Source organism: Argentina anserina, chromosome 7, assembly GCF_933775445.1.
Source record: "Argentina anserina chromosome 7, drPotAnse1.1, whole genome shotgun sequence".
NCBI lineage: Eukaryota > Viridiplantae > Streptophyta > Magnoliopsida > Rosales > Rosaceae > Argentina > Argentina anserina.
The window spans coordinates 18,656,104-18,931,255 of NC_065878.1; the positions used below are offsets into that span (position 1 = coordinate 18,656,104).

Below are 275,152 nucleotides of genomic sequence, written 5' to 3' on the forward strand. Positions count from 1 at the left end.
TTCATTGAGACCCCTTGTTGAATTTAATGCGTTGGTGCTCAGTGAAGTTAAAGAAGAACAAAAGAGAGGGAGAGATGCCTTTTTTGGCAGAAGTTTACATGAGTGGCTTAATCATGTAAGATAATAGTCAGATTGGCGGATAATTAAGTGGTTGTGGATGAAATGAGGTTTATGCTTTTGAGCATAATGGAGTAGGAGCAAATTCATAGGAGATTAATCGGTGTGCTTTGTCTGTTAAAATTTTTCATTCATATTTTGGGTATTTTTGTTTTTGTTTTCTTATGTAGCAAGACTAATGACATTGTGGCTATGCCGCTATGGTGTTCAAATTCGGAACATCAGACTTTTGTGTTTGTGTTTATGTTGATGTTTGCTTGTCCACTCTGTCTTGTGGTTCTGAGTCTAAAATTATTGAATGGAATGCAGAAACTCTGACTCTAATTGTTGTAATCATGTTTCCCCTTTTCGGTGAGTTGTGAGCATCAATATGTAATCATGTTTCAACATTCGGTGAGCTGTGAGCATCTTACTTTCCATTTTGGTAGTTTGTCTGCAAATGGAAAGCTGAGCTGTGAGGTGGTATACTTGAGCTGTCGTCTCTTTGTCGATCTTTCTGCTCCACAGTTGCGCGTGTGTTGCCTCCCTCCATTATATCTGCTGCATAGGTGTTCTTGTATATATGTATACTCCAATATGTATATCAAAAGCAGATTCTTTTTTCTCTGCATAAATACTTGTATCTTCCACCATTTGTGTCATCAAGAAATCAAGAGAAAATCGCAAAACCTCCATGTTCTTCTTGTTGATTATTTCTTCATGGTATCAGAGCAGGTAGATTGGCCTCTTGTCTCTTATTCCTGCTTTGTTGTCATTCAATTTGTAATCTTTGATTCAGTATTTCAATGGTTGAATCTGATGCTACATCTAGGAATGAATCTTCCATTTCCGCTGCCTTACCTTCTGATGCTGACTGTAATATCAACTAGCGATTAACCTCAAAGCAACTCAACGAGTTCAATTATCTTCTATGGGCACGAGTTGTGTAAAATCTCATCTTGGTTACATCAATGGTATTATTCTTGTGCCTGAGCCACGGTGGAATAATGCGTGGTTGTGCAGAGATTGCCAAGTTATGTCTTGGCTTGTCAACTCGATGGTTCATGAGCTTGGAGACATCTATAGCTACTCTGAATCTGCCTTTGACATGTGGAAAAGCTTGAAGGAGATGTATGGAAATCAAAACAATGATGCAAGGATCTTTCAGCTGAAGAAGGAGATTTCAGAAGTTCTACAAGAGGGAAACTCATTCACTAAGCATTTTGGTATTCTGACCAATATGTGAAATGAACTTAAGCTCTACAGGCCTCAACCATTGATGATGCAACCTTGACGAAGCGCGCTGAGGAAGATAAGATTTTTTATCTTATTGCTAGCTTGAGTCGTGAGTATGAGGACATGAGGAGAATTATTCTGATGAATGCAGATCTACCCTCTTTAAGAAGTGTGTGTGCAACTATTGGACGTGAGGAAACAAGAAGAAAAGTCATGAATGTTGAAGTCAAGAACAATATCTCTGAAACTAGAGCATACAAGACCTCTTTCGTACCTACTGTGACTAAGGGTGCTAAAGGGAAGTTATGTGATCATTGTGAGTCTACCATTCATAATGTTGACACATGTTGGATTCTCCATCCTGAACTCAAGGTCAAATTTAAGAAGGAAAGAGAGAAGAAGAATAAAAGTCACTTCAACAACAATTACAAGGCTAATGTATATGTTGCAACCTCTTCTTCTTCTCCTTCACCTGTGATGCTTCCTGATTTCACTGCAAAACCTGCAATTCTCATCAATGAGTTTGCTGCCTTCCTACAGCAGAAACAGTTGAATGAAGGAGGCAGCTCTTCTTCAGCCAACAATCATACTGCCATGTTGGGAATGTTTTCAGCTTTTTTAGCTGAGTTTAATCATGTTAAGGCTGCAGATGTTCCAGGTATCCTTAATGCATTTTCTACAACTTTAGACATTTCTAGCACGCAAGATTGTTGGATAATTAATTCAGGAGCCACAAATCACATGACTAATCATGTTTTAACCTTACTAATTTTAAAAAATTATCTGCAAGTGTTTCTGTAGCTAATGGGAAAGATACTATTGTATGTGGGAAATAGAAAGTTAAAATTTTGTCTTATGATGCTGATGCATTATATGTTCATTCTTTTCCTTTCAAATTACTCTCAGTTGGTCAAATCACCACCTTGTTAAAATGTTTTGTTATATTCACACCTGATAATGTGTTCTTTCAGGACATAGCCACCAAGAAAATGATTGGTGATGGATTTTTTTAAAATGGACTCTATTATCTTTCAGTAGACTCTACTGCTTCAAAGGCTTTTCACACCAGTCCAAAATCAACACAAGACCTACATTTATGGCATATAAGACTGGTTCATCCTTCTGAGAAGATTTTGTTTATTTTGTTTCCCTCAGTTTGTAATAATGACACAGTGTCTTGTGATGTTTGTCATTTCTCTAAGTTTACTAGACTTCCATTCCCTTTATCATCTCTAGGGCCAGTTATCCATTTGAAATCATTCACTCAGACATTTGGGGACCTGTTGTGAAATCTTTTGATGGTTTTAAATACTTTGTAACTTTTGTTGATGATTTTACAAGGACAACATGGATTTATGTTTTGAAACACAAGAGTGAATTGTTTGAAATGTTCAAAGACTTTCACAGTATTGTTTCCAATCAGTAAAATTGTCACTTTGAGGTCAGATAATGGAAGTGAGTATATGTCCAACAAAATGAAACAGTTCTTAAGTTCTCAAGGCATTCTACATCAAACTAGTTGTGTTGGTACTCCTCAACAAAATGGAGTAGCTGAAAGGAAAAATCGTGATATTCTTGAGAAAACTAGAGCTATTATGTTTCAGATGAATATTCCAAAAGAATTTTGATCACAAGCAGTTCTTACTGCTACCTATTTGATCAACAGACTGCCTAGTCGAGTTCTGGAGTTCAAATCACCTTTGGAGAAGCAGAAGGGAAGGAAGATTGACATTTCTCATTTTAGAACATTTGAATGTGTATGTTTTGTTCACATTCAAGCTATTCACAGAGACAAACTTGATCCAAGAGCTGCCAAATGTATGTTCTTGGGTTATTCTGCTACTCATAAAGGTTATAGATGCTTCAATCCAGCTACAAGGAAGGTTATTGTGTCAAGGGATGTGAAGTTTGAAGAATCCACTCCCTTCTATACAAGTAAAATTTTGTGTGAGAGTGAGGGAGTAATTTATGGTGATTTAAATCCCCTTCTAAATTTATTGGCAAATGAGAATGTCAATGATGATAGTGTTGCATATGTGACAAATATAGCTCAGCCTCAATCTGATCATAATTATGTTGTTAACAGTGATGATCAATCTGGTGAATTTGGTAATGTTGATCCTCAAAATGTTGCAGATGAACCTAAGGTGAACAATGGTAGAGTTGATCATGCTGAGAATCATCTAGTTGTTCTTAGAAGAAATCCTAGTCGGGTTAAGAATAAGCCTGCAAAATTTAAAGACTATGTGATGATGTCGTCCAAGTACTCCATTGATAACTTTTTCACTCACAAAAGGTTTTCACCCTCTCATATTTCTTTCTTGAGTTGAGTAAGCACAAAGATTGGCAAGATGCTATGACAGATGAACTGCAAGCTATGCATTATAATCCTACCTGGGAAGTTGTCAACCTTCCTTAAGGAAAAAAGGCTGTGGGATGCAGGTGGATTTTCAAAACTAAGTTTCACTCTGATGGGAGAATAGATAGGAAGAAAGCTCGACTTGTTGCTCAAAGATTCACTCAGACCAATGGCGTTGACTACAAAGAGACTTTTGCTCATGTAGCCAAAATGAACACTGTAAGAGTGTTACTGTCAATTACAGTGAATCATTCATGGCAACTTTATCAGATGGATGTAAAAAATGCTTTATTACAAGGTGATTTGGAAGAAGAAGTCTATATGCGCTTGCCTCTTGGTCATGCACAAGCTAATAACTCTGATTTGGTCTGCAAGCTAAAAAAATCTATTAATGGCTTAAAACAATCTCCTAGGGCTTGGTATGCCAAGCCCAGATCAGTATTAGAAGCCACTGGATTTCGTAGTAGCAATGCATACTCTTCATTATTTGTGAGAAATGGCAAGTCTAGGAGATTAGTGGTTCTTATCTATGTTCATGATTTAATCATCACTGGTGATTGTAAGGATGAAATTACTGTTTTGAAGTGTGCTTTGCATAAGAAGTTTGCAATCAAGGGTCTAGGGAGGCTAAAATATTTCTTAGGTATAGAAATGGCCTCTTCTCAGAAATGTCTTTTCTTAAAGCAGAGAAAGTATATTGTTGACTTGTTGAAAGATGCTGAGATGTTGGATTGCAAGCCAGCAAATTCTCCTCTTTCAAGTAAGTTCAAACTTGATGATGATGCTAGTACTGTTCTTGATAATATCAGTTATTATCAAAGGTTAGTGGGAAAATTAATCTATCTCAATATTACTGTACCTGATATTTCTTATAGTGTTAGCATTGTTAGCCAATTCATGCATGCTCCTACTGTTGCTCATTTAAACACAGTGAAACGTATTCTGAGATATCTGAAAGGATATATTGGTAGAGGCATTCTTTTTCAGAAACATGGAAATACAGGTGTAGTTGGTTATGTTGATGCAGACTAGGCTGTAAATTTTTTTGATATAAAAAGTACTACATGTTATTGTGTGTTTGTTAGTGGAAACATGGTTTCTTGAAAAAGTAAGAAACAAACTATTGTAGCTCGTTCAAGTGCTAAGGCTGAGTATAGAGCCATGGCTTCAGCCTCCTGTGAGTTGGTATGGATCAAAGGTCTTCTTCATGATCTTAGTTTTTCCTCCGATCAGCATATGATCCTCTATTGTGACAATCAGGCTGCTATGCACATAGCATCAAATCATGTGTTTCATGAAATGACAAAACACATTGAAGTTGATTGCCACTATGTGCGCACTAAAGTTCAAACTAAAGTTATTGAAACAAGGTACATTCGAAGTCATGATCAACTTGCTGATATCTTCACCAAGTCATTGTCCTCTCAACATTTTTTGTTTCTTCTATCCAAGCTTGGCTCCATCAATCTTCTGGATCCAGCTTGAGAGAGGCTGTTGAAATATGTAATCATGTTTCCTCTTTCGGTGAGCTGTGAGCATCAATATGTAATCATGTTTCCCCTTTCGGTGAGTTGTGAGCATCAATATGTAATCATGTTTCAACATTTGATGAGTTGTGAGCATCTTACTTTCCCTTTTGGTGGTTTGTCTGCAAATGGAAAGCTGAGTTGTGGTGGTATACTTGAGTTGTCGTCTCTTGTCGATCTTTCTGCTCCACAGCTGCGTGTGTGTTGCCTCCCTCCATCATATTTGCTGCATAGGTGTTCTTGTATATCTGTATACTCCAATATGTATATCAAAAGTAGATTCTTTTTTCTCTGCATAAATACTTGTATCTTCTCACCATTTGTGTCATCAAGAAATCAAGAGAAAATCCAAAAACCTTCATGTTCTTCTTGTTCATTATTTATTGGCAAAATTGCCGAAATACACCTCAAATTTGGCTGAAATTGTCAATTTGCACGCTGAACTTGTATTTGAGTCAATTTATCTCCTCAACTTGGTAAAAATTGCCGATTTGCACTACATCCGTTAAATTTAACTGTTTCTATCCAATTTTACATCGCATGTCATGCACATGACGGGTAATGTTATCATTTCTATTTATATTTTTCTTAAAAACAAATGAAATATTCTTATATGAGTCATTGTAATAGAGATCGATTATGATTTCCTAATTTTCGTTTTCGTTAACTGTTTCTTACTTGGTTGATGGATAACTGTATTTGTTATTTTTTATTCCTCTTTGTATCTTTTTTCCTTTCAATAAATTTTCGTAAGAGGATGTTGGTCTCTCTACGCTTACTCAAAAAAAAAGAATTTTTAATCAAATTATTTATTTACATCTTTTTTCTACATACTTAACTCTATTTTAAATTATATATCAAACATACACACCCATTCAAATATAGTGTATTGTATATATATATATTTTTATATGTGCACATTTATTTTTTAATTTTCTATGTATTTATTTATATTTCTCTAATACTTGTTAACATATCATATCACGTAAAGTTTATTAATTTATGTTTTAAAAAATAATAAAACATAGTAGCAAGTGTTCATCTTAAGTAATTTTATTAATTTATTTCATTATTAAATATAAATAATTATATAATGACAATATTGCTCCTCAAATGCATGACATGTGACTTAAAATTGGATGAAAAATATTAAATTTAACGGATTGGTGTAAATCGGCAATTCTGATCAAGTTTAGGAGGTAAATTGACTCAAATGCAAGTTCGGAGTGCAAACTGACAATTATAGCCAAATATAGGGTGCAAATTGACATTTTTGCCTTATTTCGTCACTAATTAAAATCCTGTAAATGCAAGTTTGAAATGCATTTGTGATATTTACGTGATCATATCCTATCCAAGTTCATGATTATTTGCATGACAGTTTGCCAAAAACAACATACAGAGCATGGTTACTAGTGTTAAACGAGACTTTATATATTAGGGATCATTCTCCAGCCTTTTATCTGATTGAAAGTCATTGTTTGAATCTCAGAACACTCTGCAGATAGACTCCAGTGTGCAATCCAGTCTATTTAACTCGCATATAGTCAGTACAAATTAGACGTGTATGTACAAACTAAAGACGACATTTCTAGCTATTAATTAAACAAGAAAATGGATTGATGAGATGTTCGGCCTTCACAAAGACAAAAAACGCAAACGTTTTATTGATAGAGATTACTTAACACAAAGAGACACCGAAAACAGAGTTTCTGAAATACTGCCAAAGATCGTAGTTGCCCTACCGTTGTTGCCTTGTGGGACACCAAATACAATTCATTCACTAAACTTCAATCATGTCTTCCTTCTCCTTGTTGTCATCACCATCTTTGTTGGTAGTAGCAGCAGCACCACGACTGTGAAAATCAAACTCCATCGGATAGAAGCTCGAAATGGAAGAGGCCGATGATAGAGATCGGAGAGAAGAAGAGAGAAGTATTGGAAAGGTGACAAACAAACTTGAGCATGTGTTGACGTTTTGTAGGTGCTGGGAAAGTGGACAAAGGATCTTCCCAGGATATACCCCAACTATAACTTATTCTGGGTCTTTTTTGCTCACCATTTTCTCACTTTACAATTCTTTTCTATTTTGTTGGGCACCCAATTGTCATTCACAGATTGTGGATCTGGTATGTTGGCTTGGGCTATTGCAGTGTTGATGTAGGACAAGGAGGAGTAAGTTAAATTAAAAAAAAAAGTAGAGATAAGAAAATGACGATCAATTAAGAAAATATTTGAAGATATATAATTCGCGCATTCTAAGAAAACTAGCTGCTAAAATATTTAAGAAGATGATTTTTTAGACTTTTCAGATTGCTTGTACGAAATTGTAGATTTTAATTTGTGAATCAGATAGATTTTAGCCAGAATGTCCATTTGAGACGCATAATACATTTTTGAAATGAGAACGACAAGATCTACAAAACTCACTTTAGTGAACCCCGTTAGATTTAAGCCAATTAATGATGTTTTACAGTTCCGATTCGCGATTTACTATTTTAGGCTATTTATATTTTTCTTTTAGAACTGTTTTATTTAGGTTTATTTGTTTCCTTTTTAATTTTGATTCTTTATGTTTCAATGTTAGATTATGACATTAATTTTGTTTAGATTATTGATGCATCATCTTTCTTTGTATTTGAACATATTTTCATATTATAAAACTTTGAGTTCTCAATTTTCCTAATAGATTCCAGAACTTCTCGTGGATTCGAGAAACCTTAGTTTTATAGATTCAAGAATGCCGCTAGTGGATTTTAACTGATTAGTTTCGCTGCATTAAGTGTGTAGAGTGAGAACACTTTTCAGGCGTAACCACTATTGGACTCGAGTTTTGGATCTTAGCAGTTGGTCGTGGCATCTTTGGTTTTTTACTCGTTGGAGAAGCTCATTCTTGAAAGTGGCTCCTACAAGCTGGCTCCAGAGACTTGTCCAACAATAACCAAACATGTCATGGTTGCTGTTTTTTTTAATAAGGTTATTTGTAATACCCCGAACTTTCAAGTTCAAATTGTATGAATTCTTGCAAATTATTAAACTTGGAAAATTGAATAAAGTTTAAACGATGTCAAACGAACCGAAACCGTCTTCGGAAATTTAAATTGGAAAAACGTTACATTTTGTGACTTGAGAGTTGACTTCTATTTTCGTCGCTCGTTTCTGAAAACTTTCTTCTTAGAAGTTGTAGAGCTTGTCGATACGAATTCGTGGACATGTCATGCACCTTAATCGGACGTCGTATGTGAAAGTATTGTCGACAGAAGTTAGTTTCCGATTTTGGAAAATGAATAAAAGGAGGTTTTGGGAAACCCTAGATTTCCAAAACAGGAAACCCTCTCTCTCTCGACCCCGAACATTCTCTCTCAAATCGCCTCCGGCGATATCTTGTCTCCGGCCACCGTGGCCCTCACCGCTAGTCACAAAGACACCGCACGGTCCGCAACACCAACCCATATACTCGACACGCCACCTCACGTCGCCGTGAAGCTCGATCGGCGATCCTAAGATCCTGCAGATTCCACCGCCGTCCAAACTTCTTCTCCGACAACGCTAGAGCACGGGGCCAATTCATCTTCGCCAATCTTCACCATCGGTGCCATCTGCAAGCAATTTGGAGCTCAAATCGTGCCGTCACTTCATCCTTCGCGAATTCGACCGCCGTCGACATCTCAAGCTTCTCTGGCGACTTCCTGGCGGTTCTAGGGTCCAATATAGGTACGAAAATGTCTTAAATAGTGTGATGTACATGTTTAGGGTTTGGTAATTTGAAGAGTTTTGGATAAGGAGGAGGGAGAGCTCGTGCCACCGCATAGGGCGGCGCGTGAGAGCGATTGGAGTGGTGTAGAGGCGGCATTAGGCCGTGGAAGGGAGGAAGAGAGGAGAGGAATGGGTTTTGGGTGGTCGTGGGCAAACCACGCACGCGATTGGAGGTGGCGCGTGAGCGCCACGCGCGGCTGCCGGAGGGTGGCGTGTGAACCCCACACGCCGCAACGTGCGGCGGTGCGTGAACAGTAAATCTAAATAGTAATTTGTACAAATTAATTTCTGCATATTAGATTGTGGAAGTAATTCTGAGCAGTAATTGTAAAAGAACAGTAAATCTAAACAATAATTTTGTAAAAAGTAATTTTTGCATAGTAAATTATGGAAGTAATTTATGAGCAGTAATTATAAAAGTAATTTCCGAGCAGTAATTGTAAAAGTAATTTATGAATAGTATATCGGTGATTAGTATTTACATGAACAGTATTTACTTGAAACAGTAATATGTGAACAATATTTGCATGAATAGTAATTACGTAAAAATCGTAATTTTCTTAACAGTAAACAGTGGTACTGATTCAGCATCTGAGGTTTTACATAACGTTTCTAACAAATTTATTATATAACTAGGTGACCGACAAAAGGTGAAGGATTTGCTTTTAGTATTGTGGAAATTACGCTAAGGAAAATAAGGTGAGTAAATCTCACTATGACGAGTTTACCCTTGGCGGTGACTCACATTTATGTCTTATATTAAAAGATCAAACCAGGACATGTATATGATATAGTGGGTTGTGTATGTGTATAAATGGTAAATACGATACATATATATGAGTTGCTATATTATATACTGTCACGTTCTTATTTTCAAATGAGTTTTACTGTGGCAATTATATTTATTTTATTTGAGCAAGAGTCGCTTAGTTGTGAATAACATGTGTAGATTGTTATTGTACGTGGTTTTAACTTTGAGTATTGTTAAAACGTCTTTTTCTGTCTTCGGACGTGTTGGCAGTATCGGAACCAAGCCTTGGCCGGGTGACAGTTACGATTTAGTTAGAGCTCTAGTTAGTCTGCCGGTGTACTGTATGAGGGGTAACATATGGGTTACCTGGGTCTCATGAATACCCATATTTTTGTGATATTGGATAGCAGTTGGGTTGCCCAGTATCTTCCGGCGTACTGCATGAGGAGTAACATATGGGTACCTGAGTCTCATGAGTACCCGTATTATAAATGTAATTTGGGTAAACATATGAGTTGCCCAATGTCTCATTTGTACACATATTTTCAGATATTATTGGACATTCAGATGAGACATCCTGTGTCTTATGAGTGCATTTATATTTATATGTCATATGTATTTTCTTTTGTATACGAAGTGTGTTATACTGTTGGTTTACTCATACGAGCTGTAAAGCTTACCGGGTTTGTGTTTACAATCCCGGTGCACCTATTCGATGATGTATGAGATAGTTCTACAGGCGCTGATTAGCAGAATTAGAGGGCTCACTGAAGATTGTCGAAGTTTAATTATTCGATTTGTGGTGAGGATTGAGCGGATTTTACATTTCCATTTGTTATAATATTTGAATTATAAACTGTTTTTGTAATAATCAAATCGATTGAGTCGTACTTTGAACTCAGTTCGATACGCTGTAATTATAAGACGATTTCAACTATTTGAGATTGTTTTTTTGAGTTTTTTATGACTTCGATTTCGAGTTCTATCACTTGAAATTTCAGGATCGTGATATTACTGGTTTTTTTGGATTGCATAGTTTTATGGTCTTTGATTTATAAATTCCTTATTGTCAGGGCCTAAGTTTTCTAAGTCGGAGACCAACGCTGAATTGTCTAATCTCTCCGCCCAGCTCCTCCAATATCGACCAAGGCCGAAGTATGAACTATGAACAACCAACCTGTAATCAGAGAAACCCGTTCGACAACGTGACCAGAAGCACCGTCGGATGGTTATAGGGAAACCGAAAAAACAGTAGAAGTCTTGTGGAGCGTTAGTACTGGAGATTACTGAATAGTAATATTTCAATTTTGCAAAGAGACGAAGAAAAAAAGAAGAAGGTTGAATATCATAAGGCCTAAGCTCTCCATGTAAAAAGTAAAAACCGTTTAGAATATTTGATATCATTTTCCATCACATGAGTTGTATACTTGTATTTCAATTTGAGATTCTTTTTCTTATATTTCAAAAATTCATTATGTCTTGTTTATATAGTAGTAGAGAAGTTATCCAGTGCAACAGGGTGTACGGGCGCATTGGTTTCACGTACAGTAAGAAGTCTCCCACGTATTAAGCAGAGGCAGAAACCCAAAGAGGTCACGAACCCGAAGTCTCCCACATTCATTGGATCGATTCTGATGTCGCCGATCACTTGCTAAAGCTTTCACCGCAGGTAACTCTCCCTCTCTGCGATCCCCATGCATTTTCTCCAAAACTAATTGAATCACATACGCTTTCTTCTGTTGTTGTTCTTCATTAGTGGTTGCAGGGATTGAGGGTCGGATTTTGCAGTTTTGGGTTTGGTGATATAGTAAATCATGGCTGCACCTCCAAGGGCTCGCGCCGATTACGATTATCTGATCAAGCTCCTCCTCATTGGCGACAGTGGTTAGTAAAGCTTCTATCTTTTGAATGGTTCTTGAGAATCCAATATGGGAATGAGAAATGAACGCTGATCATCTTGAGATCCAGTTTGTTTTTTGTTTTATTTGGAATTGTTGGTGTCAATGTGATGTTCTATGTCAGTTTCCCAATGGGATAGTTGGTTTGAGCTAGAATGTTTGGTGTAGGGTAATATTTGGTTATGGTCCAGTTTGAAGATATGGGTGAGTGCATTGGTGAAAGATCACAATTTGGTTTTGATGAAGACTACGAATGAGAGAAAGATATATCTACTTTTGCAAATGAAATGAAATGTGATGCGTGATTTTTGACTTCCCCTGTACCATGAGATATGCCATTTTCAAACAAATTAGAGACTAATTGGCCAGGGTATATTATACTTTGAGGTCTCAGTGTTTCTGTTTCAGGAACAGGATATGTGTAGAATAAAAAGGAATTAGGTTATTGTAGCTATTTGAAATTTGTTAACTGCAGAATGTTTCTTTTTAGTGCGATCGTTAAGTATCAGGAATTTAAGCACTTCCAATTATTTGTTGTTTCCTGGGAGATATGCTTATTCTCATGTATGAGCTTTTGGTTCTGAATTACTAACAATACTTCCTAAATTCAGGTGTTGGAAAGAGTTGCCTGCTTTTACGATTCTCTGATGGCTCCTTCACAACCAGTTTCATTACCACTATTGGGTTTGTATTCCTAGAAACCATGGGCATTTGTGTTCAGAAACTCGATAGCATGTGCCATGTTGACCATCAAATTAAGTCAATTGGATCATGATCTAGGCTTATAGACATAGGGAAGTCAATTAAAGTGTGTTTTCTCTTAACTAAAGCTTTATGGAGATCCTTAACATCTCTTAGATAATGATCTTTCCTTGTCAGAATTGACTTCAAGATAAGAACCATTGAGCTTGATGGCAAACGGATTAAGTTGCAGATCTGGGATACGGCTGGTCAGGAACGGTTCAGGACAATCACAACAGGTGCATGTTTAAGACTTTGTTGATTATTGATGGAACTTGCCTATCAAGTACTGTCATGCTCAAAATGGGTGTAATCTGAAGTTTACAAAAAAAAAAGAAGAAGAGAAAATAAACCGTTATAGCCTAGAAAAATAAATAAAGATAGAGCAATACTGATTCAGATGATGTGGATAGTGTAAAACTATGTAAATCCCTCGACTCCAACTTGATCATGTATAGGTGAGGTATATGATGTACTTGTCTGGTCGTTGTAATAGCTTACCAGGTCAGTTGTTACAGGACTTTTCTCATGTATGCGTTATCCTCTGCAGCTTACTATCGAGGAGCCATGGGTATTTTGTTGGTGTACGATGTAACTGATGAGTCATCATTCAACAGTAATTCATTTTAATAGCCTGTCCCTTCCATAATCTGTTCTGAAAATTTACCAGTTATAATGGATTGACATGTAGCTCTAATAGCCATCTCTTCATATGCAGACATTAGGAACTGGATTCGTAACATTGAACAACATGCTTCTGACAATGTCAACAAGGTACTGGTGGGAAACAAGGCTGATATGGATGAAAGCAAAAGGGTGTGTAACCTTCTTCTTCTTACATGAATGTGGATGATTTGGTCAATTCTCTGATTTTACATGCTATCTTGCTCACCTTATCTGCATTTCTGCCTGTGTTCGTTGTATATGCGCACCTGCGGTGGCTTTATCAATGAAATTTTCCATGGTTTAGGCTGTACCTGCAGCTAAAGGTCAAGCTCTTGCTGATGAGTATGGCATCAAGTTCTTTGAAACCGTAAGTAGCAATCTATGCCTTAGATTTTGTGTCTATACTAGTACTTGAGGTTGCTCCTGTTGAATGTGTTTTATTTCCGCAGAGTGCAAAAACAAACTTGAACGTGGAGGAGGTTTTCTTTTCAATGGCCAGGGATATCAAGCAGAGACTTGCTGAATCTGATTCCAAGGGCACTGAGGTGTGTCTTTATTTCCTATTAATAAGAAACAATATTGAACTTTTGTTTCCTCCACTGTACCTTTTGGCCCAAATCAGTAGTTTCATGCCTTCCGAACTGGGAAATCTTTCTTTCCACAAGTGTTCTCTCAAATGTTATTGATGGAATACTCTTTTTTTGATGGTCTCAGCCGCAACCACTCAAGATGAATGAACACGGCAGTGGAGGAGGTCAGGCAGCCCAAAATTCATCATGCTGTGGTTAGTAGAATGAATTAAGCAAAGGCTCTTTTGATTGCACTGAGCTGGGTTTGAGGTGAAATCAACTAGATGGTGGGCATCTTTGTAAGAACTTACCAGGGATTAGTTTTAAATTTGTTTTCCTTCTCTTTGTGAATTTTATGATAAGACAATTTTTACGCTTTTTGTGGTCATTGCTTCTGTAGTGATGCTTACCTTGTTGTAGATAGATAATCAGGCTTGCTTCTATATCAAGAAAACGCTTTAATTAGGTGTTTTCTTTGCCTAATGTAATTGTCTGCAATACAACCCATTTTACTGCTCTTATTGTCATCCACATCCTTGAATTTAGGTAGAGATAGTCTCTCTAGCTAGCTAGCCTCCTCTCTACCAAAATATAAAGACCGCAATTGAGCATATTCCTCATGGAGGAGATCAACCAAAGTAGGGTGAACAATGAGAAATTAAGGCCACAGTAAACTCCGTTTGGCTAACCGATGTGCTAACTGCTAAATTTTCTATATATATTTGAATAAATAAGGCTGTAACTCTCAAGTTATCCTCGTCTATTGTGATCGGAGTATACTCATCTCCTAAACCACAGCGTCCAAACAGCTCACCTCCACCGCGTACGCTGCCGCATGTTTCCGCCAGACCCAAAACTCCAGCACCCCATCGAGTTAAAACCCGGAATTTGGAGCTGATTGGAAACACGTCTGTTTCAAAACTCACTATTTGAAGCTCAGGGGTTGCTGCCTTGTTGGCTAACATCTTTGTAAAGATGAAAAAGAAGAAGTCTGGTATGGTGAAAGGTATGAGATCTTGTTGAAGGGTAATATTGAAAACATGTAACAGAGAATACTTTGTGGATAATAATTTTCGTTTTTTTCTTTTTCAGTCCGCGCTGAAAAAAAGGATGGGATAGTCGTTCAATGTGTACACTGTTTACGGCGAGAAATGAGGACGAAGAAAATTCAGTTTCAGGTACTTGTAGTTCTTATCTTTATCTACCAGTTGTGTGTATTTATCAATGTTTTAGGCTATGACTGCTCAAAGTTTCTTATTTTAGTTCATCGATCGATCAATAACATATTGCATTACACGAATCGGGTTTGATCTTGGGGAGGTGATACTTTTGGTCTTGTTGGGTTAAATATTGAATCTTTATTGGTTTGGTTGGTTGATATAATGTTGTTTAGAGCAGGGTCTAGTGTGGCAAAGTTTTACATTAGGAGATCACTGTCGACTAGGAATGTGGTTCATTTGCAAACTCGATACTTGCACACCACAATGTGCAAGTATGCAAAGGTTGAAGCTGCCCCGGCTCCTCGGGCGGTGCTGCCGCTGTCCAAGCTAACTGATAGTTTTTTGGATGGGAGCAATAGTGTTTATTTAGAGACGCTTCAGAGGGCCTGGGAGGCTGATCCCAGTAGTGTTGATGAGTCATGGGACAATTTCTTTAGGAACTTTGTGGGGCAGACCTCTAGCTTGCCTGGAGTTTCGGGGCAGACGATTCAAGAGAGTATGCGGTTGATGTTGCTTGTGAGGGCTTATCAGGTTACTGGTCACATGAAAGCTAAGTTGGACCCTTTGGGATTGCAGGAGAGGAAAGTCCCAGAAGAGTTGGACATTGGTTTATATGGGTTTACTGAGGCTGATCTTGATAGGGAGTTCTTTTTAGGGGTTTGGAGGATATCTGGATTTTTGGCTGAGAATCGTCCCGTGCAGACCCTCAGGTCTATATTGACTAGGCTGGAGCAGGCATACTGTGGGAGCATTGGTTATGAGTATATGCACATTGCCGATCGTAGCAGATGTAACTGGTTGAGAGAAAAGATTGAGACTCCAACAATGATGCAATACAATAGGCAGCGCCGTGTAGTTTTCCTTGACAGGCTTATTTGGAGTACACAGTTTGAGAACTTCTTGCAGTCCAAGTGGAAAACAGCCAAGAGGTTTGGGCTTGAAGGTTGCGAAACTCTCATTCCTGGCATGAAGGAGATGTTTGACAGGGCAGCAGATCTTGGGGTTGAGAGCATAGTCATTGGAATGCCTCATAGAGGAAGACTGAATGTGTTGGGTAATGTTGTCCGGAAACCTTTCCGCCAGATATTTAGTGAATTCAGTGGTGGTACAAAGCCAGTGGAGGAAGCTGGGTTATACACAGGGACTGGTGATGTCAAGTATCACTTGGGAACTTCTTATGATCGACCCACTAGAGGTGGGAAAAGACTTCATCTATCTTTGGTTGCTAATCCAAGTCACTTGGAAGCTGTGGATCCAGTTGTAGTGGGAAAAACAAGAGCAAAACAATTTTATTCAAATGATTTGGACAGGAACAAGAATATGGCAGTTTTGCTTCATGGAGATGGTAGCTTTGCAGGACAGGGAGTGGTCTACGAGACTCTGCATCTTAGTGCTCTTCCTAATTACACCACTGGTGGGACTATACACATTGTGGTGAATAACCAAGTTGCCTTTACAACTGATCCAATGTCTGGCAGATCTTCAGAGTACTGCACTGATGTTGCTAAAGCCTTGAATGCTCCTATTTTCCATGTAAATGCTGATGACATAGAGGCAGTTGTTCATGTCTGTGAGCTTGCAGCTGAGTGGCGCCAGACATTCCATTCTGATGTTGTAGTTGATTTAGTCTGTTATCGTCGATTTGGGCATAATGAATTAGATGAGCCATCATTTACGCAGCCTAAAATGTACCAGGTTATCTCATAGTTCCCTTTCACTCTATTGCTTCCTGATATTACTGTAGTGCTGCTCATGAAATGGGTAAAGTGGAGTCCTGACATTATTATTTCACTGAATTGGTTGGTTACAGGTTATTAAGAATCATCCGGACCCTCTAACTGTTTATAAGAACAAACTTTTGGAATCTGGACAAGTGAACCAAGAAGATATTGGGAGGATACAAAGTAAGGTCAATACGATTCTGAATGAAGAGTTCTTAGCTAGCAAAGATTATGTTCCTCAAAGAAGGGATTGGCTTGCATCTCATTGGTCTGGATTCAAGTCACCTGAACAACTTTCTCGTATCCGGAATACTGGGTATAGCACCTTTTCTTCTATCAGTTTCACATAACCTTTGCAGATTTTGCTTTTCTTAGTTATTTCCATTTCAAGGAACTTCTGATGCTCTTACTCAGGGTAAAACCAGAGATTTTGAAGGATGTTGGCAAAGCAATCACATTTCTACCAGAAAATTTTAAACCCCATAGAGCAGTTAAGAAGGTATATGCAGAACGTGCAGAAATGATTGAGACTGGTGAAGGCATTGATTGGGCAGTTGCAGAAGCACTTGCTTTTGCTACACTGCTTGTCGAAGGTAACCATGTTCGACTGAGTGGTCAGGATGTCGAGAGAGGTACGTTTAGTCATCGGCATGCTGTACTTCATGACCAGGAAACAGGGGAGAAATATTTCCCACTGGACCATATAATGGCAAACCAAAATGAGGAGTTGTTTACAGTTAGCAACAGGTAATGAGTGAGTTTTGCCTTTTCTTTTCTGTATCATCTTCCATAGGTATCACTGTAGTGTTAACTCTGTGCTTAGGTTTTTGTAAGGTTTATCACTGGTACAATGAGTTGTGTTTTAACTGAACAACCTAGAATTCATTGTGAGATAGGTTTACATTCCTTTAATAGTATTTTTGACAAAGAAAATGGTGAAGGTTTTGCCAGGACAGCTCATCTGAATGTATAATCTGGTGCATAACATGCTGTTCTAATGGCGCCCAACCCCCTTCCTCCCTTTCCTCAGCTTGATTATTACATGTTGTTGCTTTGCCTGATGTATTTACATGTGCTCAGGATGCTAATCAGAAGTTGCACATATGTAAACCATATATTCCTTGTTCCTATCCTAGAATGCGGTTTGAAAGGGAGAAACCTTTGGCCCATTAAAGTTCAAAATACATGATTTTGGCATCACTAAAGATAAAGGAGGAGAATCTGGATTGCTAGATCCAAATAAAACTGGACCAAGTTTTGTCCCATTCGAGGACCTGATAACATTGCAGAACGTCATTAGTGACTTTAGTGTTTGTTAGAAATGGTGGTTGTATATGAATTTGTCTCTACATTAGCTAATTGTGACTGTATATGCAGCTCACTTTCGGAGTTTGGTGTTCTTGGATTTGAATTGGGTTACTCAATGGAGAGTCCAAATGCATTAGTACTTTGGGAAGCTCAATTTGGTGATTTTGCCAATGGAGCTCAAGTTATATTTGATCAGTTTTTGAGTAGTGGGGAGTCAAAATGGCTTCGTCAAAGTGGGCTTGTTCTACTGCTTCCACACAGTTATGCTGGTCAGGGACCTGAACATTCAAGTGCCCGATTAGAACGATTTCTGCAGGTAATTGAAAATTTCCTCTCTCATATATGACAGTAGTCTCTAGTATGGATTCTCATATAATACAAATTTTTTGAATGCCATGACAGATGAGTGATGACAATCCTAACCTCATACCTGAGATGGATGATACACATGGGAAGCAAATTCAGGAATGTAATTGGCAGGTTGTGAATGTGACAACTCCTGCAAATTATTTCCACGTCCTGCGTCGTCAGGTAGTAAAATCCGTATGATTATGAGCATCATTCAACATTGCGAGAAGTTTGTGCATGTTCTTATTTGTATTTGTTTGTCACATTACATAAGATTCACAGGGAGTTCCGCAAGCCTCTTGTTGTGATGTCTCCTAAAAACTTGCTCCGACACAAAGACTGCAAATCAAATTTATCCGAGTTTGATGATGTGGAAGGCCACCCAGGTTTTGATAAGCAGGGGACCAAATTTAAGCGCCTTATAAAGGACCCAAATGATCACTCTGATCTGGAGGAGGGTATTAGACGGCTTGTTCTTTGCTCCGGAAAGGTATTGTACTGTGTACCATATTTTCATTGGTATGCATCATGTTGCTTCCGTTGTATATTGACTTCTAAATGAATTACTTTTTTGTTTAGTAGAGAAATCAATAAGCTTTATCTGCAAAAACAAGAAAAATCAGTATGCTTTTGTTAAGCGACCCTGGAAAATGAGTAAAATGGAACCTGACAGAAATAGATCATACATTGTGCTGACTGCTGACTGCTAGAATTATATTGCTATCTTAACCAAGGAAGAAAAAGTTTATTATATCTGGGGGTGTTCTGTCTTCTCATCTTCTGTGCAATGCAGATTTACTATGAACTTGATGAAGAGCGAAGACAGACTAATGCGAAGGATGTTGCAATCTGTAGAGTGGAACAACTTTGCCCCTTGCCGTATAACCTCATTCAGCGAGAGCTGAAGCAATATCCTAGTAAGTACTTTGAATATGCATGGTGAAATCCAGGGGTTTGTTTTTCGTCTTTATCAGGACACGGCCATTTCCCTTTTTTTTTAAAAATCCATTTTCCTTGTTGATTTGGGATGTTTGAAATTTTGAATTTCTTTATTGCATTACATAGCTCATTAACTAGCTATGTGGTATGTAGTGTTGTGGTATAAATTTCTGATAATCCACCTGCAACATTTGCAAGGTGTAGTAGTATGAATGTTTTTCAAATTGATACTGTGGAAACCTTGGTTTATTGAGAATTTTCCTAAATTTTATACCCCGTTTCTCGAATCTTGGACATCTATAAGTTGTTTAAATTACCAATAATTGCGACCTCACATCTGCATTGGAAGAAAAATTTGTGTCTCAGAGAATCAATGGAATTGGTAAGTATGGGGGTTCAGGAAGGTGACGAGACTAGTAATCCATCCACTCAAGCGAAGCATATAGATATTCTTTACCAGAATTTTGTTTTCCAAAATAAGTTTGTGTGAGCTAAAGCACAAGTCTATGCTTGAGTTGGACAAAAAATATTAGTGCTTTGAAATTGATAATGTGACCAGTGAGTTTAATACATGGTTGTTGATTCCTTCAGATGCTGAGATAGTTTGGTGCCAGGAAGAGCCGATGAACATGGGTGCGTACAGCTACATTGCACCTCGACTATCCACTGCCATGAAGTTAGTGAACAGAGGAACTGCTGATGATATCAAATATGTTGGTCGGCCTCCATCTGCTGCCACAGCAACTGGTTTCTATAATGTCCATCTCAAGGAACAGTCTGAGCTAGTGCAGAAAGCGCTGCAGCCTGAGCCAATTGATTAAACTGATTCAAGCCTGTCCATATCTATTGGAAACCAAACATTGACATGCTTGCATAGATTGTTATAGAGTACTGATCATGTCCCGAAGGCATGTGAAAGGTTTTGATCTTTCTTTTTTCTTCCAGAATAATGTCAAGCTTCTCCATGATAAGGAAAAAAAAATACAAGGTTTGCTTGGCCACTCCGGAGTCCGGAAGCATTTTTAGGTTTAAATTATTGGCTTATTGCAGTTGCATTCTACTTGGACTTGAGATCAGTCGATACATATTTGCTCTTTCTTGTAGAAGAAGTTATCTCTATTGGATTAAGAGGCGTTATAACTGCAATGTGATAGAACAATCGTGTGATATAAGAAAACTGTAGGTAGGAACATATGCCAAGTACTGATGATCTGTTTAAATCTAAAGATTATGTTCCATAGTGCAAAGACAAAACATGAACGTAGAGGAGGAGGTCTAGCTTCTTTTCAATATGAAGCATAGATTCCAGAATTGGATTCCAGGGGCATTTTCAAAGTCAGTAGTTCTATGCCATCCAAAGTGGAAAGCACCCTTATATTTCCACAACTGTTCACTCAAATATTGATGGACATTCCCCCTTTTCTCTGTCATGATTTCAGCCTCAAAAACTCGATGATCGAATGAACACGACAGTGGTGGCTGTGGTCTCAAGCTAGTTCGCTGAACACAAGTCATTTTTCTGTGCTGCTTGTTGTTTTATGTAGACAGGCAATCAGGCTTGCTTCTTTGTCAAGAATTAGCTTAGGTGCTTCCATTGCTTAATCTAAATGACATCATAGAATTATAGCACGTCTATGTTCAAGTTCAACGGTTCAACCCACGATAATGATATAGCTCAATATTTGTTGATTATTGCTTCTCCATGTTCTTAGTAGTAATCAGATCATGCTGACATGACAATGAATGGTTCAGTGTTTTGACTTGTTTAATTTGTAATTTTAATTCCACGCCGGCCATCAACCCCATTATATTACTGAGATCTAAACCTCTGACATTTACGATGTGAATTTTCCGAACACTTGTTTACTGGATATTGTGGGATATGTTGTAAGTCTTTCGGCACAATTTTATTGATCGATTCTTGATAAATTTTCTTCAAACCACACACATGTAACTGTAGCCTAGAGGTCTTAAAGTGAAATATCAGGGTTTGAAGGCGCCGTCGTTGGACGCGTGTAGGCAGCCTTGTACCGCCGTGTATCGTAGCATCATGCTACAAGGAACATCATTGTATGGAACTGCAGGGGCGCCTCCAAAACTGAAACACAACGAGCTCTTCTCACCCTTATTCAAGCCAGAAGGCCAAGTTTGGTTTTTCTTGCAGAAACCCTAGCTTCAAAGGAGGTCATTCGATCTCTTTGTTCCTATATCGGCTTCAAAGACTTTCTCGTCATACTGGCAGAGGAGAATTCTCAAGGGTTAGCACTGCTGTGGAATAGCGACACCCATGTTCATCCTCGCTCAATTTCTGCGCATCATATTGATGTCAAGATTGGTATTCCGGGGAACATGAGATTTGGCGATTCATAGGTATTTATAGCTATGCTAACAGGCAGGACCGAATCAGTTAATGGAATCTAATCCGAGCACTGGCTAAAGAAGAGTGTTCTCTTCCCTGGTTGATGGCAGGGGACTTCAACGAAATCTTATCCAATGCTGACAAATCTGGGGGAAATCGTCGTGCTCATGCACCTATGAATGACTTTCTCTTTGTTATGACTGAAGTGGGACTCTCTGATATGGGATTTGCAGGGAGTAGTTTTACCTGGAGTAATAAGTTCACCAAAGAAAGACTAGATCGTAGCTTTCAGTCTGTGTCTTGGCAAACACGTTTACCTTTTAGTAGAGTGATCACTCTAGATCCTTTTGAGTCGGATCATTGCCCTCTCTATATCGAGGTGAGTCCGGAGAAAAGAGTTGGCACTCATAAGCAAAGATTGTTCCGTTTTGAGGAGACGTGGCATGAAAGCCCTAACTGTGGGGAAATAATTAAGCATGAATGGAGTAAACTGCATGATGGCAATGGTATGCTTCAATTGGCTCGTAAAATTTGATGTACAAGTGCAAAGCTTTCAGAGTGGAATGAAATAGTTTTCAAAAGACCTAGTGAGGAGATGAAGGAAATTCAGCGAAAACTTAATGACATCATGAAACTGCCATACTCCTCTGAACAATATGAAATTCAAAGGGAATTGCACGTCAAGCTTAGTCAATTATTGATTCAGGACGAGAAGTATTGGAGGCAACGTTCTAGGGTCTTATGGTTCAAAGATGGGGATCGTAACTTCGCCTTCTTCCACACGAAAGCTAGCAATCGTCGCAGCCGAATTACTATCAAAGTCCTCTTGAATGAGCAGGGGGAATGGTGCTCACAACCAACAAAAGTTAAAGAGCTAGTGTTTAGGTATTTCAGCTCGGTTTTCTCGTCTGAGAATTGTAACTTTGCTGCCATTGAACAAGTTGTCGCTGCCACTCCTTGTAGAGTTACGCAAGATATGAACGATGATCTAATGCAGCCATATACTGATGATGAGATTAGATGTGCTTTGTTTCAAATGCACCCTTCTAAGAGTCCAGGGCCGAATGGCATGTCACGTTTCTTTTTTCAGAAGTATTGGGAAACCATAAAGCTAGATGTATGGATTTTCTTCAATATGGAGATACATGGGAGGAAGCTAATCAAACCTTTCTATGTCTTATTCCAAAAATAAAAGATCCCAAACATGCTTCACACTTTCACCCAATTGTCTTGTGTAATGTCATTTGCAGGATTAGCTCTGTGATTGCTAACAGACTTAAGGGTTGTTTGTCCCAGGTTATCTCCCCCTTGCAGAGCGCTTATGTCCCTGGAAGATTAATTTCTGATAACACTTTGGTAGCCACAAAGGTTGCGCATTTCATTGACAAGCTTAAATCGATAACTACGGGTTTCTTTTCGTTAAAGCTCAATATAAGCAAGGCATATAATAGACTTGAATGGCCGTATATTTATGCAATTTTTCAGAAGCTGGGATTTACAGATGCTTGGATTCAAATGGTTATGCGTTGTATTACCACATTATCATATTCCGTATTAATTCAGGGTGCTCCAACTGAACCTATTGTGCCTGTTAAACAGCGACAAGCGTGGCATGTGGACCAACTGTACCGATATTGTCCCAACTTAGTCATTTCACAGGTGTTGGGTTTTAATCACAAAAGGCCTCGGTAAAATTGGTTATTATCCACCCACTTATAAGCTTTATTTTTTTTGTCACTTCTTAGATGTGGGATCTCTTCTCTCCAACACGCTCCCTCACGTGCAACCTAATTTTTAGGTCTGCACATGACAGATTAACATCCCACATACTGGGACGAAATAAACCAATGTCCAGTAACTAACGACACTTGGTGACCATCCAATCGGAAACTCTCTGATGACATGATAATGACACCCATCTTGGGCCCATGACAAAGTGACACCCAACTCGGGCCCACGACAGATTGGAGACGCGACTGGAGAGAGACCCGCTCTGATACCATATTAAACAGCGACAAACGTGGCCCGTTGACCAACTGTACCGATATTGTCCAAACTTAGCCACCTCACAGGTGTTGGGTTTTAATCACAAAAGGCCTCGGTACAATTGGTTATTATCCACCCACTTATAAGCTTTATTTTCTTTGTCACTTCTTAGATGTGAGATCTCTTTTCTCCAACAGTGCCATGTCGTGGTATTAGACAGGGAGATCCGCTCTCTCCATATATCTTTATCCTTTGTGCTGAAGGCCTTTCTGCTCTCATTAGTCAAGCAGTTCAGGATGGGACAATTAAAGGGTTGAAAATGAGTCTGCAAGCACCTACTCTACATCATCTTTTCTTTGCAGATGACAGCTTCATTTTTGGTGTGGCTAATAGTTATGAATGTGAGCGGTATAAGAGAATGTTAGATGTTTATGAACAAGCTTCTGGACAAAAGGTGAACTTTGCTATGAGCAATGTGGTATTCAGTATGAATGTGGCTTTGGATGTTCAAGAATCTCTTGCTTCTATCCTTTCCGTGGAGCGCAAGGAAGAACATGATCGCGACTTGGGTCTCCCACTTCGTGTAGGAAAATCCAAAACAGCACTCTTTGAGTATATAAAAGAGAAATTGTCTAAGAGCTATTAGGATGGAAAGCAAAGATTTTGCGTCGTGCCGGCAAAGAAATTCTAACCAAGGTCGTGGCACAAACTATGCCTCTATATGCCATGAATTGCTACCTTCTTCCTCAAACCTTTTGTGATGATATTCATCAATTGTGTGCGTCCTTCTTTTGGGGTGACACAGAAGAAAAAAGAATATTCATTGGCGTAGCTGGGAGAGGTTTTGTCTAACCAAAGATGAAGGAGGTATGGGTTTAAAAAATTTATATGCCTACAATTTGGACATGTTAGCAAAGCAGGGTTGGCGTATAATCAATCATCCTGATTCTCTTGTTGCTCAAATTTTCAAGGCGCGTTATTTCCCATATTCTTCTTTGTGGGATGCTCAATTAGGGGATAGCTCCTCTTACTCTTGGAGAAGTATTTTGGCTGCTAGGGAGGTGTTACGGGCAAGTGTCTAGTGGAAGGTTGGGAATGGTGTGCAGATTGATCTTTGGAAAGACAAATGGATTCTTATAGTCTCAGGGTATCAGATACAGAGGCCGACGGATAGTAGTGTTCATAAAGTTACTGACCTCATTGATCCATGCTTGAGGCAGTGGAATATTGAGCTAGTGCAAGCCAATTTTGAAGCTCAAGTGGCTTCAAAGATCTTATGCATTCCTCTGAGTCGTAAAGCTACTAATGATAGACTTGTGTGGGCTCTTGAAAAGCGTGATTTCTATTATATGAAATCGGCATATTGGATTGCTCGGCAACAGATCTGTTGGCAAATGTGCTCACTTCTACATCTCAGGGTGAACCCTACAAAACTTCTTTGGAAGAAAGTGTGGCATGCTAGAGTTCCTGGCAAAGTGAAGATATGTGTTTGGAGAGCTATTCAAAATTTGCTGGCTTCTAGAGAAAAACTGATGTGTACGGGATATCGAGGTGAGATCCATTGTCTCATTTGCATCATCATACTGAAAGTACTCATCTGCTGTGTACTTGTCTGTATGCTCAACAAGTTCTCAGCCTTGCTGGTTTTCATCTTCAACACCACGATGGTATGTTGTTCAAAGAGTGGTTACTTTCGGCTGCCCAACATCTGAAGAATGAGTCTTTTGCCAAGTTGTTAGTTTTATATAGAGCTTGTGGAGGCATAGAAATAATGTGTTAATGGCAAAATAATCCCAAAATGCGCAGGATACTATGCTTGGGGCTGTGACTTGGTGTGACGAGTACCAAAAAGCTAACAAGGCTCCTCGTGTTCCTTCTACGTCTATACTGAAAAGATGGCAGGCACCTACAGAAGGATATAACTTCAAACTGAATGTAGATGCTGCCTTCCTCCCAGGTCAGACAAGAGGAGGTATTGGTGGTGTGATCCATAATGCAAGAGGCAAGTGTGTTGCTGCATTTGCCAAACCAATTGATTTCACTGCCTCTGCCAAGCAATGTGAGTTATTAGCTATTCGTGCTGGCATGGATCTGCTTCAGTCTTTGAATATGCAGCAAGTTCTCATAGAGAGTGACTGTCTCGAAGCAATTGCAGAAGCCAAAGCTACAACTCATGACCTGCTTGACAATGGAGGTATTATAAGTGACATTCTAGAAACATGGAAGCTTTTACCATCAGTGCAACTTAGTCACTGCCCCAGAAACTGTAATTCTGTTGCTCATATGTTTCGATTATGTGTATGCCACTACGTGACTTGATCATGCACCTAGTTCTATATTGGATGTGCTTGAATATGACTGTAGTCACCTTTCTTAATCATCAATAGAAGTTTCCCCCTCTTCAAAAAAGAAAAATTACTGTAGCCTTGAAAAGTCCAAGTTCGGCAAACTTGATCGGAGAGAAAAGAGAAGTAGATACTGTAGATTGGGAAAAGGCAAATTAACTAGAAGAAGAAAGGAACAAGACATGAATAAATTCTGAAGTCTGGACCCGCCCGCTTAATCCAACTTTAGTGGGAGGATCATAACAAGAAATTTCTTTTATTACCGTAATTAAAACTAAGATCTTGAGGAAGATATTACAGAAAATCTTGTATGCACGACGTGTATGATAAATGACTGTAATTTTAAGTATTGAAATAATTTATACTTACGGTCTATTGTGTATGTATGTAATTTCCTCTAATATGACTGTTTACGTTGTATGTGAAGATACACGCCGTGCACCGAAGATATTATGTAAATATTAGAGTTTCGCAGTCTTGAAATTAGCAGTTCACCGAGTAAATTAAGAAATAATGAATATAAATTAATTTTTACTACATCAAATGGTTCCGCACAACTTTTGTTTATCTTAAATACGTCACAAAAAAGAAATATCTTATTCTAGTGATTGGATTTATATGCAATACGATCATAAAGATCATTGTATCGTTCTTCTCACTAATTGACCATGAGAACACCGGTTAATATATATCTTCGGGCATAGATTTACTTCTTCAATGAGCCAATACTCCCCATAGGCCAGAGTATCCACTTTGCATCAAATATGGGTCACAATAAATTGTTTTTCACCCTAAACGGAAATGAATCGTAAATAAAATTATTACCGAGACATTTCTAACCCGAACCCCCTCAACACTACCCCATGGACAGTAAAACTGTATTTAAATAAATATATATAAAGAAATAAAAAAGCGAAATTGGTTTCACACAAAGTCACCGACCCACCACCTCGGCCTCATATACCGATTTAGGGTTTGCCGCGTCCTCTTCTTCACTCTCAACTTTCAGGTACTACTGCTATTCCTCATCTCCGTCGATTCAACATCTCTCATTTCCAGCTCTTCCTTTATTCCTGGAACTGTTTCAGTTCTCCGATTTCAAATCGATTGATTTCGAAATTAGTTTATGTAGTTGTGATTATTGCATCGTATTGAAATTGAAGTATGTGGTCTCATTTTTATTATGATTCGGTGTTTACTTCAAGTTCATAAGCTAAGAGTCTGTGTTGCTGTGTGTGTTTGGATCGTTTGAGCAGGTTTTTGATAGATTATGATTCCGTTTTGACAATCAGGAGGTGGAGTTTTGTTTATTTTGTTTGGTTGAAATTTCGGTAGATTTGGTTTGGTTTGGTAGCTATGAGGTGGTTTAGAGCAGGGGCTGGTGTGGCAAAGCTTGCCGTGAGGCGATCGTTGTCGAGTGGTGGATCTTATACTGTGTCGAGGCGTGTTTTGCCGGCGCAGAATCGGTACTTGCACTCCACGATATGCAAGTCCAAGGCTGAAGCTGCGCCGGTTCCTCGGCCGGTGCCACTTTCTAGGCTCACTGATAGTTTTTTGGATGGAACCAGCAGTGTGTATTTGGAAGGGCTTCAGAGGGCCTGGGAGGCTGACCCTAATAGCGTTGATGAGTCGTGGGATAATTTCTTTAGGAATTTCGTGGGGCAGGCATCTACATCGCCTGGGATTTCAGGGCAGACGATACAGGAGAGTATGCGTCTGTTGTTGCTTGTGAGGGCGTACCAGGTTAATGGTCATATGAAGGCTAAACTGGATCCTTTGGGCTTGGAGGTGAGAGAAATTCCAGATGATTTGGACCCTGCGCTATATGGGTTCAGTGAGGCTGATCTGGATAGGGAGTTCTTTTTAGGGGTTTGGAAGATGGCTGGGTTTCTTTCTGAGAATCGTCCAGTGCAGACCCTTAGGTCCATATTGACTCGGCTTGAGCAGGCCTATTGTGGGAGCATTGGGTATGAGTATATGCATATTGCTGATCGAAAGAAATGTAATTGGTTGAGAGATAAGATTGAGACCCCAACTACAATGCAATACAACAGGCAGCGTCGTGAGGTTATTCTTGACAGGCTTATTTGGAGTACACAATTTGAGAACTTCTTGGCCACTAAGTGGACGACAGCAAAGAGGTTTGGGCTTGAAGGTTGTGAAACTCTCATTCCTGGTATGAAGGAGATGTTTGATAGGGCAGCAGATCTTGGGGTTGAGAGCATAGTTATTGGAATGCCTCATAGAGGAAGACTGAATGTGCTGGGTAATGTGGTCCGAAAGCCTTTGCGGCAAATATTCAGTGAATTCAGTGGTGGCACAAAGCCTGTAGATGAAGTTGGGCTCTACACAGGGACTGGTGATGTCAAGTATCATTTGGGAACTTCTTATGATCGTCCCACTAGAGGAGGAAAAAGAATTCATCTGTCTTTGGTTGCAAATCCAAGTCACTTGGAAGCCGTGGATCCAGTTGTGGTTGGAAAAACTAGAGCAAAGCAATATTATTCAAATGATGTGGACAGAACCAAGAATATGGGGGTTTTAATTCATGGGGATGGTAGCTTTGCAGGACAAGGTGTGGTCTACGAGACTCTGCATCTTAGTGCTCTTCCTAATTACACCACTGGTGGTACTATACACATTGTGGTGAACAACCAAGTTGCCTTCACAACTGATCCAATGTCTGGCAGATCTTCAGAGTACTGCACTGATGTTGCTAAAGCCTTGAATGCCCCTATTTTGCACGTAAATGCTGATGACATGGAGGCAGTTGTTCATGTCTGTGAGCTTGCAGCCGAGTGGCGCCAGACTTTCCATTCTGATGTTGTGGTTGATTTAGTTTGTTATCGTCGATTTGGGCATAATGAGATTGATGAGCCATCATTTACGCAGCCCAAAATGTACAAGGTATGCCCTTCCTTTTGGTTGAAACCTTATATGAACTTTTTTTTTTCAATTTTATCATAATTATAAATTGAGCCATCATCTCTGTATTCATCCTGGTTTTACTATTGGAGTACTGTTGTGCAGCATTTGATGTGGGTAAAGCATACTTCTGACCTTTTTTCGCTTTGGTTACAGGTTATCAGGAATCATCCAAACCCTCTAACCATTTACAAGAACAAACTACTAGAATCTGGACAAGTGAACCAAGAAGATATTGAGAGGATACAGAGCAAGGTTAATACGATTCTGAACGAAGAGTTCTTAGCTAGCAAAGATTATGTTCCTCAAAGAAGAGACTGGCTTTCATCTCATTGGTCTGGATTCAAGTCACCTGAACAGCTTTCACGTATCCGAAATACTGGGTATAACCCTTCTCTATCAGAATCACCTATACTTTGATTTTCCTATCTATTTTATGTTGATGAGTTCCCTTCACTTTCAGTGTAAAACCAGAGATTTTGAAGAATGTTGGCAAAGCAATCACAGCCCTACCAGAAAATTTTAATCCTCATAGAGCAGTAAAGAAGGTATATGGAGAACGTGCGAAAATGATTGAGACTGGTGAAGGCATTGACTGGGCTGTGGGAGAAGCACTTGCCTTTGCTACACTGTTAGTAGAAGGTAACCATGTTCGACTGAGTGGTCAGGATGTTGAGAGGGGTACGTTTAGTCATCGTCATTCTGTTCTTCACGACCAAGAAACAGGGGAACAATATTGCCCTCTGGATCATGTTATTGCGAACCAAGATCCGGAGATGTTTACAGTTAGCAACAGGTAATGTGTGAATACTTTCTTTGGTGTTCTCTTTAAATATCAAAGTAATGTTGTTATACGATTTTATTGCCGAGAATGAGTATTGCTATCTGGATCATATCTGTTTTGAAAATTTTACTGCAATGATCCGTTATGATATGCCCTTTATAGTTGAAAAAAATGATGATTCTGGTCCAGAAAAGCGTCATTAAATCTCTATTCCAGTGCACAACATTCTGTTATATTATTGCTTTTTAGTTTAATTTGTACTAATGTGAACCATATATCCCTTGTTATCTAGATATATGCCACTTGAATTTTCTGGGATAATACTTGGGTGTAAATCAATTTGGGTTCTAGATGTAAGACATTTTAGATGGCTAAGACAAATTAAAGTGGGCCCAATTGTTGTCCCATTTTGGTAGCCTGATAAAATTGATGCATATGACTACTAAATATTGATAAATAGAATTGGTGTGTGTGCTTAGCATGTCTCTGCGTTAGCTGATTGTGATTTTATATGCAGCTCACTTTCGGAGTTTGGTGTTCTTGGATTTGAATTGGGTTACTCGATGGAGAATCCTAACGCGTTGGTGATTTGGGAAGCTCAATTCGGTGATTTTGCGAATGGGGCTCAAGTTATATTTGATCAGTTTTTGAGTAGCGGGGAGTCGAAGTGGCTTCGCCAAACTGGGCTTGTTGTGCTGCTTCCACATGGTTATGATGGTCAAGGACCGGAACATTCTAGTGCTAGAATGGAGCGATTTCTGCAGGTTTTCCATATTTCCTCCATCTTTTCCCTTTGGACAATATTGTTTGGCATTTGTTTGATCTTGATGTAATCAAGTTCACATCAATGGCATGCAGATGAGTGATGACAATCCTTATGTCATACCTGAGATGGATTCTACACTTCGGAAGCAAATTCAAGAATGCAATTGGCAGGTCGTGAATGTGACCACTCCTGCTAATTATTTCCATGTCCTGCGTCGTCAGGTGAGTGAAACTAGATCGGATTTGTTCATTGTTCAGCATTAGGTTTCTGCACGCATTTTCTCACCTGCTTTTTTTCTTTCTTTTTTTCGTTCCATGTAGATAAACAGGGACTTCCGAAAGCCTCTAGTTGTGATGGCTCCTAAAAACTTGCTTCGGCACAAGGACTGCAAATCAAATTTATCAGAGTTTGATGACGTTAAAGGCCACCCAGGTTTTGACAAGCAGGGAACCAGATTTAAGCGTCTCATTAAAGACCAAAATCTCCACTCTGATCTGGAGGAGGGTATTAGAAGGCTTGTTCTTTGCTCTGGGAAGGTAATATGTCTTTTCATATCTCCCTGCATAAAGTAATCAATAGGCATTCTTTTCGGCAACATAAAGAGAAGGGGTCACTAAGCTCTTTATAAGAGACATATGAACTGTGCTAACTAACAGAAATATACATTTCATGTATCCATGGAATAAGAACTTTATTATATATTGTGGGCTGGCATTCTAATTTTTCTCTGTTATTCAGATTTACTACGAGCTTGATGAAGAGCGAAGAAAGGCCAGCGCAACGGATGTTGCAATATGTAGAGTGGAACAGCTGTGCCCCTTCCCATATGATCTCATCCAGCGGGAGCTGAAGCGATATCCTAGTAAGTACTTATATCTGCAATATGACAGCAAGACAACTACAACTTATCTTTGCTCTTTTTATAGAAATGAGCCATTTGTTTTATTGATTTATTACATGAACTTAAATAATTAGTACCATTCAAGTAGATAAGCCTTTTGTTTGCAAGGTGGTTGTACTACAAGGCATGCCATGTCTGTTTCTAAAGTAGCTTCTGCATTGTTTCTCAAATCTTGTAGATACATCTTAAGATGTATTTAGAAGCCTTTTGTTTGCAAGGTGGTTGTACTACAAGGCATGCCATGTCTGTTTCTAAAGTAGCTTCTGCTTTGTTTCTCAAATCTTGTAGTGCTTTTAGTCCAGCCTCATGTCTTCATTGGTTAAAACAATTGTTGGTGCATTAATTCAGTGGTTTGGATAGTATGAGGATTTAGAAAAGGCGTTACACTAGTCAGTTATCTACACCAAAAGCGGACTAAATTTTTTTTCCACCAAGAAGTTTGTATTTCCAAATAATTCCGTGTTTGAAAGAAAAGTACAAGATGCGGTTTGATTAGGCGAGTATTGTGTTCAAAAATCTGATATCATGATGTTAACGAATATTGTTGTCTGATTGTTTCAGATGCTGAGATAGTTTGGTGCCAGGAAGAGCCAATGAACATGGGTGCCTACAGTTACATTGCACCTCGGCTGTGCACTGCCATGAAGTCGTTGAGCAGAGGAACCATTGATGACATCAAATATATTGGCCGCGCTCCATCTGCTGCCACCGCCACTGGTTTCTATCAAGTTCACCTCAAGGAACAAGCAGACATTGTGCATAAAGCAGTGCAGCAGGAGCCAATCGATTAAATTGATTGAAGCTGTGCCTTAACCATAAAAAATTATACAATGACATACTTGGCCTGGGCAGATAATATAAGAATGTCCTGAATCTGTTTATTCAAAACAATTGTTTTTGCTATATTTTCAGCATTAAGCCGCCATGGTATTTCATCCAAGTTATTAGTTCTAGTTTTGATCTGAATGAGAATAATGGGAAGCTGTTTTGTAATGGCACAAGCTTTGCTTAAAACTGTGAATGATTATGTTTACTTTTTATTATTGACATGACATGTACACTTCGTAAATTTCAAAGACTGATGTTAATTTTCTCGTATCAGGAATGATTGAGAATCTAGGGCTGGGCGTTTGGACCCGAGGGACCGAGAAACCGACCCGATTAGCCCGATTAAGGAGCATCAGTTTTGAACTTTTGATGCATGTGGGATTTATATGCCGGTCATCATTTGCTGATTGCCATTTTCTCTTTTGCTAATGCCGACAAGATTTGTGTATGTGCTCATAGTGCTACAAGAATGTTGGTTTTCTATTTAGGATGTTCTTATTCTGAAAATTGTTCTGCATCTTGTAATCGTGCTTGTTATGATTTTGTACTTTGAGTCAACCATTATGTGTAATTACCGAGCATATGGTTGAGGGCCATGAGTGTTAACCATTTTGTCATTTCAATGTCCTATTTTCTCTATATAATCGTGATGTACTTGATTTATTCTAAAATATAGTGAAATACAAGATGTAGTCCTCAAATCCTCAATATTCCCTGTGTTTCTTTTATATTTCTGAACTTTATTTCCATAAATCCATGAATGTTATCAATAACAAGGCATCACACGAGTCAAACAACTGAATAAGGATCGATCTAGGCTAGGTAATTTTTCATCAGAAATACTGTATCGATCGATAAGACAACTGGCCACTACTAGTGGAGTTGGCATAAATATTTGGTATCAAATTAAAATTGAGTGCCGCACTACGTACACTACCATGTCACATAGTGATCGATTTCAACTTGAAACATTTATTTCTTTTTTGGGTAGAAGGCTAGGACTCCACAAGAATCGTATGTATAGGGCAAGAATAACCTTTTAAGGTTTTGTACGACAAATATTATTGTACTTCCAGATGTTTTCCGAAAATCTCAGTTGCCAGGTTCGTAAACTGTGAGCAATTGATCAAAAGTTCAAAACCAAAGTTTGCTTCGGAATTAGATTATTTAGTTTCTCAATTAGGAATTAAGCAATACTTCAAAGTAAGCTAATCAAATTTTTCTTAGGATCTAATATGCTGCATGACATGGATTAGCTAGATTTTATAATCATAATAATTGAAACGCACTTGATAACATAACTGTACGTGTGCAATGAGACATTGGTTCATTTAGTATATACAATATTGGTGGTTCCTAATTAATGACGATTGGTTTGGTACCCTACATACCGAAACAGTAATCGAAAATTTCTAACGTGAGTATGAGAGGGATGGCATTTTTCAGTAACTAATTAACATAATCACCATTAAAAATTAAGAAAATTAACAAAAATTGCAGCCTTCTCGATCTAGTGATCTACTTTAATCTAGAGCCACTAATTCCTTGCAGAAGATCTAAATTTTTGCAATCAGTGGAAATTGTTTCAACTCAAAATCCCATTATCTAGTTGATTAAGTGAATCAATTGAAGAAATCCTCCTAGCTCGATCTACCCTCTACTTTCTGATATTTTAAAAATTAAGGAAAATTAACAATCGCAGCTGCTCGATCTAGTGATCTACTTTAATCTAGAGCCACTAATTCCTTGCAGAAGATCTAAATCTTTGCAATCAGTGGAAATTGTTTCAACTCAAAATCCCATTATCTGGTTAATTAAGTGAATCAATTGAAGAAATCCTCCTAGCTCGATCTACCCTCTACTTTCTGATAGTTTGCGAGCTTAAGAGAAGTTATAAACCTAGGTTTTGGTTTTTATGCAAGTATACACATTCACTTAAAGTTTGAGGGGATGAATTGCCGGATTCGGTTGCCTCTGATAGAGATGCTCGTGTAAAACATGTCGGTGCAGATGATGAATTTAAGCACCCTGTACCCTATTAGGAGAATCAGAACATATTTGATATAATAGTCCGTGTGTTATAATGATCATGGCCGGGATTCGAATTTTCCATCATTACAAACTGATAATGAACTGGAGTTCGAATGATAGATTTTGCTCAATTTCGTGGACAATAATATTCTCTAAATGCAAGCGTTAGATTTAACTCTGATAGAGAAACTTCTGTTTTGGGTTCCTAAAGATATTATGTTCGATCTTATACATGAAAGGAAGCAATACCTATAATTGGATACAGAACTCATCCAATACTAATATATCTAAACGACTACTAGTAAAAGCACATATATAAGATTTTGCAATGTATAGATGTATATTTGAATAGAAGGCAATCTCCTTAGTTTCTAAATGAAAGTAATTTGTTTCCCGTGGGTTACTTATCTTTCCGAAAATGGACAAAATGAAGAAACTGGACCATAAAAAGGATGATGGATCTAGTTATCTCAAAGAAAATGATTCTATAGAAGATAAATTATTACTTAACTTTTTAATGTGCATGCATAACAAACTGTAAATGAATAAATGCCTGTAATAAGACATCAAATGTAAGCACCAAAACATCTGAAAAACAAAAGTTCTCCTTTAATTTACTCGAACTCTTTTTTTTTCTTTATATAGGTACATATCAAAATCAAGGTTCGAAAAAGTGTTAGGTGGTGTGCAGGTGGACAACCAACTCTTAGCGCCTAGATGTATTTAAATTATTTTTATGATTAAAATATATATAATAATGCTCAATATTAATTTTAAAAATAGTCTAAATTCACAATAAATTAAGTGCTAAGTTCATACAAAAATATTAGAACAAAAGATAAATTATAAAACAAATGTAATACTAAATCTCAAGTTCTTTTAGTGTTTTTAGTCAATTGATTTTTGACCGCCTAGGGGCACCTAGAACCGTCTAGGGGGCCACTTAATTCGCAAAACACTGAGGATGGCTGCTAAGGTAAAAGTCGCAGCGGTGACTGACCTCCTAGCGCCTAGACGGCCGCTTTTTAGAACAGTGATCAAAATGCATTATGTAATGGAATTCAAGCTGCCATTTGGAAACTTATCAGATTGGCTTTCTACAGTGACTTTACTCCTAGTTAGATATGAATCATACTAGCTCATAATAGTTGATATTGATCCGGAAAAATAGTTCCAGTATTGATGCTGCTTAAATTGTTCTAGTGGGTTCTTTCTTTGTGGATTGGAACTTCAGCTAGCTCGTCACTTACTTAGTGGCTAGTGGAGTCCCTATAGAATATTCAAGCAATTGCAACTTACTTTAAAAGCTTACTAAGGCCTATAAGTAAGTGCACATGCTTACATATTTTTTTCACATCATCATATAGCGCTAGCTTCTCACAAAAACCAAACACAGAAACAAAGCAAGTGTTCTAGAGTGATTAAACCAAGCAAGTATGCCTAAGGAGTCGGTTTCTCATATGCTCACACAAGCAAAGCCATTTGTGGCTGTGATTTTTTTGCAATTTGGGTTAGCCGGAATGTCCATAATTACAAAGTTTGCTCTAAACCAAGGGATGAGCCAACATGTCTTAGTTGTCTATAGGAATGTTGTTGCCTTTGTTTTAATAGCTCCTTTTGCCCTTGTCTTTGATAGGTATATATAGTCTTTTTTTTTCTGCTCTCCACTCTATCATTTCTCTTTATTAATGTCGTATATATGCTGTTTATTTATTTATTTTATACTTTGCAATTGACATGTTGAAATGATAAGAAGAACTTAAGCCAATGAGTAAATGATCATGCAGGAAAATAAGGCCAAAGATGACCCTTTCAGTCTTTGTCAAGATTGTGTTACTCGGCCTACTAGAGTAATCTTCTGTTCTATATAGCTGTTTCCTTTTTATGTATGAATCTAATTAGTACTAATCAAGTTGATCTTATTCTGATTAATTACTATCAGGCCTGTAATCGATGGGAACTTGTATTATACTGGGATGAAGCTAACAACAGCAACATTTACAACTGCCATGAGCAATGTTCTTCCTGCCTTTGCATTCATAATGGCTTGGATTTTCAGGTATTTATCTCTATTCTGCTATTCGATTCATTCATTTAATTATTATCACTATATTCTAAAAATGTGGAATTGGTTACTTGATTTAATTTCTGGTTTACCTTTTGTAGGCTTGAGATGGTTGATATAAGAAAGCTGCACAGCCAGGCAAAGATACTGGGAACCATAGTGACAGTGGGAGGAGCGATGCTTATGACTCTAGTCAATGGACCCATGTTGACTCTTCCATGGACAAGAAGCATCAGCCAACATCAATCTACAAGTTCCACAGCAAGCCAACATCCCATAATAGGCGCTCTCATGATTACAGCTGGATGCTTCTGCTGGGCCAGTTTCATCATTCTTCAAGTACTCACCACCGCACTCAATCTTTTTTATGTGTACTTATATATGTCCTGCTCTATCTATCTGTTGGGGACTTAATGAAAATTTTAATGAACTAATGATTCAGGCACTAATCGATGTCTTTGTAGGCAATTACTCTAAAAGCATACCCTGCTGAGCTCTCCCTAACAGCTGGAATTTGCTTAATGGGCGCCTTGCAAGGTTCTGTGGCAGCTCTAGCTTTCGAATGGCATAACCCTGCCGCTTGGACCATACACTTGGATTATAAGTTGTTAACTTATGTTTATGGTGTAAGAATTTTTACTTTCTGTGCAAGTTTTCTGGTCATGAGTAATGAGTTGCATGCAGTAGTTAAGAGCTATGTATATTACAATGTAATTAATGACTGGTTTTGTTTCTGTACTGCAGGGAATAATATGTTCTGGAGTGGGTTATTATATTCAAGGCATAGCAATGAAGGAAAGGGGACCTGTTTTTGTGACTGCATTTAATCCCCTCTCCATGGTCATTGTAGCAATTTTGAGCTCCATCGCCTTGTCTGAAATACTGTACTTGGGAAGGTTTGCATCTCTCTACAAATCATATGTACAAAATTCAGTATTCGGAATGTCTTGGAGTTGTTAGTGCAAAGGAGTAACAGGGAGGTTTCTTTTGATTTTGTACACAGGGTAATGGGAGCAATGGTTATAATAATTGGCCTGTATATGGTTCTTTGGGGTAAAAGTAAGGATCATCTTCCACGACCAGAATCAGAAGCAGCTGAAGATAAAGTTGCTACAACAGTTTAACAAAAACTCATTCAATGAGAGGATGTCTACTGAGTCACTAACATGAGATAAAAACTTTTCTGGCCGTTGATGTTAGTATAACCTGTACGTGGAAGAATTTGAATTTTTTACTATGCAACGAAAATATATAGTAACTAGATAAGTTCACTCTTTTGAGTTGTTGTACGTGACTAGATAACTACTAAAAACATCAACAAAAGACACACATCATTAGTGGCATTTGATCATGTAGCTTTTCTCTAAAACCCACAAAACCCCTGTTAATTATATTTATAATTAAAAGACATTTGGGGGGGGGGGGGGGGGGTTGTAAATTTTAGGGAAATGACACGTGATCAAATGGCACTAATAATGTGTGATTTTTGTCGATTTTTTGTAGTGTTTTGAGAAACAATAACAAATTCTACCTTTGAGTACAACATGTCATCATTACAATAAACTGGCCAAAGGAAACTGGTTATTGAAGAAATGACTTTGAGTAGATAACCTATACAATTGAATTTCCCCTTTCAAGCAAGAGGCATCAATCTAAATTCTTTCCTGACCTTTAACATATGAAAAAAGTTAAAGATTGCTCTTTATCAAGTGAAAAATGTGGGTTATGAAATGAAAGGCAAACTTTTTTTTCTGAAAAAAACCACTTGGTTTATAAAAAAGATGATCAATGCTAGAATACTCATTACATATCTCTCCGCTACCATCTCCAGATATTCAAGAGGTTGTGAGCATACTCACATGAAATATAACATAGATCTACTTATTCTAAATTAAGCATGACTTTTATTCATCATACAACTACAAAAAAGTATAATTATAGAACATTATTCAAAATAAACAAAACCTTAAATTCTTCTTGCCCAGAGAACATCCCCTCCTCTTCTTGTTCTTTGATAGCACCTTGAAACCACGGCTGAGCATCCAAATCCTACGAAATTGGGATTGTAAGTCACCAATAGTATAAGATTTGGTGGTGAGAGGCTTAGCAAGGAGGTAAATCTTGAAGTTGGTGCACATCTTGGTTTCTCTATTCATGTGTGAGAAATCGACCACGTTGTCATCATCACCCCTTGCAAGAGCAAGAGACGCGGTAAATCTTGCCGTCATAGTGTGGAGTGTGGAAGACATGATTGTTTAATGGAGAAGGAAGGAGAATCACGACGAGCGCTGTGGGATTTTGGGTTTTTTGGAGACTATTAGAGCACAAGGCTCTATGTGCGGCTAGGGTTTTGGCTTCCTAGCAATACTCATTTGTTTTTAACCATTGTGCATGTATATGTAGAGAGAGAGAGAGAGAGAGAGAGAGAGAGAGAGAGAGAGAGAGAGAGAGAGAGAGAGAGAGAGAGAGAGAGAGAGAGAGAGAGAGAGAGAGAGAGAGAGAGAGAGAGAGAGAGAGAGAGAGAGAGAGAGAGAGAGAGAGAGAGAGAGAGAGACCCATGAAATTTCGAATGATAAAAATTCGAATTCGAAATTATGAAAACTCTAAAACAATCTCAAATATATTGAAATCATCTTCAGAGTAAGCCCTCCAAATCTGCTAATCCCCACCTGCAGAACTATCTCATACATCGAATTGGTGCACCCGGATTGTAAACACAAACCCGGTAAGCATTTCAGCTCGTATGAGTAAAACAACAGTATAACATATATCGCATACAAAGGAAATATGACAGATCATTTAAAGACAAACGTACTCATGTGACACTGGACAACCCATCTGTTACCCAATATCATTTAAAAATATGTGTAATCATGAGACACTTGGCAACACATCTGTTACCCAAAATCATTTAAAAACATGGGTACTCATGAGACCCAGGCAACCCATATGTTACCGCTCATGCTGTACACCGACAGACACTGGACAACCCATCTGGTTACCCAAAATCAGTCAAAAACATGGGTACTCATGAGATCCAAGTACCCATCTATTATCCCTCATGCAGTACACCGACAAACAAACTAGAGCTCTAACTGAATCATAACTGACACTTAGGGCTGTAAGTAGGCTCGAGCCGCTCGTGTTCGACTCGTGTTCGGCTCGATTTTAGCATGTTCAGCTCGAACTCGTAAAGCTAAATGAGCCAAGCTTGAGCTCAATATTAAGCCCGACCTTGAAAATGAGTCGAGTTTAAACAACAAGTATTCAGCTCGTTCGACTCGTTTAGCTTGCGAGCTCGTTAAAAGCTCGGCTCGTTTATTAAGCTTAATTTAATAACTTTTATAATATATATATATAATATAATTTTTATATGAGAAATAATATTTAAAATGTATTATAAATAATAATTAAATGAAACTCTAATCTTATTGTACATTATATAAATAGTGTTTACTATGAGACATAATTCGATCAGTTTCATAAATTTTTCACCACTCCAAATGACCAAATCCTAAATAAACAAACAACTATCATCGTCAATTCGTCATGGAGCCACAAGCAGGTACTATACTATTCCCTTCTTTCTTAATTAAAATAGATTTTATATGATCATATGACATCAAATTTTGAATTTTATTTTGAATTTCTTGATTTTAAAATATTAATTTCAAATGATTCAAGTCGAGTCGAGCTTGAACATGAAGAAAAAAAATCAAATTTTAGTCCAGCTCGAACTCGATCGAATGAAAATAAGCCAAACATGAGCAACCCAGTACTCGGCTCTGCCCATTTACACCCCTACCGACACCCGGCCAAGGCTTGGTTCCGATTACTGCCAACAACGTCCGAAGACCAGAAAACGTTTTAACAAAACTCAATGTTAAAATCACATACAATATAACAATCCACACATGTTATTGTACTACAACCAAACGACTCTTGCACAACAATAATTATATAGTCACCCCAATAATCCATTCTAGAAGGTACGTTATCTCCTTTCCGGTCTCATCCGCCACAATTAATCAAGAACATTACCATCTCATAATTTAAATAGAAACCGTAACATTATATAATACAACAACTCATATACATGTATCGTATTTACTATTTTTGTACACATACACAACCCACTATATTATATAAATGTCACAGTTCACTCTTTTTAATAATTCAAACATATAAGTCACCGTCAATGGTAGACTTGTCATAGTGAGATTTACTCACATTCACCATAGTCCATAATCACTAAAACCTTTTAAAATTATTTATTAAAATAACGTTTCACTTACCCATGAACCGTAGATGATCAAGTTCACGTAATTTAAGCCAAAACATATTTTTAGAACAATTTTTATAAGCTAGTGATGCAATGACTATGTTAACAACTCAAACTAAATTCAATAATTATAACACTACTTCGATCATGATGATCATTGTGAGGTTTACTCACTTTATTTCCTGCGTGCAACTTCCACGACACCGAGAGCGATTCTCTCACTCGTCTCATCGGTCACCAAATAGCATGATAAAGTGCTTAGAAAATGATACATAAAATCTCAAGTGACGATTCATTACAGCTGAACATTGTTAACTAAACACTGTTCATAAATCACGGTTCACGAAACATTGTCCGCAAATCACTGTTCATGTGCCGCCACCATTCCGGTGACCACCAATGATCAACAAAATTTACTCCGACAATCTAAACAACATTTCCAACAACTTTTTAATTGAAAACAAAGTTTAATTCGAAGCCTAAACAGTCCAATCGACGAAGAACATAAAATATGCACTATTCACAAACCCTAGAAAAAGAAATTGTCGATTCTCCTTGTGTGTTTTGAAATAGATAAAATTGTTTTAGAGGGTTTTATATACATCCTATAAGCTTCAAAACACAAAAAAAATCACCTTAGTTGGTTTCCGGAGGAAGGAGTTCTCCTCACTTCTTCAAACGGAACAACCGTATTGTTTCTTCATTTCTGGGCTTCAAACAACTTGAGTATCTCCCTAACACTAACACAGATCGGTATGGGATGAAGAGACGGTTCCAACACCACCAGTCTCACTCAATTCTGTCGCCGGACGATGAAGATATGGCCAGAGAAAGATTCGTCAACAAAGAGGGAAAAATCACGTGAACAGTACCCCCCCCCCCCCCCCCCCCGAGGTCTGGTGAACAGTAATCGAACTGATTTTGGGAAGAAAAAAAACTGATTTTCTGATTTTTAATCTCCTCTGTTTCTTTTTATACTCTTTTTAAAATCAAAAACCAAACTTGCATTGCTAATAACTTTCACATACGACATATGATTAAAGCGTGCCGCACGTTTACGAACTCGTATTGATGATCTCTACGACTTTTATGAATGAAGTTTTCTGAGATTCCTAACGGATAAAAAATCAACTCTTGACCCCTCACGGTAAAGTTTCTGAGTATAAATCGCTCGAACACTTTCGTTTTCTCCCTCGTATTATATAATCAGATCACCACTAATTTAAATATCTTCGAACAATAATTAGAAAATAATTATAACTTTCCGGGATATTACACAGAGAGAGAGAGAGAGAGAGAGAGAGAGAGAGAGATTGTAGTAGTGCAAGTGTACAACACTAAAAAAATGAGCACATCCACTTTTTCTAAGGAATTATTCCTCTAGAAAGTTATTCATATAAAAAATAGCCTAAATTAAAAAGACATGAATAATTGTCAATAAATAATATATATATATATATATATTTCCATTATAAGAAAAGACGGTTTTTGTTTGCAGACGATTGTTAGCCGTTAGTATGGGTTTTACACACACACACACACACACACACAAACAAGAATCAGACTAATAAGAAAAGATGGTTTTTGTTTGCATACGATTGTTAGCCGGGTTTTTGTTTGCATACGATTGTTAGCCGTTAGTATGGGTTAAATGGCATTACACCCATAGTCAGTATATATATATATATATATATATATAGTTCATATCCAAAGTGAAGCTTCACTATTAAATTACAGAGTGAAGTTCCAATTTTAGTACACATTTCGGTGAAAAAAACACACACACAAGAATCAGACAAATTTAACAATAAGAAAAGATGGTTTTTGTTTGCATACGATTGTTAGCCGTTAGTATGGGTTAAATAGCATTACACCCATAGTCAGTATATATGTATATATATATATACAGTTCATATCCAGAGTGAAGCTTCACTATTAAATTACATTGTGAAGTTCCAATTTTAGTACACATTTCGGTCAAATTTTTTCACCATAAGCAATTCAATATTTAGGTATGTTATTCAAGATCATCTCTACAAAGTTTCATCTAATTTGACAATGGTTTGAGCTTTCAAAATTGAGATTTACACGAACGGTTCACGTTGAACAGTTTAAATTCATTCATTGATTTAATCTAATTTCAATACTTTAACGATGTCCGAATTAGAATAAAGAAAACATTTAACCGAAAAGTGTGTCAAAATTAGAACTTCACTCTGAATATGTACTGTATATATACACACACAGCGCTGAATATGTACTGTATATATACACACACAGCGCTTCTCGGCTGCAGACATCCGGACAGTTTTTCCTTCTAGATTTCCGATGTTTCTCCTCGATCCGACACCGGCGACTTTGTTTCTTCTCGCCAGAGTGACATCACCTTCTTAGACACTGCTCCAATAAAGAAGAAGAAGACTAAAGAGATCGAGATCGGAGGTCTTGCAACAACCTCACTCAGAACTTCACCACCGATCATGGTGGACCTCCGATTCTGATTTCTTTCATCTTCTTCTTCATCAGAGCAGCATCTAGAAATGCGTGGTGTTGTATTATTTCATCAGAGCAACATTTAGGAAGGTGTGGACCTCGAGTAAGTATTACTTATTCAGATTAAAGTCATTAAACACTAATGGACATTTGTATAATTAACTAGTTTCAGTTCTTTTGTGAAATAATATTGAAACTTGGCAAAAATTATAAAGATAAATGCTGGAACTTAATTTCTCTCTGTTTTTTTTTCTGGAGTTGTACGTTGCCAGTATCTCTATCAAAATTTATCAACTAGAAAGCCATAGTCTCCATCTAAGATTAGAACATTCTGCTAGTACCCTAAATGTTCATGTTCTAATCCTTTTCGATATATATAGCCCTGTGCTTACCATAGCCTATCGTCACGTCCCGTTTTCGGGAGTGTCAATCGTGGGCATCGCTGGTTATAAGAACATCAGGCATAAGTGGGATTGCTCCAAGATAACAAGTGTGGAAGATATATGGTTACTTATTCTGAGGGGTCGGGTAGGCCAACCCAGTTAAGTTTGGGGAGCTTGTCGCTAGTCAGGGACTTAACGTCGAAGAAATGAGTTGGCCGCCCTACACACAGGTTGAGGTCTTAAGCCTATCCCCTGATGAGCCCAAGGCAGGGCGAAATCAGTGCATTGCCCCGTTAGATAAGACTGGCTCCATAGGGATGAAGCGCCACATAGACCAAGTGTGGCAATCGAATGACTAGGTTTGTGACACTATTCTATCAAGAAATGCAGCACTCTACATCCACTTTCTCATCTGCCATGTCCAACATTCTACCTGCTTTTGCATGTTTCATGGCTTGGATTTCCGGTAAACTCTAACTTCTTGGTCACAAACATTTGAGGTTGAATAACGAAAAAGATCTAAGCTTAAGCTTGCGGTAATGGCGTTAATTTGTTCACTCGAAAACGTCAACTTTAAGAGTTTGCATGGCCTAGCTAAGGTCTTGGGAACTTTAGTCAGTTGGTGGATCTATCATATTGACTCTACTCAAAGGGCCTTCTCTAAGTTTTCCTTGAGTCAAAGAGCGACATCCTCATCATCGTCATCACTCATCAACAATGGAAAAGTCACTCAGAGTCTCAGACGACAAGAACCTTGTTAAGGGTGCTTTATTCAGGTCAGCAGCGTGTCTCTGCTGGCCTGTATTCATTGTTTTGCAAGTAAGAATTCTATAGCTAGTGGTTCTCATGATTTTACTCGGTGAACAGTATTTTATGAGGTGATATTTGATATACACAGACATATACAATAAGATCATACCCTTGTCAGCTCTCCCTCACAGCTTTAATATGTTTCTGCGGTACGGTGGAAGCAACAGTTCTGCCTCTTGTAATGGAATGGGGAAGCAGTGCAGCATGGTCTATACACTTGTATGTCAAACTCTAAACAGCTGTTTCCGGGGTAATTAAGATTTGCTTTCCTCGACCATACCCAAAAAATGCTGCCCAATGCCAGGATATGATTGAAAAAATTATTCTTATTGATGCAGGGAATACTCTCGGGGATTGTTTACTGTGTTGTAGGGATTGCTTACTCTCGGAGGCCTGTTTTCATTTCTTCTTTGCATCCCGTAGGCACTCTCATGGTTGCAATTTTGGGCTCCTTTGTTAATTACCTTTGGAGGTATATATGGAGATTCCTAGCTAGTGCATTTAGGAATTGAATTTCAAAATCATGTAATAGTTATGGAGAGCATCTCCAACAGATCTCATAAAATTCGAATTATCTTTATTCTAGAGAAAAAACACCATATTTTTGCTCCAACAGCTCATGTAAAACATCCTTTATTATTATTATTTTAAAGGAAACATCTTCTATTATAAATAAAGTGGGAAGAGAGAATGAAAATCTCTACATTTGTAAAATTCTCAAAATTTATATAATTAAATGAAAAAGCTCTAAACTTTATTAATTGTTTTTATAATTCACTTTCTCTACCTAAAAAAGGAAAACGTTAACAAAGTCAAAATTTTAATTTTCTTTAATTTGAATTTTGAACAAATATATAGTATCTCCATATATTCATAAAATTATACATAAATGCATTTAAGTTTGTTGAATAAAATAGAAGAGTTTAGAGTTAGTGACTTTTTTATAGAGATTTTGTTATTTCCTCCTTTATAATAGTGAATTTATACAAGAGTTGTTGGAAATGATCTGACAAAACTAACTACTGATATGATGCTTGCAGTCTAACTGGAGCGATCATTATCATTATTGGCCTACATATGGTCTTATGGGGGAAAACCAAGGACCGACTTCCATCTCAATCACAAGCTCAAAGTGAAAATAAAGATGATCTACCGAAAATAGGAGTGATATAGATTCTAATGGTGTTGTTGCTGGTATCTTTGGATCAAATGAAGCCAATACTGCAGCCCATAAATAACAGCGTATCATATCGTTTATGATTTCATAGTTTTTTTAGGGATTTTTTGAAGTGTCTGCGTGCTGCGCTAGTTGACTTAAAAATAGTTGCAATCCCATTACTGCTTAGAATTTGTAAGGGCCTCTATATATAGCTACTGAATCCAGTGTTTGGAACTGTCATTTCTGCTTATAATCCCCATATGGAAGAAAATCCATGCAAGCAAAAAACTACAGACAATCCTCCAAGGTATCTTGCATTCTTAAATAATTAATTAAGAAGAATAAAACTAATTAAGAATTTCCTTCCAGGCCAGGGTTGGTATTGAGGCAACGCCAAGGCCTCCTTGCATGCATGAGTGATACTTCCTGTTCTAGTTCAGAAGTTTTGTTGGTTGTGTGTCTTTGAGCAAACAAAGCTTTGGTAAAGCTTCTTAAATATGATTACAAATTCTGTGGGGCAACATAAAAAGTGATCCTGCACTGATTAAAAGGGTGAGCCTGTGGTTTGGATACATTACCATCCTGATGAACCAATATTTCTGGCAAGAAAAGATGGCTGAACGTTTTCTGGCCAGAATGCTGAGCACTACGATTGTCTGTCACTAATTACATACAGATTTATAACAGGTTGTTTCAAGTTTTTTTTTCCTGTATTGAGCATTCAAGTCAATTGTGATATGTACTTGTTGGTCTTGCTTACCGGAGCTTGACTACTTGATCAAGCTCAGTACTTGAGGTGGCTACTGATTCACAACTGTTGCTTAAAAACAAGGGGTATTTAGTTTTATACCAAATTGTGATACATGATTTTAGAATAAACAACCTATCTTTTTTTTTAATCAGCACATCAACTCATTTGTATTTCAACAGACATAACTAAGATAACACACCTAAAGGCCGATAAAATGAGCTACCTCTTATAACTCAAATAAACTAATTATCCCTAAGTAAAAACTAGCCAACAACTAACTATTCCTAGGTAAAACTAGTCAACAAAAGCCAAGATTCATCCACTTTTTCATGGTCATGAAACACAAAACTAACAGAATACATATGATGTAGAAGACAAGAATAAACTTTAACAACCATACAATTGTATCAAATTATGCAGATGCGGCAGAGGGATCTCGCTCCATCTCTACTGAGTTTCTTTCAGTGGTAGCAAGCACTAGATCCTGCAATGGTGGACAGAAGCTCCACACCCTCCAAAGAGCCGGGTTCCCAACTACTATCCAATGTGGTGGCAGCCATCCAGGCTCACACCAATCAAAAGCCCAAGTCACTGACCCCTTAGCACGTAGGGTCCAGACCCAATAGAGGCGAGGAGGTGCAAGCACCAACAACCTCAGAAAACCTCTTGCTTTCTAATCGGAATAATGATATAATCGGAGTTTGACGGAGTTGATTTTTGATGGATCAAGGGCTTTGGATATTAAATGATCTAATCGGAAATAATGTGATATTTTATATTGAAATATAAGTAGTGAAAAAAGAAAAGACTAAAAAAAGTAAATAAATGAAATATCCTCTTTCTTTTTCTTTTTCTTTTCTTTTGTTTTGGATAATGCCATGAAAAATTCTCAACACTGTTCATCATCTATTGATCTTCGTATTTGTGGTGTTACCTCATCGATCATGCAACACTGTGATGGAGAAGATTGATCCTTTGCTTTTCCCCAGAGAACGAGATATAGACCAATGATGATCACAGCCGCTCCAATAACACTATACGAACGAGAGTAAAAGAGACTAGTCAACCAACTGTCATGTATATATATGCAGGGTTTGATTGAATTAACTAGAGATTAATCATATCAAAAAAAAAATAGAGATTGAAATCGATCATCACATGTGAGCCTACCTCCCAAGGTACAATTGTTCTGCTAAAACAAAGGAACCCAGGATTGCAACCATTACTGTGGCCAAGGGATTAAAAGCTGAGTAAAAAACAGGTCCTTTTTCCTTTACTACCATTCCCATCACATAATAAGCAACCCCAGATTGCAGTGCCTGCAGTATGACTAATTAGTAATATTAAAACAAAGTTTAGTAAATTGGATTGCACTGTAAATTCCAGTCATGCAAGTACTTGGGGCAAGGGGGTCGTTTCATATCAAAGTTATTATAGTGCAACGTACTGTTTACCAATTTAAACATACAGTGGAACATATTAAAATAACCAACCCCATAAAATGTTGCTATAAGTTTGATGTTGAATTGTATAGACCAGACTCCACTATGTCCCCTTTCAACTACAAAAGCCAGTATTGCTCCTTCCACCATGCCCCAAAAGCATATCATTGCTGTGAGAGAGAGTTGACAAGGGTAGGATCTTAAAACAATTGCCTGTGTGGACAAAATCCAAATTCAGCATCATTTATAATTATGTTTAGTCTTTTTTTCTTGGTGTAATCAATTTCTCATCAATAGAAGTTTAAGACCAGTGTAAGTACAAGAGAGCTCCTGATATGAGAGATCAATACCTGCAATATGACAAACCAAGACCAGCAGAAACAAGCCCCCACAATAAATAGAGCTCCTTTCACAAGGTCTGTCTGAGCCGAAGAGCATTGTGCAGATTGATGATGATCAGTTTGTTCTCCATTATTGGCCCATGGTAGACACAAAGGGGGACCTTTGACTAGAGTCAAGACTATTGCTCCCCCAACTGTGATGATCGTCCCCATCACCTTTGCTATGCTGTGCAGTTTCTTAAGGCTAACCTTCTCAAACCTACAAGTCAATGCATTATCAATACACTGTGTCTATAAAACAGTTTGGCTAAGACCATGAGTATTATTATGAGTTAACCTAAAAATGCAGGCTAGACAAAATGCAAAAGCAGGAAGCATATTGCACATTGCAGAAGTGAACGTCGCATTTGAATGCTTCATTCCCATGTAGTAGAGGTTCTGGTCAAGCACAGGGCTGCAATGCATGAACAGAGAATTAGCAGAATACATCTTAACGTGAGGTAAAGTATTAGATTACCCTGATTCTTACTTGAAAAGACTCAGCAACATTATCTTTGCAGTGATGGACCAAGTCATCGGAGGCCTTGAATTCCTGTCCAGAAAGTATGCAAAGGGAGCTAGAACTATAGTGGCAATGGCCATTCTATACACGATGAATGTGTAAGGACTCATTCCCTTCTTTAGAGCAAACACAGAGATTATATTTAGCCCAGCATACCCGAGCTGCACCAAAATCACTGCTAAAACAAGCTTTGCCTGGCGGATCAACCCCATAGAAATTTTACTGCTTCTATGTATCGATCAATGTTGACCCTAGCAAAAACTAATAGGGAGAAAGAGATAATTATATACCAGCTATCATATACAGCTATTAATCGAGAGTTCGATTAGCACTTGAGCTATTAAGATAGAACATTAGAACGAAAGTGTAGGGAAACAATTAGGAAAATTATTTACTCCCATGTTTATTACCTTTTGGGGGTTACATTGGTGGTTAAAATTCAAAATCAAATTAGGAAGTCTGATAGTTTTGGAAGATCAGTGTTTACTGTCAGGGATTTCCAATTATTCAATATTGAACGGTACGTATTAGTGGTTCATATTGCAACAAGCTCACTGCCCCAATTTGTTACCAACTGTTACTGATTAGGAACCACCAATGCTTAACAAATGTGATACAGCAGTAGATCCTTGCTAATCTCTCTAGAGAAAAGAGAGAAAATCAAGTTGAACAACTGACATGGTAGGCCTGCATCCAATTTTAATTGCAACCAAAACAAAACACCAAAAGCCCCTAGCCACCAGTAATTCTCAACTTAGGACGGGAATAAGAACATTACCTAACCATTGTTGCTAAATTGACTTGTCTAATTATGGTACCCCCTCGAGCATTTCCGCGGGCGAAGTTAAGCTCCATAAATTCCATATTTTACAGGAACTGTCCATATCCAAACTAAATTGATTAAAAATCTTATAGTCAAATACCTGTAAACATCCAAAAGCTATATCCCCAAATTCCGATCTATAATTTACTATAAGCTGTATGCTGCTATCCATGGATCCAATCTCAAGAAGAATATCATTTCAAGATGGTATAGCAACTTCATCTTTTCCATAGATGCGCTGAAGTTCACCGCAGGCAGCTTGGAATGAGGCTGATAAATAAGGAAAAGGAAATTCCATGAGAAATGTTCACATATCAGTAGAACTGTAGAAGTACGATGTGGGATAACGAATTTCATAATAATCTTAAATAGGTCACTAAAACATCATCTGAAATTCTGCATCACCTTTCCATACCCGGAAGTTCTTCTGATTAATCTGAGACCCTGTCACGGTTTGGATAACATCAAACAGCATGTCCTGAGGAGTAGTCTTCAGCTCTTGAACAACAGCATGGATGGTCTTTCCATTCTCAAAGTAGATGTGATTGTTGGGATGTTTGGTCTCGGCACCAGCATTACGCTCAAACTCGTAAGCATGACAAGAGAATTCTATTCATGAGATATGTAATGAACCTGACATAAGATTCATAAGAAAACAATGGTAAAAATGAAGATTATAAAATAAAATAAAATAATATATACATCCTAAAAGAAAATTAATTATGTCTTACTCAATCGTGACAGAAATTACTAGAGTTCATTACCTTTGAGTGATTGCAGTCAGCACAAGAGCATAAATACCCAGTCCCTTTGATAATTCCATCAAGGTTTTTCTGTGAAAAATATAACATGTCAACAAAAGGAAATAAACAGTCATCACGTTAACAAACAAACAAACAAACAAACAAGGAATCAGAATATGCAATAGTACACTTACTTCCCTTGACCAGGAAAAATACTTCACAGGAATACCATCAAGCATACCAGTTGACAACAAACTTTTGACATTCGAAGGGAAGTTGTTTGGAAGAGCTTTCTTGGTCTTTGGCTCTTTTACTTTGGGAATATTCACAGATCTGGCTTTAAGTTTCTCAGTGTCATCTATATGTGCATCCATCTTGGACTCAACATAATGATCACATTTTCTGACATCAGCTTCTTCCGATGCTTGAGCTGTTGTATACTGATTACAGGTAACGAAACCACAGTTATGGATGATCCCACCAGAACGGTTTGTCTCAGATTCATCATGCAAACCACCAAAACATATGGTATTGCTCTCATTCTTATTGTAATTGTGACTCAAAGGTAGATCTCTATCTGATTTGTCATATTGTGAACCCATTGTCAACCTATTCGTATCAGCCTCTTCAAATGTCGGAGCCACTGAGATCGAATTCTCATCTCCTCTACCATATACCGAACCCATAGATATGAAATTCTCATGCACTTTGTTGTAGGAGTTACCTAATGATATGAAACTGCCATCTTCCTTTTCATATGACTGACCAATTGATACAAAACTTCCATTTTCCTTCTCAAAGGGCTGACCCATTGATAATATTTGAATGTCACCCTTGCTGTAATTATGAGCCATCGATATGAAAGTTTCATCTCCCTTGCCAAAAGTATGACCAACTGAGATGAAATTTCCTTCTGCCTTATTAAAGGTAGTCCCTAATGAGATTGAATTCTCCTCATCATTGTAAGGTGGACTCAATGAAATAATATTTTCATCACTCTTGTTATAAAAAGTACACAATGAAATTGTATTATAGCCTCCCCTTCTGTAGGAGTGCCCCAAAGATGCAGACACTGCAATTTCGGAGTCCTGAACTTCATTAACTTTCACTTTTCTGATTCTACTGAAACTGAGGCATGATGAAGGATCTTCGACGGTGTGGGGCATTGAAAAATCCACTGACTGATCATTGCCATATTGATTCTTAAATCCTTTTCTACCGAGGGCCATAGGTTCGAATCCTGCCACCTTGATGTGGCGAAATAATGCTTTCTTCACCCTCTCGAGCCAAAACGCAGTTACCCAACGAGGAAGACCACAAATGCTTGCTAGTCAAACATTAGCGGGTAATGGACAACATGTTCGCTATGACATATTAGCTCATCTCAACAAGCACCAACAATGTCATGATCACATTGGTTTACCCTTTTTTCTTTGGTAGTTCAACGGACGGTCGCCCCTCCAACAAGAAAAGGTATAAATATGGAAACTTCTCTGCCATTATTCATAGTTTCACTTCCGACAGACTGTATGTTTCTATCAACAAAGTTCACTGTCTTCCAGGCCCTTGTCCAAAAGAACGATCAGTGAACTGCCCTGGAACTGTCTGAAACCCAGAACTATTATCCCACGGGGCAACAGCCAAGTTTGGAGCTCTTGACATTGGCCTGCCATCAACAGCTTCAATTGTTTGCTTCTTGTTGTTGAACAGATCAGGTCCACTGGCATCCATATACCATGGGTGACCACGCTTTGTTTCTACCCTTGAAGAATAATCACAGCCAATCTCTCCATCATTTAGACAGCTAGCATCTCTTGAAATCCAAAATTTTTTGGGTTGAAAAAACTGCCAAAGAAAATTACTTTTTAGAAGCTACCTGTTTTACAATTGAATGATAAATGCTAACAGAAGAATCATCCTAGGAAGAGGAAACAATATTCTAAACACATGTATATTGAAGCTCAAGCTCCATTTTAGCCTGTTTGAGATACAGAAATTATGAGCAAGGACACCACTGAGCTCGAAATCTATTAAGACCTTGGAAGTTTTGTGACAAACTCTCAGATGAAAGATTGAGTCACACACACACAACTTTAGCCTAATTGTCTGTCAAATACATTACAACTCCTACACTATTAGGTGATGAAATATACTTTTAGATTGTGGATACAACTGTTTCACATCTAGTTCTTACAGGAAATTACCTAATACAGCTACACTAATCTTATCTCACCTAAGTCTCTTTCCCTTGTCTCTTGTAGTGGCTTTTACTGTGTTTAGTTTTTATTCCTGGAGAATTTGCAGTTTGCTTTATATATTTAAACAACTTATGTCAAAGTGTAAAGTATCATTCATATTTCAATGGTCAGGAATACATTCAGGGTGTCTGATACTACTCTCACTCCACATAGTTGAGCACTAAAACATCAAATATACAACATGTTTAGATGCTAGAGTAACTAAGCCATCTCCCTTACTTACAAAGGAGCAACTCTTTCAACAATGACTCCAAATATTTGACATGATAAATAATTACTATTATTTCCTTACAGCCAGATAGCAAACTATCAATAAACAAAGCAATGTTCATCAAAAATGCTTGTTGAGTTCAACTTGATATCTAAATTTTAACTTGGTTGTGCAAATCACCAGAATGACAGAACAAAAGACCTCGACCTTCCTTTCACCATAAAAGCAGCCATAATCTCAAACAACTAAAGAAAGATCAAAACTTCAATATCAATAGCTCAATACTAATCTTCCACCAGACATGCACACACAAAAAACATAAGATCAAAACAGGCCAAAACAAGCACAACCAATATCCATCAAAACCAATATAACTCTCCTCTCAGAAAAACAGTTACTCATACCGAAAACCTAAATTCACAACCTTTAACATCACAATCCAACATTTGCATGCAAAGCTTCAATCTTTCAGTTCACAAATCAATCATAGAAATTTCCACACCATACCATTTTCAGAAGAGGCTGCACTGATTCAAATGGAAGCTGTATCGAGACCTTAAAAGCTGAGCTTTTCCCCACACCCTAAACTGAACCAGGTTCACTATCTCCAATCCTACTGATAGAGAAAGAAACCAAACTCACACCATGCAAAGCCCCAAACTCTCAGCCCCAGAGCCTTGGCTTGATCAACCAATACTCTACAAAAGAAACCCCAAGTTTCAGATTCAATCGCAGATGAAACAATGAATGATAAAAAATACACAGAGCTCAAAACGATCAAGAGTCTATTTATAATAACTAATAGATACACAAACGCAAATATGATCATGATAAACAGAGCATTGAGAAGAAACACTTGAAAATTGGATAAGGATGGGAGTGTGGTCGAGACGGAGGACCTTCGCCTGACCGGTCACCGGTGATGTTTTCCCGCGCCGGAGTTGTTTTTTAATTGAAAATAAAAGGGAGAGGAAGTGAGCTCTTGGGTTTCTAAATGGAGCATTCTATTGCGGATGGACTTCCCTACCGTTACCATTTTATGTCAGCTTCATCCTCACCGTCCACGTGCCATTTTGTTTTTGTTTAGGTAGTTGGGCCTTGAGAGACTCTATAGAGTTTAGTCAGGCTCCTTGGGGAACCTGGGATTAGCTAGGCTTGTGCTAGATAAGGTGTTCAGACGGAGCTAGCAAACAAGGCCGGCCCTGAGGCAAGGTGAACCCTTGCTTCGCGCCTGGGGTCTCCAATATCGAACGGACAAAGATCAGCTTAAATTTTATGTGTAATAGCTGGATTGTGTAGAGCTCGTCGAAGGGGAGAGAATGGCGGTGGTGGCAATCCCTGACGTGGACGGACTGCGGTGGCGCGGCCGGTTAAAGGTCGTAGTCTTTGTGTTTCTCTGTTTCAAATAGAGAGAGGGACGCGTGAGGGAGAAAGAAGAGAAGAAGAAATAAAAGAGAAAAGAAAAAGAAAATGAGAGAGAAGCTTGTGTGTGGAAGAGCCACCTTAGGCTCTCATTTTACTTTAAATTCAACGGTAAAGATCAAGGGCTGAGATTTAAAAATGTAAAAAGTGTAATTTCTGAAAATGCGACTTAAGTAATCGTAAACTTCGTAAATACGTAGAAAATAAACTGAGCGCGGAAAAATATTTCGCGGATACCCCACGCTTGTGACGACATGTAGTTTAACAAAAATGATAAATAAAAAATGATTAAATACTTGTGAAACCTTATACTTTAAATGTAAAAACAGTTTTGTCCTTCTACTTTCAAATTTAATCTATATATCCTTCAACTCTTATTTTTTAACAGTTTGTCCATTCCGTTAGTTTACCGTCAAAAAATTTCATTAAGCCGTTAAAATGTCTAGAATACCCCCCCCCCAAAATTCAAATCAGATTTTTTTTCTTTCTTTTCTTCTGCCTTTTTATTTTCTATTTTAGTTTTTCTTTCTCTTTTTCTTATTTTTAAATTTAATTTATCATATGTGCTATCAAATATATATAATTTTAATCAACACAAATTATCAAATTAATTGTAAACAAGATAAGTATCTTATAAGACAAAACTAAAAGACAAATGTGGGGTAGTTCATCATATGTGCTATCAAATATATATAATTGTAATCAACACAAATTATCAAATTAATTGTAAACAAATTAAATGAGGTTTTTCATTTGTGCGACGTTCTTAACATGTTTTTACCATAATTTGTACTTTATTTAGCCCTTATTGTTGTATTATTGAGTCATTGAGTCGTAGTAAGAGTCTTTGGCGGTATATGATGCATTTTCTATGCTTACATTACTTAAAACGCATAATTGGTCTAGAGTCCTAATTTGACTAGGAATCTTTGTTAGGTTTTGAAACTAATTATCTCTTACTTATGATTTTATTTTCTTATTTTCAGATTGGATTGAAAAGATAATTAAAGAAAAAGAGATGGCGCAAAGTCATGCAACAATTAAATAGAATATGATCATTAAAGGCATAAAACATGGCATGATTTAAGAAATAAAACATGGTATGATTTAGGGAATAAAGCATGAGATGATTTAGAGAGATAAAACATGACATTACTATAGGAAGAAAAAGGCAAGTTCAAACCCTCACTCTTTCCTCTATATATACATGGTTTCACCTCTCAAATAACATCACTTCTCATTTGCATTCAAGAGCCAAACTTTTGCCAAAATATTGCCTCAAACATCTTTCACCAAAACAGTAAGTCATTCTCCCTCATATACCAATTTCATCTCCACCGAAATCACCATTGAAGACACACCTCCAAAGTTTCTACAACGTGTGATTCTCGCAACTCTTCTTCATGGGTTTGTTCGTTTTTAATTTTCTACAATAATTTGTCTATGAAGATTGTAGTATGATGTTTGTGTAGGATTATTGTTTGGTATTAAGAATCTAAATTTTCAGATTGTTTTATTGGATTTTTAGATCTTTGCCGAATTGATGGTTTCTTATAATTATTGAGTTTATATTTTATATTGTTGTATTCTAATCATCTTTCTCATACTTTTAGATAATTTTCAAATATATGCATATGAATTTAGTGCTTGGATGCAGTCCCTAAGATTGTGTTTGAGTGCGAGATTCATCAACCATATAAACACAAATCGAATCATGCCCTAAGTAGGTTTGGTTTGTGTTGATTAAAGTGGTAAAAATTCTGGAAATTTGCATGTGAAACCATGGTGGGTGACGCCATACATGAAACATATCTCCAATAAAGATTTGATGCTTAAATGTAATCTTATTTGATTTCTACTCTAAGTGCTATTGAATTCAATTGCATGCAAATTTAGATTAGGCCCTAAGTCAATCTAAATGTTAATTGAAATCTTACATGATTAGATGATCCCCTAAGACTCTAATTGTATTTGTATCTAAAAAGTATGTAATTGGTCGAATTAGAATGCATGATAGGTTCGAACTTGTAATTATGTGGTGTAATGGTAAATTTGATTTAAGTTTGTTAAAGAGAAGTCGATCATGTAAATAGTAATTTAGGTTTTATTTTAGCAGTTAATAATCAATCTCAAACCCCCCATTATTTGTTAACACTAAAAGTTTAGAGTTCCCTTCAATTCTCCGGAAATAACGATCTATGTTTATTCTATACTAACGATGATATTTTACAGAGTTTATTATAGACATTTTAATTAACGCTCTATGAGAGAGAGAGAGAGAGAGAATATCATTTTAAGTGAAAGAAAATAATCCTAGTTATCAAATTTAATCGGATGGTCAATATATCTCTATGAGGCAATATGAAGAAAATAGCCATGAGGAGAGGATCTGAATCCGTCACACACGAAGATCATGTGAGATTGTGAGATGCAATGACATACAATCAAATCATTCAGATGGAGTTACATATGCAAAATTCACACACACAATATAGGGATCCAATTCAGGGATCTTGAGGATGTTTATACAAATTTGTCTTGTTGGAATCCCCTCAAGATTGAACTCTATTATTGTTGACATAAAATTGCATTTATACGTATTTCCCATAATATACTAATATAGTACACAAAAAAACCTTGATGAACTAATTAAAGCCCTCGCTATTGTAAGTTTGCAAGTGAAATCTCACCAACTTTCGAGTGAGTACTCAAGTACTTCATCCGAAATTTGGTTGCATATATATATATATATATATATATATATATATCAAGCTCTTTATATATAACAGTTCTAAACAAACAAGAAACCAGGCTTAATTTTGTGATGTAATTCTATATGATGTGATATCATCACGTACTGATATTGCATGCAAACTAGTCGTAATGCATGGGTCATGATTGATCAATATATTGTTTTGGATAAGTTATTGGAAGATACTAAGAAATGTAAGATCAACTGATTGACTAGATGTAAGTTGACAATTGAGCTATCTGTCCTGGCTTCATGTGGCACTTGTTATGCAGCTTATGCTACTAGTTCAAAACGCGGACTACAATAGCGTATATTTCATAGTGCATTAATTTGTCAAATTCAGTAATACGTACATCCATGTTTTTTTTTTCATAAACGAAATATTACATTTTAGAATTAGAGAACTAGAGTGATGTTGAATGACTTGTGCTAGAAAATTAAGTATATATGTATGTGTACGTACGTGCGATGATAGCTAGAAATTAAGATCACTATGTGGCACGGGTTCGTTTGTTGTACGTGATCAAGAAATTGAGTGATAAAACCTTATATATTTATGTGCATAAGTATTATCCATAACGAAATTTCTTCGTGTGTGTATGTGTATGTATATATTACCGTATACATGTATATATGCATATCCGTTGCTAGCTTGAGTTCGATTATTATTATACGAGTGATGAAAGGGCCGGGTATCAAATTGAGTCCTTACATAACACGTAATGTTCTTGTAATCATCTAGCTAATTGGAAAAATACATGTTGTTGATATATATTAATATTGAAAGTATGTCTCTAAGGAATAACATGAAGGAGTGTATGGATCATCAACCTAGTTTAGTTTTATAATTAAGTTACCTTGGAAAAACCTTCATGTATATATATATAACTACCGGATTGTGACAAAGGTACTTTGATATTATACGCAAGAAGAAGAAGATTGCGGAGCTACAGATGGCCGACCAGGCACCAGTTAGCGCTGCTGGTTTTTTCTAACTTCTAATACTAACAATGTTAAAAATTAAAGACTGCTAGTTGAAATTTAAATAACACCCTTCTTTCTCAATTTAGACTGGCTAGCTTTGCACTTATTAACAAGCTGGAAAAGTGTTTGCAAAGAAATTAATAAGCACCAGTACTGTTGGACTTGGTTGAGAGATGACGAGCTACTTCCCAGAAACAATGTGCGAAGAAACCCCAACAACAACTCCATAGTTGATTCGTCGTCATTCAGACGACTATGGCATTAGCTAAAAAGAGAAATATGTACGTACGGATGTATATAACTAGTCATCTTTGACTCGCAAAGTCAGACTCGTGGTTTTGGCTTTCTATTTACACATTTGATCGAGTAGAAATGAAAGTAGCTAATTCGATGTTGTGAATATGATGATGATCATCATCCTGGTCCGCGTCAGGATTAGATAGATAGATCGTACATAGATGCAACATTATAATTGGGATTGATATATTATATAGATCCAGACTTTTCAAGCTGTCCCCAGATTGCAAGGCACGTAAAAGAGAACACCCCTTTACACACGATACGCCACAGCCTTTAAATTCACACACCAGACTCAGGCACCTATATATTAGGCATCACATTTTGAATGGGTTTCCAAATCCCTTTCAAAGAAGCATCGTATATCACTCCTCCCTTTAACTATAAGCTTTTCCATAGAACATACAAGTCTATTGGGAAAGTGAGCAATGCAACCAAATAACTATGAGCTAGCAAGCACACGTTTATGGATATATAGGTGACGATCAAGAATCCATGGTCATTTACATTGAACACTTTGATAGATGAAATTTCAAGAACTTAATCGATTAATTTTTTTTACTATTAGTCTATTATTCTCTTGGATTCTTTTTTAATGTAGTATTAGATTAGCCATATTTTTTTTTTTGAGAAAGAGATTAGCCATAATTTCTTGTTCACAAAGAAACCTGGAAAATCCCCACTGATCTACTTTTATACCTGACATTTAGCTCGTATATAAATAAAATGTTCCGACTATAATCAAAACCATCTCCAATGAACGTCTTAAACTCTTAATTGAATGAGCCTCATATATGTGAAAATTAACAAACCTGTTGCAATAATGTGGTGATCAAATATGAATATGGTTCCAGGTACTAAAATGATTTAAGTACGTACGTCACTAGCTTCTAGTCTTAAAATCCAAAAGAATGACCAACATCACTTCTCAAAGAAAAAAAATCAGAGACACAAAACACGTTTGCTCGGAAACTTTCTTCTTTCCACATCTTTAATTGGCCGTAAGAAACACACATGATTCAAGCCATCATGCATTTGTGCTCGAACGTTCACATGAATAAACACACCAACTTTTTTCATTTTTTCTCCATTCAAACCCTTAACATATCTTATTCATGTGAAACATTTCCAGCAAAGACTGAATAATATTAGTCCAGGGCAGATGGTAAGAATGGTGTAATTACCTCAATACTGGGGCACAGCAGAGTGACCTGACCCTTAATCGTCCACTCTTCCTTTTGTTTAATCTTGATTAATCACTGTAGATGTTTCTACTGACTCGTCCTTGAAGCTTCGTCTTTCATATTAAACCAGGAGGCAGGAGCCACAATCTGGAAGCATAGAAATTCAGTTAGAAATTAAGTAAGAAATTGTGCGAGAATCTTCTAGAAGTTGAAGATTCCTGGAAAAAATGAAATTGACTCTCTCTCTCTCTCTCTCTCTCTAGCTCACCACAGCAGACTTGTCCTGCTGCATAAGCCAGGATGTCATGCTCACGTTGTTAATAGTTATTATATACCATTTTGTTGGCTTTTTTCACATTTAACTAACAACTAGTTAAATTTTTCTTAATCCTAAAATTCCTCTCACACTACTCTCTGTTTTCTTCTTATCCAACACGAACGCTAGGCCTTAATTGTCATTCTGATCCGATTATGTCAACTATATCTCACTGATCAACTTACACAAGTTAAACCACCCCTTTATTGCCTATAAATACCGAACTTCCTTAGCTCCAATGTTCCATTCCTTTGTTCCTTTCCTTACATAACCCAAAAGAGTAAGATACCCTCTTTCCTTGAAAGCAACCCTTTTTTGACAACATCACGATGAAGAGAAGCATAACAGAGCTCGATCACAGCGTAACCATGGCGAATTGCTTGATGCTGCTCTCTCGAGGCAACGACTACGACTCGTTGATCTCTACCTCAACGTCTTCCTCATCACCTAGCCGCGTCTTCGAGTGCAAGACTTGTAATCGTCAGTTCCCTTCGTTCCAGGCCCTCGGAGGACACAGAGCCAGTCACAAGAAGCCGAGGCTAGCCGGAGGAGACAGCTCGAGTTCCGACAGCCAGTCGTCTTCCCCGAGCAAACCGAAGACTCACGAGTGCAACATATGCGGGTTGGAGTTTGCTATAGGTCAGGCCTTGGGGGGTCACATGAGGAGGCACAGGGCAGCAGTGGCCGATAATCACAATGACCACCGGAATAATAACGGAGTACAATTGAATTCTATGATGGGTTTGAATTCTAATCCGGGACAAGGAGTTGTTCCGGTTTTGAAGAAGACGGATATCAGTAGGAGAATTTTGTGTTTGGATCTCAACTTGACGCCCTTCGAGAATGACATGAAAATTCTTGGAATAGGGAAAACAACTCCTCCTCTTGTTGAGTTTATTTTCTAGATAGTTTATAGAATTTGGATTCATTGTGTACTGTAAATCATCACATAGAGTTGCTCAGCGATACAGTATATGCTATACGGTCCATTGTATTTGTTCATTATAATTTTACATAAAATAAGAGAGATTATTTCATGCATGCATAGGTTGTTCAATTACTTACATGTAATTACATAATTAATATCTTTCTTCAGTTAAATAGATCTAACTTTGTAGTAATATGCTTAATTATATAAAAGATGATGATAAAATATATCCGAAGGATAACTTGTCATCAGACAAGTAATTAATCAGTTAACTAACCAGCTAGCTAGGGTATGAGAAGATCGAGAAAAAAGAAATGAAAACATTATCTTGAGTACGCACTGGCATCACTGAGTGTATGTATTCATATAATTTCGGTGACTTCCAGGCATTAGATAATTTAGAAAAATTTATTGATACCATGTTATGGTTCCCGTGGTAAAAAACAGATTGTAGGGTTGCCCGCAACTCTGGACAAACTATCTTAGTTTAGGGTTTGACTTTATTAACTTTAGCTAGACTATCACTACAAAAAAATGAGCAATGGGCACATTCCTATGTGGCTTAAGTGTGGGTGTTGATGGTGTAACCAACCCCCAAAATTTCACAAAATCCCCACATTTTTTGTAGTGAATATTGAGCACAAAACGAGAAAAAGAAAACTGAAATAGATACAATAATCCAGAACTATTTTAATTCCTAACATACATATATCTCGTATGTATAGCGTCTACACATGTACATACACATGCACTAACACACACCATATCAATTGAAATTAAAAATGCTTGCTGGTTAATGTATATGATTCGCGTACATACCAATTAGGGTAAATGAAAAGCAAACCCAATTATTACTGCAAGGACAACGAACTCTAGTAAGCCAAAGACTACATACGTACGTTTCGAGTTATTACTCAGGGACATTATTAACCAAAATTTCATAAGTCTTAGGGTTCGCGAAATGTATAAGATAATAGCCCTAGCTTTTGCTACATGCTTAAGATTATTAATAACTCAAGCTAGGGTTCAAGAATTGATTTATGACAACATTACATGCACTAAAAACCGATTCCTCTCCAATATAGCCGATACTATAAATGTATCGTATTTCTATCTAACGTTTCATTTTTTTTTCATTTTTTAAAAACTCATGATATCTCTTCTCATGCCTCTAATTAATTCGCGAACCAAGTCAGGGGAGTGTCGATGTCGTAGCCTCTAACATAGTTGTAGACTTGTTGTACGTTCTACATAACTCTATTTCAACTTCCAATTAATTGATCGATGTTAACTAGAACGGATAGTTGCAGCTTATTTCTACGTACAAGAGAACTAACAAGTTAAGTTGCAAAGGTCAAACTTCTTAGTGCCGTTTCAAGACATATAATCGAAATCTTATCTAGCTAGCTTAAGTCTTTGTTTAGATCACTTCTGATTATCGTCTACACACGTCGTTTCGACATTACTTAATTTGTTTGATTACTTAAGAGCACAAAGGATGACGCGTATGTATTAGTTGGTTCATCAGTTCACTTAGAAGATGGATTTCCAGTCAGTTGGTATTTGAAAATTTTATGAGTTGATCTTCCGTTTACAATATATATATATATATATATATATATATATATATGCACCTCAATAATCATAATCATCTTATCATTTAAGTCTCTCTTGGTATTTTCTTAAGTCATTAAAAGTTGTTTAATAAACCACTACAAGAGAAAACCCCTTTAGTGAAAAACTTGTTTTGTATCTGATTCTATCACTTTAAAAATTATTTTGTCACTAAGTTTGTCTCATATACTATGTGACATATAGTTTTTAGTGACAAAAGTTAAATTTTGTCACCCAAATGGATCATAGAGAAATATTGTTTGTCTCTAAATTCCTTTATCTTCATCTCTAATACTCTTTAGAGTTCACAGAATTTCACAATATGGCAAGAGCCTAGCCGGTTTTTCTTTTCAATTTTACATTATTATTCTTTTTTCGAAAGTAACATAAAGTATATATAATAAAAATCTAAAACATTTAATAAAATAACACTGAATATTGAATTAAACTTAGATTTACATTGTCATCTTCAAAGAAAAAGCATTTACATTGTACTAATATAATACATAAAACATTTGACTTAAAAATTGAACAATTGTCAACAAACTTCTTCTCCCTCTTTACTCAACATGACTTGTAAAAACTCGAACAATATCCCCACACATGCATCTATTATCAGTCACCCATTCTAGCAAAAACATGACTATTCGTTGATGAACAACAAAACATAAGCCCAGTGATAAGCATATAATGCCCATCTCGAACATAGTTTGCAAGCACTTAAGATATCTTCTAAATAAACAAACCACAAAACATAAAGCCACTGTGAACAAATGACCGAAAATCATTTCAAAAGATAAGCATACCTATATAAAGTCCATTTGCAGACATAAAAAAAAATACCCCTGCTTTACTGTTTTTTTAATCTATATGTTGTCTCTTAACAAATCAAAGAGGTCCATGTGTAAGAAGTACGTTCGGTTAATAATGGTGTCATTATATTCAACTATTTATGTTTATGTCTCAAAGGATAATATATTTGAGTCATTGCAGTTATGCATACTAAACCCTCTCCTACAAATTGCATACCATTACGCTCAATGTGAGGTTCAATAACTCAAACAACTTCTGGATAACAACTGTAGAGTTTAATCATATCAAAACATTACCTCCACACTGATCGTGCAACTGATAGCATCAACAACATCTAGATCATCATCACCAACACTAATATGAAAAAGAGCAGATCATAAGAAAACAATATTACAATAATATATATTACAGTAATAGACTAAACCATTACGTTCTTTTATTAGCAAAGAAGTAGCAAATAAACTGCATTTGAGTCTCTCTCTTTTTTTTATCCTATTGTACGTGTGTACAATCTATGGGCTAACGATACATCCAGTCGATATACATTCTACTCTTGGAATATTTTCTACTTGAGATAAAATATTATCTAAGACTAGATGTATGTTAGCCTCAGATTTGAGTATAAACTCTATAAGGAACTAAGAAGTCTATTAAATCTTCTGTACTTGCAAAGAGGGTCACTATTATGCCCAAGGATGAAAGATATTTAACTTGCTAGGAGAATTAGGGGCGAGAGCCGAGAGGGCTTAGGCATGGATTGATCTAGATGTAAAGGATGCTCAATCATTCGAGGGAGATTGCTTTTTGTTTTTAGGGATTTCAATCCTTTGTTTTAGGAATTTCTATGAGAATGACTATAGTTTCAATTGAAATTGAAGCTCTACTATCATATTGATTATGTTTAATTAGTTCGCCATGTTTGTTCTCCGAATCGAAACATATATAAAGCTGTCTATTAAAGAAAACAATTTAATTGAATGTTTGGGCGTTTATATATCGACTTATTTTTAAGAAAAAAAAAATTGAACCCAGAATTATAAATCCATGGCTGAACAGTTCACCGATACTCAAATTATAGATGAGTGGGTACAATGAAGTCTGCATATATGCAAAGATATGAAATTTGCGGATGAAATGTAAGTAGATCCGGTCATTTGAAGGTGGGCATTCGGAGACACACAACATGTGCATTTGGTGTGGATGTAAAGAGAGGAAGAGAGAGCATGCCAACATCAAATTGGAAACAAAAATTTATTCTGACGCTAATAAAAAGACAGTGACAATTTTTTTTTGTTTCTAATACTATTATTTGTCTCGCAAACATAAAAAAAAATCTAATTTAAGATGATGATGTTTAGGTGACAAATTGAAATTTGTTTGCCACCTAACTTGTCACGACCCGGACCGTTACGCCGTAACACGATATTGTCCGCTTTAGGCATAGTCCTCACGGTTTTATTTTTGGGAGCTCAGAAGCACATTCCCAGTGGGTCACCCATCCTGGGATTGTCCTGGGCCAAACATGCTTAACTTCGGAGTTCTCCTCTCCTCCGAAGCCGTTGAGCCCCCAAAAAGCCTCGCATTAGATAAAGGTGGGCATGTACATATAAAGCGCATCACCCCCTCTCCGTTGACCGATGTGGGATATTACAATCCACCCCTCTTGGGAGTCCGACGCCCTCGTCGGCACACTTGCACCACACGGCATAGTGGCTCTGGTACCAAATGTCACGACCCGGACTGCTCCGCCGTAACACGATAGTGTCCGCTTTGGGCATAGCCCTCACGGTTTTATTTTTGGGAACTCAGAAGTACCTTCCCAGTGGGTCACCACTCATGGAATTACCCTGGGCCAAACATGCTTAACTTCAGAATTCTCCTCTCCTCCGAAGCCGTTGAGCTCCCAAAAGGCCTCGCGTTAGATAGAGGTGGGCATGTACATATAAGGCGCATCACTCCCTCTCCGTTGGCCGATATGGGATATTACATAACTAGTACTATAGACGCAATAAGGTTTGTCACCTAAAGTTTTGTTACTAAAAGGGTTTTTTGTTGTTGTGAACCATGTAATGAGATTAAGGCTAGATTTAATGCAATATATTAATGCAATACATTAATCAAATTGCTGAAATTTTAATTCAATATATTATGCATGACCGAGTATAGAAACTTCAAATGTAACTTCAGATCGATCGATTACCATCAAGAATGTGGTTTTCCACGAGGAAAAATATGTTGAGCACGGATTGTATCTTAAAAATCTAACATGATTAATTGTAGGTATACCTAAGTAATTATTCTTCTCGATCAACTTAGCTAATAGCTCGTTTAAATCAAAAAAGAAGATCGAAGAAGCTAATAGCTCACAACTTTGGGGTTAAATCCTTAATCAAACAATATGAAACGTACGTTCAACTTCCATAGTTTACTAGAAGCTAGTAATGCATGTACGTAAGATCACATGGAAGTTTACAAATAAGTTTGATACCGTGTTAGTTTACTAAAGAATATATTGGAAAAGAGGGTATCCGGTCTCTTATATACTTATCTTGCTGATTCCTTTTGCCTTGATCCGATCCATAAATTATCAACATAGGTAAGAGTGTAAGACAGTCCTAAAGGTCGTCGTTTAGCTGAGCTTTTTGATGACTTGACTACTGGTAATATATTATCAGATCGATATGCAATTATATATGTTATGAATGATTATTAAGAACATTTGACTTAGTCTCTCGATACCTTTACAAGGGTTAGCTTTGCTAAATTGTCATCATTATGCAACCATCACCACTAACCTCATTATCGATATTTTCCTTCACCACTGTCGTCGATCATTATCTATAGTTGCCCTACAAGTCTTGTCATTTAAAAGCAAATTGCTCAACATCTGCCTCAAATAAACTAAATCACGTCCAGAGCACGTTAATCAAATATATCATTCAACATACGTTTTCTTTTTCTAGGTTGAGTTTAATTATTTGGCTTCATTAGACTATGAACATATTCTATATTTCTATATAAAAGACTATATATCTTGCAATATTAAGCCGGGATTCAAGTATTCCAAATAGTAGGATTCCGTAAGTACGTCTATCTAATTAATTATATGATGATGATATATTGTTGTGAACTTGATCTGCTCTAGCTAGGATCAAATGTGTGTATATTTTTTGCATGTGGCCATATATATATATATAATTAACTTAGATTTTCTGAAAATGGGGTTAGTGACATATGTATGATGAAATTTAACATATATAAAGTTGGTCAAGGACATCTCTAACAGTGTTAGACATTTTAATAATTAAAAATAATTAAAAATAACATTTAGCTACCCTCAGATTGAGTTGTACGGTAGTAATGATAACTATTCTTAAATTAATTTAAATTTTAACACATAACATGGTTTAGTTAAAATTATTTTATCTCTTTCCTAGCTTCCTAACTATATTTAGCTAGAATTTTAACTAAAATTATATTTAATTTATAAATAACTAGTCTGATGAAGATAAAAATTATAGACTAAATTATTTCATAATAACTAGTCTATTGGAGATGCGCTGAGACCACAAGTCTACAAGCAATTGATTTGGATTTGCAACCTCCCACGCGTACTCTTTATCCCCAAACATCGTTTTCCATTCGAAATTTCATTTGAATTTAGCATATTTAATGTCTCAATTAACTGTCTAAGCGTAAACCAACAAGTACTAACACGTTCATTAACATAATTCCAATTATTTGAATAGAGTGTGTTAGATAGATATTTTGGAGCACTAATATAATAATATAAGTCGAAAAATTCTCGCGAAGTCATATTCATAAATTTATCATATACACGGTCCTCTTGGCAGTGTCTTAACTTCTAGCTAGTGTGGAAACTTGACTAGGTAGTTTATACCAGTGATACCGAAATGCTAGACTTAGACTGGCACTAAATTTTCAGTGTCGTCACTGTGTCATACTCAAGAGTAGGAACAACACAAGGTGGGACTTGGACCTGGAGGTCCAGACTTGGGAAAACCAATAATAAAGCAATGAAAAAATCTATAATATAGCGTTGCATATAATGCATCGTGAACAGTATTGAACATTATTTATTCACAATAACATGAAAAATGTAAAAATTAGATAATAAAAGTTTATTATTATTCTATTTTAAATCTATTTTGTTTTTTCTAGGAATTAACCTTCAACATGCCAATATTACCTAAATGACCTCTTTGTCTAAACGGTTATTTTTGGCGGAATCACTGCTGTCCTAGAAAGCAAAACTGAGTTCTAATAGAGCATAATAAACACAGATGAAATAAAATTAACTACTCATATGCAGTGCTAGAAAAATCTAAGTAAAATTAAATATTTTTTTGCGACGGATTTTAGGGCACCAAATAGAGTTTATTTATTCAACATAAATACAAAGATAAAACTCAGAGCCTTCCTCTTAGGTAAACAGTTACAGCTGTTTAGCTACTCATATTTAAAATACAAACTTACTTGAAAAATGCACTCCACACCGGATTTATACAGCAGAAAGATTTTACACAACTATAGCACACTCACATTCACGCTCAAACTATCTATTTCTTTTATTTTCAGAACCTTTGGTAGAACGACACTCTTTGAAACTTTTACTATAGTCTTCTGATTTTTTCTTCCTCTCAACTTCTGCCTTCACAAAAGCAGAAAGAGACGTTTTTATTGTTTGGATGTGTCGGCAGCTTCTCGTTCTTTGTTTGGATGCGTCGGCAGCTCACGTTCTTTGTTTGGATGCGTCGGCATCTCACTTTTCCATCATGTTTATGATATTGTAATATTCTTCATCTGCACAGTCATAATCTGCCAAAGAATCTTGGCCTTCGTGGTCACTTTCTTGCTCTATGTCTTCTTTTTCATCCAGATCTGAGTCGTAGGGAAAAGGATAAGGAATCCTGTATCCTTTTTCTTTATCTACCTTTTTTAGCCATGTAGTTGTCTCTGGAGTTCCATCTATTTCGTTTCTCATAATGGCAGAGAAGAAATCACAGGCATCTAGTGGAGGATGATTGTAGCATGTGACGATGATTTTTTCTCCGCTGGCTAAAAGACTGGACTCATAATCCCTTCGAACCATGTTTTTGATGCACATTATGGCCATGGCTTTCATCCACGGAATGCTATTGTTGGGATTGCCATTTTTCTCTGAACTTTCTGAACTCTTGATCGGACCCTGAATAATTCTCACATAATGATATGGAGAAATGTAGCTTCTGCGACCATTCACCACTTCCCATTCCGGAGGGGTAGAAATGAATTTTAGTCTCAAAATACATCCATCAGGACGAATGTTCCTTACTGCCTGAGTTATGATATCTGGAAGACCCTCTAGGTCCTTGTTTGACTTAGTCCAAATATTGTGCACAAAACCATTCTCAATGAGCCATAGCTTCTGCTTCTGAGGGTGTTCGGTTTGAACATTTACAAGATATCTCCCATAATATGGACCATAAACTATTGCTAAAGTTGAAGGCAGCATTTTACCGTCTCCAATTTTATAGTGAAATTCCCACCAGGCTAATTCCCTTTGAGCTGAAATAGGAACTCGCGCGCTTGCAGGACCTTCTACATACTTGATCATTGCACCTCCTTCATTCGAATTTTCTTTTTCTTTTGCATGGACTCCATACAATTCCTCTGTCAAGGCATTGAGACTTTTCAACAAATGTTCTTCGTCTTCCTCATAGAAAGCATGTAGAACATTATCCATAACAATCTTATGCTTGAAAGCCAATAGCTTCTCAGTTTTGAATACTGGTTCTTTGAATATCTTCAAAGGATAGCCATGAACATTTTTCTTACCAGTGACTTCAACCTTTTTTCCCTTAAAAGGGGCCATTCTGTTTTTTGGCAAAGCAGCAGCCTTCAACGGACTTGATAAGCCTTTACCGTCTGCCGTTTGAGACGGGCTAGCCGGTCTTTTACCGTGAGACTGATCAGTTAAGGTTGTATCTTTTGGACACAACAAGTATTCTTTTCTAAGTTTTTCTTCTTCATCAAATCCTCCAGTACTTTTCTTAGATTCTTGATCCCAACTCCTAGTCGAATCCTATCTTCAGTCTTGGGCGGAGCCGATGTAGCTGCTTCATAAGACACAATGAATTGGTAACCTGGTCCATCATGTAGAGGTCCAACAGTCCTATCTCCTTTTTTGTATTTGTTCCAAAGACTGGGTGGTTCCGTTTTCCTGCTCCTAGGATTTCGCCTTTCATCTTCATCTCCATCTTCTCTTATGAATGTTGTCATTTCTCTAGTGAGGGCGTCTGGCAAGAAGTTCTTGTTACCTGCAATCATTTCCACATCATATTCATATTGGGATAAAAACATTTTCCATCTTAATACTTTTCATCTATCTGCTGCATCAGTTAATTTCTAGTTTTTAAAAATTTTAACTCTTTTATTGTCAGTTCTAACTACAATTTTTTTTCCTAGGAATGCTTCAGCACCTTTGATGCTTTTGATCAGAGCCTACACCTCTTTATCCCCGGTGGAATAATTTAATTCCACTGCATTAAACTTTCCTGATATGAATTTGCAAATCTTTTCTTGATCGGTATCAGGGGTCATGGCAAGAACCACTCCTGCCCAGTAATAATCATTTGCATCTGTATGCAAGATGATTAAGTCTCCTTCTTCTGGTAATTGTAATGGGGGTAGACTCTGTGTTAATTCCTTGATCTTTTTAACAGTATTACTGTCATCTTCCGTGAAACACCATTTTTTCTTGGAACTGGTTTTTTGTGAGAGTAAGGCAGTAAGACCACTTACTTGAGGTATAAAGTCTCTCGCAAAGTTGACAACTCCTAAAAATCTTTACAATGATTTTGCATCAGGGATTTGATCCGGGAATTGGCTGATCTTCTTAACAATGTGTTTTTGGAGACGAATCTCTCCATCTTTAACATGAATGCCCAAAAAGTCGATCTCTCCTTTGACCAGATGTATCTTCTTTTGTCCCAAAATGATTTCTTTCTGGACAATAAGCTTACAGACTTGCTCCATGTGCTTCAGATGTTCATTCATAGTTTTTGAGAAGACTAAGATGTTATCTATATAAACTATGCAGAAGTCTGAATAGGGCTTAAAAATGTTGTCCATCTTCCTTTGGAAAATAGAAGGAGCTTGCTTGAGACCAAATGGCATAACTAGCCATTCGTAATGCCCTTGTGGTGTTCCAAAAACCGTCAGGGCTATGGAATCCGGATGCATTTTTACTTGCCAAAATCCTGATTTAGCATCAAAGTTGGAGAAAAGTTTTGCTCCTTTGAGACGATTTATAAGGACCCTCACTTGAGCTATCTGATAACCATCTTTTACGGTCTTTTTATTAACATCTCTGTAATCAATGACGATTCTAGCTTTTCCCCTAACTTGTTCCGCATGGTTTCTTACTAGAAAAGCTGGAACATGATGCGGACTATTTGAAGGTCTGATTAACCTTTTCTCAAGTAGTTCCTGAATCTGACTTTCCATCTCTTTCCTATCTTCTTCCCTATAATGAGGGATGACTTTGACATGACATATGGCGTTGGCATCATGCATCTTAAGGTGGCAATATACTGGATCTTTATCCCAATATAGTTGAGGATCTTCACTGATTACTGGTTTTAACAAATTCTCTATTTCCACCACAGTTGGCACCCTCTTTTGCTCAACTCTATTAGTATATACCTTCATGTTATGCTCTATGATATATTCCTCTTCTCCATCTGAGCATTCTAATTCTAGTGAATCTGAATCATATTATTTTCAAGAAGATTGAACGCTTCTCCTGGCTCAGAGTCTTCTGAGTCCATGTTTAACACTATCTCACTGTGATTTTTTTAGATGATCTTTTAGCAACAAAATGGGTTCCAAAATGGGCTTATAATCACCACTCTTTGCTGACGACCTCTGATATTGATCTGTAAATCTTTTTCTGGTGACACTTACTGCTTCTGCAAGGCGAGATTCCCAGAAGAACTTACGGTTCTTCTCAAACCTGATCATTTGTGGATTTTGAACCACAATTTGCTGGAGAAGGAAATCATTTCCTATTAACACATCAGCTCCATGGCTTTCACATTGCCAGATAATCTTGCATATAAAGTTTCCGCCACCTAGGGAAATGTTAACATTTCGCGCCATAGTATTCATGATGATCTCATGTTCTCCCATAACGACTCCCGTGACTGCTCGTGGAGCTTTTTCCCAATAGTCCTCTGGGATTGCATATCTCTTGGCAAGTGTATATCCTGAGCCACTGTCGACGAACGCATGCAGGTGATATTTCTTGTATTTGGGAAACTTTAGTCCTATGGTAATGTAGTTGTGAAATCTACTAGTTTGAACTTGCTTGACATGTTCTTCCTTTTTTTCTTCGGTTAGCAACTCCATGAAAGGGTTAATCCTTTCAATGATAGGTTCTCTGGTGAAATGATGGTTTTTGCTAGAATGATCTTCTATTCCCTTGCTGGTATTAACAGATTCTGTTAATTCTTTCTTCTGACTTAATGAAGTTACTACCTTTACCCTTTTCAGGTCTTCTTAGAGCTTTGCCTTTGTTAATTCTTCCTTTTGTTCTATTGAATCATAGAACTCTGCGTATTCTTGTTCTATAAGAATATGAGCTTCTTTTTCTCATGTTCTTCTCCTTAATTCTGCTACAAAGCATTCTTGATGATACGTTTATCCTGTTCTTTCATAATACATTGAAATTAGTTCAATTTCTGCGAGCTTACAGAAATCACAAGTGAATTTTCCTGGATTGGGATAGAACCACTGATAATATCAGGGGTATCTTGTTTCCAATTGAGAAACTGCAACACAAAGATAGGACGATATCTTTTACTGCTATCTTCTTCTTCTGTACTTTCGGAAGAGGCTTCTTCGAACTCATCTTCTGATGGGTACTCAAGAGAATATATAGAATCATTCTCTTCATCAGAATATACTATTTCGAATCCTTTTAAGTTTGCATACTCAATCCCTTCTTCATATTCTTCAATTAGAGCTCTTGATGTTCTTTTATCTTTTTTTTGGACACTCATTTGCATAATGTCATTCTGCTTTGCACAACCAACATCTGTATTTCTTAACATCTCTTGTAGAACCAGGATTGGTTTTCTTTCTTTTGAAAAATATTTTTCTGGAATCAAATTTTCCTTTTCCATATTCAGATATTCTTTTGAAGCTTTTTCAGAAATTGTACTTCTTGTTTGAGGAAAAAGTTTTCTTTCCACCTTTGTTGTTAGAGAACTTCTTTTTGTATTTTCTTTCTGTGTGACATCCCCACTACGTAGGAGTCTCCAATATCTTGGGACACATATTTTCTACTCCTCTGAGTTGTTTCTTCGCAGTTTTGGATTTCTTGTTCTCTATGCATTGCCTTCTCAGGAGATCCCTGACTCTTTCTGCAATCCCTCCGACTGTAAAAAATGTTAAAGGATTTTCTTCTATAGACTATGCTACTGCATCGTTTCAGGGTTCTGGTAGTTTCCTGTAATAGGTTCTTACCAGATCTTCATTATCTATGTCTCCGATCGTGCAATAGTAATTTTGGAACTCATTGGTATACTCCTCAAAGTATCTCATGTTGCAGATACTTAATTTTTGAATGTTTTCCTTGGCCATTTCCTTTGCCTGCTCACTATGTCCTGTTATATCTCCGCAAAATTGTGCATATATTGGACATGCAAAATCAAGTGGGTTATTGGTTTGGGCCAATTTGGTCTCCCAATCAAGCCACTAGGTGCTCCTTTTGAAGGATTGATACCACTTCTGGACAATTCTAGTCAGTTTTGACTCGTAATAGGCATGTGCTTCATAGTATTCATATTTTGATAATACCAAGGCTTGGGCTAATCTCAAGCTAGCCACCCAGTTGTCAATGACATTTCTTTTGTCTCCAACTTGGTCTAGATCGAGATATACTCCTCTTTCGGATACCGACTGTCCCCACTTTGATTCAGTAGGAATGAACTTTTGAGAACTCCTTTCTCCAGGTTTTCCCGTTGGGGCTAATCCCTTAGGAAGTTTAATTTTATTTTCTCTAATGATCTTAGTAGGGTAGTTTGTGATATTCTGAACTATTGTACTTCCTTGAGGGGGATTTGCAGTATTCATATTTTCTGTATCCATGTTAGAGGATTCACCAGATTCTGGTTTAGCCTCTTGATATGGAAGAATCTTCCTTCTTGGTTTTCTTCTTATCTCGACCTGTGAGATCTTTTGCATGATTTCTTCTAATTCTTCTGTTGACTCACACCTTTCTGCCTTTGCATATAGATCCTTGAGTTTTTCAGCCTTAAGCATCCTCATTGGTCTCTTTGTATCTTCTTCCTCGAATGATTCTTCAAGGCATGTAGATGACTTTGTTCCCGAGGTGCTTCCCTCTTCATAACTGGCAAACGAATTTCTATGGAATTACAGGCTTATTTTTCCTCCCATGTCTTCATAGATTGATGCTTTAGTATTCTCAATTTGCTTGACTGGAGGAGTTAGATTCCATTCTCATGGAAATGTCACCTCGTTCCATTTTGTAATATGTTTATGCTCGGTATGATTTCTTGGATTAGTGAGGATGGATGTAGTGATTCCGGGACTGTTAAGGAATTTAGTTTTTATGGTTACATTCGAGCTCATGAGCTTATAATAGATGCGGTAATCTATGGCAAACTCCATCATTCCTTTTTTCATAGAAATCCCGTCTATCTTGATTCTCAACCTGAGACGGTGTGGTGCATCTCTAAGGTGCGTAGTGAAGTTTGGAAAAACATTGAAGTAGGCAACCTGATTACATAGAGAGGCTTCTACCGTTCCTCACAGACTTTTCTTGAAGTCTGTTATCCTGTCATCTTGCAGTAGACATAAGACAGAGCAATCTATTCCATCTCTGACTAGAAGTTTTATTTCGACTTGAACCACTCCAATGTGCATGTATGAATAACTTATTTGAATTGCTTCACTTACTTCTTTCTGAGTTATCAATCTTATGTCAGTTTTTTCGCCTGTTGCCGGAATGGTTAGTTCAAGAATCTTGAACCTGTGAGAATCAAGAAGGAAAGATCATCTCTTATAAATTTCGTTGAGTCTGTGTAATAACCCTAAATTTCAAATACGATTTTGAATTAATTTGAATTCTATAAAATTTGGAATTTTATTATGTTTGGAAGTGATTGGTTGCGACGTTATAAAACGAGCGACGGATACGTTCTCGGAACGTTAAATTGAAAAACGTTACGTTTCCGCAACGTATATATCGACTTTTATTCCGTAGTTCGGTTGCGAAAACTTTCTTCACGAAATTCGTAGAACTCGTCGATACGAGTTCGTGGATATGTGACGCGTTCGAATCGGACGTTGCATGTAAAAGTTATTAACTACGGAAGTTAGTTCCGATTTTGGGAGGGGGTATAAAAGGGAATTTTTAGCTAGGGTTCCCATAATTGGAAACCCTTTCTCTTCTCCCTCCCTCTCTCTTCCGCCGCTCTCTCCCTTTCTCTCTTCTCTCTTCCCTCTCTCTCGGTTCCTTCTCCTCCTCCCTCTCCCTCTCGACCCCGAGTTCCTCCCTTCCCTCTTCTCTTCTCTCTCTCTCGAGGTCCTCTCTCTTCCTCTCGAACCCGAGTTCCTCCCTCTCGCCTCTTTCCCGATCCCACGCGACAGATTGAAGCTTGGGGACCTCATCGCCGTGCTTCCCCATCGTCGACGAGCTCGGGCAAGCTCGCCACCGCCCCATCTCACCCTCGCACCCGCGCCAAAGGGTTGAGCCTCTAGTTGCCGTCTACCTCCACTGCTGCTCGATCTCCTCCACTTTCATCGTCGATTCAAGAGCTCTACTGTGAGATTCAAGGTAAGGATTGATGATATTGATGTTGTGTGTGGATTTTGGATGATTTTGGGTTGGATGTGTGGAGATCGGAGGGGGGTTGGAGGAGGTTGGAAGGAGAGGTTACCGCCGCCTAGAGGCGGCGCGTGTGAGTGCGTGGAGTAGCCTAGGGGCGGCGTGAGGCCGTGGGAAGGGCGGAGGAAGGAAGGGGAGAGTTTTGGTGCGGCGGTGGTGCGACACGCGCTGTTGAGAGTGTCGGCGCGTGGGCCCCACGCGCGGCCCGCCGGAGGTGGCGCATGTGCCACACGCGCCGCCACGTGCGGCGGTGGGACAGTTTTGACAGAAGGGTATTTTGGTAATTTACTGTGTACGGTAAATGTAAATGTAATTTTTATTTACTACGGTAAATGTAATTAAATTTTACCTTCGGTAAATGTAAATATAAATTACTTTCAGTAAATGTAAAAAGTAATTTGTAAAAGGGTAATTTAGTAAATTTTTATTTACTGAGATGGTATTTACCTTTAAACAGTACGTATAGGTATATAAATACGTATATAGTATTTATACGTACAGAAATACGTATATAATAATTATACGTACAGAAAATATGTATATATTATTTATATGTACAGAAATACGTATATAGTACTTATACGTACAGAAATACGTCTATAATACTTATACGTACAGAAATACGTATTAATTGAGTATTGCACAGTAACCGTGAATAGTGAACAGTGAACAGTAACTTCGTATAAACCAAAATTGCTGAACAGTAACCGTTTATTACTGTTTTGGCATTTAAAGGTTTACGAAACGATTCTAAATTCTTTTCTTATTCTTTTAAGGTGATCGTTAAATCGAGGAAAGGAATTAGCATCGGGAATTGTGGAATTACGCTCAAGTCAATAAGGTGAGTAAAATCTCACTGAATTACGAATCTACCCTCGTGGTGATTCAACATTTTTGCAAGTGTGTTTATTAAATGAATTATAACATGTATATAATTTAGTGGACTACATATATACAGTATAATGGTAATAAGTACATATATATATATAGTTCGTTAAATTACATACTGTTATTAATTCATTGAAAATAGTCAATTCGGTGACAGAAAATATGACATGTATAGGATATAGAGAACGATGTATATAGTATAAATGGTAAATAAATACGAATACATATAGTTCGCTATATACTATACTGTTATGATTTTATTATGGTGATATTGTGAAAGTTTTAAAACGTGCAATATGATGTGTGATTATTGTACGTGATTTTATCACGGAAAATGTGAAATATTGTGATTTGTCTTCGGACGTGATGTGTGGTACAATATGATGTGAGATTATTGTACATGTGAGGCAAGTCGGAACCTAGCCTTTGGCCGGGCGAAAGTTACGATACAGTTAGAGCTCTAGTCTGTCTGCCATAGTACTGCATGGGAGGTAACGGGTGGTTATCTGCTCATGGGTACTCAGCTTGTTTTGGATGTTGGGTGGCGGGTGGTTACCCAACATCAGCGGTATACTAAGTGAGGGGTAACAGATGTGTACCAGCGCTCATTAGTTACCATTTTGTGAAAGTATTAGAGTGACCAGATGGGTTGCTCGTTTTCTCATGATTTTCATTATACTGTGTTGATGTGGAGTTGTGTCTTTTATGAGACGAGAGTTATTTTAATATTTTACTCATACGAGCTGTAAAGCTTACCGGGTTTGTGTTGCAATCCCGGTGCACCAATTTCAATGGTGTAGGGGATACTTCCGCAGGTGCTGAGTAGTAGTGATTGAGTGACGACTCCGAAGACTCGAAGTCGATCACATTCAGTCGTGGTGAGGTTCCAGTGTGGATTGTGTGTGAGATTTGGTGTGATTTTATTTGTGAGGTTGTTGTGAGGATTATACAATTCCATTTGTTATATGTTGAATTATCATTTGGGTTTGTAATAATCGGCTTGACTGAGTTATATTTTAAACTCAGATATGATCCGCTGCAACATTAAAATGATTTCGATTTCATTGAGATTATTTATGTGTTTAACGATTTTGAGATTTTGAGTTTTTAAGCTCGAAATTTTGGGGTCGTTACATTGTGGTGGATTAGAAAGTGACTATCGCAGACATTGTGGTGGTATCTGAGTTCGGTGAAGTGTTCCAAGAGATACCGGGACTACCTCCTCGAAGAGTGGTAGATTTCTGCATTGATGTAGTACCTGGTACGGCACCTGTGTCAAAGGCGCCCTATAGAATGGGACAGAATGAACTTAAGGAGCTGAAGGTGCAGATCGATGAGCTATTAGACCAAGGGTTCATTAGACCTAGTGTTTCACCTTGGGGAGCACCGGTGTTATTCGTGAAGAAGAAAGATGGTTCTCTACGGTTGTGTGTAGACTACAGGGAACTGAACAAGGTGACCATCAAGAATAGGTATCCCTTACCTAGGATTGATGACTTGTTCGATCAGCTCAAAGGTGCTACGGTGTTCTCTTAGATTGATTTGAGATCCGGTTATCATCAACTCAGAGTGAAGGAAGAAGATATATCGAAGACAGCCTTCAGGACCCGGTATGGACATTATGAGTTTGTCGTCATGCCATTTGGTCTAACGAATGCACCAGCTGTCTTCATGAGTTTGATGAACCAAGTATTTAGTCCATACTTGGATGAGTTCGTAGTGGTGTTTGTGGATGACATTCTGATATACTCCAAGACACAAGAAGAACATGTGGTGCACCTGAGAACAGTGTTGCAGACCTTGAAGGAGGCGAGACTGTATGCCAAGCTAGAGAAGTGTGAGTTCTGGAAAGAAGAGGTCAAATTCCTTGGTCATGTTGTCTCAAAAGATGGAGTACTAGTGGACCCGGCAATGGTAGAGGCAGTGAAGAATTGGAGTCGTCCAAAGAACCCTACAGAGATTCGTAGTTTCCTCGGTTTGGCAGGTTACTACAGGAGGTTTATCGAAGGGTTCTCTAGTATTGCATCTTCATTGACCAAGTTGACCAAGAAGGATACTTCGTTCGTGTGGACGGATGCATGTGAAGAAGCATTCAGCAAACTAAAGACCAGATTGACCACAGCACCAGTGTTGACGATTCCATCAAGTGGTGGTGGCTATGTTATTTACAGTGATGCTTCGCTCCAAGGTTTGGGTTGTGTGTTGATGCAGCATGGAGGAGTTGTTGCGTATGGCTCGAGACAGTTGAAGATTCATGAGAAGAATTATCCGACACACGACCTAGAGCTTGCGGCAGTTGTATTTGCCCTGAAGCTTTGGAGACATTACTTGTATGGTGAGAAATTTCAACTCTTTTCAGATGATAAGAGTTTGAAGTACTTGTTCTCACAGAAGGAGCTGAATATGAGGCAGAGGAGATGGATGGAACTCCTCAAGGACTATGACTTCACATTAGAGTACCACCCGGGGAAGGCAAATGTGGTGGCTGATGCCTTGAGCAGAAAACCGAGAGGCGTAGTAGCTTCACTTATGGTCCAGGAATGGTTCATGCTAGAAGCTGCATCAGAGTTTGATTTGGTACCATCGGGAGGAGAACCAAGGGTCTTTCTTGGTAGTGTCACAGTGCAACCCACATTGATCACGAGGATCATACAGGGTCAGGCGCAGGATAGGCACTCACGAGCGAAGTTGGCGGAGCTTGTAGTTGATACGCTTGACGAGTGTCCTTCTGAGTGGAGAGTTGGACCCGATGGAGGGTTGAGGTTTGGGGCAAGATTGTGTGTCCCAGATTGTGATGACCTTCGGGAGGAGGTTCTTCGTACGGCACATCGTTCACGCTATACCGTCCACCCAGGGAACACCAAGATGTACAAGGACCTATGCAGACAATTCTGGTGGAACGGTATGAAGAAAGATGTAGCAGAGTTTGTATCGAAGTGCCTTACATGTCAGCAAGTGAAAGCAGAACATCAACGACCAGCTGGCATGTTGAAACCACTGACTATTCCTCTTTGGAAGTGGGAGCAGATATCGATGGATTTTGTGACCGGATTACCTAGATCGAAGAAGGGTCACGATGCCATATGGGTGATTGTCGATCGGTTGACGAAGTCGGCACATTTTCTTCCAGTGTCGATGAAGTACTCAGTGGACGTGCTTGGGAAGCTATATGTGGATGAGGTAGTGAGACTTCATGGTGCTCCAGTTTCTATTGTTTCTGATAGAGATGCGCGTTTCACTTCGAAGTTCTGGGGTGGTTTGCAGAAGGCGATGGGCACCACCTTGGATATGAGTACAGCTTTTCACCCTCAGACCGATGGACAGACGGAAAGGGTGAATCAGGTGATGGAAGACATGTTGAGAGCATGTGTGTTGGATTTCAAGGGTAGCTGGGAAGATCATTTGAGATTGATTGAGTTTGCCTACAACAACAGCTACCATTCTAGCATTGGCATGGCACCGTATGAGGCACTTTATGGTAGACCATGTCGATCTCCGATCTGTTGGGCCGAAGTTGGCGATGAGGCACTGATGGGCCCAGAGGTGGTTCAGGAAACCACGGAGAAGATCTCGATCATTCGAGATAGAATCCGGACCGCTCAGAGTAGACAGAAGAGCTATGCAGACCTGAAGAGGAGACATGTGGAGTTTGAGATCGGTGATCGGGTGTTCCTGAAAGTTTCGCCTATGAGGGGTGTAGTGAGATTTGGCAAGAAGGGAAAGTTAGCACCGAGGTACGTTGGACCCTTTGAGATACTCGAGAAGGTGGGCGAACTAGCATATCGACTAGCCTTGCCTACTAGCATGTCGGGCGTTCACAATGTCTTCCACATTTCCATGTTGAGGAAGTATGTACCAGATGAGTCACATGTGATCGATTATAGCACCATTGAGGTGAAGGAAAATGCCACTTTTATTGTCGAACCGGTTCGTATTCTGGATAGGTCCACCAAGAAGCTTCGGAGGAAAGACGTGGAGCTAGTCAAGGTATTGTGGAGTCACCATGACGAGGGTGATGCATCTTGGGAGCTAGAGTCAGACATGATGACTAGATATCCACAGTTGTTTGTTGAGTGAGTTTGAATTTCGGGACGAAATTCCTTTAAGGGGGGTAGAATGTAATAACCCTAAATTTCAAATACGATTTTGAATTAATTTGAATTCTATAAAATTTGGAATTTTATTATGTTTGGAAGTGATTGGTTGCGACGTTATAAAACGAGCGACGGATAGGTTCTCGGAACGTTAAATTGAAAAACGTTACGTTTCCGCAACGTATATATCGACTTTTATTCCGTAGTTCGGTTGCGAAAACTTTCTTCACGAAAGTCGTAGAGCTCGTCGATACGAGTTCGTGGATATGTGACGCGTTCGAATCGGACGTTGCATGTAAAAGTTATTAACTACGGAAGTTAGTTCCGATTTTGGGAGGGGGTATAAAAGGGAATTTTTAGCTAGGGTTCCCATAATTGGAAACCCTTTCTCTTCTCCCTCCCTCTCTCTTCCGCCGCTCTCTCCCTTTCTCTCTTCTCTCTTCCCTCTCTCTCGGTTCCTTCTCCTCCTCCCTCTCCCTCTCGACCCCGAGTTCCTCCCTTCCCTCTTCTCTTCTCTCTCTCTCGAGGTCCTCTCTCTTCCTCTCGAACCCGAGTTCCCCCCTCTCGCCTCTTTCCCGATCCCACGCGACAGATTGAAGCTTGGGGACCTCATCGCCGTGCTTCCCCATCGTCGACGAGCTCGGGCAAGCTCGCCACCGCCCCATCTCACCCTCGCACCCGCGCCAAAGGGTTGAGCCTCTAGTTGCCGTCTACCTCCACTGCTGCTCGATCTCCTCCACTTTCATCGTCGATTCAAGAGCTCTACTGTGAGATTCAAGGTAAGGATTGATGATATTGATGTTGTGTGTGGATTTTGGATGATTTTGGGTTGGATGTGTGGAGATCGGAGGGGGGTTGGAGGAGGTTGGAAGGAGAGGTTACCGCCGCCTAGAGGCGGCGCGTGTGAGTGCGTGGAGTAGCCTAGGGGCGGCGTGAGGCCGTGGGAAGGGCGGAGGAAGGAAGGGGAGAGTTTTGGTGCGGCGGTGGTGCGACACGCGCTGTTGAGAGTGTCGGCGCGTGGGCCCCACGCGCGGCCCGCCGGAGGTGGCGCATGTGCCACACGCGCCGCCACGTGCGGCGGTGGGACAGTTTTGACAGAAGGGTATTTTGGTAATTTACTGTGTACGGTAAATGTAAATGTAATTTTTATTTACTACGGTAAATGTAATTAAATTTTACCTTCGGTAAATGTAAATATAAATTACTTTCAGTAAATGTAAAAAGTAATTTGTAAAAGGGTAATTTAGTAAATTTTTATTTACTGAGATGGTATTTACCTTTAAACAGTACGTATAGGTATATAAATACGTATATAGTATTTATACGTACAGAAATACGTATATAATAATTATACGTACAGAAAATATGTATATATTATTTATATGTACAGAAATACGTATATAGTACTTATACGTACAGAAATACGTCTATAATACTTATACGTACAGAAATACGTATTAATTGAGTATTGCACAGTAACCGTGAATAGTGAACAGTGAACAGTAACTTCGTATAAACCAAAATTGCTGAACAGTAACCGTTTATTACTGTTTTGGCATTTAAAGGTTTACGAAACGATTCTAAATTCTTTTCTTATTCTTTTAAGGTGATCGTTAAATCGAGGAAAGGAATTAGCATCGGGAATTGTGGAATTACGCTCAAGTCAATAAGGTGAGTAAAATCTCACTGAATTACGAATCTACCCTCGTGGTGATTCAACATTTTTGCAAGTGTGTTTATTAAATGAATTATAACATGTATATAATTTAGTGGACTACATATATACAGTATAATGGTAATAAGTACATATATATATATAGTTCGTTAAATTACATACTGTTATTAATTCATTGAAAATAGTCAATTCGGTGACAGAAAATATGACATGTATAGGATATAGAGAACGATGTATATAGTATAAATGGTAAATAAATACGAATACATATAGTTCGCTATATACTATACTGTTATGATTTTATTGTGGTGATATTGTGAAAGTTTTAAAACGTGCAATATGATGTGTGATTATTGTACGTGATTTTATCACGGAAAATGTGAAATATTGTGATTTGTCTTCGGACGTGATGTGTGATACAATATGATGTGAGATTATTGTACATGTGAGGCAAGTCGGAACCTAGCCTTTGGCCGGGCGAAAGTTACGATACAGTTAGAGCTCTAGTCTGTCTGCCATAGTACTGCATGGGAGGTAATAGGTGGTTATCTGCTCATGGGTACTCAGCTTGTTTTGGATGTTGGGTGGCGGGTGGTTACCCAACATCAGCGGTATACTAAGTGAGGGGTAACAGATGTGTACCAGCGCTCATTAGTTACCATTTTGTGAAAGTATTAGAGTGACCAGATGGGTTGCTCGTTTTCTCATGATTTTCATTATACTGTGTTGATGTGGAGTTGTGTCTTTTATGAGACGAGAGTTATTTTAATATTTTACTCATACGAGCTGTAAAGCTTACCGGGTTTGTGTTGCAATCCCGGTGCACCAATTTCAATGGTGTAGGGGATACTTCCGCAGGTGCTGAGTAGTGGTGATTGAGTGACGACTCCGAAGACTCGAAGTCGATCACATTCAGTCGTGGTGAGGTTCCAGTGTGGATTGTGTGTGAGATTTGGTGTGATTTTATTTGTGAGGTTGTTGTGAGGATTATACAATTCCATTTGTTATATGTTGAATTATCATTTGGGTTTGTAATAATTGGCTTGACTGAGTTATATTTTAAACTCAGATATGATCCGCTGCAACATTAAAATGATTTCGATTTCATTGAGATTATTTATGTGTTTAACAATTTTGAGATTTTGAGTTTTTAAGCTCGAAATTTTGGGGTCGTTACAGTCTGAATTTAGAAACTGTGGCCTCCCGTACACTTGACTCTATTTCATTATACTCAAATTCTTGAGCATTGATGAGTTGTACATGAATTGTGCTCCTTTTGCTGAATACTCTGTTTAACATCTTCATGTTCCTTTTCTCAGTGAAACTAGGGGATTTCCAGGTAAGAAGTTTAGGTTCACTAAACTTAAAGTTGCTTTCTTCTCCTGGGTAGGAAGGTAAGATCACCTTGCTAGCTACATTTCGAACCTATCAGAATTTTTTGTAATACAAAATGCCTGATAATTTTTTAGTTTGGATTCCCTCTTGTTAGTTGAGAGAAGCCAACTTTGTGGCATAAGGCTTTTAGCCTACCTGCTTTTGAGCTAAGCAGGCTCTGATACCAGCTACGGCGGATCTAACCGATGCTAAAAAAATTAAGGGGTTTTTGATCTTCTTCGAAGACTTCTCAAAGAGCTTTAATATTTTCTTCAGATTCATAAATTCTACGTTGAACTCTATATATAATATCCCAATATTTTTTTGTATTTCTGGGAAGGTTATTCCTATATTTGATTAACTTTTTATATTGTTCTTTTTCTTCTTGAAGTTCTTTCTGAGAAATTTTAGCAAACGCTAATAATTCAAGTCTAGAGGTTATTGCAATTGCTATAATGATAAAAAGATAACTGTTTACCTTCGAGTATAGGATGACTTTATATATTTGTAGTACGTAAATAAACAAACTCACAAATCAAGGCCCACCATGCTCCGTCAATTATATTTTTTTGTTTTTTTTAACCTAAATAGTACCTAGGGTAAAAACAATTGTGAACAGTACCCGCTGCATACGGTACAACGCTGCACAGTAGCCGAATCCATAAAGCAATAACTTACTGATATATATTTTCGTAGGGTCGTATACGGTACAAAGATTTATACCATACAAATATTTACAATTGATTGAATACAATCATCACATTAACAATAATTTCATTGAACTAATTACAATATTGACAACAAAATTATCACATTCATTTTACACATTTACATATAATTGAATAAAATTACCATTATTATAACAATTTGTGTAAAAACTTGTAAAATATTATAAATGAAGTAATTACCTATAATAGAACTACAATTATTTTAATAATTATTCGTTTTATCATAATGACGACAAATTTGTAGTCATATTTATAAATGTGGGAACCATATACTGGTCGGTACTTAAGAAAATTCCATATTTTCTTTGATCTAATTAGTAATTACTGAGATATTGGATCTTAAGAATATGATTTTGTCGATCGGCTCGATCTGTATACATCTATATATATATTTAAATTGCATTTGATCATGTGCTCGATAAATATTGAGGTGGAATATATATGACGTTGGAACGAGGATTATTGAATGAATTAATGGTTGATCGATAAATCCCACCATTAACATGGTATTATTTTGCCGCTGAAGTCATGAACATTCATATGATGACACAGAAGGGTAAAACTAGCTACCATATGAATTGAATCACGAATTCCCTGACCGCAAAACATGCGCATGCAGTTCCCAAACTGGCCGGGATGCATCTGGAGAAAAAAACTGTATAAACACTAGGGACTAAATCATAGCGTGTGATATGTTTTGCTCAAATTTTTAACCAAGTCATAATTAAGTTCATAACATCTCCAACATCAAGTCGTACTTTCACTTCAAGGATGATAAAACTATTATATAGCCACGTAGATGTGAGTGTATTCTGATCTATTAGGGGATACCCAGCTAGGGTTCTGGACCAAAGTCCTTCTATATATACCTGTCAATTTCAAATCTGTACCATATACTGAAAATTACGATTCAGTGATGACCCAGGCTATCGATCTAGCTTGTAGCCCACTCCATTAATGAATAGATCCTTTTTTTATATAATCCAAACTCAATGGTAATCGAGCAATGCATAATCAGTCAGCACCGGCCAAAGGAAAACAGGTTATGCAGATCTAGAGCAGCTAGCCACGTACATACGAATCAAAACAATCAATTAGTTACTATAGCTAATTAACTAAGTTTGTCAAAACTATCCCCATCAGCATGCACTAATGATCTCATTGGTAAGCTCTGATCTTGTCAATCATGTTAAGAAACCCCTTACCCAAGTCTAATTAAGTTACTAATTTTGAACAACGTAACAAGAACTGGGAAATTAGTGGCAAGCTGGTTAATTTATAGCTTCTGGCATAAACAAAGGTTAATTACTACTATAGTCCAAAAATCAGCTGAATTTTTAGCTGGCCAGCGACATAATAATAACGTTAGTGAAAAAAGAGCATTTCGATTTTTCAGCAAAGATCGTGTGTCCTACATATAGTTTTAGATATATATCAAGATTTGGTACCTCTTTGTGTGGAATTTGATTTGAATGTAAAAACCACTTTTTTTTCTTCTTTTATCTACTCTGTATATACACACACACATATATTAAACCATAAACACAAGGACCAGGACTATAATCTAAGAGCCTTCCGGTCGACAGACCTTCTATATATAAACAATAATGGGGTTTGCAATGTGCTCCCCACGCGGCTGTGTGTTTTTATATTCTTCTACTAATAATTTCCCAGAAACATGTACATGCATGATCGAGCAAGTAGTAGTACTCTAACATCAGTAACATGGGTTTTAATAATATATACATATTATACATTCATATTCTCGTTGTCAAACTAAAAGAAAAGTATATCTAAGACTACATGCATGCTAAAATATTAATATCAACTGGACATTACCTGCCGACTTATCTAACCAGCTCCTTCCTCGAGCATTCATACCAGACCCTAATGCAGCTGGAACAACTTAGTACTAGTACTTCAAATAGACTCATTCATTTCCAGTGTGAATAATGCTGTTTCCGGTAGCTCAACAATTGATGCAACTGTTTTGGTCTAGGTCTGACTTTACCTAACAAGATTATGAATTAAGACCTTATATATATAAGCCTTCTTGGCAGCGAACTCGTCTGCGATTCCGGCCACCGGTGATGTTTAACGACGGCATCGACCAGTACAGCCGCACTCCCCTTCTCCAAGTGCTCTTGTCTGTGCCGACCAGTTGGAATCTCGAAATTTCAGGTTTATGGACACCGTGCGGAGATTTCGAGATTCCGACCGGCACATAAAAAAGGGGCCGGGGAGAGGGGAGTGCATATATATATATATATACATATATATATATATATATATTTCTTCAACTGCTTTTTGCTTCCTGGTCAAGCTTGTAGCTAGCTTCTCCAGTTTCCAAGTTGACTTCCTCATCATTATTAGAAGAGTAGTAACTGATGAACCCAGTTGGGATTTGAGAATTCGGATCTGGTAAGCAGTACCCAACTTGAATTGAATATGTTATCTCAGTTGTATATGTGAACCTTTGGAGCATAATAATTTTCTAACTTGTCTGTTTACAGTGCAAGCAAAGCCCCGCCGCCTCGATCTGGTTTGGTTATGACTTTGTGATTATGCGAGTGGTGACGGTAGAGAAAGGAATGGAGTTGGTTTCAAGATGAGACAAGAAATGAGAATAATGTGCTTCAAGACTAAATGAAAGAGATTGACCAACGACATGGTGTGCTTCTAGATGCGCCACACTCCTATAAGTCTATAACAACGTCTTGATATTCATGTGCTCAAAGATCAAGTAATTGCCAATTTGTCATACTATATGAACCCACCAGTGAATTAGTCAATTAGTGTTAAACTACTACGGTTTTCTTAAATTCGAAGACAAACTTTTGCCTCTTCATGTTGATTGCTATAGCAGTATAGCATATACATTCAAGGACTTGTTTCAAGAGGGAGAGGTGATGTAAGAGATGAGTTTTCTTTTACAGTACTATTGACCATTTTTTATAGAAATGGAACTCTGACTTTTTATGCAAGGTAAATACTCACTATTCCAAAAAAAAAAAAACTCACTACCCTTGGCTATAGTATACTACCAGAACTTCGAGCCGTGGCGGAAAGAGGAGCTACTCCAAGGTTGGTTAACAAGGGTTTAGATGCTTCTTCAGACGAATTTAACTAACTCGAAACAACAGACCTGCGCAAGAGAACAGATTGCATCCCTAGACTTTGTATCTCTGAATATAATTACAAACTTTCAAAACTGAACTCAAGAGTGGGGAGAGATGGTCATCACGGATGGTAAGACCTACTGATTGGAAATTATAGAATCATAGATGATGTACTCAAGGATGGTAAGACTTGTTGACTGGATACTATTCAGTGAAGGACACCGGAGCACAAAGTATATCAGAGGCTAGTGCTGAAGTGCAATTATGCATTACAGAACAAAGTCATATCAGAAGGAAGGGAATCCAAACGCCAGCGACTAACAAGATGAGTTCACTGCTACCCAACAAGCCTCTATCTATACCACAATGGATAATGACAAAACAAATCCTCTATTTGAAAGGAGTACTGATTGGCAATGGCTAATGCAAAAGTGAAACAATAGGGCAAGTCTAAACACTTGGATCTGTTGATTTTGGTTACACAATTAGGATCTATTTCACTCTAACAGTTCGTCATGAATCAGCAGAACATGCAATCTATGGTGCTACATAAAGGTCTAACATAGATTGTATAATTTAGCTTATAAGAGCAAAGATTATAGAAATGATATGCAAAGCTACAAACAAAGTGTTAGTAGATGGAAGATCAACATGAAAGAATTTCAGCTTAGTAAGTTGGTATGAGTGTATGACACCAACAGTCCAACATGAGTCTATTGCGGATGTGATGTTTCATCTGAACACCCTCCCATTCTGCAAGCAACTCAAAGTTCAAACAAACAAATTTCATGAGAGCTTACCACATGATTTAGACATTAAGACATTAAGCACACCCGGTTTCAAGAAAGTCTAATATTCTAGTTCAGATACCAGCATTTTCCCATACGATTTTTGCTATGCCAGTGCTAAGAACTCTACATTTGCACGATCAGGCAGAAGTAGAATTAGAAAGTTATGTGTATTGCTTCAACTGTCTACTGGCACCAACAACTGAGTAGCAGAAATGGTAGCCACTACGGTATCCAAATACTACCACTATCAACAGAATCCATTATCAATTTTGCAAGAGTTGCAGCAGGCGCAATCGTATTGTCGTGATGCAGCTCTGTTTTCCTCAATAGTTTATAGACCCACAGCTATTTATTTGTAACATCACAGCGGATATCTCACAATCTAAAAGTTCACAACTAAAATCAGACTAGTACCTCCCAATTACACAATGAACCACACAAACCAATCACACAGATTAAAAAGAACTGAACTTGGGCTTGCTTACATACAATCGTGATGGTAATGGCTCAAAGCTAAGAAGCTAATTATCAGCATCATTGGTTTTGGCTTCACTAAGATCCCCAAACTTCTCCTTGAAGGCATCTTGTCTCTGCAGCCACATCATATGCCCCTGAAACCCACAAAAGCTCCCACCTTTACTTCCCAATTAAAAACCACCACAATCAGTCAATCACATTACAAGTTCACAACCCAAAAACCTCAGTGCTTGTGTGAGAGTAAGGTGTAGAAGTAGAACCTGAAGAGCAGCAGCCCACCCAATTAGGAGTGATGCAACCCAGAACTTCTTGTCCTTCAAAAGCTTCCTGGCCTCCATCCCCCAAGACCCCTTATACCCTTAAACCCCAAATCCAATCAAAAGTTCAGAACCAGTTCTAATTCCAGATGCTGACACCTTGGAAAGCATGGAGTTTTGGGCCTTCTGGGAAGGAGCATTCTGAATTGCACCCCGGATCGCCCAAAAGGGTTTTGCTGACGTGGCGAGGCGGGATTGGTCTGTTTTGAAAACAAAAATATCAGCACGTGGGGGAGTGAAATCGAATTGGCAGGTAAGTTTGGGAAGGACAGGATAAGTATGACTTTGAGCTATTTCCGTTGACCACACGTGGGAAGCCGTTGTACTGGAGATTGAAGATCGATTTCGGTTGATGCGATTGAGGATTTTGGAGGCAAAGAAGAAGAGGTGGAAGAAGACGAAGATGACGATGCCATTTTTGAAGACCAGAAATCCCCACCCGACGTGGTTTTATACTTGCAGAAGTTCAATGAATTTTACTGATAATGGCGTCGGCGACTCCATGGGAATTGCCGGAAGCAACGCAACAACTCCCCGAAGGTAGCTTATTGCAATCCCCATCGTCAATTCTCGTGTATGCCCACACTCGGCAAATGGTCACTTGGCCACTTACTGTTCGGCTGTAATGGACACCGGAGAACTGAACCTCTTGGTGATGCCCTTGCCTTTGGAAGCTTTCAGGTAATTCATTTTATAATGCTTGTTTAGTTTTGATATTGTGTCCGAGGTTTCAAACTCTGGAGAGAATACAGATCGTTAGTGTATGCATCTTGTAGTTGAGGTAATGGGTCCTTCTAGGATGAGTTTATGCTAGTCATGTTGGAATGAAAGTTATCTGTTTTAATCAGGAGATTCATTCAGCAATATTGTCCGTTTGGATGTTGATTTATAAAGTATTTTTATTCTATGAGAGAATTAGAGAAAGGACACAGCTTGAGATGCCCAAAAAGACAGCCTCAAATACCTGCGTGGATTCCGGTTCTGTCTTTAAGGTATGAGTTTCGTATCTTCCCATCTGGGTTTTGTATTTAAGGTTCATGAAGATGTAAAGTTTTGATCTTTATTGTGATATGCATTACTAGAAAACCAATGTGGTTGAATCTGTGTTAAATGTACAAACGGTTACATCTTTGGCGTATTTGATATGAGTTGTGCATAGGGTAGTTGTTGGTTTATTGAATCTAATGTTTGAGATTGTGTTTGGCTCTTTTTTTTGTGCAGTGAGAGATTGTAGTGTATGCATCTGATTTTGTCTGTTTTGTGATGATTGCAGTTAATTTTCCGGGCGTGGCTATCAATTTGCTTTCACCAAGACATCACTGTTCTCGAACACTGGTGGCATTGCCAACCGGACTTGGGAAGACGTTTATCGCCGCAGTTGTGATGTGTAACTACTTCAGGTGGTTTCCTGAAGGTAAGTTTGCTCACACGTGCTTTTTGTAACCAGCAGCTTGGTTTGGCTACTATTCTCATGCTTTGATTTGTGTAATGTGATGCGGTCAATGTTGCATCTGTGTGAGCCGCAACAGTGTTGGGTGTTGATTATTTGGAATTTAGTATTTAAGTTAGTATTGACTTCGACCTTTCCCTTTACAGGAAAAATAGTCTTTGCTGCTCCTTCTCGATCGCTTGTTACACAATAAATAGAAGCTTGCCATAATGTTGTAGGAATACCACAAGTAAGCTCTTTTTTTTTATCAAATCCTTGCTTCATACGTACCGAGAACATTTATCAGATGATTTTGATCAAACTGATTTCAGGAATGGACAATCAATAATTCAATATGACAGGTCAGATAAGTCCTCCGAAAAGAGCATGCTATTGCAAAACTAAACAAGTGTTCTTTGTTACTCCACAAATGCTGGAGAAAGACATTCATTCTGGTGATTTATTCTTAATCCGTACGCCTGCAAAAAAAATTTCTAAATAATATATTTGTGCAAAACCTTCCTGGGTTTTAGGCTTATTTTGATACTAGAGAAGCGGTCAAAAACATATACACATGTAAGCTAGTAACTAAATCTATGGAGGAAGAGAGAGCTGCAGTCTTTCAGATTGAATTTTCTACTCTTTGCTGCTTCATAACGTTTTCAGCATAAATATATTCCCAGACCGCAGTTTATATGTATAGAATGATCAATGATAGGTGTTACTATTTTTCTTATTTCCCCATGAAAAAACTTCTTTCTATTTTTCTTATTTTCCCGTGAGAAAACTATGCAAGTGCTGCTTATGTTCAGACCCTGTTCACACACACACACACTGGATATATCTCTGTCAGAATCTCCAACTTTGGGCACTTTTCTGCTCGAGTGGCTTGGCAAATGGTCTAGCAGGTTGCTAAATATTTGTGAAGCGGATTCCCAGTATTTTAATATTTCATGTTTTCTTTTACTTTTCATTATCGCTTTGACACTGAGCTCCATTCAGGTAAAAATAGCCGTTAGTACACAGGCCACTTGAACGATCTGTAATGTGAACTCTGCCTGAGGGAGCATGATATGTGTGTGTGCATAAAATTGTTGTATGTTTGCAGTTTGTCTTATAAGAAAGTATGAGAAATATGCATCATCACTGGATTTAACTTATGAGTTACTTCGTTGCAGGAACATGCAAAGTTGAATACTTGGTATGTTTGGTGATTGATGAAGCTCACCGAGCATTAGGAAACCAAGGAAAGGCAAGGAAAGACATATGCTAAAGCTCACGTAATTTCGTCACAATTTACTGTCCCCGTGGTTCGTTTTTGTTCAACAAGGAAAGATGAGAAGCGTAACGTACAAGAACTTGTCTAATGTGCTTGTTCTATTTTTATCTGCTATATAAGAATACAACAAGGAATGCTACTTTTTTTAATGATTGCGAGCTCCTGTATTCAGTAATACTTCAACAGGGAATGAACAATGGCTACTAGGATTTATGGGTGAATTAGCCAATAAGACATCACAACTTTCATATAACAAAGTGTAGATATTTGCACATGAAATAATTGGCCACATGTCTTATCCATTTCTAACTGTTCGAATCACCGGTAAACCGAAAAACCATTTATGTGCCATAAATGAGGACTCATTAACAGGTTGAAAAGGCTAAAAGTCTTTTCCATCTCTAAGACTAAGTAATTTTTGTCTATGAGTGTGTGCGGTCGAATACTGGAATCCAATTTGGCAAGACCCTATGCAAATGGGGATTTATTATGTAAAAACGCGTATTTTTGAGTTGACTGAAGGTTCGGATAGTCAAATGATATTCAAATCAAACAAAATTATGACAATTATACTTGCCTCCATATAGTCACTTCATAATGTGTCACATTTATATCTAACCTAATATAAAAATGTTATAATACTTTTAGTGGAAAATTTGGTGATCAAAAGCCTAACCTATTGATATGGTCAATGAGACCGTCAAATGTGAGCGGTTCATATTTTCAGGCATCTTGTTAAACTTTAATTGAGTTTGGATCTCGTATAACCATCCGAACATCCAATCAATTGAAAAATAGGCATTTATCCAGCACAAAACCTCATTGACCGAGCACGTCGTAAATAGGATTATGGATTTCGACCGCACATGACTCTCCATAATTAAGTTTTCTGGAGAATGTAAAAGAGTTTCGGCATTCGCATCCCTGTAATAGGTCTACCCTTAATAGGTATTAGTGGTGTTTTCGGTTTTTATGGTGCGCAGATGGTCATACGATGTCCAAATTGGATGAAAATTTTATAGGACGCCAAAATATATATATTGAAAACATCTGACGGTCTGATTGGTGTCTAGGTGTCACCTTGATATAGTTGGTTATAATGAGGCACCTTTATATCTAACTTAATATAAATATTATGATATTTTAGTGGACAATTCAGTGATCAAAAGCCTAAGTTACTGATATAGTCAATCAAACCGTCAGATGTGAGCGGTTCATATTTTTAGGCATCCTGTTAAAATTTCATTGAGTTTGGGTGTCGTATGACCATCTGAACATCAGATCAATCAAACAATAGGCGTTTATCTATCGCAAAACAACATTGACCTGGCACCTCCTAAATAGGATTACAGATTTCGACCGTACAAGATGACTTGCCATAATTAAGTGGTCTGAGGGATATAAAAGAGTTTCGGCATCCGGTGATAAAAAGCCTTAGTTACTGATATGGTCAATCAAACTATTAGATGTGAGCGGTTCATATTTTCAAACATCATGTTAACATTTCATTGAGTTTGGGTCTCGTATGACCATCCGAACATCCAGTTAACCGAAAAATAAGCATTTATCCATCGCAAAACCACATTGACTGAGCACATCGTAAATATGAATACGGATTTCAACTGCACAAGAGGACTCGCCATAATTAAGTGGTCTGAGAGATGTAAAAGAGTTTCAGCATTCGCATCCCGGGAATAAGTCCACCCTTAAGGCGTATTAGTGGTGTTTTTGGTTTTTAAGACGTGTAGATCATCATACGATGTCCAAATTGGATAAAAAAAATATAGGTCGCCTAAATATATATACTGCAAACATCTGATGGTCTAATTGATGTCTAGATGTCGCCTTCATATAATTGATTCATAATGCGGCATATTTATATCTAACATAATATAAATGTCATGATAGTTTAGTGGACAAGATGTTGGGATGGCCGTATCAAGTTCAAATTGAATGAAATTTTAACATGTTGTCTAAAATTATAAATAGATCACATCTAAAAGTCTGATTGACCATATCAGAAACTCAGACTTTTAAACTATTATGTATTTAACTTAAATAATAAATTACTATTTAATACAAATACTAGATATAATAAAAGGCCGGACATAAATATTATTTTTTATTTCTAAATTTTTCAACACCTCATCAAGCAAAAGAAATTTTTCTTATGATTATTGTATTTAGATAAATTCATTTTGGGACTTAGTAACTAAGCTGAATAATTGCATGGATAAATATGTAACGTTTGTGTAGCGCTTTGCCTGAATGCTACTAGTTGTCTAGTTCTAAATTGTGCTTCATATTTTTCTAGATCGGTTTGATTGTGCCTATGCGAATATTACAGTCAAAGTATAGATCATAATCTTGGTTTTTTTTTTAAATTTGAATAAAGATCATAATCTTGTGAACTTGGTATCAATTATCTGCTTCTCTCAGCTACTCGTTTTTTTTTTTCAACACTTCCGTGCCTTTGATTGAACGTTCTATCAGGTACCTCCCTAGAATGGACTGTGTAGTGTGTACTGAGTTATATCAGAACTAAGAACTTGAAGTTGCTACGATGGATTGAAATATCGATACTTTCCTCGATATTTTCTTAAAATTTTATATTTTTCGGCATATGAATATATCTTTTACATACCAAGCATTTATCGAAAAAAAATTCAAAATTTTCCGAAATTTTCCGATATATCCAGAAATTTTTAAAATTTCCCAATATTTTCATAATATACCAAACATTTCTTAATGGAATTTTTCGATATTTCCCGATGTATCCAGAAACTTTCGAAATTTCCGTGTCTATCCCTTGTGAGAACAAAGCTGTAGCCAACTCTACTACACCAACTTCTTGTTATATATGACTCTATTTAATATTATATATATATATATTGCATTCCATGTCGCAATATTCATCTAAAATTGAAATAAAACCGAACAAGTTGTTGAGGAGAATTGAACCCCGTTCACCTTATTACAATCTTCACAAAGCTATGGTTATGGTCAATGCCGAGAAATGCTTAATCCGAACAGAAACTACTAGTACCACAACTCACAGTCAATCCCCCACAACTCTTACGGTTGACATTTAAGTCAGTACATGCAAAATTAAAAGGGGATGTATAATTTAATGACCATTATTAACAATATACCCATGGCTCTACCCAAGGACATGATCTATCTTTTTATACTTCATAGATCCTCTATGTAGTTCTAAATCACTCATGTTATTTCATGTTTAATGTATCATATGTAAATAAGGTGTGATGGTTTAGCCTTCTTTAAGGTTCACAGTCATTAAAAATATTTTTAAAGTAGATTTTTAATAATTATCGACATTATTTCACCTCATATTACTACAACTCACTATAACTAATAGTTATATAAAAATTTCTTATGACATAGTAGATAATTGATCAAATAAACATCTCTAAAAATTTCATTAAAAAATTTCATGTTTTTATATAAACTTTCATCAATTTACTCAATTATTTTTTTTAAATCGAAATAAGAAATTTTTAATTTTTAGACTCTCGATATTTCCGTTCTCGCGGAAATTTTAGTCCTTAGCTACAAGTACCAACATAGAACTACAGAAGATAGTCAGACTTGTAACCGTCAACAAAAGGCGCCGGTGGCATAACGCAACAACCTCATCATGTAGTAGTATCTGATAAAAGTGCCAAACCCCTGATATCACAACAAAGCAGACACGGTCAAAGGCCAAAAGTTGGACGGATTTAAGTGATGCACAGATAATAGGATCATGCAAACAAAAAAAATCCAAGATCCATAAGATATTTAGATCAGAAGGAGACTGCATTGTGTATGTCAAGTCCTTTGCAACTCCCCTGACATGGGCTACATATTTTCAAATCTTCTTGATTGCTTCCACCTATAAGAGTAGGAGATAATCTAAATCACTATTGAATAGCCCTGAAAATCACTCATGATAAACAAAGAGAGGCAACAAGAATCACCTGCTCAGCCAAAAATATGATTTCAACGAAATGGTATAGTTGCAAATCTTTGTTCTTGTCAGCGACCTGTAAGTCACAAGGTTGAAGATAAACCTTTTTAGTAAATGGCATACAGAGATCCATTGATATAACATGGTGCCATCACTGCCATGAATTAATTTATATCACAAATCAAACAAGCTTTCAGGCCATTCAAGCATCAAAAGTTATCTTGTGGTCTTTCCATATTCATTTTCATATGGACTAGACATTTTCTCGCACTGTTTCAACTATACTTCTAAAAAGTTTCACATTTGCAAAACAAATAATTAAGAAAAAGACTAATTAAGCAATAATTAACATGAGCCGCACCTAACCCACAAAATCAAATCAAAACTGAAAAAGTTAACCGCGATACAGGTTGACTACAAAATTCTTAGCATCAACCATTTAAATCTTTATGCAAACCAGGGAGAATAAAAATTGCATTACAAACATTGTCTTCTCCTAAATTTTTAAATATTAGCTTATACCATTCTTTACGGGTACAATCTCCTCATCAAGCTCAACGAAACAGCATTGCTCACGTTTATGAATGCATCAAAAGCTTTACAGAAACAAGACATGATACATAGCAAAATGAGATATGATAATTAAACCACCAAAACCAATGATAATTTCAAAACTGGATTGAAGTTAGAGCTAACCTTGGTGATCTGTGTGTCACAATTCATGTCAAAAATCAAAGTGGAATAAATCATGGAGTAGTGGCCTGGAAATTTCTCCCTGGACGTAAGTAACTCGCCTGGGCTCCACTGTAAGAAACCCCAATGTGGAAGAATAATATCAAACAAACCTGACAGGTGTGATTGGATCATTGCGGTCTTAAGCCAAAATGAAAGTATTAATAGAAGAAAAGTACCCACAGACACACATCAGGTGGTGATCCTAAATATCAATAAAAATTTTCTTTTATAGAGAGACCTCCATGTAAATTAAATCTAGGAGGACATCTAAGGCAGAGCTTGTTCCATATTATCTGAAAGCCAAAATAAAGCCAAAACCAGCAAAGTACGAGCTATGTTGCACGGATACGGCAGGCAGAGGCGTGTCGCTGTGTCCGACACGTCCCGACACGCCGATACGACACGATACGCCTTTTTGCCGTATCGGACACGCCACGTGGCGTATCGGAAAAAGTTGACTTTTGGACACGTTGACCGACACGGTTCCGTCGTTTAAAACCTAAAAATCTCTCGAAGCTGTTCTGCTTCTCTTCTGGCTTTCTCCTTCCTTGCGACTCCTTTCTCCTTCTCCTTCCTTGCTGGCTTTCTCCTTGCAACTCATTTCTCCCTCAGCCTCAGCCTCAGCCTCCAGCCTCCAGCCTCCAGCTCCAGCTCCCAGCTCCTGCCCCCTGCTCCCTGCCTCTGCCTCTGCCGACAGCCTATGCCTCTGTCGACAGCTCTGCGTAAGGTAATTCAATTTTTTTAAAAGTTTAGATTATTGAATGGGTGTTGAATTGTTGATTGTTGAACTGTTGATATGATTTTAATGGGTAGTGTTTGATAGCTCAATTGGGTACTGGGTAGCGTTTGATAGCTCAATTGGGTAGTGTACTAGTGTTTGATAGCTCAAGTCGAAGTAATTAGATGTGATGATTGAATTGTTGAATACTTTAATAGGATGAGTTCAAGTGCAGCATTAACCGAACCATCGTCCGAACGTAGTGTTAGTAGTACAACTGAGGTGGGAAATTTAAGTGCTCCTCTTTGGAAATATGTTATTAAGCATACAGTGCTTGATGATGATGGAAACGTTGTCAAAGCTACAGGAGGAAATGTTAGCTGGGAATGTAAGTTCTGCCATGTGAGTTTCAATGGGTCACATTCTAGAGTTAGGTCTCATTTACTTAAAGAGAAGGGCACATGGGTCAGGATTTGTAGCAAAATCAATGATGAACAGAGTCAAGAAGTACATTAGCTTGTAGCCTTTTATGAGCAAAAGTTGCGGGAGAAAGCTCCTAAGAAAGTTTCTTTGCCTCCTTCAAATTTGTCTATGTCAGAAAGAACTTACTTTCCCTTGGAGGAGAGGAATGATGTAAGCAAAAAGAGAAGGGTGGTGAGTCCGCATCTTACTAAAGCTTTCAAGATTGAAGAGAGGCAACAATGTGATGCCGAAGTTGCAAGATTGTTTTACAGTAGTGGATTACCGTTCAATGTTGCAAGAAATCCTTATTACCGAGGCTCTTACCTTCGTGCTTCACACATTCCGGGTTATACTCCCCCGGGGTACAATGCATTGAGGACCACTCTTCTTGATGATGAGAGGCGCCACATTGAACGGGTGCTTCAACCTGTTAAGAAGACATGGAAGGAGACCGGTGTGAGCTTGTGTTCCGATGGGTGGACCGATGATCAACGGAGGCCATTGATCAATATGATGGATGCTTCCACCAATGGGGCTATTATGTTAAAGGCAATAAATTGTGAAGGCCAATATAAAGACAAGCATGAAATTAGTAGATTGCTTTTGGAATCCATCAATGAGATAGGTGCCGAACATATGGTTCAAGTGGTGACTGATAATGCCCCTGTGTGCGCTGCTGCCGGTGCAATAGTTGAGACTACACATCCACATATCTTTTGGACACCGTGTGTGGTTCATACTCTCAATCTTGTTTTGAAAGATATATTGAAGGCAAAGTCACATGACCGGGGTGAGTGTAGAGAAAGAGTTGGGGTGGCTTATTGAAAGTGTTGTCAATGATGTGTGGTTTGTCAAGAACTTTATTATGAACCATGGCATGCGTTTGTCTATGTATAATGATCATTGTGCCTTGAAGTTGCTCACTATTGCGGAGACAAGATTTGCCTCTCATTTTGTGATGCTTAAAAGGTTTAAAGAGGTGAAGAGTGGCTTGCAACCTATGGTTATTAGTCTAAGATTGGACATGTATAAGGAAGATGATGTCAATAAGGCAAAAGCGGTGAAGAAGATGCTTATTGAAGAAAGGTATGGGACCAAATTGATTTCATAGTTGCATTCATGGGTCCTATATATGAGATGATAAGGATGACGGATTTGGATAGACCTTGTCTTCACTTGGTTTATGAGTGGTGGGATGTGATGATTGAGAAAGTGAGGAATGCAATTTATAAGCCGGAATTTGCAAGTGTCTTAGTGGAGAAGGATGTAGAGGTAGATCGATTCTATGATGTGGTGTACTCCATCTTAATACATAGGTGGACTAGGAGTTCTACCTCTCTTCATTGCTTAGCACACTCCTTGAATCCAAGGTATTATAGTTCTCAATGGCTTGAGGAGGTTCCTAATCGGGTTGCTCTACATAGAGATCCCGAGCTCAACAATGAAAGGAGGAAATGTCTTCAAAAGCTCTTTTCGGATTCCCAAGTTCGCAACAAAGTGATGGAGGAATTTGCCTATTTTTCATTGAACATGAGAGATTATTCAACACCCGAAGCTTTGGAGAATAAGTTTCATTTTGAGCCTATAATTTGGTGGGCAAGTTATGGAGCTTCTACACCACTTCTTCAAACTTTGGCTCTCAAGTTGCTCAAGTTCATCTTCTTGTTGTGAACGCAATTGGAGCACATATAGTTTCATATATGGTTTGAAGAGGAACAAGTTGGAACCAAAAAGAGCTCAAGATTTGGTTTATATTCATACCAATCTTAGACTTTTGGCTAGGAGGGATCCTAACTACTACAAAAGTAAGGAAATAATGTGGGATCTTGCGGGGGATGGCCATGAGTCATTGGTGGAGGAGAATGTGGATATGCTAGAGCTTGCAACTTTGTCCCTTAATGAACCGGCATTAGAGAGGGTGATTTTCAATGATGAGATGGAGTCTTGAGGCCTAGCTATATGGAGGTAAATTATATTTAAATATTTGATCAATATGAGAAGATTTACTAGGTTCATATATAATTGGCTAGCTTTTATCACTTGCATTTTGACTATTTGATGTTATTTCTTAAACATTGTTATGCAATTGATAGATTTTACAACTTTATAATAGTATTATTAATTTATTTTATATATCAAAATTATATATAAATATTTTTTATTTTCCGTGTCGGAGCCGTATCGAAAGAGGAGTTTTTGAGATTTGCCGTGTCGCGTCGTGTCGTGTCGCCGTGTCCGTGTCCGTGTCCGTGCAACATAGAGTACGAGTAACAATGAAAAAAGCTTAATCTGCGACAAACTCTAACCAGATTACTTGTAGTTTCACAGGAAAAAAAAACTATAGAATGGCTAATAATAGTACATAATAGCATAATCAAGGTCTGTGGATACACATCAAGGTCATTTTCCTCGTGGTATTCAAGGGTTGATATACGCAAGTTATCAATAATTTGCTGAACGGTCTGGTAAGAATACAGAGAATATGTAATATTGTATAGAGTTGTAAATATGTTCAATGTTATTGTAAGAATACAGAGAATCTCAGTACAAAATAGTTACTTACATCCCGGTGTTGCGGACAAAAGCTAAAATTCGAAGTTGCACTTGTGCTGCCATTAATTGAAAGTGTATATATCATTAGTATCTTCTGCTTTAATAGCTATTTGAAACCAATCCAACAACTATGTAGGCAGCCATAATAAGAAAATAAAAAACAAGAATACCAAAATATCTGGGAAGAACCGAAGAACCAAACATAACTAATACATCATAAAGTAAATAAACATACCTCACGAACTGCAACACTAGAATAATGAAGCAAAGCCTTTCTAATGGAGCTAATTCTTCAATCATAAGGTTAAGAACAAATAAAGTGGAGAATGATATGAAAATATGAACACCTGTTGAAGACAAAATTGTATACTTGAATGAGTTGAATCAAGATAAAAACTCCATGAGAAGAAATTAAAAAAGAAAAAGAAAAGAGAAAGTTTGAGCAATTAAAGAACCAAATCTCTTCAGGTATCGGAAACAAGGACCTCATCATCATACGACTAATTCCAAATGCAATGAACACGGCACCTCAAGAGAACTATAATATCAGAGAAACACCAATCATGTATAGAAGTCACTCACAAAACAAAATTCAAAATAAATATAATGAGTACTGAAGAATGGCACAATTTCAGATTCAAAGAATCACTCATAGTAGCAAGGGAAAACAGAGACTAAGATTGAAAACCCAATTACACTAGGCCTATTCACGAGAACAAGCTATTGATTAAGCATCAAGCCATCAACAACAAGAACATAAATATAAAGAGCATAACTACAAAATCATAGGATACAAGTCACTCACAATCTGGGAAGGGCGAATGGGCCGACGCAGATTAACAATCTCAACAGAGGCACCGTTGGATTGGGTCGGGCGAGATATGCTCGCTGTGGCTGCAACCAACGTGCCGAATAAAAACGTGACCTCCGCGTGCAGGTGGTCAACAGACGAAGCCTTCTTTATACTTCAAACTTCAAAGTTCAAACCAGACAGACAGAGAGCCATTTGAATAGTTTGGCACCATGATCATGAAAGCTAGCAAGAATTATCAACACTATATTGGCCTAATCTCTACATGCAAAGACTTGAAGTCCCTACTTCAAATCCACGCTCAAGTAATAGTCTCAGGTTTTCAACACCACACTTCCACATCGACCCATCTCATAAATTCCTACTCTTCCTTCCAAAGATGCAACCTTTCGCGATCAGTTTTCAATTCTGTACAAAACCCAAGTGTTAGATTATGCAACTGCATGATCAGAGCTCATACAAGAGCCAAAGAGTTCAAACAAGCTCAAGAAATGTACCATTCTATGTTAAACCAAGGCCTAGAGCCTGACAAGTACACCTTCAACTTTGCCCTGAAAGCTTGCACTGATGCATTGGATTTTGAAGAGGGTGTACTGTTGCACCGTGAAGTAGAGCGGAGGAGATTAGAGTGTGATGTGTTTATTGGGACTAGTTTGGTTGATATGTATTGCAAAATGGGGGAGGTGAAATGTGCAAGTGAGGTGTTTGATAGAATGCCTGAGAAAGATTTGGTGGCGTGTAATGTGTTGATTTCTGGGTTGTCGAAAAGCGAGGATCCTAGTGAGGCATTGTGGTTTTTTAAGAGGATGCAATGTTGGGGGGTGGGGGTGGATTTAGTGAGCTTGTTTAACTTGGTTCCGGCAGTGTCTAGATTGGGAGACATCGATTCTTGTAGGTGCATTCATGGGTATGCGGTTAGGAGGGAGTTGGGTTCGGAGTTGGCAAAGGGGTTGGTTGATATGTATAGCAAGTGTGGGAATGTGGATGTTGCTTGTAGGATTTTCGATATGATGCAGGGTGGAAAGGGGAGTGGTGTTTTGTGGGGGACAATGATGGCAGGGTATGCGGGTAATGGATGTTTTGTTGAGGTTTTGGAGTTGTTTGATAGCTTGAAAGGGGAGGGGAGTGAAATGGATAAGGTTTGCATTATGAGTGCGCTTCTGGCTGCTACTGAGATGAGAGACTTGGAGAAAGGGATGGGGATTCATCGTTGTGCTTTAGAATCAGGACTCGATTCTGATGTTTCGGTTGCTACTTCTATACTGACCATGTATGCAAAATGTGGAGAAATAGAGAAGGCGACACAATTATTTGAGGGACTTGGTGAAAGAGATTTAGTTGCTTGGTCTGCGCTTATATCTGCTTGTGTCCAGTCTGGTTATCCTGAAGTGGCATTGTCTCTCTTTCGCGATAGGCAGAATGAAAATCTTCAACCATGTGGCATAACATTGGTCAGCGTCCTTACAGCATGCGGGGAACTATCTTATCTGAAATTTGGTAAGAGCATACATTGCCACACTGTTAAGGCCGATATTGATACTGATATATCTACTGCGACAGGCCTAATTTCCATGTATGCTAAATGTGGATTCTTTACCCCTGCCTTCATTATATTCGACAGAATGCCATCAAAAGATATTGTGACATGGAATGCACTTATAAATGCATATACCCAATTAGGCGATGCCGACCATGCTATTGATGTGTTGAATGAGTTATGGCTATTTGGAATAAAACCTGATGCAGGAACGATGGTTGGTATGGTCTCCGCTTGTAGCTTATTAAATGATCTAAATCACGGTACTTGTATACATGGACGAATTATAAAGAATGGGTTTGAACATGATGCTCCTTTGGAAAATGTTCTTATTGGCATGTATTGCAAATGTGGTGACATTTCGTCGGCTGAATTTCTGTTTAGAAAATCAAGATTTATGAGAGATATGGTATCCTGGAATGTTATGATTGCAGGATACATGCAGGGTGGATGTGCCAGGGAAGCTATGTCTGTGTTTGACCAGATGAAATTAGACAACTGTCAGCCGAATTTAGTCACATTTGTAAGCATCCTTCCTGCAGTGGCATCTCTGGCAGCAATAAGAGAGGGCATGGCTTTTCATGCCTGCATTGTCCAGAAGGGGTTTCTATCTAATACAATGGTCCAAAATAGTCTTATTGACATGTATGCTAAATGCGGACAGATCAATCACTCAGAAAAATGCTTTCAAGAGATGGAATTAAAGGACAAAGTTTCATGGAACACAATGCTTGCAGCGTATGCAATGCACGGGCAAGGGGATCATGCTATTGCACTTTTCTCACTTATGCAAAAGAGCTCTATCCAACTTGATTCTGTGTCATTCATCAGTGTCTTGTCTGCCTGCAGACATGGGGGTTTGATAAAAGAAGGAAAGGAAGTTTTCCTCCTCATGCGTGAAAAACACCATCTTGAACCAGAGTTGGAACACTACGCTTGCATGGTAGATCTTTTGGGACATGCTGCTTTCTTCGATGAAGCTCTACATTTTATTAATACGATGCCAATGGAGCCTGATGCCAGAGTCTGGGGGGCATTATTAGGGGCATGCAGGGTGCATTCAAATGCAAAGTTGGGAGAAGTTGCGTTGAGTCATCTTGTTAACCTTGAGCCCACAAATGCCTCTAATTACATAGCTTTATCGGATATACATGCATATTCTGCTAGATGGGGTGATGCTTGCAAGTTAAGGTTAGAGATGAAGAGCTCTGGGTCGAAGAAAACGCCAGGATGTAGTTGGGTATAAGTCCAAAACCGGGTTCATACGTTTCAGGCGGGTGATTACAACTACCCCCAACTTGGAGCTGAGAGCTAAGAGCAAGTTAATTGACGTGTCATATAGGTCATTACTGATAGCCTATGACACAAGACTATACCTTCTTGTTTATGATAGCACCACTAGAGTCTGGCACATTCCAAATTAAGCTTTACTGGGACATTGCCAAAGGTGATAGCAGTCTTTACCTCTTACTCTTCCACATAACCACATTTGGTTTTGCTAAGATGTCTCATTGTTCTCAATATGCAGATTCGGTTGCGCACATACAATTTCTGGATATACTCTTGTGGGCCATTTGAAGATGGAAAGTAAGAGAATTTGATCTGCTCTCACTCTCCATCTCTTAAGGTAGGGGTTTCGGATTTGTTTTTCTATCTTATAATACTTTGTGCATATACCGCTGGTTTACTAGTATATATATTGATGTTGGCTATGATTTACATGTATGCTGTTTATACTTCTGCAACTTAAGCTTTCGATGGGTTTTGAACCACAAGGGTGATTGAACAACCTTACGTTCATTCACCTAGCACCAAGATCTGGAGCTCGTACATATATGTCCTACTCTTAATAGGATTACACGCTAATATCCCACATCGGAGAAAAAATAAATTCTACATATGTTTATAAGCAACTACGTCAAGGCTAAGGTCACCTACCTGACATGGGTAGGTAGCAATTCACATTGAGTACTGATAGCTTATGGAACCACGTCTCAGGAGATCGTCGAGCCCTAACCCCCTAGGGGCGCCCCTACTCGCGAGGGGTAGCGGTAGCAAATCCCAAATTTGGCAATCGGGGAATAAGCACTCCAAAGCTGGAGCCCGCGCCCCTGGGTTATAGGGGCATCCCTACCCACAAAGGGTGGGTATCTTTTTTTTCGCTGTGTATATCATCAGAACACTACAAGAAGATTTGAAAGAAGCTTCGAACTTGGTCCTCAGTGATTGCATCATTGTCTTCTTTTATCCTTCACTGAAATCCTTCAAGTCTCAAGTGAATGCAACAAACAAAGGATTGAAGGAAACTCGGCGTGAGGATTTGTTTGGGTAACCACTAGCCAAGAATGAATGCCCATATATGACTGTATAAGCCATGCCAGAATCATCTCTTGAAGTTCCATTTTGTGAATGTTCTTGGCTTCTTGCCTTGATAATTTCTCCCATACTTTAAACAAAATGTGCAAGAAGGGTGTTTCATTTTGTCATGTAGAGGATGACTCTCCTTTGGAAATGACTAATCAGGATTCAGGAGCCAGACAGTAATTTTCGGAACCCCACCGTCTTCCAAAATCTCGTGTTCGTATTTCCGCACCAACAATTCTTCTTCTCACAAATAATGATTCCAAAGTACTTTTCCAAACATTGAAACTCATGACTAATCATGATACAAGTTTTTTTTTCTAAAACTTTTTGAAGGTAAAAAAAAACAATAAAATTCATTAATTGGAACGTGTCTTCAAAATTGTTCAAGATTTTGGTGTTTCATCAAATGAAACATGCTATGGTACATCAGAGTTTGCATTTTTTATTTAGAAAATGATAGTTATATTAACCAGTCAGAAGACACGCGCATAATAAGTTGTCCTGAACATAGGTAAAATTAGATGGTAACAAAGCCACCCGGTACGAGTATTAATCCTATGACAGGTAACCTTCATTATAGATTATGCAAAAATAACCTAAATTACCAATGATGAACTGAGCAGTTTATTAAACCCCTATAACAGATACTACTGTCATCTAGAACTTTAGTTAGTGTGCAACAAATAGTATCCAGAGTAAAATAAAAAAGATTCACCCTTATATAGCTTAAGTGAGGGACATTGAAATCTAAGCGACCTTCTTGCTCTTGTTAGGGCTAAACAACATTTTTTGGAAATCGGGCCTAAAACCCAATCTCCAAATTGAACCCACTTAAATTTGAGTCTAGACCCAGGCCCAAGAGCCCGAGCCCACGTCCAAACCCTAGCAGGCTTGTCTCTTCCAAGCTGTCGTCGCCTTCCCTGACAATAGTAGAATCCGACCAATTTATTCACCTGTGCCGGCGAAGCACCTGCATCACATGGCCAAACTTTCATCAGCGGTACCCACCTCAAATCCAGCGCAGTCAAGGTCATGGTCATGGTCATCCTCACCAGCAACCCCGGTATTTATGAGGCCACCGCATGACAACCATCTTTGATTCCGATTAGAAGCAAAATCATCTTCCCCGGATTAAACCGGTCTTCCTCCATTCCCGATGAAACCAGTTTTTTGACCCAATCGAGGTCCTTGAAGCAACTGGATCAGAATCTGTGTGGCTTCGCCGACGAAGCCATCGTAGCTCCTAGCCTGCGTCCCCACGAATTCGCCATGATATGACCGGAAGAGTTGGAAGCCCACCGCTCGTAATGCGAAACCTTGGTTTCATCTCTAGAGAACACTTGCGAATTCACAGAGCATCTGTAATGACTATATATAGTTGTCGCTTTGAAATTTTATCTTTACATCAGAGTTTGCGTTAACAAGATCATTCCAAGTAAAACTTTCAATTAATACTCACAAATTGAAATCTAACACGTAGATTACATCATATAGTGATGCATGTCAACACAATATCGATGTATATGAAAGATCGAGTTGTAGGACAATCAGGCACAATTAATCTCATCAAGCTCTTGGAGGGGAGACTGTCCCTTAAATAACAATCTTTAATTGGATCAAACAAAATGATTTTTGTCTTTAATGGAATAATAAGTTATTTTCTCCAATATCTAATTTCGTATATTTCTTAATTCTTAAACAGAAGGTATAAGTAAAATATTGTTGCTATTCTTGTCATTTAAGGGTCCATAGCTCAGTGGTAGAGCATTTGACTGCAGATCAAGAGGTCACCGGTTCGAACCCGGTTGGGCCCTTTTTTCCATTTCTTTCATTGATACACCCTATTTCATCTAAATAGACCAGGAAAAACCAATCCAGGTCTCAAAAATATGTTCATATGACCTTACCCAAATTTATTTTGATTGAGATATAACTAATCATCATGTTGATATAAATAATAACAATGAAACAGTGAATAAAGTAGCTCATACAAAATCCAACTAATGAAATAAAAATAAGCAGCAATCGCTGCGGTGACGGAACTGGAATATTTTCGGACCCTTCCCTTTATGTTTATTCAGATAACAGCTACATGTAGTGCATGAACAATCGGGGGCAGAATGGAGGCTCGAGAGTGCAGGCAACCCCCGAATAATGCACCAAAGTGCCTATGACCCCAAGGTAGTGGTCAAATTATCTTGTAGTAGAAATTTACCAGATCACTCAAGGAGTAAGAAATACTTTACATTGCCAAAAGAAAGCCTCGGAGTTTTGCACTTCACTTCTAATTCTTTGTGTATAATGCTCCAAAGTCTGTGTATGCTCATCTATGCCATCAGTGGGTACTGTATCTTCCGTTAGTTTGACTGCTGCCATATACGACAGTTGAAAGTTCTCTCCAGCCTTCTGTAGCTTTCTTGCAGTTTCAACCTCACCAAGCATCACAAGCGTATGCAATAAAGATTTTAGCTCCTTCAGTGCTTCAGTAGTTGGAGACATCCCCTTCAAATGATCTACAAGAGCAATCTCCTCACCAGGACTGCAATTTATAGTATTTGAGACTGAATAAGGAGGAACAGTGGAAAATTTCCAGAAAAGAGCATTTGACTCTTGTATTACAAAAGACAACTACCTGCCAGCACGGATTTTTCCTTTCTTTCTCTGACGCCTAGCATCTCTCGCCCTGCTTGTTGCACTTGATCTCATGGAAGTGGCAGAGCTGTTCCTAGTTCTGCTCACAGGATTAGACAAAGACTCAAATACAAACTTAAAAATGTAAATTAAACCTAATGAACAATCATCCTCCCAGTGAATCAAAGAAGTAAACCTGTACAAACAAAAGTATGTAAAAGACATACCCAGTGGTGTAAGCACTCATGCCACTGAAATTACTGCTAGCTTCTGAAGCAGTTTCATCATCAAGATCATTCATAGGCCGTTCCTCTGACTGAAGTTTTGCAGCAAGAAGTAGCCTTCTTTGTCTTAAAGCTAAGTAGCGAGCCAAGTACTTCCCTACTTTCTCCAAACCCTCCTCGTATTCACCAATAAGCAAGACTGCACATTCCAAGGCTGCATTCTTTACCTCAGAGATTAATTCTTGTCTGTTATGCATTAAAGCAACTCTCAAAGCTTCCTCCCAGTCCCTTGCACTAATCAACAAACTCATCCCATTGTTAATTTCACCACAATACTCCAGCGCAATTTTGGCAGCTTCCTTTGGTTTACCAAGAGCTTGCAATTCTTCACATAGCTCATGAGCCAGTTGCATTATCTCATCTTTACCCAGTTTTAGAAGCCCGGCAACTGTAAGCACTTTACTCCAATTGCCACATGAACGGTACGATTTCAAAGCCTTTTCAAAACTGGAGCAGCATAAATAAGTGGCAGCAGCATCCTCGTAGCATTTTTCATTGCTAAGATGATCTCCCCAAGCATCGAGAACTTGCATCTTCTTGTTAGGTTCAGCAATCAGCTGAAGTCCCAGTGGAAAGAGATGAGGATTGTTCTTCATCAGGTTCATAAAATCTGCATAGCAAGTGTCTCCCGCAGAAACTATGTGCTTGAGGGCCTTCTCAAACCTCTGTAGACGAAGGTCAATGTTATAGCGCATAAAAGTTTCGGGCATGCTTTCCAATTCTTGAAGAAAAGGAAGAAATTCTTTAGGGTCCTGCTGAGAATTCAATGCCACCATAGCTGCAAGGTTCAAATCATATAGGCCCAAAGCTGCCTCATAAACTGATTCAGAATCAGATAACCATAAGAGATGCTTCAAAGCCTCTTCAGCAGAAGGGTAAACCATTCTCCTTTGGTCACCGGAACCTGACAATTCTGCCTCACGGATAGCTTTTATTCTCTCTAAAGCCTCATCAAGTGCAGGGGGATCACTACGAGCGAGAGTGGTCAGAATGCACAGCTCCCTTGCAGGAGTTTCCGGTAAGTGATCCTCAAGAGCCTTCCTAATAGCCCGCAGCACAGAAGACACCTTGTTAATGGAATCAAAACCCTTGGAGTCATGCAATTGCACATCTTTAGCTTCTTTAGGAAAGGGTAAAGAAATAAATTCCTTATAAAGTGTCTTCGTAGTATCTTCATTCTTCATGGCACAAACAAACTCAGTCAAGTGGTTCAAATTATTGACCTGCATGACAAACTCCACAGCTGATTGAAGAAACACCTGCCAACCACAATAGTCAACAAGAACATTGAAGTCTATCCTCTGACGCCTCACCATCAGGAGTGCATCTCTAAAACGCCTTTGGACCAATGCATTGCAAATAGAGGCGAGGACCAACTTTCTTGGGTAAATGCATTCTAGATTGCCACGAGATGGTTGCAACAGGACAGCGGCTTCATCTCCATGAACAACACCAACAACTTTGGCCCCTCTTTCCCATATCTTTATAAATTTTCTATTTTCTTCTCCTTTCTTCTTACCAGCATGTATTAAGTTCTCATGTTTTATCTCGAATTCTTTTTGCAATACATCTGATATTTCAACAACAAAAAGCAAATCTTGCTTAGTTGCCAGAATCAAATGTGTGATAACCTGATCAGCCAAATTTGAGTAGAATGAAAAACTGCTGCAATTGTTGCATATTATCTTCCCACTGACATGAAGCCTACAACTGTCATCAAGTCCGAAAAGCAGAGGTTTCGATGACTCACTGTCTCCAACTAGAACCACACTCATCCAAGGGCAAGTCGTTGAGAAGCTCCAATCATGTTTTGATGCCCCTCTGGAGATGCCGAACTTTGGGACATACTCATAAACCTTTCCACCATCAAATTGAACAAATGCTGATCCTTTTGAAGCAGGATTAGAAGCAATTCCAATAATTGTCTCTTCCAGAGAGTTTCGACTGCAGACTTTAGCATTCCATCCAGAGCATGTCAATAAACCAGGTACATGATCCTCAGAGCATGTAAGCTCAACTTCCTGCAGATAAAAACCAAGGTCTTCTTCACCAAGTGAAGACTGAAACAAGTAATTACTATGACTGAACCCATGGTGGGAAACAGCAAGAATCTTATGTGGGTCCAACCATATAAGATGTAAAACTGAACCGAACGGTGAATCAGAACTTGATGCTTCAACACAGAACTCTTTGCCTTCTAGATCTTCCCATGTATCAGTTGCAGGAAGCTCTACAACACATAAACAGCCATCTGATAGAAAAGCAGCCAAGCAGTTCTTAGAATTCTTGGAGTAGAAGGCAAAGTCCCGGACAACACTCGTGAACTTAAGGCTGAATAAATACATAGGAGGTGGCATTAGACATAAAGAAAGGGGAGTGACAAGTATCTTGGAGTCATCAATTACTAATGCAGTTGAGTCGTCCATCACTGCTGAATTCCATATGAAGTTGTAAGACGTAATCTGGCCACCAAGAGTCCAACATATTAACTGCAGTGGCCTCGTCGGATTCCACACAAACCTCACTCCATCGTGTCTTGGGTATCTAAACTCAGATTTTAAGTACCAGTGATTGTTACTAAAATACCAAATCTTGACACAATCATAGTTATCACATCTAACAACAGCCGCAAGAAGATCAGAACTGCAATTCCACTTGAGAAATTCTACAGTTGCATTTGCTTGCTCATTAATGCTAAACATGCTCCTCTCTAACCCATTCCTCTCATAGAATACTATCAAAGGACACTCATTTTGCTCCTTCCTATCATAAACAGCTGCAACTTTCGCTCCACTCGGCATCCAGTCCAACACTGATCCCATGAACGGCTTTGACTCCGAAACAGCCTGTAATTCCCCTGAATGCCTCTCCCAAACCTTAAGCCTCTTACGCAAAGAGGATGTAGAATCCAACGCCTCGCTCATCGTAACAAAGTACTTCCCATCACCACGCCACGCAATGGGGCATTCAATACTAGACAATATCGGATCACCTGAAACCATAGAGTCCAGTCATTCACACCGCACATCAATGCCAGACAAGTTTCTCCTAACTAAACTTCCACACTACACATTTCTACTTCCCAATCAAATGCATCAAATTAAAGTGAAAATCGAAGAACTAATAAAGTGGAGAGGTGCTGACCGTCTTCGGCGACATCCTCAAGTGCAGTCTCATAAAGCAAATCCCAGTCCAGAGTCATCACCAGTATCTGCCCAGTCCCGGTGATGATAGCTAATAGATCACCATCAGGACTGGCCGAAACATACCTCACGCCGCCGTCGACTCCGCCGACGACTTGCGAGGCATTGTCATCCACACTATGCAGCAGCAGCAGCCCCTTACTGGTCCCAACCAAGAGCGCCTCCTTCTCCATGAGGTACACGAACGAAGTGATGAAGTCCTCCACCTCATCGAGCTCGATCCGATTGACCGGCGCGGAAATGGAGGTCTTGCTCCAGACCCTCTCATGCTGCAAAATCAAGATTCAAAAGAGAGTGAGCGGAATTAGGGTTATTTTGGGGAATTGAAATATTAGGGTTTAATTTAGGGGATTGAGGAGTGGAGGCGGACCTGGAAGGAGGAGAGGTGGGTGGAGTAGATGTTGTTGGCGGAGGAGGCGAAGAAGAGGCGGCTCTGCTCGATGTCGAAGGCGGAGAAGAGGATGAGCTCGTCGTCGTGTGGGGAGTGGAGCTGGAGGTTGAGAGAGGCCTCCGAGTAGAGTTTGAGATTATTCATGGCACCAAATCTGGTGGTGGAGCTAGGGTTTTTTTCAGGGTTTAAGACCCCCCACAAGCAACTAATATTTTGTTTTCCACTGGGGGTATAACTGTCTTTTGAACAACCGTACCGAAGAGGTTTGTGAATGACTATCTTACCCCTATGTGCCAGATATGCCCGGAAAATCGCCGGGAGAAGATCGAAGAGAGGTTTGTGAATGACTATTTTACCCCTATGTGTTTTCTCATGCACCAACGAAGCAAGAATGAAGGAAGGGAAAGACTAGAGACTAGTGTGTGGTGAGTTGCTATGTTTTTAGCCCTTTATTTATTGTTTTCTTCATTTAATTTATGTGTTTTTTATGTGGCTTTTCTATGGCAATTTTAAACAAGTACTTGGTAAGTGAATTACAATCGGTAAAAGGATGTAAACAAAGTACTTGCTATAAAATGAAAATTGGTTAGAAGGATGTAAATTTTTTAGTAATGTTAAGAAGTAAAAAGACTTCAATGATTATGGAAATCCCTTATGTTCTCTCCGACCCTACTGTAAAAGTCAAGTTTGGACTTAGTCAAAGGACTTCGGTTAATACAGTCGAAATCCAATAACGATAATTCCCTTTTATAAAGGACACATTCTCTATTATGTGAACTTTGTTCTTTCTTTATTTTTATTATTATATGAATACGAATTACGTATGTAGTATTGAACGACAGCTTAAATAACGAAGTTAAAAGGTCAAAATTGAATAGAGGACTTATATTTAAGCAAGGAAGTCAAGTAATTGGCCCTTAAGTAATTGCCAAGTAAAAGAAATCTAGTAGAAATGTAGCACTGTGGCGGTTCCATAATTCTTCGAGTTGTTTTTTCTTTATTAATTGACATATATTTGAATCTGTGGAGGTGCAGTCCTTCAACATTGCTTCCCAGAAGTTACGATTCTATATGATGAAACCGTGGCTGATCATATTAAAATAAAATAGTTATGATTCTAATATTGTCAAAGGAAGTAGCTTTAGCTCCAAACCACAGAACCCGTGCCTTCAAAATAAGGGGTTATATGTGCACAAAGCCCCAAAGTGGCGAGATCACTGGGGTAAAATATCAACCATCAGTCCAGATTATTTTGCAGACATTAGACTGCAAGTTTAGAGCAGAGTAAGCTTCTGTTTAGGACGTTTCAAACTGCAGGGAAACCTGGGAGGATGAGATGGATCAGTAAGATGTACCAGACAACTTGCATACAGTAAAAAGCTGGTAGGCAATAGAAATTCAAAACTAAACGCATTCCATTTCATTCCTGTGGTTCAAGTACAACAATCCGGCTGGTACAAGAAATCAACAAAGTCGTGTGCGGAAATTACTAGGTAGAGGGAAGACAACATGAAACATAAAGTAGAAAGATAAGTTAACAACAAAATGTGCTGAAATTCCTGTCTTTACCGAACTTCGGAATGTGTGGCAAAGTTGCTGAACCCTTTAACCTCTTTGATTGTGCTCCTATCATGTACACGCTTCTGTAGTTCCTAATTTCACATTTAACCTTCTGTTAGCAAAACTGCATCAGAAATCAACTTTGCCGAATTTCCAATTTACCAGTATCATATACAAGATCAAGGCCTCCATACACCACATGTACTCAAGAAAGTTGCCCCAAAAGCTCTAGAAATGCTGAGAAAGAACCGTTACTTAAGTTCTATACCTTTTTCCTTTGCTGTTTCCACAACAGTGTTCACATTTCCTGTAGTCATCACAGAAAGCATGTAATAGGATTTCCACAACTTAACAGAGAAAGGATATACAGATAAAGCTCTCTTATAAAATCTCTCAGAAATAACCTCAACATTCACCATATTACCCAATATTTGTGCAGCTTCTATCCATACAAACTCTGGTGGAATAGGGACAGCATGAAAGATCGCATCGACCAAGTTTGAGCTAGCCCAGAACAAAACACTGGCTAAAGTAATATCAGTCTCATGGCTGCCATTATTCAACAGCTTACAGACAGAAATGGCAAACTGATAGTTGGATGGAGTTAGGTTGAAGATGGCTTCAACAAAGTCCACCAGATATTTTGTCTCACCAGTCTTTTTCGGTAATAGAGATGGTCCGAACCAAACTTCAAGAACTGAATTTACCAGAGAAAAATCAGACGAAAATGGACTGAATACGTCACTAACCAGCTGCCGTACTCTTGGCTTCTTCACACTGGCAATGAACTGCCTTGATAATGGCTCACACAAAGGAAAAGCTTGTGCATCACCTACATAACATTTCAAAATCTTCTCCATGACACTATGACAGCAATTCTCCTTAAATCCTGATTTCTCGCTTAGCATAAATAATGCATGCTCTCTCATGCAATGCTTAGAATACTCTGGAACAGAAGCCTTCAATGCCTTCTCAATGGCTACACAAGCTCCAGTCCGATCATTTTGAGTTAACTTGTAAAGCGAGAGATTAAGATATCCAAACATTATATCCATCTGCTGAAAGTCAGTGTCAAGAGTCTGCAGAACTGAATCCAAAGCCAGTGAGCCATCCGAGTTATCACACTCCATGTCATCTAATGCATGATTTCGAAGGCAAAGATCTTGGTGTAGAGAATGAAACCAACGGCCTATAAGTTCTTTGCCAAAATCAAATTGTCCTTTCTGAAGTGCATATACAGCATATTGATTCCAGATGCATTGAATTCCTGGAACTTCCTTTGGCCAATTATTTAGGGCTTCCTCGAACCCATTAAAAAGCGAATCATCAGGAGTATGTTTATGGGCCCTCGCTGATATTAGGACAAGCTCCAAGCATGACGGGAACATTTTAAGATATCTACTTAGAAGACTACTACACCGTTCTAAGCTGTCAATAGCTGCCACACACCTTAAGTGGTTCAGAGCAAAAAAATGTGCCAAACTGAGATTTAATTCAATTTTATCCAGCGATTGACATACAGAATCTTCCACTACTTCCATCAGCTTGAAAGCTTTCTGCTTTTCATCATCTGCTAATTCAATTGAAGGCCATTCTATGGCAGATAGTTCTTTCTGACACTCAAACTGCAGTACTACAGCATCAGGAAGTTTCTTATAGATAACCAAGTAAACACAACAGATCCCCAATATACATTTGTCACGACTGGTTAGGCATGTGGGAATATCAGTAAGCAATGGAGAATCAGGGTCATAGATATTTGCAGCAGCAGAGAAGAGTCCACAAATTTTCTGAATGGCCCTCTCAACATTCCCAGACATGCATAGACAATCCACCATTTGCAAAACTAAGTCTAAGATACAAGCACTAGCATGCATTTTATCTTTGGAAGAAGAAGCATGGCAGCACAGTGCTGAGAGTGCGAGATCATAAGTGACCAATCGGTCACTTAGCTGACTCCGACTGTTGATGAACATAATCCAAAGTTCATAAGATTGATCATTGTAGTTGACCTGAAGAAGAGGAGAAGTGTTTCCAAACAAAAGCTTCAAATTTCATATCTAAAATGGACATGCATATAGTAGACCGCATGTTTAGAAAGGCTATAATAGTAAATACTAACAGAAGATTGGGACAAAAGGGGAAGAGAAAGAAAAAAAATTAAATATGGTAGAAGACAAAAGCTTGTACAATGAAAATTATCTCAGCGACAATCGAAACCGAACATTGCATATATCATGTTATAGACTGCTCAATGGAAAATAATTCAGAGAAGGAAGGTCTTACTACCTATGCAAGAAAGATTGTGCATGTTTTCCTTACATAAATCTCTGGCTGCCGAGATGTGTATGCCCAAGGCTATAACAAATTAACATGCACCCCAAGAACACTAGAGCATATTTTCAGGTTACTCAGTCTTGGATGGACATAATATTACAAAAAGAAGTGTTTAATGAACCTAGTGTAAAGATCACTATCCAAACATCCACACTTTTTAATTGTACTTTCTAGAAAAAAAAAAAAAAGGAAGATAAGCACAGCTTGCATGTTCCTGCAAGTATTGGGTACTAGCCTCTTGACATGCATTATGTACGAGCCAATTTTTATTTATTTATTTTTTTCTAATGCTAGTCCGTAAAATAAATTAAACTGGTGGCACATGTTTTTGTTTTCGTTTTTTGAGAAATCAAATATCTTTTTTTATTTAATTAAAATTTGAAAAAAAAAACGGCTGCAAAGCTGTTAGAATTTTTTTTCCCCATGTTTAGCTCTCATGTTCCATAACAATTACTTTATTTATTGAATTACAGCTTTATCCTTTACATGTGAAATAAATTACAAATAAAGCCTTAATAAAATGACTAATGAAGAAATTAAGAAAAACAGTTAAGTCAGTTACATAAGCCCTATTGGCTTAATTAATTCTGATTACTAACTCCTGAATGCCAAAAATGTCTATAGGGATGTATCCACATATGTGTAACTACTAACTACCCCAAGAATTCATAATTATTAAAAAAAATTAAGATTGCAAGAGTAGGAATCATGTAATAGCATACCGCACAAGAGAACATGTCATCCTTCCCTACTGACTTCATATTGCTATAGTAAATTAGCAGATAAAAGACCCAGAGAATAACAGATGTTGGATCAGCCTCAAGGCCTCTGGATAGTACAGGAAGAGCCTGCAAAAGTCAAAAATATAAGATAATACTCAAATCTCCTATCACAACTAAGAATTTTGTGTTGCACAAGTGCTTGTTACCTTTCTCATACCCTCGAGGGCATTGACCTCCTGACTGAAAACTAAAAGAGCCTTTTCCAGGAACTGCTCATTGCCAGCCGAAGCTTGATCCAGTTGATTCTAGTAATCAAATTGTGAGAACGAAAATCAATACAAACAGGGTGGTCAACCATGGAGAAAGTAAGATGCTCACAGACCATTACACATTGCAGAATCGAAGCATATAATGTACAAAAAAAATTCATGATTGAAATGCAAGCCAGGTAGCAAAGGGAAAGGAGGCAGGGCAGAGTAGGATCGATAGGACACCTAAAAGCTTAGAAGCTAGGTAAACAGGCCAAGCTTGGTATACAATTAAAAGTTTAGAAACTACAAAATATTTCACAGCACAAGATAATGCAACACTACGAGTATAGGAACAATTGAAGCATGAGAGATAAGAGATAAAAATGAGGAAAAGAGCAAATAAGTAAACAAACCACTCCGATATTTCTACTCTGGAAATACGATGACTGCCTGTTCCGACTCACAGGGACCTCGATGCGACCATCATTTCCATGCAAGACTGGCCCGTCTGCAAGGAAACCTTTTTGAAACGATTTTGACAATGCTAAGAAAAGGCTGAAACACTTTTTCCAGCATTCACCGCTTCTCCGTGCTAGGACAGAATCATATGAGTGCTGATCAGCTTTTAAAGTACTTAAGCCAACAAGGTAAGTTGGTACAGTCATAACATTGTGACGCCAGGGAAATTTTGCTGAACCATCACACTTTTCTTTGCATAATGCGTGTCCAACCTGACAATCTGCAGGAAAATGAACATTTCATGAATATGCAAGAAACGATATGCTAGTCAATATTTCATGAAGAGATCAGTCATACCAGCAATTTCAGAATTATCATGTTGATGAGGAAACATATTGCTGGTAGAGTAGTCCTTAGCATGCTGCCAAGGACACTCATCATTGTTGCATTTTCCTCGTAGCTCATACATACAAAGTGGCCAAAAGGTATCAACAGCAGGACCAGTGGCATATGATCCATCTTCTCTATCACATAACTTCACCAGAGTCTTTTTCGTTGCATCTATTACAGTACTAACAAACTGCGCTTTACCAGAGTTCATACAAGCATCTTCTTCAATATTAGTACTGCAAATTCCACTCTGTTCACTTCCGTCCTGATATTCCATCATATACCCAAAAGCACTACTCAATATGTAGGAAGGAGAAAAGATCATAGTAGCCAATGAGTGATCACCTCCAAAGGAACATCTGTCCTCAGAATACTCACTGAAATGAGAGTTCAAAAACAAATTCTTGATGGTATGCTCTTTCTGAATCTCAAGAGGAGACTCACTGAAACTTCTCCTTTGCCCCTCAGTGCCTACAAATTAATTACATATATCAACTTAATAATTACATAATAAAAAAGACTTGGTGATTAGCATAAACAAATCATATAAATTATGGGATGTCATATATAACTTTATGCGACCCTTTAGTTAAGGATATTTAAATTTAAAACATGGTACACTGACCATATCATGTTAAACGCAGATTAATATACCCAACTTCTGTAAACACTTTGGTATACATAAATGGATCTTTTTTGTGCATTCGAAAGAGAATAACAGCTCAAAATGAGATTACCTTCAATGTCAGATGGTTGATTTGTCTCCATCTCTGACAAAGGAGATCTACTGTTTACTTGTGGTGGTTCTTCACTTCTTGCATCATTTTCAGCCTCTTGTTCCACTGAAATCCCTGTGACATTACTTACTACACCGTTTTTTGACACGTGTTTTGTTCCTAGTTTTGCAAACAGTGTAGACCTCAATGCTTTTTCGAGAAGTAAGGATTCCTCGTTGGTGTCAATTGACATTACCCTATTAGATCCATCATCTGTCTCCTTTTGTTTGTTTACAATATGGCATTCACTAATGGGTTGAACAGATTCATTTTCAAATGAAAATGTATCATCATCTTCATTCAGTGAACCATTTGGTTCAGATGGAGAGCAAACACCATCTCTGCCATTATTGCCCAGAAGAGCTGCTGGTTCAGATGTACTAGCATCAGGTTCACTGCATGGCTCCGAGCCATTGTTTTCTCCGCCCAAATGTTGGTAGGAACTGGGAATTTGAGCACTGTTAACGCCTTGGATGCTGGAACCAATAACAGCTAGATTGCAATCATTATGCTCTTCCGGCATCTGATGGCTTGACGGGAGTACTAAACCCAAATTATCAGACAAGTTATTAGTGTGATCCAACCCAAGACCAGTTTGTTCATTCTGCCTTGAGGAACATAACAAACTGGGATTATCAATAACATAAGCACGAAAGTCGGCAGAATATAGTTCCCTTTTCCGATAAAGAACATCACACCTAGCATTCGCCTCAAGAAGAGCCCGCTGCGCTTTACGATAAGCTTTAAGAGCATTTTGTTCTTCAATTTCACACCTTCGCCTATACTCTTGTGCTTCCTCCAGATTTTTGTCAAGCATTTCCTCCATTTGAATCAATGACTGCATCTTCATGCTGTCATCTCCAGTAACATTTGCATTGCCAAGACAATTCGAGAAGTTTGTGTTGTTTAGGAGTGCCTAGAAGAGAAATAGCAAGAATTAAGTGTTTAACACAGTTAACATATAAAAGATGGGGGAAATCATACAACCAGACAGAAGGACACATAAAACTGTGTGACCAAAGAACAAACCTGACATGTGCTGTAGAAAGAGGGTTCAGGTCTCTTGTCAATGGATAAGGTATCCCAAGGGTCGCCGTTCTTTCCTGATGTTGCATATTTTAAGAAGGATCCAGGTTCTAGATGCCCACTAATTGTGTTCGTAGTTGTATGATTCAACTCCGCACTATTCTGTCAACTTAAGATGTATTAAAAACAACAATGAACTCATAATAAATACATAGTTCACACATTATACATAAGTCGGATCTATCATATTTACACCCGAGGCAGATTGATGTTAAAATCATTCGGAATGAATTAAGACTATACAATATGATACGCACGACAAGTGCAGATCGAAGTTGAGGCAAAGTCTATATACATAAGGCGATGAGAGCTATTCTCCAGTCTGCTAACTTAATTTAACCTACAAAAACTCTGTTATACTAATCTAGATTTTTGTTGATATTGAACCCTTATGACATTTAAGCTAATTTGATTTAGAAAAATTCAATCTGACCGCACAAATTTGGTTAATAAAAGCACCCTGTCAATTATGGATGTTCTACTAGGGCAGGCTAGAGAGGGGACATAATATCTACAACATAGTTAAAGTAGGCTAGTACACTGAAATACTGTAGTAGTTGACATATTCACTTACCGAGTTATTTGGAAAATCAATGCACACAGCCTTTGCCAGTGATTTATCCTTGTTTGCTGTAACAGAAGATTCCTTCTGCTTACCCCTCCCTTCAGCCTGTATGTATTTAGCATCGATGCCAGAACCTGCATACCAAAAATCATTCTTATTAAAGCAGCATCTGAAAACTATACCAAGTTTGACAGAGGAAAGCATGTTACTGACCATCTTTTTGTCCAGTATGTATATTTCCCAACATTCCAGTGCAATGTTTATCACTAGGATTTTGCCATTTTACAATGCTCGACTCTGTTGGACACATTTGACTTTCTTTTCGGAGATGCTCAATCTTACTGGCGTCCATTTTAGTATTCACCTCCATTGCTGTGATTTTAGATGGTAATAAAGGTTTCTCAATTGGTAATTCTTGTGGGCTTAGTGCGGTTAGCTGAGTGGAAAAAGTGCCACTAACTTTTATGCGCTTTTTATCTGGCTCTTTTGGTTCTATCTGCAGACCATCAGAATAACCTGTACTGCACTTACCAGCTCCATCTCTTTGCAGGCCCTTGGCAATCTCATCCTTGCATGCAACTGACTCCTTAGTTCGCTGGGCAGACTTAAGCTTCAGTTCACTTTCCTTCAACTTCAATTCAGTTTCTTTCAGCGCAATCTGCTGTCGCAAGTCTTGAAGTTCATACCCACGCTCTCTGTTCACTATATTTTTGTTCATGGCATTGAAATTTCCAACTCGAGATCCTTGCTCAACTGATGAAGACACAGAATCCCTAGAATTAACTCCACGGATATTCGCCATTGATGTAATAAATGTGCGATTCATAGACAACTTTTTGGGCATTACTTTGTTCACATTCCTGGCAGGCTGTCCCAACTTGTTTGGTTTTGCAATTGAAGAAATGGGTGGTTTTCCGTTAGCATTCACTCGAGTGATATTACTTTTAGTATGTGCAATTTTTAGTTTCCCATCCTCTTTCTCTTCAGAATCACTCTGACTATCATCATCTGAGAAGCTTATCACAAGATTATTGTTTGGCCCCGAGCGGGCACGTGGGGGACGCCAACCAGGTGCAGCAGGTTTTAATGGTAATCTGTTCACATCATTGCTCTTCTGGGAAACAGGTTGCTTGGAAATTTGGAACTGAATATCAGCAGAGTTTGCGGGAGATACAACCTTCCCTGTGATATTAGCATAAAGTCCATCAGACAATCTTGTACACAATGCTGAATGATGAGGGACCACGATATAAAGAGCAACCCAACAGATTAACCGACAAGTGCACTAGTTGGTTACATACAAGAGGTGTTCACATCTACACATCTTCATTTTCACCCACATGCCTAAGCCTACTCAAGTTGATCAAGGAAATGCAAGACTTACCCACTTGGGTGAGCTTGTTCACTGAAGGAACCGGCACGGGCCCTGGAGGAAGTACACTGGTACTGGGGGATCGCGCAGCAGAGTGAAAATGATTTTCCTACGTGCAGTGACAGCACACATTAAAATTCTGTACACTCTTTCACCGAATATAATCACAGCACACATTCATTAAAAAGAATACACACAATAACCGGCATTATCAAGCAGCAACTGTTTTAGAATCTAACACTCGGAAAATGCATTACTAATCAAACTAAAGAAGCTCTAAGATCTTACCACCAACACCTCGATATTATTACACATTCTAACACAATCTCTAACCATAACCCTTCATCGAATCCAAAGCTCTATAATCTAAAGCTAACAGCGCTACTAAGCCAAGCTATAACGAACTCTAATACCAAGAAAATAGAAACTAATCGAAACATCAGAAATTCGATGCTAAACATTAATACACTAAACACATGCACTGAAACAACAACAATCAAATACAAACAATAAGCTGAAACAGAGAGCGAAGGACCAAAACCGAGGCAGAAATTAGGGTTTCGGGGGGAGGCAAACATACGTCATTATCATCGGAAGAGACCTCGCCTTCTTCTCTGGATTTGGATGGATTGAGAGAGAGCTCCGCCGAGTTAGGGCTTTTGTCCGCCGCCGCAGGGACAAGCCGCAGCGGCGGGGCGGCGTTGGGCTCAATTTCAGGCATTGATTTCGGGGAAGAGCATATAAAGGAGGGTCAAGGTTTGGGCGACTCTCTCTGTGAGATTTGGAGAGTAAGAGAAGACAAAGGAGGTTTTATATATTGCTGCTTACGATGAGAAATTGCGAACCGATCAAAGTTAGGGTCCGGAATGGGCCAGCACACCAACATAATTAAATATCATCTTTCCAAATTATTTTTTAGGTGAAAAAAATCTAATTTATACGTTCATTGTCCATACAAAACTCGATGTCATAACGTACTCCGATTATGCATAAATTTATTTTGAACCATATGGAGTGATGTTTATTTGACTTGCCTAAACCATATGGACTATAAAGTGATGTTTATTTGTCTTGGTTTATCAATTTTTTTTGTCTTCATACGCATTTATATTCATATTAGTTAAATTGACTATAATTTAGCATCCCGCGCATTATTTGTTATATTAAAGAGGTAGCACATGTAGTAATAATTACACTATCGTTAGTATCATACCACAAGATGCATACTTGAGTGATATGTTTTCACTTATAAAAGATGGTATAACTTTCATTTATTTCCTTTTGGCGTAATTATAAGGGATAATTCAAAACATGTTTTGTGGCTTTGTTCAGTCAACAAAATTCAACACATGTGCTCATCGAATGTCTGGGTTTTGATTCCTAGTTTGATTAGGTCTTCTATTTTATTTAGATTTATGTTCCTCATAGGATACTGATATGTTTAATTGTCTATAAATACCTACCTCCAAGAAGATCAATCGATTGCACCAACAAAAGTACAAAACACAGAGATGGTAGAAAGACTATACCGAGAGAGCGAGGGTGATCTGTGATGGAGGTGTTATGGACATGGCTTTTGAGTTTCTTCTTCATCTTCACCCTCTGCCTGATTGTGGGTTTTCAGCTTGCGAGCCTAATGGACCTCGAGTTTGATTTCATCAACCAGTACGATTCATCATCGCGGATAAACAATACTGTTTTGCCTGAGTTTATTGTTCATGGAGTTTACTGCGTCATTCTTCTTATAGCAAGACAGTGGTTTATGCTTGTATTGGCTCTCCCGGTCCTGTTTTATAACGTCAATTCGTACATGGAGGGGCGACACTTGGTAGATGTGACTGAGATCTTCAACCACTTGAGATCGGAGAAAAGAAAACGTACCATCAAGATTGTCTATATGGGGCTTGAGTTCTTCGTCTCTATATTATGGATGTTATGGAACATTACATAAGGATGAATTAAGTTGCCCTGTTGCTACCGCTGAGGTTTCCCTATGTTCTTATGAAAGAGCCACAGTATAATGCTAATTTAGCCTGATATTTGACACCTGATTTCTCAATTGATTTTGTATATGTTGCTAATTACACGCTCCACCTACTCTGTAAATTACTTGTAATCCTATACTTTATGGACAACAAGTAGCATAATCTTCTAATGCGCCGTCTCATAGCGATTCGCAATTTCGTGTATTAGTTTTCTGGAACATAATGGAAAAACAAAAGGTTGAGAAGACTGTCGTGGCTACTCTAAATCAAAGTTACTGTCAACTATTTGATTCATTCTCAGCTTGCGTCTTGCCCCCAGTCCTATTGTGGGAGTAGGAGTCTTTCTTCTGGCCGTTAAGAGTTCAGCCATTGGAGTGCTTCGTAGGCAGTGCTTTCTCTTAGTTTGAAGGCTCTAGAGCAAGAAAAGAGGGAAAAGCCCTATATCTTTGTAAAGGGTTTTTTCGCTTGTTCGTAAAGCTTTCAAGCAGCTCTTTCAACTGCCGCCTAATCTCCCAACCATGCTCAAGAACCGAGAGCCTCCCAGGGACTCGACGGCCAGAGGGAGCTTGCTCGCAAAATCCAACCACTTTACCTACTTCATTGCCCCCAACCGTTTCTCGTACCTCTATTGAAACAGAATGGTTTCATGTTCTTTCATCGATTGGTTATTCCTCTCCGTTCGTATCTCTTTTTCCAATTTCGGTCTCGATTAGTTTACAAGATTGAATGGCCTCTAGACTCTCGATTCGATTGTTTTCCAAGAATGCTGCTGAGCCGGGTATGTAAGCGGGAGGAACTAAAAAGAAGAGCTTTCGGTTTTTGCACCGTCTAGAATTAGTTTGATTATAGAGATAGGATTAGGTTTGACAAATTGAAGAGAAAAAGATTAAGCATCCATCACCGAAGTGAATAAAAACTTTATGCATACTCGTCTTAGAGAATAAGAAAAACTCTCAGCTTCAGCTCCTAGTTCTTGTTTGCAGCCTTAACATGACAAATGACACCGGTTCTAATATTCCTTCATGTAGAAAAAACCAAGCACATTTCAAAAATGGAACTTCAAGGGATGGACTTTGCGAACATAACATACAATCATAGATCAACAGCAAGTAGATTTATTACCAGGGGAAAAAAAGAAGGGGACAGTACGTGAAAAATCTGGAATGGGGCAAAATTTATTCCTAAATTCCAGCACTGAGCCACGGTTCAGCCACACAACAAACTTTAATTGCATCATTCTACAGCCTAAGATTCTCTATGTCAGATTTCACTCTTTCATCAACATTTGATTTCAGTTCCTCATCTGAATTGCAAAGAATTTATGCATAAAGAGTACATAGGGAAGATCAGCTGATGATCATCTTGCCGAGGAACTCAGCTTTCTCAGGAAAATATTCCATCAATTCATCCTTGGTCACCCAAACAAAATCCTCACACTTCCCAACTTTCAACTGGTTCGTCGCAATCAATTGAGACTTAAAAAAGAATTGCTGAAAGAAAGGGAGGAACAGATGTAATTGCAAGCATAAATATAAAATTATTATCACTATCAGCACATGCCAGTGTAAATCAGAAAATCTTGCCGAAAGCCAACCTTGAAAGATGGAGAAGGCGTCATATTCTCTGATGACTCCGTTGCAATATGTCCCATAGGAGCATTTCCAACAAAATATGTGTGGGTAAGATCACCTATGACAGACTGTAATGCAGATTCTGCACACTGAAGAAAAATGGTATCCATTTAGCATATATAAACAAGAAATTCCCAGGTTATATAGCATCATATAACAGCCATCACCTTCCGCAATGTCTCCTCAGACTCGTAAACTTTCTCTGGAAAATGCCAGACTGGCTTTCCAGCAGGAGATCCATATGTGCTACCATAGATAAGAAGATAAAGTCTTCTGTCAAGTGCTCTCTGCAATGACCTAAAGAACAAGACAATTAACTTCAAGATTAGCAACTTTTTGTTATTGTGATTCAATATCAGAATCATTCTCAAAAGTTTTACATACAAAATTTACAGAGTTCTTAATGTTTCTTACTTTTCTTTCAGCAAAGTTTTTGCCAGTACAATAGTTTTTAACCATATCATAACTCCAAGGCACAAACATACATGATGTCCTTATATGATATTACACACAGACATATGATAGCAATCAAAATAACAAATAGTTTAACTCCTATTTACCAACTAAGAAGTAAGGAATAAACCAAATTATCCATAGTCATCACTCAAATATCCTACCATTAGCAGTACTAAATATTTCCACCTTAACTCAAAGATGACTGGAAAACTGGTTTTGTAAGAAATCATAGGCAATTTTAAAAGCTCTTTAATTTCAAAATAGTAAGAAGTAAATAGAAAAACAAGATTACACTTCATACGCTCTATCATTAAAGAATATATAACCAAAATTATGCTCCATACTTTCTGTCATTTTGCTTGTCAGCTTCAGTGATCCGCGGAGCCGGTACATAATCAATCTGGTAGTCTCCTTTTCCCCTGTTCACCAAAGACAAAGTATTACACTAGAACTGTGCATTCTGTTTGCACCTTTTTTGTGCACCATTTCTGCAAGGCTAATGCAATATTCGGAACAATTGCACATGAACTTCATCGATTCAATTTCATAAAGAAGCTTCGTGTACTGTTTCAGTGCTTTCCATAAAATTACAACTGGGTGAATGAACTGTTCCTTTCTCTAGGTAGTTTGATACTTTCGTGGATTTATCAATAAAGCAGACCAAAAACACTCTTTATCATGCCCTCTGTTTACTAGCAACATCTTTCCTCATACTAAATATAACTCGGAATGGTTACTCAAAAAGAATGCTTGCAGAGGTTTTCTTTTATATTAAGACAATCACATTTTGCAACAATTTGAAAGAAAATAGAAAAAAGTTGTTGGACTTGCCAGAACAAATAAACATCAACCAACTTTAAGGTGACGGAGCCATTGAAACCAGTAAATACAGTCGCAATGTATATGGTACACTAGACAAGTAAATGAAGGGTCTTGCAATGCAGTTGTGATCAAAGTCACCACTCCAATGAACTAATCAAGCTTAAAAAAAAAGACCCTCACCTAGCATCAGACTTGTCCAAGAATTCATCTGGATATCTCCTTCGATATTGCTGCCGCCACCGAAACCTACAAGTCCCAAAGGCCAAAACACCAAACTAACATCAGCTCCACTAAACCAAAAACACATACATTACTCACACTCTCACAGAAATCGAATCGAATCGAATCCCGAAAATATAAAACCGAACTCAGCCCAGCCACATCAGCTAATCCACATAGTTCAACACCATATTAACCAATCAAATCATCATGCTTTTCCTTCATTTCTCTTCTAAACCTATCAAAACTTCACATTCTTTTTTCATCCATTAATAAGATTCCAGAGCAGAACACAGTAATCAAATCGCATATGAATTCGATTTTAGGGCATTGAAGATTAGAACTTACGAGAACTCCTGAAATGCGTAGACGACGGGGTCGATTTTGGGGATAACAACCGGGAGCCGCTCGAAGAGTACGGACGCGACGATTTTCTCCGGCGACGAGCTCGTGCTGAATCCTCGTCGGCTCTTCACGAGGGACCCACCCAGGCTCGCAATCGATCTCCGCATTCTGAATCGACTGTGGAATTTCTCTTTTCCGGCGAAAAGCCCTGGTTAAACCCTAAATCACTCACACTCGGCACACTGTCGGGGTGTCCTGAAAAGTAAAATGGGTTTCTTGAAAATGTGAAATTGTTGTTTAGGGCCCTTGTTGTTTTGGAATATTTGGTTTAGCGCCCTACGTTTTTTATTTATTTCTCTTTTGTTACTTTAAATCCTTGAATATTCATCTTGTTTCATTTCTTGACGATCCGCCGGTCCCAATCCCTCGGCCGATGCCACTATGTCGAGCCACTTTTGTCAAAATCTAACTTACTTCAAATGACAATAATTGTATGTATAATGGGAATCAAAACATATAGAAGTGTAGTGAACATTGACTTGATAAATTGTGTTGGTTGTGAGTGAATCTATGAATGTGTGCGCGACATTTGAATTATCACCTCGAATGAAGTCATAACTGACATGTATTCGAGTTTGAAATCCGAAAATGTGTACTAATATGGTATATCGTTACAGTTACTGTGATTCGAGTTATAAAATTAAGCATATAGTAACAAAATAATATTTTTTGTTTTGTTTTGAGAAATGTAACACTTCGTATAATAAAACAGAAATTACAAATCATGGGAGATAAGAGGTGGACATAATAAACTCACTCTCATCCTAACTAATCACGACCGTAGTGGCAAGAACTAATATAACATCCAATTCAACTATTTTACATATTGAGTTCAACCGTAAAATACACAGTGACATATATAAACTAACAAAGTAACAAAGATAGAAACGATCAGGTCAAAAGTTGCTATTTTTTCCCCAAACAATATCTTTACTACAAGGCAAAAATATATCACCGCATTATTCAACGTCGACACGTGTCCATAACGAGACAGAGTTCTTTCCCCGCCTTTAAACCCCTCCACCACCAAAAACGTACTGCAGAGCTCTGCAGAACGCAAAACCCTGCTTCACTGTGCTCCATCACACCCCTCACCTCTCTCTCTCTCTCCCTCTGCACTTTCCCAAAATGCCCTTCTCTGACGACCGCCTTGACCTCCCCCTCGACGCCCTCGTCGCCGAAACCAATCAACAGCGCCGCCAGAACCACCCTCCCAAGCCAAGAGGGCACAATGGTCATTTCCCACGCCAAGTCCCCGGAGGCTTCACCCTGGGTGGCCCCGCTCGTCGGCCGAGGAGCCTCCGCGCCTTCATAACGGCGCCGTATCCTCCTACTCAGCCGGTAAGCATTTCGCACATATTTCAAGTCTTCTGGGTTTCAGCTTTTTACTCTGTTCTGCTGTTTTTTTTTTGTTTTTTTTATAACCTGTGGAACCCAAAAGGCTTTGGATTTTTAGGCTTTAGGGTTTTGGTTTGGTGTTTTGATGTGGGTTTGTGGTTTTAATGAAGATAATGCAAGGACAGCTTGGACCGGGAAGAAGGGAAGAGGTGCCTTTGGGTTGGAGCCCAGGAGTGAGCAAAGAGGGAAGCACCAAGCTTTATATCTCTAACTTGGATTATGATGTTACTCATAGAGATATAGAGGTACTTGTGTTTGTTATTTTGTTGAAATTAATACCCATATGATTGTTTTGTGTGATTTCTACTCTGTTTCTGTTGTGGTGTATAATCCACCTGGGTAAAGAGAGGCCTTTTAAGCTGTCAAAGATGGTTATATGTTTCAGTGAAGTAAACTAGAATTGGGCATAATGAAGAGTGCCAAAGTTACCAATTTGGGGTTTTGGGTTGGAACTCTTTGATGAACGTTGTTTGTCAAGGTGGGAGTTTTATTGTGACCCTGAATCCCCTGTTTCAGATGGTCACTGTAAGGTGACCCTGAATCAGTTGTCTGGGTTTTAAAAGGAAATTTGTGTCTTTCTTTTGGTTTGGGTACAATAATCTTTGTAGGTCTTTGTTTAGTATAAGCATGTTTGTGGGCAAATGAATGAGCATAGTGTGCATATTAGTTGTATGAGTCATTGTTCATTTGTTCTTTTCCTTGTTCTTTGGCTAATTTTAGACTCAAATATGTGTGTTGTGATTATCTGAACTTTTGGGTTTTACAACATCATGGTAGAGTCGACAAGGTCATAACTACTATGCAATGTGCAGTTGCTCTTCTCTGATGTTGGTGAATTGGAAAGGCACGCGATCCATTATGACAAAAGTGGAAGATCTAAGGTATCTTCACAGCTTGACATCCATAGTATCTTTTCTTTTCTGTGGATAAGAAGGTCTGCATTGGTTGTGTTCAGGGAACTGCTGAAGTTGTCTATAAGCAACATGCAGATGCAGTAGCAGCAATCAAGAGATTTAACAATCATCGGCTTGATGGAAAGAAACTCGAGATTAAGCTTGTGGGAAATGAGGTTGTTGCAACTGTTCCTGTGTTCCTGCCTCCAAATGCATATTTCTTGCAAGAACAACCAAGTCACCATGTCTTCCAGAGGTACAATGTTTCTTTCTTTCTGTTTCTCTGTTGAAACTATGCTATCTCTGTGTGTTGTTTCTTTGCAATTAGATATAGGACTAATTTCCATTGAGCAGTAATGTTTTTAAGTTGCTTACTAAATTATTTTATAACAAGTATTGTCAATGATTTCAAGCCTAAAGAGAATCTAAGCACCTATATTTTCCGATTTTTTTCTCCCTTTATAAACATTCAGACTTTATCAAATTTTAACTGTACATTGGCTAAAGTAATCAAATCAAGGCAGTATATCAAACAACTTGAGCTATAGTGTTCTCTTTCACGAAAAGTTTTCTATCAAGTACCTGTGTGAAATAGTAGTCTGAAACTAAAAAGGGAACCTGCTAAAGAGTGGGAGAATAATATTAATCATGGAAATCAAAGAATTGTGATGGGCATATATAATGTTTTGAGTGTTATAAACCATGTGTGTAAATCTTACTGTGCATGTGTGAACATTATACACTGAGAAAAACTACTGATAAAAGCATTTGCAAAATGCAGTATATATGTTGTCATTATTGTCTGTAGCCATTACCAAGGGAAGGCATAGTCATGAACTCATGATACTAACCCTTTTCTTTTTGGTTGTTGGGGAATAGGCTAGGAAGAACTGAATCAAGGGGATCATTTCATGGTCATGGTGATGTTGGATATGGAAGAGTGCAGGGACAGGTGAGAAATGGCAGTAAGAAGGTTACTACAGAAGCTCAGCAATGGAAGAATGTGACTACAGAATCTCAGCAAAGGAGGAATGTGACTACAGAATATCAGAAAGGGAAGAATGTGATGGCAGAATCTCATAACAGGAAGAAAACATTTTATGGAGATGTGACAGTGACTTTTGAAGATCTGGATGCTGATTTGGAGGACTACCGCTTAAGCAGGTAAACAGAAATCGCAGTTAGATGATAAACATGGAAGGCAAACTGGTAACTAATATATTCATATGTACGGATGTGGAGCATTATTTACTAGCATTTCTTGCTCCCTTGGATTATATCTTACAGAGTTAGTGTCTGGTATTTAGTACCACTTTTGTGGTGGGATGAAGATAAGTTGGACAACTCTTCCCTTCGATCAGTTATTAACAAGGATACCACAGATACCTACAGTGCTATTTGCTATCAAACATATATCTAAAGAGGTTTTATATATCTATCAAAGGGGTTTCTACCTCTGCTATCATATTTGGCTGCTCACTTGTGTTATGATTGATCACTTTTATTAGTTAAAGCATGCATTCAGTACATTAACAAAGAAGGTGATTAACTGTATCTTCTGCACTTATTATGTTATGCAAGGCATCATGACCAGAACGTGACCACACATATACGTGAATTTACGCGCCATTTCCCCTCCAATCTCGCCTTCTTTCTCGTCCGCGGCTCCCCATATCTCACCTCCTCTGTTTCCAACGCCTCCCTTTCTCTCTCTCTCTCTCCACCACTCACGCCATTCTCGCCTTCTCTTCCGATTGTGACCGCACCAAGCACGTTATCAAGCTCAATAACAATTAGACATGGCTTCTCTACGCTTCTTCCCCGATCCATTTGACCACCCAGAGCTTATCTCTGATCACCTCCTCTGTTTTCTCCGGCATTGTGAGAGTTGCGGTGCAGCCGGAGCCGGAAATGGAGGCCATACTTGACCGGTACAGCTCTCGCAACCAGGGTCTATGCTCGAAGCATTGGAAATCCAGGCAGCTCAAATGTGGTGGCATGTAAGAGAGGGACACAACCTGTATGTACCAGAGTTCGCAAAGGAAAATCGAGTGGTGGGAATGGTGTGGGCTAATAGGAGAGACAGTAATCTTTGGTTTGCGCCTGCGCAGTGGAGGGAGTGCCTGCCCATTGTACCTATCACGGAGGAATTGTTCTCTGATGTTGGCTATGTTAGGGAACGTGTGAAGTGGATTGAACCAGCTCTGAGTAGAGAGGGTGTTGGGGAAGGGATGGAAAGGGTTTGTGTAGTCTTTGCAAAGTGCTTTATGACAAGAATGGTGCACTGGAGAAGATTAGGAGCTTGAATGGCCACGTACGATGATGGGAGGAACTCGCTTACAAATATGTTATGGTGGATTCACAGTAGAGGTGAGGGAAGAGATGGATGCCGAATCGGAGAGAAGATCGATCTGTGCAGTTTAGGTAGGCAGTCTCAATCTGTTAACTAGTTGGATTATGATTTCAGTGAGACTTGACATATATAGTTGTGATCACCTACTGGTTTACTGTCATTGCAATTGCCTTCTGTTATAGGATATATGAATTCTGAGCTAATGTAAAGTTTCACTTGCATGGTATTTGGTATTTACTTGTCAACCTTTTGCATTTCGATAATGAGAATTATAAGCAATTACCATTTCGATTTTTTTTTCTTGTTCTGAACTTCTGATATTAATTTCTCAAGAGCGTGAGCTGCATAACCTCTTACAGATTTATGCAAAACAAACCTCAATGAAAGGATGGCAAACTTGTTGCCAAAGACATACATTATGATGATGGTCCAAAATCCAAATAACAGACTTCTTCATTTGCATTCGTCTTGCACCTTCTGGATCCCACTCCCTCACATTGAAAGTGTCTGCTTGAAAGTAAACAGCAGGGTAGCTTATTTACATGGAACTGCGCCTTCTGGATCCCACTCCCTCACATGTTATAAATTTTTTTTTTGAAAGAAAACATACAACGGGTTTTATTTAAAATAGTCATTAAACCCTGGGAAATTCCATAGTTTCATTGCTAAATTTTTCATTATTCCAGCCAAAATATATGTAATTATGCAAGTCCATAGATACATTCACACATACAGAGTTCATGGGATCATGTATTTAGCATACATGATTTTCCCCCACAATTAATCATACTCTCAATTTATGCATATCGACATGGGCGCCAAAGTGCCAAAACCAATTCAAGAAATTAAACTCTCTACTTTAACCCCACAAAGATGCTTCCACATTATAACTTCACTTTCAGTTCCCCCCTTCCGTTGTATGATTCTTATCATTCAGGAAAAATATTGATTCGGCAGAGACCTAGCTCGATCTTTCTATCTTCAATAATACATTTTGGTCCAGGACACTCCAAAGCAAAACCAACATCGAAGTTCTAAAGCAAAGCTAATCCAGCCGGCAACGTTGATGGAACAAAGGGTTGACTACAGTCTACAGAGAACCAAATGATTCCGTGGTCTTTACTCTATACTAGCATCCACCTTTTGATATATAAAATTGCGATATGTATAGCTCGTCATTTCTATAGTTTGCTACTCCATATTGCTCCTCTTTCCACTTTCATTCCTGACCAGAGTTTCAAGTAACAACATGGCTGAAGCACTGGTAAATGTTCTCCTTGAGCGTTTGGCCACGATCACCTTTAACAAGGTCGGAGAAGAGTTCAATATGGTCACCGGTGTTGAGAAAGAAGTCAAGTGCCTCACTCGCAATCTAGAAGCCATTAGAGCTGTGCTGGAGGATGCAGAGCAGAGGCAAGTAACGGAGGCCACCGTCAGGCATTGGCTGAGTGAACTGACTGAAGTTTCATTCGACATGGATGACGTGCTGGATGAGTGGCTCACTGAAGTTCTGAAGCGCCAGATAGAGAGACAAGAACAACAAGGTGAAAATGCTCCTGGTGTTGTTACTACTAAGAAGAAGGTATGCTTCCCCTGCCTTTCCTCTTGCTTTTGTTTCGGCCAAGTCGATGAGTTTGCTCGTCATGATATTGTTGTGAGGATTCGAGAGCTAAATGAAAGAATAGCTTCCATTGACAAGGCAAAACAACGTTTTACCTTTGAAAAGACCATAAGAGTCCCTGAACTACTTCAACGACCAAAAACTACTTCACTTCCTAATATTAAAACATTTGGTCGAGATTGGGAGAAAAACCTCATCATTAGCAAGTTGCTAAGTGAGAGTAGTGAAGAAAAGGAAGATCCTCGTATTATCTCTATTGTGGGGATGGGGGGTATGGGGAAAACATATCTTGCTAACTCGGTTTTTAATGATGAAAAGATCAAATCTCATTTTGAAAAGAGAATATGGGTCTGCGTCTCAGACCCTTTTGAAGAGATCAAGATTGCAAGAGCTATCATTGAAGAACTAGATAAAAATAATATCTCAAAAAATTCAAATGAGTTAGAAACACTTATGCGGTGCATATATGAATTGCTTGAGCGTGAAACATTTCTCCTTGTCTTAGATGATGTATGGAACCCAAATTGTAGTCAATGGGAAGAACTACTCAAACCTTTACATAGTGGTGCCAAGGGAAGTAGGGTATTAGTGACCACTCGTAATGAGAATGTTGCTGCTTTAATGAAAGTAACATCTCAAAAGTTCCATTTGAAGGGGTTGAGTGAAGCAGTTTGTCTGTCATTGTTCTTTTACGATGCAGGCATGGATCAGAGTAGTGTGTCTAAAGAGTTTAAAGATATTGGGTTAGAGATCGTGAAGAGATGCAATGGGTTCACTCCTTGAGGCTTGATGGCTGCCAGAGTCTAACGGCAATAGGAGATGTGGGAAAGTTATACAACCTCCACACCTTGAGGCTTGGTGGCTGCAAGAGATTAACAGCAATAGGAGATGTGGGAAAGTTATATAACCTCCACACCTTGCGACTTAGTGGCTGCCAGAGTCTAACAGCAATAGGAGTGGTGGAAGAGGAGGACAATTCCGACAAGGAGAAGAATATTACAATCATGCCGTGCCTTTCTGAATTGACCATTGAGTGGTGCTGGGAGCTAAAGGCACTGCCGGACTTCCTGTGGAAGACACCACTACAAGAACTGCACATCTCGAGCTCTCCAATTCTTCAAAACCTGTACGGAAAAGAAACGGGTGATTTCTTTAACAACAGGTAATTGCAGAGCAGTAAGATGTACAATTTTTGTCCACAAATGTCTGATCCTTCTTTGAAGTCTCTGGGATTATCAGCAAAAATATGATTCTTGCCTTCTCAGTCATGCATATAGCTGAAAGGATAATTGGACTTCCGAATACAAGATGATCCTACCCCTCAGCTTTGTCATCCTTGGAAAAGCATATTTTTAACAGCAAAGACCTTTTCTGAATGTCTAATGATGCATCATATAACAACCTAGTGTGCTTAATATATGCAAATACCTTCTATCATTTGTATCACATTGGACTATCCGAGTTTGATAAGTTGCGTGCATGCACTTTGTAGATTATATCATAACTTGAAGTTCTTTGTTTCCCAAGTTGGGCTGGTTAGCTATGTCATACAAAATATTTTAATTTAATCACATAGACTGAGGATGGAGCTGAGTCAAGAGCATCTGTTCCAGTCTACACTTTGTTAAAATTATTAGGTAGGAATGCAAGGTTGTAAGTTGTAACACTGGGGACTCAGGATTGTTCCTGTGGTCTAACTAGGCCCTGCTAACTTGTGTGTCCTGCTGCTGATTTAACTTCATTGTTTATATAGCTTTTGCATTACTTATAGACATGAGCATGATGCATCAGATGAGATTTCTTGACAGATTAATGTGTGATTTAGGTGATTGTCTGGAGCTTAAAAGGTCAGAAACCGGTCCTGTTAGAGTCATGTTCTTAAAGTGTTGAAGAAGGCATGATTGCACTTTCAGTATGCTGGGTTGAAGAGCTTGTTGGGTATGATACAATTCTTCCTCTTATGCTGACAGAAACTTGTGTCCCTACCAACTACACCCATCCTTACATCCGCAGAACAAAATAGCTCCAAGATGCATCTACAGCTCACACTGACACTCAAAGCATTTAGAAAGGCATTGGAGTTGCAAAGCTGATGGGCTCCTACTTTGGTAAGCTCTCCATGGCATAACCTGAACTAATTGGCTCATACTTCATACTGAGTCCAGCATCACAAAATGCGCGCTTCAATAACTCCTTTTTTGGGCAGTAAATCTAAGTTGTACTGAGGGATGACAAACTGACAATGTCAAATTTAAGAAGGGTAATTTGATTGTAGACACAAAGCCTGCTTCATTTACTTTTGTTTCTAACTGATGGTATATATGCTGATCAGCTGACACAAGTGTCCATCTATTATATACCGTCATGGGAAGAGTCGAAGGAGTGGAGGAAACTTCTGACAATATTTTTATTACAATCTTTGAGTGCAAAAGGCTGAAAGCATTGCTGGACTTCCTGGAAGGCATTACTACAAATAATGCACATGATCAAATCTCCAATTCTCGTAAACCTTTACACAGAAGATATAGTAGAGCAAGGGGCCAAGACTTCTGATATCCCAAACATCACATTAGGATGAATTGGTGGTGACTCGCATGGCCAGGTGACTACTATGTTCGTCTGTAATGTCTTATTTGACTAGGAACTATCTCGGCCTATAGGCTAATTTCAGTTGCGTTTCTACAGGAAAATCAAAATGATGATGCTTGGCACGTATAGAGCTGAAAGGATTTCGGGACTTTTCATAGACAAGATGATTCCCATCCCCTCAGGTTTGTCTTTCCGTTGCACTGATTTTCCTCTTTATATTCAGGTTGCAGAGTTCCTCCATTTACATAATGTGGCATGTAATGTAGCCGCTGCGACATTGAGGCAAGAAGCATTAAGGATGGCATCAGAGTTTTCAACTGATGGAGTGATGGATGCTAATGGAATACTAATTCGGTAAGCTACTTGAAGTTCTCCAGTTTCATACTGGGGTGATTAGCTATGTTACTGACCTCAATTCACTTTTTTCTTTAATCAGATACCAAGGTAGGAGTAAATTAGTCAGGCAGCTGAGCATCTCCTCTAGTTATGCAACTACTGTAAGATGAGAATCGCACAAGGCTGCTTGTTCTGCTCATTGAAGCTTGATGCATTTAGAATGGCATCAGACTATCAGAGTTACAGGTAAGCTACATATATGCATATCTTTTTTGTACATAATATCATAACAATGATAACATGAAGTTTTGGTTTTCAAGTGGACTGATTGGCTATATCTGTCACAGGAGATCTTTTGGTTGATCATGTGGATTGTGGACAAGAGGATGGAGCCGATTTAAGAGCATCTCTTCGTTCTGTTGGTCTAACTTGATCTTTCATGCTTGTGTCTCTCTGCCGATTCTCTTTCAGGAAAGGATGGGGTATACCGGCAATTAGTTCAGCTGATTTTCATCAAGTCACCAAGCTCTGAAGGTTTGTATACTCTTCACAACCCCGATGACGGCAACATGCCTTATCGATCTGCCGTGGTGAAACCGCAGAGGTGAAAATAGAGACGGATTGTAGGCAGTCACATACATATGTGAACATGCAATCACCTAAAGATTTACTGTCATTTTGATGCACAGTATATGCATGATCTCTGCATGAAGGTTACCTACTCATCCAACCTTGAGCAGTTCAGTTAATGAGGATGAAGTGATCTTTTGTTCAAGTTTACATTTTGACTATCAATACGTGCATAACCTTTTTTTCCATAAAGAAACCAGTAGAAAGAAAAATGGAGGTTTTTCGTCCAAAAAAAAAAACAAAACCTTAAAGGCTTAAACAATTATACTAAAACCAATACTTTTGCTAGGAAATCAATCGCTTCGATGTCATACATGAGCAAAATTTCTCTACAGCCATTTTACAACAATCAACAGCTTATGTCAAAAGTAAACCATGCAGGTCTAAAATTTATAGCAAGCACTTGGAGAAGCCCTGAAAAAACGGACACTCTGTGATGCTCACAACATAAAATGGAATTAGAAATCATGGCATGCAGTCTACCCTCTGATACCCTCTTGTTTAGAGTCCCTGCTGAACATACAAGACAAGAGACAAGATTGACTACGTACTCGCTTCCATTACTGTCAGATAATTAACCTCTATGTTAGGTTATGCAAAAAGAATGTCATAATCGAGTATGCCTTCATAAAAGGCAGCATCAAGATTTGCCTTCAGGAATGATAAATAAATTATGTGTAGGCTTGGAGGGAAATAGAAATCTTGATTCTGTACATGGAGTATAAGTCCAAGAGTTTCCACCGAGTGTCTTGTCACTGTAATGCACACAATAACAGCCTGCTTAGAAAGAAGCACATGTTTTAAAACCAATATAAGAAGAGAATTTGGAAGGAATGAGCCGAGTCAAGTATAGCATAATGTCACAAAAGCAAACCAATCATGCCAAGTTAAGAATATGCAGAAAATTGAATATTGATGAACCTATGAAGAAACATAGACAGTTCAATTTGATGCAAAATCTTATATCATATAACGTTAACAATTGATATATTTGGAAGATACATGGATGAACGGTCATGTTGCTATTGAAGGTGTGTATTGGTACCTGGAGATAAGCTGCATGGCTGCCATGATAACTCCCAACGTCCATTGGCAGGATGGAAGGCAGAAGAACAAGGAACAGGTCCTAAACTTCCTGAACAGACTTGTAACTTCTTTGCTAACAAGCCTCCACTTGGAATCATTCAGCTGAACATGAACTCAATATTTTACAAAACAGAGGATGTCTCCACCAACAACTCATTACACAACTATACAATAATCTGGAGAGGAAGATCTGCGAGTAGATATCAATCTGGCTCACTATTTACTAATAATCTTAGCAAGCACAACCCTTGATTGCCAGTCTTGGAGCAAATGCATTCCATTGGAAATGTTTCCAGCAGTATCCAACCAAATGAATGCACCTCCTACTCTCAGGTTTATTGATTTTTGGCCAGAATCACACAGTTGAGATCTATATCGCAGCCACTTGAAGTACATTTATAAATTAGAACCCACTAAGCATTATGCTTTCTGAACTTGCCAAATTGTGCGAGCAGAAAATACCATGAGCATTACAATGGCAGCATGAATCTGAGCTTGGGAGCATCTTCTACAAGGTTGAGGAGAATAACATTTACAAATCGGCATCGCCAGATTACAACCCCGTTCCTAGATCGTTGGCCAGCTGAAGTATGCCACGCATTTGCAGGTATGGATTTTCTAACAGCTTTTCATTGTTGCTCTGCAGGGAGAAAACAGATGACAAAATACTCAAATTAGCAGTAGTGAAGTAATAAAGGGTAGGCAATTATAATTATTCAAAGAAAATGGAATGATCTGTATTCCTGCCAGGGTAGAAAATAATTATCCTTCCAAGCAATCTCCTTCAAAATCTTAACGGTTAGAAATTAGTGCCAGCAATAAAACATGACCTTTATACGGGTACAAATGGGACACCGAGAGTGCAGCCTTCAAACATAGTCAGCAATTAAAAACCATATTTAAAGATAAGTAGTTCACTACAAAATGGTATTCGTATACTTGGGAAATGGGTAAGACAGTTTCATAACAAGGTTCAGTCTCTCTGGACCATACAGGCAGTAACAAGGAATATCCTCTCTACATTAGTTGCATAGTAGTCTGATTAATGTTATCATATTACCAGGCCGTAGCAGATTGTACATGCCATATCATACAGATTAATGTTTTTTTATCATGATTGCATATTCTTATTATTGACATATCAAAATAAAAGAATTGGCAGTATAGTAATATCAGTGACAAAAAAAGGATATACTGTACACATACATTGGTTAAGGACTAATATTAAAAAAGTGACGATGCAAACACAAAGGAATCTCACCTGCTGAGCTCTAACAACAAGATTCTGAAGCATGTGCTGATACTTTTCAGGTTTCTCTGTCATCATTCGCTGCAAAAGTACAAAGTTAATACTTAATAGGTTTGCAGAATTAATTTGAACCACCTACTCAGTACTTGTACAATGTTGGGGAAAAAATAATCTTACCTTTAAAAGAAAGGCTGAGGAGTAGTATGCTACCCTTGAGTCTGTATCATCTAAGAGTTCCCTGAAATGTTTCAAAAAGTACTCATATATCAGCCACAGGAAAATAATATAAAGTTAATAAGCAGGAAACTCATTACAGGAAAGCAAAGAATTCCAGAATTACCTAAAAAATTCTTCCCCACCAACTTCCTGGAAAGCAGTAGGATCTGCAGTACATTTACCAATAAGAAGTAATAGAAGGGTAGCCCGTATGTCAGACGTTGCCCCAGGAAGGTTCCCGCGTCCCTTGCTTCCAACAGCTATACCCAACGCTATGTTATCCGTAGCTGCACCAGCAAGTTGAATCAATGGCCAATATAACAAAGCAGCAGGAACACGTGTAACCAATTGCATGGGAACTATAGCCTGCCCTCGAAGAAGCAGTGCTGCCATCAATTCTGTCCCATGCTCTAGAGGATTGTTGTTACCCTGGCTAGATCTGCCACCAGTTCCTTCGGTACAGACATCCTGGTAATTCTCTTTATCATCAACTTTCTTATTACCATCCATGCGAAAAAGAACCCTACCACGTTGTGCATCTTCTCCTACCTCTGTTGAACTTGCAGGAGGAACTTTTAAGCACAATTGAGAGAATAGTATGTCACACATCTGTTTAAAGCCAGATAAAAGAAAGTTATGGGAACAATTCATGCAAATTCCAGTAGTGTTGAGAAACAGATAGACACAAGAACAACTAATATGATTTTTCATACTTTTGACAAAAGGTGGTACCTGACAGAACAGCCAATAAACCTTTAACTAATAACAAAAAAAATGTTTAATGTCACTTAGCCTTAACACATACTTAATATGATTACACATACACATATAGTTTGGGTTCTCAGGTCAACATAATTTCTCCAACGATTTTTAGTAGTACTACACGATATACAGTTTCCAAGCAATTGGGTCAAACGGTCTAAAAATTGTTAAACCTATTAGCAGCCTTTCATGGTTGCAGCTCCTACTATATTGCATCTCTAGAATTGAAAGACCACATGCATAAGATATAGTCTAGAAGTCCTTACGCAATTACCTTCAGAATATTCATGCGATCTGTCTCATTTATCTGAAAAACCAAGGACAAGGCACTACTCATGATGTCTATCACTGCATTAGCTTTCTCGAGACGATTATCCTTGTGCATATCCCCAATATCACTGTCATGTGATTGCTGGGTTTTAGTTTCATTTAACAAAATCTTACACCTCATGAGAAGCCTTTCAAGAACAAACAGAAAACCCCATCTAATGCTGCTGTGCCTTGATTTCAAGAGACCACACATAAGCCAAATGGGCACAGGAACATCTGAGGCAACTGCAGAATCATGGACACCAGCAAGGAAAATTTTCTGCTGCATGGTTTTAATATTTGACCATATACTTGAATCCCTTTCATCACTAATTTCTGCAATAAGCAGATCGCTTAACCAGACATATGCATTACGATGGTATGCAATGTTCCCAGAATGAAGTAGCGAATGCAAAACAGCCCACGAGAGCTTTGCTTTCATGCCAACGCCATTTCTTAGAACTGCACCTTCAATGCTATCCAAGGACTTATAGGATTTTGTTATCTGCATCATATGGAAGAACTCCGTGTCTAAATGAGTAAATGAACTTATGGTTGCCCCAAATTTCTCCATTACATTCTCCAACAGCTGTAAAAGTTAAATAAACATTAGAATCAGGACATTGACAAAGATTAACTGACTTCATAAATTATAGAAACATAAATAACTGTTGCATATTTTCAGATAGTGAAAACCGCCAGTATAAACCACCAACTCAAACTCAAACTCAAGCACAAGCATCAACTCAAACACACGGCACACAAACTTTTTATACATACCAAATTTAGCCGTTCACTGTTCGGATATCTAGACAATGCATCAGAAATAGAATTCTTCATAAGTTCCCCAATGCCAATCAGCCCAAGCTTAATACAGATATAAATGGCTTCAGAAGCATCAGCCATTGTGAGAAGGGCAACAAGAGGTTGAATCTCATCATCGCTATACTCTGTGCCTCCTGTAGCTATGCATGCTTCATTAATTTGATGCAAAACATAGTCGAAAAGCACCAAAAACAGATTTCTCCTTTCATCCTTTGATTTTGCTAGTGAATACTGCATGGCAGAAACATTATGGCTTGGAATTAGAGAACTTTTCTGGTAGAACGAAACCATAAAGAAACTTTTATATATCAGTTTCATAAAATAAGGGCATATATACATAAACATTTTTTTAAAAAAAATCTTATTTGTAAGACAGATCCATCGTCAGATTATTAAACTGTTGTTTGACCTCTCCAATGATAAAAGAGCTTTCTTAAAACAGAAAAATAACATTCTGATTAGTAGGGACCTTAGTGTAATGCTTTGAATCCAGTAGCTTCTAATTCGTTTTTTCTTAAATTTAGCTTGTCTAACTTTTGATTTCAGTTTCAAGATAAACTAGCAGCAGTACCTCAAGGAAAATAAACTCAAGTCCACCAATCAGATCAACTTGCTCCACAACAAATAGGCGGGTACTTGAAACATTCTCATCTGCATCTTGAGGTACTTGATAAAACATGTTTGCTAACATGCTAATAAGCTTGCAATGGACTACTTCTGCCCAAGAATTCTTCCTGCTGCTTACTAGTAGAGCCTTAACAACCTAAAAGTAGGCAGTAGAAAAAACAATCAACATAATCCTCATAACTTTTGTGATATCAAAGAATCAGTAATTGGCTTTGTAGTAAATCGTAATCAAAGCATCAAGATATGTAACTGACTGTATAAAAACCAGTTATCCTTTTCTCCTTTTATTGATACCCAGAAATTACCAAACCCCGATTTCAAAGACTGGAAGGCATCAGAATATGTAATCTATAGAAACCACCCCAAACTCCGTTTTCGTAGACTGGGTCTCCACACCCTCTTGCCAAACCCTAGAACCTAAAGGTGGAAGCAAACAATATCATATATGGAGGGGGTTTGAAGCCCTGACCACATGCGAAAATTAATGTCACAAGCCCCATCCAGAGCAATTTTACATCTAAAAACATAGGACAGGCTTCCAAGTAAAGAGTGCCACCAACAATTCACAGTCAAATCTTCGTAAGTTTTGCAGCAATTTTAAACAGTTGCAATATATCTCACCCTTATGTCAAGTCCATTTATCCGGTTTCTCAATATTTTGCCTCTATCACAGACAAAATAAAGCAAACAGCTAAGAGCAGAAGCCCACACAGATTCTTCTTTCTCTTCAATCTACAAGAGGGAAATGGCAAAGAAAAGGTTAAAGATGATGACAATATCTGCATTGATCCACAGAGATAAATTGAAACATTGATGGATACTGTTTTTCTGAACTGATTGTTAGGGTGGAAAGAAACCGCAGAATTATCAAAGACAGGAGGGAGAAGTGCATTTTCACTGGGAAAGTAGCGGGTGCGTAGCATTTTCCTGGTTTGTTTAGGCAGTTTATGAGCATTACATTTCCTTTTGACACTTGGATTAAGTAGGAGTTGTATTTAATTATAAAGTATTTACTATGACCTTTTACTTTATAGTTGGACACTTGTTATAAATTCTCAAGATGCAGCAAGCTAATAATTTTCTCTAATCCAAATTATCCCAACTAAAAGAACATTTTCTGAAATCCACCAAATAATTGTCATGAATTGCAACCCAGTAAAAGAAGTAAGCACTTAAATGCAACATAAGACCCAAAACTAAACTACAGAGCAAAGAGAATGTTAGCAGAAAATTTCACTATAAAGGTGATGCAGATAGAAACAAACAAGAAGTTGTCTCCCAATAAAGACTCATATTGGTCTAATAAGAATGCTTCTTAGAAAAACAAGCCACCAACTTTTCCAATGACAAAAGAAGGGTTGACTATATATAGGATCAGTAAATCAAGACAAGTTAACATCAGTATTATGCAGCTTATACAGTCTTAGCAGGTAACTTTGCAAATTCAAATTGGTAGTGCCAATCAAACATGAGAAAATATACCTGAACAAGAAGAAGCAAAATCTCATATAAAATATTCAAAATCCATGTTTCAAAATCGTCAATAGCTGAGAAAGTGCCTGCAAAAACAGAATCTGATCTTCTCATTTCTTGTGTTGCAAGCTTAGCTTCACTATCAAAATATGATTCTTGAGAATAATCTTCTTCAATTGTAGAAGTGTCATCAGTCATCATCGGCTCAAGTAAATGAGCATGAACTCCAAGGTTCAAAATGAAATCAAATGCACGAACTCTACACGTTGCTATTGGAGAATTAAGCATTTCCTGAAAGCTCATACCAAAACAGAAAAGCGATCAGAATGATGAAGAAAATCAGAGGAGGTGTGTGGGTGGGTAGGTGGAGAGAGAGAGAGAGAGAGAGATCTTAATCACAAATATCAATGCGTGATTACCTGGAGCATAGACAGAGTGAGAGGAGCAGCAGTCCCAGGATCCAAAACATACCTAGAGAAGAGATTTTAATGTCTGTTATCCATGAGCGATAACTACAAAGTATGTTTATAGAACACGGAGAGGGAGAGATTTACAGACGCAATCACAAAAAATAAAGATGTGACATCAAGAATGACTGCATTAATGCTGGCCTAGATTATGGGGATTATGGAAACATACATGTCAATGACAAGTTTGATTAAGACGCTCACTGCTGCATCCATCGACGGCTTTCCATAGTTATTATTTAATCTAGATGATACTGTCATCAGATTAGCAGTGGGTGAAGATGCCTCGGAGCAAACTGCAGCAATGACTTCACAAACCTCAGCTGGATTCAACCGCAGGGGTTGTTGTTCACTGATGCACATGGAATATATGGTAAGAGAGAGTTAATTGAACAAAAATGCTAGCAACTTGAATGTCCAATTCAATAGACACAAGTGTTAAAATAGCTCTCACAGCCAACATTGAAACGTATTCCAAGCTATTATGAATAAAACTGGATCCTGGAATATAATCAATATCCTATTTGCTACCTGTAGTGACGATATTGAAAAAGCGGTTTAGCCCGTGGACGAAATGTGCTCGCAGGAGATTCATCCCTGAAATTTTACACTTGGAATATTCAGAACAGCATTTTTTTCAATAAAACCTTATTATGATGCTAAAGTTCTAACTTCAGATAATGTATGACTATGCGTGTTAGAAACTTTTTTTTTGAACAGTAGTGTCAGTAAACTAAACATAGGGTTAAGGGATTAGGGTTTCTGATTGGATTTACTGCAAACCTTACACCCAAAAAAGGGATAAATAATATATATGCTTTGATGTACCATGTAATCACACCAGATTTATCTTTAGTTTCTGTTTTCTATCCTGTGGTAATTTTTCAGAAATCTGTGCAACAAAATTAAAGAATCTAAATTGCAACACAATCCATCTACTTTAATGAGTTGAACATACAAGATAGGATAGCATACCATATTTGACTCGGGCCAGATTTAGTGCGTTTACATGCTGTTATTGCCCTCAGGTGGGCACGTGCTGCTGATGAATCAGTAATTGCAGTTACTGGTGAAGGTTGCAACAGTTGATCAAGATAAGGCATATCGGCCGTTCCGAAGAACTTCCACGGTTGACCCTTCATTTTAGCTTTCACGTCTCCTACAAGTAGAGCTGCTGCACCTACTTCTAGGAGATTATATGTTCTCATTTCTTGGGAATTTGCAACGCGATCACTTGATGATGGAACACATAAAGTACTCAAATTAATTAAAAGCAAAAGCAGAAAGACAAAGACAAACTAAAACTGAAATTGTGGTAAAGAACCTCCAAAAGGGTAATATGGCAAGCCATTTCTGTTACCTTTCCAGTAGCAATAATGATGACTGCTGTTCTCCGAGCCAGCGCCACCTAAGAACGTCGAGTGCAAGGTATTCAAGATCTTTCATTCCATCAACCTTTTCAGTATTTGATAGGTTCAAAATAGACATAGGTGTGACATCTTTATTCTCTGAAGATTCCCCACTATGTGCAGGGCTTAGCTGCCCATTGAAGGATCTACTCAACAAAGAAGACAAACTAGGAAGGGATTGTCTGGTTGCAGACAGGCCTCCAGAAAAAGCACCTGGGTGGAATGATCGCCTTGGAAGATGTTGAGACACCAGAGACCGCACATAGTTCAATGACTTTACAAGAGTCCCAGAAGCAAAACTAGGTACAGACAAAGGGGGAATATTTGTAGATGCTGTTGATGCAAGCGACTGTGACCAAGGAGTCAATTTCCGGTTGGGACCCATATCACATTCGGCAATAGTGTTTACACAAAACCGATCAATCTGCAGTAATGTCTCTTCACTGGGTTTGTACCTTAAAAAAGTAAAACAAAAAAAAGTCCACTCAAACTATGAATATTACCACATTGATTATAACAAAATCAAGAAAAAAAAAGACCCATAAAGGGAGAAAGATCTCAAGATATATAGAAGTATAGAACATACCGTAAGAGGTAGCGTTTCAAAAGTGCCACGCACCTTGCGACAACTGCAGGGCTGGCATAATAGAAAATCAACATTAAGAAAAATAAACAATACCATAACACACATTTCTATATGGTGCTCGATGGAACTCAATTGGCAAAGATTATGATATAATTAGCAAGCCTTTGGTAGATATGTATTTGAGGACAACATTATCTACCACAAAACTCTTAGGGTGGGATGGGTGAAGCAGGAAGTTTAAAAAAACAAATTTGTTGTTTTTTTATGATGATTCTATTCAACTTCGTTGTTGCTTCATTACAACCTAGGTCAAAATCAACTGACGTCACATTAGTTACTATGTATAGTAACAAGACTTATATTGGGGTCTGTGTCTTCATATCCAGCAAAAAGTTTCAAGAGTATGCCCATGTGCACTCACACTGGATTAAATGCAAGCATAATAACTTAGGATCATAAATTCTCACTTTTCCTAGCAATATTCTGGTTATAGAAACGAAAGCTTATAATATTTACCTACAAGAAAAGAAAACCAATAAGAGTTGCCTACAGGAGTTACCTGCGCTCCCTCTCAGCAATGGTATGTTCTAAAATCACACTGTAAGATAAGTCCATCGTTGTTGGGGATGCCAAATAATCCTGCCAATCATAAGTTTAATTTTTGAAATGAAATGAAAAGTTGCAGCTCATGCAAGTCAAGGAATAAGATAAGTACCAAGTCCAACAACATAAAGAAAAGTTCTCAATACGATGTCAGACCAACCAGTGGACAGTCCAGCATCCAGAAAGGGCAATAAAAATAAAATTATAACTTGAACAGAGTTTCCATTTGAAGCAACATTTTTGGTAATCCAAGCCAAGTCAAGTAGTGATATTGCAATCTCCTCTTTGACCAGAATGTTTGAAAAGGAATCAGTACATAAGGACTGAAATTTAACTTAAACATAAGAAGAGCATCAATAACTGAATACTAACGTGTAAACCCTAATCATGGAGGGAATACAATAAAACAGTACATGCAAAACCAATAACAGAAATAGCTTCTCTTATCGACGTTAGCAAGCAACGCTTACCATAGAAACAAAACTACAAATTAATTCTGGGGAAATTGTTACCTACAGATGAAAAACAATTTAAACAAAGTGTTCTTATAAAATAATAAATAATTTGACCCAACTATCTTGCATTTCCAACTTCCCCCATCATAAATAACTAAAGAAGCCGTTTAACTTTTGAAATTAAATGCAACAAAGCAATCGAAGCCAGGTAATTCAACATTCACAAGTGCCTGAATTGAGGAGACCACATTTAATACCCACCTTGAGGCTCCAATACCTATATCCCAAACAAAACACTCACTAAGAGTACACTCTACACGGTTCGGCAGCTAAAAGAATCTATCAACCTAAACACAACCTCACGTTTTCATCTCCAATGCACATAAATTTGTACTCAGTGAGCCAAAGCCACACGTTGGGCTGCGATCGAGCTCAAGTCACTATATTATAAAGCAAAAGAAACCTAATAATGACTTCCAATTGTTAATCTCAGCAAACAGCCCGAGCTCAAATCTCGAATTAAGCTCCCTACACACTCAATTAAGCCAAAATCCACCAATTCAAACTCAAATCACACACACACTAAGCTCTAGATTCCACAAACCACGCCAGCATTTCAAAGATCCAAAAAAAAAAATTAACGAAATCGAAAATCAGAGCAAGTCCCCACTCACCCTGAGAATTCTGGAAGCTTCGGAGAGGAGCACACTGGAGGAAGTGGTGGCATGGTGCGAGCTCGCCGCCGACGACGCCAGACAATCCGCCACCGAGCGCCGCAGCGGCTCCGGCGGCTTCTTCATGGACGAAGATCTCAGCCGCGAGACGCCTCCGCCGCCGCCGACCTGGAGCCGCGAGCTCCCGGGGCTCCGGCCCGGACTGTAGACCGACGACATGACCGAATCTCTCGGAATCTCCTAGTGAAGTGGAATTTTCACAGTGGTGTGAACACTCTCTCCTCTGTTACATTTAGAGATGAATCCTATGGGATTGTAACGAATCCGAGTTGGTTCTCTGTGTTCATTGAACTTGGGAAATGAAGAAGAAGAAGAATAAGGATGGAGATTTGGGGGGTGGGGGTGGTGTTGTACTTTTCTATTTTGGTTTTGCGAGAGAGCTTGAGAATTTGTGCTTGTTAATTTTGGGATTAGCTGTACGTATTGGCGTGGTTTTATGAGACCTCATTAGCTGGCATGCGCTAGAATTTGTCACCTTTTTAGTGCGAATAAGGGCATTTTCGGGTTTTTCAATATGAAGACCGACTGCACTTTTGGTCTCTGTAACTTTTTGGGTTACTTCTTCTGGTTAATAAAAGTGTGTACTGGGGTTAATATGGAAACTACCGTTGGTAATAACACTAGGCAGTAGGCACTACATTCCTACTAGGGTACGTTTTGTAACTTTTGTTTGTTTCCATCCACGAGGAATTTCTGCCGATGCCTCATTAGATTCTTTTTACTAGTTTTATAGATCTTTGGGGTTATGGATAGGTAACTCATCTAAAAACATAACGACCAAGAGTTCAAATATAACTTAAACAAAGCTTAAAACTAAACGACTAGGTAATTTCATACTTAAGGTATTTAAATGTGTTCGTTTTTCATGTAATATTTTGAAGTATCCAAGTGTCATATTAACATGTCAAGTGATTCGAGCTCGTGAACCTAATGCTTTGTATCGGCAAAACCCAATCATGTTTAGAAACTACATTCCTCATATCATTTGACATTTTATAAAGAACACAATATAATCCACTTCATATCAACATAGGTTATTTCAAGAAGAGTTAAACTGTGAACATGAACCGCGTCTATAGCACTTGTGATTTAAGAGTACACTATAGTTTCAACTGATTTAGGTGCGCATTTGCGTTCTCATTCTTGTTCACTGATGTAATAATCTTCTATGCACTTCATGCTAATGTATAAGAAAGATCCATCATAAATATAAGTTCTTATTCTAATTTAAAACAAAAAACAAAAAAAATAAAAAAATAAAAAAAATAAAAAAAACATGCCAACAATTTTGCCATCAAACCCGACCCGGCCTAACCCCTAAAGTCGGGATCCAATGCTAGTATGAACCTTTCGAATCTCCTCCAAAACCTCCACCATCAAGCCCATGCGAATCTGAGCGTACACGTGTCCCTTCCACTTCCTCCTAGCGAACTCCTCCCCCATTCTAACCGCCGCCTCAACCGTCTCCTCCGCGCCATCAACCGCCAAATCTATAATCCCCTTCTCCACCGCCACCGCCGCCTTCACCTTATCCGCTCTCAGCATCAAATCGCGCACCGCCGTCGCCGATCCCACCTTGTTCTTAACCAGCGCGTGGAACCAAGCCGGAATCACCAGCGCGATATCCATCTCGCTCATATATATAAACCCCCGATCCTTCCTCATCACAACATAGTCGTGGCACCGCGCCAGGATGAACCCCGCGGCGCAGGCGTGGCCGGTGACGGCGGCGATCGTCGGCAGGGGGAGAGAGATGTAATCCGCCACGATTGAACGGAGCTTGGAGGTCATGAGCTCGCCCCGGACCTTGTCCGACCCGGCCCAGTCCAGATCGTACCCGTTGGAGAAGAATTTGCCGTGCGCGGTGGTGATCAGGGCCACGGAGGATGACGTGGCGGCGGCTCTGACTTGGTTTAAAGCTGATTGGATTGCGTCTAGTAGGGTCGGGTTGAGCCTATGCTCGCCCGGCCCAGTTAAAGTGAGGATGAAGACCTCGCCTTTCTTCTCCAATGTACACATTTTCTTCAACTTCTCAGTTTCTCTCAGAAAATGTGACTTTGAAGAGTTCGAGAAAATTTGGTTAGGATTGTTAATATATAAAGCTGTGGGATTGAGATTTCAAAGCCATCTTTTTTGAATTGGTCTATGTTTTGACTGAGAGTGACACAAAAGTATGGGTCCGAGGATAGCATAGATTCATTATAAAACCAATGTAGCAGTACCAGAGGAGAAAGATCCTACAGACTTTGAACCCTAGCAATCGATTAGGTGCCAACCCTACTTCAGTACCTACGCAGGCCGCGGTCGTGCATCAAGGCCGAAGGGCACTCGTAAGCCTGGTGACCCCTTCCTCCACAGTTGCGGCAGATGACAATGGAGACGCACTCGCGGCTGACATGCCCGGGCTGGCCGCAATTACGGCAGATGATGTCCCGGAAAGGGGCTGCGATGTTTTCCAGGCCTGACTTGGGGCAGTGGCGGGCAACGTGGCCTGATATGTTGCAGATGTTGCAGACAGGCTTGTTGGGGCAGTCACGGGCGAGGTGACCTGGCAGGCGGCAGTTGTTGCATGCTTTCTCATTGGTGCAGGCGACTGCAAAGTGGCCCGGCTTGTAGCAGTTGTTGCAGAGCCTTGCATCATGGGATGGAAGAGAGGGGTTTGAGCAATCACGAGCAAGGTGACCCATCTTACCACACATATGGCAGACCGGATCATTGGAGCATTGGTTTGCAAGATGTCCAGGCTCCTTGCAGTTCCAGCACGTAGTGGTCGAGTTGCATTCAGCAGCAATGTGGCTGATACAAGAATACAGCATTAAAAGTGGTCAAAGACACTTTCAGCAAGCAGATTTAGTGCTAAACTGTTATCAAGTTCACAACTTCCAATTTATCAAATCTAAGCATCCTACAGAAAATCAATGGCTCAGCATAAGTTAAAAGTTCTCACCCAGGAAGTCCACAGTTGTTGCAGACAGTCATATTTGGACAATCTCGGGCAAAATGCCCTGGCCGTTTACATTTGTTGCAAAGAAAATCATTCCTGCTATGTAACACAATATCAGTCACCACATGAGATCTCAGGAGAAGCAACGATAGACGGAAAATTATGGAGTCCAAGTTAAAAGTTTCCTCTCTTGCTGTGCCTTCCTCCAGTTAAAAGTTCTAACTTTTTCCTAAATTCATAATAAGACTTGCTGAAAGTAGCATGAAACAGTCAAATGTTTAGATCACATAAGCACACCAACACACTGATGTTATTTCTATTCCGGATTTTTTGTTTTTCAAACACTAGTATAATGTCTTAAGATTCAGCAGTGATAGGCCCTGACAAGAGTTGATATGTTTAGTAAATGAACTCAAAAACCAAGGGAAGAAGACCATATTTTTCAACAGAATGGCAAAGCACAAGCAACCAAACTAGAACTCATATGACACAAATGCAGCAGTTAAACTTAATATGCAGTACATTAAATTCTGATATTAAATTCACATCCAAACTCATACAATGAGTGTCATATTGTGAAGCCCCTATGGTTCCCTTTCTTGTGTATCAGTCAACTACCGTAATAAAAGTATCAACATATTTATTCTCGACAGTATAATATTCTGCTGATAAAATTATGAAGTCCCTACACCCTCTAAAACCTCCTCGAAAAAACGCTTATACCAAAACAACAAATGCCTGCAGAGAAGTTTGCACAGAGTCGCTCTATGATTATCCTACGAGCATTCAAAAAAAAAAAACACAAGCAAAAAGTGAGCACACTAAACACGAAAGATTCAACCACAATGTGTTGGGATACCTATTCACACGGCGCTCCCGTTCCCTAGGATATGGGGCATCACGGTAAGATGCACGTTCACTGCTACGGAACCTCCTGGATCGAGAGGGACTTTGGCTCATTGTTGCAAACACCAAGTAAAAGCTTCACTGAAATATCTAAAACACTGATCTACAAAATATATCCAGAACAAGCACCACACTCCTGAAAACAGCAAACTCCCACCAATCAAATCTCAAAGCTGACAAACAAAAACCATAAACAGATTCTTCAAACGACCTATCAACCACTGATTTTCACATAAGAACAATAAAACACAAGAAACCCACAATACATCAGTTTTACCAGATATCATCAGTAAAACAAGAAAAACTAAACAAATTACCACTCTTGTTCTTCGCTATTAAAATTACACAGAATCCAAAATCACTGAAAGACAAGAAGCAAAACTAAAGTAATGCAGAAAACCCACATCAGCAAAACTCAAGTAATCACAGAAACATAACATATGAAACTTCAGACTCAAAATTCACATACTTTTCTCAGTGTTCTTGTCACAGAGTCAGTAAAGGTGAAAACTTTACCAAACGAATCTCACTCTTCAACCTTTAATTTCACAATGTATCTATAAATTAAGCTTTCTCTAAACACCCACATGTTCCAAATCTCGACCCTTAAATTTAATAAATTGCAACTGTAAAAATTGTAAAGAGAGAAAAGGAGTCGGAATTTGGAAATGTAAATAAACAGAGGAAAATATAGAGATAATTGAAAGGGAGGAGAGGGGGGTAGTTACCTAGGTCGTCATATCATGTAGGAGAAAGAAAAAGTGGAGATGCAGAATGAAGAAGACGATGCGTGGGAAACCCTCGAGTGAAACTGATTTAGGGATTCGAAGCGGAGAGTTTTATACTTCCTCCATGATGCGCTTAAGTGCACGATCAAAACTACACCGTTTAAACGTGTCATTTGTGTTCATATTTTTTTTGTTCCTTTTTATGCATCAAATAGTGTTGTTGCATTGCACAATATCAAATAAGAGGGCTACTGAAAGCCTCTTTCAAACGGATCGAAACCTATCATCCAAAATGTATGTGTTTTGTGGTATTGGCATTGTAATTTTTTCTTTCTAACACACTATTTTGATAAACCAATTTTTAGAAAAAATGTGTATTGGTAGCAAGCAGAAAAAGAGGCTAAATGATTCAGACGTCATCGAGAGCACCCACTGTCATCCGAGACTAGTCAAAGGAAATCATAAAATGTACATTCAGGGGCGGATCCAAGGCATTGCCTGGTGGGGCTCAAGCCTACCCAATTTTTTTGGGGTTAAAAAAAAAGGTATATATCATTATTTTTGTGGTATTTATATTTGTTCTCAACTAAATTTTTCCTAATTATACTCATTCTACACTTCTGGTCTTTGTTATTTCCCACAACCCTCCTTTCTTGACGCAGTTCAAATCATGTTCGTTATTGAACGTGAAGAGAAAGTGATATTCCCAACGCCGTTTTGGTTCTATTATGTCTTCTAGTTTCTTATTGATATATATATATATATATTCATATATATATATATATTGTAAAATAATTTTATTTAAGAAGAAGAATCAAAATTTCTTAAGTAAAAACTATTTTAATTATCTTTCATCTATCTATTGATTTTGAACTTGTAAGTGAGTTATTGAGGTTCAATCTAATCAATTTGAAAAGAAAAAATTAGTGCGCTTTCTAATGTCTTTTATTTTCATAATATTCTTCTATTTGCATTCACACCCATTTTTAATTTAAAAACTCATTAACATTTACAGTTTACATAGTTGTAGCAGTAAAAAAATATTTTGCCTTCGACCAAACTTAAAGCCCACCCTATGTCGAAATCCTGAATCCGCCACTGCGTACATTCCTTAATTGAAAATCACCTCCGCAACATTTGTCTGAGAATGCGCGTCATTTTTTTTAACTTTTTTGAACACTTTTTTTATTAGAACTACTTTTTTAACACCTTATATTAACTATGTTGTAACTTGAATCAAGTGTAAATCTATACTCTTATAACTAAAATTCACTTTCTCAATTAAAATGGGTGTGAAAATATATGAACACATTTGCACCATATGTTATTATAAAATGAGATTATATAATTCAGTGATAAAAATGTAATTGTAAAAATCAGAAATAGAAAAAAAAAAATTATTCCCTCTACATATAACTTCTCCCTCTATATAACTATCACGCTATCTCCAATATTTACAATAACATCTTTGTAATTAAACACTCACGCTCATCTAGTACTAAATTAAGTTATCTAATTTGATTTTTTTTAATCTAAAATTCATCCAAAACTTTCCATGCCATCAAGTAAATATGCCCATCTGTCAATTTTAGAGGTACGAACAAAAAATCCCTTTCCCACATTCGGGAGGAGAGTGTTAGATTAACTAACGATAACTTGAGGTTCAACATGTAACTCCGTGCTTGTGAACAGGATTCACGATCCAATTGATGCTTGAGCCTTTGTTGATGACAGTGTGAGCAACATGAGCAAGAATAAGCTCAAAGCACTGTAACTTCAGACGAAAACGCTCCTCAGCCAAAGACCTTTTGCTGCGTTAGAACTTCAGTTGTGTAACTTAACTCTCTTGGCGTGGGTAACATATCCCTGCTTGGACTTGTAGTCCAGAAGTTAAGGCGAAACCCTCTGAACGAATCCCATCACATCAGATTGCTTCTTCCGCCATAGCTCAGAGAGCTACTTGTAGCTATCAACTCCCCCGGCGCACAAGCTACAGCCATCAGTCAGGCCGAGGTTTTCGACTCTCGTAAGTCCTGTGTAATCAAACCATGCAGTATCAGAACAACCAGAATACAAGGCAATGACTGAAAAAAAAAAAACAGGGATCGAGACATCACAATTACCTGGTCCTGGGGCAACATTGGTACAGAGAATTCACCGTAGCATTTTTCGCCTTGAGTAGCTTAGCAGTCATTATCATTATATGATTTATATCTTCCCCCATGATCATTATATCTTCCTCCGTGAGATCGAGACTTAATGAGAGGAGAACTAGACTAGAGAAAGGGAGAAAGTGAGAAAATAGGGTTAACGATCGAGCACATGCACGATGGTTTATATAACATTAGGGATCCGTATAAGAAAGCTAGAAGATTTGAGTTTTTTTGAAAAAGTATAAATGGTGGGGATCATCGTGTGATGATTATATATACCAAAATCTTTGTATCTTTTTTTGGCAAGTTAAACCAATGGAGAGGCCTTTACTTACAAATGCAGATGATTCCTTACCAATTACTGTTTGGATATTACAGTAAAAAGAATTGGTGAGAGCCACTTAGCTCAAAAGCGTTTGCTTATTTTAATTTCAATTTTCAACATAAAAGAATTTGAACTGAGTTCAATCTACGCCTCGTTCATATATAGGTTAAGATGATATAAACTTAATTTTGATCATGAATTTGAAAACTAATTATCTGGTTATCTGGTATATATTCTTGACTTTTGGAGATACGTTAAAACTTATTAAAAGATCCAAATTTTGAAGAGTATATATATATTGGGGATTCGAAGAGTTACTACAGTAGTTGGCCTTGTGACAAGTACTTGCATGCGTCAGATTTACAATGAAAGTTATTCATTTGGCCTTCAAAATTTACAAGTGAACTCAAAGGACGATATGGATAACTGACTACGAACATTGCTTCATTACAGTACATACAACTATACAAGGCTACAAAGCTACAAAGCCTGTGAAAGTTCATAAAATAGAACTTATAACAAGCATCTGAAACGTGTCTAATTCTTGTAAAATTGAGGAGATACTACTAGCAACTGATTTGGGCGGCATTGATATAGTGCAACATTATATTTGTTTACACAAAGAGGTGATTATTAATTACTGTGAATAATCACGACAGTAAATATACAATTGAGTATGATTGTCTATAATTGATGTTCATCTTACATACGGGCTCTCGATCGGAAAACCCCTCTCGCTCCTTTGTACGTCTTAAATTCTGCTTGATGGTCGGGTGCGCAGGAAACCCACATTCATGCCTAACGTCTCAGAGGCTTGCAATGTATTGTGTTCTGATATCGGCAGTATTGATATGGTACCGCCGAGTATTTGTTTACACACAGAGATGACTGTAGCAATCACAATAGTCATCATATTGATCACTTGTATCTGCCTCCATGACAACAACCTTAACTATCTCACACACTACTGACTTGCATCAATTGCTCAACTCATAATCTAATACACTAAATTGAATTGGAAAAAGAAAAGGAATGAAAAGAATTGAGCTTGGATTTTGGGAAGGAATTGAAAATTATATGGGAAAGAAGACGAGACTGAGGGTTTTGAGAAAACGGGAGCCATAGAGGAGTCTTATATAGAAGAAAGAAAAATAACAAGCGTAATTTGTGTTTATCAAAATCTAAACAAATCTTACTAATAAATACAATAGAATATGTTAATCTGGATAGGAATTCAATTAAATCTGTCAATTTTGCGAAATTTACTAGAGTTCGTGAACTATAAAGAGTCAAACAACGTTAATTAAAATCTAAATTGGTTTTGGGACTCATTTTTGGGTTTTGGGGGTCTCTTATTAAAGTCTTATGGACTACTCAGGAAATTCCAGATGTTCTGCTGTTTAGCGAAGTCGTTTAGAAACCCTATTGTACGATAACCCCACAGTTTAACCACTTAAGATCACATCGGGACATGAGTCTACATGTAAAGAAGTAAAGAAAAAAACAGTTGAAAATGAAAATACAACATACATGTGTTCCAAACTTGCTAGAATACATAAGTTACAGATCCAGGACGTCTATTCTTGCAGAAGATGAAAATAAAACATTTTTTTATGATGAAAAATAAAACATACATATACTCGAAACAGAAAAAAAGTTTTGCAGTCTCACAGAAGTGTCTTAGCACACAACTATGGACTTTCCCCTGCTTAATTAGCCTGTAGATTCTACATGCCATTACTAATTTACTACACATAACTACAATCATTTCGATGAGAGAATTGCTGTAAGCCAAACTATATGGATGGCAACTGCAAACTATCAAAAGAGCAGCAGATGTAACAGTTCACCATCCCATCAGTGTTCTTCTAACTCTTTCTTCGATCTTATCTCTAGCTTCTCTGCTCCCCAAAGGAAATTCACAGCTATCATCCAAAAGAAACCTATATACTTCCCACTGGCAATCATGAGTCTCATGCCTTACAATTTCAGCCTACATATCAACAACAAAAACAATGAGAATTTCACTCATGAGAAAATGATTAAAAAGGAATGAATAAACCAGTACAAGTTTTTACCAAGAAAATGGATAATCCCAACTTTTTCAGTGCAAGAGTAACATCATGAAAGACGAGGGGCCGTCCTTTTCCAGATAACTCAACCGGATTTGCCACTAGGAGTTCAGTATCAGGACCTTTGTTGGTAACAATCACTCTCAGTGGATTTAGCATCTCTTCCTTCAACCGAGAACACAATGCAACCTGTCTTTCAGGATCTAAAATCTTTTTCCCATTCGTATGCTGAATAAACAGTTCCACGTTTCGGATGCCTTTGACAGTAGAAGAGAATCTACCATATGCGATCTATTTGAAAACAATACAGACTAAGATCAGCAAATTTTTAATTCCATATATCATTTAAATAAAATTAAAAAGTTTAAAAGAACATAAAACCAACATTGAATAGGTTTAGTAGTGAGCCCTGAGAAGGACAACTGATTTTTTAAATCAGATTCTAACCAATGCAAGGACCCTATATTTTGGATAAAATACACCAAACATTGCCAATAGCAAACTCTAAAGTCTAAAGTAGCTGTCACAAGTACCTGAATGTTGCAATCCTTGGAAGTCCTTAGTATGTCATAAAAGAGTCCTTTTTGATCTACACATTGTATTTGCAGCAATGTATGAACAGGGCTCAGTGTATTATCCACTGTAATACTTGTGCTTTTCGAGGTTGCCAGACCCGGGGTGAGAGCTTTTGAAGAAGCTTTGTCATCTGTTGGCTGATGGCTAAATAATTCTTCAGCAACAGCTGATGGAAGAGAATAATTTCCCTGCACACTTTCATATTCAGGCCCTGCCAACTGAACCTCACATGTGATACAGTATTCTCCTAGGGCAGACATCAGATGCTCACATATGTCATCTCTCCTCTGCTTTGTGTGTAGCAAATCTCTGAAATTATATGTTACCAGGTAGTCAAACACTGTTCTGCTGAAGTATAACCAACAGTTGAAACATACAATTCATCACATCATGATTGCTTAATTCAGATACTAGTCTATTATCGGTCACTGGAGTCAAACTTAGGGCAATAAATCCTTTTCAAGACTATAGTTTTAGTTGCAATAAATGGTCCCAAATCAAACATGAGAACAGAAGAAATGTCAATCCAGTCTATCTATTCATTAAGCAACATGCGTATCAGGCATTTCCAAGAAAGCGACTCGAGGATGTTCAAGAATAAAACACGATTAGACCATTCTTCTGATAATTTTGCCCACGCAATTAATTGTACCATGCTAATGGGCATAAGTATCATCGGACAAGAAAACCACAATTTAGCATCTAAATTCAATGTATTAAGAGTCCCCGAATCCTGAAAGCTACCCAACCACAAATTATACTTGCAGCAACACAAAGCACAACAGAATAATGATCACTACAGTATTAAAAGGTTCAAACTTGCAAACGAAACACTTACAAGCAATCAGTGATGAAGAAGAGGTCCAAAACCCTCCCATCCGGAGTCAGCATCACTTTCACCCTCTGAATCAGAATCTCAAGCTCACACAGCACCTTAGTAATATCTACACGCCACAACACAAAACCAATTAAACAAGAGTCAGAAATGACAAAAATTGCTGTTTACTACTAATTCTCACCATGCAGAGCTCCCCTCTGGTCAAAGCACCAACACTTCAAAAGATACACCGGAGACGGCGATGGAGCACTAGACTGAATATTCAGATAAACCTTATAGAAACACGAAGACGGACACGCCGACACAAGCCTCTCCTTCAAGCTGTCCCAATCCACCTTCATCCAGCTCTCATTCTGCACCACCCACAACACTATGTAGCACCACTTCCCATCCGTCGTGAAATCTACACACCAAAAAAAACCGGAATCAAAATCTCAATTTACCAAATACCCCAAAGACACAACAATCTCGATGCTTATCATTTGTTACCTCCTTTGCTAATGCAGAGCCCGAACTGAAGCACGACTCTGCAGAGGTCGCAGCCGAGTCCCGGCTCGTCGGGACAATTGACTGTCACGACGGTCGGGTCGCCGGGGTTCTTCCCCGGCTGGATGATAACGACGTCGTCGCTTTGAATCCCCATGGCTTTGGATTATTTACGAAAATGCCACTGGGAATCGGTTGGCTCTCGGAAGAGAGCGATAAGGCAGAAAAGAACGCCCGGGCATTTAGAGAGAGAGAGAGAGAGAGAGAGAGGAAGGAGGTACGCGGCGTTCCACCGCCGCCTTTAACCTTTCGATTGCCGACAGCGATGGGTTTCGTTGTGGGACCCGACACGATGATTAGTTTCCACGTCAGACTGTTTTAGCGGTTCTCTGGAGTTGTTGGGCCCACGTTTTTTTAATACTAATCTGATTTTTCTTTGGTGTGAAATACTTAATTAGTGATAATTGAGAACGAGATTGAAACGGACGTCGGAGCAACCAAATGGACCAAACTGGAGGAAAATGACAGCTCGATTTGTTGGATCTGGAATGTGAGATCTGGAATTTCTGGAAAGATTCGTGTCAGAAATTTTTGTTGTGTGGGCCCGCGTAACAACACCACAAATTTAAGAAAATTTTAATATAAATCAATTTATGAGTGAGATCATAATAATAATATATGTTGTCAACTGTTAGATGTATGATGTATCAGGTGCGGATCCAGGAATTAGAGTATGGAGGGACTTGAATTTGTTAATTAAATAAGTAAACATATTATAATGAAAAATCTCGACGGTGTAATTTTTTTATTGATTAGAAATAAAAAATACACATCTATAAAAGAGTCTTACAGCTCAAATACGATACAAAAAATATAAACTAACTAAATTTGACTTTATGATTCGATAAATTCTCAAAATCTTCAATCACCACCGCATTGTTAATAGAATCTGCGTACTCATTCTCAATGTAAATGACCATGCAATTATCAAGAAACATATTATCCATCTAAATAGATTTTCCCAATTGCCTATTACTAGATTTCCAACAAATTTTAACCCTAAATGAGTAAAATCTGAATTGATTCAATTGATTGAAATACTTACATTGGATTTAAGTATGATGACAGAAATAAAAGAGAGCTCACATGGACTTGATTAACATTCTTTTGAGAGCTCACAGAGAATGGAGAAAATTAAGTTGGAGAGAGTGGAGAGTGTTGAATTGTCCCCGACATTTTGGGTGGGCTTGAGCTGAACTTAAAGAGCCCTAGGCTTCAAATATATACATTAGTACTACTAATTTTTTCCCTCCAAGAATTTAGGAGGGACTTGAGTCCCTCCCCCCCAAACTATAACCTAGATCCGCCCCTGGAATGTATAACATGCATTGATATATAATAGGTTAACCCCACGATTTAAGCGTAAAGATCTAGATATTTTGATTACCATGCATCTGTATTCATATTAAAGTAATTAATTTTAACCATCCACAATAGATAAATACATGCACGCCATGCATCCAAGAGACACTAATTCTATTAATGTTGGCCTTAAGTCCTCGGTGATACCATCGGATGCCAGGCTTTTTATTAGGGCGAAGTAGAGATGAGAAGAAGTGAAGAAGGTAAGTATAATCTACATTGCCTGTCCAATAATATTCCCCGAAATTTTACCATGATGTTAAAACAGATTTGAATCCAAAGCAAAGAGCAAGTAGTTGAATCTGAATAACTTATGTGATTTTATTCAGAAAGTGAAAGACAATATAAATAGCAATAAAATTCAGAAAAAAAGCAGCAAAAGGATAACTAAGACCTGGTAAGTGGTAACAAACCAATTCTGCAGCATAAATCTTGAACTGCAATACTGAAGATAAAGAAGGTAAGGTTGCTTGTAAAATCTTTACTTCACATTATCAAGGATTTAAGGCCGTATAAATCAGGCTTAAACATTTGAAATTCATTGTCAAAACAGTGACGTTCATTACCACATTAATACAAATCACCAATGGATCCAAAGTTCCAAACAGAACTCTCCCACTATTACTTCTACAAGCAACTATGTCGCATTTATTGATACTCTCCTTTCTTTGCCCAACTGAAACCTTTAACAATCAATTTGCTAAATCACCTACGATCACAATAAAAAGATGATTTATGTCAATGCCAAGAAAGATATACATGATTACATGAATATAGACTGAGGAACTAGTGAGTAGTGCTATGCTGATTTTTAGAATAATGTCGTGGACACGTCTCTATATTGTATAATTGGAAATTTGAAGCTAACGAAATCATAATGATGATTAACAAATTGAAACTTGTTATATAAATTCCCCCCTCCCTCTCAACATTGGTAATGTATCATAACCACATTATAAGGTTCAATATAGTTTGCCAGACGTTGATGATGACAATTTTGCCTATAACAAAGGAATAAATTGTTGTGCATATGTCAAGCCCTTCACCGTGACTACATGACTACACCTCATTAACCACTTCCTAGTATGCTAATTCTTGATCAGATGTATCAATCAATCAATCAATCAATCACTACATTATGGTCGTAGATTTTTATGCGCAAATCCCCTACAACACTAAAAATTTGACTCGACCAACAGAGGCCTAAATATCCGAAATTTATCTATCTAGAATCTACAATGCTACTAGGCCTGAAGCACTTTTGAGGCAAGCTATTCATGATGGACTAATCAAAACTTACAACTTACCACATTACTTGACAAAAACAAAAACAACTCGATTCAATGAAAGCATCATCAGCTACCACAAATGAATCACAATCAGTACAAAATCCAATACAAATTGCAAAAAATTAAACATAAAAGTGGAGCAATTTCGAATAAACTGAGTTTGTTCGAGAGAGGCCTTACTTCTTGTGCCTCTGCACGAAAGGTGAGTTCTTTGCGTCCTCCTCTGCAAAATAAGAAGAACCCAGAAACCAATCGAATTAAAACAACTCTTTGAGGCCGAGAGAGAGAGAATGAGAAAGAGAAAAGATGGAGTGGGTGAGTGAGTGAGTACCAGTGAGGCCGAGAGAGAACTTGGTGATGAGAGTGCCGGTGATGGCGAAGCCGACAAGGAATGGCCAGTTCCGATTCCACTCGCGCTTGAAGAACACGGGCCATGGATCGAACTTCCTCATCTTCCTTGATCTTCTTTGCTTTCTTCTTCTCCTTCTTCTCTTGGCAAATACAAAGTCGTCAAAAATGCGTTCTTTGGATTTGGCTCAGTGTAAATACTTGTTTATGAGTCGGATTCGGGTCGTAACCCAACCCATGGGTATAACCGTATCTGTATAAGTAGACATTTTCTCTTGTCCAATATAAAACTTCATATTACTAAGGTGAGAAACGAAGCTAGTCTTCATCTTCATGTGACCATTGGTGGTGCGGTGGATCAAAAGAAGAGGAGGCCTTGCATGAGAAGGAAGACCCAGTCAAATTAGCCAGGATGCTTGCCTGGCCAAACATGAGCTAGAGGCTTATGGATATACACAACTGGAAGCCCTAAGCAGGAGCAGGCAAGTCATCCTTGGCTACCAAACAAGACTCTTGTTCCCATGTCAAGCCTATCTTCCTCCAACCAACATCCACTGATCACTCTCTACAATGGAGGATGCCAGACTCTGCAGCCTGCAAAGCTAAACAATAAAGCATAGTCTCTGTTTCTTGGGAAAACTCATGGGGTCGATCTTGGACACTTGGACAATGATAAACCAACTTGATCGATTTATCTTGACTATTTATGATGCTTTGATTTTTTATTTTTGGTCATGATGGTTACGCAAACGGTACACAATCTTGCCTCAAATGGAACTTATCCATATGCCATTATTCTTGTTGCAAAAGATGTACTGAGTTTTGGTTTATGTGTGTCAAAGGAATTCAGAGAGCATCTCTTCTGTTCATGTGGTAAAATAATCCTTTGCTATAATGCTAAGGGTGTGATTCTAGCAGTGTTAAGACTTCAACCAAAGTGAAATGCTCCACCCGTCCACCTTCCAGTTCAAGTTAAAGTTATTGATAAGATTACCCCTCAACAACTAATTAGTTTGTTTGTAATATTTGTGATAAATGAAAATATGTTAATTTATTTTGTTATGAAATGAAGTGACGAAAATGCCCTTGAAAATTTGTGTAAGATGAAGTCACTAACAGTGTTAGCTAATGGAATGAACCAAAATTAGGCTAAGATGAAGACTTAAGGTATTAATGTGATAGTTTCTAAATATGAGGTACTAAAAGTTAGAATGACCGATAGTTGCGGTATCGTTTAGTGAAATCTCTCATTTCTTTATACATTTGAAATCCACAGGGCTGAGGCATCATATTGGTTGAGGAGTAAAACGATATATCAAGAATATATCGAGGATATATCAGTATATATCGGATTTATTAGATTTACTTATTTTTAATTAAATTTATAATTCAATTGGTAACGAATAAATTAAGAAAATAAAAATAGTTTAATTTTTTGACAATATAAATATATGCAACAACACCAAATAATAATAAAAGGTTTATAAAAAGGATTGGTTGAGCTCGAAAGTCATCATAAACTTTTTTGTCATCGAATTCAACTCAAACTCAATATCAATGTCCTCCTTCTTATCTTCATCCTCATATTCCATTAGTTATATGGGCTATATTTCCCCAAACGATGTCATTTTAATAAAAATTAAATATAGATAAACATTATATATATGTAATGAAAAAAAAAACTTTTAAAAAAAGAGAAGAAAAAAAAAATTGGGTTAACCCCATTTTGACCCGATATATTGGAGTTTGACCGATATTTGACCGTTGATTGATAAATTCAACCGATATGAGAATATCGTATCAGATTCTAAATATCACCGATATATCCGATATTTAGAACATTGGTTACAATAAAATGCTCAAAAGCTCTATCATAAGCATTTAAATATTTCAAAAGCAAAAGAGAAATGTTAATTTATTTTGTTATGAAATGATATATATTGATCAACTTATTTTTTTAATAGAACTTAAAATCGGAGAGAAATGAAAGTTGAAATCGAAGAGTAATAAAGTGACGAAAATGCCCTTAAAATTAATGTGAAATGAAGCCATTAACGGTGTTAGTTGACGGAATGAGTTAAAATTGAAACTTAAAGTATCGATATAATAATTTCTAAACATGAGTTACTAGACATTATAATGATCAATAATTCGGCTACCGTCGGTTTTTAATAGTCTATAAGGATTACAATAGTATGAGGATTAATTCAATAGGATACAACGGATCTCTAAGACAGAAGTTGGATTTGACAGGCAGCAAAAGAAAAAGGACAATGGTACTTTCTATATAAATTATATAATTGTTCAATCAAACCAAACGCACGACGCAATATTTGATTTTTAAAAAATCACTACGAAGTTCTGAAAACTAGGAATGGTATGTTAAAATAGGAGCAGCAAAATGTCTCCAAAACACACCCCTATAAATAAAAATATAAGTTACAACCTAACTGATCTGAGTTAGCTTCGCTATAGAACAGATAAATAACTAAAACGTATTATAGCACAAGCAACAGTCTTCAGTCTTCACTCTTGGATACCCCCATCTGCGAAGTATCTGTCACTATTAGCTAGTACAACAGTCTTCACTCCACAATGCATCTCTTCACTCTACAATTGATAAAATTAAAACAACAGTACATTAATCCCCTGTAATCAATTAGTAGTAGATCATAATCTCAAGGTAAAGTAGTAAACGATACCAAAGACCAAAGAGAATAGGGACCTGGGTTAGCATATATCATACAAAGGTACTTGCTCATGATATAACGCTCATCTTTACATCAATTTTTTTTTTAAAAAAAATCAAAGCAATCTTAAATCAGCGAAAGTTGAGATAAGCGGATCATTGGCTTATTTTGGAAGTCTGATAAAATAAAAACAAGATCGGCAAATTTGCCAATGAATAAGCCTATTCCAAGGGGTTTATTTTGAGAATGATATAAAAGGCTAGTGTTGTCACCCACAACAACAAAACCACTTACAAGGATACTATGACAACATCTAATATGAAATAAGCAAGAGTTCACTTGAGAAAAAGCCAAGTGGACAAGTCCAGAAACACAGATGAAGACTGTACCTGCTTCAGATATACTTCATGGATAGTGTTTTAAATTTACCCTCCACTTCCATTCCTTTCTCTTGTCCAATATCCCTGTCAATGAAAGCGTGAATGTAAATTCCCTTGGGCATCTGATTATCGAAATATAATAAACAACCCTGATATATTGCTAAACGTACAGTTCAAATATGTTGCTCATATGAAATCCAGAATCTGAGTTTAAGCTCAGAACTTTTCTGTTTGTCAGTTGAAATTGAAAAATTGTGATGGAGGCAAAATAGAGTGCACAGCGGACTTGAGTGACACACCAAGATGTACCCCTGTGGTTGATGGAAACCTCTGTTAATTTATTTATATAAGCTTCATATAGTACTGTGTTGGCTACTAATGAATTCCATGTCTCCAAGCAAAAATGTTGAGCTAAATACCCATTCATAACTAAACTCAAAAAGTAATCAGTAGAGATAGGTTGCATAACCGAAATCATGTCTGCTGAAATTTTTCTATAAATAAGTTTGTCCATTGCTCAGTTCACCCCATACCAAAAGCCCCAGTTTCTCCAAGTTATAAAGTAAGTTAGAGAAGAACCAAACACAGTCGGTTCTACTAAGCAGAGGATGACTACTGAATTGAAACCATGACAAGAGGATTCAAATGAATGTAATATTTGAGCAACAGATTGACAATAAGAGATGGTGCGGGTGATATATCTGTGTCTTCTAATTAAGTTCTACATGAAACAATCACTATAGAATACAAAGCAAAGCCTCTGAAGCGAAGTATATAACAACAGGAAATTAAAGACATTCATAATCATAAAGCACATAATGAAGAGAATAAGAACAGGACTAGTTGCTTACACAACTGCAGCGCCATTGACCAAAATGGGGGTGGTTTCATTGTCATGGACACTAAACACCCGCTGAAACAACAAGTCAGCACTGAAGTTCGGAGCTTGATCAGCATTATTATCATTCCAGAGAGCCCGGAGTACGAACTTGGAGCAGTGCACCTCACAAAATTGTGCATCAGGTGAGTGCCGAGACCAAACCACGACCACTTTGGGATAGCCATCGACCATCCCAACTCGCCACATTCTGCCAAAAGTGTAATCGTCTCCAGACCCCCCGTCCACCGGAAGCCCCGTCCCATCATTGGCTCCTAGACCTACCACTGGTTCCGGCAGTCATTGCCTCCGACCAATATCGTAAACATACACAGCCACCGGGCTTTCATAGGTCCTCTGCCCGAAAGTAACAAAGTAATTACTAGACTCTCCGAGCACAATTCCAGTCGACCACCAGCCTAGAAAGTCTTGGTCTATCAGCTCCCACTGTCGAGTCCCCAAATCAAAGCAAATAAGGTAATCAGTGGATTCGGCGAAGAGCTTGGTCGGGGTGAGAGCAAGTAAGCGAGCATATGGGGAGATGAAGCGACCTGGGCGACGGGGCAAAATGTCAATGAAGCCCGGGATCCGTTCCCACGTGACGGTGAAGTCACCGGGAGCAGGGCAGAGGAACCGGCCGTATTGACAACCCAAGGTGTATATGGAGCCGTCTTGTTCGGAAACGGCGGCAGAGTGTTGAATGTTGGCAGGGTGGCGCATGGCGCCATCTGAAGCGACCCAATTGGGGGAAGCAGCTTTCATATCCAAGGAGAAATAACCCTCTAGCTTCTCTGTGCTGCGCTTGCCCCGTTCGGTTTGGAAGTAACCTTTGGTTTTGGTTACGGTTCCGCCGATGAGGTAGATGCGGGAGTTCACGACGGCCACCCTGGATTCAGCGAGCTTGTCTTCCAGTTGAGGAAGATCGAGTTTTGAGATATCAATAAGACCATCTTGTTCTTAATTTGATGGCATACCACAACAGCCTGTGGTCGGCCAAGAAGGCAAGAACTGAAGGTAGATCACCCTATCCATATCGATATCCTAGTTGTTGCAGCAGCACTAACTTGAACTTTGGTGAGGAAGATTGAATCCAGACTTATATAGAGAGCAGCAAACCTTATTCCTGATAGCTTTAGGAAACTAAACTTCCTTATAGCTTTGGGAAACTATATCATAGAAAAAAATAACGTTGCGGGTTAAATTCTCATATCTGAATACTGGTGAAGAAGGTTTGTAAGCGTAAAATTCATGGTTGGTAACACTAGGATCTAAACCTTCTTACTAATTGAAAATTAAAGCTAGCCTTCATGGAAGAACCGTAATTTATCCGATGGAAGAGATGACCTAGCATGAGAAAGAAGACACTGTCAAGCTAGCCAGGTTGCTTGTCTGGCCAAACATGAGCGCTAAAGTAAGGATACAGAACCGGGAGTTTGGGAAGTCATGGGGAGCAGGCAAGTCATCCTTGGCTACCAAACAAGACTCTTGATCCCACGTAAAGCCTCTCTTCCTCACTCTATACGACATTAGATGATGTGGAACTAAAACTATTTATAGCCTGCAAAGCATCCCAATGTCGCATAAAATCTGTATCTACATTGATGTGTTTGCACAATTTGGCTATTGTCGATGGAAATATTCCTTGAGGGAAGAATAGGGAAAACTCAAAAGGGTTAATCTTGGACACTCATAAACCAACTCTTATCAAATTTTCTTGACTATCTACGATGCTTTGATTTTTTTTTTGTCATGATGGTGATACAATAATGATGCATTATTGCCTGAAATGAAACAGTTCCTAGCTGCCAGTGTGAAGAACTCTTTGCTTTAAAGATCATTATAATATTTTGGAGAGCTTCCAAAGAGGATAGAAAATTGATAACAAGAACTTGTAACTATCAAATTCCCTCGGCAAAGCACACTTAAAACACAGAACCAAAAACGCACTTTCAAATACATTCCAAATGTTGAGTAAATAAACAAAAGATGACCAAATAAAACAGAAATCCACTTATTCTTCTGCTGGAGAAACATATGGAGTAAAGATGTATCGCACACAATGGAGGCAAGCGAATTTACAAAATTGCACCCCCATCACCCCATCACCCTCGAGTTCTATGCTACATTCTTCATTAGTGTCTGGGGACACCAAGTCTTGTACGGAAATCATCCTCCATGAGGGGCAGACCGTCACGCAACTTGACCTTCGGTTCCCAACCCAGCAACTCCTTTGCTTTGGAGATGTCAGGCTTCCTCTGGCGGGGATCATCAGGTGTATTCTCAACCATTTTAATCTCCACTTTAGGATTGATAAGCTGCAATCACGTGAACTAAGTAATTAGTTTTTCCTATATACTCAGTCTTTTTAAACTAGACATAACAAGTCATAGTGATATTGAATACTGAGAATATAAACTTGAGTGACACTGACCTCCTTGACATTCTCCGCTAGTTCGAGCATTGTAAATTCACCTGGATTCCCAATGTTGATTGGACCAGTGTTGTCTCCTTGCATAAGTCGAATAAGGCCATCAACCTTAAAACATTTACAATGAAGACCAATTAAAGGGACATGATTACCATCTGCTGATAATTAGATAACCCAACAAAAAAAAAACAAACTAATCAACTCATGCTTACCATGTCTGAGACATAGCAGAAACTCCTTGTCTGTGTTCCAGGCGATTGAACAGTCAAGGGGTCATACCTACAGGATTCGACAACATAATTAGTGACTCAATTAGAATAGCACAAGGACAAAAACGTCGAAAGCATAATGTCCAGGTTTGGACAATAAAAGTAATGTTTATCACGCATACCGGATAGCTTGGGCTATGAAGTTGCTGACAACACGGCCGTCATCAATATTCATGCGAGGTCCATAAGTGTTGAAAATCCTAGCAATTCGGATCTCTGCAACAAGGATCGTTATTTAGCACATAAAGAGAGGTAGCTCAAGTCTTCAGAAAGTTATCAGCCAAAATAAAGTGTTAGCAAATGAGAAACAAATAAGGGAAGAGAGGGGACCTATGCCATGCTGCCTGTGATAATCAAACATCAATGTTTCAGCCACTCGCTTTCCCTCATCATAGCAACTCCTAACTCCTGTTATGAAAATCCAAACACCGAAGTGGTTATTGTATGCCACAAGTTAGTATAGTTGGCAAGGACAAGCCATAGTTCACAAAAATAGCCTCAATTGTATGATGACACATCATATCAGGACAAGCCTCACAAAATTATAAAATACAGCACATTGTTCAATGCATCAGTGCATCTTAAAGACTATCTATACTCATCCTAAAAAATTAAAGGTAATTCCAAGTGCAAGTATGCAGCAATTGCTTCCAGCAAGATGAAAAGCATACCAATTGGATTCACATTTCCCCAATAGCTCTCAACCTGAGGATGAATAAGAGGATCTCCATACACCTCCGAAGTAGACGTGAGCAAAATCCTGAAATCAATTCAAAATACTGAGAAACAGAAAGACAATGGCATATCAGAGCAGGCAGAAGGCTGACAGTCACAAACCTGGCTCCAACTCGCTTGGCAAGTCCCAGCATGTTCAATGTACCGATCACATTTGTCTTTATTGTCTGTCAAACAACAAAAATTGAGTAAAGAAGTGAATGAATAACCATTGCTTGGGGTTCTTGGAAGCTCAGTACTTGGTCAATCACAAGAATGGGATAGAAATATAATTATTTACTGGTAAACGTGTAAGAAATACACACCTTTACTGGATTGTGTTTGTAAAAGATCGGAGAAGCAGGGCAAGCAAGATGGAATATTTGATCAACCTCAACCAGCAATGGCTGAGTGACATCTGTTAAAACAAAATAAAAAAATTTACCGAGTACACAGACAATGGATAATCATGGCATGGCAAGAACTAATAATAGATCAGTAGTATCAAAAAAATTCAAGAGAGAACCAAATTCAAGTTATGAATCAGATGTAGGCATACCATGACGAATAAGCTCAAATCTAGGATGACCAATCCATTTCTTAAGATTGTCCTTTGAGCCTGTGAAGTAGTTATCCGCAACAATCACCTGACAGAAACAACATTTAATTGCACTAGTGAATCACCGATACTAGAGCAAGAGTATTCTAATTTAATTTAATCTTATCAAATAGAGGAAGTAAACCTCATTCTTCTCGTCTTCCATCAGCCTGTCGACTAGGTGGGAGCCAATGAACCCAGCACCTCCGGTGACCAAAATTCTCATATTCGCCTGCCATCAGTATACACCATCAATATCAAACTTGAAAACTTCAGTCAAATTAAATGATCAGATATCTACCTGAAAGAATTTGGCATTTCTTAGAGGAGAGGGGTTTGGAGGCGGTTTTGTAGAAGCATGTTCTCCATTAGTAGTCATTTGATAATCTCCTGCACGCCGAAGAATCACAACCTCAATATCTCAGATCAAATTCACAACCCCTACTATTATAAACTGATATAAAACACACAATCTCACATTAACAAATTCGAAACTCAGACAGAAAGTTCAAATGCCATGAACTCATATTTCAAAAACAGAAAAGAGAAGGGTCGAACCAATATGAATAAAAAGCACAAATCTTTATCAGATTCTGAGCTCAGATCACCTGAACTTGAAGAAAAACCGACCAAATGTCCTAAAGCTCTGATTTCAGATTAGTGCAGGTGCAGTATGAGATACAGAAGAGAGCTTTATATACAGAATGCAATGAGATGAGACCCAAATCAGGGAATTAAACAAAATCAACACGCGGGTTTAATTCCAAAACCGAAAAAAAGAAGATTAAAAAGCAATTATATCACACTACCAAACCCTCTCTACCAACTGAAGAGACAGAGAGAAAAAGAATTGCTTCAAAATCACGAAAAGTAGAAAGTCATCAAAACAACGAAAGCATACCAGCTCTAATTTCAGATCTGAATCTCACACACACACACACACACACACACACTCTCTCTCTCTCTCTCTCTCTCTCTCTCTCTCTCTCTCTCTCTCTCTCTCTCTCTCTCACCCACAATGCTTTAAACATTGCCAATTATACCCAAAAAAAAAATTCAAATTGAATCGAAATGTATACCCATAATGATGTTACCTTTTTAATCAAAACGTCGGTTTCTTTCTCCTCTTCTTCTTCTTCGCTGATTCTAGTCCAAGGTTGTATCTTTTCTCCAAATGTGTGAGATTTTCAAGGTGTTTTGTATTCCTAGACCATGTCGAACACAAACAGATATAGAGAGTGATGTATTTTTATTTATTTTTTTGGGTTTCCAGCGGTGAACGGAAATCGCGGGATGCGATTAAAGGCCACGTCATGTGCTATGTGTTTCCAACTCTGATGCTTCCTGTACTTCTGGGAGTTCTGGGGAAGGTTTCACTTCTGGAAAGGATTCGCGCGCGATGAGGTGCATGGTAATTGTGGTGGATATACCCAATGGCTAATTGCCACGGATCTATTTAGTTTCCCAAATTTGGGATTTTTAAGACGTACGGTACTTATCTTTGGATCAACATTTGACATCAATATTTTTTTTTAGAAAGGAAAGTTTGTTATTAATAAAAAACATTACAGAACATGGGATGGAACATTTGATATCAACTTATTTGTTCTTACTCTTTTAGTTTTGTTTGGAAAAGTCATTCAAAAAGGGGTAAAATTAGACCAAACAAATTGATTGATTCTTGATCTGAGACACACGGTAAAATTGGATTCCATTATAAGTTTGAACTTTGGTGGGCAAACATCATATCCTGAGTCGATGACGAGTACAATTTAGGAGATTTATAGCGAGTGAGTCGTCTAGGCGTTTTGGCACGCAAATCATTTTTGAGCCTGAATTATAAATTTAATAGTTCCACTAGAAAATCTAATCAATTATAATTGGTTGAGAGAAATCATTAGTACACAATAACTTTTTATGAGTGACATGAATATATATTATAGGCATTAAATTATCGACCCAAAAGTTACTAATGTATTGTAAAAGGTGAAAAAAAGAATAGACATGTCCGATGGTATGTAAATAACTATTGTCATATTGGCTTGTTTGAACAAGTGTGTAGATGTAGTTTATCTAAAACCAACCAACCTCACTCAAATGTTGTAAACACAAGAATTATCTGATGAAGTTTATGAATGTAATCTGAAATATCTAAGCGTCGCCTCTACATCGGTAGTGAGACACGCAAGATTATTACTCACGATTGAGATGAGGTAATGGAAGTACATTGAGGGTCAAGAGACAGTACATTAGAAGTCCGTGCACGTCTTCACACTAGGAGATATCTCTGCAGCATCAGATCCAAGTCATCCAACTCATTAACTTCGACTTCCTAATTAACCAAAAAAAGATTTCCTAATTAAATCACATATTAAGTATAATTTATGGAAGAGTTCTTTCAACCCTGTGGCTGTAGTTTAGTGGTGAGAATTCCACGTTGTGGCCGTGGAGACCTGGGCTCGAATCCCAGCAGCCACACTTTTTTTTTCTAAATCTCTAGTACCAGTTGGATTTGTGTTTCTCAAGTACGTGCGCAACTGGGAATCTAGGATCATTTTCCTCCATTTTCTTTTCCTTTTTACCATTGCTTTTCTTTCTCCGACTTGGATTTGAATTCTAATTCCAGTCCGCTTCTATTTTCAACAGACAGCAGTGTTAATTTCTATAAATAGTGAAATGCTTAGAAGATCGATGAACATCAAAAGCTAGTTCTATATATCAATATGTCTATTTTCTCTATTCTTGATATCTCACAACTGTTTGTTAATGTTACCAGCTTCATCTCGTTATTTAATTAAGGGTTTCTTGGCTGAGGGTTTGCTATTTGCCAGAAGTTTTATATATATATGGTTTTACATGTGTGGGTGTACGCATGCCGGATTGAGCTTTTATTTATCTTTTTTGTTGGAATTTATCAGACATATGAGGTCAGGTTATTTTGTCTCCCTCCTTTGTTAGTTTGATTTCAACAAATTAAAGACAATTTGCCCTATTAAAAAAAGGGTAAATTCCTCATATGGTACTGATGTTTTTCTACTTGGACAATTTGATACCTGATGTATGAAAACGGACAATTTGGTAACTAAAGTTCTCAGATTTAGGCCATTTTGATACTTATGTCAATTTTGACCATATTTTCAGGGTTATTTCCGTCATCATATCTCTACTTTACTTCATTTTGTCATAATACCTCCAAATTACCTCTAAATTATCACTAAAAATTTGATAACTCATCAACTTAGTATCTGTGATATTTACGTATATAAGTTTTCATAATGTAGCTATCAATCTAAATTAATTTTAATTATAAGTAATTAAAAAAAATATTTTAATATTACAATTGCATAAAAGCAATTTATTTCCTTTGCAGAAAATAATTAGGATACAATAAGTATATTAAAAAAAAATTTTATTTTCGATATATGCGAAGTAGATGTTAAGTGGAGTAGATATATCAATTTAATTATCTCCAAAGAGAGGCAATTATATGAAGAAATGAAGAAAAATGTGAATTTAATGAGTTTAAGGCTAAAATGACGAAAATAATCCTAAAAATATGATTAAAATTGATAGAGGTACCAAAATGGCTTACAAATGAGAACTTCAGGTAGCAAATTGTCTATTTTCATACATCAGGTACCAAATTGTTCAAGTAGCCATATTTTAGGTACCATATGAAAAATTACCCCTAAAAAAAACTCTATATATCGATCAAAAGCTTTGCGAGTCAAAGAGTCATCAATCAAATAATGTCGTCGACATCCCAACCTCCTCAACATGTTTCAATCTCCATGCCAGTCACACTCACGGGGTCAGACAATCACCCCAATCCTCAACTTCCATGATATATATATTGGATCTTGCCGAAGGAAGATAGCTGTGTCCACCAAGTAGAACTGAAGCTTGTACTAATTGGACGAAGAAGGACCTGTTACTCCTGAGTTTTATAAATGAAAGCTTATCTGAGGACCTACTACTCCGACATGCACTGGGATGTACAAGTGGAAGAGCTCTATGGTTGATCTTTGAAGACCTATTTGCTCAAGAGGCAAGAACTCACGTGAAATTGCTTAAGGATCGCCTCGAAAACCTGAATATGGAAAACGCAGGGGGGGCGGTTCTGTTATATCTACCAAGTGAAGGACATTGTCAACGGCCTCCATGCAGCTGGGGTTCCAGTTGATCGAGGATGGTCAAGTTGTTTCTTGTGTGCTCCAAGGACTTCCTATGAAATATGACGACTTAATCGGTTCTATCAGAGATCGAGCTGAGCCTCTTAGGCGAGAAGAACTGTATGACTTACTCCTAAATCATGAATTCCCCGGTGACAAAATCAAGAATAGAATCACGATCGCTATATTATTTGTTGTTTTTATAGGAATATTTTACGTTTTTACATATGGGAGGGAATCGTTTTCCTACATGTTGCTAGCTCTCCATTTTATAAGGGTGGTCTAGGGCTCAAACAATTTGTTCATTACACAAAACGTGCTACCTGTATGGAATTAGGGGTGGGTGGGGTGGATACGTGAAAGTGAAAGCGTTTGGAAACGCGAAAGCGAGTACGTTTTAAAAGCGTCACAATAAAATAATATATATTTATATCTAAAAATATATTATATAAAATAGCAAATTAATTACTAACATTATAGAATAACAATGTGATAGAAAATGAGCTCAATGAACATTTTGTTATAGCCTAGAATAAACAACACAAACACTTCAATAACTAGCATGATACTAGTAATGTAACTAACCACAAATGATGTCATCACCTTTCAATCAATCCATCATACACCTCGCGATCTCTCTAATCACACTTACCAAGTATGTGGAATTAAAAATATATGTATCTACATTTTGCAATGAGCGGCACGCCCCAAAACTGAATGACTTTGAGCTCCCTCTCAATGGGCTTCATCCTATTCTAGCCCCAAAATTCACAACACTGATTTTTCACTCATCTAGTTTCAATCAATATCTTGCTTCAAATCAAACTCATCTATAATCTTATATGCTTTTGTTGTCTCACACAAAACTAAAAGCTCAAACAAATCCTCATATCTCATTCAACATGCTTGAATGAGGCTTCAGTTGTATGTTTTTTGGGTTTTTATTCAATTCTAGATTTTGATTTATCTTTATGAATTATCGAGTCCTTAGAATATGGAGATTTTTAAAATGGATTTATATTAGAGCCAGAAAAGAGACAAAAATACTATAAAACCAAATAACCCTCGCGCTTCCACGACGCTTCCAAAACTTTCTTTTTCTGGAGTGCGCTTCTGATTCCGAAGAGGAATCAGACCTCCAGTGAAGCTTCCATGCATCTTAGGCTACAATGCTTTTGTAGTCCTTGATGAGAACAAATATATAGTTTCGATTGTATTAAATCAACTACCGGGTTTTTTCTTGCATGTTGAGCTTTCATTATACATTAAGCAATAAGCACAAAAGAAATACAAAATATATTCAAAGATGACTTGATCTTCACCTCATTATCTACTAGAGAACCATTACATTGCACGTAAAATTAGTATTATGTTAAAGATAATATTCAGGTGCTTGTTTATATTGTAACCGGAATTTGGCTTAAATTCGATCAATGCACATCAATGTAAGTCCGACACACACATAACTCCACAATTCAAAAATCCATCGATTACCCAAATCTCTTTCAACTTTACATAATTTCATTTCATTATACTAGCTTATTTCCATTCTTCATGAAGAGATGAATCATGTCACACAAGTTGAACAGGTTGAGGGGTGCCTCATCACGTGACAAAACAAATTTTGTGACATGTTTCTCTCCTACCCAAAATAGATTTTTTTTAAAATTAATTACAAGAAATCCCAAATGGGCTGTATGGTACCTATTACTCCAAAACCACCGGCCCAGACTTAAGTCAACTGACGGAGCCAGTTGTTGAAAAAAACCGCGGTTCTTCTCTTCTTCACTCGCGACTCACTCCTCGCTGGTCTGCGCATCCAAGATCTGCTCCTCCCGCCTCTCGTCGTTTTTCGCTTCTGATCTTCACCAAGGTAAAACTCCCATCTCTCTATCTAATCCCAGATCACAATCACACTGACACGCACCATTCTTCTGATCAATACCCACTTTTGAATCGCTCATAATTTCACGTATCTGGGTTCTAGAATCATGTTTAGCTATATTGATATACCAACCAATACATGTTTTTATATTGGTTGTTAGTGTGGTATTAGAACCCTGAGAAGGTTTGGTCGATTTTTGTGAGATTTTGTCCTAGCTCACTGGTAGATAGGCGAAAATGCAGGAGGAAACAACACCTTATGGTCACATAGCGGAGTGGATATCGCGTTAGACTCCGACTCTAAAGGTCGTGGGTTCGATTCCCACTGTGATCATGCTACTTTCCATTTTTAGAGTCTTGTTTTTTATGTGCACAAGTTGAATTTCTCGCTGAAGAACAATTTAGAGAGTTTGTTTTTCGTGTTAATTGCTAGTGTTCTAGTGAAAAAGACATTTTGTGAGTTATATACATTTGGGGTCCTTGGATATGTTTGCTGAGTAGTTAGGATAAGTGAGAACTGAGCTGATTCTGATTGTGTACTTGTTCGAAGCATATCTATGGGTTAATGCTTTGGCTGCATGATGATGACACAGCATTAAGGTATCAAGAGTGAAAGCGGTATAGTTGTCGTTGATGCATAGGTATCGAAAAAGAGTTTCAGATACTTGGAGAAAGTCTCTTCGGAGATGCTTATTCTCAGTACTGGCTTTTTCTAACGCATAAGTAGTGAGCCAATTGTAGCTAAATAATGTTAGGTACTTGGTTGTTCATGACAAATACAGATTACTTGAGTCTGCCTATCTCCTGTTTGGGAAAAGTACTTGAAATGCCCTAAGATGACAGAGAATATGGGAAGTGACTTTCATTTTGCCATTCGATGCTAAATCATGATCAAGTAGAGTGACTTTATAGTTGGAGATGGTTCCAGAAAGTAGTTAACAATATTTCGACAAATAGAAGCAGGAAAGAAGAAATGATAGGATTGAATATATTCATCCAAAAGAGGCATGATATAGGAATATATACCCATGACTGAAGATGCCTCTTCACATACTTTTTGTTTACAATGTCTCAAGGTGCCTTGGTAGCCTATCAACATCTATGCAGATATGTTAAGAGTTTACAATTTGCTCAATTTAGCTTAAATAACATTTGACTGGAAGTTCGATATCTGAGGACGCCTTCTCAGACCTCTGTAGCTGTGTCTGTTTCTGTATATATGTGCACTTTGTACTCTGTTAGTATACAATATTGAAAGCTGAGTAATAGAAATTTCTAAAATTCTAACGTTAGAGTGCGACATTGGACTACAGTTGAATGCAATGACCTGCTTCTAGCCTTAAAATGTTCATTGTTTTGATGCTGTGATGTTTGATATCGTAACGCTAATTCAAGGATTTATGTTTGTCTTTCTACAGATGATTGATGATCATCAACTGGGCATAATAGCCAATGTTCTCGGCATGTTCATATTTCTCCTGGTAATCGCTTATCACTACGTGACGGCAGACCCAAAATACGAAGGCAACTAAGTGTATGGGATTCTGATATTGTATCTGCTAATGGAGACACCATCTGAGCTCCACAATAGACCCAGTTGATACATGTATTAATGAATTTTGTTAGAAACACCCAAACCTTTCTTACTGCCTTAGGATTGATCAGCTTCCTATTATGTCCTCACACTTCTAATTCAATTTGCACTTGTCTGTGACTTATACTAATCGTAATGCACGCAAAATTTCATCGGAACAATCGATATGGTGAGTGAAATAGGCATTTGCTCAAGGAGGAAACACTTGGCAAATACTTCTTAGAATTTCTTTGATATGTAAACAATGGGAATGAAGCCCCCCATAAATTTGAGTAGAGTAATTAGCAAAATGCATAGAAGAATACATGACTCTCCCTCTATACACAAACAGTTCATCATCATCATCATCATCATCCTCTGGTCACTTCCACAAACTACTCATGAAGACATGAACAAAAGAAAAACCTAACCCCCAGGCCCACTACTGAATCCCCTCCACCGTCATCACCCACGTCACATCAGTCAATCCCTCTTTCTGAACAAATCAAGAGTAGGGCAACACAGTAAAGCTCCCAACACCCTGACTCTACCCAAATATTCCTCAATTTTTTTTCTCTCTCTAGAGATGAAAACGAGAGCCTTTGATGACGAAGCAGGCGACCCGGAAACCCGAGAGCACGGACGAAAAGCCCAGGAACAAAAACCCGACAAACCCCAGGGCGATCGATATGTCCGTCTCAATGCAAAACGCGCTCCACTCCGTACACGTGTCCATCCCTTTCAAAACCCTTGCCAGCGCCGTTCCCGCCGAGTCTGCAGAGAGCAGCAGGTACGCGAACACCTACACGATCACCACCTCCTCAGTTAATCCCCCTCCACGATTAATTACATTTAAATTCAAACCATTAAAACTGTTTAAAAGAGTAAAAGAGAGAAATTTGGAACAACCTGGTCATGGCCAAAGTCGAACCAGACTTGTAACACCTCGCTGAAGAGTGTGGCGCCTCTTGAAATCTCCCAAACTGAAGCCACCATTTCGAAGAGGGAGTACATCGCTACAATCGCATTCGCTCCCACCACTAACCTGCGATGGTTTTCGCATAAATTCGGATAAATTATTACTATCTCAATAGCCTAGCAACCAAATCGCTAGAGTTAAACAGCGACAAGCGGTCTGTTATTTTCTCTATTGAATTGAACTGTGGGTGTTTTTGTTTTTTGCAATAGGCGAAGTCTTTGATTTGATAGCTAGGGAAAGTGTTGAAATTAAAGATTATGGAAACGAGAGTAGAGGAGTGCACCTGAAGGCGTCGAAGTGGTACCAGCGGGGGGAGGAGGGGTCGGGGGAGCGGGAGGTGGAGAGCATGAAGACGAAGGAGGCGAGGGAGGAGCTGAAGGCGGCGATGCGGAAGAGGAGGATGAGGTAGTTGAAGCGGCGGAGCTTGCGGAGGGAGACGGTGGACTGGAAGTTAAGGTGGTGGGTGGAGATGATTTCGGCGCCGTTTTGGGGGTGAGCGGAGGAGCTCATGGTGGTGGTTGAGGAGGAGGAGGAGGAGGAGAAGAGGAGGAAGAAGGGTTGAGAGAGAGTGGGGAGAAAGATTCATGGGGATTTTGAGGGTGGAAATGGTGGAGGGGGGAGAGGGGTGGTCACGGGAAAGGAAGAGGAGACTGGTTCCATGGGAATTGGGATAAGGCCTGAGATGGGGAGAGTAGAGAGTTGAGAGAGAAAATGAGAGCGAGGGAAAGTGTGAGAGAGTGAGAAAAAGAGAGGATGAAAAGCTCTAAAAGACTAAAAAAGGAAGGAAGGTGTGTTGGTGAGAGAGAGAGAGAGAAGGAGGGAGAGAGAGAGTGATAGAGATGATAAAACAAGAAGAGAACCAGAGACAGCAGCAAGCAGTAGGGTGGGGGCTTTTGCTTTTCTCCTTTTTTTCTCTCTGCTGCTCTGTTTCCTCTAACCTTTTAAATTTTTTTCTCCTTTTTTGGATTTGAAATATAATTTCTTTTTTGTGAGTCGAAAATTAGTTAGCTATTCAATTATTATCGATTTTGTTGCGATCCGTATCACCAAGAAATGTCGTCGATTAGTAAAACCGCTGAAGAAGATTTATATGTGGAATTTAATTTGTTTGCTTCAAATAGCTTTCTTTAGTTTAGTTTAATCAAAGATGCAAATAATTGAGTTATCTAATTGTTTGACTTTCAATAAAATTATCTTTTTAAATTTCAATTACCATTTAGGTAATTAATTTACACCAAACACACATTTTTTTAACTCTAAATTGCGTAGATCTGTAATTTATACATTAAGTTTTCAATTACGATCATCTTTTTGTATAAGAAATGATATCATATTTAAATTATCTTAATATATTTGATATATGTGGGTTCAATAGCAATTCCGGCTTTGTTAAGCAATCAAACCAAAACCATTGAACACATTCTACCCAAACTATTACTACATCTCAAGTTAGATTAATTTTCACTAATATCTTGAAACAAGATTATAAATATATTGAAACATAAACTCAAACGGAGAAGTCATAAAATCATAATTACAACGCAACTTTTGACCCATCGCTCTCCACCCTCCCTCACCAAAACCCTATTCGATAAACGGCAAAAACAGCTTGCACATATGAAAAACCTTGGTTAACTTTTATATGTATACATATCCCATTCATTATCACATATTCATGTTATGTGAATGATAGTAGACCTGGATAAAGATGCGTGTTCATAATCGTACTGAAAATGATTAATGATTTCATGCACGTCGTGTTCAAAGGCATGATGATAGCACCAATAGCGATCTCGTGACAGTCAATAAATTGGAAGAAATCCATTTTCGTGAAAAAAAAACTCTTTTGGTCCATATCATCCTCGCCTTTCACATTTCTTTCTCTTGTCAAACCAGAAATCTATGGTCCCTTAAATTTGTAGACACCTGACCAACTTCATACTATTGCTGTTAAGCATTGGCTTTGTTTAATTTTAGTTGATAACCTCCAATCATGAATTCATGATCGATAAGGTTTTCAAGTCTGACTGGTATTACATTTTACCTTTCAATGTCTTTCCCATAACAAACATTGCAAATCCTGTTTTACAGTTTACACTACCAGTAACGAGGACTTGAAAAGATTTTAAAGACAAGCCACACAATTCTAACATCAAAAAGAGCTTTATATAAATTTCCAATCCTCATTGCTGAACTAATAACAAAACAGCAGTTTCAAACCATCAAGATCAAATAGAAATTGGAATGGAATGATCTACTTGCAGACAGCTGACTCCATGATTAAACAAAAAGTACTTCTGGCCGAATGTTATCTGATGGGTTATAGCATTTCTTGAGACTTCCTCACACAAAGGCCTACTCTCTTCCTGAATCCGTCTCTATCTTCCCTCCATTGTTTCTGACAAAAACACAATTGATAAAATTCCAATACATGTCAGGAAGCCATATAGCTAAAACAAATGTGACTAACACAAGTTATACACATCAGCAGTACATTATTCATTCCAAAGTCCAAACTATCGCATCCATGCCCAATGGGCATTAGTAACAATCATATTTAAGCACTGTTCAGGAACGAAAAAGTTAAGACAGAAAATCTCATAGCTACATACAATTGTTTTTCATAGTTAAATTTGACAGTGGAGTACCAAAGCAAGCATTAACATCTGTGAATATTGTGAGGGCGTACTGAAAATCGCTCAGAACTATCTTATCAACAGAGTGCTAAGTTACAGAACACAAGCACTGTATTATTTTACATTGCTATTCCACAAATCAATACTGAACTTTGGCTAGTGCCTAGTAGTAAATGTCAATTGATAGTAATCAAAGTCAATAACAGATTACAAGAAAAAGAAGCATCACATACCGCAGCTTCAACATTTGCAGGAGATTCATCATTAGGGCCTGACAGCATTGATATTATACTCAACACAATGCTCTCAACCTGCACATTAACAAATCAGTCAGTAGACTACAATAAAAGGGGAATAAAGCATATTTACTACTCACTAAATTTATAGAACAATATAAATAAAATAAAATCTGCCAGTTGTGTGTATAGGACAAGACAACAGAAACTTGGTTGTATTGCTTAGACAAATGTAAACCAATATCAATCAAACTGTAAATCAAGATGGTGTGCAACAGAAGCAATCAAAGTAAAAATAGGGGTTTCCTATCGACATGTAAGAGAACAGTGTCCCATCTCGCAAAAGATGCCGCCATAGATATATCGAAACTAAGCTTAATACTCTCTTCCTCAGCTCCCTTAGCTTCTCTCAGCTCAATTTTCAAGATATTTATGACGGTATCTCTCATGAGACCAACTCTTATCAACAATTACTTATAGAGTTTTACTACACAGCCCAACTTTGCGATCAGCTAGAGATAATAAGTCTATTGCATTGAAAGAGACCAGAATGTCATCTCGTGCTAGACATGGTAATTGATATATTGAGACCAAGCTGCCCTAATGACTCTCTGCTTCAGCTTTTTGTAGCCCAGTTTTCAAAATATCAATGACAGTGTCTCGCATGAGATAAACATGGTCTCAACAACAGAGCAATAGATTAAAATTGTACTGCACATCCCAACTTTGCCATCAGCACCTAAAACACTGCAATTTGAAGCTTAAAACTCAGCTTGAAATAATGAGTCATGACCCTTCCAACTCCCACGCTTAAGCATGCATAGAATCCCATGTTCATTTTTACAACCGATAACTGCAATCAGATGGTAAAATCTACAGAATTTCTCTAGCTTTATATAAAGGTCAGATAGTTCTACAAGTCTATAACCAAACAAGTGAATCATCAACCAGGAGTTACAAGCCTTTCATTCCAGGGAAGCACAACAAACAATTTAACAACAGGAAAAAATACAAGTCAAGCACATACTGTATGGACTGGAGTCCAGCGCTCACTTGCAAGCTCGTAGCCATTAGGATCATCACCAGGGGGATGAAGAATTGAAATGCAAACCTTCCCATCCGAGTAAACTGCATTAATACAGAAACATTCACGAATACAAAATGGCACACTAATAAACTAGAATGCAATGAGCAATTAAACTAAAGCACATATAGAAGACTAGTAGTTACCATTGGGATGCCATATCTCTGAGGTAAACTTCACTGTAGGAGGGTTGTTTGGGTAATCTGATGGAAAGCTCATGATGGCATTGAAGAAACCACCATCACTGCAAATCCAAATCGCATAAAGAGCCAATTGGGTCAGTTCAACATTCATTGGCCCAAAATATCTATACTTATCGAACAACAGAACAAACTAAACATCCAACATTGATTAAGAATGAAGATTTTGATCACAAGAGAATGCACAATTAAATAACACCATCAATAGTAGAAAAACCAAAACCACACAGCATGCATTCACAAACTCGTGCTTCTTCTATTTCAAAACAATGAACAAAAAACCCACATGCAGAAAACACAAGACAACACACCAAAACTTTTAACAATCTTCAATCAAAGCCAATTAAAAAAGAACCAAACTTGAAACACAAACACATGATATAAGCACAAACAAGCTTTCAGGTTTTCAGAATACATACTAGAGAGTATCAGGGGGACCAATAATCGTGACGTTCCATTCAAAGATATTAGCCTCGTCGATCAAACCAGCCGAGAATCCATCAACTGGGTGCTTGCAAAGATCTACATATACACAAAACACAAAACAAACATAGGTTAAAACAATCAAACAACACCGAGAAAACAACAAACGAAAACAGTGGATGGTTGGGTTTGGGACATTTGAGTTGTTTTTGGAGGAGGAGACTGGCTTGGGTTACAGGAGCGTCCATTGAGGAGAATGGATGGTTTATTGGGATGAAAAACAAAAGAAGGGTGTTGGGTTTTATAGGAGAGAGAGAGAGAGAGCACCAAAATGATGAGGCAGAAATTGTTAATAAGCGAATTTACAAAGGAACCAACCGAACGATTAGAGGAGAGGAGTATTACTATTTGTGTTGATGCTTGCTGCCAAAATATTAACATGCCACATGCCGACCCATTAGCCTATATAGTTCCAACTTGGATTAGGGATACCACCCAAGAACAAAATCTCAAACAATATTGGTTTGGTGATACTAGTTTTTGTATTTTTATACAAATCGGGTCCAACATGAACTCTAGAGAAGATGGATTTCAAATGAAGTGATGGAAGAAGGGATGTTTTGTTTACTAGTGGCTGGATCGAAATATGGATTAAGGTGATTCTAAAAGTCGTTATTGTACTTAGAAAACGAGAATGTGACTACATGGCATTAAGGCAATTTTAGAAGTCTGTATTGTGAAAGGCGTGGGAAAAACGAGGATGTGACTGTTTATTATTTGTGTGACATGTTTTGATTTGAATATAATGTTTTGTGATATTATAATTTGAGTAAATAATGAGTATTGGAGATCACATAGTAGAATGCTATATTGTGTGACAAATTTATAAATATCAATGAATTAGAATGTTTAAAGTGTCAATTTCAACTTAATTTGACTTTTAGATGACACGAGACGAGTTCATTTCCTTAAATTCAAACATGGAGCTAAAGAGTGAGATAAATACTCTTAGCGGGAACATATTACAATTACAGATAAATTATTATATATATATGTCACATATCCCATGTGACGTACCATCTTAATGTTATTGGTCAATTTTTTACTGTGATTGTTTCTGATTGGTTCTTACATGTAAATAAACTTTTGTCATTTTCACCGCGTGCATATTAATTATATTATGACGTAATATGATTGGTTGTGTACAACACGTGAGTAGCGGGTATACATAATAATTACTCTACAATTACAAAGCCTCTAACCTTCTTTCATAGAAAATAAACATTCTTTCACGTCAACACTGCCTACAAGATCTCTCACTCTTTATCAGTGTTTATCCTAAAGGATCCTGTATCCCTACCATTGAAATGACCAAAAATGTGCCCATGCTAGCACCGGAGAACCACCAAATGTGGTAAGCGATTGAAGAACAGCAATGTTGGATCACTTTATTCCTGTTGGTGATCATGAGTTGTCCTGAACACATTTCACATGAGACTTGCAAGTAGAGCATACGAGCAATAACGCCCACCTCTCTTTATCCTTATACATGCGTATTCGTTTGCTGACTTTACACTACGATCGTTTTTATATACATCACTACGTACCTTCAATGGATGGATTCAATATTGCTCAGTGGTCAAGGGTATAAGAATTAAGAATCTAAAAGAAAACGTACGATCCTAATGTCATTGTTTGTCTTGGTGCGTAATTGGATCGACCTCTCATTTGTGTAGACTTGCATTCAGGCTTTCAGGTCAGCTAGAATGGAGGGTCCGGTGTTCCATTCTTTATGGGGAAGAATATAGCTGGAGAGGCTATGTTGCATCATGATGCATAGTAGTTCACTGCCCCAAAGCATGAGGCTGACCAAAGAAGAAAACAGAATAGTGGCAGTGTGCCCTTCCATTTTTGGTCACCTCCGACTTCCATTTACAGTGTGCCTTTCTTTTGTATGACTGGCCAATAGTGCGCTGATGTATATGTGTCCATTGCAATATATATATATATATATATATATATATATAGGAACACTTCTATTCCCGCAAATGTTTCTTTCTTTATTGGATGTTTTGCAGTGATTATCGGAAAAAGTCACAAAAGTGGCTTAGAGTGATCACAAAAATTCAAAACACAAGCAGGAGAAACGACCTAGAGGAAGTTGTTGGAAAACAATGCAGGTAATGGCAAGAATGATCAACTGATGCAAATGTGGCCTTCTGATGGATTCCGAGAAAAAGAAGCCTTAGTTACTTAGATATCTGACAGTAAAAGAGCGAAGTAGCATAATGCAGCAATCAAGGCCAAGTTTTAGATTTTTGATATGAAATTTCTCTCACACAATTTTGATAACAGCTTTAATAAGCTGGCTAGCAGGATATATTGGAGTTCATGTCCAACAACAATTAGAGGAGTAACTTCACCCACAAGCATATTAGGAGAAAAATGGAGAAGCGCCAAGACACTTTTAGCAAGAAAAAGTTAGCCAAATCAGAATATAATCAAGATCGACCCTAAAATGATACACCAGACAGAAAATCATGTCCCATATTAACAGTACTAATTCATTACAAATTGTCTCTTTGGAGCATGTATCATCATTGCTATGGTGAAAGATCTTCTGCCCTAAGTTCAGCACTCATTAACTAGTAAGTTGGATACACAGTAATTCTACGTTGTGCTACTGTTGTTATTGAAAGAGCCGGAGAGGATTAATGGCTTTGGTTGTTACATATATATGGAGGACAATCCAGTACCAGCTATGGAATAATATGAGTACTTGAGTAGTAAACACAACATGACAAGCTGCTTATTAACTTTGGATGATTGGAAATTTGGATTTGTGTATATATGTGGCATTGGATTCCCAGATAGCTTTATGATGGCATTTCAATATTTTCAAACAAAGATATGATTAGTGGCTAAGTGAATCAGTTATAAATGTACTTCTGCAGCACTTCCAATTCTTCCATGCAGAGAGAGCCACAGTTAAGCCAAAGATGAAGAGGAAACAAGTATCCATTGGTTATGCAATACTTCTGCTTATAGCATCTCTTCCAAGTCATTCCACTGCTCCTCTGGCCATAGATGTAGAGTCTGCAGGCAAGAGCTTATTAATTTTATTGGTATTGTGCTATGAACTAGAAATGTTCTAGCCCCTAACTGTTGTATGCATTGTCCCTGCATTGTCCCTCTCGCAAAGCAATCTACGCGTGACAGATTACATGCGACTATGTGATGTTTGTATACAACAGTTATAAACAGTTTTAATGATCTTTTGCTACGTTGGCGTATGAATGAAAAGCGAGACAAGTTAGTATGCTCACTCATTTTTTTTCTCTTGTTGCAGAACTTGATCTTCAAGTTGCACCAACAGGAAAGAGTATGATGGCCACAAAACACATCCTAGCTACTTGGGTGCGTCTACTTCTACTACTGTTGATTTTTTTTCTTTTCTTTTTATATGATATGTCAACTCAGACAACATTCTAGTTAAGAAGATGGACATATGTGGCTGTTTCTGTGATAACAGCTCAATTCCAGGAAGCTCGTTGCCTTAAAGAATGTTCACAAGGTCCCATCAGGGCCAAACCCCATGGGAAATCAGCACTCACCACCATTGATCCGGCCATGAATGAGAGGCCGCCCGGGGGGCATTATGCTAAGGAAGCTGGAGTTGAAATGGTTCCAAAGCTTTTTTGGGACTACATCAGGCGAATGAGTTCATGATCATTTGCTTTGCAGTTGCACTAATATTCAACCTATTTATTACATAGTGGCAGCAGGAATGTATAATCGTATTCTATATCTGGGCTAGCTCTTCGGTTATATATATATATATATATATATATATATATATATATATGTTATAATATTATGTCGACCTGCATATGCATTCTCCTCATCATTGAGTCAACAGCAACATGAGGTAATTTCGTCTTGGTTTTATTTCATAAATTAGATGAGTACGGGAAAGGCTGGCTTTATTCCCGTTCTCTGCAGAATCTGTTCAGATATCTTAACAGCAGAATAAATAAGTACGCCAACAGTTTTCTACAACGCTACACAAGCTTTCAGACCAAAAAAAAAGCTGCACAAGCTAGTGTTATATTTTTAAACACATTACAAGGTAGTGTCCTTTTAAAAAAAAAAATCAAATGCCTGCTATCTACAGCCAAATCGGCAAATGGAACTCCAGAGGAAACGAAAAGATACACAGATGAGGGAATAGTACACTTAAGCATTTCATTTATACAAAGAACCTTCAATCCAAGCACAATACGGGAATGCAAACTTATAATAGTGTTGAACTCCCTCACCAGAAAATTTCAGGGCAAAGCTACAAGCAAAGGACATACGGCTAAATCGACATCTATATGAACCAACATCAATTCGCTAAACAGTATGGAAAAGGAAAAGAAAACGACGCAAACTTTTACTTTCTTTTTCTAGGAGTTTAAAGTTTAAATTTTCTAATTGAAAAGAAAAAAAAATCAGATTTCATTCCAATAGATTTCCTCGGCGGAATCAAGTTAAAAACAATGAAACAGAAAAAAAAAAGTTTATTGCATCTGTCATATTAATGCCTCGTTCAGGTCAACAAATGCTCCCTTTCGTTCCAGGGAGAGGAGCGGAGGCACACACGGACCTCATGTTCTTCTGGTCCTACACGGCGTTTGGGCACCATAATTTCAAGCATTGTTCCCGTCTCATCACAATAGGCTTCCAGTTTAGCATCTTCGGGAATGCGGGTACGAAGAGCAATCTCCCTGACAAAATCCCCAGGAGGACAGTGCTCTGGTGCTGGATCTGTTAGCTTAAATGTTCTATCACGTCTCTTAATAAATGGCATACATGCTGTACTCACACAAGATATCTTTACGATCCCATGTGAATTAGTATTCCTCCAAGTGACTTTAACCCTTTGAAGATCTACAAAAGGCAAGCTGACAATGACCAAAAACCCTTCATCGTCCTCGTATATAGACTTTGCAGCTGTAACTGGCCCAGAAGCATTCTTCATCGCCCCACTAAATTCGCTAAACCAGGATGTTTCATCTGTGTGGATTTTGCCATCCAAAACTCTGTCAAAATGTTGGTTATTGGATAAACAGCAATCATTATCATTGCCATGCGGAAAAAGTTCCTTCTTCCTCTTATTGCAGACTGGTGACAGGTCCATTCCATCACTGTTTCCATGGTCTGATGGTTGTGTTGACAAATTCAAACCAGTACCATCGAGCAATTTTCTCTGGTGGGAATTTATATTGTTCTTTGATGGAGGGGCAGGCCGCTCAAGCTCGAATTCTGGATTCTGTATGTTCCTCCAAGAACCAAAATCACTTGCTTCAAGCGGGATAGAAAAGTTTACATCTCGGCCTGTAACCTCTGTCCACCTCTTCCTCTCTTCCTCATCAAGACACATGAGGTTGGGTGTCCTAACAATTTCGATCCCATGCACACATTGTGGGTTAGAGAGGCCCCTGTAGTGCTTCCTCTGCATTCGATGAGACCGCACAAAACCCCTGTCCACACTAAATGGGAAAGGGCGCTCTCCTTGGCGAGAATGTCCATTCATGTAACTCCTCAGCTGCATCTTCCCCAGTGCATTTTCAGGCCTTTCCTTGAAAACCCACATGTACATGTTTTCCATATCATGCTGCACCAAGAAAGCATCTAGCTGCAAGTCTGTTTTGTCGTACCCCGACACCCCATTACTGTCCCGAATGATCTTGCCCTTGGACTTCTCATTTAAAACAGGCTTAAAATAGAAGCTAAAGAAAAACCATGCACCCCAAACACTGTCAAGTCTCTTGTTGCATTTCCTTGCCACTTTGGGGAGACTGATTGTTGCCTCAGCCTCATAAACTTGAGACCCAAGCCCTACGTCTAAGATGTCACATGAATCATTCCAAGCTGGAGGAGGCGGGCTTGGTTCAGACAGCAACGGGAGATTAATATCAGGAGGGCGTGAAAGTATGAAAGTCCGATGCATCTCTCTCTCCAATTCATCATGTGCCAAAGAACCTGAATCCATCGACAACAATGTAGACAAATGGGAATTCTCGATGGACAGAGTAGTGAGAAGAGCTTCCCCCATGATTCTCCACAAATCAGCCAATTCCTTCTCCTGCTTTTGGGTTACAAGTCATAAACCCACTATTCAAACATTGTTCACCTCACTTTAACACATCAAAATGAACCAACAAAGACTGCAGATCCGCCACACAATCCGCAATCAAATCCTCCTTATGACACACAGCCACAAACAAATCATCCAAACAGTTGCACACCCATCACTCAATCCCAATCCACATTGAAGCACAAAAAATATCACAATCTCAATACAAGAACCACCTGAAATCCATAACAAATCAACAAAACTCAATCACAACCGTATCTCCACAAAACCAATAACACCATATTCAAAGCAAGCAAAGAACTTCACTACAACCCAATCCCTCCATTTTTCTTCACACAGAACTCATAACCCATAAAACAAAAACAAAGCTTCAACAGTTCCACCATATCAATAGAACACACAACACAGAACCTTACTTTCACAAGGCCACACACAACAAAGATCCAATATTCCAATACATATCCAATTCCCACCTTCATATCAACCAAACAAACAGACCCAGATATAAAAACCCTAAAAAAATATATTCCCAAAATGTATATGAGAATATATCAATATTCAAAGCAAAAACAAACCCAAAAAAAAAATTACCCAAATGAGAAAGAAAAAAATCAAAGAGATATTCTGGAGGATTTACCTATAGAGGAAGCTTTGGGGGAAACTAACAGCTTCAGAGGAAAATTGCAATCAGAGCCTCAAAAATTGAGAGAGAATGAGAGAAAGAAAAGAGAGAGATGGGGGTGGAGATAACGGAGACCGTTTAAGGAGACGGAGTTAAGGAGAAGAGACCTGCACCGGTTAGCAGCTGAGTGTGACGGCGTTTGGATAACGGTGAGCGGTGAATTATGTGCCCGAGATGGGTCAAAACAGGCGTCTCTTTTGGAGTTGGACCTTAGTGGGTTCAGATGGACGGTAGGGGTCATCATGGTCCGGCCGGGGCTAGTCTTATCATAAAAATTTAGAATTTAAGATAGGACTGAGTGACCGAGTCAAGAAAATTTAGGATTGGGTCAAGACTTTAATTTAGAGGCCCTCGTCCGTCCTACTGGCTTATTCCTTTAAGGCTAAAAAGGGTATGGTCGAATTTGGCCTACCTCTAAGTCGGACATCACGTTATGTTTATTAAAAAAAAATTAAAATAAATATATTGAAGTTATTTTTTTCCTCAATATTTAGGTATATAATTATACACCTAATATAAAACTCTTCTTTTTAACTTATAATTTTATTTTACATACATATATATATGATAAATTTAGCTAAGAAAATTATAAATATAAACCGAAGTGATTATATTCATATATTCAATAAATTTTTACTCAAAATCAAGGGTTATTTAACAAACATAAATATAAATAAAACTTATAAAATCAATTAAAAAAAGATAAAATCTATTATATATGTAATAGAAGAAACATATTTAATAAATAGAAAATATATTCTTATTAGGGCAAAAAATGACGGATTTTTAAGGTCAGGCCGGATTTGGCCCTAAAATGCTAATTATGACTGTGTTGTAGGGTAGGGTCAAGCTTTATTTGCACACCCCTTACCCTACCCTAATTGAAAAAGGCTTAGGTCGGCACTTGCATTAGGGCAGGTCGGGCCAGGGTCGGATGATGAGACCTAATGGACGGTTATGAGTTTGACCCGACCAAACACCTGGAATTCTAACTCTAATTAGTGCATGGCAACGTAAGTCGAACTTAACCGATGAATCATGTTTTTTTTATGCTTGAGAATTGAGATGATGTTACACAAGCCATTTAAGGTATTATCATGATTTTTTGAAAGACCTTTTATTGATTAAAATGTTTCCTTATAGGCTCTATGAATTTCGGTTTTAATTGATAACATTTTGTGAAAATGAACCTTAGTTGCAAGTACCATAAAGAAAGTTGATTCATGTGACGACATATATACGCATCACAAATTCACAATACATTAACCTGTATCGTTTTATGGTCGTTTAACTGAGTTAGTGTAGTGTTTAGTTTTGAGATACTAATCAGCGATGAATGTATATGCTAATTGAGTTTTTGTTAGACTTAGTGGTTGATTCAAATTAGGTTGTGCAACTTTTTTCACATCACTTATATAAAAGAGTATTCGTTTTATAAATTGAAAGGAAACGATAGAATAGTTTATCTGAAGAGAAGAAAAAAACACGAAGATTTGTACAAACTAAAATGAAATAGCTTGACATATATGTTGAGCTGAAGAGGCCTACCGGTTAACAACATTGCCGTTAGGAGGAAGACTGACGGCGTCGTTTACAAATGAGGGTAGCTTATCATAACAGAGGTTGACACGTAATATGGCTTTTCGAAATCTTGATGTCTATCACACGTATCACATAATTGTCAAAAAAGAGTCGTCAAAGATAAGAAGAGGACGCGGTGCGACACGGCTCACACCCAAACTCCAAGTCTACTTATCGCACCACCTCGGCACCTCCCTTATTTGATAACCCAAGTTCATCACTACTTGATCTCTCTAGATATTTTCAAGATATTTGGTTTTAAAAAAAATAAACCAAATAGAACTAGTTATATGATCATCCATGATCTCGCGAATATATTCGATCTTATTACAATTGTTTGTCTTAGTGTAACTGATTACGAATCCAACTTGTCAACATACATCTCTGAAGACCATACATTTGTGTAAAGGATATCGAATTGGAAACACAAACTAGGTAACTAGTACATATAGTCTCCCTTTACCCTTCATGAATGACATCGTGTTTTACTAGCCACCATACACTAAGCTCGTGCCCACTATTACAACAACTTCAACACATGGCTAGACTAGCCAAGTAATCTTCATTGTTGGGCTCATGGAGCGAAGGCGCGTTCTAGAATGCTCTATCTTCTTAATACTAATTTCATTGTTTTGGTTTTTGGACGAATTATTGATTTTTTATTATTAAATGAAGGACGGAATTATCAACCGTATGGAGTTGGTAATGTACCGGATAGTACCTTCACTATAAGTCAAGTGCTTAGGGTGTAAGTCGGATACTTGTTATAATCCAATGGAATTTGATAATGACCCTAATCATCTAAATCAGTGACTAAAAAGGTGGAAAATTATTAAATAAGAAGATAAGTGATAGCTAGGGTAGCTAGCAAGAAAAGCATTTATGTTGTGTGGTGTGTTTTACAGAGCCGTCCATGGCAGCTTTTATATAACTAGTTATTAAGATTCCATTTTGCTTATGTAAATTGAAAAGCAAACAAGCATGGATCGTTCTCCACTAACACTACTTGCCTGGCACAGAAGGTAGTTGCTCATTGATCTAAATCATTCCCACACAAGTTCAGCGTGTGACATAATGAGAAAAGCGGATTGACACCACTTGTAAGTAATAACGAGCTCATCGATGATCCACTCGAAATGATGGACCGAAATCTAATTTAAACTCAAACAAACTTGTACATACAATATACACGAATTAGTATTATGAAAATGTTGACATGTTGATTGTATTGCTTAATTTATCTCGAAAACTCTATATTTATTTGATCGTGCTTTCATCTGATGAATATGTGTCAATTTTAATAAAACTCCACAAAGAAACCAATTTCACATGTAAAAGATATACATAATTTTAGAGAACATATTCCTAAAAAGATATTGGCATTGTCTTTTCATCCTTCGATGTTATATAATGACATCGATCAGTGACATGAGAACATTCGACCTTGCAATACATTCTGGTGTGGAAGATGTGCAATGACATTGGGCCTGAACATTACTACTGAATGTCTGAATGTCCCAATGACACCCCAGAGTTACATTGCAGACTATGACTCTATGGGGTCATCTGTTAAGTCCATATTACAAAATACCACATTAGGCCCAAGGCACTGCATGAATTTTTCCGGCGAGATATGATCGGTAATGTGACTTAGGGGGGTGTATTCAATTCTGATTTCAAATGATTCTGATTGATTTATTATAATCAACGGATTCTGAAAATCCATAGATTATTTCAACTCCACATAGATTCAGTCAGATTTCATTGTATTGTATTGACCAGATTTGTCTTGATTTGCTTGGATTTCACAAGTGCATGTATGATTTTTATATTATTATTAAATAATAAAATATAGAACATGGAGAATTAATAAGTTGATTTTCTTTTTTAACAAATTACAAAATAATAATGTATTTTACAAAATAATAAAAATATAAAAACAACCAAATATTATATAGTGAAAATTGCAAAGATAATTAGAAAAGTACATTAAGAGGCTGCATACTTATTCATTCCGACCTCATTGTCATCATAGTCTTTATGATCCCTCTTATTCGCATTGTCCTCATTATTTTCATTCGCATTGCCTTCAATATCATTGTTATCTTCTTGACTTTCATTATCACCATTCCGTTGTCTATTTTCCCACATAGCTTCAGCAATAGTTTCCAAGCATTAGCCTCTGCTCTTTGTTGTAGTTGACTTTGAGAAAGTAGTTCAAGATTCTCGTCTTCCATATCAAGTTCTTCATCATTTTCTATTTCAGGAGAAAATTTATCGAAACGACATTCTTTATTGCAACTATTAGTACAATTATAAAAACAACCATCATTTCTTTTTTGCCTACAACAATTATACCAAATCACAAGAAAAACCCATAAAATTGATTTGAGCAATTAAAATAAAACACATGATTAAAATAAGAACATAAAAATTTTCGATCTTGTTGAGAGAGAGAGAGAATACATCAAAATCTCATGTTTAGATGCTTGATTTCTAACAAGCATGATATAGTGTAAAAATACTTCAAAATCCAACAAAATCAACTAATAAATGAAATCATTCAAAATCGATTGATTTTTGAATACCACCAGAATTCATAAGAGTTTTTGAAATCTTAATTGAATACCTTGAGATTTTAATGGATTGTTTAAAATCTTAATTGAATACCATAAGATTTCAAAAGATTCTTCAAATACAAGAAAATCCTATAGAATCCTAATTGAATACACCCCCTTTATTATTACACTTCTTTAGGGTAGACCATTACATGCCTAATGAAATAATTTATGGTTGGTATCTAAATATGCACACAGAATTATTAGAAACATGGTCCCAAAGTTTCAATCATAAGATCATATGGATTGATTCTGTTGAATGCCCACTTGTTTCCAGCAAACTACAGGCAAGGGTGTTACACTTGATGATATTCAAGATAAAAATAAGGGATTATTATTCTTCCTTTTCCATTTCGTTTTCTAATGCTGAGGTACATAAATTATCAGTATCTGTATATGGTCTCAAAATGATTGGCAGTATATTTTATTCTGAGGAAACAGAAAGGGAATGTGCATTTGTCAGAAGATTAAGATCTTTTAATCATGGGGTGTCAACCCCCAGTTATATAAGATAAAAGGTCATTAGCATTATGACTGGGAGTCAAAGACACAAGAATCATTAACATTCTTGCCCAGGATACTAAGGTACACTTTGATTAAAAAAGAAGAAGAAGGATACTAAGGTACAGAACTAAAGTTATACTTTCAGTTAATTAATAAAGTAGATGTTTTTCTCTACTCTAATTTGCTACAATATGAATGAGATGCTAACCTATGTCTATGAGTAAAGCTGGGAAATTTAGAGAGGTGTATTAGCATCTAATCAAATCAAATGACATATCACTGTCTTTGTCTTTGTGTTCCCATGTGAGCATTTCTCGAAGGGAGCGAGTCCTCTCCGCCATAAAACTAGTGAAGCCATCTGGCCATTTGCCCACTTTCATAGTCTTCTGTTAATTTCAGAGCTCCCAGTTTTATTTTCTTCTTGATTTTAATGGTCTAGTTTTGGTTAACTTTGGGGTTTTCTCAATGTGCTATCTGGGCCAGTTTTAGTCTTTACTATTTATTTGGTTAAAAGCAAGAAGCTTTTGTAATCATGATTCAAAGGGTGTGATTTTGGAGAGAAAGAGAAGGTCTTTAGTCTTTAGGTGATGGTTTTAGCTTGTGGGTAAGGTAGTGAGCATGCAAAGTAAAGAGAACTGGTAAAACACATATCTGGGTTATTGAGCTTTTCTTTTTCAGAGAAGATTGGAGGTGTTCTGTATGGTTTGCTTACTCTCCTGCAGGTGTTTGGTGAAATGCTTAGAGTGAAAAAAGGCTGAGTCTTTAAAGGTGATATTAGTGGTTTTCTGATGAGATTTGGAGGCAAAAATGAAATCTTTGAGTAGTGTAGGACTTGGTTTGAGTGTGATTTTTGGCTGCTTATTCTTGGCTCTAATTGCTGAGCTTTACTACTTGCTTTGGTGGAAGAAGAGGCTGACCAACAGAGAAATTGAAGATGACTACAGCAGTCCATCAAAGGAGGTGTTCTACATGTTCTGCTGGAGAAGGACTTCTAAGTCTTTGAGCCACATGGCTCAAAGCCCCCAACACCTATGTTCTTCATTCAGAATCACTGACACTCTTGTCCATGAACCAAGTGCTCAGCTTCAGCTTCATATGCACACAGCAAGAAACAATGATTTGCTGCTCAAACCCTTCGAAGAAGATGAGCTGGATGCAGAGCTTATGAGGCTGCAATGTGCTTCTGGTCCACCAAGACACCTCTTCACAATTGTAGAGGAAACTAAGGAGGACTTGGAATCTGAAGATGGGAAGTCTAGGTGTGGTGATAGGAACCAAAAGGGGTCAAGAAGTAAGAGTCTGAGTGATTTGCTTATCACAGTGGAGACACCATATTTGACACCTTTGGGCTCTCCAACTCTTTGCACACCTCCACTTACTCCTTTGGACTCTCGAAACCAACATGGATTCACTTTCAGTTCTCCTCTCTTCGAATCAAAGAGTGATGCAGAGTTCAACAAGTTAAGGTCATCACCTCCTCCAAAGTTCAAGTTCTTGCAGGAAGCAGAGGAGAAACTTAGAGTGAAATTAAAAGAACAAGCTGAGAAGGGTCTTCAGAATATTGATGTACCTGTTGAAGATAAAGGAAGTAAAGCTAGTAAAGCTCCAATGTCAAAGTTCTTTAAGGATGAGGATCAAGATGGATCTTATATCACCATTATTGTTGACAAGAACAAAGAGAGAGAGCTCAATCACCATCTTCATCATCTACAACACCACAATTCAGGCACTTCACAGGTACTCCCTCTAGCAACTTCACCTTCAGCATTCAGATCATCAATCAACAAGAAGCCCAGTTTACACTAGAGCTCCATGAACCATTGTGATCCTCCTTTTTTTATTTAATTAATTAAATTTTTGATTTTATCTTTGTTTTTTTAGTGGTGTTTAGAGGGTTTTTACGATTAGGTTTAGTATGGTAATGCCTTGTGCAGTGTATCTTGATTTGATTTTTAGTGGGGGGACAACAATTTGTGAAAATGATGGTGAAATATGGGTCTGCTGTGAGTGGGGGACCTATGGAGGACTCTGGAGTTTGTTTGTTTTTTTTTTCAGTCTCCATGTCTCCTGAGTTGTCTGATTCCTCTAATCTTCTTGTGACTGAATTGCTACTATTGAGCATCTCTGTTCAAGTACCGAAAATTCCATTGGAATCTTCATCTTATTGAAACTCCAGAATACTACAGAGCAATTCTTCAAACGATACTATAATTTCATAAACTTCTTCTGAGACAAATTCTATTTCCTGCTTTATCAGAGTAAGAAAATGCATAAACAATCATTGTGGCCATGTCCATTGTTCTGGCAACTTTCCCCACTAGGTAGGTGTTGAAGGTTTAGTTAATTTTAAACCTGGATTTACCAGGTTACTAAATAAACAGAATTTTAAAGCTGACATGACTATTTACTAAATTAAGGGGATGCATAGCACCTGCAAATCCTGCAATACATGACAAAGTTGATGATATGAGTGTAACCAAAAAAAAAAGTTGATGATATGAGAGAGATGCCTTTAGGCTTTTACCCAAAGAACAAAGCCAAAGCAAATGCCCGTGAAAGTGCCTTGTGGGAATTTGCCGAAAGGTGCATATTCCCACCTTGAAGAATCATTAAGCTCTTACTTTTTTTTACTGTCCTTTTGTATGGGCAATGGTTATGGATTCTTGGCTGAAATCATGAGCCTTAGGACTTTTATGTATACGTATTCGGACACCAACCCTGGAAGATCAGTATGTCGGAGTATGAGCTTGTTCAACATTAAGACTCGGTGAAAAATGTAATTTCTTGCACTTCACTACACAATATTCAATCCCCAGTAATTGTTCTTACGTCTAAGGGAGGCATCTCAGCACTAATGCAAACCTGCAATGCAGCCAGTTTTTCACTTCAGATTACATTAACGATTTATAAAGCCAATTGCAGTACAGCAGTTTTATGCTCTGTGAGGAGAGAGAATCATGATGAACAGAGACAAAAAGAAGGCAACTCTCGCATCCAGGGAGAGGAGGTCATTCTTTCATAAATCTTAATCTTTATCCTTCCAAAAAATATATTTGCGGTAAGAATCTGTACTTTAAAATCGTTCTATAGTACATGAATATATATGTAGTTCCTGATAATTACTATGAACACAATTGAGTATGTGTTAAACACTCTGGTAAACATAGTGGCAATGCGACAACTATGAAGAATAAATTAGATTCCTGTGGCAGCAAGATCCTTCATTCCTAGCTCAACACAGAGTGAATTGACGCCAAGTTCTTCGAGAAGGCTGAATGCTGTAAACCCATAATACGAGTGATACAGATCTGGCAGGTCCTCTGGAAATTTGCTGAAGCCCCCATACTGTTGGAAACATATATATGAACATAGCTCAGAGAGTTTGCAAGCAATACTAGTATTAATCGTGGTAAAAAAAAAAATTCACAAACTTCCATATTATCACTGATTTGATCTAGTGGAGAGCTTAAATGCAAGTAAGCAAAGACTTGGCTTATTTATGAACTGTATAGGTCTGAATTTGCTCTTTTAGAACATGAAACCCTTTATATTCAGTGAATTTCTAGCAGTAATAATAGGTATGCAAGATGTATCAAATAAATGAAAAGCAACTGCCATCTTTTTATGACTTAAAGAATCCACAAGGGATGCCTCTATAATCAATAACCTCAGAATATCGTTTATATCATGCCTGAGAAAATAGCTCCCTTTTTTTTTTTCCCATATGTAAGTAATAACAAGGCAAATCTAAAAAAAAAGGTGCATTCTTCTATCATCACAGGTCAGTATGAGAAAAAGAGAAAGCAAAGCACCTCAGACTGACAAGTTATTAAAAATCCACGCAAAGCTTTCTGGTCAATTAATTTGTGCCCCCCTAAAATCTTCAAAACTGATGCAATCCTACACAAACATATATTCCTTGTCATGTTACAGAATTCCAGATATTCTATATATGAATCCACAAGATTTTCATCAACATACCAAAATGCATAACATGTGTCACTACGCTTGTTTGGTCTACCCTGGAATCCACCATCAGCTGCTTGCCTCTGCAGTAGCATACATGAATGATATGCGAGAAAAGGTAATAGGAACATAAAAGTTAAAGAAGGAGAATGCAAAAGTCAGGACCATTGCTTCCAGAATACATGAAGATTTTACAGCTTTTAACTATCCACATGCTTGTCAACTGTTCACTTGCCGGACTGCTAAAAGCATACAATCTCTAGGAAACAGATAATGCTAAAGAGATTAGGTGAGAAAATAAACCTGTAAGCACCAAACCAACAGCATAGGCACATTTACTATGGAGGATGACACCTCTTTGGAAAGTATATCCTCTTCAAGGAATCCCATCAACTGGAGAGATGTAATACCACAATAAATTGCACCACCTGTGCCACTCAAAAGATAATTATATCATTGGAGAAGATGCAGAGTTGAACTCTATGATCTAAAAAGAAGATAGCTAGTAATTTTCTTATTCTATTTGCTCTTTAGTAATTACTCATGGAGAAGGCACGAGCAAAAAACAAACCAACAAACAGCCAACTGAAAGGGACTGAAGGGTAACAGAAGCAGAAAGATATGGCTATTTTCTTGTCAACAGTGAACAAGCACAAGTAACTCATTACTGAAATCAGATGCAAACCAACATATTTATACTATAACTACTCCTGCAAAATATATTAAGTACATATAACTACAAAGAGAAGCCTAAGACTGTCTCAATAAAAACCGTTTTGAGAAACACTCAGTATGTCTAGGATTTCTGATTGCATTTTTGAACTATTCAACATGTCATAGTGATATCATCTTTAAGGACATGATATCAATATTACAAAACAAGTTTCCAGTACTTAATAAAATATCACATAATTCAACCGGACCACATGTACTATCTAATGAAAATAGTTAAGCATGTCATAATATATGTTTTAACCCACCGTGAGATTCTGCACCAGGAGTCAACCCAAATCCACCATCATATGACTGAAATATCAAGGTCAGATATGTATGAGAATCTACACATTCATAATTTTCATGTACTGATCATTTATTAAGTACAAGATATACAATGCAAAGAGGACGACAAAGTACTGATTAAAGCCAAAGTACCTAAGATCAAAGCGGCTAGACAGACCTGGCAATTTATGATGTACTCCTTGGCTTTCTCTTTGTCCATGCCACTCCAATCTCCCAACATATGACAAATTGCAGCTGGTACATAAACCAACTAAAATTCATACCACATTGTCAAAGCTAATGAATTCAACAGCATAAACAGTAAACTCATAACTGCCTTTACTCTCGTACCAGCACAATAAATGAATCGAAGATCAGTCTCCGCCCCTGTATGTATAGGCATAAAACTGCCACATTCAGTTGTAATAATCAGTAAATCAACCTCATAACACCCCGAAAGTAAAAAAAAAAAAAAGGTTCATCCAGCTATAAAACTACAACTTTCACCATACCTCCCATCAGGCTGTTGAAGGTTTCTCATCGACTTCAACAACAACTCCGAGTCGATACTAGACAAGTCATAGCCGATAATCTTCAGTATAGCTATTGCACAATACGTACTTGCCAAGTTACTGATACTCGAACCCAAACCCTGTCAAAAAAAGTAACCACAGTTTCAAAATCACAAACTCATACACACACACACACACATTTATAGCTTAACTAATCAAAACTCACTTAAACAACCAAAAATAACAAACAGATTAAGAATAGACTGTATAATAGTACAGAGTCTATACCACATTACTATCATCTTGAGAAAACTGAGAGCTTCTGGAACCATAAAAACCATAGAATTGCCCTGCACCATAATCAAAGACTCAATTTTTATTTTTTTTAATTCATCAAATCAACAAAATTAAAGCTCAAACTAATTTTAAAAGCTCAATTCAAATCATACCGTCGTTGACTTCGTCAACGTCTCTAGGGTGAGCTTGGAGCGACAGAACCCAATCCGCAACCGCATTCTTATCAATCTGAAACATTCCACAAATCCCAATCAGTCTTTAAAAAAATCAAAACTTGAATCCCAAAACGGCGTCGTAGTGACGATGACGTACGCAGTCGAGAGCTTGGAGGAGGTCGAGGCCGGAGACGACGAAGTAGGCGAGAGTGAGACGGTTGATCTCTTGGGTCTGGTACTGGTGCGGGAGGAACTGGTACATCATCTGCAGGTACGTCACGTGCTTCTCTCTCTCGAATGGGTGGTCGTCGGAATCCATCGCCGGAGATCGGAGAGATCCCAAAGTCGCGAGCTTTAGTTCACTCCTGGCCTTCGCTTTAACCAAAGCTTCCTCTTTTATTACGCAAACCAAGTGAAACGGTGCGTTTTGGGACGGCCCAAAACTTCACCAAAACGCACCGTTTTAGTCAAAAGGCCAAAACCCCCACAACCCTAAAACCCTGACCTGGTGTTCAGCAGAGCAACTGATGAAGACAAACAAGGCGACGGTGCTGACGTTTGCTGAGAAATGCAAGGTGACCCTGTTTTTGTTTTGTTTTGTGTTTTAGTTTTGTGGGTGTTTTAAGTTGTTGGTATTTGATTTGATTAGTTTTGGTGTTGGAAGAATGAGTTTGAGTTGGTTTGGGACTATGGCAGAGTATACTGTCTGCGAATTGGAAAGGGCAGCGTAATACCATCAAGGCTGATGCTAAAGGAAGGTACCCATTTGCTCAGATCTTTCAATTATGTTTAATTCTTAAGCTTGTGAAGTGATTAGTGAACATTTAGAAGAATCAATATTTGGGAGTATAGGATCAGTGTGCTAGGTTAGTTTAGCAAAGAACTTAATGCTTGGATAGAATTCAAATTGGAAACCAGGTGAGTCACAGATATACCATGTAGATAATAGCTTGGAGTTGGATTTTTATATTAATGAGACAAAAGGGTTTCAAAGTTTTGGTGTCTGCTTATTGTGTGGAGGTGTTTAGTAACAATTTGGTGTCTGTAATGGAAGGGACTGCTAGTTTCAGACGTTAACTCTTTGTTGTATTGTGTGTATGGTTGTGTTAGCAAGGAGGACATTTACACGTCGAAGATTAAGTACATATGCAAAAGAGGGAAGCCGTACATTTGGATACCTGAGAAGGAGTTGCATAATGTAGTGAGCTCATTTCATATTGTTTCAAGTGATTAGCTTTGCTTCTGATATCATTAATTGCTTAATTAAGTAATTTTGAGGTATCCACAAACAAAGATTGGATTATGTTGGCTATTTGTTCATATCCTGCTATTTGTTTTTTTGATGTGCAGAACTTAATTGTTGATGAACGCGGTTCTTTTTCTGTGGCTAGTCCTATTCCAGGTCCACTGGCAAGGTTTACTTAGATCAATAAATAAGGTAGAGTTGTATCCCTTCTCCAAAATTAGCTAGTTGAATGATACATGTTTTGTGCCTAATATTAGTCTAAAGGAACTTTTTTTTATACAGAATCATAGGTATTTTTGTTGGAATAAATATCAATCTTCAATGGTATCTTTTTCAACTAAAGCTACCTAATAGTTGTTTCTTCTAAACTTTCAGACACCAGATCGAGTTGCTTTGACTGGAGATGTTGTACCTTTAACCGATGGAAAGGTAACCTTATATTCTCAGAACCTCAACATTTGTACTCTTTTAGAAGAATACATGATAATTAATTCACACTTAGTTTTACTATTCATTTGATCCTGCAACTGATTGCTTTCCTAAAGAAATCAAATTCACTATTTAGCATCAGATGATTGCAAGCCTGTGTCAAATTGTTGCTGGTCCAGAATGTGTAGGACTGCTGGAAATAGAGAGCACCTGCAGATAGAACCTTGCACCTATTTGTATGTTTTATTTAAGGCATCATCACTATATGGACACTATTAAAGAAAATGAATGCCAATATTTACCTCATTAGATGTTGCATCTGACCTCAATAGAATCATATAAGCATGAGTAGGAAATTCAACTCTCAAATCTTGCAATTAGCTTAAAAGGATGGTTTAAATATATTCATTGACTAGGATGTTATTTTTCTTAATATAGGCTCTGTCTGCAACAGAAGTCCTTAAAGAAGGTATGGTAGCGGAACAGAATGCAATCAACTTCCAGTTATACAGTGTCAGGTGTATTAAGTTCTTCAGATCATAGTCGTACATCACGAAGTGAAAACCTTAAGGATCTCTTGGAAGGGGATGAAAAGTACAGAGTTTATAAATTCAACCAAAGGCAAGAACCGTGTACTTTGAATACAGCCTTTTATTATATAACATTGTTGATATATTTTAACATGGAGATTTCATCAAAATCATTGATATTATCATTTTAGGGGCTATATCAGAACTTAAATGAGTTTTGTCAAGAGCTGGAGTAATGTCAGTGTGTCAACTCTCTTACAAACAGTCTATACTGTTCAGTTCTTGCATGTACATTGGTGGAAATGGAAGCACTCATGAAATCAATGAAGATATGGGTAGATCCAAAGCAGATCCGTTAGGTGAAATATCAACCTCACTCTTGCATAACTTGAGATTTAGCAATGCAAACAATTGCACCCTTTAGCAGCCTCAGGCAAACCACACTGAACCTTCAACAGTTTAACTTTTGATCAGCTACTTAAGCTTCTTTTTTTTTTGGTGACAGATTAGCTACTTAGCTAGGAGGCCTATATGGGAATAAAAATGCATCAAACTACAACATATTGGACAGCTAGGTTTCGCCGGCAAACATAAGTAGCAACTTAGAAATCATAAATATCATGGCAAAAGACACTGTTCAAAGTACCATAGCTAGGGAAATTATACTGACCACTGCAGCAAAATCCTAAATACAACCGGTTTTCCAGAACATAACAGAACGAAAACAACTTAGTCGACTTCTTCAATCTTAGGACCAGCACCACTTCCACTGGAAGGAGGAACATCAGCATCTGCTCCACCAGCCATGTCAGGAGCAGCACCACCCTGGTACATCTTGGCAATGATAGGGTTGCAAAGACTCTCGAGCTCCTTCATCTTGTCCTCGAACTCATCAGCCTCTGCTAGCTGATTATTATCGAGCCACTGAATGGCCTGCTCAATTGCATCTTCAATCTTCTTTTTATCAGCTGGATCAATCTTTGACGCAATCTTGTCATCTTTGATGGTGTTCCTCATGTTGTAAGAGTAGTTCTCAAGAGCATTCTTAGCCTCGACCTTCTTCTTGTGCTCCTCGTCTTCTGATTTGTACTTCTCAGCCTCTTGGACCATCTTCTCAATATCCTCCTTGGACAGCCTTCCTTTGTCATTGGTAATAGTAATCTTGTTCTTCTGCCCTGTGGTCTTATCCTCAGCGGACACATTGAGAATGCCATTGGCATCGATGTCAAAGCAAACAGTAATCTGAGGAACTCCTCTAGGAGCTGGAGGAATGCCAGAAAGCTCAAACTTACCGAGCAAATTGTTGTCACGAGTCCTTGTCCGCTCACCCTCGTACACCTGGATCAAGACACCAGGCTGGTTATCTGAATAAGTAGAGAACACTTGCTCTTTCTTGGTTGGAATGGTTGTATTCCTGGGAATCAACACAGTCATCACACCTCCAGCTGTTTCCAAACCCAAGGAAAGGGGAGTCACATCAAGAAGTAATAGGTCCTGCACCTTCTCATTACCTTCACCACTCAATATAGCAGCCTGCACAGCAGCTCCATAAGCAACAGCTTCGTCGGGGTTAATGCTTTTGCAGAGTTCTTTTCCATTGAAGAAGTCTTGCAACAACTGCTGGACTTTGGGAATTCTAGTAGAACCACCCACAAGGACAACATCGTGGACAGTACTCTTGTCCATCTTTGCATCTCTCAGACACTTCTCCACAGGCTCCATACACTTCCGAAACAGATCCATGTTAAGCTCTTCAAATCTAGCCCGAGTAATGGTGGAGTAGAAGTCGATACCCTCAAACAGGGAGTCAATCTCAATGGTAGTCTGAGCAGTGGATGAGAGAGTCCTCTTTGCTCTTTCACATGATGTCCTCAACCTCCTAAGAGCTCTTGGATTCCCACTGATGTCCTTTTTGTTCTTCCTCTTGAACTCTTGAACAAAGTGGTTCACCATTCTATTATCAAAATCCTCTCCACCCAAATGAGTGTCTCCGGCAGTAGACTTCACCTCAAAGATCCCTTCTTCAATGGTAAGTAGGGACACATCAAAAGTACCTCCACCAAGATCGAAAATCAACACATTCTTCTCCCCAACACTGGTTGCCTTCTTGTCAAGACCATATGCAATGGCTGCAGCCGTAGGCTCGTTGATGATTCGCATTACATTAAGGCCGGCAATGACCCCAGCATCCTTTGTAGCCTGTCTCTGAGAGTCATTGAAGTAAGCAGGCACAGTCACAACTGCATTCTTGATTGTTGAGCCGAGATAAGCTTCTGCAATCTCCCTCATCTTAATGAGAACCATAGACGAAATCTCTTCCGCAGCAAACTGTTTGTCCTCTGCTTTATAACTAACACCAATTATTGGTTTGTCACTAGGGCCAGCAATGACCTTGAAAGGCCATAGCTTCATGTCACCCTGAACAGTGGAGTCGCTAAACCTCCTACCAATCAATCTCTTAGCATCTGTGAATATAACCAAAACCATTTAAATACAATCCATAAAATGAACAAGCCAGAACACTGACAATATCCTCATAACAACACATTTAGCCACAGTTAACTTACCACACTGAACAGTTCCAGATAAAATAACTGCCTCTGTTTCTAAACCTTCTTGTTTCTTATAAGACGTAACCATCACAACTACAAATTTTATCATTAACAATGTCGAATTCATTATATTCGAAATTGAATCTGGTAAATTAAAAAAAAAACTATGGTTCAATGACATCAAATTATCGAGCTAGCGTAGATAAATCATTCATCACAAGCCTATTTGTTTGTTGAGCACTGAGATAAATCACTTTGTTTTGGAAAAATCAGTGTAATATAATCCATCTCAAATTCTCCATAAATAAAACTATATATTCAAAAAATTTCTAATACATGTTTAGCATCAAATTAACAGGAAAACAAGGTATTCAAGCATTAAAATCTTCAAAACGCTAAAATTTGTGTATGGAAACTACTGAATTATCGAAATGTGCACAGATTATTGACACATTGAACCGAATCATAACATCAAATCACAATGTATAGCAGCAAATACCAGAACTCAACAAAAAATCGTATATCTTTTAAATGAAACAGAGAGATTTCGAAATGTTACCGAAGACGGTGTTGATAGGGTTCATGGCGACCTGGTTCTTAGCTGCGTCGCCGATCAAACGCTCGGTGTCAGTGAACGCCACATAAGACGGCGTCGTTCGGTTCCCCTGATCGTTAGCTATGATCTCAACACGGTCATGCTGCCACACTCCAACGCAAGAGTAGGTGGTGCCGAGGTCGATTCCGATCGCCGGTCCCTCTCCCTCTCCTTTTCCGGCCATTGCGTACAGATCAAGCTCTGAAAGAGTGAATCACAGAGATAATGTGATTAGGGTAATAGTGTGTGTCACTTGTCACAGGCTCAGAGGCGCTTGAGTCTTTTATATAGTTAGGGCGGGTCTAGAATGTTCGTAATGCTATTTCTAGGGGAGAGAGTGGAGTGTGTGTTACACTATATAGAATTCTGGTTTGATCAGAGGCGTCTGATTCCGATATCAAACGGTGGTCATTTGATGAGTTTGTTTCAGTTTTTATGATCGTTTACCAAGTCCAGTCTACAACTCTACGCTCTCCACTCTTCGAAGATATTCTGTTTTTGTTTTTTTGGGTTAAATGTTGTTCCAAATATAAGGTCATATTGGTTTGATGACGAGATCATAATTGGTGATGAAAGATATTACCAATAATTGTCATAAACAGTCTGGTCATATGAGACATAGTTTTTGTTAGCGTGATTAACGGCAGAAATCACGAACGTGATTTGTGGAATTTGTAACTTAGAACAAATCATGATGTAATTAAGCAAGAAATTAATACAAGTTCATACCTTTTCAGTTGGTATCAGAGCCGAGTCTCTGTTTTATTTTCTGGGTTTTTTGGTTGCCGCCTTCTGTCTTGCCGCCGCCGACGCCACCATGGAAGCACAGAGGCGACCGCTCCAACCACCCAACAATGGTCTCTCTCTCTCTCCAGTGCTCTCTCTGCCCGGTCTGGTCGCGCTCCACCTCCGAGACGCTGGTCTGGTCGCGCTCCACCGCCGAGACACTCTCCTCCTCTCCTCCTCTCGAAGTCCTCCTTTTTCAAGAAATTTCGGCGAAATTTATGCCCCGTATTCAACCCGACCGGCCCGCTCTCGAAACGACCCGGTCCGCGTTCGACCCGACCCAGTCCGACCCAAATTCTGTGGTCTTGGTTGTCAGTGTAGGTGCACCGACAGTGCAGGTGCATCCAAGATAGGTTCAAAACCATTTTTTTGTGTGTTTCCGCTGCATCAATCCTGATTTTTTCAATTTTTCAATGGGTTCTGGAGACGACACATAAAGTTCTCAGATCAATAACGTTCCACAATTTGAAGTATCTGTCAAGAATTCTGAAAGTGGTTCTTTTGGGGCGCCAAACTCAACGAAACCAATTTCCGTAAATGGAAGAGAATTATGGCCGCTCATCTTTGAGGCATGCACAAGATGAGGCATGTAACCGGAGTAACTACGACTCCTAGTAAAGATGATATTGTTGCCTACACTAAGTGGGACGGCGATGATGGTCTTGTCATGTCAGTCTTGTGGAAAACTATGAATGACGAGATCGTTGATCTGGTCGAGGCATGTACCACTACGCAGGCAATATGGCAAACACTAGAAGGCTTATATACTAATGACTCTGATTTCATACAGGTTCATGAGTTAATGTGCACATCTTTGGCAATGCAACAGAATGGGCAACCAGTGGCGCAATATTTTATCAAACTGAAAAATATTTGGGCTGAGATTGATATGAAACGTCCTTGTATGATCAAGCATCAGAAGGATATTATTTGGTACCAAAAATAGAAGGAGCTTGAGCGAGTTCACCATTTCCTGAGAGCTCTTGATGCCAAGCACAACAGTGCGAAATGAGAATTGCTCAGAAAGATCGAACCCCCTAAGCTAATCATTGTTTTCACATATATCCGTAAGGATGAGTCTCAGTAGGAGAGTCTTCATCATGCGCAAGTTGTAGTTTCTGGCCTTACCGTTCATGCTAGATCTCCAGCACCATTCCTTCCGCTAGCCACTTCGGCTCCACTTCATCAGCAAGGCCCACCACCAGGCTTCGGAAATCAACCCCGGTCTCCTTGCTCTTATTGTCATGATACTAACCATACTCGTGCAACATGTTGGAAGTTGTATCTACACCTTAGGCCTAAAATGCCTAATTATCGTCCCAAGGCGAAAGCAGCTGTTCAATTCATCCCGGAACCTGATATTTATGGTGTAGTTGGACATGATCATCATACAACAGGAGGAGAAACATATACCGCATCCATAGCTGGTCGTGGTAAAATTGGTATGGCTTACATATTTATAACTTTGTTGGTTTTGATACATGAATTATTGATTATGGTGCATCTGATCATATGACTTATGACAAATCTTATTTTACCATATTGTCTCCTCCACCAGTACCATATGTTACTAATGCTAATGGTGAGGCATTCCCTGTGTTAGGGACATGATCAGTTGGTATTACTCCCACAATAGAGCTTCACAATGTGCTATATGTACCTACTTTATCTCATCATTTGCTCTTTGTCCCACAATTGAACACTGGCGCTAAATGTTATGTGACATTTTTTCCTATGTATATGATATTTCAAGATCTTCTCACCGGGGAGTTCATTGGTCGGGGGTATCTGAGGGGCAGGTTGTTTCATCTGGATCAGACATATGCGGGGGAGAAACCAATGACACAGTCTCGAACCGCTTTAATCTCCATTTCTGACAAGCTAAGTGAAGTTTGGTTATAGCATCGTCGCTTAGGGCATCCATCTTTTAGTATTATGAAAAAAAATACATGCCTACTTTGTTTTTTAATGTGGATGAGTATTCTTTACGTTGTGAGACATGTGTTTTGGGCAAGAATCATCAGTCTACTTATTCCCCTAGTACTTCTAATAAAAGTACTATTCCTTTTGAATTAATTCATTCTGATGTTTGGGGACCCTCCAAAGAGTCTACTATGTCTGGAATGCGGTATTATGTGTCCTTTATTGATGATTGCACATGCCTTTCATGAATTGTTCTTCTTAAAACCAAAGATGAGGTTTTTTCAGCTTTTAAAGCCTTTTATACCACTGTCCAAACCCAATATAATGCCAAAATTAGAGTTTTTCATTCTGATAATGGGGGGGGGGGAATATGTGAATCATGTCTTTCAAGCGTTTTGTTACCACACACGGAATTGTTCATCAAACAACATGTCCTTATACACCTGAGCATAATGGCGTTTCTGAAAGGAAAAATCATCATTGTATTCTTTTTAGTGCCCATATGCCTAAATACCTTTGGGGTGATGCTGTCATAACTTCCGCACACCTCATTAATCGTCTTCCATCTCGTGTCCTTCAGGGAAAAGTTCCATATGAGGTTCTTGCATCTCATGTCTCATTACCCTCTTTCCTTACTCTTCATGCTCGTGTTTTCGGTTGTGTTGCTTTTGTCCATCTTCCACAACATCAGAGATCTAAGTTGAATGTCCGAGCAGTTAAATGTGTGTTTGTTGGATATGGAGGACATCAGAAAGGGTACCGGTGCTATCATCCACCTACCATAAAGTATTATGTCACTATGGATGTTACCTTTTTTTAGGACATGAGTTATTTTACCTCTTCTGATACTGCTCTTCAGGGGGAGAATTCATATTTTGAAGAGTTGTATCATGAAGAGGGGGAGACAAGTGAGCCAGTACATATGGTGACAGGTGCCGTTGAGATTACCAATGTATCATCTACACAAGCACCACCGGATGATTCCGGTATAGTAACTCCAGAGATTTAGGACCCAGAAGATGACAACACAATTGCCCCTCATGTCTCATGTATTGTTGTTTATCCACCTAACCAATGCTCTCCTAGTGCAGAAGATCACTCATATGAGTTTAGTCATTCTATTGGGACTAATACTAGTGAGGCTCATAGTAGACAATATGTCTTGCCAAATAGGTCTACTCGGGGTCAGCCAACAAAAAAATATGAACCTACCCTTCAGGCTAAAGCAAAGTATCCAGTGGAAAATTTTATATCTATCAAAAGATTGTTTAAGTCATATGAGTCATTTGTGAATCAAATATCTACTGTATCAATACCTAACAAAGTGCATGATGCATTGGGAGATCCAAAATGGAGGAAAGCAATGGAAGAAGAGATTGAAGCATTACAAAATAACGATACTTGGAAGCTTGTATCTCCACCACATGGCAAGAAAGTTGTAGGTTGTCGTTGAATGTTTACAGTGAAGCATAATCCAGATGGGTTAGTGAGCCGGTATAAAGCACGCTTAGTAGCAAAGGGGTTTACCCAGACATATTGCATAGACTATGATGAGACATTTGCACTTGTTGCAAAGATAAATACTATTCGGGTATTGTTCTATTTTGCTGCTAACTTAAACTGGCCACTTAGACAGTTTGATGTTAAGAATGCATTCCTTCATGGAGAACTAACAGAGGAAGTGTACATGGATCTTCCGCCTGGATATGTGGTCGCTTCTCCAACTACCTATGTATGTAGATTGAGAAAGTCTTTGTATGGTCTTAAACAGTCACCTCGTGCTTGGTTTGGAAGATTCTCACAATTCATGAGGAAAATTGGCTACAAACAGAGTAATTCAGACCACACGTTATTTCTCAAACATCAACAAGAGAAGGTAACATCCCTAATTATATATGTTGATGATATGGTAGTTACTGGGAATGATACTGTTGAGGTGGATAGATTGCAGAAACAGCTTGCCACTGAGTTTGAGATGAAGGACCTAGGTACACTCAAGTACTTCTTAGGCATTGAAGTAACCCGGGGAAGTGAAGGTATCTATCTGTGTCAGAGGAATTACATTCTTGATCTACTAACAGAGACATGTATGTTGGACTACACTCCCATTGATACTCCTATTGAGCAGAACCATCGATTAGCAGAGTATCTAGATCAAGTGCCTACTGAAAAACCTCGTTATCAGAAGTTAGTTGGACGCCTAATTTATTTATCACATACCAGACCAGATGTTGCGTATGCAGTAAGTGTAGTGAGTTAGTTCATGCATAATCCCATTGTGGACCACATGAATTTTGTTGTAAGGATTTTGAGGTACTTGAAGTCAGCTCCAAGTAGAGGAGTAATGTTCTCTAATCACAATAATATCTTTGAGGTTTGTGGCTTCATAGATGCAAACTGGGCTGAAAATATTATAGATCAGAGATCCACATCATGGTACTTTACCTTTGTTGGAGGTAATCTTGTTAGATGGAATAGTAAGAAATAAAAAGTGGTAGCTCGATCTAGTGCTGAAGCATAATACAAAGGTATTGCTCAGGGAGTGTGTGAATTGTTATGGCTTAGAAATTTGCTACAAGACTTGGGTATTAAGCGAAGTGTGCTATGAAGCTGTACTGTGACAACAAGTCAGCTATTGATATCTCACAGAATCATGTGCAACATGATCGTACAAAACATGTGGAGGTTGATCGTCACTTTATAAAAGAAAAGCTAGACGCAAATATCATTAGTTTTTCTCTTGTTCCTACAGAAGAGCAACTTGCTGATATGCTCACAAAATGAGTGTCTAAGAATGCCTTTTATGACTCACTTAGCAATTTGGACATGGTTGATGTGTATGCGCCAACTTGAAGAGGAGTGTTAGCGTGATTTACGGCAGAAATCACGAATGTGATTTGTGGGATTTGTGAAATGTGTATTAGATTATATATAGAACAGATCATGATGTAATTAAGCAAGAAATTAATACAAGTTCATACATTTTCAGTGTTTTCTCGATGAAATATTAGGAACATAGTATGGAAACATAAAAATTATTTTGCCTACAAATCTTAATGGCATCATACAACACTACTGTAATGTACAAGGTCACACCAGGTAGAACCAATTTTCTGGATATGCGCTGCACTGTCAATTCCAGTGTGTCATTTTTAGCCCGATAAACAAAACTAAAATGTTATTAATTCTAGTTGACCTGTTTCAGAAATCAGAAAAAGGAAAATGGTGTTTGGTACTCTCACGGGATAAAACTATCATACAACTCATCAAAAATCAGATATTACAACAAAAATGAGGACTTACACTTAACACAAAGATAAGTATGAGGGTTTACAGAGTGTTACTCCCATCAGTCCCATGTTGCTATCAAGAAGACACGAACTTTGCACAGTCCGTCGCAAAGATCAGATGCAGGGAGATGACTCCTCTTTTATTGCTTTCAGGTTGAAAGATTGGTGAATGATCCTCATGATTGTAGGGTGCTAATGACAATTTAGTGCAGAAGTTAAAATTGTCTGTTATCTAGCTAAGAAAGATTTTGAGCATAAGAAGCATTTCACTATCACATTAAAGTGTTGTTTAGTCAATTGAAGCTCTCAACTTCTATGTGCCACCAATAACACAAATATGAGCAACAGAGGTCAATTTAAAAAAAAAACAACAGTGATTAGTGAACCATGGAACTAATGAAACTGTATTTGGTAGATCAGGGCTCCAAAGAGCCAAAATTGATTTGCAATTAGTACTATATTTTTGAATGGTTGAATGGTATTAGTATGTTGCTGCTTACTGCGTTTTGGGTAGAATTAAAACCATATCATACCCTGACTGATATATTTAACTACCGCCTGCGAGTAATATGGGCATTCAGAAGTGAATCAGTCAAAAACCCATCCCGTAACGTTCCATACCTGAAGCTGTTAAAGAAAGAATTATATTGCCAAGACTTGCATCTAACTTAACACAACAGAGAAGTCCAATGACAGCTAGTGAAATGTTATCCATTTCATGCTTGCAATGTTGCATAGATAATTCTGAAACCACCTCATTAAGGAAATCCTAAATTCAAAACGAGTTTACAACTTCCAGAGCTACTGAACAGAACAATCACACTAACCAACTCAAGGAAACGCAAAGCCTTGAAATTATCAGGAGCACAAAGCCTGGACGTGATTGGCAAATTGTCACTGTGAATAGCAGACATATTAGATTTCGTAAACGATACCCGTGTTTCAGACTTTAAACTAAATCATACATCAACACAGCCGATCAAAACTACCTAATCAGAGCCCACAACACCAAAGTACCTCCCCATCCCACAGTAGAAAGAACAACAATGGGATTACTTAATCGACTTCCTCAATCTTGGGGCCAGCACCGCTGCTACTTGCAGAAGGAACATCCTCATCCATGCCTCCACCCATACCCATGTCCGGAGCAGCACCGCCCTGATACATCTTGGCAATGATGGGATTGCAGATGCCTTCGAGCTCCTTGACCTTGTCATCATATTCCTCAGCTTCAGCAAGCTGGTTACCATCCAGCCATTGAATGGCTTGTTCAATGGCATCTTCAATCTTCTTCATGTCAGCCGCATCAAGCTTAGAAGCTATCTTCTCGTCTTTGATTGTGTTCCGCATGTTATAGGCATAGTTCTCTAAGGCATTCTTTGATTCCACCTTCTTCTTGAGCTCCTCATCTTCTGACTTGTACTTCTCAGCTTCTTGGACCATTTTCTCAATCTCCTCCTTTGACAGCCTTCCCTTGTCATTAGTAATTGTAATCTTGTTCTTCTGGCCTGTTGTCTTGTCCTCTGCGGAGACATTGAGAATCCCATTGGCGTCAATGTCGAAGCATACAGTGATCTGAGGTACTCCCCTTGGTGCTGGTGGGATGCCTGAAAGCTCAAATTTGCCCAACAAGTTGTTATCACGAGTCCTTGCCCTTTCACCCTCAAAGACCTGGATCAAAACACCGGGCTGATTGTCTGAGTAAGTAGAGAACACCTGCTCCTTCTTGGTTGGAATTGTTGTGTTCCTGGGAATCAACACCGTCATGACACCCCCGGCTGTTTCCAAACCTAAGGACAAGGGAGTCACATCAAGAAGCAGTAGGTCCTGAACCTTTTCATTGCCCTCACCACTGAGAATAGCAGCCTGAACAGAAGCTCCATAAGCAACAGCCTCATCGGGGTTAATGCTTTTGCAAAGTTCCTTCCCGTTGAAGAAGTCCTGCAACAACTGCTGAACTTTGGGGATCCTAGTAGAACCGCCAACTAGAACCACGTCATGGACAGTACTCTTGTCCATCTTAGCATCTCTCAAGCACTTCTCAACAGGCTCCATACACTTCCTGAACAAGTCCATGTTCAGCTCCTCAAACCTAGCACGGGTAATGGTCGAATAGAAGTCAATACCCTCAAACAGGGAGTCAATCTCAATGGTAGTCTGAGCAGTAGACGAGAGAGTCCGCTTCGCCCTCTCACAAGCTGTCCTCAACCTCCTAAGAGCTCTTGGGTTGCCGCTGATGTCTTTCTTGTTCTTCCTCTTAAACTCCTGGACAAAGTGATTCACCATCCTGTTGTCAAAGTCCTCACCACCCAAATGGGTGTCTCCGGCAGTAGCCTTCACTTCGAAAATCCCTTCCTCAATTGTAAGCAGAGAAACATCAAAAGTACCTCCACCAAGATCAAAAATCAACACATTCTTCTCACCAACACTGGTTGCCTTCTTGTCAAGACCATATGCAATGGCAGCAGCAGTAGGCTCATTAATAATACGAAGCACATTAAGCCCGGCAATAACCCCAGCATCCTTGGTAGCCTGTCTCTGGGAGTCGTTAAAGTAAGCAGGCACAGTCACAACAGCGTTCTTCACTGTTGAACCCAGATAAGCTTCTGCAATCTCTCTCATCTTGACTAAAACCATGGACGAGATCTCTTCTGCCGCGAACTGCTTCTCTTCACCCTTGTAGCTAACATTGATCATGGGCTTGTCACCAGGGCCGGCAACAACCTTGAAAGGCCATAGCTTCATGTCTCCCTGAACAGAGGCATCACTATACCTCCTACCAATAAGTCGCTTTGCATCTGCATATCATAACAAACCCCATTTAGAACAGAATTCACACATAATCAAACAATTGGTAGTCAACAAACTTACAAAACAATACAGAATTCAACTCAACATAATAAACCTGATCCACAACAGAGAGATACTGCCACTCTTACTAACAGAGCCTATTATCACACATAAAAACTGAATAAAAAAATTCTGAACAGATCAGACACTGGGACTATAAGCCTAATCAAGAACCTAACTTAATCACAACAGCAAATTTAATCAAAACAAACAAGAGTGTTAAATTTAATCATAACCGAAATCAAACAGTCTAATATATTCTATTACAAAACTCTGGCCCATTGCTTAAATTCCAGTGAATCGCCATCAGAATACTAGCGTACTAAATCGAATAACCACAAGATCAACTCTTTTGTTCAATTTAAGCATCAAGAACCTCAACAATAAACTATTGTTTAACCTTGGGTAGTCAAAATTGCTGCAGCAATTCCACCAGACTAGCAGATCAAACAGCCTATACATATACAATTAACTAACCAATCCGGACAACACTTTAAGTACAACACAAAATGTTTTGTTCAATTTATACATTAGAGACCTCAACAATCTACAGCAGTAAATTAGCAAAGTAAAAAAAATCTACAGTAATTAACCAAACAAACAACCAACCAACTCAATCACACACCGAAGTCACAACAATTAGAGCTCAAATCTTGAATTAGAGAAACAAAGATTCCAAAATCTTACCGAAAACAGTGTTTACCGGGTTCATAGCGACCTGGTTCTTGGCGGCGTCACCGATCAACCGCTCGGTGTCAGTAAACGCCACATACGACGGCGTCGTTCTGTTCCCTTGGTCGTTTGCGATGATCTCGACACGGTCGTGCTGCCAAACTCCGACGCAGCTGTAGGTCGTTCCCAGATCGATTCCGATCGCCGGTCCCTCTCCTTTTCCGGCCATTGTAATTCAATTCAACAACTCAAGAATAAAAAAAAATCCCAGAGAAATAAGAAAAGCTTGGATTTAGGATTGTAGAGAATCTAGGGTGTTTGAATTGCGGAGATTTCTGATTAATTTGCTGGCGTGAGAGAATTTAGGGGTTGGCTTTTATAGGGGGAGTTGGGGTGGCTGTCTAGAATGTTCGCACATAGGATCTTTTTGGAGGGAGTGTCTCTAGAATGTTCTGGGTTCAATGAGGACCGTTCGTTTTGATGATGTGGACGGTGACGAATTTGTTTTCTTATTGGTGGGGGTGTTTTCCTGAATTTGTAACCTTTCCCAATTCCCACGTTGCCCGACGCGGTCACGTTTGACTCGGAAGAGTCTTTTCTCATTGGTTTTGGGCTTGTTAAAATGTAGTAGAAATATAGGCCCACTCAGATTTTGGTGTTTTTTTTTTTCTGTGGCAATGTGGTGGTATGCAACAATAGTTCGCCTCTGGGTAAAGATGCAAGCTATAATGGCCTGAATTTGCTCGCCAGCTTATACTATCGGTCGCCGGAGTTTGTATACGCCATGGAGTAGTAGTTTTAACATAGATGAAGTAAATATTGGTCAATAGCACATCCAGACGAGATTGATTTAGCTATAAGGGGTCTACCAAACACTACAAAAAACTTGAGCAGAGATCACAAATTTTTTGTGGCCTTTGGTGGGTGGCTATTGCATAAAATTCCACAAAAATCGTACAAATGTGGATATTGCTCAAGTTTTTTGTGATCTCTGCTCAAGTTTTTTGTAGTGAAAGTACCAACATGGTTTCGTATAACGAACTGCTAATAGTGTTGCAATATAGATAGTAAAATAGTGGGCTATATAGGTGAGTTGTTGGATATCAATAATTGATCGGATTGTTAGTGCGATTCACTTTAGCATGATTAACTCCATAAATCACGGGAGTGATTCACGGATGAAATCAAGGAAGCACTTGTAGTTAGCATATATATATGTCAGTTTGATGTTGTATAGATTCATATTGTGATTAAGAAAAACACTTACCTTATTTATAGTTGGTATCAGAACATTGCTCTGTTCCTTTCTGGGTTTTTTGTTTTTCCATTTCTTGTGTGTTTGTGCAAGCTTGATATCTACATATCTACTCTGATTATTGATTATCATCTTCTCTTCTGGCGTATTTGAACTTGTTTGTCAGCTCCTCCATTGCAACGCGGGCCAGCCATCTTCTTTTCTCCCTCAACATACCGCTGCACTAAGTCGGAATACCCGACTCTCACTCAAGCCCACACACCGACGCCGCACTTCTCTCCTGCATCGCCGTCGTTGTCCCACCGTACGCCCTCGCCTCGACGTACTCCGGCGACGCTCCTACACTCAGTCGGAATACCCGACTCGGCTCACTCGGTATCACCGAGTTCTCTCGCCGACGATCGCTCCTGCATCGCCGCCTTTGCGCTCCTCGACGCGCTCCTACCTCACCGAGCCGGCCACTGCAAAGCTCCACCGCTGCAAAGCTCCACCACCGCATCAAGCACGCTGCTCCCTTCCACCAGCACCGCTGCATCTTCTCTGAAATTTGTTGGATCCGATCTTATTCCACCCAACCAGAGAAACCAGAGATTCATCCAAGGATTTGTTGGATCCGATCTTTTTCCACCCGACCCGGTCCATATCCCATATTCGACCCGACCCGGACTCAACCCGACCTGGACTCAACCTGACCCGGATTCGACCCGACCCAGTCAAAGATCCGACCCAGCCCGATCCGGTTCAAGTTGGTGGTCTTTGTTGTCAGTGTAGGTTCACCAACAGTGCACATACACCACGACAGTTTTTTCTCCGTTTTCTACTTTTCAATGGGTTCTGGAGACGAAGCTAATGTTCTGAAATTTGAAGTATCTGTCAAGAGTTTCGACAATGGCTCCTTTGGACCTTTGGAGGAACTAAGCTCAATTGGACCAATTTCCGAAAATGGAAGCGAATTATGGCGGCTCATCTTCGAGGCATGCACAAAATGGGGCATGTCACCGGAGTAACTAAGGCGCCTAGTGCAAATGATATTGTTGCCTACACTAAATGGGACGATGATGACGGTCTTGTGATGTTCGTCTTGTGAAAAGCTATGAATGAAGAAATAGTTGATCTGGTGGAGGCATGTGACACTGCGCAGGCTATATGGCAAACACTTGAAGATTTATACACTAATGACTCTGATTTCATATAGGTTCATGAGTTAATGTGCACCGCTTTGGCAATACAACAAGATGGGCAACCGGTTGCGCAATATTTCACTAAACTAAAGAATATCTGGGCTGAAATTGATATGAAACGTCCTTGCATGATCAAAAATCAAGAGGATATTGTTTGGTACCAACGTGAGAAGGAGCTTGAGCGAGTTCACCATTTCCTGAAAGGACTTGATGCCAAACATAACAATGCGAAATGAGAATTACTCCGACAGACCGAACCCCCTAGCCTCATTGCAGCTTTCACATATATCTGGAAGGATGAATCTCATCAAGAGAGTCTTCATCAGACACAAGTTGAAGTTTCCAGCCTTACTGTTCGTGCTCGATTTCCTGCCTCACCCCTTCAGCGGGTTGCTCCAGCTCCACTTCATCAGCAAAGACCACCACCAGGCTTTGGGAATCAGCCCCGCCCTCCTTGCTCTTATTGTCATAGTACTACCCATACTCGTGCGACCTGTTGGAAGCTATATCCACACCTTCGGCCTAAGAAACTGAGTTATCGTCCCCCAGCAAAAGCAGCTATTCAAATCGTCCAGAATCCCGATCTCTATGGTGTGGTTGGACATGATCATCATACTACAGGAGGGGCAGTACCTACCGCATCCATAGTTGGTCGTGGCAAAATTGCTATGGCTTTAAATATTTCTACCTTTGTTGGTTTTGATACTTGGATTATTGATTCGGGTGCATCTGATCATATGACTTATGACAAATCTTATTTTACCGTATTGTCTCCTCCATCAGTACCCTATGTTACTAATGCTAATGGTGAGGCATTCCCCGTATTAGGGAAAGGGTAAGTTCGTATTACTCCCACCATAGAGCTTCACAATGTGCTATATGTACCTACTTTATCTCATCATTTGATATCTGTCCCACAATTGAACGTTGACGCTAAGTGTTCTGTGACATTTTTTCCTATGTATGTGATATTTCAGGATCTTCTCACCGGACGGGTAATTGGTCGGGGGTATCTGAGGGGCAGGTTGTTTCATCTGGATCAGACATATGTGGGGGAGAAACCAGGGGCACAGTCTCGGACCGCTTTAATCTCCACATCTGACAAGCTAAGTGAAGTTTGGTTATGGCATCGTTGCTTAGGGCATCCATCTTTTAGTATTATGAAAAAATCCATGCCTACTTTGTTTTTTAGTGTGGATGAGTCTTCTTTACGTTGTGAGACATGTGTTTTGGAAAAGAGTCATCGGTCTACTTATTCTCCTAGTACTTCTAATAAAAGTACTTTTCCTATTGAATTAATTCATTCTGATGTTTGGGGTCCTTCCAAAGAGTCTAATGTGTCCGGGATGCGGTATTATGTCTCATTTATTGATGATTTCACCCGTCTTTCATGGATTGTTCTCCTCAAAACTAAAAATGAGGTTTTTCCAGCTTTTCAAGCCTTCTATAACAATGTCCAAACACAATATAATACCACAGTTAAAATTCTTCGTTCTGATAATGGGGGAATATGTGAATCATGTCTTTCAGGAGTTCTTTACCACACACGGAATTGTTCATCAAACCACGTGTCTTTACACACCTGAACAAAATGGAGTTTCTGAAAGAAAAAACCGTCATTTACTTGATATGGCTCGGTGTCTTCTTTTTAGTGCCCATATGCCTCCGTCCCTTTGGGGTGATGCTGTCATAACTTCTGCCCACCTCATTAATCGTCTTCCCTCTTGTGTCCTTCAGGGAAAGGTTCCATATGAGGTGCTTGCATCTCATGTCTCCTTACCCTCTTTTCATAATCTTCCTGCCCATGTTTTCGGTTGTGTTGCTTTTGTCCATCTTCCAAAACACCAGAGGTCTAAGTTGGATGCCCGGGCCGTTAAATGTTTCTTTGTTGGGTATGGAGGACATCAGAAAGAATACTGGTGCTACCATCCACCTAGTAGGAAGTACTATGTCTCTATGGATGTTACTTTCTTTGAGGACATGAGCTATTTTTCCTCTTCCGATACTGCTCTTCAGGGGGAGAATTCGTATTTTGAAGAGCTGTATCATGAGAAGGGGAGACAAATACGTCAGTAGGTATGGTGACAGGTTCAGGCTCAATTGAGATTATCAAAATATCAGCTACACAAGCATCATCGGATAATTCTGGTGTCATTACTCCAGAGATTCAGGAACCAGAAGATGATAACACAACGGCCCCTCATGTCTCCGATACTACTATTACACCTGACCAATGCTCTCCTGGTACGGAAGATCACTCATCTGAGGTTAGTCATTCTACTAGGACTAATACTAGTGAGGCTAATAGTCGAGAATATGTCTTGCCAAATAGGTCTACTTGGGGTCATCCAACAAAAAAATATGAACCTACCCTTCAGGCTAAAGCTAAGTATCATGTGGCAAATTTTATGTCTACCAAAAGATTGTCTAAGTCATATGAATTATTTGTGAATCAAATATCTACTGTATCAGTGCCTAACAAAGTACAGGATGCATTGGGAGATCCACAATGGAGGAAAGCAATGGAGAAAGAAATGGAAGCATTACAAAAGAACAATACTTGGGAGCTTGTATCTCCACCACATGGCAAGAAGACTGTGGGATGTCATTGGGTGTTTACAGTGAAGCATAATCCAGATGGGTCAGTGAGCCGGTATAAAGCACGCCTAGTAGCAAAGGGGTTCACCCAGACATATGGCATAGACTATGATGAGACATTTGCACTTGTTGCAAAGATAAACACTATTCGGGTATTACTTTCTTGTGCTGCTAACTTAAACTGGCCACTTAGACAGTTTGATGTTAAGAATGCATTCCTCCATGGAGAACTTACAGAAGAAGTGTACATGGATCTTCCGCCTGGATATGCGTCCGCTTCTCCAAGTAAATTTGTATGCAGATTGAGAAAGTCTTTGTATGGTCTTAAACAGTCACCTCGTGCTTGGTTTGGAAGATTCTCACAATTTATGAGAAAAATTGGCTACAGACAGAGTAACTCAGACCACACATTATTTCTCAGACATCAACAAGGAAATGTAACAGCCCTAATTATATATGTTGATGATGTGGTAGTTACTGAGAATGATACTGTTGAGGTGGATAGATTACAGAAACAGCTAGCTACAGAATTTGAGATGAAAGACCTAGGTACACTCAAGTCAGCACCAGGAAGAGGAGTAATGTTCTCCAATCACAGTAATATCCTTGAGGTTTGTGGCTTCACAGATGCAGACTGGGCTGGAAATATTACAGATCGGAGATCCACATCAGGGTACTTTACTTTTGTTGGGGGTAATCTTGTTACATGGAAGAGTAAGAAATAAAAAGTGGTAGCTCGATCTAGTGCTGAAGCAGAATACAGAGGTATGGCTCATGGAGTGTGTGAATTATTATGGCTTAGAAATTTGCTACAAGATTTGGGTATTAAGCATGAGTATGCTATACAGTTGTACTGTGAGAACAAGACAGCTATTGATATTTCACAGAATCCGGTGCAACATGATCGTACAAAACATGTGGAGGTTGATCGTCACTTTATAAAGGAGAAGCTAGACGCGAAGATCATTAGTTTTCCTGTTGTTCCTACAGAAGAGAAACTTGCTGATATGCTCACAAAAGGAGTGTCTAAAAAGGCTTTTTATGACGCACTTAGCAAGTTGGGCATGGTTGATGTATATGCGCCAACTTGAGGGAGAGTGTTAGTGCGTGTTAGTGCGATCCACTTTAGCATGATTAACTCCATAAATCACGGGAGTGATTCACGGAGGAAATCAAGGAAGCACTTGTAGTTAGCATATATATAGGTCAGTTTGATGTTGTATAGATTCATATTTGATTAAGGAAAACACTTACCTTGTTTATAGTCGGATGCTATTTTATTTATTTTAAGTTGTGTATCGATCAATACATAATTTCAAATTATGGTGACGGGGAGAATGTGATTAATTTGTGTGATATTTGATTCTGTTGGGATGCTAAAGTCATCAAATAGTACTCACAAGGGTTAGAAATGTTGCCATGGTTTGAAGATTGCTGTCATGCATGTTCATGTAAATGCTCGAAGAAACTAAATCTTCAATTTTGCATATGTAGTATCAGTAGTATGATTCGTAGATTAGGCCTCTCTATGACTCTTTCTCTCGCATGGTAGTTGGTTTTTGCTTATGCATAATGTGAAACCATTCTTAATTTGGGTTATGAGAGAACGCCTTCAATCGGTCTGTCCTCCGTAATAAGATTGGGAAGGGGCATGCATGCACTTTTTGTTCAGCTGTACTAGCTCAGTAGCTCTCTCACACATCTATCCATTACGTCCTAGTAGTGTGCTACTAATCAGTAGCCGGTTTAATCATATTTGTGAAAACACGGCAAAACAGATCGATGCAAGTACGGCGTCTCACAGATTCTGACTTCTGAGATCTCTTTCTTGTTCGGGCTTCGTCTGGTGCTTCTCGCAAACTGATGTCAACTTAACTGGCAAGACCATTTCTTGTTGGTGTTAAAATTATATGATTCAACCTAATCAAATCTCCTTCATGATATCGCATAATATATATAACTAGCCAGTGTACTCCCCTATGATTTGCAATGTAGAGTATATTGGAGCACTACCTTAACCCAAAGAAAATCTAAAGCACGTGAGGAGAATCAAGAGTGAGTTTTGTGTGCTCAAATTCTTAATCCAGATTTACAATTCTGGAATACCTAGCCTTCGATCTTCTGACCACGCCCATATAATAACAAGAGTATGGTAATCAAGTATACTAATGAATCAACACAATAAAGAAATATTCTATCTTGAGATGTAATTTAATGTGTGTATGTGGGAGGGATACGTGACAACAACAAAACAAATAATGGGGGCACTAAAGCTGCAGGGCTATCTAAAGCTTTCCTTTGCTGCTTTGCATAATTGTACAGATGAGTACTACTTCCTAGCTTTCTTTTTTGCATGAAAATGAGTTAAAGAAATATTCTGCAGATGTTGATTAGATAGGGGAATTAGATTCCTACACCACTCACCAACCTTAAAACTTACTCAGATTTCCCCAGATCAAATCACATGCTGTCGATCATGAATATAGATGCAATATTAGGATTTGATCCTGGCCTATATATAAAATAGTTTCATGCACAAAAAAGGATATGAATATTAATTTCCTGGCAGGTCGATATCTGTCCTTGGAACATTTGCTGCAGATATGTACATGCACAGTCTGGAATTTGCTGTGTTTTTTAAGCTCATAGAGTTATAGTAGTTATATAAATCAAGTGACTAATTAGCATACGAAAGCTTAGTGTGAATGTTACTTTTAATGTGCATACAAATTATTGCTGTGACAATCTATATAGTATGAAGCTTACATGCACGTACTTGAATGTTTTTGATGACTAGTAGATAAGTTTTCAGACACTTGTGGTGTAGAAACCATTCAATTTTATCATATAACTTCTTTCGTGTATATAATCCTATTCATGCATGAGAATTTTGTGCGAAGTTAGAATGATTCGAATGAACATAGATAACTAGGTTTCTCAGATTTTTTGGTAACTATATATACTAACTAGGAATCTAAGATATATTCATCAAAAATCTCTGCAAAAGGCAAGAATGATAGAATCTAGGCGTGCTTAATGACTCATTCTGATCGAGTCCTAAGATTATATCGTTCTACTTACAACTAAGCAAAACCAACCGATTAAAGAACCCCCAACTGGAACTGATGATTGACTTAAGTGCTGGAGACACAGACTCGATCTTTATATATTACGTTGTCACCCTAAATGGTGCAATTTGTGCAACCGGAGTGACTGTCAATAGTTAATGGTATTGATTAAGATTGGTACAGTATTGAAGCGAATAGGACTGGAATATGCATACGCGGATTGTCTTACATCAATTAATCGATCAGTAGCAATCATAATATAGCTAGGTGAGCTTTCGGCACCAAGATTGCTTGCAGAAGCTTATTATCAATAACTGTACGTGACGTCAGCGTTCTAACTTCTAATTATAGAGAGAAAATTAAACCCTATGATCGATAAGAAAAGAAGACTACGGGTACTACAAAAAATACGGTAAAAACACATTTTTATGTGGCCTTTGATTATATGGCCGTCGTAAAAAAGATCTCACATATTATAATAAATGTGACTTTTGTATTATGATATAATTAAAAAGTCACATTTATTGTGATATGCCAGAGCTTTTTTATAATGTCCGCATAATTAAATATGACTAATATATGTGCGTGCGTCATGCTATAAAACTCACTAAATAATAATGAGTCAGGATCAGGCCAAATATTTTAAATGCTATAAAATTCACTAAATATCTGATCGTCAATTCTATTCTAAATGGTTGATGATGAAGGACAACTACTGAAATTTACATGCATTCAAGCTTGCGCGCATTCTCATTGAATGATCGATCGCCCTCATCGCCGTGTACCTCTTAATCCTGCCTAGCCTGTTACATTTTCTTTAAACGTACATATCTAGAACAACGTATACTACATATAGTCATATAGAGTTTAGAGTTCACTGTTGTCTAGAATCTAGTATCTACTATTGAGCACCCTATATATGTAGATATTAACAAATGAATCTTTTTAATTAATCACCTTGAACTCTTGAAGGTATTAGTACGCGTTTCCTCATATTATCAGAAGGCATGGGTTTGAGTGTGAGTATGAGTGTGTGATTTATAGAGCAACGGAAAGCAAATTGTACATATGTCTCGACTTTACAGAGCATACAAGACTGGGGGTCCATATCCTGAAAAATATGAATTGTTTCATCCTAGCTAATATACATTGGAGTTCCATACAATTAGCAATTGCTATCATATGCATGCATCTTCGCGCGCATATCAGATGTAGATGATCGAATACACATATTGATTCATGATGGATCAAACGGAGGTAGCTAGGACTCTCGATCAGCTGTTATACGCTCTTAATTGTACGTAGGTTAGGCTTTCATATAATAAGATACAGAAATTGTGATTGGTAGAGGCTGCATCTAGCGACATTATGTCTATAATACTGTCAATTAAATTTCATTCGTTGTTGTGGGTAGGTATGCCATTAGCTTACTGTTAATGTTTGGACCACGTATATAATCGAGCTAGCTTGTTTCTTTGTGTTGGGACAGCATCATATCCTGATACGTTTTTCTTCTTTTCAGCCTTATATATGAGTCATGAGTTACAAACTTACAGTAAGTACTGGGTTTCTCAATGCATGCTCTATCTCCCAGGCCAATAGTATCTGATATGATAGCAATTTCGTTTTAATCGTATATCACATACTGTTCATCTCTCATGTCTATGAATAAAGTAGAAAAAAAACACCTCAAGAGGGCACTAGCGCATATGGCCCGTATCCGGTATCCGTATCTCGTGTTTAAAAACATACGTCGAAATTGAGCTCTTATATATGTGGCATTTTACTTAATTTTAAAATTTTAAAAAATACCGTAACCAAGTTAACATAATTTATGAAATTTTGTAGACATTTAAGTTAAAACCACGTGAAACACAAACACGAATGTATACAGAACTGCATGTATTTTACTTCGAGTGATAAGTATTAATTATGATAACATCCGAGTATGTTTATAATTAGTAGTAAATTATACATTGTACGTAGGTCTCAGTACAGTACGTATATACATGTTTATGATTTGGTGATATGGTACTTCAAATTTATTACGCGTCAATTCTTTCCCATCATTGTGCATGTGTCCTTCATCCTCAGTTTATTGAAAATTAAGGTGACAAAATGCATCAGCATAGAACAGGCTAATTCCGGTATCAATTCCCCTCCTTAAGTATAACCTTCTGAATGATTATTCGTGGTTTTGTCACTCCAGCTGTTCTAGCTAGTACCGATCACCTTGTCAATAGTTCTGTCTCATTTCTCAGTCTCAGTAGCCCTCATAATATCCTTTTATTAATCCTTGGTAACCTAGCTCCTGTTAATTTTTTTTTTCCCATTTTGACGTGATCAATGTAAAACCCAGGCCTGAGTGTTTTTAATTTTATGTTGAATGATGACAATGAAATCACACAAATTTTATATTTTAATTAGGTGGTCCAAATAGATAGCTAGCAATAAAACTCTGTTACTATGGCTAGCAAATTAAAGATGTGATCATACGTACAGTTTGCAATAGATATTTAACATGTTTTTGGTATAGCAATATAATGACTATATAGTACGTTGATTCATTCAATGTGCTAGTATCTAAGTAATTTTTTTTGAACAAAATATTAGTCACTCCTCTAATTTTTAATAACATGACAGTTTAGTAATTCACGTTTCAATTTTAACTGATCACTCTTTATAATAAACAATTTAGTCATTATGTTAAGTCTCATTTTAGTTGCACCATTAAGTGGTTTTTCCCTTCTTCTGCGATGTTTGTCAAACCAGCAATTTAATGATGCAATTAGATGAAAACTTAATAAAATTACTAAATTGTATAAAATTTAAAAGTATAAGGAGTGATTGGTTAGAATTGAAACATGAAAAACTAAGTTGTCGAGTTGCCAAAAGTTTGAGGAGTGAACAATATTTTTTTTTTCTTCTGTAGCATGTAAAGCGTGTTGCACATGGACAAACGTGGCATGTGAATCATCAATGTACCAATATTGTCCAAATTTAACCACCTTTAAAGTGTTGAGTTTTAATCTTAAAACACCTTAGTATAATTAAATATTATATATCTACTTATAAGTTATATATTATTTATCTCATTTCAAATATAATATCTCTCATCTTCAACAGAGCCTTGATATTCCCAGCTTGCCTTCCAAGGGATAAACTGGAGCCAATCTTCATTTTTCACAACCAAGGGGAAGGAAGAATAAAAGAAAACTCAAAACAACCATCAACACATAAATATAGAACCGTGATGTCATGATCATGAATCATGCCGGCCTACATCCATCAAATTCATATCTGAAGGTCACACAATCTGATGATTCTTATCCAGAAACAAAGATATAGATTTGATGCGCACATTGGGGAGCTACGTTCTGGGTACGTGAATGAAAACTTGGGCTAGAATTAAGTTAGAGCTTGGCCTCATATATCGAAAGTATATATATATATATATATATAATGTGGGGGACCTGGATAATACATATATTTCTGGGTTGGCAAAATGATAGATCATAGATGGACGACAAGAAAGTGAGACTGGGACCCCTTGCTATCAACTGGAAAAAGAAAAAAGAAGTTAGGAGTCCCGACCGTAAGCATCTGATGACGACCACTCTAGCCACCCCACAACCCGCGGCTTGGCCACCAGAGGGGTCATGAACCAAACCCTAGCTAGCTAGTCATGGTAACTTTGTTAAAGGCCTAAAAGCTTAGTACGTACGGATTCCAAAAATTTGTAATTGCTATATTGTAATACTGGAAATTCTCGTATGATTGTACGTATAACTTCTTGAGATATTTAAGAAGATTCTCATCTTTCATATAGCAAATCTGGACAAATCTCTTATGTAAATAATAATACATAATGAATCGAAGCGAATGAGAGTTGGTACATATATAGCTGATCAATCGATGAGAATGACAATAAACTTGCTTACTTGCTTGAGTGGAACATCCACAGAAGAAATTCGAGCCCCATGCCAACCTTTTCAGGTCTCTCATTTGTATTCTGCGCGTCCAGGTTATCAAGTGGCTTGATCGCAAGATGTATGCGGCCTTTTAAAATGATAAAGTCCAAAACAATGGGGTGTTACTTGTACTGCTCTCACGTAGTAATTATAAGCTAGATATATATAACTAACTTAAATTAGGAGAGTATGTAGGAGAGGGTTTGATCGTAAGATTACGACTTTCATCGATCATATCTAATCAGGGCAAAGGTGATTTGGTGATACATATATGTGTAACCAAAGATATAAGTTAGCTAATTTACAAATGATGCCTGATGACTATAGTCGTGGCGTATATACAATCACACGCATGCACTAAAGAATCAGAGATCGATTTTCCTCTCAGTTTCCTATCTTCTGACCTTTCTTGACCAGTTTTACACACACACACACACACACACACACACACACACACACACACACACACACACACACACACATATATATATATATGCTAGTTCAAAAGACCTTTAACCGCGCAGCTCACCATGAATTTCCAGTTTGCCACCCCTTTCATCAGCTTCAAGCAAACATTTTCATTATACAGGTTGGCATAGACCACGTACACCACTCTTGATTCGAATTGAAGCCAATAAAAAGACTTCAATTTAACTAACTTCTTGATGAAATTAACACATATAGCTGGCTGCAGGATAATTACATTAGCTAGGTACGTAGAACAGTATTTATCTGACTAGGTAGAACAGTACTCTTTATCTGATGCGCATATAAATGAGCTAATTTAATAGAGTTAAATAACCCTAAGGCTCCCACAAACATAATGTTACGTCAGTATGCATTAACGGTCATACATCCTTTTAGTTATTTTCCCATCATTTCACTTGTAACCTTTTGACCTGCACTTTTATACTTCTACATGAAACAGTTTGACTGTCCGGACAGTTAAAAGGGAAACTATATTGAATGAGGAACACTAATTAAGTGCGTGTTGCTTATAGCACGAGCAATAATATCTCAATCTCTTTTCACAGTTTTGGTGAGACAGTTTCTAAGTGGGGAATAAGCTTGTAGCTTCCATTCATACGCCGAGTTTAAATGTATGCATGGAGTACATTATACTTTCAATTTCAAAAATGTTGTATATTATTATTATTTTTTACGCTAGCTAAACCCTAAAACATGTTATATTGGGAGAGGGTAATAGTAAACGTAGTAATTGCATATACATTTCCATGCAAAAACTAAAAAACTCCATCTGTCAAGAACAGATTGGAGAAACAAAGGTACATTCGATTGTGACACTTCCACCCATGACCATCCCCCACAATCGATTATTAATTCCTTATTAAATCTATTGATTTACATGTTGCTAGAATGCGAGTTCAGCCATCATATAATATTTTTTATTTTTACTAATCGTCGGCGCTCTCTTTTTCTATCATCATGCATGGTCATTGGCCCTGTAATTAATCTTTATCGGGTTACTGTAATTACAGCATCAACGGACCGAAGCTTAAAGACTAAGACAATGGCTTTTTCGTCTCCTTCCAAACCCTAAAAATTTAATAAAAACAAAAAGAGAAAGACTTGAGAGAGATAGAGAGAGTGGGTATGGGGTGAAAGAGGAAAATGAAGAGGATAAATAAATTAAATAAGCACCAGCTAGCAAGCTGTTTGCCTCCTTTATCTTTCCGTCTCCTTCTCATCTTTCCTCTCTTTCTCTGCAACTCTCTTGTGTTTGATGTGATTCTCTTCATCACTAACCCTTTACAAAAAGAGAAAGCTCTCCGAGAGATAAGAGCCATGGTTTTCTCATCCATTCCAGGCTATCTGGATCCACCCAACTGGCAGCAACAGGTAATAAGGGTTTAGCTTCTTCATCAATGAAGTTGAGATTTTAAAGATAATTATTCCTACCTTTTTTTTTTCATTCCACAAATCTTCTTGAATATACACTAGTTTTCGATTTGTTTCTCATATTCTCGATCTGCTTCTTTAATTTTGGTTTTTTTTTTGTTTTTCTGTATTTGTGGCAGCCATCTAATCATCATCAACAACAAGGAGGTGGCACGGATCAGAGTTCCCATCTTCTTCCGCCACCGCCGCCACCTTCTGGAGGACCTGGAGATGGTAATGGTGGAGCAGGCACGATCAGACCTGGATCCATGTCTGATCGCGCCAGACAGGCCAAGTTGCCGCAGCCCGAGACAGCCCTAAAATGTCCACGATGCGAATCCACAAACACCAAGTTTTGCTACTTCAACAATTACAGCCTCACGCAGCCGCGCCACTTCTGCAAAACTTGCCGGCGCTACTGGACCCAAGGAGGAGCGCTGAGAAGTGTGCCGGTCGGAGGAGGCTGCAGAAGGAACAAAAGAAGCAAAAGGTCAAAGTCACCAGCATCTGCATCAGCAGCAGATCATCATCTCCAGCGCCAAGGCGGAGCTGGTACGAGCTCCAGCACTGTTTCAAACTCCAACAGCTGCAGTACTAGTGAAAATCTCTTAGGCCATCTGGCTGTTCCGCCACATCAATTTCCTTTTCTGCCATCTTTACATCATCTAAGTGATTATAGTTCCGGCGGCTTAAGTTTCGGTGGGATTCAACAACCTTCTGGTGTCGAATTTCATAGTCAGAATATTGGTGCCAGTGGAAGTAGTGGTGGTGGTGTTAGGTCTATTTTGTCAACTGGACTTGCTGAGCCCTGGAGATCATCGCTTCAGCACCAACAGGTTCAACAAGGGCAGCAATTTCCTTTCTTCCCTAATTTGGAGCCACCAAATGGTCATGGGTTATTCCAGTTTGAAGGTAATCAAAATAATGCTCAGGATATAGCGAATTACGGAAGAGGAGGTGGTCAGCTCCGTTCGAAGACATTAGTTGATTCAAGCATTGGGGTTACACCGGTGGCTAATGTGAAAATGGAAGAAAGCCAAGTGTTGAATATGTCAAGAAATTTCTTGGGTAGTCTTGGAAATGATCATCATCAGCAATACTGGGGTGGTACTACTACTAGTTCTGGTGGCATTAGTAATGCCTGGACTGATCTTTCAGGTTTCACTTCTTCTACCAGTCATCTCTTATAATGTTTTGATGATCATCTAGGCCTCTGATCGAGTTTCCAACCAACAATTAAGCAACCTTAACCGTTGAGATTTATCGAATTTTCAAATTTTCACATGTGAAATATATCTATGATGAAATGGGAAAGATCGATGGAGGATTCTTCCTATTTCGTTGAAACAAAATTAATTAGAGTGGTAGGTTTTTCTAGCATTGAAACGTTTTGTTGTGTGTTTATTGCTTGAGCGTTTGGGGGGTTATTTAATTGGCACGTCCAAAGTAGCTAGGCGCTTGTCTTTCATGTTGAGCATTTTTGACATGAAGGATTTAATTGTTATCATTATCAAATTAATTCAATATGTACTGAAGTAATCTTCCTTCATAAATTTTATGGAATTTTAGCCACTAAAATCTTGTGTAGTCTTTTACTCGATCTCTATCAGTTATATTTCAGTTGAGACTTGAGAGAGTGGAGGAAAATCACCCACACATTATTATAGCTCCTTCCACACTCTAGGGACAATTAATGAGTAGTGATCATTTATTAACTATTGGGTTGATTCCATGAAAGAGTAGTGATCGCGATCATTTCATTAACTCTCTGCTTTTCGGGTCATCACCATCAAGGCATCAAGCTTGAAGTTTGAGTAGTCCTGTATTTCTCTCTTCTAGTAGTTAACTCAGTACGTTGGCTATCTCCAGCGCATATTTGGTCTAATATTTTTTAGGAAAATATGTATTTACTTCCTAACAGCTAGTTACTTAATTATTACCCGAGCTCCCACGAGTTTAGACTCGAAGAGAAAAATAAAGAAGGGTTTATTTCGAGTGTTAATAACTTGCGATTAGTAGAGTTAAGTGAGATATGGACGACTATAAAGGAACTAAAGGAAGACGCCAAAATGTCACTCAAAACCATGCAAAGGAGGAAAGGACAATTCGATTTGTTGGAAAAAAAAAGTAACCTAAGTAAGAGACCACGACCATACACATGGTCAAAAGCATAAGAAACAAGCAAAAAGAAGGAAAATAAGAAAACTCGAATGAGTTGAGAGATCTAAATCCCACATGATACGTGTTAATCATATTCTAGATTGGGATTATGATGCAACTTTATAATTATTAATGTTTACTTTTATGTGGTAAAAGAAATGGAATCTGGGTTTTGGATTTGCTTTTGCAGTAACCAAGGTAAGCAAATAAACTGTCAAAAAGCTAGTCCATCTCTGTCTTCCTCACTATAGTGCAACAGTGATGATGGGTTTCTTTGGTCGGTTTGTCGTAGACTACGATCGGGACGTGAAATATATATATATATATATATGTATATATATCTCTCTCTCTCTCTCTCTGAACTCAAGTTTGTTCGTATCACAGGGGAGACATAGTTGTTGCTTACATTCATACAAAGAGGCTGAAACGTAACTGCAATATGGAAGAGAGATAGAAATTACAATTGAGAAGGGCCGATATCCAGCTGTAAACTAAATAGAGGGGGTGCCAACTAAGTTTCGGAAAAGGAAATTATAAGCATATAGTTTTTCTTTGGGGGGGGGGGGGGGGATGGAGCCGGTCACTCGGATCGATCCTCTCCTAATGATCGAGTGAGTTCATCTTGATCATCCATTATTAATCTGATAACCAGGATAACTATTTCCATATCTTGGCGAGCATAGCTTCAAAGAAGAAAAGGAGATAAAGCACACTACGTAGTCCGGAATTTCAAGGTGTATGTATTAAGTAGTATTTACTGTTGATTGACACAAGCCGGAGAGGCGTGAAGAAGTTAAGACCAGAAAAGGAAGGAGAAGCTAGGAAGAGATCGGATGCCCTCTCTCTCTCTCTCTCTCTCTCTCTCCATGGCAGCCTTCCCTTTTGTGACGTCGTTGTTACCTGGTCAATGCTGGCGCGCTCGATCGATCTCTCATCCTGTACTGATGTATATGGGCACGCACACGCCACAGATTCCAATCTAGCTAGCTGCTGCAAATGCTTCTTCTAATTCTAATTCTTGGAAATCAGCCTTCACGTTCTCCCACATGAGCTCAATCATACATGTAGTAGATAACTAGATTCTTTCCCGATACTTTCCTCACTAGACCGTACCAGTTCTAGAATTCATAAACTCCATGCAGAAAATAATTGAATGATATTATCACAGAAACCCTGATTACTCCTCTTGATGTAACTCCGTTGAATTCTTATTGATAAATCTTTTATAGAAATTAAAATTTAAGATATAAATTCAGTGATTGATAATTTGATGAATTATATCCGAGCTTCTGTTTCCTTCATTACATCAACCATGCATCATATATACAATTTAGCTTGAATGGAATCTTGCGTAACCAAGCACAAAGATTTCAATCAAAACTTGGATTCCTGCTTCTAATTATTTAATTTAAAATGTAATTGGACTATTGAGAGAGGGATTGGTGGGATGGTGATCTTTCTATCATGTCTTTGACTAGCTAGTGTAGCGGTAACTTTCATTATATATTAACTTTTGTTGGTCATTAAATAAATTATGAATTTAAGAACATCTCCGTATTTTCTCAAAAATAAAGAAGTAAACTTCAAAATTTCTATAAAAAAATTATGTTCAAACTTCAACTGCTTTTTTATTTTATTTATTTTTGCATTTATTATAATAATAAAATATTTTATTTTCTTATTTATTATAACCATGTTTCATATTTGTATATTGTTGACTTAGAACTAGATTATTATGATTTTTATTGGTTGTAATTTAAGTTGGAGTGGTTGGAGAAAGTGTAAACATTTAATATTTGATTATGTATATTTTTGCTAAATCCTTATATATAGAAAAATATATATTCTCTTTAATCTCTTTTTTAATTTTAGAGAATATGATAGAAAAGCTATTGGAGTGAAAATTGGCCAATTTTTCTCTAAATTATCATTTTTTCCCAAAATACATAATTTGTTGGAGATGCTATAACTCTACCGCCTCTCGTAACTATGTTCATTTCGATTATCTATGAGCTAACTGATAATAAATTTAACTGATATTAAGACTCATCATCAACTCCCCAAAAAGTGCTAACAAGTTTTGTATTTCCCGTTTAAATCAACGCCATCAACTTTCCGTCGTCCTTGCTCGAAGGCTGAAATTAAGCATGCAACACACTAATTACGCATCACTAATTAGTTTAATTCGTCAGTACTTTAGATTCTGTAATCATCTGAATCAGTACTCACCGACATGAATTTCTCCATCGTGCATATATAATTAATCCCAACTGTTTGGTCCTACACTAAAAGTTATACATAATTTAATCTGCACGTTTAACTTAAATCACATCCGAAACTTGATTAGTGATTAGTCATCTTTTCTCTTCCAAATCTATAATATGATCGTTAATTAACAGGCTGCAACATCCGGTGACGGGCAAAATCCATTCTTAGAAGTTTGAATTTAAGTCGAGCTCTAGCTAGCTAGGCATTAAGCTTGAATGCATCAGCAGTGCTATTAATTGATTATTTCGTTCTAAATTGTTTTCTCTTTTGGATCCTTCATTTACTTACGAGTTAAGATCACGAAAATCGTTTAGAATAAACTTTCATGAAAGTACTAAACCTAGATTAAAAAGTAATGTTGCAGGTTTCTAATTACAGGAGGTTAATTCACAGTGCACTGGTACGACTCGTCACAGTCTATGGCCATGCATGCTTAGTAGTAAAGGAGCTTCTAAAATCTACAGGTTGAAGAAAAGTGATGGATAGGCCATTTGCCATAGTCCAAAACATGTCATCGATCTTCTACATGAATTGTAAAGCAATATACATATTAGGAGGAATGTAGGGAAACCATTGTTTTTGAAGAAATAATGGAAGGCCAACTTAGGTGACTGAGCAAATAGGAAGGCCATTATGCTAAAGAACACATAATCCATATATGCGTTACATGTCAAGCCCTACGTGACTTATAATCTGGACCACGTAGACAGCCTTTGAACACGGATCATGTGAAAAACGGTTGCATCCCGATCATAGTACATTCTTAATGTGTAAGAGTCATATATAAATCCTTAAGAACAGAACAAGCCATTAGAGATAACACTAAACTAATCAAACTTAACTTTGTGTGATCGACATTAAGAACAATTCAATCAATGAACTTTAATCTTATGCACAGTGCTGCGGAAGAATGGAAGCGTCTCTAGCTCGATCAGCTCGGAAGCCCGAGTCCCGGACAAGATGAAGCTCGTCATGGATTCATACTATGCATGAACCGGGTGAATTGGATCCTCGACTCTCCGTTAAGGTTTTGCAAAAGATTATTTTCCTTTCACCAAACAAGATCATTCTCATAGGAATCGAACATATACTTTGTTCAAAATCAATCGGCGATTGCATATTCGTGTCGTCATAGACAGAGCTGCGGATGTGGGCTTTTTAACTACTCACTGGAATTTTTGTCACTGGGCATGTGAATTGATATTGTTTTAATGGGCCGAGTAGTTCTCTTTGTTGGCAAGCAAGCTTTTATACATATTCAATTTGATAAGAACGTATAGACGCACATAACATCTCGGCGCGGTTTAGTCTAGGGTTTAGTGATTTTAGGCTCTGTCTCTTCAATGGTTGATCCTGTTAGGAGAATTTTTTTTTTTTGATAATTAGGCCAAATTAATCATCATTTGAACTTGTGAGAGAGTTGCACTCAAGCCAGACCTTATCAATCTCACCAATCCCCATTGGTGATTTTTGTCGTCCGGTAGAACAAACAACATGGTGTGTTATTTTCTTTGGTACTGGCCAAATAACCAATGAACGCTAAATAATTAAATCGTCATCCCATGATAACTGATTGAGTGATGCATAATATATGGTCAATGCTAACTGCTAAGAATACATGGGATTGCAATTTACACCCCATGAATTCAGATAATGCCAAATCATCAATCAAATGGTAACGTTGACCATATATACATACAAATCTTGTTGAATTGGAGCTTTAGATCCAAGTAACACTTAAATGACTTAATATCATTCCTTCAATAAATAGCTGTCAAAGTTTGCTTCTCCTATGCACAAAAGGTTGACAAAACTAATATATATGCCCATATTTTGGTGGAACCACCAATGCTGAGTAGTACTTCCTTCTAACTTTGAATCTCTTATACTCTGTAGGTCTATGATATTTGAGTACCATCGACATCGGCAAGCAAAACAATCACAAAGTCAATGAAGGCAAATTGATACATGACACTTGCGGGTCAAGCAGACAACTACGTTTAATATTTTGTTTCTTTCTGAGAATACAAATGCCTGGAGCCACTGGAAAAGCCAACTCTCACATATTCTGAACGATTTATTTTTTAATATTTATTTAATAAAATACAAATAAGGGGGATAAGTTCAAAACATTACCGAGAAAACCCAAAGGAAAAAAGAGAGTAGATTATTCTATTATGAAAATCGATAATTTAGAAATTTCAAGTAATCAACTTGTAATACTTAACGAGCATACTAGGGGGCTATCATACCAAGTAAAAGAGTCATTGGTGAGGCCTAAATTGATCATTCTGTCAGCTACCGCATTTCCTTCTCTGAATATATGATTGCATCGAAAAGACATCTGACGGACTTTGGATAGACAGTTGTGCCAACATACTCTTAAGTTCCACGGGGGAGAGAAAGATTTGGAAGAAAAACATGTCACCACACTTACAGAGTCATTTTTCAACCATAAGTAGAACCAACCTCTAGCAATAACAATTTCAATTGCCAAAATCACAGCATAAAGCTCAGAATAAAAAGAAGAATTCCAACCAAGAGATTGACAAAAAACCCCTAAAAAACCAACTAAAGAATCCCGAAAAACACCCCCACATGCTGCTGGACCTGAGTTACCTTTAGCCAATCCGTCAGTGTTAACTTTAACCCAAGGATAAATTGGTGTCTGTCATAAAACATGATGTATTTTTGGAGCCTTACAGCGGTTGGGAACAACACCCAGAGAGACAAAGAAATAGGCATCAACAACACATTTAAACTGACCAGGAGCAAAATGACTAATTTGACGAATCACAAGCCAAAATTGAGCAACACAACTTAGAGAAAAGAGAGGGACGATTGTCAAAATCTTAGCCTATTTCGAACCTTCCATAAAGCCATGAAGGTAAACATGTCTGCCGCTAGCCACAAATTATAAAGCTAAGAGGAGAAATGATTTCAACAATAGCTTACCCAAAAAACTATTAAAGAGGCAGAAGTAGAAAAAGAAGTGCCAAACTGAACTGCCAGCCACTTTCAGACATGTTGAGAAAAATGGCAATGTAAAAATAAGTGCAAAGAAGTCTCAACAGAGCAATAACAAAGCTGACAGATAGACACCACAAGAATTCCACATATTTACTGCCTATCATCAGTAGGTAGCCGGTCAAATAGAATTCTCCAAACCAAAAAAGAGTAACGAGGAGGAATGTAATCAATGGTCTAAATAACGGTTATCGACATCGTATCGGTTTTGTCAAATAAAGATATAACGGGGATATATCGAGATATATTGGATTATATCGAATTTATCGTTTTTGCTAATTTTTAATTAAATTTAATATATTTATAAACATATACATCAAAATATGCCAAATAAACTTGAGAAATTAAAACTTATAAAAGTAAATGTACTAAATAAATTTCGTAAAAAAATATTTGATTGTTTTGACAATTAAAATATATAAATAGTATTAATTAATAAAACTAGAGTTGATCATTCATCATAAACTCTCTCGTCATCGAATGTTATCAACGAAATTTTCATTTTCTTTAAATTATTTTTTCAAAACGACGTGGTTTTTAAAATTATTTTTTTAAAAAACACCGATATATCGGGTCAAACTCGGTTTAACCCGATATATCGTCATTTGACTTGATTTATCGGGTTGACCAATATAATAGACCGATAAGCAACTTATCGTATCTTTTCTTAATATCGGGGATATATTGAGGATATATAGAACATTGAATGTAATACCGTCATATATTAGATGCCCACACTTTCACAGGGAGATGATGCCTCATAAAATCATATTCACTAAAAAAAATACAACTCACCAGAGGAAGAGAGTTCTCAAATAAGCATATCAGGCACATCAGAGAGAGGAAGGGAAATATCAGAAATCTGTTCGGCCAATACAGTAAAATTGTGAGAAAAGAATGGAGGAATCTGCCATGAATTATTGGAAATAAAATCAGCCACACGAAGATTACTAAAATGAGACCAATTTGAGATATCCAAAGACTCAAGCATAGACACCTCCAACCATTTATCATTCCAAAAACTAACCGACTTTCCATCCCCAATAAACCAACGACAACTTTGCGGAAAGTGAGAAGCAATTGACCGAAAACCTAACCAAATTGAAAATTTACGATAACCCAACTTGCAATTAGACATAATAGGATACTTTGCGCGCACATAAGCACCCCATTGAGAATGAGAAGAATAAGAATCTCATGCAAACTTAAGAACAACAGTTGAATTCAGAGATGATAAATTTCGGATACCAAGTCTCCATTCTTACTACGAGACACACACCTGAGTCCATGGAATAATGACGATCTTCCGGGTCCCAATGTTACGAGACCAAATAAAATTACGAGCCCATAATGCTAATTTCTTGGCGAGATAGATTGGCCACTGATACACAGTAAAACTATGAAGCAACATACTTTGAAAAACTGATTGCACCAATTGAGTCCGACCAGCCATAGAGAGAAGACGCCATTGCTAGCCTATAAGTCTCGATTTTGCTTTATCAGCAATAACTTAAAGATGACATCTCCGACACTTGCCACAAAAGATTGGAACTCCCAAATAAGTAAAAGACAGCCGACCTGCACGAAAACCCAATACGCTGAACTGACTCTTGTTGATACTGATACTTGGTTCCAAGGTAAAAAGTACTTTTCTCGGCATTTATATATTGACCAGAAGTAGAACTGTAATGATTAAAGAAATTTTGCAATTGGGTAAGAGAATGTTTGTCCCCACGGCAGAAAACAACAAGATCATTAGCATATAAAACATGAGAAGGGGGTGCGCAGTTCCGAGGAAAAGATATTTACTTTAATTGACCAGCTTGGAGCAATAAAGATAGATCACGGTTGAGAGCGTCTTCGGCACGATAAAATAATAATGGAGAAAGAGGGTCTCCTTGTCTCACACCATGAGAGCAAGAGAAAAAGCCTTGAGGAGAACCATTAATTAAAATTGATAACCTTGCCGATTGAAGAATAGTAATGATCCAGCTGATAAAAATATTAGAGAACCCAAACTTCTGTAGAATCCGAATTAAAAAAAAATCTCAATTCAGCGTGTCAAAAGCTTTGGCAATGTGAACCTTGATCCCCACATTACCACCATAGGCCTTACGATCAAGAAAATAGAAACACTCAGACACTGTACCAATGCAATTAGAAATTTTCCTACCAGGAAGAAAAAAAATTGCTCCGGAGATATTATACGGGTAGCAATTGGACCCAAGCATGTAGTCAAAATCTTTGGAATGATCTTAAAAATAAAGTTAGCTAAAGCAATCAGTCGAAACTGAGCAATCTGATGAGCATCTTGAACTTTTGGAATAAGAATCAAGAAATTACTATTCATGTTTGGAAGCAGCTAATTATGCTCAAAACATTTTCGCACACAAGACACAACATCACAACCGATAACATCCCAACGAGCTTGATAAAAGGAACTTGGAAACCCATCTGGGCCTGGGGCACTGGAAGCATTCATAGCAAAGACAACATTTTTAATTTCTTCGATAGTGGAAATTTTTGTAAGCCAATCATTTTTCGCATTAGAACCCAAAGAAAGAATAACAGAGCATACTTCATTTAAGTTTTGAGATGGAGCTGAAGAAGAATAAAGATTATGATAAACCCCAACAACATGAGCAACAATACCTGAAGGTTCCAACAGAAGTCTTTCCCCATCATGGATTGCAGACATTCGAGCTTAGCAGACCGGATCTTGGCATAGGTATGAAAAAATAAAGTACTACGATCACCATCAGTGAGCCATTTTACGCGATTTCTATCATTCCAAAAGCATTCATGCATCCTCACCGCATTTAAGACCCGAGTTTTTGCTGCTACCTCATTTTCAAACTTCTGATCAGTCATACCATAAGTAGCGTTATCTTGCTGAATTCTTAGTAAATCCGCATGAGTCCGAATAACATTCTTGTGAACATCCCCAAAAACCGATTTAAGTTTTTAAGGCCTTTAATTTCTGTAAAGTGACATACATCGGGCAACCATAGAAAATACTAGAATTCTAACAGTGTGCTACTGTTTCATGAAAACTAAGATGATTCAGCCACATAGCTTGAAACTTGAAAGGCTTAGGACCACATGCAGAGAGCCTAGAAGCAGAGAAAATTAAAGGGGTGTGATATGAGACAACACGAGACAAAGTAACACAGTTAGAGGAATGCCAAGCTTCAAACCAACTTGTGCTACAAAGAGATCTGTCTAATCGGAGCTCAACATGGACCCTAACTCCCCATCCGTACGTCCAAGTATAACGGGTACCAATAGTGTCTAAATGAACAAAATCACAAACATCTGACATATTCTGAAACTCTGAACAAGAAATATGAGATGGAGGAGGACCCCTTGACTTTTCATAAGCTCCCAACACAGAATTGAAATCCCCAATAGCCATCCAAGGAATAGTTGTCTGAGCACTGATAGTTGACAAGTCATGCCATAGTTTCCTTTAACAACCAAATAGTTGGAATCCGAGAGCCACGACGATTAGCCACAACAAACTCCAAATTTAAAGAAGACCAAAACACTGGAGATACTGAGTTAAAAGCCACCATTGGTTCAACAATGCACAAAAAATCAGGCTTGTGAGTACGACACATATTTGAAAGTTCAGACTGGGAGTCATTGTTGCCAGCTCCTCTGATGTTCCAATATATAACCTTCATTATATATACTTTTGGTAAGGAGTTTCACTGACTACATTCAGCTTGGCTTGTTGCTTTTGTTTTTTCTTCTGTGATCTAGAGAGTACTGTGACAAAAACATCTTCCACCACTGCTTCGTTCTTAGAAAGGGTAGTAAATAAAGAACTATCTTTAGACAAAGTGCCCACATGCTCAAACCTAGGAGGAGCTCCACCTGTAGTCTTCTCAAATGAATTAGTGTGGTCTTCCTCTACCATGTCATTCCAACTTTGACTACCTTGTGGAGAATTAAAATGACAATGTTGGAGCTGCTCTGAATTGTTATGGTTTTGATTACTTCCAACAGTAGCAACAAACAAAGGAAATTGCACTTCATCTACCAATGCTTTTGTATCTTTCCTAGCAAGAGCAACAAAACTATTCCCATTGATAGCTTAAGTAGGTTCATTGACTACTAAGTCGGCAATACGCTCAAGCTCTTTTTCCACCATTTCATTTAATGTTTGGTCTGCAAAATTAGCAAACGTCACGTCCGAATTAACCTCTGGAGGTTGCTCAACCACATGCTTAGCTTTCAGTCTGTACTCTTGTCGAATCGTAGGTTTTATGTGCTTGGAAGACTTTACCACCACTTTATAGTGCTTATCTTGATGACGATGTTTACACCGATCAACTGTATGACCTACCAATCCCCAATAATCACACATATTTTCATAGACTACATCAATTGGAAAACAATGCATTTCTCTTTCCACCATCAAGGAAGAAGGCATATTGCTTGCCAGGTCCACATCAGCAAGAACCCTAGCGAAGTAACCAAATTCTCTCTCTTTTGTAGCCTTGTCCAATTGCAATGGAGTTCTCACACCTCTAGCTATCTCCATGAGATGTCTTGGATGCCAGTAATCTTGACTCAAACCATAAAATTTGACCCAAAGCTGAGAGTGAGTTTGTCGTAGTGCATCACCAGGTTTGAAATCATGTTACCATTGTGAAAGACGAAACAAATCATTAGCCAAAGTGCAAGTACCTCCATCCCAGACACGTCTCATATCCTCTTCAGTGTTAAAATGAATATCAAAATAGCCCTTTTCCAGAGGAACAAGACGCCATGGAGATGAGATCTTCCACAGAGAAGCAAGAGACACTTTTAGATCATTAGTCTTCAAAGGAGTAGAGCCTTTGCGAAGCAACGACCAATCAAATTAGTCTTGAAAGTCTTCAACTGATCTTGATAGATTTGTTTATTGATTTTGACATACGTCATATCACAACGAACAACCGGAATCGACAATTGACTAAGAGCTACAATCAACTCAATAGAATTGAAGAGAACAAAGGAAAAAGTCTTTACCTTGGAGGCCTGTAGCGGCGGCTGGGAAGACTCCCTAGAAGATCCCAAAGTATTCATAAAGGACCAATGGCAGATCACCCTTGGCACACCAGAGGAATGGATGCCATGGAGGCTGGCGGTGTGTGACGTTTTTGTTGGACGACCACCTTTTCCAGCGTAAGAGAGTTTCTTGACACCGAATACTACAGACCCACTGGTGCTGGGGGAAAACCGAGAAGGAGGGTCCCATCGCCGCCGATCTCAGACCTCCTCGTCGCCGATCTCGGACTTCCTCGTCGCCGATCTCAGACTTCCTCGTCTAACGGTGCATCACCTCCTCCCATCGCCGCTGATCTCAGACCTCCTCGTCGCCGGTCTTCAACGGCCACAACCCTCGCGCGATGACGTTGATCTTCCCCAGAAGATATCACCAAACTCCACCAAACGGTTTCTCAGATCTACAGCTCGACGGCGCGTCACTAGAAGGTGTAGTATGCCAACGAAAGCAATCTCAAAGCAGAGAGAACCAGAAAGAGACAGCAGTGGAGGATCTGCCCTCTGGTTACCGTCCCAACGTCGGCGTCTGCTTCATTAACTCTGATAATCTGGTAAACTTATCTTTCTTTTCAAGCTTGTTCTGTTCTTCTCGTCCAGATCGAGAAAGACTTTCCTTTAGTCTGTTGTGCTTAATTGATTAGCCACAGTTCCCTCAACGAGCTTAGCCAGACTCAGGAAGAAGCCTACACATTTTGACCCATCAATGTCTCAAAATCGCTTGGCCCAATCCATACGTAAACCTCGAAACTACCTCGTGCTTTCCTCAAACTCTCTCTCCTCAACGATTTAGTACTTAGCTAGTCTAGTCATTGACTTTGAAATTAATTAATTGGTTGGTACCAAGTAAATACGAGGAAATGTGGCTCACGTAACGGTGGCAAAGCATAGCCAATCATTTGAAGTCGATCTGGTTTATAAAAGGCTAGCAATTGCACATATATTCGCAGCAAGTAAATTCAGTTAGGTATACAAGAAGAAAAAGATCCAAGAAAATGGCACAAGTGTCGTCTGCAACCCCTGCATCTTCACGAACAGCCTCATTCATATTGAGGATCTTGGCCTTCGCTCTCTCACTCGTATCACTCGTAGTGCTCGCCACCAATACCGTAATTGTTACTGATTCCGATTTTAATGAGGCCAAATTGCGTTTTCAGGATTTTTATGCCTACGGTAATCAAGCAATTCGCTAGCTCATCACTTTTCATGTCCTTCTGTTTCAATGGAGTTAGTTATCTTTGAATATGTTGAACTAATTTAAAGAAATACTATTGCAGATACATGCTTGCTGCGATAGTAATCGGTACTGCATACAGCCTCCTGCAACTAGTGGTAACAATCTGTAATGCAGTGTCCGGTGGTGAGGGCATGCTCGTACTTTCTTTCTATGGTGACAAAGTACATTGTTGTTCATCATCAACGGTTTTTATTATTAAACAATAATACTAAAAGGGCCTATTTAGTTTGATTAAACAATTTATTTGATTTTATGTGAAAAAAGAAAGAAAGATAACAACGGAACTAGGAGCATAGCTAGCTAGGTTTATTAGTATTGCGGATTTAACCAAGTTAATCACCCTATCCTCTTCTTGGACTTGCAGTTCATGTCATATGTGCTAGCCACCGGAGCTGCTGCTGGATTTGGTGTAACAGTAGACCTAAAGCGCGTCACGGATGGCGGGGGTCTAGAGATGAACAAATTTTATGAGAAGGCATATGCATCAGCTAGTCTCCTCCTTCTGGCTTTTATTTGCACTGCTCTGCTATCTGTTATATCTGCCTTTACACTCCCAAGGCGATCACCTTGATTCCATATCCATCAACTTTCTACAGCCTAGATACACACATTTCTCTCGTTTTAGGTTGCAAGTGCATGTGATTCTTCAGTAGAGTCTTGAGTTGTAATTGTCAATTCTGCTCTCTTGCTTTTATATCTGTAATCTGTTTCTTTCCAAGTTGTATAATATGCAGTTTTCATCGTGTGCCAATGCTTTCTCGAGTAATAAGAGATCCATAAATTGATTATCATATATCAATGACCAGTATATTATCGAATTAAGGATGAACAATTCCCCTAAAAAATATTGTACGTACGTAGTCTCGTATATATAGAAGCAAGAATGCAAGATCAAGATATGCTAAAGTTGAAGGAACTTAAAATGATATGATCGACAGGCAAGCTTGCCTCACACTCAGATAAAGGCAAATCATGGTTAGTCAAATTATTAGCCCCGGGATTGTGCATTTCAACAACAAATGAAATCAGTAGAGGATTCATGCCAAAATGATAAGAAAGGAAATTTAGGCCAACTCAACTCTACAAGGCTGGTGGCATTGGTAACTTGATTTCTTTGCAATTTGTGACCACATTTCTCACTGTTACCGAGTTCCTCTCTTCGGCCCAATTCAAATCGATCATGAGCGAAATTTCCTCTCCAACATTCAACAGAGATTCTGTAACTGATGCCTAGTTTTATTCTCTGTAATTAACTAATTATAGCCTTTACTGCAGCGGATAGTGGATACTATCTTGTAAGCAATCAATCTTAGCTATACAACCTGTACAGTGTAATCAACTGATCAAGAAAATACAATCTCTACATTCGATCACCAACAATGAAAGATCTGGCCTTCATTGCGATAAGCTGTTAAGATAAATTGAACTCCAGTTGATTGATCGAAACATATCGATATACAAGCCCTTGACATGACACTATACGTACACTAATTGAGAGACTAATCTAAAGATAGGGTTTAAGCTCGAAACTGAAAAAAGAAATGAAAAAAACATGAAACTCTACTCACTGTTCATGTAAAACAGTAAAAGGTAAAACACTTTTTAATCTGGAGCGATTATTGATTGGTTGAGAGAGCGTAATTATGGATTGTCTACATGATTAAGATAATGACATAGCCGGAGATCGCGAGTTCGAGCCTCGCCGAGACCAGTTTGTTTAATTTTGAAATAAAAAAAAAGATAATGACATTCTGTATACATTATTTGACAAGTAGAATCAAGCTGTAGTTGACCGGCCAGACCCAATAAAAAAGAAAAAAAAAACTATAGTTGCTTCCAAATATAACGATGATGATCAAACACTTGTTAGAATTCGAATTCAACGTACCATATGACCTCCTATAAAAAACATTAATTTGGATGATTAATTTCCTATATTATACTTACGAGAATTTGTCTGGAATTTTCATCTGAGTACGTTAAGTAACTTAAATTCATTATAATTAACTCGCTCTCTACACTACTTTGCGTAATCATAGCTTCCGCCATATCTCAATCACATTTTGGATTATACGAGAATACTAAAGGACATACCCAAACTTCAAGCAAAATCTACCCAACAGAGTTGAGCTAATCTCAAAAATCCTAGCTAGTTATTTGATTTGGTTCTCTATTTCAGAACCGGCCGGGCGATGACTACTAAGCACTACAGAAATGACCTGTAAAAATGGCACATTTCGTACACACTTTCCTGTGTTGTCATGATGCATGTGTTTGTTTCCCTTCTTTTTGCCAAATGAGAAAACAAATTTCATGAAGGGTCTTCGTAAACTCGTCATTTTTTAGGAGCTTTAGCCTATATGATTTATTCACTCGTGTGACCAGATATAGCAAATTAAGATGGACACTCATGCACCAGCAGTGCTTCCCCCTAGATCTTCAAAGTATGTTAATATTGAGCTGAGAGTCTTCACCGCAGCTTTTCTCTTCATGTCTCTGGTCATCCATGTCACCAATGTTAGGTCAAATTTTGTGAGCACTAATAAGACACTTCACGTCTGTGATCTCGTCGGGTACCGGTATGCACTTCATTTAACAGTAATCTAATTTGTTTGATTTAGTATAGTCCATTGTTGTAAAAGTGTAAAACTTATTTCCGAGATGCAGGTTGAATCCCATTTTAAACATTGATCCTGATCGAATTACTCTTAATTCTTCATACTATATATACAATAAACTAATTTCGTTTTCTTTTAAATCACTTCCAGATACATGGCTGCTGCAGTTGTTATTGGACTTGCCTATTCGATCTTGCAAACTGTAATTGCAGTTATCCGCATCAAAGGAAACATCTTGCTTGACTTCTACGGTGACAAGGTACATATAAGATTTGCGCACTATACTTGCACGCACAAACATAAACTAATTAAGTATGTGATCGATGATATAAGAATCTCGTTTTGCTTTATACATTTCGGGAAGAACTAACAATCAGTCAAACCGATTTGCAGGTTGTATCAACTATAATAGCTACAGGAGCTGTTGCAGGCTTTGTTATGACCGGAGAACTTCAGAAGTACATTGGGAAAGACTGGACTGATTGCTATCACACATATTTCATAATGTCTCACGCAGCAGATGGACTTGCCTTCCTCGGATTCGTCGGCGCTTTCATATCATCGATCATCTCTTCATATGCACTACCTAATAGAGTTTAGCAAGATGATTGTTAATCAAATTGAAGTGTTACAAATTGTTCCCAATTGAAGTGATACCTTCTTATTTTTGTTTAACCGGGCGTTTTATCCACCTTCAAAGTGTAAACGGTCATAGGAGCCATTTCACCTAATTGTTGGGGACTTAGTGAGGTATTTCCGGCTCCACCATCAGATTAAATGAGTGGTTCTGATTTTAAAGAACAAAATGTGGCTGAATACACTTGATAACCCTCCCTCTTTGCCAGATAACTGGATAGGAAAATATGATGTTATTTCACTGTGTTCTTGTAACCTTTTATGAATTATGTGCTCGTGTTTAACTAGGTTCCATCTCATGTCTACTTTAACTGGGATCAGATCTGGGTTCCTTTTGTATTATTTTAATGAATTGGATATTAATTGGAGTGTGTTTACGAAACAATGGAGATTGCGAGGAATTTCATTTGAGATTCAAATGTCCAATTTCAAGCCTTTTGTTAAATTTGAATTTGGGAATGAGATGATGAATGGGTTATTACAAAGTTTGGATCCTTCAAACTGCTGGAGTAGATTTTTTATTTTTTTTGATATCGAAGTGCATAATTGGCACCACAGCGCCTCAACAAGTAAAGGCTATAAAGCCCTGCGTGGTTGTTCCATCTACCTCGTCAATTATGCACTACCCTCCTCTCTCTCTCTCTCTCTCTCTCTCTCTCTCTCTCTCTCTCCGGTCTCCACCCTATGCTTGATCAAATCTCATTTCAAAGTCTTCTCTCTTGATTTCAATTCTAATCCAAAAACCCAATTTCGCCATGAATTGATTGGATTCCAACTTCGGTTTCAAAGTTTCCATAGTTCATTGATGTCCTTTATTTTAGCCATGATATCTCCACCATTATAACTGAAAATCTGACTTTGGTGTTAACCGTTTCACCAAAATCTACAAATATTCGTAGTATTAAACACAATTACATAAAATAATTATCCATTAACAAAAAAGATTTACAAATGATTTTGATGCTTTTCTTCTATTAACAAATAACTGGTAATGCACGGATACGATTAACAAATTACACGTGTATCGCATGAAAACGAAACTAGTATTTATAAAAACGAAATGGAGTTGTGAGATTGGAAAGATGGAGGAGATGATTCTGATGGAGGAAAGCACAGCGGAAATGGCCGGTGATGAAGATGAGAACAGATTGGCATGGGGGTGGTTTTAATTGAGTGTAGTCAGCTAGCCTTATTTTGTTCATTAAAATCAGCTTCACTCATTTAATATGACGGTGAAGCTTGAAAGTCCTCAACAACTAAATCCTCATTGGAAAGAGCTCCAAAGGTCATATATGTATTGATCATCAAAGGTTACTGGAATTTAACTTTGGACTTGAAGCGAATTATATAGGATGATAGGAATTTAAACATGAGCGCCATCCCATATTCATCAGCTAAGTCACGAAAATTTAATTAATATCTGAACATATTGACGTTGTCATATAGAGGATCAATAATTTAATTAATATCCCATTTTATCGTAGAACTGATGGCAAAATTTAGGATTATATTACCAGGCTATTCAATTATAGTACTTGGAATCTCATGAATGGTTGAACAAATTCTAGAGATCGAGTCCTTGTTTCTTTTTGGAGAAACGAAAGCAGTTCCAACCATTTATAATCTCTGTAAAACGTTACAAGAAGCCCACCACCGTCACCACGTACGGACGAGAATCAAGCCCTTGTCTGAGCCAAAATATTCATTTTAAGCAAATACGAGTTTTGGGCTAATTCTTGTGGTTTTATTCCTACGACGTAATCTTATCAAAATTTATTTAAGGTTTTTTGATATACTTAACCGATATCTGTGGTTAAAGATATTATTTTGGAGTCTAAATAATTCTTTGACATTATTTAAGGTTTCTAACCCGTTGGATTGGTTATTTAGGGAAACTATAGCAGAGAAGATATTCTATCATTTCTAGGATAGGTTTCCGGGATATTTAAGAATCCAAATTTGAGTTGAGAAATGAATATTTGTTGTCCTAATTAACTAATGAGTTCTAATTACTTGATCTAAAAGAAAGAACATGTGTTCTCTATATAAATGGGTCTTTAGCACAAAATCACACACACAATTCAACCAAAATTTTACACAACCGCAAAACCAAAGCCTCTTAACGGAGCACTAAAGCCTCCCCACAGAGCACCGCTACCATATTCACATTTGCTGCATGTAGCACAAGTCTCCCAATGGAGCACCGCTACCATGCCATATGCACGTTCACTGCTTGTAGCACAAGCCCGACTCAACTTGGCAAGCGTCAAGTCCATCAAGTCACTATCTTAGTTTGTAGCAAAAACCAAGAGCCATCCACTACAAGAAATATGGACATCGCCGACGTCGCTGGATTCGTGGGTATTGCTCACTTCCCCACGTAATTATGTGGGCATTGGCGTTCCCCCACGGTGCAGCGACATTTTCTGATTCGTCCGTATTACTCCCGTGGCTAATGGCCAATTGTATCACATATCCAAAGGATTTGAGAGATTTCTCCATCAATGGGACCCACCCACTATGTGAGTGCAATTCTCCCACGATTAGTTTTGTTTCGTGGCACCATTAATATATATATATATATATATTTTTAAAAAAAAACCCGGCAGTCAATTGATTGTCCTGACACCAGAATCACCAGATTTTCATATACTATATGAAACTATATAACAATGAAATTCTCATTGAACCCATCAAATATAAATATCATTGATACAAACGCAACCTAATTAGCATCAAACGCTCAAACTCTAACCTTGTTAACTTGTCTACTAACAAATAAGCTAATCCCTAAATTCTTGAGAGAGCAGGCCATCAGCTATTGTGGACATACACCAATTTTCCTTCACTCACAAACCATTGATTTCACTTATCTTTTTTGCAAATTTAAACAGAAACATTTCATCATGGTATTTATTATCTGTTTGTGGTTGCTTGCAACAGATATTAACCTCTGTTTTAAAATTAACTGTAAGTTACATCAATCCTCAAGTGTTATTGATATTTAAAACACTAAAACCGAGCTTAGATGCAAGGACTCACCTGCCGTTTCAAGTTCCGATGCTTAAGCTGTTGGCAACTGAATTACTACAAAATTGACAAGCCAGAAAACTCTCTATGTAAGCTGTTACTAATGAACTAGATATTTGGTATACAAGTAAGGTAAATAGAATTACTGATTAAATATAAACCTTTCAAATGTATCTTAATAGGCAATCAGATTAGTTGAAATTTTTTAAAAGAACATAACTATTAATTCACATACAAGTAATTGAAGTAAGCGATCATCAGTGGCAAACTATCATGTTTTTCAGTATATATACACCTTTAGCTAAACATGTGGTCCAAATACCTCTAGTAAAGTCATGTCAACAAACTATGGATTCACAGCTCCTATCAAGAAAAAAACTATGGATTCACAGTAGAGTAGAGATGAGTAAATAATTACAAACTCAAGACTCTAGATGGTTGTTGAACAATGCAGATCGATTTTACCTCTTACTAACCATTAGAATCACACTTTCAAGCTTTACTATCAATAAGTGGTCAATAAGTAGACATAATTTTATTAACATGTATAAGGGTATAAAATTTTCACTACCTTGAAGATCATCGGCGAGGTTCCATGGATATATTTCTTTTAAGAGATGGCAATATTGTAGGTGTACATGTTTGAAAAGAAAATTAAGAGATTATAAACTAGAAGCAGGATGACAAAAATACATATTGCATAAAACTGATATTTACTTATTCTTACTACATAGAAGTAAGAACATGACACTGAAACAAATTAATCTCAAGTACTATTGGGTAACGGTAAGATTCAGCCTGGTAAACACGACATAACACATAATCAAAATTTTCACAAGGAACAGAAATGAAAACTATATCATATCTCTCTGATGACTCATTAAAACATGGAAGGTCGTAAACTATAGGGTAAAATTAGAAAGCTTGAAGAGGTTAAAGATCCACATAAGCTAGCTATTAGCACTTCAATTCTAGCAAACCACGTTGCTATAAATTAACCAAGATGACAAGAAAATAAAGCTAAACAGTCTAAAATATTTCCTCCACCTCCTCACTACTTGTTAACACCATAAATAAAATTTGGAATCACCTGAAAGGCATATGAATTGAATGAACCAAATATGGGATTATTCATGTTTTGTGATTTTCCCATTCTTTTACCTACACAAGCAAGAGTATATCATATAAGAACATTTTAAAGAACATTGAAATCTGATTTGCTACAATACTATCATACCAAGTAATTGAATTATGTCTTGTTTGTATTCGTGAGTGCCCCGATAATTGTATTAAAACTTTCAAGTCGTATGTAATTGGTTTAGCTCATTGTCTGGATAATATCCTAATCATTGACTACTTAAAAAAATAGCTATGTAGATTACATTATCTCAAGTCTCAATGCACCATAAGAAATGACGAAGCAATATGCAATAGGTATGAGCATATATACCTTCTATATCTTTATCCACTCTATGGCCAAAGACAACTGCGCCAAAAATGCTTATTTGGAACCTGACTATCCGGAAATTCCTAAACCACATTTACAATTAGCCACATTTACTCACAACGTTCATAAAAAAGCTATAAAATTTTCTTCAAAATAAACAAAACCATAACGAATTGTTAAGCAATAGCAAAGTTTGCATTTAATTGGGTGCTAACGCAATAGAAAAGTTGTTCTATTTTGTGGACCATTACTGTGTTTTCCTGAGAAGACTTTGTGAAGCATGGAAAATGTTGAGCTGTAACAACACTTCCATGTGTCATGATATTCTTTTGAACAAATCACCCAAAAGTAAACTATTAACAACTACAACAAGACATAGATGAAATTGATATGTCAAATATTATGAAGCACGGACACGCGGACAAGGGTCCGTATTATGTGTCCGACACGGACACGCTTGGACACGCGAGTGTCCGAATTGGATACGTGGACACGCACCAACTCATAATAAAAGTGAAAGTTCTTATGGTGAAAATCGAACCTTGGTCATCCAAGGCACCCAACAACTCCTCAACCATTCCAACAGATTCAGTTTTGTTATATTTATGCACACTTTAATATATATAAGGAGAGAAACTCATGATAAAAATAAGAATACTTGTGGTGAGATTCGAACCTTGGTCATCCAAAGGATCCAACAAATCCTCAACCATTCCAACAGATTCAGTTTTTGTTATATTTATGCACACTTTAATATATATATATATATACATGTAAATATTTTCAAATTTTTAAATTAATTTTTTAATAAATAAATATATATATTAAAATAATTTTAATTGACGTGTCCAGCACGTGTCCGTGTCTAAAACAATTTATATATGCCGTGTCTACGTATCGAATCGTGTCCAATACGGACACTCGTGTCCGTGTCCGTGCTACATAGGTCAAATATAAACCATAGCAACAGAGAAGGCGAGAAACAACATCAACTTTAAGCTGAGCATCAACCCATTCTCACAATTTATGAACAATTAACTAAACTCACTAATTACATCACAGAACAAACCCAAATGTGATAAAAACATTCATCCTTTCTCATGCACATAAACCTTACAATCCACAAAAAACTGAATCCCAAATACAAAACAAGAAACACTCACAGCCCAGTAATCCTATCAAGCTCTTCAATCAAGTAAACCTTGTTCTCGGAATCCTGCCACAACCTGCATTTAACCCATTCACAACCCTGTTTTTCAATCCGAGTAGAATCAAAATCTAAACAAAACAGGACCAACCGTCCGGCGACGTAGATTGAGGCGAAGGTGGCGAACATTGCGACTAGAAGAGTCGGAGGAGGCGCGTTCGATTGCAGGAGAATTTTTTGTGTTTGCTGTCTCCAATAGCAGTATCTGAATTCAAAAAAAAAAGAGCTATTTCTAGGGTTTACGAAGCCATAGAAAGGAGATATGTAGAAATTGAAAGAGAGAGACTGCCTATTTCTATACAAATACACATCAATTACGTATGCATATTATTCAATCATAAATACTGTCTCAGTAAATATTAATTACTAAATTATCCTTCCAGAATTAATTTTATATTTACTGAACGTAATTTATATTTACATTTACCGTAAGTAAAATAAATTTATATTTACAGTACGTAAAATCACTTTTTACATTCACAATCGTAAAAATAACTTTTACAAAATTTCTGTTTTCGAAATCACTGTTCACGCGCCGCCGCACGTGGGATACACGAGCCACCCTCCAGCGACCCCGCGTGAACAGTGGTAAATAATAATTACCAAATTACCCTTTTGGAATTAATTTTACATTTACTGAACGTAATTTATATTTACATTTACCGTAAGTAAAATAAATTTACATTTACAATACGTAAAATCAATTTTTACATTCACCGTCGTAAAAATAACTTTTACAAAATTTATGTTTTCGAAATCACTGTTCACGCGACACCACACTCACTGCGCCCCCAAACCCTTCACCTTCCTCCCCCATTGCTTCCCACGGCCTCACGCCGCCTCTAGGCCACTCCACGCTCCTACAGGCGCCGCCCTAGGCGGCGGTATCGCCCCTCCTCCTCCTCTGATTTCGCCACAATCTTCACCCAAATTCATCCACACACAACACAACATTGAATTGAATGCATTCTTTACCCGTACGATGCCCTAGAATGGCCGTAGAACCCGAGATGTCGGCGGAGTCGAGACCGAGCGATTTGCGATTTGGGCGATGCGATTCGAGCTTTGGTCGCTCTGTTGGTGGCTCTGGAAGTGAGGAGCGGAGGAGGGGATGAGCGCTGAGGGTCTGCGTCGCCGGGAGCGGAGCAAGCGGCGGCGAAAATCGCAGGAGGTCCGGTTGTGGCGCGGGACTCACGGCAGCGAGGGAGGATGTCTCGACCTCGGGGTTTGTAGAGGGGGTATGTGCGATGCGATTGGGCGGGGCGGTGTATGTCACGGCGGGCTGGTCGGCGAGATCGCCAGTGGAGAGTTTTCGGAGGGAGAGAGGGACTCGGGGAGAGAGAACGCGAAGGGGGAGAGAGAGAAAGGGGGCGGGTGAGAGGAGAGAGAGGGGTTTCCAATAATGGAAACCCTAATCTGAAAAATGTCTATTTATACTCATTTCCAAAATCCGAAACTAACTTCCGACGTTAAGAACTTCCACGTCCGACATCCGATTCGAACGTATGACGTGTCCACGAACTCGTATCGACGAGCTCTACTAATTTCGTGAAGGAAGTTTTCGAAATCGAGCGACGGAATAAAAGTCGATATTCACGTCACGGAAACGTAACGTTTTTCTAAATAAACGTTACGATAATGTTTCCGTTTTTGATTTCCGACGTCGCAAGGCGACACAAACACGTTTACTGAGTTTCACAACTTTATAAAATTAAAAACAATCCAATAATCGTTCATGAAAAATAGGGTTATTACATATACCCACATTTTATCCCAAAACGTGACGATATAAACATTTCAGAGGTGGGGATGGATACCCACAGTGCAAAACAATAATTTCTCTCACGATTCATTTAATATATGTGCCCAAATTGTGGTTTTTGCCAACTTTTTTTGTAGTGATCCTACATATGGGTGGAGAAAAATCCTAACAGTCATCTATCGCATGTCTTATTCGAACTCAGTTGCTGATTTAATCAGCATCTTCACTCAGTTGTTTGAGAATAATGAAGCACGAGCGCGCATCAACAAGTAGAAGCAAGTTGTACTTGACTCATAAGTATTGACACGTTAAAGAAATACACATTTAAGAACAAGGCGAACCACAAGGGTCCACTGCAGCATGTTGACTGTTCGTCGGAAGTAAAATTCCAAGCGAACAACTCCTACATTTATCGAAGACATATATATATATATTGATTAGGTTAATTTTAGACTTTTAGTACATCTTTTATTTCGATCAGTAATTGCATAATAAGATACGGTACCGAAAAGACATCCTCTACACTCACTTCAACTTCTAAAAAGAGACCGGATCAAATTTGCAAGGTTGAGCAATATTCCCCCATTGGAAACTACGTGAATCCATTTGACTTAGAATTAAAATTCAGCTAATCTTCAGATGTAACATCAATTGCTTTGAAAAAAGTTGTTGTGTGCTAGAAGAGTTCAATAGAAAGTACTGAAGTAGTTTATAGTTCTTTCAATATTTAAGTTTTGGCAACTTTGGATCCTTCAGCCAAGATTTCGATCATTATAATTTATGCTCTCCGCTACCCAAACGTAATGCATCTTCAATAACCATATATATATACATCGTTTGCACCAATCAGTAGTTGCCGCCATGTCTACATACTTCATCGTATACATAATATACAGTTTCAATATATAATAACGTATGAAGTAGAGTCCACCATACATAACCAAGGCTTAAAAGGAAGTCAACCCCTGTCAATTAAAAAAAAAAACCTTAATTTGTTGATCCAGGAAGTTCCTTGCTGTTTGATTATCGTTTCTGCTACCTCTTTGCTATTTGGAATGGCCGGCGAATTGTTTTACAACGAAAAAGGAATGAGCTACAAAAAATGGCAAACTATAGATCATTATCTTTGGTTGTCCTTATGTGTTTGTTTCCCTTGATTTTGCCAAATGAGATCAAACAATTTCACGCATAGCCTCAATAAATCTGCTATAAAAGGAGAACACATCTATTAGTGGCATCATATACTGATATCTGTGTTTAATTACTTCGATAAACAAACTAGAGATGGATCAGCACAGATATTCAGAAAAACCAGCAGTGTTTACCCACAGAGTTCTAAAGATTTCTGCTATTGGGCTGAGGATCCTCACCACCATTTTCCTCTTTCTGTCACTCATCATTCTCATCACCAAAGTTAATGCAAACGGGCCGAGCGACGATGACACAGTTCACTTTTATGACCTTGTTGGATACCGGTAAGCGGCGTAACCCGTAAGGTTCCAGTCATTAGTACTGTTCACGTACTCTAGCCAGTCGAGCGTACGTACGTGCTAGCTGAAGCAAGCTAGGGTTTAGAGTAGTTCATATATTTCTTGAGTGCGAAAAAAAGCACGGTATTAGAACATGAATCGAACCACGCCCTCCCGTCGAATGCGAGTTTCAGTCGTTCAGATATGATGGGACTTGGCAACTGCATGTTTTAATTAAAATCCCAAATTTTTTTTTCTAAAACTTCCTGAATTTTTTTCATATATATAATTCTTTTAATTTGCAGTTAGGTTTATATTGTTTCGTCTCTTAATATAATTGCAGGTACATGACTGCCACAATTGTTCTTGGAGGTGCATATTCAATCTGGCAGACCATGACGGCAGTTATCCGCCTGAAGAAAGGATATGAGGGGAACTTTGAACTTGAATACTATTGCGATAAGGTATATATATGTACATATACTGCGGATATGTTTGCAAACTCGAGTAGTTACTTCAAGTAAACGAACAATAACCCAACTGGTTTAATTCCTAGTAGTGACCACACTAGACAATCATCAATATCATATATAGTCGGTTTATTCAAAAAAAAAATTATATATATAGTCGGTATGTGTGCATCACTGCATGTTTTTTTTTTCTCTCCTTGAATGAACAATAACGAGTGAAGATGATTTGTGCAGGTTATGTCGATAGCATTAGCCACAGGATCAGTTGCAGGATTTGTTATGACTGGAGAATTACAAAGAGAAGCCTACAAAGTTAACAACGAGACTGAGCATTACCACCACAAGTTTTTCAAAATGGGATATGCAGCAGATGGTTTCCTCTTCCTTGGGTTCATTTGCGCACTTATATTATCGGAACTCTCTTCATATGCGCTCCCTAGGAGATTTTAGATTTCAGATGCACCAGGCCAACGTCATAGAAGTATCATTACCTCTTGCTGTTAGTTGGATTCATGTCTTACCATTTAATCTTCAATGGTTTGAGAGCTCTGGTTTAAGGTGTGATTATATATGCATGTCGACATGACAACATTCATGTAAGGCTACTGGTGTAAGTACTATGAAACAAAATACAAGCTTCCTTCCTAAAAAAAGAAAGAAGAAAAAGCATCGTTATATAACATATATTCATTTCAATGAGAAAAAAGAACGACACTACTCTATTCGCTCACCTCACTCCTTCATATGTCAACGAGAATGGAACTATGACATTTACAACGTTGGAAGTTGGTAATTTTTTGGTCCTGGTTAGCTGGTAATAATTAAGTTCAGTTTGTTGTCAAATTAGTCGATCACTAGCTATCTAGTAACTTGATATAGCAAAGCCCTAATTATTGGCTACAATGTACCAGGGCACAGTAGGTAACAAAAGAGAACTAAGTAAGCAAAAGATGTGTACGTGCATGACAGTGATGATACAACTAGAGACCGGGATGCCTATCATGAAGAACAGCCCTATAAAATCTTATAAAAAGGCAAACATCATCCCTCTAACTTCTCTCTGTTTTTCATTGGCTTCATGAAATTGAGGATCCATTATTGCCTCTGCGTTCGAGTTTGAAGAGAAAGCAGCTGAAAAATGCTTTCCTTAGAAACCACGCGGATTGTTTCTCTGGTTTTGAGGGTCCTGATCGCCACTGCGCTCATTTCGTCCTCAGTCATCCTTTGCAACAAATCCTTCGACAAGAGCACCTCCTTAAACTGGGGTGAAAAGGTAGGATTCCGGTATGTAAATCTCGAATACGAACACTATTTCACCGTAATACTTGTAAACCGACCAATTTAATGAGTCTCTTTCCTCACGTAATATATGTAGTTGCTATATAGGTAATTCTGTAGATTTTTCAGAAGTTAAAGGGTTGAAAAATGGTTGAATTATGAGAAAATTCTATCTATTTACTTATTGCAATTTCGCAATTGAAAATACTTGCATGTGTTTCCATAGATTGATCCAAATGCAGTCATGTAGATGCTGTGCAAGGTAGATTGATCACGAGAAGAAACAAAATTTTAACGAATAAATGAATTGCAGATACATGTTTGCTACAAGTTTTATTGTATTGCATATGCAATCGGCCAAGGTGGACTTACCATCAAGCATAAGACTACTCATTCTATATGACGCACTACTTATTCATCATACACCTACGACTGAACATAATTGTATGACATTAAAAAGTAAAACACATAAAGAAGCCCTAAGGAGCAGACCAGGCCTGGCCCAAATGCCTCAGCCCCAGCCCAGATGCATGAGGCCTAATGCCAAGCCAAAACTCTTTGCCCAATCGGCAACAACAATCCCGACATCACCGATATCAACAACGCCCAACCTTTCCCCGGCGCCAGCAACTGGGACCCAAAAGGATCACAATGCCAACCACCTAAGATTGGCTGAGTCACCACCAAAAGACCTGCACCACACAGATTCGTCACAGCCCAGCCTCGAAACCTCCGGCCGGTGTGCCCCTGTGAAGATCTAGCAGCACCTCCCCTACGATCGATGCCCCTTGGCGACGTCATCGCATGATCTGGATCCCAAAACTCCCACCATGATCGGAGAAGCCACCAAACAGGAGCCTCTCGCCGCCAAAACAATCCACGCCTAGATCCCTAGCATGGCCGCCAACCACGATCGACGTCTCCCTTGCGAGCAGAATGAGGCCGCCAATCGAAACCCTAGGTTTTGCCTTCCCAGGTTGCTCCGAAGTATTTGGAGGCACCCGCATATTCTCTCGTCTACTTGGTGTATAAATTATCCAAGTTTGATTGAATAGGGGGAACATAATTAAAATAAAAGAATAGGGTCACATACAACTGGTAACTAACCTAGGCTAGAGCCCTGCAAGTTTATTGAGCCCAAAATTTCTATTACATTAGTGTTAATTCAAAAAATATATATACATAATTATATGTATATAATTGGGTTCTTAGTCTACATGTCTCATACAAGACGATATTCTTTTGAAATCATTAAAATTCCTTAAGTATATTTTTTTAATCTTCTTCCCCTCTATATATTGAATTTGAAGTAGCAAGTATGCGCTATTGAGTTTTAATCTAATCAATTTGAGAAAACTTATGTTGGGTAATTAATTTGTCTTTGATCTTCAAAATATTTTCTACATTCATTGACGCCTATTTTTATTTTTAAAGACTCATTGATGTCTATAATTTGCATGGTTACACATTTGTACTAACAAATTTTTTTGACGTTCGGCCAAACTTGAAGCTCAGCTGGCCTAATGTTCGAATCCTAGATCCACCACTAGTTGTTTCATCTCTTAATTTATTTAGTGAATAGAACCTTTTATTTGACATCTCAATAAGTTAACTTATGCACCTTAGACCTTAATTATAAAACAAAGAACTTAAAGAAATCGCGCCACTCTACTCTAGGGTTTTCTCTATATGGTTTGATCTTCGCTCGCTCATCACCCCCAAGTATGATTATGGTTTCAAAACACGAACGTACATCGGGATTCTGTCATACATACGTACATCGGAGGTAAGTGTCATGGTCCCCCCGATGTTTCAAAGGCTCAAGTAGTGGGGGTGGAAGTCCCGACGACCGGCTTTTCCATGTTACAGTCGTTCAGAGACCCTAACCCTAACTTGGGTTATAGGTTAGAGGCTCGATAGGGTCTCGACTCATTCAGAGCCTCTTCCTCTGGTTCGACAGTGTCGACAATGCCATAGTTAACGTTCTCGATCCCTGGGGTGACTATTGCTAACCTGATAGCTAGATTTGGCCAGGCGGCCATAGCGGCAACAGTTCCTCCGTCGTTGCCTACACTGCCTCTTGTGGAGTCCTTTGGTTTGGAGTTGGTGGTGAGTTAGAAGAGGGAGACGAAGATGGAGGTGGCGGCGGTGTTGAAGAAGTATCGGCCGAAGATTGCTCTGAAGGAGGTGACGGCAGTGCTGGAGCTCCCTTTCCAGGCCGAGGTGATCCCAGATGGTTCTGTCAAGACTGGGCCGCAAAGGGCTCCGAAAAAGAAATGTAGGCTGAAGAAGAAGCTTGTGATGGAAGATGGGCTTGCTCATACCCGGCCCAAGCTAGTGGAGGAGGAGGAGACTGCGTCTGCTAAGGACACCCCTGATGGGTGTGTGACTTCTGCTTGATCGTTTTCTCATGAAGGTGAATAAATTAGCTTTGCTAAAAGTTCTGTTCCAGTATTTTGTGCCTATACCTAGAGATTCAACATATGAGTGGTTAGAAATTTGTCGATTTATGTTTATTCTGCACATTTCAATTATGTTGTGGTTCGCGAGGGTGCAATGTATTCATGTTGTATCATATTTTATCCGGTTCTAATATATGACTTTCGTCATTCCAAAAAAAAAAACATACGCACCTTAGACAATTAAGCCAACGTAATGGAGTTGGTCGATCGGAATACACCTCCGGCTAATTTCTTGGAGTTGCAAATTATGGAAAGTCAACAAAGAAAGGAAAAAGGGGTGTAATATATACCATATATCTTGGCTTTCCTATGTTTATGCTGCCCCAGAATTTGTGCAACTATTTCTGCAACTGCTTGTTTGCGTAAATAGAAAACAAAAACAGCGGTATGGAGCATACTAGCTAGGTTACTGATCGAAACTCTAAAAGAAAACACACATAGCCCTCCTTTTGAAAGCTCTGGCCAGGCGGAAGCCAGATATCTGGTGTTGAGGAAGGAGAGATGGCCTCAATGCTTCCGCCTTCGGTGGCGCGAATTGTTACAATTGTGTTGAGAGTCCTGATTGCCCTCATTTCCTTTGCAACTCTCATGGTGCTCGTCACCAATAGTCAAGACTATGATGACGTTACGGACGGCCTGAAAAGGAAAACCTTTCGTTTTACTGATTCAATTGGACTCGAGTACGTGTGTGTCAAATATATTGATTCATCACCCGTATCGATCAATCATCCCCCATGCATGCATTTATTTATCATCAACCCGGAAACTCATGTATGCCATTATATATAAACAATATATATAGACGAAACTCAAACTCACTGATTTATCAATTACAGATACATGGCTGCCGCAATAGTTATCGGAATTGGGTATTCAATATATGGAACGGTAGTTATGGCTTTGCGCATCAAGAGAGGAAATGATGAAGGGAATCTGTTGATTGATTTCTATGGCCAGAAGGTATTGATTTATATGCAGCTTCTTAATTAATTTGCGTTTTTCATTATATGTGTTAAGATCATGTCATCAGTATAAGAAACTTTGTCTACAGTTTGAACTGTTTGATATATTAAGTATTAGCCCAGAATTAAGATCTATAATTTTCTTTCTCACGTGTAAATTTCATGACCTCGCCATGATCGAGCTTACGGGAAAAAAATTCACTTGGATAAATTCAAATCTTGGTAAATTCGCTTGCATGGCCTTGGTATGACCAAAGTTCCATGTTTATATGAAGAAATCATTTCTGGAAATCGTCATTCAATTTGATAATCATTATCATTCAAAATTAGGATTTACAAGTAAAAATTTGAACAGTTCATATTTGATTTAATGTATGCTAATCAAGGGTAGTTTTCACACGGTCACTAATTGATAAAGAGATTCCTGCTCAACTACGTATTTTTAGATTTACATCTAAGGATTGAAACAAAACAACTTTACTTTAAAATAATCCCACCACCATATATATGATTTACATCTAGGAGTAGTTAAGCATAAATCTCTTAATCAGTTAGTGATTGTGTGAAGATCTCTAGCAAAACCTAATCTTTACTATTATAAAGCGAGCACCCAGAGTATTACCAAAATACGAATTTTTGAGAACAATAATTTTATCTCACTTCTTCACATTAATAACCGCCAACTTTCTCACACCCATATAAGGTGTGCGCAGTTTCTAGTAGTAATTATGCTAATTGTGCTCTAACCTCAATACCAAAATTAATTATGTTTTTTTAATTGAGATTTCATTCATCAAAGGCAAACTCAAGCCAAGAAGCAAGTTCATTACATATCCACTCGCTATCACATATTTTAGGATAGATAGAGCTTCATGGTACAAGTACCATAATGATACAAAAAATAAACCAACTATCTAAACACTTCCGCCCATTGCAAAGGAAAAGAGAGAAAAAAGAGAACAAACCAAGCAACAAATAAAAGAGTTAAATAACCAAGAACGACATCTAGAAAAAAAAAAACTAATGAACAAAGCTAACAAGATAAAGTCAGACAAGCCTGATATACAATTAGAACAAGCCTAACATATCGTCAGGACAAGCTCGACATCACGTCTAGGTCAGGCCCAAAGACCAGACCCAAGCACTACATGAGGTTGAGGCCCAAATGATGTCACAGCAGTCGTACACCGCCACCATCGAACACTACCAATGGCTTCCCCAACTGTTGCATCATCAACTTCACCTACCCCCTCATATCCTTCGTCGTTTTTACCCAGGTCAGCAACAAGGCATCTATTGCCAGATCATGAAAAGGATCCAATCCGACCCCAGAAACCTGATAGTTGCACCGTACCACGTCGGTTTCCCAATGTGACACCAGATGCCCTAACGCCACAACATCTCGTCCTCTAGGCCGCTTGCCAGTCGACCGTGGTAAGCCACCCACCACATCTCTCTTCCACAAACCAACCACCTCGATCCCCAATCCAGCAAGCTATGAGAGCATCAGTCAATAATCAACTTCGTCACTATTCCACTCCATCCCCTGGCCTGACCTCACTGCATAACTCAAAAGACCCATCTGGCAGCAGATCTGAGGACGGCAAGGCCGAGGCCCTCACTAGCCAGTTGGGCGCCGCCGGACGGCGAGGTTTTACATGGGAAGAAAAACCTGTTTTTAGGGTTTTTTAAATAGGGTGCAAAGTTGACCAAAATACTACCCAAAATTAATTTTGTAGGTTTCATAACTATGATTTAATTTACTGGTTTCATCACTCATTCTAATTATTAATTTGATAAATAATTATCTGGTTGATGTATTTTGAGCCTGGCTGATGCATACAATAGAACTTGATTTGGGAGTTGACATCCTTTGATAACATTTAATCCGATTCATTTTGGCAGGCTTTGTCAAACTTATTAGTTACAGCAGCTGTTGCCGGATATCTTGCAATCCAAAGTTGGAAGGAGAATATGGACAAACTCCAAAAAATGACGAACGTCCCGCTTGCGACTTTTGATTCATATTGGGGTACGTATAAGACATGTTGTGGACTTCTCATCCTTCCCTTCCTTCTCTCTATGGTAGTGTCGATCCTTTCTACCCATACCCTTACTAGAAGGGATTATTAAACTAAGTTGTTGAGTATCGTTTTAGGTTGTACTCGCTAATTAACGAGGAGTCTCTATTGTTTCGTTTGGGTATTGTCTCAAATATACATATATCAAAATGAGAATCACAAGGGACAATTTTTTTTGGTTTTCAAGAGGAATATATATAATTTCTTTTGGCTAAAATCTTAGGACCGTACTAGGTGAGTATTAGGCCTCGTTTGTATTTAGTGGTACTAGTGTAGGTCATGGTGTAAGTGACAATTCTGGCACTCTATGCCCAGAAAATAGCGTTACTTTTATGGTGTGTAAATATTGGTTGCCATCTGTATCTATTTTTTTATTCAAACAAAAGAAAATCAAAATTGCTTGTAAGCTCTAAAGTATAACACCTTGTAACCAGCATATCCAGCATTGTTAATGTTACGTACAATAACAGTAACAGTTTCTTACGGTAGTAAGTGGGAAGTTATTGTTTACTATTAAATAATCAAAATTTCAATGGACTGAAAAATATTTCACCCAATATCTTTAAAGATGCTAGCAATAGTATATATTAGTTAAATTTTAGCTAAAATAGCTAAAAAAATAATGTAAAAAGAAACTCCAAAGCTCCCATGGAAAAGAGGAAGGACAAGGCCTAATGGTCAGTAATGGTGAGTGCTTATGGTGAGTTTCGAACCTTGGTCATCCAAGGCACTCAACAACTTCTCAACCATTCCAACCAATTTTTGTTATATTTATGCACACTTTAATATATATAAAGAGAGAAACTCGTGATAAAAATAAGAATGTTTGTGGTGGGATTCGAACCTTGGTTATCTAAGGTACTTATCAAATCCTTAGTCATTCTAACAAGTTATGTTTTCATCATTTTAATGCACAGTTTGACATATATATACATTTAAAATTCTAAATACTTTCAAATTTATAAATTCATTTTTTAAATAAATAAATATATATATATATTAAAAAATAATATTTAATTAACGTACCTAAAAAAAATTTATATATACCGTGTCTAAGTATCAAATCGTATCCGTGTCCGTACTACTTAAGAGAGAGAGAGAGAGAGAAACAAGCTTACTCTCCTGCACAATCCAGATCGTTTTCATCATTCCCAATATTGCAAAGCGCTTTCAATTTCCGTTCTTCTCTAAAAGATGCGACCTTTGGTGTTTACACTTAAGGGTTCGACCCTTTATGCTTAAAGGTACGACCTTTAAACCCCTCTCGCCCTGACAGTTTCAGTTTCTGATTTATCTGAAGTGGTTATTAAATTCTAGTTTACTGTTCGCTATGCTATGCTATGCTATGTTCGATTGGGTATAACCGTACAACTACAAATGCCATGGAAGAAACAACTAACTGCACCTTAAAACTTGAACTAAATGATGAACAGTATAATCCCATTCCAGTTCATCAACATTTCAGGTTCCTTAAAGTGTTTCTGTTTCTTGTTGATACATTTAATTAAGGTTGTTTATTGTTATTTACATTCACAATAGTCAATAATCACTAAAACCTTTTAAAATCATTTATTAAAATAACGTTTTACTTACCCATGAACCATAGATGATCAAGTTAACGTAATTTAAACCAAAACATATTTTTAGAACAATTTTTATAAGCTAGTGATGCAATGACTATGTTAACAACTCAAACTAAATTCAATAGTAATAACACTACTTCAATCATGATGATCATTGTGAGGTTTACTCACCTTATTTCCTGCGTGCAACTTCCACGACACCGAGAGCGATTCCCTCACTCGTTTCCTCGGTTACCTAATAGCATGATAAAGTGCTTAGAAAACGATACGCAAAATCTTAAGTGACGATTCATTACAGCTGAACACTGTTAACAAAACACTGTTCATTAATCCCGACGAGGCTATTTGTCACAACCCCGAAATTTCGAATGACAAAAATTCGAATTCAAAGCCATGATAACTCTAAAACAATCTCAATTATAATGAAATCATCTTACAACAACAATGTATCGAAACTAAGTTCACAGTACAACTCAATCGATTTGAATAATACATAACCAGTTTATACCTCAGTATTAAAACAAATGTAAATGTAAAATTCACACAATCCTCACCACAATCAGAAGAAATAAATCTTCAGAATAAGCCATTCGGATCTGCTAATCCCTACATGCAGAACTATCTCTTACACCATCAAATTGGTGCACTGGGATTGTAAATACAAATCCGGTAAGTTTTTCAGCTCGTATGAGTAAATCAATAATACAACTCGCATATAAACACAAAAGAAAAAACTAAAAACAATTAATTATAAATATACTCATGAGTCATTGGATGACCCATCTGGTTGTCCAATAATATCTGAAAATATGCGTGCTCATGAGAAATCGGGCAACCCCTCTGTTTACCCAAATACATTTATAATACGGGTACTCATGAGCGCTGGTACACCTCTGTTACCCCTCATGTTAGTACGCCGCCTAACATTGGGTAACCTCTCGCTACCCAATATCTAAAAGAAAAATACTGAAAATATTTAATTATAAATGTACTCATGAGTCATTGGACGGTCCATCTGGTTGTCCAATAATATCTGAAAATATAAGTGCTCATGAGAAATTGGGCAACCCCTATGTTTACCCAAATACATTTATAATATGGGTACTCATGAGCGTTGGTACACCTCTGTTCCCCTCATGTTAGTACCCCGCCCGACATTGGGCAACCTCTCGCTACCCAATGTCCAAAATATGGGTACTCATAAGCGCTGGTACACCTCTGTTGCCCCTCATGTTATTACCCCTCATGTTATTACCCGACAGACAGACTAGAGCTCTAACCCGCCAAATATTGAGTACTTAGGTCACCAAACAATGTAATATCGTCATCTAAGTGAACTAAAATTTTAACAGACTAGATAACCATTTGGAAAAAGGAAATGAAAAGGATCAAGTTACTTCACAATTTGGAAGTATCAATAACAAAATGAAGAGTTAAAGGGATCCAAAACCCACAGTTTACAACAAAGAGCCGCAAATCTTAGAAATTTTCAGGTCCATGGCATGCCGCAGCAACTGGTCCATGGCATGCCGCAGCAACATGCTTTAAGGTCTCTACTACAATCACATAACATAAAACAAACATGCTATCTATGACCAAGCAGAGTCTTCCTTACAAATTCATGCTCTACAATCTAAATCAACCAATGCAGCTGTGCATAAGAATAAGGTCTCCATGCTCTTATCAAAAGTTCCAGCTTCCATTTAAAGTTAAGAAGAAGATAAGCACTTTAAAGGATAGGCAGACATGACACAAACTTTTCAATCCCATAAAGTTCAGGCTAAACATAGCATTCAAACTACGATTGGTGAAGCAAGTTAGTCTGATGGCAATGAAGTAAGGAGAAACTTACAATTGCGAGTCTAAGGAAAGTTTGATCACAGCTGCTAATTAATCCAATCACGGCAGCTTTAACGAACTCAAGTAGGCAGCCTCAGTCACAACGGCTAATTCATTCAACTGCGCCTCCGTGAACTCATTCCTCCACCTTTAAATTGAAAAATATGGTGGAGGAAGAGGAAGAAATAGATTATACTCAACAAAAATTCTCTCACAAAAGATATGATAAGGATGGAATCAAGGGTGGGGCGGCGGACATGTTGATATCGGTTCTAGGGAAAGAAAGACAAGATCTTGGGATGCATAGGATTCCGAATGCCACTGTACACTACGTGCAAGGCACGTGAAGAGAAAATTGAAGAGCATCCCCAATGTGTGGGACGAACCAAATGCATAAATAGAGTTGACCGGTTCTTTCGAGGTCCAAACGTTACCGGAAATATGTGAATTTTCAACCACAACTGTATTTTACTGTACCGGTCACATCTTATTTCACAAGGTTTTTACAAATTTTATTTTCTAAGTATAGTTGGTTCACAAAGTTGTGCAATTGCATATAACCTATTAAATAAGATATATAACATTAGTACGCACGTTGTGGTGCTTACCGCTAAAATTCACAAAAACAAAAATCGACTATCTGATGTGATTATTATAGTTAAATGTGAGCATGGTAAAAAATTCATCCCAATTCGGTAACGTTAGGGGATCAATCGAATATTAGTTTATTATCATTGGTATTTTTATTTATTTATTTAAATGACTACATAGGACACAATATTTTATTTCATCACCTAAGCGAAAACACAATACCCACGAAGTTTGATCTCGTCACCTAACAAGTACAACACTATGCTGACGAAAAAGTAATTCGTCAGCTTAGATATAACGTAGATGACGAAACAATTTTTCGTCAGCTTAGCACTCACTTAGATGATGAATTGGCTGACAAAACAACAATTCGTCACCTTTATTGACTTAGATGACGAAATATTTTACTTAGGTGACTAATTATTTTTCGTCATCTTAGTATTGTCTTAGGTGATGAAATTTTTTTATTTCGTGACCTAAGATCATTTTTCTAGTAGTGTGTGCTAGGAGAATCGAAGAAAAGAAATCCTAGGTTTTTAAATTGGGGCTTTTCGGTTCTTGTTAAGTTGAAGTGTTTAGACTCAGAATTAGACTTTGTGGTGAACTAGGAAGTTGTTAAGAATGTCATTTAAATTGTGGTGGTGAAATTTGGTGGTCATTGGTGGCGGTCGGTGAACAGTAACACCGCATGAATAGTACTATGAACAGTGTTAGTGAAACAGTAAAATATGAACAGCGTTGGTAAAACAGTACATTGGAACAGTGATTAGTAAAGCAGTATAATATGAACAGTGTTATGTGAACAATGTTTTATGAACAACATTTAGCTGTGCTGAAATCGTGTTATTAGGTGTTAGACGAAACGAGTGAGGAAATTATGTCGTGGAAGTTGCACACATGAAAGAAGATGAGTAAAATCTCACAGTGACGAATTTACTCTTGCGGAGAATCATGATTGTGCTAAATTTAAAGGAATGAACTATGATATGTATATGATATAGTGGATTGTGTATGTGTATAATTGGTAAAATAGGTACATATATATGGTTTGCTAGATTATATACTGCCGTAATTTCTGTTTTCGAATGAGTTAATTATAGCATTGATGTTTATTTATTTGAACATGTCAATTTGATTTGTACAATATCATGTGATGATTGTTTGTACGTGATTTTAACTTGGGTTATGTTAAAATATTTTTGTGGTCTGTGGACCTGTCTTCAGACGTGTTGGCATGTTAGAACCTAGCCTTGGCCGGGCGACAGTTACAATTCAGTTAGAGCTCTAGTCTGTCTGCCGGGTACTAACATGAGGGGTAACAGAGGTGTACCAGCGCTTATGAGTACTCATATTTTGGACATTGGGTAGCGAGAGGTTGCCCAATGTCGGGCGGGGTACTAACATGAGGGGAACAGAGGTGTACCAGCGCTGATGAGTACCCGTATTATAAATGTATTTGGGTAAACATAGGGGTTGCCCAATTTCTCATGAGCACTTATATTTTCAGATATTATTGGACAACCAGATGGGCCGTCCAATGACTCATGAGTACATTTATAATTAAATATTTTCAGTATTTTTCTTTTGGATATTGGGTAGCGAGAGGTTACCCAATGTCAGGCGGCGTACTAACATGAGGGGTAACAGAGGTGTACCAGCGCTCATGAGTACCCGTATTATAAATGTATTTGGGTAAACAGAGGGGTTGCCCAATTTCTCATGAGCACGCATATTTTCAGATATTATTGGACAACCAGATGGGTCATCTAATGACTCATGAGTATATTTATAATTAAATGTTTTCAGTATTTTCTTCTGTGTTTATATGCGAGTTGTATTATTGATTTACTCATACGAGCTGTAAAGTTTACCGGGTTTGTGTTTACAATCCCGGTGCATTTATTCGATGGTGTAGGAGATAGTTCTGTAGGTGTGGATTAGCAGAATTAGAGAGCTTTCGCTGAAGATTTCTTTCTGCTGTTTGTGGTGAGGATTGAGTGAATTTTACATTTCTATTAGTTGTGTATTATTCGAGTTGACTGAGTCATGATGTGGACTCAGTTTCGATACACTGTTATGATAAGATGATTTCAATATATTTGATATTGTTTTTGAGTTTTCATGACTTCGAATTCAAATTTTTATGATTCGAAATTCGAGATTGTGAAAGACATAACCCCGTAACCTAAATAGAAAACATGGACAGAAATGCACTACTCATGTCATTAGTATTCTCGTTAGTGTACTCTATAGCGTGTGTCTCGGAGACCTTTCATTTTGTTTGGTATCAGAGAAGAGGGACTGTAGCCCAGCAGGGTTATACTATCTGATAACGTTGCTGAAACATGTATTGAAGGGAAGCTTAATGCTGTAAAAAAAAAGTAACACGATTACATTAGAAACGACCTAATTTCCTGAGCATTGTTTGAAACAACTTATTATTTTATAGTTATTCTGCTGTTACCATATGAAAATCATTACCTTTAGGTGGTCAAACTGTTCAGAAGCTTGCTTACCTAGCTGAACCTTATGGATGACCATTTTTGGTTCAGCTAAAATTTCAAACAAAGCCATGAGATTGGTACGTGCCTATCCCTCTATTTCGCTCATAAATTTTCCTGAAGCTCAAGCAGGATGAGGCGAGACTTCACTTGACTCCTACTGGTGTCTTCCTATTTCCTTCACATTGTACATTACAGATCATCTATCACTCCGGACGCAACAAAAGAACGGCGTCAACAATTGATCAAGTAATACGATATCACAGGATGCAACATTGAAATTCCTCTAGACTTCAGCTGAGTCACGTAGTCATAAGGGTTACTTGGACCTAATTATAATTCTCTTTGCCACCTTGTTTAGACATTATCTTCGTAGTGTTAAAAATCACCAAGAAAATGGGAGAATCGAACAGGCAGTACAGTGACTGGCATAGTGATGTGATGCACATGTTTCAACTCATTGTCTCATTCTCAGTTTCACCATCTTTTTGTTGATAGAGGGGCAGAATTTGGGACCTCAACCAAAGACCAAACTTTTTTTAGTTTAATCCAAATTGAAGGACCAAATTGGTTTCTTTTATTATTAAATAAATAATTATTAGTGTACAGGTAGTAGTAGTAATCCTAAATTTGACCTAATAGTATTACGCTAACCCAAGGATTCTCAACAAGGAAAACGAAAATCACGCAACCTAGGTTAAAAAAAGGTCTTCTCATTCTAGTCCTCTGTTAAGTACTCTTGAGTCTCGACCAGTATATGAAACCAGGCTTCCTCTGCTCTCATACTTTGAAGACAATGGGAGGAGGAGGAGATGGTCATGCAATAGGGATTGACCTGGGGACAACATATTCATGTGTAGCAGTGTGGGAGAACGGTCATGTAGAAATCATAGTGAATGATCAGGGAAACAGGACAACTCCATCTTATGTTGCCTTCACTGACTCAGAGTTATTCGTAGGCGACGCTGCATTTCACCAGGTCATTAAGAACCCCACAAACTCAATCTTTGGTATGGTTTTCTTCCCACATCCACAATCATACTCATAGCCATGCTATATGTTTCTCACTGTAGCTTTATGTTCCTGTGAGAATCTTATAATTGAATTCTTGAATAGCATAAACCAGCACACACATAGTTTTAGTTGCTGGTATATATCCTTAATTATGTAGGGGACTGAGTCTTGATTTGAATAGTGAGAGTACCTTGAAAATTAATCATTATATTTTTTGTTTTTTTGCATTTGCCATTGATTATCTCTTTGCTGTTTCAATTAGAGTTTCAACCAAAAGATGAACAGAGTTATGTTTGCATGACCTGTTTGTTCTCGACCATTGGCTAGCTTTTTCGGGGATTCTGTTTATTCTAAATTGGATGGACTTTCATCTGCAGATGCAAAGCGTTTAATAGGTAGGAGATATAGTGATGCCTCAGTTCAAGATGATATTAAACTCTGGCCATTCAAGGTTATTGAAGGTCCTGCTGAGAAGCCAGCGTTTGTAGTTATCCACGAGGGTGAGGAGAAACAGTTTTCTGCTGAAGAAATTTCATCTATGGTTATTGCAAAGATGCGGGAGACTGCTGAGGCCTATCTTGGCTCGCCAGTGAAAAATGCAGTTATCACTGTACCTGCCTACTTCAATAACTCACAGCGTCAGGCTACACATGATGCTGCAGTCACTGCTGGCCTAAACGTGATGCGTATGATCAACGAACCAACTGCAGCAGCCATTGCTTATGGACTCGACAGAAAGGGCGGCTGGTATAGCAAGAGAAGTATTATGATATTTGATTTCGGTGGTGGTACATTAGATGTGTCATTGCTCACCATAGGTGATGGTATATTTGAAGTGATGGCTACAGCTGGAGACACTCACCTTGGCGGTGAAGATATTGATGACAGAATGGTGCGCTATTGTGTTGAGAAATTCAAGAAAAAGCACGGTGAAGACATCACTGGAAACTCTAGAACTCTTAGAAGGTTAAGAAATGCATGTGAGAAGGCAAAGAGGAGACTCTCATTCCAGTCTGAAGTTGACATTGAAATCGATTGTTTGGATTTCTATACGACTATCACTCGAGCCAAGTTTGAACAACTCAATAAAGACTTGTTTGCCAAGTGCATGGAGCCTGTGAAGAAGTGTTTAACTGATGCTAAAATGGAGATAACGAGTGTCCATGATGTTGTTCTTGCGGGTGGCTCTTCTAGAATTCCCAAAGTGCAACAACTATTACAAGACATCTTCAAAGGGAAGGAGCTGTGCAATGGAGTTAATCCAGATGAGGCAATCGCCTATGGAGCTGCGGTTCATGCTGCGGTTCTGAAAGGGCATGAAGATCGAAAACTTCAGGGTTTCGCTCTCTTGGATGTCACCCCTCTATCAATCGGGCTGGAGAGTTACAAACTTGATACACTGGAGACATACATGAATGTCGCGATACCAAAGAACACTAGAATACCTGTTTTCAAGAGGAAAATTATAACTACTATTTATGACAACCAAACGTCGATTACATTACCCATATATGAGGGTGAGAGCAGAGTGGCCACTGAGAATAACTTTCTGGGCGAATTTGCCCTCGAGAACATTTATCAAGCTCCAAAAAATGTTCCAAAATACAATGCTTGCTTTGATATTGATGCAAGTGGTATCCTTCGTGTCTCCGCTGAAGACGTGACTACTGGGCAGAGGAAAGAGATTACGATCAACAGAGACAGAAGAAATTTGGGAATTGAGAATGTGAGGATTGGTGACAGTCGATAGTCTTTCTTTTTGCTAATTTAGTTGCGGTAGTACATTCCTTTGCTAATGGACTTCCTTTGTTTTTATTTTTGAGTAGAGCCATACAAATTATTAAGAGTTATTTTGCTGAATTTGCTGCACATAGCTTTGCTACCTGAAAAGGAAGCTTGGTGTTTTAGACAGAAGAAGGCTTTTTTTTTTTGCGAACAAAGGACAGAAGAAGTCTAAAGACTTGTTTGATATCAAAGAACGAGTTCGATCTTTTAGTAGAGAGGAATGTATCAGCTGGGAGAAATCAATTGCTTCATCTATCGAAGTATAATACTAGTCGCGATCACTACTCATTACTCATTAGTTGTTTGACAGGGTTGAATGTGAATGCCTAAGAAAATCGACAGATTTGCAAAGCTTGATCAGCAGATCACTTATTAGTGTACAGGAGAAACTAGAAAGAAAGATTGTGATGTTAATCTGTGATAAAACTTAGCAGCTTTTGTAGCTTAAACAGTCCAAAAGCTCCATAACTAGTGACCGTGAGCTCCAAATGTAATAACCCTAGTTTTCGGAACATTTAAATTGAATAAACGTTACGTTCCGAACTAATATATCGACTTTTATTCCGTCGCTCAGTTGCGAAAACTCTCTTCACGAAAGTTGTAGGGCTCGTCGATACAAGTTCGTGGATATGTGACGCGTTCTAATCGGACGATGTACGTAAAAGTTATTAACGTCGGAAGTTAGTTTCCGATTTTTGAAACGAGTATAAATAGACATTTTTCAGATTAGGGTTTCCATTATTGGAAACCCCTTCTCTCTCCCTTCACCCGCCTCCTTTTCTCTCCCTCCCTTCGCGATTTTCTCTCTCCCCGACCCTCCCTTCCCACGCCGGCGATCTCCCTCCACCGATCTCCCTCCACCGCCTGTGTCATTGGGACCGCATGGCCAAGACAAGTCGACCGGTGGTAGCAGTGATCCATCCCAGGCGGAGATGGAGCAGCAAGGACGAAGCATAGCCTCGGCCCGCACCGATCTTGGCGTCGCCGACGCCGCGCGAGCTAGGAGGCATGTGAGCAAGCTTCCTCCCTCACCCCTCGACGTGATTCCACAAGAGGAGAGGCAAGAATTGAGCTGCATCGCCGACGCCCGCTCCCCTCAAATCCAAGACTCCACGGCAATTCCTTGAGCATCTACGGTGAATCCAACGGTTCGAATCGTCGATTGAGGTGAGGGTTAACTTCGTATGAATGTTGTGATGAATTGTGTGGATTTTGTTTGAAGTGGGTTGAATTTTTGGGAGATCGGAGGAGGGAGTGGAAGTGTTGAACACCGCCGCCTTAGGCGGCGCGTGTGAGCGCGTGAGGCGGTCTGGAGGTGGCCTTGGGCCGTGCAGGGGCGTAGGAGAAGGAGAGGGGAAGAAATGGGGCGGCGGTGGCGTGCTACGCGCTGCCACAGTGCGGACGCCGGTGAGTGGCGCGTGTAACCCACGCGCCGCCACGTGCGGCGGCGTGAACAGTGATTCTGAGAAGGGTAATTTTGTAATTTACTTTACGTACGGTAAATGTAAATTTTATTTACGAACGGTAAATGTAAATTTTATTTACGAACGGTAATTGTAAATTTTATTTACGAACGGTAATTGTAAATTTAAATTACTTTTACTAAAGGTAAAAAGTAATTTTGGAAGGGTAATACGGTAATTTTTATTTACTGAGACAGTACGTACATTTGAATAGTGTTTATATGTACAGAAATACGTAAACAGTATGTACTCGTACAACGATACGTATTAGATATGTATTTGTACATAAATACGTGAATAGCAACCGTGAATAGTAACAGTGACAGTGAACAGTAACTATGAACAGTAACTTCGTAAAACCGAAAATTGCTGAACAGTAACCGATTATTACTGTTTCGGCATTTAAAGGTTTACGAAACGTTTCTAAATTCTTTTCTTATCTTTTCAAGGTGATCGATAAAGCAAGGAAATGAATTATCTTCGGAAATTGTGGATTTTCGCCGAGTCAATAAGGTGAGTAAAATCTCACATATTTACGAATCTACCCTCGCGGTGATTCAATATTTTGCAAGAGTATTTAATAATGAATTACAAACATGTATACAATATAGTGGACTACATATATACTGTATAAATGGTAATAAGTACATATATATATATATAGTTCATTATGTTATATACTGTTATTAATTCATTAGAAATGGTCATTTCAATGACGAGAAATTGTGTATTGAGCATGTGTTTGTGAAATATGACATGTATAGTATATAGTGGACTATATATATATATTGTATAAATGGTAAATAAGTACGAATATATATAGTTTGCTATATAATATACTGTTATGATTTTATTGGGATTATATCGAGCATAATTTTGAATTGTACAATATGATGTGTGATTATTGTACGTGTTATTAACACGGTGATTGTTAAAATGTCGATTTGTCTTCGGACTTGATTTTGTAAAATATGATGTGAGATTATTGTACGTGTTGGCAAGTCGGAACCTAGCCTTTGGCCGGGCGAAAGTTACGATACAGTTAGAGCTCTAGTCTGTCCGCCATAGTACTACATGTGAGGTAACGGGTGGTTATCTGCTCATGAGTACTCAGATTGTTTGGATGTTGGGTAGCGGGTGGTTACCCAATATCAGCTTAGTACTGCATGTGAGGTAACGGGTGGTTATCTGTTCATGGGTACTCAGATTGTTTTGGATGTTGGGTAGCGGGTGGCTATCCAATATCGGCGGTGTATTACGAGAGGGGTAACAGATGTGTACCAGCGTTCTTGGTACCCGTAATATAAATGCATTTGGGTAACCAGAAGGGTTACTTAATTCCTCATGAGCGTTTTATTTCATATTTCTTTGGGACGACCAGATGGGCCGCCCATTGACTCATGAGTGCATTTATATTTGTTGATTTGTGATTTTTCGTATATTTTGATATGCGAATTATATTTTCATTTTACTCATACGAGCTATAAGCTTACCGAGTTTGTGTTTACAATCCCGGTGCACCAATTCGATGGTGTAGGGGATAATTCCGCAGGTGTTGATTAGTGGAGATTGAGTGACGACTCAGGAGGCTCAAAGTCGTTCGTATCCTGCTTGTGGTGAGGTTTCTAGCGTGGATTTGTGTGTGAGAATTTGTGTGGTTTTATTTGTGAGTTTTGTGAGAGATTGTGAGAATATTACTTTCCCCATCTTATGTAACGTTAAATTATAAATTTGGGTTGTAATAATTTGGTTTTCTGAGTTGTATTGAGAACTCAGTGATGATCCGCTGTGCACGTTAAATGATTTCGATTTCATTGAGATTGTTTTTGGTGTTCTAACGACTTTGAAATTTTGAGTTTTTAGGCTCGAAATTTTAAGGTCGTTACACCAAAGTTCCAAACAGTCATGGCCTCATCAGACGTCCTTCATTTCGGTCCATACATGACTAGATAATAAGCTCTTGCAGACAATCAATCAGATGATACAAGCCCCCCACCTAGGCAATTTTGATAGATAATAAGCTCTTGCAGACAACGTTTTCCATTCCCACATTCTTTCCAATGTGCTGTCGAAATTTGAAACTCAATCCAGAAGGAAGTAGCAGTGATCTTAAGTAGAATGCATGCGATTCGTTATTGTATATACATCATTACTTCACCAATTAGTATCTCTCAGTAACTCATTAGTTTGGGCAAGTGCATATTATGGACTCATGAATGAAAGAAAAAGTCATAATCTCGTGCTCAATTCATGTTAATCATCGTTAAGCATGAGTTGCCCTCTAATCACCTTAAATATCCCTTTAACAAAGCATAAAGAAACTCAGATCATTTAAATGGTGGGACTGTGGGAGACCTTGGTCAATTTTGGCCATCACCTAGAACTAGAAGAGGTGTCAAGTAATGATTGGCTTCTTTTCTTTAGTTTTGAGTTTTCTTGTTTTGGGGTTGTATTCATTTTCAGAGCGCCAAAGTTAAAGCGGGATAGGGAAAAAGAGATTAAAACCCAAATTGATTGAGAGCATAAAAAGACGAAGAGTCTAAGACGCTCTGGTTTAGGGTTACTCTGCTTCCGCTCCACACTGAAGATCGTTAAGAACTCAAAAGGGGTTTCATGCTTAAGGGTAAGGCCTTTCGTTCTCTACTGATTAAAGGTAAGAACTTGATGCTTAAAGGTCAGACCTTTTATGCTTAACAGCTTAAAGGTATGACCTTTGAAGCCCTCTGTCCCTTTAGTAACATTGATTTTATAGTTTCAGATCTTTAGATGGTTTTGGACTAAATAGAAATGGGGTTTTAGGTACTGTTCCCTGCCATGGTTTTGGGGTTGGGTTGGATATAGTAGAGAGAAATCGTCAATATGTTGCTTTGTGCCTTTGTTTGCCATGTTCAATTGAGTCTGTATAACTGAAATGCCAATAAAGAATGAAACTTGAGTATGATGAGGAATACTACCAAAGCTAGAACAAACTAATGCACATACTGCTGTTTTTCCAATTATGGGATATGTTTTTGATTTCGTCTTGATACATGATAGGAGCACTTTGTGCGACGTTCTTAACATGTTTTTACCTCAATTTGTACTTTGTTTAACCCTTATTGTTGTACTATTGAGTCATTGAGTCGTAATAAGAGTCTTGAGCGGTATTGGATGCATTTTTGTGCTTACATGAGTTAAAAACGCATAATTGGTCTAGAGTCCTAGTTTGACTAGGAATCCTTGTTAGGTTTTGAAACTAATTATCTCTTACTTATGATTTTATTTTCTTATTTTCAGATTGGATTGAAGAGATAATAAAGAAAAAAAAGATGGAGCCAAGTCATGCAACAATTAAATAGAAGATGATCATTAAAGACATAAAACATGGTTTTGGGGTGGACGGCTTGGCTAATTTGTGAGGGAAGTTTATGGTGGTGTTTTGGTAGAGTTTTGACTCTTGAATGCTAATGAGAAGTGATCTTATTTGAGAGATGAAGCCATGTATATATAGGGGAAAGAATGAGGGTAGTTGCATCTTTGCTCATATTATAATGCAATGCTTTAATCCCTTAAATCATGCCATGTTTTATTTCCTTAAATCATG

General features: G+C 38.2%; 36 protein-coding genes, 2 long non-coding RNA genes and 3 other non-coding genes across 54 annotated transcripts; 23 read left to right on the forward strand and 18 right to left on the reverse strand.

The window, feature by feature from the left end:
* Positions 1–11,236: 11,236 nt before the first annotated feature.
* Positions 11,237–14,081, forward strand: LOC126803321 (ras-related protein RABE1c-like). Of its 2 annotated transcripts, none has more exons than XM_050531106.1 (9): positions 11,237–11,393; positions 11,481–11,608; positions 12,234–12,306; positions 12,502–12,602; positions 12,914–12,979; positions 13,082–13,179; positions 13,334–13,396; positions 13,479–13,574; positions 13,744–14,081. In XM_050531106.1, the coding sequence occupies exons 2-9, from the start codon at positions 11,539–11,541 to the stop codon at positions 13,816–13,818; spliced, it is 642 nt and encodes a 213-aa protein (XP_050387063.1). In that variant the 5' UTR covers positions 11,237–11,393; positions 11,481–11,538; the 3' UTR covers positions 13,819–14,081. The 2 variants fall into 2 exon arrangements, with proteins under 2 accessions (XP_050387063.1, XP_050387064.1); XM_050531107.1 differs by having other exon boundaries at positions 11,238–11,393; positions 11,513–11,608.
* A 167-nt stretch (positions 14,082–14,248) lies between these two features.
* On the forward strand, positions 14,249–20,195 carry LOC126803319 (uncharacterized). Of its 2 annotated transcripts, XM_050531102.1 has the most exons (10): positions 14,249–14,604; positions 14,691–14,776; positions 14,997–16,513; positions 16,629–16,855; positions 16,954–17,286; positions 17,917–18,163; positions 18,250–18,378; positions 18,470–18,685; positions 18,989–19,112; positions 19,726–20,195. In XM_050531102.1, the coding sequence occupies exons 2-10, from the start codon at positions 14,725–14,727 to the stop codon at positions 19,953–19,955; spliced, it is 3,075 nt and encodes a 1,024-aa protein (XP_050387059.1). In that variant the 5' UTR covers positions 14,249–14,604; positions 14,691–14,724; the 3' UTR covers positions 19,956–20,195. The 2 variants fall into 2 exon arrangements, with proteins under 2 accessions (XP_050387059.1, XP_050387060.1); XM_050531103.1 differs by lacking the exons at positions 18,989–19,112; positions 19,726–20,195 and having other exon boundaries at positions 18,478–18,641.
* Positions 20,196–26,751: 6,556 nt separating this feature from the next.
* LOC126803320 (uncharacterized) lies at positions 26,752–32,269 on the forward strand. Its single transcript, XM_050531105.1, has 9 exons — positions 26,752–26,833; positions 27,081–28,731; positions 28,906–29,132; positions 29,213–29,545; positions 30,051–30,297; positions 30,392–30,520; positions 30,620–30,835; positions 31,038–31,161; positions 31,762–32,269. The coding sequence occupies exons 2-9, from the start codon at positions 27,181–27,183 to the stop codon at positions 31,989–31,991; spliced, it is 3,057 nt and encodes a 1,018-aa protein (XP_050387062.1). The 5' UTR covers positions 26,752–26,833; positions 27,081–27,180; the 3' UTR covers positions 31,992–32,269.
* A 3,158-nt stretch (positions 32,270–35,427) lies between these two features.
* Positions 35,428–37,401, forward strand: LOC126802092 (WAT1-related protein At2g39510). The gene is made up of 7 exons (XM_050529635.1): positions 35,428–35,695; positions 35,847–35,909; positions 36,002–36,118; positions 36,226–36,463; positions 36,589–36,750; positions 36,869–37,020; positions 37,128–37,401. The coding sequence occupies exons 1-7, from the start codon at positions 35,496–35,498 to the stop codon at positions 37,246–37,248; spliced, it is 1,053 nt and encodes a 350-aa protein (XP_050385592.1). The 5' UTR covers positions 35,428–35,495; the 3' UTR covers positions 37,249–37,401.
* Positions 37,402–46,414: 9,013 nt separating this feature from the next.
* LOC126803721 (WAT1-related protein At2g39510-like) lies at positions 46,415–48,562 on the reverse strand. Its single transcript, XM_050531473.1, has 7 exons — positions 48,315–48,562; positions 48,123–48,239; positions 47,795–48,044; positions 47,492–47,657; positions 47,173–47,332; positions 46,937–47,036; positions 46,415–46,675 (listed from the first exon to the last, which is right to left on the reverse strand). Exons 1-7 carry the CDS (start codon positions 48,557–48,559, stop codon positions 46,415–46,417), a joined length of 1,299 nt encoding a protein of 432 aa, XP_050387430.1. The 5' UTR covers positions 48,560–48,562.
* Positions 48,563–49,369: 807 nt separating this feature from the next.
* Positions 49,370–51,142, reverse strand: LOC126803722 (uncharacterized). Its single transcript, XM_050531474.1, has 4 exons — positions 50,108–51,142; positions 49,922–50,003; positions 49,576–49,779; positions 49,370–49,440 (listed from the first exon to the last, which is right to left on the reverse strand). Exons 1-4 carry the CDS (start codon positions 51,140–51,142, stop codon positions 49,370–49,372), a joined length of 1,392 nt encoding a protein of 463 aa, XP_050387431.1.
* Positions 51,143–59,571: 8,429 nt separating this feature from the next.
* On the forward strand, positions 59,572–60,380 carry LOC126802643 (zinc finger protein ZAT12-like). Its single transcript, XM_050530295.1, has one exon. It carries the CDS (start codon positions 59,667–59,669, stop codon positions 60,240–60,242), a length of 576 nt encoding a protein of 191 aa, XP_050386252.1. The 5' UTR covers positions 59,572–59,666; the 3' UTR covers positions 60,243–60,380.
* Positions 60,381–87,356: 26,976 nt separating this feature from the next.
* On the reverse strand, positions 87,357–88,187 carry LOC126803168 (uncharacterized). Of its 2 annotated transcripts, none has more exons than XR_007673065.1 (2): positions 88,016–88,131; positions 87,357–87,912 (listed from the first exon to the last, which is right to left on the reverse strand). XR_007673065.1 is itself a non-coding variant. In XM_050530931.1 (2 exons), the coding sequence occupies exons 1-2, from the start codon at positions 88,091–88,093 to the stop codon at positions 87,800–87,802; spliced, it is 168 nt and encodes a 55-aa protein (XP_050386888.1). In that variant the 5' UTR covers positions 88,094–88,187; the 3' UTR covers positions 87,357–87,799. The 2 variants fall into 2 exon arrangements, 1 of the variants encoding a protein (XP_050386888.1); XM_050530931.1 differs by having other exon boundaries at positions 87,357–87,889; positions 88,016–88,187.
* A 225-nt stretch (positions 88,188–88,412) lies between these two features.
* On the forward strand, positions 88,413–90,976 carry LOC126802918 (uncharacterized). 3 transcript variants are annotated; one of them, XR_007673025.1, is made up of 5 exons: positions 88,413–88,753; positions 88,921–89,064; positions 89,346–89,486; positions 89,669–89,751; positions 89,834–90,613. It is a non-coding gene; the product is annotated as an uncharacterized LOC126802918 (long non-coding RNA). The 3 variants fall into 3 exon arrangements; XR_007673026.1 differs by lacking the exon at positions 89,834–90,613 and adding an exon at positions 90,680–90,976 and having other exon boundaries at positions 88,413–89,064; XR_007673024.1 differs by having other exon boundaries at positions 88,413–89,064.
* Positions 90,977–96,794: 5,818 nt separating this feature from the next.
* LOC126803723 (uncharacterized) lies at positions 96,795–97,776 on the forward strand. Its single transcript, XM_050531475.1, has 2 exons — positions 96,795–97,333; positions 97,437–97,776. Exons 1-2 carry the CDS (start codon positions 96,795–96,797, stop codon positions 97,774–97,776), a joined length of 879 nt encoding a protein of 292 aa, XP_050387432.1.
* A 2,406-nt stretch (positions 97,777–100,182) lies between these two features.
* On the forward strand, positions 100,183–103,425 carry LOC126802856 (pentatricopeptide repeat-containing protein At2g39620). Its single transcript, XM_050530565.1, is given in 3 exon segments — positions 100,183–103,013; positions 103,095–103,193; positions 103,318–103,425. A coding segment is annotated over 1 exon segment (2,640 nt). The 5' UTR covers positions 100,183–100,241; the 3' UTR covers positions 102,882–103,013; positions 103,095–103,193; positions 103,318–103,425.
* A 2,247-nt stretch (positions 103,426–105,672) lies between these two features.
* Positions 105,673–105,744, forward strand: TRNAC-GCA (transfer RNA cysteine (anticodon GCA)). Its single transcript has one exon. It is a non-coding gene; the product is annotated as a tRNA-Cys (tRNA).
* Positions 105,745–105,828: 84 nt separating this feature from the next.
* LOC126804172 (elongator complex protein 1) lies at positions 105,829–110,599 on the reverse strand. The gene is made up of 5 exons (XM_050531950.1): positions 110,419–110,599; positions 109,990–110,317; positions 106,789–109,837; positions 106,563–106,661; positions 105,829–106,469 (listed from the first exon to the last, which is right to left on the reverse strand). Exons 1-5 carry the CDS (start codon positions 110,581–110,583, stop codon positions 106,154–106,156), a joined length of 3,957 nt encoding a protein of 1,318 aa, XP_050387907.1. The 5' UTR covers positions 110,584–110,599; the 3' UTR covers positions 105,829–106,153.
* A 1,243-nt stretch (positions 110,600–111,842) lies between these two features.
* Positions 111,843–120,734, reverse strand: LOC126801759 (uncharacterized). Its single transcript, XM_050529215.1, has 12 exons — positions 120,538–120,734; positions 119,970–120,066; positions 118,799–119,767; positions 118,595–118,719; positions 117,964–118,122; positions 116,896–117,850; positions 116,126–116,629; positions 115,723–116,048; positions 115,265–115,363; positions 115,059–115,184; positions 112,268–114,011; positions 111,843–112,091 (listed from the first exon to the last, which is right to left on the reverse strand). The coding sequence occupies exons 1-12, from the start codon at positions 120,676–120,678 to the stop codon at positions 112,069–112,071; spliced, it is 5,268 nt and encodes a 1,755-aa protein (XP_050385172.1). The 5' UTR covers positions 120,679–120,734; the 3' UTR covers positions 111,843–112,068.
* Positions 120,735–123,029: 2,295 nt separating this feature from the next.
* On the reverse strand, positions 123,030–125,702 carry LOC126802813 (uncharacterized). Its single transcript, XM_050530521.1, has 6 exons — positions 125,419–125,702; positions 125,032–125,097; positions 124,374–124,448; positions 123,741–123,870; positions 123,537–123,662; positions 123,030–123,432 (listed from the first exon to the last, which is right to left on the reverse strand). The coding sequence occupies exons 1-6, from the start codon at positions 125,580–125,582 to the stop codon at positions 123,289–123,291; spliced, it is 705 nt and encodes a 234-aa protein (XP_050386478.1). The 5' UTR covers positions 125,583–125,702; the 3' UTR covers positions 123,030–123,288.
* Positions 125,703–126,548: 846 nt separating this feature from the next.
* LOC126803207 (THO complex subunit 4A-like) lies at positions 126,549–129,079 on the forward strand. The gene is made up of 5 exons (XM_050530971.1): positions 126,549–126,816; positions 126,984–127,118; positions 127,686–127,754; positions 127,829–128,022; positions 128,646–129,079. Exons 1-5 carry the CDS (start codon positions 126,604–126,606, stop codon positions 128,932–128,934), a joined length of 900 nt encoding a protein of 299 aa, XP_050386928.1. The 5' UTR covers positions 126,549–126,603; the 3' UTR covers positions 128,935–129,079.
* A 2,289-nt stretch (positions 129,080–131,368) lies between these two features.
* On the forward strand, positions 131,369–132,523 carry LOC126803724 (putative disease resistance protein RGA4). Its single transcript, XM_050531476.1, has one exon. The coding sequence runs from the start codon at positions 131,369–131,371 to the stop codon at positions 132,521–132,523; it is 1,155 nt and encodes a 384-aa protein (XP_050387433.1).
* A 3,000-nt stretch (positions 132,524–135,523) lies between these two features.
* On the reverse strand, positions 135,524–146,444 carry LOC126802181 (uncharacterized). Of its 4 annotated transcripts, XM_050529760.1 has the most exons (19): positions 146,037–146,444; positions 144,864–144,943; positions 144,305–144,355; positions 143,670–144,173; positions 143,285–143,542; positions 142,841–142,906; positions 142,482–142,661; positions 142,262–142,313; positions 141,852–142,133; positions 140,991–141,101; positions 140,314–140,505; positions 139,698–139,973; positions 138,883–139,506; positions 137,971–138,455; positions 137,808–137,868; positions 137,643–137,711; positions 136,844–137,021; positions 136,341–136,765; positions 135,524–136,050 (listed from the first exon to the last, which is right to left on the reverse strand). In XM_050529760.1, exons 1-17 carry the CDS (start codon positions 146,253–146,255, stop codon positions 136,935–136,937), a joined length of 3,597 nt encoding a protein of 1,198 aa, XP_050385717.1. In that variant the 5' UTR covers positions 146,256–146,444; the 3' UTR covers positions 135,524–136,050; positions 136,341–136,765; positions 136,844–136,934. The 4 variants fall into 4 exon arrangements, with proteins under 4 accessions (XP_050385717.1, XP_050385714.1, XP_050385715.1 ...); XM_050529757.1 differs by having other exon boundaries at positions 136,341–137,021; XM_050529758.1 differs by having other exon boundaries at positions 135,524–136,072; positions 136,341–137,021.
* Positions 146,445–147,326: 882 nt separating this feature from the next.
* On the reverse strand, positions 147,327–148,234 carry LOC126802024 (enoyl-CoA delta isomerase 1, peroxisomal). Its single transcript, XM_050529544.1, has one exon. The coding sequence runs from the start codon at positions 148,113–148,115 to the stop codon at positions 147,414–147,416; it is 702 nt and encodes a 233-aa protein (XP_050385501.1). The 5' UTR covers positions 148,116–148,234; the 3' UTR covers positions 147,327–147,413.
* A 23-nt stretch (positions 148,235–148,257) lies between these two features.
* LOC126802022 (zinc finger protein GIS2-like) lies at positions 148,258–150,815 on the reverse strand. Of its 2 annotated transcripts, none has more exons than XM_050529543.1 (4): positions 150,675–150,815; positions 149,900–150,082; positions 149,044–149,136; positions 148,258–148,892 (listed from the first exon to the last, which is right to left on the reverse strand). In XM_050529543.1, exons 2-4 carry the CDS (start codon positions 149,998–150,000, stop codon positions 148,379–148,381), a joined length of 708 nt encoding a protein of 235 aa, XP_050385500.1. In that variant the 5' UTR covers positions 150,001–150,082; positions 150,675–150,815; the 3' UTR covers positions 148,258–148,378. The 2 variants fall into 2 exon arrangements, with proteins under 2 accessions (XP_050385500.1, XP_050385499.1); XM_050529542.1 differs by having other exon boundaries at positions 149,044–149,139.
* Positions 150,816–154,812: 3,997 nt separating this feature from the next.
* Positions 154,813–157,357, reverse strand: LOC126801948 (ACT domain-containing protein ACR9). Its single transcript, XM_050529446.1, has 6 exons — positions 157,128–157,357; positions 156,820–157,041; positions 156,639–156,744; positions 155,758–156,109; positions 155,231–155,515; positions 154,813–155,145 (listed from the first exon to the last, which is right to left on the reverse strand). The coding sequence occupies exons 1-6, from the start codon at positions 157,279–157,281 to the stop codon at positions 154,999–155,001; spliced, it is 1,266 nt and encodes a 421-aa protein (XP_050385403.1). The 5' UTR covers positions 157,282–157,357; the 3' UTR covers positions 154,813–154,998.
* Positions 157,358–159,021: 1,664 nt separating this feature from the next.
* On the reverse strand, positions 159,022–160,365 carry LOC126802903 (ATP synthase small subunit 6, mitochondrial-like). Of its 2 annotated transcripts, XR_007673023.1 has the most exons (3): positions 160,167–160,272; positions 160,016–160,058; positions 159,022–159,255 (listed from the first exon to the last, which is right to left on the reverse strand). XR_007673023.1 is itself a non-coding variant. In XM_050530616.1 (2 exons), exons 1-2 carry the CDS (start codon positions 160,285–160,287, stop codon positions 160,012–160,014), a joined length of 168 nt encoding a protein of 55 aa, XP_050386573.1. In that variant the 5' UTR covers positions 160,288–160,365. The 2 variants fall into 2 exon arrangements, 1 of the variants encoding a protein (XP_050386573.1); XM_050530616.1 differs by lacking the exon at positions 159,022–159,255 and having other exon boundaries at positions 160,012–160,058; positions 160,167–160,365.
* Positions 160,366–166,062: 5,697 nt separating this feature from the next.
* Positions 166,063–169,461, reverse strand: LOC126803341 (UDP-glucuronic acid decarboxylase 5). 3 transcript variants are annotated; one of them, XM_050531140.1, is made up of 12 exons: positions 169,234–169,461; positions 168,441–168,529; positions 168,285–168,371; positions 168,101–168,188; positions 167,868–167,959; positions 167,665–167,729; positions 167,499–167,587; positions 167,158–167,235; positions 166,950–167,043; positions 166,771–166,837; positions 166,562–166,666; positions 166,063–166,445 (listed from the first exon to the last, which is right to left on the reverse strand). In XM_050531140.1, exons 2-12 carry the CDS (start codon positions 168,516–168,518, stop codon positions 166,263–166,265), a joined length of 1,026 nt encoding a protein of 341 aa, XP_050387097.1. In that variant the 5' UTR covers positions 168,519–168,529; positions 169,234–169,461; the 3' UTR covers positions 166,063–166,262. The 3 variants fall into 3 exon arrangements, with proteins under 3 accessions (XP_050387097.1, XP_050387099.1, XP_050387098.1); XM_050531142.1 differs by lacking the exon at positions 169,234–169,461 and adding an exon at positions 169,041–169,064; XM_050531141.1 differs by lacking the exon at positions 169,234–169,461 and adding an exon at positions 168,748–168,814.
* Positions 169,462–170,545: 1,084 nt separating this feature from the next.
* TRNAH-GUG (transfer RNA histidin (anticodon GUG)) lies at positions 170,546–170,617 on the forward strand. Its single transcript has one exon. It is a non-coding gene; the product is annotated as a tRNA-His (tRNA).
* Positions 170,618–174,068: 3,451 nt separating this feature from the next.
* Positions 174,069–175,865, forward strand: LOC126802370 (dolichyl-diphosphooligosaccharide--protein glycosyltransferase subunit 4A-like). Its single transcript, XM_050529990.1, has 2 exons — positions 174,069–174,184; positions 175,614–175,865. Exon 2 carries the CDS (start codon positions 175,614–175,616, stop codon positions 175,725–175,727), a length of 114 nt encoding a protein of 37 aa, XP_050385947.1. The 5' UTR covers positions 174,069–174,184; the 3' UTR covers positions 175,728–175,865.
* On the forward strand, positions 174,457–174,529 carry TRNAR-CCG (transfer RNA arginine (anticodon CCG)). Its single transcript has one exon. It is a non-coding gene; the product is annotated as a tRNA-Arg (tRNA).
* Positions 175,866–176,160: 295 nt separating the features above from the next.
* LOC126802369 (CASP-like protein 4C2) lies at positions 176,161–177,544 on the reverse strand. The gene is made up of 3 exons (XM_050529989.1): positions 177,031–177,544; positions 176,678–176,813; positions 176,161–176,570 (listed from the first exon to the last, which is right to left on the reverse strand). The coding sequence occupies exons 1-3, from the start codon at positions 177,255–177,257 to the stop codon at positions 176,349–176,351; spliced, it is 585 nt and encodes a 194-aa protein (XP_050385946.1). The 5' UTR covers positions 177,258–177,544; the 3' UTR covers positions 176,161–176,348.
* A 1,284-nt stretch (positions 177,545–178,828) lies between these two features.
* On the reverse strand, positions 178,829–181,622 carry LOC126802294 (ubiquitin-conjugating enzyme E2 7-like). Its single transcript, XM_050529904.1, has 6 exons — positions 181,523–181,622; positions 181,323–181,425; positions 180,850–180,947; positions 180,647–180,747; positions 179,617–179,694; positions 178,829–179,145 (listed from the first exon to the last, which is right to left on the reverse strand). The coding sequence occupies exons 1-6, from the start codon at positions 181,572–181,574 to the stop codon at positions 179,068–179,070; spliced, it is 510 nt and encodes a 169-aa protein (XP_050385861.1). The 5' UTR covers positions 181,575–181,622; the 3' UTR covers positions 178,829–179,067.
* A 2,691-nt stretch (positions 181,623–184,313) lies between these two features.
* On the forward strand, positions 184,314–185,157 carry LOC126803262 (uncharacterized). Of its 2 annotated transcripts, none has more exons than XM_050531050.1 (3): positions 184,314–184,428; positions 184,676–184,743; positions 184,859–185,157. In XM_050531050.1, exons 1-3 carry the CDS (start codon positions 184,326–184,328, stop codon positions 184,958–184,960), a joined length of 273 nt encoding a protein of 90 aa, XP_050387007.1. In that variant the 5' UTR covers positions 184,314–184,325; the 3' UTR covers positions 184,961–185,157. The 2 variants fall into 2 exon arrangements, with proteins under 2 accessions (XP_050387007.1, XP_050387006.1); XM_050531049.1 differs by having other exon boundaries at positions 184,870–185,157.
* Positions 185,158–185,549: 392 nt separating this feature from the next.
* Positions 185,550–188,219, reverse strand: LOC126802015 (uncharacterized). Its single transcript, XM_050529531.1, has 2 exons — positions 188,106–188,219; positions 185,550–187,683 (listed from the first exon to the last, which is right to left on the reverse strand). Exon 2 carries the CDS (start codon positions 187,424–187,426, stop codon positions 185,918–185,920), a length of 1,509 nt encoding a protein of 502 aa, XP_050385488.1. The 5' UTR covers positions 187,427–187,683; positions 188,106–188,219; the 3' UTR covers positions 185,550–185,917.
* A 4,710-nt stretch (positions 188,220–192,929) lies between these two features.
* LOC126803397 (uncharacterized) lies at positions 192,930–194,730 on the forward strand. Its single transcript, XM_050531206.1, has one exon. It carries the CDS (start codon positions 193,661–193,663, stop codon positions 194,657–194,659), a length of 999 nt encoding a protein of 332 aa, XP_050387163.1. The 5' UTR covers positions 192,930–193,660; the 3' UTR covers positions 194,660–194,730.
* Positions 194,731–195,852: 1,122 nt separating this feature from the next.
* On the reverse strand, positions 195,853–199,192 carry LOC126803396 (geranylgeranyl transferase type-1 subunit beta). Its single transcript, XM_050531205.1, has 11 exons — positions 198,940–199,192; positions 198,780–198,855; positions 198,619–198,680; positions 198,331–198,470; positions 198,170–198,225; positions 197,997–198,073; positions 197,800–197,845; positions 197,123–197,247; positions 196,835–196,902; positions 196,666–196,753; positions 195,853–196,198 (listed from the first exon to the last, which is right to left on the reverse strand). The coding sequence occupies exons 1-11, from the start codon at positions 199,099–199,101 to the stop codon at positions 196,049–196,051; spliced, it is 1,050 nt and encodes a 349-aa protein (XP_050387162.1). The 5' UTR covers positions 199,102–199,192; the 3' UTR covers positions 195,853–196,048.
* Positions 199,193–199,303: 111 nt separating this feature from the next.
* Positions 199,304–201,327, forward strand: LOC126803398 (uncharacterized). Its single transcript, XR_007673119.1, has 6 exons — positions 199,304–199,357; positions 199,479–199,540; positions 199,893–199,983; positions 200,133–200,220; positions 200,404–200,457; positions 200,896–201,327. It is a non-coding gene; the product is annotated as an uncharacterized LOC126803398 (long non-coding RNA).
* A 376-nt stretch (positions 201,328–201,703) lies between these two features.
* Positions 201,704–204,395, reverse strand: LOC126803395 (heat shock cognate 70 kDa protein 2-like). Its single transcript, XM_050531204.1, has 2 exons — positions 204,099–204,395; positions 201,704–203,452 (listed from the first exon to the last, which is right to left on the reverse strand). The coding sequence occupies exons 1-2, from the start codon at positions 204,316–204,318 to the stop codon at positions 201,717–201,719; spliced, it is 1,956 nt and encodes a 651-aa protein (XP_050387161.1). The 5' UTR covers positions 204,319–204,395; the 3' UTR covers positions 201,704–201,716.
* A 6,421-nt stretch (positions 204,396–210,816) lies between these two features.
* LOC126803880 (heat shock cognate 70 kDa protein 2-like) lies at positions 210,817–213,992 on the reverse strand. Its single transcript, XM_050531597.1, has 2 exons — positions 213,671–213,992; positions 210,817–212,931 (listed from the first exon to the last, which is right to left on the reverse strand). Exons 1-2 carry the CDS (start codon positions 213,882–213,884, stop codon positions 211,190–211,192), a joined length of 1,956 nt encoding a protein of 651 aa, XP_050387554.1. The 5' UTR covers positions 213,885–213,992; the 3' UTR covers positions 210,817–211,189.
* A 13,351-nt stretch (positions 213,993–227,343) lies between these two features.
* Positions 227,344–228,903, forward strand: LOC126802479 (dof zinc finger protein DOF2.4-like). Its single transcript, XM_050530117.1, has 2 exons — positions 227,344–227,588; positions 227,768–228,903. The coding sequence occupies exons 1-2, from the start codon at positions 227,361–227,363 to the stop codon at positions 228,815–228,817; spliced, it is 1,278 nt and encodes a 425-aa protein (XP_050386074.1). The 5' UTR covers positions 227,344–227,360; the 3' UTR covers positions 228,818–228,903.
* A 9,887-nt stretch (positions 228,904–238,790) lies between these two features.
* Positions 238,791–244,618, forward strand: LOC126802551 (CASP-like protein 4D1). Its single transcript, XM_050530193.1, has 4 exons — positions 238,791–239,324; positions 243,807–243,950; positions 244,140–244,248; positions 244,383–244,618. Exons 1-4 carry the CDS (start codon positions 239,311–239,313, stop codon positions 244,587–244,589), a joined length of 474 nt encoding a protein of 157 aa, XP_050386150.1. The 5' UTR covers positions 238,791–239,310; the 3' UTR covers positions 244,590–244,618.
* LOC126802552 (CASP-like protein 4D1) lies at positions 240,707–242,137 on the forward strand. Its single transcript, XM_050530194.1, has 3 exons — positions 240,707–241,305; positions 241,409–241,532; positions 241,736–242,137. The coding sequence occupies exons 1-3, from the start codon at positions 241,130–241,132 to the stop codon at positions 241,940–241,942; spliced, it is 507 nt and encodes a 168-aa protein (XP_050386151.1). The 5' UTR covers positions 240,707–241,129; the 3' UTR covers positions 241,943–242,137.
* Positions 244,619–253,355: 8,737 nt separating the features above from the next.
* Positions 253,356–254,640, forward strand: LOC126803726 (CASP-like protein 4D1). Its single transcript, XM_050531477.1, has 3 exons — positions 253,356–253,546; positions 253,884–254,004; positions 254,245–254,640. Exons 1-3 carry the CDS (start codon positions 253,356–253,358, stop codon positions 254,458–254,460), a joined length of 528 nt encoding a protein of 175 aa, XP_050387434.1. The 3' UTR covers positions 254,461–254,640.
* A 3,611-nt stretch (positions 254,641–258,251) lies between these two features.
* Positions 258,252–260,845, forward strand: LOC126803385 (CASP-like protein 4D1). Its single transcript, XM_050531193.1, has 3 exons — positions 258,252–258,430; positions 258,587–258,710; positions 260,618–260,845. The coding sequence occupies exons 1-3, from the start codon at positions 258,252–258,254 to the stop codon at positions 260,843–260,845; spliced, it is 531 nt and encodes a 176-aa protein (XP_050387150.1).
* Positions 260,846–268,100: 7,255 nt separating this feature from the next.
* On the forward strand, positions 268,101–270,071 carry LOC126803727 (heat shock 70 kDa protein 4-like). Its single transcript, XM_050531478.1, has 2 exons — positions 268,101–268,317; positions 268,699–270,071. The coding sequence occupies exons 1-2, from the start codon at positions 268,104–268,106 to the stop codon at positions 270,069–270,071; spliced, it is 1,587 nt and encodes a 528-aa protein (XP_050387435.1). The 5' UTR covers positions 268,101–268,103.
* The last annotated feature ends 5,081 nt before the right edge of the window (positions 270,072–275,152 follow it).

Coding starts and splice junctions, on each gene's coding strand:
- LOC126803319 (XM_050531102.1), top strand. CDS start 14,725: ATGTGTACACTGTTTACGGCGAGAAATGAGGACGAAGAAAATTCAGTT. Junction 16,856..16,953: donor TCTCGTATCCGGAATACTGG/GTATAGCACCTT, acceptor GCTCTTACTCAG/GGTAAAACCAGAGATTTTGA. Junction 18,379..18,469: donor TCCACGTCCTGCGTCGTCAG/GTAGTAAAATCC, acceptor ACATTACATAAG/ATTCACAGGGAGTTCCGCAA.
- LOC126803341 (XM_050531140.1), bottom strand. CDS start 168,518: ATGACTACTAATGGAGAACATGCTTCTACAAAACCGCCTCCAAACCCC. Junction 167,730..167,867: donor ACAAACACAATCCAGTAAAG/GTGTGTATTTCT, acceptor GTTGTTTGACAG/ACAATAAAGACAAATGTGAT. Junction 167,236..167,498: donor GGGAAATGTGAATCCAATTG/GTATGCTTTTCA, acceptor TTTTCATAACAG/GAGTTAGGAGTTGCTATGAT.
- LOC126802092 (XM_050529635.1), top strand. CDS start 35,496: ATGCCTAAGGAGTCGGTTTCTCATATGCTCACACAAGCAAAGCCATTT. Junction 36,119..36,225: donor ATAATGGCTTGGATTTTCAG/GTATTTATCTCT, acceptor TACCTTTTGTAG/GCTTGAGATGGTTGATATAA. Junction 36,751..36,868: donor TGTTAACTTATGTTTATGGT/GTAAGAATTTTT, acceptor TCTGTACTGCAG/GGAATAATATGTTCTGGAGT.
- LOC126802369 (XM_050529989.1), bottom strand. CDS start 177,257: ATGAGCTCCTCCGCTCACCCCCAAAACGGCGCCGAAATCATCTCCACC. Junction 176,814..177,030: donor TACCACTTCGACGCCTTCAG/GTGCACTCCTCT, acceptor AAACCATCGCAG/GTTAGTGGTGGGAGCGAATG. Junction 176,571..176,677: donor TCGACTTTGGCCATGACCAG/GTTGTTCCAAAT, acceptor GTGATCGTGTAG/GTGTTCGCGTACCTGCTGCT.
- LOC126802015 (XM_050529531.1), bottom strand. CDS start 187,426: ATGGGGGAAGCTCTTCTCACTACTCTGTCCATCGAGAATTCCCATTTG.
- LOC126802024 (XM_050529544.1), bottom strand. CDS start 148,115: ATGTGTACATTGGAGAAGAAAGGCGAGGTCTTCATCCTCACTTTAACT.
- LOC126803321 (XM_050531106.1), top strand. CDS start 11,539: ATGGCTGCACCTCCAAGGGCTCGCGCCGATTACGATTATCTGATCAAG. Junction 12,603..12,913: donor GTTCAGGACAATCACAACAG/GTGCATGTTTAA, acceptor TATCCTCTGCAG/CTTACTATCGAGGAGCCATG. Junction 13,397..13,478: donor GCATCAAGTTCTTTGAAACC/GTAAGTAGCAAT, acceptor TTATTTCCGCAG/AGTGCAAAAACAAACTTGAA.
- LOC126802370 (XM_050529990.1), top strand. CDS start 175,614: ATGATTGATGATCATCAACTGGGCATAATAGCCAATGTTCTCGGCATG.
- LOC126802813 (XM_050530521.1), bottom strand. CDS start 125,582: ATGCGGAGATCGATTGCGAGCCTGGGTGGGTCCCTCGTGAAGAGCCGA. Junction 124,449..125,031: donor TTGGACAAGTCTGATGCTAG/GTGAGGGTCTTT, acceptor TTTGGTGAACAG/GGGAAAAGGAGACTACCAGA. Junction 123,663..123,740: donor CTGAGGAGACATTGCGGAAG/GTGATGGCTGTT, acceptor ATTTTTCTTCAG/TGTGCAGAATCTGCATTACA.
- LOC126803262 (XM_050531049.1), top strand. CDS start 184,326: ATGAAGAGGAAACAAGTATCCATTGGTTATGCAATACTTCTGCTTATA. Junction 184,429..184,675: donor CATAGATGTAGAGTCTGCAG/GCAAGAGCTTAT, acceptor CTCTTGTTGCAG/AACTTGATCTTCAAGTTGCA. Junction 184,744..184,869: donor AACACATCCTAGCTACTTGG/GTGCGTCTACTT, acceptor GCTCAATTCCAG/GAAGCTCGTTGCCTTAAAGA.
- LOC126804172 (XM_050531950.1), bottom strand. CDS start 110,583: ATGAATAATCTCAAACTCTACTCGGAGGCCTCTCTCAACCTCCAGCTC. Junction 109,838..109,989: donor TGAGGATGTCGCCGAAGACG/GTCAGCACCTCT, acceptor CTATGGTTTCAG/GTGATCCGATATTGTCTAGT. Junction 106,470..106,562: donor GGAAAAATCCGTGCTGGCAG/GTAGTTGTCTTT, acceptor TATAAATTGCAG/TCCTGGTGAGGAGATTGCTC.
- LOC126803395 (XM_050531204.1), bottom strand. CDS start 204,318: ATGGCCGGAAAAGGAGAGGGAGAGGGACCGGCGATCGGAATCGACCTC. Junction 203,453..204,098: donor CCCTATCAACACCGTCTTCG/GTAACATTTCGA, acceptor TTATATTCACAG/ATGCTAAGAGATTGATTGGT.
- LOC126802181 (XM_050529760.1), bottom strand. CDS start 146,255: ATGTCGTCGGTCTACAGTCCGGGCCGGAGCCCCGGGAGCTCGCGGCTC. Junction 144,944..146,036: donor AAGCTTCCAGAATTCTCAGG/GTGAGTGGGGAC, acceptor TATGATTGGCAG/GATTATTTGGCATCCCCAAC. Junction 142,134..142,261: donor TCACTCTGTCTATGCTCCAG/GTAATCACGCAT, acceptor ATGAGCTTTCAG/GAAATGCTTAATTCTCCAAT.
- LOC126802479 (XM_050530117.1), top strand. CDS start 227,361: ATGAAGAGGATAAATAAATTAAATAAGCACCAGCTAGCAAGCTGTTTG. Junction 227,589..227,767: donor CACCCAACTGGCAGCAACAG/GTAATAAGGGTT, acceptor TATTTGTGGCAG/CCATCTAATCATCATCAACA.
- LOC126802022 (XM_050529542.1), bottom strand. CDS start 150,000: ATGAGCCAAAGTCCCTCTCGATCCAGGAGGTTCCGTAGCAGTGAACGT. Junction 149,140..149,899: donor CGGGAGCGCCGTGTGAATAG/GTATCCCAACAC, acceptor TGTGTTACATAG/CAGGAATGATTTTCTTTGCA. Junction 148,893..149,043: donor AACAACTGTGGACTTCCTGG/GTGAGAACTTTT, acceptor TTCTTGTATCAG/CCACATTGCTGCTGAATGCA.
- LOC126803397 (XM_050531206.1), top strand. CDS start 193,661: ATGAAATCTTTGAGTAGTGTAGGACTTGGTTTGAGTGTGATTTTTGGC.
- LOC126803727 (XM_050531478.1), top strand. CDS start 268,104: ATGGGAGGAGGAGGAGATGGTCATGCAATAGGGATTGACCTGGGGACA. Junction 268,318..268,698: donor CCCCACAAACTCAATCTTTG/GTATGGTTTTCT, acceptor TTTCATCTGCAG/ATGCAAAGCGTTTAATAGGT.
- LOC126803724 (XM_050531476.1), top strand. CDS start 131,369: ATGGCTGAAGCACTGGTAAATGTTCTCCTTGAGCGTTTGGCCACGATC.
- LOC126802294 (XM_050529904.1), bottom strand. CDS start 181,574: ATGGACGCTCCTGTAACCCAAGCCAGTCTCCTCCTCCAAAAACAACTC. Junction 180,948..181,322: donor GGTCCCCCTGATACTCTCTA/GTATGTATTCTG, acceptor TTGGATTTGCAG/TGATGGTGGTTTCTTCAATG. Junction 179,695..180,646: donor GCTGGACTCCAGTCCATACA/GTATGTGCTTGA, acceptor GTTAATGTGCAG/GTTGAGAGCATTGTGTTGAG.
- LOC126803396 (XM_050531205.1), bottom strand. CDS start 199,101: ATGGATTCCGACGACCACCCATTCGAGAGAGAGAAGCACGTGACGTAC. Junction 197,846..197,996: donor AGTACATCATAAATTGCCAG/GTCTGTCTAGCC, acceptor TTGATATTTCAG/TCATATGATGGTGGATTTGG. Junction 196,754..196,834: donor GACACATGTTATGCATTTTG/GTATGTTGATGA, acceptor ATGTTTGTGTAG/GATTGCATCAGTTTTGAAGA.
- LOC126803168 (XM_050530931.1), bottom strand. CDS start 88,093: ATGGAGGCCAGGAAGCTTTTGAAGGACAAGAAGTTCTGGGTTGCATCA. Junction 87,890..88,015: donor GGTGGGCTGCTGCTCTTCAG/GTTCTACTTCTA, acceptor TGTGGGTTTCAG/GGGCATATGATGTGGCTGCA.
- LOC126803723 (XM_050531475.1), top strand. CDS start 96,795: ATGTCAGAAAGAACTTACTTTCCCTTGGAGGAGAGGAATGATGTAAGC. Junction 97,334..97,436: donor GTGACTGATAATGCCCCTGT/GTGCGCTGCTGC, acceptor GATATATTGAAG/GCAAAGTCACATGACCGGGG.
- LOC126803207 (XM_050530971.1), top strand. CDS start 126,604: ATGCCCTTCTCTGACGACCGCCTTGACCTCCCCCTCGACGCCCTCGTC. Junction 127,755..127,828: donor ACAAAAGTGGAAGATCTAAG/GTATCTTCACAG, acceptor GGTTGTGTTCAG/GGAACTGCTGAAGTTGTCTA. Junction 128,023..128,645: donor AGTCACCATGTCTTCCAGAG/GTACAATGTTTC, acceptor GTTGGGGAATAG/GCTAGGAAGAACTGAATCAA.
- LOC126803721 (XM_050531473.1), bottom strand. CDS start 48,559: ATGGGGTTGATCCGCCAGGCAAAGCTTGTTTTAGCAGTGATTTTGGTG. Junction 47,333..47,491: donor AGCAACATTTTATGGGGTTG/GTTATTTTAATA, acceptor ATTACTAATTAG/TCATACTGCAGGCACTGCAA. Junction 47,037..47,172: donor GAACAATTGTACCTTGGGAG/GTAGGCTCACAT, acceptor TCGTTCGTATAG/TGTTATTGGAGCGGCTGTGA.
- LOC126802552 (XM_050530194.1), top strand. CDS start 241,130: ATGGCACAAGTGTCGTCTGCAACCCCTGCATCTTCACGAACAGCCTCA. Junction 241,306..241,408: donor TTTCAGGATTTTTATGCCTA/CGGTAATCAAGC, acceptor GAAATACTATTG/CAGATACATGCTTGCTGCGA. Junction 241,533..241,735: donor TTTCTTTCTATGGTGACAAA/GTACATTGTTGT, acceptor TTGGACTTGCAG/TTCATGTCATATGTGCTAGC.
- LOC126803880 (XM_050531597.1), bottom strand. CDS start 213,884: ATGGCCGGAAAAGGAGAGGGACCGGCGATCGGAATCGATCTGGGAACG. Junction 212,932..213,670: donor CCCGGTAAACACTGTTTTCG/GTAAGATTTTGG, acceptor TATGATATGCAG/ATGCAAAGCGACTTATTGGT.
- LOC126803320 (XM_050531105.1), top strand. CDS start 27,181: ATGAGGTGGTTTAGAGCAGGGGCTGGTGTGGCAAAGCTTGCCGTGAGG. Junction 28,732..28,905: donor CGCAGCCCAAAATGTACAAG/GTATGCCCTTCC, acceptor CTTTGGTTACAG/GTTATCAGGAATCATCCAAA. Junction 29,133..29,212: donor TCACGTATCCGAAATACTGG/GTATAACCCTTC, acceptor CTTCACTTTCAG/TGTAAAACCAGAGATTTTGA.
- LOC126801759 (XM_050529215.1), bottom strand. CDS start 120,678: ATGCCTGAAATTGAGCCCAACGCCGCCCCGCCGCTGCGGCTTGTCCCT. Junction 115,364..115,722: donor AGAGTAGAAATATCGGAGTG/GTTTGTTTACTT, acceptor TTTGATTACTAG/AATCAACTGGATCAAGCTTC. Junction 112,092..112,267: donor GGAAACAGCAAAGGAAAAAG/GTATAGAACTTA, acceptor ATGTGAAATTAG/GAACTACAGAAGCGTGTACA.
- LOC126802643 (XM_050530295.1), top strand. CDS start 59,667: ATGAAGAGAAGCATAACAGAGCTCGATCACAGCGTAACCATGGCGAAT.
- LOC126803722 (XM_050531474.1), bottom strand. CDS start 51,142: ATGGCCCTCGGTAGAAAAGGATTTAAGAATCAATATGGCAATGATCAG. Junction 49,780..49,921: donor CTCAAAGGTAATGAACTCTA/GTAATTTCTGTC, acceptor TCTCATGAATAG/AATTCTCTTGTCATGCTTAC. Junction 49,441..49,575: donor GAACTTCCGGGTATGGAAAG/GTGATGCAGAAT, acceptor CTTATTTATCAG/CCTCATTCCAAGCTGCCTGC.
- LOC126802903 (XM_050530616.1), bottom strand. CDS start 160,287: ATGAGGAAGTTCGATCCATGGCCCGTGTTCTTCAAGCGCGAGTGGAAT. Junction 160,059..160,166: donor GTTCTCTCTCGGCCTCACTG/GTACTCACTCAC, acceptor CTTATTTTGCAG/AGGAGGACGCAAAGAACTCA.
- LOC126801948 (XM_050529446.1), bottom strand. CDS start 157,281: ATGGGGATTCAAAGCGACGACGTCGTTATCATCCAGCCGGGGAAGAAC. Junction 156,110..156,638: donor TTCTTCATCACTGATTGCTT/GTAAGTGTTTCG, acceptor ATATAATTTCAG/AGATTTGCTACACACAAAGC. Junction 155,146..155,230: donor TGGGATTATCCATTTTCTTG/GTAAAAACTTGT, acceptor GTTGATATGTAG/GCTGAAATTGTAAGGCATGA.
- LOC126802551 (XM_050530193.1), top strand. Junction 243,951..244,139: donor TGTGATCTCGTCGGGTACCG/GTATGCACTTCA, acceptor AATCACTTCCAG/ATACATGGCTGCTGCAGTTG. Junction 244,249..244,382: donor TTGACTTCTACGGTGACAAG/GTACATATAAGA, acceptor ACCGATTTGCAG/GTTGTATCAACTATAATAGC.
- LOC126803726 (XM_050531477.1), top strand. CDS start 253,356: ATGGATCAGCACAGATATTCAGAAAAACCAGCAGTGTTTACCCACAGA. Junction 253,547..253,883: donor TATGACCTTGTTGGATACCG/GTAAGCGGCGTA, acceptor ATATAATTGCAG/GTACATGACTGCCACAATTG. Junction 254,005..254,244: donor TTGAATACTATTGCGATAAG/GTATATATATGT, acceptor TGATTTGTGCAG/GTTATGTCGATAGCATTAGC.
- LOC126803385 (XM_050531193.1), top strand. CDS start 258,252: ATGGCCTCAATGCTTCCGCCTTCGGTGGCGCGAATTGTTACAATTGTG. Junction 258,431..258,586: donor ACTGATTCAATTGGACTCGA/GTACGTGTGTGT, acceptor TATCAATTACAG/ATACATGGCTGCCGCAATAG. Junction 258,711..260,617: donor TTGATTTCTATGGCCAGAAG/GTATTGATTTAT, acceptor TCATTTTGGCAG/GCTTTGTCAAACTTATTAGT.